Here is a 277,942-nt window from a genome sequence, read left to right on the forward strand (position 1 = left end):
CAGGGTGTTTAGGAAAAAGTTGTCATGGCGTATGGTTGTTATTAATAATACAGAACTCTAAAAAACATAAAATGTGCACAAAACGCGTGTATAAGCAATATAAAAGCTATCAGCCGCATTTAACTCTACAAACACAAAATGTACGTCCAACTTATCAGCTTACTATGCCTTTTTACCGACGTTCTTGCCTCAGCTAAGTCTTTTACCGCCCAGCATGTGTCAAAACCGACGTTCTGTCATGGAACTGTTTCAAATTTAGAAGGTCAGCATTTTGATTGGAGGGAATGTGGCGGGGTAAGTCCGGTCAAGGACCAAGGTCATTCCTGTTCTTCTTGCTGGGCTTTTAGTGCCATTGGTAAGTCCGTTTTTAATAAAGCATCATAAATAATACTTTGGACGCTTACGACTCTTTTTCCCCAGATACAATACAATGCAATACAAATGGGATCCTCTCTCATCGCATAATATTAATTGATTGTCATAATGTAATGTTACGCATAAATCTCTTCGCATATTTTTTCTCCAGCTGAAACAGAAAGTATTTTCTAAAATATTTTGCATAGGTTGTGTAGAATAGGGTAGGTTAGGTTAGGTTTGTGTTATAATTTTTCAGAAATGTTAATATTTCCAGCACAATACGAGTAACAATTATGCGAAGTGAGTTTTATGCGTAACATTATTATCATGCCGCGATCAGAAAGGGATTAGAAATAACAGATTTCCATACACTTACGTCAAAATCAATATGGATTGACAGCTATCTCAATCCCTTTCTAATCGCGATTCAGTAATACATTAGGACAATCAACTATTATGCGACCCAATATGGACCCAATAAAAATATACAAACCCTTTTTTGCGGACCCTGGCAAAGGCCGGGATAACGCTAGGTAGAAGAAAAAAAATACAAAATTGCTCACTAATACGAAAAAGAACATGGGGGCCGATTTTTTAATTTCGGCCGCTCGATTTCGTGTATTTCGTTCAATAATATCTCCAGTAGGTACCCGGTATTTAAATTCTACTAATATAATTGAAAACGAGTGGTTAATACCACTCGATACCCAATCTCTATCGCTCGTATTTCAAAAAAGGATTTCGCTGTTTTCCACCGATTTCCGAGTGAAGAAATCCAACGCTCGATATTCAAAAATCGGCCCCACAACCGGCGGTCTTATCGCTAAAGAGCGATCTCTTCCAGACAATCTAAAGCTTAACACACAACAATTTTCAGCTAACATCGAGAGTCAGTTTTGGATGAAGGGTTATCCTTTCATCCTTTCAGAGCAGTACCTATTAGATTGCAACACCATGGGCGCTGATTGCAATCACACGGTCAGCGTTGTCCACACATTTGCGTAAGTAATATTGCCACAGAATAAATAATAGTACTAGGTACAGAAGACTCACTCTCTAACAAAACGCGTCTGTTACGATCAGAACAGATATGGCTGCTATAGGCGGCGACAGCGCCACGCGCGGCTTATTGCGGCCACCAAAATTGGTGTGTTTGTCACCTGTTGCAAAGCGACGAAATCGCGGAGTGAGCCACGCCTGCGTAAGTATTGCTGTTCTCGGACTTATAGGTCAGTCAAATTAGATTTTTCCCAGGAATTAATTACCAACAAGCTAGAAATTATCTTAATAACTTCATTTGGTTCTAAATTAGTGTAATCCGAGTTTGCTCCATTCCAAGAGTTGTAAAATTTTTTTTGTTAAATTTTTTGCTTGTTTTTCAAAATCGGTACGTCCGACAGAAAATTTGCTCTACCTAATCGCTATAAAAAATGACATCTCAGGTAACGTATAAATAACTGCCGACTTTCCTTGGTTTAATTATACATAATATGCGTACGTCATGGCAGTGACGGATTTGCAGTTTTGCCGCCCTAGGCCCCAGGCCCTGTAGCCGCCCCTTTCTCAGCACCCAAACAGCAGCAGTATTGACCAACATTTTGACTTATTTCTTGTTATCATCAGATAATTTTTTGCCACAATTTGCCGCCCCTAACACCTTGCTGCCCGAGGCCCGGGCCTACTGAGCCTTAGGGCAAATCCGCACCTCGTCATGGATAGTCAAATAAAATGTTAAACCCCTTTAAAATTTATTCTTGTTCAGTCAGCAGCAGAAGTTGCTAAGCGGGCCAGGAGTTCAAAATGATCTTGGCGACTTTATTGTTAAGAGAATAAGAGCATGTCAAGGTAATTTTGAATACCTCACCCGCCTAGCAACTTTTGCTGCTGACTGTTCATATAATGAAATACAAGTATGTAAAAATATAATAAAAACTTTTCATTAATTAAATAATGTTTCCGGGCGCCCCAGATACCGCTGGAGTGACGAAGCCCAAAAAGACCTGTCCGCCCTCGGAATACCCAACTGGCGTGAGGTGGCGCAGAATAGGGCAGAATGGCGCTCTCTTGTGTCAGAGGCCAAGATCCTCTTTGGGTCACTGAGCCAGTGATGTATGTATAGCGCCCTCCAGACTATGCGCGTGAATCGCGGGCGAAGCCGCGAACGCGAGTGTGGAGTCTAGTTCGCTGATATGCGAAATCGACTCCAGACTCGCGTTCGCGGCTTCGCGCCGCGATTCGCGCACGAGTGTGGAGCGGGCTTATGATGTAAATAATGTTTCAGTGATATAATAGCGAATCTCGGAGGCGTGCCATTCGAATCACAATACCGGCCGTACAGTGAAAAAAAATTGCAATGCCCACAGCATAAGCCTCGTTTGGTGAACGTGGTTGGGCTGGAGCGAGTCAGGCCAGGAGACGAGGATGCAATGGCTAAAGCTTTGAGGAAACATGGCCCGCTTTCTGCTGGTAAGGCTTTGTATTGTGTACAGGGTCTGCACGGCGGATCCGAAATGTTCGGGAAGATCCGCGGCGGATCCGGATCCAGATCCGGATAATTTCATACATTTCGGATCCGGATTGCAAACCCTAATTGTGTATGTGATGTGAGCGCTGGTGGCCTAGCGGCAATAAGAGCGTGCGACTTTCAATCCGGAGGACGCGCGTTCAAACCCCGGCTCGTACCAATGAGTTTTTCGGAACTTATGTAGGAAATGTCATTTTTGATATTTACCAGTCGCTTTTCGGTGAAGGAAAACATCGTGAAGAAACCGGACTAATCCCAATAAGGCCTAGTTTACCCTCTAGCACAGAATAAGTAATAGTATTATCATACAGAACGGACACGCACCGCCCCGCCCCGACTCGGATTACCTCGCCCCGCGACTGAGTTCTGACGGACTCCTGACATACTCTCAGTTCGGCTAGCAACGCCGCGGCGCGATGACGCAACGTTCAAAATGCCGATGTATTTTGCGATGTATGGTTGTTTTTCAAATTCACGAAATAAAGAACATTTATTTTTATTATACATATATTAAAAAGTAGCGTTTTGTAATTATTTATATTTAGTCCACGCTAATTGTCTATCGACAATTCGACATGACATTTTTGGTAATTTATTGCCGCACCATACTTTACGTAATATTTTACGGCCTTTACGGGTTACGTGTGAGTTCGCATATACGTTCAAATAATATTGGCTGTGACCTGTGAATAGAACAGTTTATTATAGCAAGGATCTAGGAGAAAATACCATCTTGTCAATTATGTTTGTTTCTTTAATTTTAGGAATAAAAATGTTTGATATTTACGTTACGAGTACAACGATAACGCTCCGTGAACTCAAAAACATGTAAATAGTAGCCCTAAGCGACTTACTCACACAATGACGCGTGTACAGACGTGCCGTTCACACATATACACGCAAACGAGTTTTGATGTATGGCGTGTCCGCCCTGTGCCTCTAGGTTGGAAGGTCAGATCAGATGGCGTAAAAACTAGTGCCTACGCCTCGGGGATTAGTTGTCAAGCGGACCCCAGGCTCCCATGAGCCGTGGCAAAATGCCGGGATAACGAAAGGAAAATGATGATATATTGTGTATGATGGTCAAAAATCATGAGTTGGAGTACCCCAAAGAGTTCTGTCAACTCTGAGGATTTTTTCTTGTTACTTACAGGTATTAACGACAAAATGATGCTAAATCCTCGCCACGCTTTAGACATAGACGAGCCCACGGAGGATCAGTGCCCGCCGGAGGATCGGAACCACGCCGTACTCATAGTTGGATACAGCGTCGCTTATAGTAAGTTTAGACATAGACGATCCCACGGAGGATCAGTGCCTGCCGGAGGATCGGAACCACGCGGTACTCATAGTTGGCTACAGCGTCGCTTATAGTAAGTTTAGACATAGATGAGCCCACGGAGGATCAGTGCCCACCGGAGGATCGGAACCACGCCGTACTCATAGTTGGCTACAGCGTCGCTTATAGTAAGTTTAGACATAGATGAACCCACGGAGGATCAGTGCCCGCCGGAGGATCGGAACCACGCCGTACTCATAGTTGGATACAGCGTCGCTTATAGCAAGTTTAGACATAGATGAGCCCACGGAGGATCAGTGTCCGCCGGAGGATCGGAACCACGCCGTACTCATAGTTGGCTACAGCGTCGCTTATAGTAAGTTTAGACATAGACCATCCCACGGAGGATCAGTGCCCGTCGGAGGATCGGAACCACGCCGTACTCATAGTTGGCTACAGCGTCGCTTATAGTAAGTTTAGACATAGATGAGCCCACGGAGGATCAGTGCCCGCCGGAGGATCGGAACCACGCCGTACTCATAGTTGGCTACAGCGTCGCTTATAGTAAGTTTAGACATAGACGATCCCACGGAGGATCAGTGCCCGCCGGAGGATCGGAACCACGCCGTACTCATAGTTGGATACAGCGCCGCTTATAGTAAGTTTAGACATAGACGATCCCACGGAGGATCAGTGCCCGCCGGAGGATCGGAACCACGCCGTACTCATAGTTGGATACAGCGTCGCTTATAGTAAGTTTAGACATAGACGAACTCACGGAGGATCAGTGCCCGCCGGAGGATCGGAACCACGCCGTACTCATAGTTGGGTACAGCGTCGCTTATAGTAAGTTTTTAGGGTTCCGTACCCAAAGGGTAATGAAAAAGCGATCCGAGAGTTCCGTACTTTTAATACTTCATTTGTACAAATGTCAACTGTCTAGCTATCACAGTTCATGAGATACAGCCTGGTGACAGACAGACGCACGAGTGATCCTATAAGGGTTCCGTTTTATCCTTTTGAGGTACGGAACCCTAAAAAATAATATAAATCTATGAAACAGGCTCTGATGGACGAACGGTGCCATATTGGATCATCAAGAACTCTTGGGGGACGGACTGGCCGCAGGGGGACCAGGGGTACTACTACCTCCGCCGCGGGACCAACGCATGCGGCATCGCCATGGACGTGTCTTACGCTAAAGTTGCAATAGATATCTCTTAAGCCCTATTCAGACGATGCGAGAACTCGCATGCGAGATGCATTGCCGTTTTTGATCGGTCGGTTGAATTTGATGTAACCAACAGTCCGCAATGTAACTAAAATTGCATGCGAGTTCGCGCGCCGTCTAAATCAGCCCTTAGGCTAATGCAGTGGAATATAATTTTTTCTATTAGTTTAGGCTTTTAAATGAAAACCTTAAATTGTGCAAATAATTCTAGGTTTTATTTATATAAGATATTAAAATCGACACCAGCGTTGAGTACTTACGCATTGCACAGAGCTATTACCAGTGGCTCTGAGCTGTACTTAATTTCTTCCTCTATACTCTGTATAGTCTGTATCTTTAGGTATTTAAATAAAAGTAAAATGGCTCCTTAAGCCAGTTGAGGGTAGATGCCAACATTAGGTACATGATCAAATTATGTAGGTTAAAGTCGTTCAGTGACTGATTCAGACGGTTTTGTATTTGATTGGTTAACCAATAAATGTTATAACTACCCGAATATTTACAAATTGTTAGTTTATATTTATTTAAATGCCGAAAGATACAGACATATAAGTAGTTATATTTATTATAACTTTGATTTTACATCCTCATTAAAAAACTTAACAATTTGCGGCACAATGAACTCTGGATTAGTCAAATGCACGCTATGCCCGCCTGGCACGCTGACGAACACATAACGCTCATTGGTCAATTTCGCTAACATGTTGACATGACAGTCGTAGAAGGTGATTGGCGTTTTATCCTCTGTAGGCACGAGGCAAAGCGTGGGAGTGGGGGTGGATAGGATAGAGTATAATATGTCTTCTGCGATGGGCGGTACGTAGATCTTCTTTGCTTTCACGTCCCATGTGAACCTGGAATGTGAATTAAGGTTTTGTGAAAAAAAACTATTTTAGATGCAAGCTTGGCCCGGGCCTAGGGCGGCAAGACATTAGGGGCGGCAGTCTATACGATGGGTGTTGAGAAAGAGGCCGCTAGTAGTTACAACAAGGCATGCGTACCAACTATAGCCCAAGCCCTCTCGTGCATGAGAGGAGGTCTGTGCTCAGCAGTGGGACGTATATGTATGTATAGGCTGAAATGATGATGAATGATGATGCGTACCAACGGACTCACCACCAGGGACGCCGAAGATCGGGCAAAGTGGACACGAAGGAGTCGGAAGGCGGACCCCGGGTCCTCGCGCCCCGCGCGGGGTCACAGCCGGGATTGACGCCAGGATGATGATGGAGTAGTTACAACAAGGCCTGGGGGGGCCTATTAGGGCTGTCAACACTGCAAATCTCACCTGAACTCTCCGTCGACTGATTTAAGGCATCGAGACGCCAAGATAGTGGCGTCTGCCTCACTCACGTCTCGAGCCCTAGCAAGGGATTCCACTGCCTTCTTATATGTGTAGGTTAAGGGTGCTGGAGGCCTGTTAAGTAAAGGATGTATTAAGAAGCTTGATGTTAATTGAGAAATACTAAGAGTAACGGAAGCCTGATGTCTGCTAGCTGTTTTAAGGATGATAATGGCCGACTTCCGCCACGGCGACTGGTGTCAACTCCGTTGCTGTCGCTGGTGTACTCGCAAGTGGCTGATGTAACCGATCTTGTTAGTAAAAGTTCGCAGATGCTGCGAACCCATGATCAGCCGTCATAGAAAATAACTTGTTGGACGCGTCGGCCCGGTCTAGCGTGAGCCATCCTTTACTTAGGTGTCTAAAAGGAATCGGTTCAAGGGGTACATATGTGTTATTCAAAAAATCATAAAATAAGGGTATCGTCTTGGGTTGTCCCATTGGTTTTTCGTCAAGTTCTTAAATTAGTCCTATTCTGCTTTCGTTACCCGTTTTACATTCATCATAATCGTTGGTGGCTTTCAATGTAGAAAGCGTGGTTCTTCGGATAGGTACTACATACTGGAAATACCGACGGTATTAGTAGCTGGCGATGCTGATGTCGAACCAGTCCGTGGGCAGTCCGACCAGCCCGTGCAGCTGGATGCTGATCGCGCCAGCCAGCGGCACCAGCCTTCGTAATCGACCGGGGTATACTTTGTTGAGGACAATAGAGAGTAGGAGAGGGAAAAGGATTGGTCATCTTATACGACATGACGCTTTTATAAATAACATTATAGAAGGAAAGATTGCAGGCAAGAGAGGAAGAGGAAGGCCGAGGATAAGCTAAATAACACAAATAAAAGAAAAGGTAGCTGTAATGTCGTATAAGGAATTCAAGGAGGCGGCCCTGGATAGTCAAATGGAGAAAGCTACACCGACAAGAGTCTAACTCTTAAATTTACGACGACACTTTGTTAATAGGTACGGACTGGAAATAGCGATGGTAGTAGTTGGCGATGCTGATGTTGAACCAGTCCTTCGGCAGCTCGACCAGCTCGTGTAGCTGGATGCTGATCGCGCCAGCCAGCGACACCAGCCTTCGTATACAGCCAGGGTACACTTTGTTACTAGGTACGTACTGGAAATAGCGACGGTAGTAGCTGGCGATGCTGATGTCGAACCAGTCCTTCGGCAGTTCGACCAGCCCGTGTAGCTGGATGCTGATCGCACCAGCCAGTGACACCAGCCTTCGTATTCGACCGGGGTACACTGCGTTGTAATACGCGCCTGCAATGTTAGAAAGTAGTAAAGGTACACGTAATGATATTATAACTACTCCTGTTCGTTTTTTTAGCATTAGAAAGAACTCCACAGAAGCAAGCGTGCAGTTTTTATCAGGCTCGTTATTTGTTAGTAATTATTGAATTATATAATGTAGCATGGTCAATACATATAATTTACTTCTGCGAAGTTCTTTCTAATGCTAAAAAAACGGACTATAGAATACACACACAGACGCGGCGGGGACTTTATTTTATAAGGTGTAAGTGATTGAGTTGAAAAATACCGTGAAAGCCAATAAATAAATAAATATTATAGGAAATTTTTACACAAATTGCCCTAAGCCCCACGGTAAGCTCAAGAAGGCTTGTGTTGTGGGTACTCAGACAACGATATATATAATATATAAATACTTACATATGTATACATATAGAAAACAACCACGAGTCGGGAACAAATATCTGTATCATCATACAAATAAATGCCCTTACCAGGATTCGAACCCGGGACCATCGGCTTCATAGGCAGGGTCACTACCCTTTAGGCCAGACTAGTCGTCAAATAAACCAAGAAGTTCAGAATATTTTTTGTTTTAAATACTCACAAATGAGATACCCCATGGAGTGAGCGACACAAGAGACCGTGTCCCACTGTAGTTGGTCAACTATTTGACGTATAGCTTCCACCAAATGTAGGGGGGATATCGGTGGACCTGGCATCGTGTCCGAGTGTCCGTGGCCTGAGAAGAAAACGAAATAATTTGTGGGCTCTGTGAGCAAAAAAAACTAGCTTAACACTAAATGGGTCAAACAGAAAAATGTGTTACGTCTTTCCTGTAAACATACACAAGAGTTAAGGGCTATAAAGGTTAATTTTCTTATTTAACCCTTATCCACGTGTAAAGGTCCTTCTTTTATTTGGAGAACTATGATAAAATAAAAAAGAAAAAAAAAAAACGGGTAGGCAAACAAGTGACACGTATTTTGTAATTGAAAGCTAATTTTATTTCATTTTAATTATTTATTTCAATAATTTTCAAAAATTATTTTTTGTATGACTTAATATTTACCTCGGTGCCGCCTACAGCTGTTTTCAATACTTCTGCACACCAACAGTAAGAGTTAAAGCACAGTTCGAAAAAGTCACTAACTACACTTGCGATGGATCTTTTGTCACAACTTCAAAAAGGTATGGAGGAAATGAAGAACCTATTTTCTTCTCGCATGGCTTCCTTTGAGAACTCCGTGGCATCAGAGAGCACTCTGAAGCCAGAAATCCAAGATGACTATCAAACATTCAAACAGCTTATATGGAAGATGGTGGAGAGCCTCCAAAAGCAAATGGACCTTGTGTTGAAGACTCTGGAAGATCTGGAGACCCGGTCACGCTCAAACATCTTGCTGCTACATGGGGTTCCCGAAGAAGAGAGTGAGTTAGCATCTACAACAGTCCGGGATATCTGCCAGGGCAGGCTGCAACTGAGTAGTGTCTCGGAGTCCTCGTTTATCAGTTGCCATCGCCTTGGTAGACAAAAGGTGCCCTCTAAACCCAGGCCCATTCTTATAAAGTTCTCTTGTCCACGAACCCGAGATAGTGTATGGGCCTCGAAGAAGCGGCTAAAGGGATCTGGTATGACTCTCTCTGAATTTCTGACAAGCACCCGTCACAGTGTCTTTATGGAGGCGAGACAAGTATACGGCCTTAATGGATGCTGGACAAGCGAGGGTCGCATTGTGGTGGTGTGCCCAGATGGGTCGCGGCGAAAAGTAACCTCCCTGGCCGAGTTGCGGGCCCTGCCTGCGCCCACTATATCTAACACCGCCGCGCCGGCCCCTATTGCTGACGACTGCCCTATTACAGAAGCCCCCGCGTCTGAGAGATTGGAGCACACAGCGGCTGCTGGCGTCACCCCGTCGGCTTCGGGGCCAGCGCTGAAAGCGCGTCCCACCCGGGCCGCCAAAAAGGTTCCAGGTTCCAACTCTGATCGTCGTTGATTGCCGTATTTTTATCCCTAAGTCTAAATTTCTTTGTTCTGGAAGGCAGGTACTTCTGATAACGTATTTCTAATTTCTTATCTACCTTAAGTCTGTTTCTCATTTCTAATTAAAAATCGAAGGTAACTGCGCTCTGTTTTCTCTGGATAGTCGTACTGTCAATGTCACGTCACTTTTGACAGCTACGTTCCGTTTCACCTTTGCGAAAAGTGTATTTTTCTTTTGGGGAACTAGCCCTTATTTCAATTTTATTGTGACTGTACTTATAATGTGATTGTATTATAAATTACTGCCTTCCTGTTTTTACTGTTACTGTTTGTGTTGTTTTCATGTGTTTATGTTAATTCTTTATGCTTTTGTGCCAGCTGCCGGCGAGTGAGTGAGCAAAGTTTTAAGAGCTACATATAGTCATTTTATATAGGTATATTATTATTTTTCTATATTTATTTTATTTTTATATATATATAAATTACCGCATATTCTTCCTATAATGTCAAACGTTCTTAATGCCTCCTCAGGCAGTGAGTTTTTTTCACTATCCTCATCCAGCCTTTATGATTCATTTAGCGACGCTTCGGACATACCTGACTTACGCGAATGTCTCCACTCTACTTTCGATTCGGCAAAAAAGTGCTTCAATGTGGTTCATATTAACGCACAGAGTGTACCGGCCCACTTTTCTGATTTACTAGCCACTTTTGACTCTGATAACATCCACGCTATACTTATATCGGAATCCTGGCTGAAACCTTCGCTTCCCTCAACTCTACATATATCCTTTGTCTGGGTACCGATTAATTCGGAATGACAGATGTGGTTTTAGGGACGGCGGTAGCAGTATGGTCCGGGGTGGAGGAGTTGCCATCTACATAAAAAGTGACTTCCCCTGTCAAGTGGTTGCACAGTCTCCGGCGGCGAACTCAAATTCTCCAGAATTTCTCTTCCTTAACGTCACGTTACATCATAGCAACGTTTTGCTTGGAGTTTTTTACAGCCCTTCTTCTAACATCAACTACTTCGACTCCCTTGAAAATACTTTAGTCGATCTTTGTCCACAGTTCGCTCACAGTATCATTATGGGCGACTTCAACACCTGTCTTGTAAAGAAAGACGTCCGCTCTCGTAAACTCCTTACTTTGGCATCGTCCTTAAACCTTGAAGTTCTGCCACTTAGTCCCACACACTTTCCCCACAATGGACCTCCCTCTCTTTTAGACTTAATTTTAACTTCATCTCCCGACCTAGTTTCCAATCACGGCCAATTCAATGCAGCAGCTTTTTCTAACCACGATCTCATATACGCCTCCTTTAATATTCGCCCCCCCAAAAGGCGCCATAGGGTAGTGATGCGTCGCAACCTCCATGACATTGACCTGGAAGCCCTTCTTGGCGATTTACGCAGTGTGAGTTGGGCATCTGTGGAGGAGTCTACCGACGTGGAGTTTAAATTAGGAACTTTCAATGATGTTTTGCTCGCGACTTTCGATAGACACGCCCCTTTAAGACCAACACGAGTTAAACATTTTCCTGCGCCTTGGCTGACTACGGACATTAAATTACTTATGGCCAAACGGAATCGTGCTCGAGTCAAACTTCGCAAGGACCCGTCAGAAAATAACTTACAGGCTTACACATCTCTGCGGAACCGTTGCAATAGAGCGTGTAGAACGGCACGGCGGCAGTATATACATCAGTCCATCGATGATTGCCCCCCAACAAAACTGTGGAAGTTTTTAAAATCACTGGGGGTGGGCAAATGTCAACAGAATTGTACGGGTGTTCTGGATGTAGATGCCATCAACCGCCACTTTAGCGTTTCTCCTGTGGAGCTCGATTCCTCTGTAAAGCAACGAACTCTATCCCTGCTTGATAATACGCCACGCCCCGATACACAGTTGTTCCAGTTCGACAAAATTTCACCGCAGGAGGTTCTTACTATCCTTAAAAAAATTAAAACGAAGGCCGTTGGTCAGGACAACATCAGCTTGGACATGGTTTTGCTCGTGGCGGAAGATATTGCTCCCATTTTAGCTCATATAATTAATTTTTCCTTCTCCTCTGGCACTTTTCCCACCACGTGGAAACTTGCTCAGGTTATCCCACTTCCTAAAGTCCCTAGTCCCACGTCATTCTCCCAGTATCGTCCTATTTCTATTCTCCCGATCCTTTCAAAAGTCATTGAGCACTTTGCGAATGAGCGCCTGTCCTCTTATCTCAATCGTTACAGCCTCTTCAACACACTTCAATCCGGCTTCCGCCCGGGACATAGTACTGTCTCTGCCTTGGTGAAAGTGACCGACGACATTCGTTTGAATATCGAGAACCGCCTGTTGACGGTGTTAGTCCTGTTGGATTTTAGCAGCGCTTTTAACACAGTTGACTTTGATATTATGTTAGCTCTGTTGCGTAATCTAAACATGTCCCCGTTGGCACTGGCCTGGTTCCGAGACTATCTCTTTGGGAGGCGCCAGCGAGTCAAGGTTGATGACAGTACTTCTGACTGGAGCGAAATTACGGCTGGTGTTCCTCAAGGTGGTGTGCTGTCCCCACTGCTATTCTCAATTTTCATTGATGGTATCACGAAATCTCTGACTTCGTCATATCATTTATATGCAGACGACTTGCAGATATACGCAGCGGCTAGCGTTGATGATGTCGAGTCGTTGATAAGCCAAATAAATCACGATTTGACTTCTATTCGTGACTGGGCGGAGTCGTTTGGTCTAAAGGTAAATGCTAAGAAGTCGCAGGCAATTATGGTTGGTGGCGCTTATTTCATCTCCAAGTTGGCTGGTCAGATAATACCCAATATTTTCTTTGATGGAACTCACATTCCCCTCTCCTCTACTGTCAAGAATTTGGGCATTATCATGGACCAGACTCTTTCCTGGTCAGCTCACGTTACCGAGGTCAGCAAAAGACTTTTCGCTTCACTGCACTCCCTGCGGCGCCTACAAAATTTTCTCCCACTTCGTACGAAGGTCGTCCTTGCCCGCTCTCTCTTGCTTCCTCTTCTGGACTATGGGGACATCGCGACCCTGAACCTTAATGAGGAACTCCTTAATAAGATGGAGCGCCTGCAGAACGTCTGCATAAGATTTATATTTGGCCTGCGAAAATTTGACCATGTTTCATCGTTCCGTTCTCAGCTTGAGTGGTTACCTATCCGCCGCCGTAGAGACTTGCACATCTTATCTCTACTTTATAAGGTGCTGTTCTGCCCCTCTTCTCCAACTTACCTTGCAGAGCGGTTTAGGTTTTTGGCGGATGGTAGTGACCACCGGCTGCGATCTAGTGCGGATCTATCGCTCCCCATATCCATTCCTCCCCACAAACACCGGTCTTACAATAAGTCATTCACGATACACTCTGTGAAGCTATGGAACGCGTTGCCATCCCCGTTAAGGCAGTGTCAGTCTGTAGCGTCGCTGAAGGCAAAATTAATGAGGTTATGGCAATAACACAAAATGTCAACTGAAGGACACGTAGGTAGGATTGTGCGGTTATATATATTTATATATTTGTATGTATTTATATATATGTATGTATATATTTATTTATTTAGAAGTAATTAGTAATATTGTTATGGACATGTAATTGTTTCGTATATCTATATATGTATATGCCTTTGCACCTAATGCATCACATTGTATTAAGTTATGTTCCTAGGGTTAGCTACTTCTTTTAAGTCTCGCCGTCATGTACATTTTATCTTAGTTTGACTACCATTTCATATGTATCTCTCAGTTACTTAAAGGTTAGCTGGAAGAGATCCCTTAACGGGATAAGTTCGCCTTTGTACACATTTATTGTATTCTCTCTGTGTTATGTACTTGTTTTGTGCAATAAAGTGTTTACTACTACTACTACTACTACTACTAAAATCATTACTTACATGCCCACATTCCCACAAGCTGTTAACTATTGCCCATAAGGAGAGAAAACTAGTGTGTTCGCGCGAACTGTACATTTTTCTCTCCTGTGGAATAAAAGGAGGACCTTTGCCACGTGGATAAGGGTTAAATAAGAAAATTAACCTTTATAGCCCTTAACTCTTGTTTATGTCTACAGGAAAGACGTAACACAGTTTTCTGTTTGATCCAAATGTACCTATGGCTGAAGAATTTCCAAAAAAATGATTTGATTAAAAAAACCTATTTATTCTTCGAACCAGCTCACAAAAAGTCAAGAGAATAGGTTGAGAATTGCGACCTGTAGAGGAGAACATTCGGATATGATATACGAAAGCATTTGTGACGTTATCTATGAAATGGGACCTTACTGTCGATGGCGCTTACGCCATTATTAACGATGCTCCGATATAAATACAATGCCGCGCGACGCTGTGCGGCGTATGCGCCATCGACAATAAGGTCCCTTTTCATAGATAATGCCCCATTTTTGCCGGAGACATTCGCTGACGCTCGGTCAATCTCGTACGGTTGGTAAGGTTACCACAATGGTAAAGACACGGTTACCACAAGTCCTTGTGGTAATTTTCTAGTAAAAGGTTGCTGAGGTCTAGACCTGAAACTGGTTACTATATTAGGTACATGCTTGCGAAAAAGCTTCATACAGCCAAGCCTACCAGTCTGTAGGTTACCAAGTTACCCTACTAAAAATTTACCAACCCCCTCAGTTAAACAGTAGATTTAGGGGAGACCGAGGTGAGTTGTGACAGAGGAGAGTAACTCTCAACGACGATGTCACAACTGTTGTGACATCGTCGATTTTTTGGAATCTAGAAACTAGGTCGCAACAGTGTGCGTTTGTTAGCTCGTAACTTGAATTAACAAACGCGCGCTATTGCGACCTAGTTTCTAGTTTATTCCAAAAAATCGACGATGTCTCATCTCTCCTCTGTCACAACTCACCTCGGTCTCCCCTATAGAAATAATGAAACAGAAGCGTGATAGAACGGTCGTATTGAAACTGTAGCAAAGATAATTTAGTATAGAGGCGTAGTGTAAAACTAAATTTTGTAGTCACAGTAAATACAGCATTGAACTTTTAGAACGTCATTTGACTTTGATCCTTATTCTTTCACTGATAAATGTTAAATTTATTAAATATCAAAATGTGTCGTCATCTACACGAGTATAGGCCAAATGTTCTTAGCCTGAAAGATGGCAGTAAATTTACTGTCACCACAAAATTTACTTTGACTCTATTGTAGTGAGAGTAGTTAGCTAGATGTGCCCCAAACGCGTTAGTTCCACGTAGCATTATTCCCAATCGCATTTTTCCCCACTCGCGTTAGTTCCGCGTAGCATTATTCCCAATCGCATTTTCCCCCACTCGTGTTAGTTCCGGGTAGCATTATTCCCGGTCGCATTTTTCCCCACTTTTCATGGACGTCACACTAAATTAATAGGTTATGTAGATTAGGTTCGTTAGGTAGCTTCAGATGCTCGAAGGGCAAACCGCCCAGAAATAGGAGCCCCGCGAAGCGGGGCTCCGTCTAGCTAAGTTGTGAACTAAATAACGAACGTTTATTATATAGGCTAGGTCGTCAAATATGCAGTACCAGGCAAGTCAAATGTGACGTAGTGGAAAGTAGCAGGCATGACGTCGACCAGGGGAATGAAGGTGGCGGCTGTGTCCATGAATCCGTGCACCAGCAGCGTTGGAGGTAGCGAAGGATCTCCCCAGGACAACACTGGAAGCAACTAGTTGATTACAGTTAGACCAAGATAGCTGCAGCGATTTTGATAGCACATACTGTGCAAGTGTTTTAAACGACAAACTTCTATGATATTATGACGTATATATTATAACACTTACAGTCTGCGCTATCGAAATCGCTGCAGTTATTTTGGTTGAACTCTAACATGCGATGCATTCAATAACTTTTTCCGTAAACAGTTTATTATTAATAAAAATTACAATATCTGAAAGTTTATTAGTAATAACAATATCTGAAAGAGTGATTTATTTGGTAAAACTAAAAAAGGATACACATTAAATCACAATAAGTATCTGAAAAAAAAAAACTTACTTGCTAACTTTCCCCAAGGCACTTTCAAAAACCACTCTTTCATCGGATTTTCCGGCATTTTAAATTAATTGTATGCAATTAAAACTTGTCTAAAACAAACATTATGTGTCTAGACGTGACGAATTCATTTGACATTTCCCAATATTTATCAATTCTTTATCGAGTTTATCACTGCAAGGCAACAATCACGTATGTGATGATAACAAATAAAAATCCAACACAAGACGACGACAATGGAGCCACGTCGTTGTGTCGCCTAAATAGTGTTTAGTTAAATAACTAAACATAAAATAAAAATGAATATATATGTTAGTATCTTGGGGACCTTGCCACAGGGGCCTTTTTTAGATTTAGTTTAGATTAGTTTTATTTTATTTTAGAATAGTTTGTATTTTAAATAGTTTAAGTTTAATTTTAAGTTATTTTTATTTATTGTTTTTTGACTTGTTTTTGAATTATTTTATAATATATGTTAGTATGTAGGTAAATAACAAGCCCTGGAAGCTCCGGCCCGGTCTAACGTAAGTTATCCTTTATCCTTAACTGTCAACGCTTGGAAACTAATGAAAATAAATAATTAAAAGATGACTAATTAATATAGCACGCGGGATATGCACTAGTCGGCTACTAAAACGGTCCTAACGTACGATCAATGCTAATGTGTTACAGATATGGCTATAATTATGCATACTAGACTATTAAAAATAAAGGAAAAAATCCAGGATTTTCCAGTTTCGGAAAATCATATGTATCATATTTGATACAATGCCAATAACTCGACAAAATAGTTATAATTATTACGTCTGGTCATCATCACATTCATCACGTAATATTCAGAGTAGATTTATTTAAAAGTAGTTCATCTTCAAAATCAGGCATTAACTTGGACAGAGGTAGGGGTAGGTCTTAGGTATATTATACCTAATAATAATTATTAGGTATCTTCACTTTCAATTATGCATTGTTAGGGTTCCGTACCCAAAGGGTAAAACGGGACCCTATTACTAAGACTTCGCTGTCCGTCCGTCCGTCCGTCCGTCCGTCTGTCACCAGGCTGTATCTCACGAACCGTGATAGCTAGACAGTTGAAATTTTCACAGATGATGTATTTCTGTTGCCGCTAATATAACAACAAATACTAAAAACAGAATAAAATAAAGATTTAAATGGGGCTTCCATGCAACAAACGTGATTTTTGACCAAAGTTAAGCAACGTCGGGAGTGGTCAGTACTTGGATGGGTGACCGTTTTTTTTTTTTGCTTTTTTTGCATTATGGTACGGAACCCTTCGTGCGTGAGTCCGACTCGCACTTGCCCGGTTTTTTTTATTTTATAACAAGGTATATTTGAATTTTGCAAAATTGTACTTGTAACTCAATGTTCATACCAAAATATATCCTTCGATAAAAAAGTAAAAAAATACTTAGTATAAAATATATCCTAGCGATAGCAGAGGACGCTGGTTCGATCCCAGCCTGGTGTAATCGAGGGCTTTGGTCACTTTTTCTTAATAGGTACGTAATGACATTTATTTCAATTTAAAATATATCCTATTTTTGTTATATGTAGATGTAGTTAAATGTATAAAATTAGGTACTTTACTTTTGATTCAGATAAGAATGTTTTGTAGTTCGCACTGCCTTAAAGGGGCCCACTGATTAACAGTCCGCCGGACGGTAACGGCCTGTTAGTTGTTCGGAACTGTCAAAATTTTGTTCTAACTGACAGGCCGATACCGTCCGGCGGACTGTTAATCAGTAGGCCCCTTTAGAAGTACCTACTGTTATGCTGTGTAACTAATTTGTACTTATAAAAAGAAACTAGTATTTAATATAATAATAATAATTCTGTTCTACATGACATTAAAGCTCTCCAAGGGGCCTCTACGTGTTGGATCTATATCCCTACGCAAGCCTATCAAGAGACCGGGATCTATAGGCCCGTGAAACCCAAAATGGAGTAGGTACAAATAATAATTCAGCCTGGGCACAGGCCTCTCATGCGCGAGAAGGCTTGGCCTAAGTCCCCACGCTAGCCTAATGCGGATTGGGGACATCAACTTTGAATTTCTTCGCAGATGTATGCAGGTTTCCTCACGATGTTTACAGACACAAAATGTATTATCCGTTCCCACCTGTCATTCCGTACGGCAACCGAATGATAATTCCGAGTGTGCCGCCTGGCTTAAAGTCGACCACTGACTAACAGTCCGCCGGACGATATCGGCCGGTCAGTTGTTCGGAACTGTCAAAATTTTGTTCTAACTGACAGGCCGTTACCGTCCGGCCGCCTGTTCGTCAGTGGTCGGCTGTATACTTGCGATTTTTTTTAGGAAATAAATGTAATTCGCACAGGGGGCCGATTTTTGAATTTCGACCGCTCGATTTTGTGTATTTCGTTCAATAATATATCCAGTACCCGGCATGTAAATTCTACTAATAGAATTGAAAACTAGTGGTTAATACCACTCGATTCCCAATTTTTTTGCTCGTATTTCAAAAATTAGCATTTCGCTGTTTTCCACCGATTTTATAGTGACGAAATCGAACGCTCAAAATACAAATCGGCCCCCAGGGTCGAGCAGTCACTGTGTTCGAGATTTGGACGTCAAACCAGGCGTGGCTCACTTCGCGATTTCGTCGCTTTGCTAGAGGTAGCTAAAAGTACATCCGTTCGACCCCAATTTTGGGGTTTGCCATAAGCCGCGCGTGACGCTGTCGCCACCTAGCGGCCATATCTGTGCTGGGGGCCGATTTTTGAAATTCGACCACTCGATTTCGTGTATTTCGTTAAATGATATCTCCACTACTAGGCATTTAAATTCTACTAATAAAACTGAAATCGAGTGGTCAATACCACTAGATTCCAAATATCGATCGCTCGTATTTCAGAAATTGGCATTTCGCCGTTTTCCACTGATTTTCGAGTGCCGCAATCGAGCGATTGAATTTCAAAAATCGGCCCCGTGACAGGCGCGTTTTGTTAGAGAGTGAGTCTTCTGTACCTAGTACTATTATTTATTATGTGGTCAAACATTACGTTACTAAATGAACGGTGATTACCTACTGTCATTGTACTTATACTGTGTCATAGATTGTTTATTTACAGGTACGAGTAAGTCCATATTATACTTTATACTAGAGATGCACCGGATATTCGGTTACTATCCGGTATCCGGCCTATCCAGCCATGATTTTAATATCCGGCCGGGTATTCGGCCTATCCAGCCATGATTTTAATATTCGGCCGGGTATTCGGCCTATCCAGCCATGTTTTTAATATCCGGCCGGATACCGGATAGTAACATTGCTTTCGGAGTAAACTAATTGGATTTAAGAAACAGTTTTGATCATAATCGTATTTGTTTATTATTTTAAAACAATTTAAACATTCCACTGATTTGCACGCGCACTCATTTCGAACCTAGAAATGAGTCCGCGCGAACATTCACTAGGAAACAGGTCAAGCCTGCAGAATGCGCACCTGAAAAACCGAAATGTAGGTATAGTTCCGCTGGCCGAATATTCTGCAGGCGGATACCGGATATCCGGCCAAACGTCAGGCCGAATATCCGGTATCCGGCCAAACAACTATCCGTTGCATCTCTACTTTATACATAAGTACATAACATTGGTTATTACTAATACACTGCCGTATTCGAACTTCAAGATATACACAAGAGACGACACGTACTAGATCTATTCTAGATACGTTATAGTTATCAACTAGTTCACTTTTGCAACGCAATTCGGGCAACCAATGTCACTTTTACGTTAGATAGCGTAAGATATCTATTAGATGTGAATTGGATATCTAACTCATAGCCCGAGCAAATCGTTCAAGAGTATCTCCAGAATCGCGCAAATTCAAATTTGACAGGTTAGATCTTAAACATATCGTTATCGTATCTTGGTGATGTCTAAAAGATATCCAGTATTTTGCTCAACGCATAAGTATTGCCATACAACGTGGCAATGCGGCCAGCCTTCTGGGCACACTGCCCATCGGCAGTGACTTGGGGGACGTTTTTTATTTATAGGCTTTTTATTTGAAGTTTATTTAGTTTAGAGATAGTTTGTATTATTATTTGTAAGCTTATTTAATGTTTTATATTTACTTAATAGTGATAAATAAATATTAATCTTGTACAGTCACCTGCAATAATATTATGTTACACAAAGATATCTAATAGATGTCTATTTCAAAATCCGAATCGGGCCCACAATCTGTTGATGTTATGAACGTTAGTAGAATCATCAACAAATAGATCTTAGTAACACATCGTAACTGCTCTGAAGTAGTCGTGTAGAAAAGTAACTGATATAATATGAAAATTCATCAGAATTATTTTAAGAGCCCTTCAACGTGCACACTAGCGCCACAGCTAAAAAATCGAGATTATTTAAATTTAACGAAAGATGTTGAAAAAAGGGGGCCGCTACGGACTGTATTGTGTATTTAAGTACCTTTTGAATACATCAAACTAGTTTTTATGTTGCTGGTTTCGTCGATCTAGGAACTCAAAAGAAAAACGGCCGTTTTAACTTTGGACGCATAGATTGCCGAATCCAGCAACATAAAAACTAGTTTGATGTATTCAAAAGGTACTTAAATACACAATACAGTCCGTAGCGGCCCCCTTTTTTCAATATCTTTCGTTAAATTTAAATAATCTCGATTATTTAGCTGTGGCGCTAGTGTGCACGTTGAAGGGCTCTTAAAAGTTAATATTTTTTTTTATGGAAAGGTGTATCTGTAGTGATACTTATTAGGATGGTGTTATGTTAAAAAAATAATAATGTTAAAGATCTATTTCTTTTTAGTTGCGTTAGGTGAGTAAATAACTAGAGTTTAAGTTTTTTTTGTTGTTACATAATCAATTAAAGTTTAAATGGTAAATTACCATTTTCGTTCTTTCGAAAAATCATCATCTTTTGGATTATTTCTGAATAAGACATAAGACATCATTAGTTCGTATTAAAACTTATAGTGGAAATCCGTGGTCTCTGCCTACCCCTCCGGGAAATGGGCTTGATTATATGTATGTATGTATGTAAAACTTATTGTCAAATACTAAATTTAATAGTCAGTTTACTCATTCCTATAAAAATTATACTACATTATGTATTTTAAATTACAATATTGTCTCTACGTTTTTATATTGACTGTCATTCGCTTTTCCCGTGGCTCGTTCAAATACAATCAAATGTTATTTAAATTTTCTGCGTGAACTATCGAAGCAATATTATTTGTACCTCCATTTTGGATTTCACGGGCCTTTAAATCCCGGTCCTTTGATAGGCTTGCGTGGGGATATAGATCCAACACGTAGAGGTCCTTTGGAGAGCTTTAATGTCATGTGGAACGCCTGCTGGAACCCGTTCACTGGCACAACAATAAACACCCATGAACCGGTCTCAGCAGGCATTGTATAAAAAGTGAATAATACGAGTATACCGGCCTATGGATTGAAATTTGGGTGGACAATGATACTGGGCTATTGTAAAGAGTTCGGACACCAGCCATAACAATGCTAGCAAGCAATATTATTATTATAATGCATTGTTTAATGTTTCAGAACTTCACAATCACTGTTATGGAAACTTCGCAGTCTTGACACAATACGACAGTGTTAACTCCAGCCGAATACAAAGTGTGAGTTTGAATCAAATAAGCAGTCAAAATTTACAAATTAAACATAAATTTAAAACAAAACTTAAACCAAGAATAATAAAAAAATTAGAACATTCTATAGAAACAAATGAAAGTCCGAACGGTACTCAACTACGGACAAGAGATGGTCAACACTTTCTTAACCAGGTATTGATAGGCTATCAAATTAATAATTTTCAACAGCTTAAAGAAACTATTCAAGGTTCTGTGCAAACTAGAAACCAAAATGCGAACGAAACCACTGGACTGAAGAATATTGTACGCATTAGAAGAAATAAACATTGGAGGCCAAAACGCATTTTGCTTAACACCAGAACCTATCGAAAAGAACAAGATATGAAGTCATTTAAAATTGGTTGGTTCAAGAGCTACGAAAATATTCAAAACCACGTTGTTTCCGGTTGTTGTACGGTGACGTCCAACACAATATCAATTCGCAATTCTAGTACAAAACCTGTTCATAATTTCAAAGCGCCTGACTATTTACCACCAACAGATAAAACGACATCAAAAGCTCCTAAATATTTACCACCAAAAGATAAAAAGACATCAAAAGCTCCTAAATATTTACCACCAAAAGATAAAACCACATCAAATGCTCCTGAATATTTACCACCAAAAGATAAAACAACATCAAAAGCTCCTGAATATTTACCACCAATAGATAAAACGACATCAAATGCTCCTGAATATTTACCATTAAAAGATAAAACAAAATCAAAAGCTCCTGAATATTTACCACCAATAGACAAAACAACATCAAAAGCTCCTGAAAATTTACCACCAAATACTGAAATGAAAGTTCCAAATGTGAAATCAAGTACTGTTACACCTCCTGATGAGCGAGGAGATATACCTGATGAAGATATTACTACAATTACACCAGTGATAGTTAAGCTTGTTCCCCCTTATGACGCGATAGAGCGTCCTGACACACCCGTACTATCAGTTTCATCTTCAAGTGTTACTATACCAAAAACAGACACTTCTGAGAGTAGTATTCTAATGGAAGAAAAATCACTTTCTACGACAACTCCATTTTTTGGTGGGATTAAAAACCTACCTCCTGGATATACTAAATGGAGAGACCCAGGAACACCCGCGTCCGAATTATCTGGATCATTAATGCCTATGCCTGTACCTCCCGAGACTGATGATAATGATAATGTACTAACTTCTACGCCAACTAAAACTACAAAAACACCCGATCATCATAAAATGGATGAATCTTGTCTACCATCTAACCATTTTACCGGACCGGTATACTTACCTCCTAAAGATTCTAACAGCACAGTTTCAGCAACGCCTACGTCATCTCCTACAAAACCAGCAATGACTAGGCCAGCATCGCCTGAATCTGATGATGATAATTATGATGCTCTACCAACTCCGTCGTCAAAATCAGCAACAGATATACCCGATCATCAGGAAGGATCTCATCCACCGACATCTTTCACAGGATCGGAATTTTCACCTCCTGAAGCTACAATCATGCCTGCAGTGGAAACCATGTATGACTTTTATGAACCTGCTTAAGTTTTTTTTAAATAAATATAAATAAATGTTAGAAAACGTCTTACGCTATCAACCTTGCCCCAAACTATAGTTCGTTTTTTTAGCATTAGAAAGAACTTGCAAGAGTGTAAGCGATCTTGGCATGTGTTTTAATTGAAAAACGCTTTTTAAAAATCAAAAACGATTACTTATGAAAGCAAAAGAATATTCACCTCACTAGCTCGGAAAGCCCTTTTTTATTATTTAAAAACAGATAGCAAAACTGCATTTTATCCACAATAGTGCAAAGAATATTTGAAATTCGAACGTGTTATTAGATACTTTTTTTAAACAAAATAACATGAATAGGCCAGTCCAGACAGGACAATTTTCCCCTATCTGATTAAATTGGTTGATCAAATCAAATCAGATGTGGACACAAAATAATTTTATACTGAATTGTATTCAATTAAAAACATAGTACAAATAATTTTATTACATGATTTTACCTAAAAACGCTTAAAATCTTACAAGAAATTTTATCTTGATCCATCCATTTTAGTTATTCTGGAGGACGCACCACAAGTAACGCCAAGCGCGCACCACGATTTTAATTTTTGCGACACGATTTTAGAATCGCGCTGTAATTTATCGCAGAAAATTCAGTGCGCGCACTGCGATGAAAAAGTCGACGATTTGTTCATTCTCGACATGGATGTCGTACCAGTCGCTTGTCGTGAAACAATATGCAATCGCTGTATGACTGAGTATTTATACCACAAAGGTGATCTCCTTCTATTTCTATAATTAAACGGTCAACATCTAGCGTCTCATCTTGTAACTCCATTGGAGAAGCAGGTTCCGATATGTTGACGCTTGGAGAGCGAAATGCCGACTGAGGTCCCGGCTGCGATTTTATTATCGCAGTGCGCGCGGGGCCATACAGCTTCGTATGCTGCAATTCACTTTGCGACAATCGCGTCGCGCGCTGTCGCGGAAAAATGTAACAAATCACCATTTTAAAATCGCTGCGATTTTTTTGTCGCATATGCGCGCACCGCCATATAAACCCATACGTTACATTTCTGCGACTAAATTATCGCGCGACAAAAAATCGTGGTGCGCGCTTGGCTTAACAGTGCAAACCATAGATATAATATACTTAAAGATGACGTCTAAGCGAGCTGTCAATATGTGTTCCGCAATAATTGAATTATTTTATTATAATATAATGTATTAACTATCCATATTATCCCTGCATAGAGTGAGACCAAGATAAGTCTGCAACTATTTTGATAGCCCACGCAGTGAAAGTGTTATTTGAAACGTCAAACTTCTATGAAATTAGGTATGACGTATAAATAACACTTGCATTGCGTGTGCTTTCAAAATCGTTGCAGACTTATCTTGGTCCAACTCTACATATCTGTTAATAGTTAGCTAATAGTTTTGCTGATTGTTCCTACATAAGATTTTCTGCCGATTTGTGTTCTAGTTAATAAAGTCTGATTTTACATATTTCTGTTGTTTTTCTTTTTTTTTCTCGCATTAGTGAGGTGAAAAGATTTGTGTTACACACGGCTGCAAAGTTATTTTACGTCTCGTGTGTTGCAACATTCGCTACGCTCAGGATTCTATTTTTGAACCACTCGCTTCGCTCAGGATTCTATTTATGAACCACTCGCTTGGCTCGTGGTTCAACCCTAGAATCCATTCGCTAGCTCGTGTTTCAATTCCACACTCGGTTAATATACAACTTTGCACCCTTGTATAACAAATAACTAATAAATGATCGTATTAGATTCATAATTGTTACATATTTACACTTAAAACAACTAACAAAATAAAAAATAAGTTCAAAAACTAAAACCCGACTACTAGAAATCGCGGTCTAAAAAGTATGAAACAAGATAGAATTCTTATCTGAAATTATTAAACAGGAAATATTATAAATGTTATCATTTTTTTAATAAAAAAATACAACGTAATATAATTTACTACATTTTTTATATATTTACAGAGATATTCACAGGATTTCCGTGGTCGTATGCCACAATTATAAACTTTAAAGTAAAGTGGCATACGACCACGGCTATCCTCTGAATCTCTGTAAATATATAAAAAATGTAGTAAATTATATTACGTTGTATTTTTTTATTAAAAAAATGATAACATTTATAATATTTCCTGTTTAATAATTTCAGATAAGAATTCTATCTTGTTTCATACTTTTTAGACCGCGATTTCTAGTAGTCGGGTTTTAGTTTTTGAACTTATTTTTTATTTAATTAATTTTGGGGTCAAGATTTCGTTACTAACTATTTAAAGTTACTTTACTTTTGCGAGGGCGTCCTCAGTACAGAAATGCACGCAGAGCGCCGCATAATATATCGGGCTGCGCCATCCTTTGGCATGGAGGCGCTTTCGGCGCCCGGCTTTAGAATGCGTACAGCGTGCCCTGTACGTCGGGCTACGCCCGATTCTTTTAGTATGAGGGCGCCGAAGGCGCCCGGCTTTAGCACGCGTACAGCGTGTCTCATACGTCGGGCTACGCCCGACTCTTTTAGTATGAGGGCGCCTTCGGTGCCCGGCTTTGGTACGCGTGCGGTAAATCTCGTACGTCGGGCTACGCCCGACTCTAGCTTTTAGTATGAGGGCGCCTTCGGCGCCCGGCATTGGAACGCGTACAGCGTACCTCGTACGTCGGGCTACGCCCGATTCTTTTATTATGAGGGCGCCTTCGGCGCCCGGCTTTGGAACGCGTACAGCGTACCTCGTACGTCGGGCTACGCCCGACTCTTTTATTATGAGGGCGCCTTCGGCGCCCGGCTTTGGAACGCGTACAGCGAATCTCATATGTCAGGCTACGCCCGACTCTTTTAGTATGAGGGCGCTCTCGGCGCCCGGCTTTGGAACGCCTACAGAGTACCTCGTACGTCGGGCTACGCCCGACTCTTTTAGTATGAGGGCGCCAAAGGCGCCCGGCTTTGGAATCCCTACAGCGTACCTCGTACGTCGGCCTACGCCCGACTCCTTTAGTATGACGCTTACGGCTTTGGAACGCGTACAGCGAATCTCGTACGTCGGGCTACGCCCGATTCTTTTAATATGAGGGCGCCTTCGGCGCCCGGCTTTGGAACGCGTACAGCGCACCACGTACGTCGGGCTACGCCAGACTCTTTTAATATGAGGGCGCCTAGGCGCCCGGCTTTGGAACGCCTACAGCGTACCTCGTACGTCGGGCTACGCCCGACTCTTGTAGTATGAGGGCGCGGGGGGAGGGGAGGGGGCTTTGGAACGCCTACAGCGAGCTTCGTACATACAGCGTGCCTCGTACGTCTCTTGTACGGCTGTTTCCTACATATTGGCTGATCTAGACTTCTATACCTATTCACGTTATAAAATATTACAGATCATTAAAAAACACCATGTATACCTAGTGGCTAAACCAATTTGTTTTGCAAAAATCTTCTTGTATCGCCTTATTTGGGTAATACGCGGATAGAATCCAGAGCGCTTGTAGATTCGTAGTTCGAATTACCTACCCGATAAATTAATGTTTTATAGGGTTCATTTGTAAGCAAAGCCGGGTGCAAAAGCTAACAATATGTATATATTTGAAATGTGCTAATTGAGCTCTTTTAAATGATATATAACACGTCATCATTAGTTATTTTTATTTTTTTTGGTTCGTGACTTTATGACCTATAGAGGGCGCCGTGTTCATTTTTTTGTGACGTCATATAGCCTATAACCAGCGGACGATTAAGACGTTTCGAATGACATATCGTTTGTCAAATTATAATGCGTACTTTAGAAGTTCTGAGGGAACAAATGAACATACATACATACATACCCACATACATACCGGTCAAAATCATAACCCTCCTTTTGCGTTGCCGTAGTCGGGTAATGAACATTAATCGTTAAAAAAAAACAAGTGCAGTGATAGGTATACACGCATCAGCTTTCAGCTGCTAGTGTATTAAACAATATATAATTATATACCTAGTAATATTTGCCGTAACTTATTTTTAAATTGTGTTTTTCAATTAAAAGACACATCAAGATTGTTTACCTTATTTCTAATGCTAAAATAAACGAACTATAAGCAAAGCTACGGATATGGGTGCTAGGCGACGATATACATAGTTATATAGATAGAGTCGGACCAAAAAATGTCTGCAGCGGATTTGATAGCCCACGCAGTGCAAGTGTTATTTATACGTCATATTTTCATACAAGTTTGACGTTTAGACCAACACTTGCACTGCGTGGGCTATCAATATCGCCGCAGACTTTTCTTGGTCTAACTGCTACCTAAGCTTCTCGAAGTGATTCATCACACGTAGGAAGGCGTCGTAAAGCCACAGAATAAATAATAGTACTAGGTACAGAAGATTCACTCTCTAAGAAAATGCGTCTGTCACGATCAGGACAGATATGGCCGCTAGGTGGCGACAGCGCCACGCGCGGCTTATGGCAAACCCCAAAATTGGTGTGGAACGGATGTACTTTTAGCTACCTGTAGCAAAGCGACGAAATCGCAGAGTGACTCACGCCTGGTAAAGCTAAGAACACGTTTGAAATCATTCGAAATATTCGCTAACTAACATGGGATTATCCGCATATGAGATTCTTGACATATATTATCCTTATCTGTTAGGTGCATTAGTCACCTGTAATAATATTATGTAGGTATGTTAGTCTTCCAAGGCCGCAAATATATGTGACAAGCTCATATGGCTCTACAGGTATGTTATTTTATTTCTTAAGTAGGATACAACTTCAGGAATTAAGATAGAAGGTTAGAATCATACGGGTAATTTATTTAACCCTTATCTTGGCACGGTAATACCCGTGATACATGGAACTTTAAAAAATCTAGCAGGTTCACTTTATTACCTAACAAAATAATTCTGCCATCAATATGTCGAGCTACCCTCCTTACTTATAGAAAAAAATAATGGACATGAGCGTCATTGTAAATTAATTACTAATAATCAATATGGCGCCGCGGAAACAATAGATTTCAGTTCGTACTGGAAGTTTTGCATTTATTTCTTAGATTAGTATATATTTTTCCATAATCTGCATTTTGATGCATTTGCTATCTCTTAGTGCGTACATATCTACAATGCCTTCGAATTTAAATACATTTAATACACAGAACCTTACATGAAACTGTTATAAATGTATTCTATTTGATACAATAACTTAGAAATGTACATATCGAAAGGATTGTATTACATTTAATACATTGCGCCGTGGATACTTATAGACAGAACGAGGGAGAGTCTGAGAAGAGTCGTGGTATATATGGGGTCCAATACATTCCACGACTCTTCTATTTCCGAGCAGACTATATTTTTGTAATGTATTGTAATGTAACGTTTATTTCAGACAAACAGTCCATATACATAATAATTACAAAAATAACTAAAAATAAATAATTAATTATCACCAATTCCTTAAATTAAATTAACACTTAAGTCATAATAAAATTAAACTTATTAAAATGACTTATTATTAAAATTCAAAAATTAAAAATTTACATTTAGACATTATAATAAAATAAAATAAAATTAAATAAAAATAAAAATAATAAAAACAAATGTAAATTTAAATTATGTATGTCAATTAATATAATATAACCATGTCTAGATCAATCATTCATCATTCATCATCATATCATCATTTTTGTCTTACTTATATACTTTTGTTTTATAAATAAATAATTTTAAAAAAATCGGGGTAACATCAATCGGGGTAGCGCTGTAGAAAAATCAAATATTCATCGAGTATTTACACATTTATTCCCAAAATCTACAACTTTCGATCTCAGGCACGTGGTCCCGTAAGAACGTCCTATGCGCGCGCGCGTGCGTAAAACTCCCGTACGCGTAAACGTTACACTCGGCGTTACGCGGGGACGGCGCCAAGGTCACTGATTAACAGAACGAGGGAGTCTAATAGCAGTTTAAGAATGGGTCACACTAAGCAACTTTTCTCCCATAGAAAATTTCAATGCTAGACCAGCAACAACAACCAGCAGCAGCAGCAACAACAACAACCAAATTTTTTTCGCGATTTCGGGGTCGTTGCCATAGTAAAAGTTGCTCAGTGTGACCCATTCATTAACGGGCTTGAGTAATAGTATTAATAAGTTTACATACTGTATAAAAATGTGATTGAGAAGGTATGGAGCCACTATAAAAGTGGCTTATTACTCATGAAAATAATAAGATATTTAATTAGATGATGCGGCTGACGCGGTGCAAGTGCAACAATTATATAAGTATGTTATTTTTTTCTTAACAGGATACAACTGCAGGAATTAAGATAGAAGGTAAGAATCATACGGGTAATTTATTTAATAGTTTTCGGTGTTACGTACAGTCTGTGCGGAAAGAGAAGAATCGTGGAATGTATAGGGCATGATACATTCCACGACTTTTCTCTTTTCGAGCAGACTATATTTTTGTTTACTTATATACTTTTATTTTATTAATAAATAAATTTATTATTGGAAAAAAATCGGGGTAACGTCAATCGGAGTAGCACTCTAGAAAAATCAAATATTCATCGAGTATTTACACATTTATTCCCAAAATCTACAACTTTCGATCTCAGGCACGTGGTCGCGCAAGAACGTCCTATGCGCGCGCACGTGCGTAAAACTTCCGTACGCGTAAACGTTACACTCGGCGTTGCGTGGGGACGGCGCCGTGGACGCGATCCCGCGTAAGTACGGCGTGGCGTGCTCAGCGGGGCCGGACCAGAAGGCGAGGCCGCCGCCGCTGTCTCCCTTGCAGAGCGCTTTACCTAGAAAGGGAAACAATTCAGTCAATAGGGAAGTCTCCGCTACATAATCAGACGTGGCTCACTCCGCAATTTCGTCACTTTGCTACAGGTAGCTAAAAGTACATCCGTTCGACACCAATTTTGGTGGCTAGCCATAAGCCGCGCGTGGCGCCGTCGCCACCTAGCGGCCATATCTGTGCTGATCGTAACAGACGCGTTTTGTTAGAGTGACGAGTCTTCTGTACCTAGTACTATTATTTATTCTGTGCCAAAACTGCTGTAGGTATGGAGAGAGCAATCTATGATTTTTTTTCTATGGTATGTCCCAGAAAGAAAATAAAGTCGGACCAAGAAAAGTCTGCAGCGGATTTGATAGCCCCCGCAGTGTGTTATTTATAAGCAGGGGTCGGACAAAAAGTGCGGATGACGTAAAAATGACGTAATCTTGCACACAGGCTGATGTTTGAGTTTGTATTTAAACTTCCGTGTCACGTACCTCCAAAAACGGAAAATTGCCACAATATTCGAGTAAAGATGACATTTTAGAGCGTTTTCTTATACATTAGTAAATATAAATTTTAGCTAAATATAATCGTGAAGATACAATAGCTAAACAATAACGAAGTCAATTTATTGTTCATCTGATTGACAATGTGTCAGTCAAAAACGTACTTACTCATTTCAAGTGGCGATATCATTTAATAAAGAGGTTGATAAATGATAAGTGATAATTGTTTATGAAAATCAAAAATACTATTTGAAATCATCCTATAAGTGGTTTGACGTCATCCGCACTTTTTGTCCGACCCCTGTTTATAAGTCATAATTTCATAGAAGTTTGACGTTATTAACACGTGCACTGGGTGGGCTATCAAATCCGCTGCAGACTTTTCACCGATGGTTGCGTTATTTGTTTCCCCTCTTCGAATAGTATGTCCTATCCATCTCCATTTCCGTGTCGCAATTTCTTGGCCAATGGGTGTTTGTCGGCATATACGCCATAGGTCACAAATAACGCAACCATCGCTTTCGGTTGGAAACCGCCGGATGGAAGCCGTGGCCTCGGGCGCCCTGTACACTCTTGGCAGCGGTCCGTCACAAATGAACTACGAGCGGTCGGGTTGAGCTGGAGCGAGGCAAGAGCGGTCCCTGAAGAGAGGAAGGCGTGGCGCGAGCTTTTGAAGGCCCTTTGCACTTCTGGGGTGCCTTAGGACAATAATAACAACAACAACTCTCACCGGTATCATTCTCGCCGGCGCACACCTTATCACAGGTGATGTATTTGAGGAAAGCATCCTCCGAGTCGCGAATGCACTTCTCTATCTCAATGTATGGGAGCTCCAGCCACAGGAGCCGCTGCGTCGGCGTGCCGACTGAGTCTGTGAGGCCCCAGCCTGCGATCTGGAAATACACATTTGGGGCATTATCTACATATGAAAAGGGACCTTACTGTCGATGGCGCTTACGCCGCACAGCGTCGCGCGATATTGTATTTATATCGGAGCAACGTTAATAATGGCGTAAGCGCCATCGACAATAAGGTCCCTTTTCATAGATAACGTCACATTTAAGGCTTCTACACACCTGTAAACATGTATGCGATTTTATACTTAATATTTATAAAGGGGTCCCTTTATTTCCATAAAGTTTTAAGTCATCGTATTGTTGGTCGTATTATCGTTAGTCATAAAACTGAAACCGTCAACTTTTCAGGATTTTCGTAAGGTAAATATTCTGTAGATAGGTTAGGTTAAGTTAGGTTTGTTTTATGGCAATCCTGAAAAGTTACATGTTACTGAGAAAAACCAATTATGACTAACGAAAATTCGGACAAACAATACATCATGACTTAAAACTATTTGGGAAACCATACAGTCCCATTTATAAATTTGTGGTGTCGCCAAAGGTTCTCCTTTGACTTAAATTACTTTCTCACCGTGCCCTGATGTCCAGCCTTCATCTGCTGTTCGTCAAAGCATCATCAAAATCCACGCAGATGGGCCGGCCTCGGGTATACATTATAGTGTTGCCAAAGGTTCTCCTTTGACTTAAATTACTTTCTCACCGTGCCTTGATGTCCAGCCTTCATCTGCTGTCTGTCAAACGCATCATCAAAGTCCACGCAGATGGGCCGTACTCCTCGGATATATTTTATGGCGTTGCCAAAGGTTCTCCTTTGACTTAAATGACTTCCTCACCGTGCCGTGATGTCCAGCCTTCATCTGCTGCCTGTCGAAATCATCGTCGAAGTCCACGCAGATGGGCCGTACTCCTCGCGTATACTTAAATGGTGTTGCCAGCTTCAAGATGGCGATATCTTCTTGGAAGCTGGTCTTCGCGCCGAGGAAGCGAGCGGGGATTTTGATGTCCAGGACCTGATGTTGGGAAAATTGGAATACATTAATCTAACAAGACGTTTACAAGATTTTAGAGGTATTTAACTTATCCTGTTAGTATGTATGTTAGTAAAAAGTATGGAATAAATCTTGAAAGCTTGTCTTTAAATTTGTCTCCTTTCCCAAAAGTGTGACCCATTTTTAAAGTTACAATACAAGGCTACGTAATGCCCGGCCAAAACTACTCCTATTTTTTTACTATTGTCACAGAATAAATAATAGTACTACAGAAGATACAGAAGTACTGTACTGTAGTGGTACAGAAGATTCACTCTCTAACAAAACGCGTCTGTCACGATCAGCACAGATATGGCCGCTAGGTGGCGACAGCGCCACGCGGCTTGTGGCAAACCCCAAAATTGGGGTCGAACGGATGCACTTTTAGCTTTAGCAAAGCGACGAAATCGCGGAGTAAGCCACGCCTGCTACTGTTACCAGATATCACTCACGTCAGATTTCTGCGCCTTTTTATCCATAGGGTCCTTCCAAGGCTTGTAAATCTTGCTGGCGGCCACCGCGAACTGGTGAGCTGGTTGCAGCCCGACCGCATCGTTCCAGAAACAGTGGGCAGCTGGAAATGTATGTCAATATTGAAAGCAGTACGGTTACCATCAGTTTGTCACTGACATAAACGCCGTCGAGAACGTAATTTACTTTCTATACATCCCGTTTGCACTAATATGCGAGTGCGAGCGAGATCTATAGAAAGTAAATTACGTTCTCGACGGCGTTTATGTCGGTGACAAACTGATGGTAACCGTACAGGACGGATATGGTGGTCATATTTGTCTACGTGACAGCGTGATAAAACGGTGTCCGTCTCTAGCCCGCGGAGTTAAAAAGTGACAGTTGAAGTTGTACAATAAACGTGCGAAAAGGTAATTCGCAACTCATCATCATCACCATCATCATCTCAGCCATAAGACGTCCACTGCTGAACATAGGCCTCCCCCTTATGGGGAGTGAATGCCATAGGGTAAAGGCACCAGTGCTCAGCCATGCACCAGTAGTCAGCCTTTCTTGCCTATTTTTGGCTGTAAATAATAAAGTTTTTCTAATTTTCATGTGAAAACTAGGTAATATTATAGATTGATAAGCTATTCATTGAAAAATACCTTAATTTTTAAACGAATACTCTACGATGATCCACAAAAAAATTTCAAAGTGGTGGTGTCTTCTGACATGAAAGATTAAGAGATATGCGCCATTTTTTTTGGAATGTCACATGGTATTTTGATAAGACGATAGCAGCCGAATTGTGATTTATTTTTAAAAGAATATGGACTGATTCACCTAATTAATACCTAAACTATCTGAAAAACGTAAAAGATTAATATTAATCCATGTGGAAGTCATATTTTTATGGCGGCTGACTATTGGAAACTACTTTCTTCTACAAAATCCAATAGTCAGCCTCCCCTGGCTGACTACTGGGTTTGAAGCAGTAATTTTAAAAAGGTCGTAAACCCAGAAGTCAGCCGGGGGAGGCTGACCATAGGATTTAGGCTTTGTTATTATTTTAAAATGAAGTGTAAGTCGTTAAATCAAGCCCCTTTAAAAAAAATACGTTATTATGAATTTATTTGATTGAAATAACATTAAATACCCAGTAGTCAGCCTGTGGCAGACCACTGGACAATAAAGCTCACTCTATTCGAACCCACTCATCAGCCATTAGAATGGGATGGCTGGGCACTGGGTACCTAAAGGCTGTGTATTGGTATACAGGGGGCTGATTACTGGCAAAAATGCCCTTTTATTATATTTAATTAAATATTTCCAAAAGTTTAATTCAATTAAATTTTATTCTTTACAAAAATTAAAGTTTATTAAATTCTTGGACAGAAAAAACATTGATAATACCTATTGGTCCATAAGTGTGCAAATTATACGATCTTGAACATAGAAATTTCGTTATAAGGCTGACTACTGGATCGCCACGCTTGGCAGGCGGGTTGGCGATCGCAGTCGAGTACACCGAATTTGAGGGACGCTGCTGCCCGTCCACCGGTGGACTTGGACGTAGTTTAAGGACATACACGGGTCCTTTAAGGACGTGTTTCATTTTATCGCCACTCGCTGCGAATTTCCTACTTTTCGTACTTGAATCGTAATACTAAAATAAATAAATACTACTAAAATAAAATAAAATCAAAGTAAATAATTGTTTGTAGATCTTTGTCTAGAAGTCAGAATAAGAAAAACAACAGTTGCATAGTATCTTTGGCATGAATATTCCTAAGAATGCTGTTAGGATCCTAAAAAGTTTTTAGCCGAAATTTCATTTTTGGTACAAGCTTTTATCGCTGACTGTACTTTTCTTACGACAGACAACTAATACTCATCGAGACAATTCTAAAAACCCCTAACACAATTAGGTTGCGTTGTTTTATCACAGAGTTCCTATGGCCACCTTCTGTCTCAATGACACCATAATATTGCATTGTCACCCGAATTACGTATGTACCTATGCAAAATTTCAGCTCAATCGGAAACCGGGAAGTGGATCAAATTTACCTTGCAAGATTTGATTACAGACAGACAACGGTCAGGTGAAAGTAAATAAAAGCTTGTAATAAAATGTACATTAACAAAACTGACCTGATATAACAACATCCTCTCGAACTATCGACCCTCCACATATAGGCAAGTAAGGGTCCGTGGTCTTCCTGTATATACCTGCATACCAGACAGGCCTAGGAGTCCCTTGTACATCTTTTAACCTTAGCGTGACCTCAGATGCTCTACGCTTCCTTTTCTTGACTATACAGTCTGGAGGATATGTAAGGTCTACAGGTGGCTTGGTTATGTTTGGAGCACAGGATGATGCTCCGTAATATCTTTGGTCGAATTCTGAAGGCCAAGTGCTGGGGTCTAGAGGGTCACATTCCGGTTCTGGTGGCACTGGTTCAGCTTGTGCTGGTGATGGTGGTAGGTTCAAGGTATCGTTGGTAGGTGGTAAATAACCACGACCTATATATGGTGGTTTTATAGTCGTGGTCGTGGTTGTAGTTGATGTGGTAGTAGATGGCGTAGAAGTAGTAGTAGATGGTGAAGTAGAAGTAGTAGTAGATGGTGTAGTAGAAGTAGTAGTAGATGTAGTAGTAGAAGGTGTAGTAGAAGTAGTAGTAGAAGGTGTAGTAGAAGTAGTAGTAGAAGGTGTAGTAGAAGTAGTAGTAGATGGTGTAGTAGAAGTAGTAGTAGATGTAGTAGTAGAAGGTGTAGTAGAAGTAGTAGTAGATGGTGTAGCAGAAGTAGTAGTAGATGGTGTAGTCGAAATGGTTGTAGATGGCGTAGTCGTAGTAGTCGTAGTAGTAGAAGATGTAGTAGTAGGTGAAGACACAGAGGCACAAGGTGTTTCACCAAAATCTCGTTGGTCTACTTCCGAGGGCCAAGTGCTAGGGTCTAGAGGGTCACATTCTGGCTCTGGCGGGACTGGGTCAGCTCTAGCCGGTGCTGGTGGCGGTAATGGTGCTTGGGTAGTTGTGACTGGCGTACAAGGTAGTTCACCATATGTTCGTTGCTCGTATAACGTGGGCCAAGTGCTTGGGTCCAATGGATTACATTTAGCTTCTAGAGGCACTTCATCAGCTCCGGCAGCAGGCTGCTCAGCTCGCACAATATCAGGATAGATCGTTGTTGTCGAAGTAGTTTTGGGATCCGGTGGTAAGTATCCAATCCCTATAAAAGGTCGTTTCGTTGTTGTTGTAGCTTTTATGACTGGAATGACGGTTGTTGTTTCTGTAGTTGGGGTAGTATCTTCTACAACAGGGGGTTTTGATGTTGGTGTAGCTTTTGTTACAGTAATGACAGTTGTTGTTTCTGTAGTTGGGGTAGTTTCTTCTTCTTGGTTACGATTGAAATCAGGTGTCGTTAATGTTGTAGACGGGGTACTAAAAGTAGTCGATATCGTTGTCGATGGAGAAGTTATAGTAGTAGAAGAGGTAGTAGAAAAAGTAGTACTAGTTGATGGCGTAGTAAAAACGGTTGTTGAAGGAGTGGTCATTTTAGTGGTTGAAGGGGTAGTTACTAATGTAGTTGTCGAGATCGTTATAGGATCGCCTTCTTCAGGTGGTACGATCATAGCCATGGCTGGAAGAACAGCTGGTTTCTGCGTTGTAGTTCTAAAGTCAGGAATAATTTCATCTTCATCATCTTCTGGTTCTGGTGGTACTATCATAGCCATAGCTGGAGCTACCGCGCCGATTGGGTGTTTCGGTATCTTATCAGGGAATATTACTTGATGATCTGGTGTTGTTGTGTAGATTGGTCGTTTCGTTGTCGTAGTAATTGGTGCTAGAGTAGTTGTGACTGGCGCACAAGGTAGTTCACCATATGTTCGTTGCTCGTATAACGTGGGCCAAGTGCTTGGGTCCCATGGATCACATTCCGCTTCTAAAGGCACTTCATCAGCTCCGGCAGCAGGCTGAGCTCGCGCAAGATCAGGATAGACCGTTGTTGTCGAAGTAGTTTTGGGGTCCGGTGGTAAGTATCCAATCCCTATGAAAGGTCGTTTCGTTGTTGTTGTAGCTTTTGTGACTGGAATGACGGTTGTTGTTTCTGTAATTGGGGTAGTTTCTTCTACAACAGGGGGTTTTGTTGTTGGTGTAGTTTTTGTTTCAGTAATGACAGTTGTTGTTTCTGTAGTTGGGGTAGTTTCTTCTTCTTGATTACGATTGAAATCAGGTATCGTTAATGTTGTAGACGGAGTAGTCGATATCGTTGTCGATGGAGAAGTTATAGTAGTAGAAGAGGTAGTAGAAAAAGTAGTACTAGTTGATGGCGTAGTAAAAACGGTTGTTGAAGGAGTGGTCATTTTAGTGGTTGAAGGGGTAGTTACTAATGTAGTTGTCGAGATCGTTATAGGATCGTCTTCTTCAGGTGGTACGATCATAGCCATGGCTGGAAGAACAGCTGGTTTCTGCGTTGTAGTTCTAAAGTCAGGAATGATTTCATCTTCATCATCTTCTGGTTCCGGTGGTACGATCATAGCCATGGCTGGAGCTACCGCGCCGATTGGGTGTTTCGGTATCTTATCAGGGAATATTACTTGATGATCTGGTGTTGTTGTGTAGATTGGTCGTTTCGTTGTCGTAGTAATTGGTTTTTTTGTTGTAGTGCTAGTAAAGAAAGGTCTCTTTGTTGTGGAAGTGGTAAAGAATGGTGTTTTAGTTGTAGTCGTAAATAATGGCCGCTTAGTAGTGGTTGTTGTAAAAAATGTTCTTTTAGTTGTTGTATAAAAAGGTCTTCGAGTTGTACTTGTGGTGAAGAATGGTCGTTTCGTTGTAGTGGTGGTAAAGAATGGTCTTTTTGTAGTTGAAGTGGTCTTTGATTCATCAGGTGGTAAATATTCCGGCGCTTTGTAGGGTCTTGGTGGGAGATAGCCAGATGCCTGATAATTTTGACCTTTAGCAAAGTTAGAACCAAAATTGGGGAATGTATTTTGATTTTGGAAATTACTGACGGGATTTTGAGCCTGGACTTTCTGTCCAAAGTTTCCAAATGCTTGACTGTTTTGACTGAAGCTTCCAAAAGAGTTCTGTTTTGGATTGTAACTACCAAATGCAGATTGACTGCTGAAACTTGACCCAAGGGATTTCTGACCGTTATTCGGTGCTTGTAAATTCTGACTGAGACCGAACGAATTCTGACCGACTCTAGATCCAACCGTATTTTGACCACCATTTTGATATTCTGACCTGAATGTGTTACTGTTAAATCCAAATGCATTTCGACTTTGATAATTTTCGTTGTTACTCGGTAGCTTTGTATTTTGATAACTGGCTCCAAATCCTTGATTTTGGGACCCCGTTGATAGGTCTGCCAGTTTAGAGGTCTGACGTCCTCCAAATGAGTATTGAGCTTGAGTATTACTAATTTCAATATTCTGCTTTTGAGAATTCTGGTAAGTATTTGTCCCAAATTGGTTTTGGGAATTTTGACCATCTGTCCTTGCTTGCTGCGGCCTAAAGCTCTGGCTCTGGTAATTATGATGGTTTTGCTGAAAGGAGTTGCCATTTTGACTTTGACTAGGAAAATTTCGCCGCGGTCGGTAGAAGCCTTGTCTTCTCCAGTCATCTTGTATGGAATCTCCGCAGCATTTTTGAAACTCGATTATGCCTGGAACAGAAATTAGATGGATACAAAATATTAACATAAACTTTTTAGAATCTGACCAATTTGAAATAATTAAGTAGCAAATTTATTTATCTGACATCAGTATAGAGTGTGGGTAGACCCACAAGGTGGACTGACGACCTGGTAAAGGTCGCGGGAGTCCGCTGGATGCGGGTGGTGTAAGACCGGTCATTGTGGCACTCTTTGGGGGAGGCCTATGTCCAGCAGTGGACATCCTCTGGCTGATATGATGATGATGATGATGATGATAAGTAAAGAAATGATCATAAGTCTAAACCTAAATTAGCCTGAGGGATTGTTCCCAGGACACTGGCCGCGTTCCCCCTCTGCACAATGAGGCTGAGTTTTTGCGCAAAAATGCGCCTACGCTTAGAACCGCTTATTAAGACGAAACAGGAGCTGAGTTTTAAATACTTTAGGTAAATGTACCCGTCTCGCTAACGGAAGCGGCTCCTAAACTAGTGCGATAAGGACAAGGCCAAAAATCCTGCGTAAATAAGTTTTTGGCAAAAATTTCATTTTTGGTACAAGCTTTTATCGCTGACTGTGTACTTTTCTTACGACAGACAACTAAAACTCATCGAGACAATTCTAAAAACTCCTAACACAATTAGTTTGCGTTGTTTCATCACGGAGTTCTTATGGGCACCTCCTGTCTCCATCATCCGATCAGTTCGACAGTACCATATTATTATATTGTCATCAGAACTACATACAGCTGCCAATTTTCATGACGCTACGATCCTTGGAAGATGGTTAAATTAGTTACCTTAGATTCCATTACATGTTAGTTACATACAGGTCGACCTAATAAAAGCTTGTTAAAATCTCAAAAATCGAGGTTTCGTACTGGACTGTTTCCTCCTCCAAAACTTAAGCAATCCTAACCAAATTTGGAAATCTAAATGATTATGAAATTACCTGTGTCGGACCATTTTGCTTTTTTGACTAATTGATATCAGTTTTGAATACTACGCCTCTCATTGCAGCATGGTTGGTCAATGAGGCCATATTGGCCATTTTTGAAGGGCTCTAGCGCCTTAAAAAACAAAAATATCAGAAAAAACAAAACGGTCCAACACCAATATTAACAATATTAATCTGTGTTGAAAAAATCATTGCTTTAGCATCAAAACCCACGGAGGAAACAGTCGAGTACGTTTGTATGAAGAAATGACCACTCCTGTTGGCTCTTAACATACCGATTACCGACCGATTATGTGAATTATATCTATTAAATAAGGCACTTAATATTTAGCTTATAATTTGCATCATCTATGAGTTTAGATCTAATAGTAGACGAAGATGTCAAGGTAGACATGTCTAACCACAGAATAAGTTTAGTAATAGTACTACCGTACAGAAAGGACACTTCCTACAAAACCGAAGTTTGACAGCGATTCAGGGTCGAATCACGATATACCTTTATAACTTGTGGCACTATCCCTTTCGGCTATTTAGGCTTGTCAAAATTCAAGTAATTATGTTATCTGTGGTCGTGCACGCAAAGGGACGTCAATGATGCCAACCTATGAACATAAAAGTGTGCACAGTGTTCGGGACGTGGCTTGCGGACGCGCAACAACGCTTAGTCCATGAACTGTAGACGAAGAAACATGCATTTTTGTAATCCTTTAATTTGAGATTATACAGTAATTCCTTGTTGCGAACACACTCGATAATTCTTTCCTCCATTTTTACCGTACGCACGTCCAAGCTCTCGCGTAGTCCGCGTCCTTCTGGCGCAGTGACGCGTCCCGCACCCCGTACATACCGTCCGCGGACGTTTTCGGCTGACAGGAACATCCAGCGCGCCAGATTTCTGTCGGACGTCCGAAGGCTCAAGGTCAGCACAAGGTTACGTCCACGGCTTACCTCCGATAGTTTGCACAGTTCAGTGTATATTCATTATCTAGATACCTATAAGTCGCGGCTGTGAGCCGCGTCCGTCAGCCGCGTCCGATAATTGGTTTCCAGCTTTAATCGCAAAAGGCTAGATTACTAAATCATAAATCATTTATCGATTGTCTAAAACCCTAACCTAAAGCGGCAATTCAACAATTTAACATTTTACGCTCAATAAAAGTAGAATCGCCCACATAAGACCATTCCAAATTTAATAAAAAGTGGCGCTTTCAACCAAAAGGTACCACGTTGTCAGTAGTCGATAAGGTCGATTTCAAATTAAAGCTATATGGAAATAGTGCTCTATTGACCATGGTTGGGAATGGCACATTAATAATAATTTGAATTTATTATGTCTGGTGGTCAAGGGTAACTAGTGCAAAATGACATTTTAACTAGTTTGTCAGTCTGTTAAGAAATTAAAAAATAATGTAAATAATTAATTAGATAGATACATAACGATCGCATAACCCGGAAAGGAATTCTAAACTGCTAACAAGAAATTCGTGACATTTAAGAAAATAAGTAGTAAATATAATTTATTTGTAAAAGAGTTTTGATGGTAGGAGAGACCGAGGTGAGTTGTGACAGAGGCGAGTTGTGACATTGACGATTTTTAGGGTTCCGTACCTCAAAAGGAAAAATCGGAACCCTTTATAGGATCATTCGTGCGTCTGTCTGTCTGTCCGTCTGTCACAGCCGATTTTCTCCGGAACTACTGGACCAATCAAGTTGAAATTTGGTACACATATGTAAGATTGTGACCCAACGAAGGACATGTAATGTAAACAAATGAATTTGAAACATAGGGGCCACTTTTGGGGGGTAAATGAGAAAATTAAAAAATAAGGTTTTTTAAACTATATCGTGTTACATATCAAATGAAAGAGCTCATTGTAATAATCTCAAATATATATTTTTTTATAATTTTAAAATAAACAGTTTAGAAGTAATTCAATAAAATAGGCAAAAAATGAACATACCCCCCTTTATCTCCGAAACTACTGGGTCTAAAATTTTGAAAAAAATACATAAAATAGGTCTATACCTATAGATGACAAGAAAACCTATTAGAAATATGCAGTCAAGCGTGAGTCGGACTAATAACTTAGTTTTTGATCCGGCCCCTATGGGTTTTTTAAAGGCAATTCACTCACGTTTCACATATCAAAAATACATTGTTAAAAATTGAGTAATGTACGGAACCCTTGGAACGCGAGTCCGACTCGCACTTGGCCGGTTTTTGGAATCTATTAACTAAAAACTAGGTCGCAATAGTGTGCGTTTGTTAGCTCGTAACTGTTATAATGGTGAAAGAACGGACCGAGTACACTTAATTATGTTTATTAAAATTAATATTCGTGGAGCACATATCAAAAGTAAGTATAGTTGACGCCATCTTCGATGTAAGAGAGAGTTGCCACAGATAAGACAATATAGGAAATACTACTAGATTATTGTCAAGTTACCAACCTAACAGTAACTTCAACTAACAAACGCGCGCTATTGCAACCTAGTTTTTAGTTAATAGATTCCAAAAAATCGACGATGTCACAACTCTCCTTTGTCACAACTCACCTCGGTCTCCCCTAGGTATTGGTGCCCGACGCGGTCCCAGTATATGTCATCTTGAAACTTAAGTCATTGTCAATAGAGGAGACAGCAGGGTGTCATCTATTGGGCATTGGAATGTCGAGCACTAGTACCGCCACCTTATACGATTGTAACATATTACAGAGCTTTTTAGTTGATTAGGCGCCTCATCAAGCTTTGTTGCCTTTGTATAAAATTTAAATATAAATATTATAGGACATTCTTTCACAGATTGACTAAGCCCCACGGTAAGCTCAAGATAGGCTTGTGTTGTGGGTAGTCAGACAACGATATATATAATATGATATATAGATATGTACTTAATTGTCATCTCTTCTCCCATATGTTGCATTAAGTTTTGTTTTGCTTTATTTTATATTTGTTATGTGTATTTAAATTGGTTGCCCTGAAAACCAGCGCCATGGCTAAGGACATTAGTCATCGGCATATGCTGAGTGGCATCCATTTTGGTATCTTGTACTAGAATAAGATGTATTATAGGTTAAGCATGTATTTCAACACCAAATAAACCATTTCTATTCTATTCTATTCTATTAAATACGTACATAGAAAACAACCATGACTCAGGAACAAATATCTGTCATCACACAAATAAATGCCCTTACTGGGATTCGAACCCAGGACCATCGACTTCACGGGCAGGGTCACTACCTACTAAGCCAGACTGGTCGTCAAATGTCGTGTATGTAAATTAGGAGATCTAAAAAGCTAAAATACAACACTTTTTCTCCAAGTCAACGGAAATAAATAAACAATTTCGGGACCTACCTATTGAAAATTTAACTAATCCCCGCCGAAACGAAGTGGCCTGCACAGTGTCAGGTAGAGATGCAATATTAACGGATAGTTGTTTGGCCGGATACCGGATATTCGGCCTGACTATCGGCCGAATATCCGGTTTCCGGCCGCCGAATATTCGGCCAGCGGAACTATACCTACATTTCGGATTTTCAGGTGCGCATTCTGATGGTTTGACCTGTTTCCTAGTAAACGTTCGCGCGGACTCATTTCTAGGTTCGAAATGAGTGCGCGTGCAAGTCAGTGGAATAATAAAATTGTTTTAAAATAATAAACAAGTACGATTATGACCGTGTCTGATTCTTAAATCCAATTTGTTTACTCCGAAATCAAGAAATGCTACTATCCGGTATCCGGCCGGATAGTAGGTCAATATCTGGAGCCGGAAAGTAAAATAATGGACGGATAGGCCGGATACCGGATAGTAACCGGATATCCGGTGCATCTCTAGTGTCAGGCTAGGACCAGGACTCGTTGATGTCTTTTGTATGATGTATGAAACTGAGATAAATACTGCCGTATTCGAACTTCAAGATATTCACAAGAGACGACACGTACTAGATTCATTCTAGATACGTTATAGTTTAGATATCAACTAGTTCTCTTTTGCAGCGCAATTCGGGCAACCAATGTCACTTTTACGTTAGAGTAAGATATCTATTAGATGTGAATTGGATCGCTAAGTCATATCCTGTGGAAATCGTTCAAGAGTATCTCCAGAATCGTGCTAATGTCAAATTTGACAGGTTAGATCTTAAACATATCGTTATCGTATCTTGGTGATGTCTAAAAGATATCTAATAGAAGTCTATTTCAAAATCCGAATCGGGCCCATACCATCGGCCACAATGTTCTACTAATTGTACTTGTATTTAGTAATAGCCCCCGTTTGTACTATTTTGACAGAATGGTAACTACGAAACCCTACACTGAGCATGGCCCGACATGCTTTTGGCCGATTATTAATTAAGTACCCTTTGGGTACGGTACCCTAAAAAATGGAGTATAACTATATACCGACTTGACATGCCAAAGCTTGGTTGAATGCAGTGGCTTTTTTAAGAGCTAACAGGAGTAGTCATTTCTCCATACAAACGTACTCGACTGTTTCCTCCATGGGTTTTGATGCTAGAGCAATGTTTTTTTCAACACAGATTAATATTGCCAATATCTGTGTCGGACCGTTTTGCTTTTTTTGATATTTTTGTTTTTTAAAGCGCTAGAGCCCTTCAAAAATGGCCAAAAAGGCCTAATTGACTATGCCGCAATAAGAGGCGTAGTATTCAGAACTGATATCAATTAGCCAAAAAACTTTTTACAAAAAAAAAGAAAACCGACTTCAAAAAGGATGAAATAAAATATTATCCTTTTTAAGTCTATGCGTTACCAACTGATATGTTTGAAGTCGGTGCCAAGCCAACTTTTGAAGCATACCATGATTTTGGTGCGATTCGATAAGGATGTACCTACGTTGGATTGCCTTAGACGACGACAATGAACGTACTTTCTGTAGGTACAGTCGACGTTAAAAATATGTTTACACTTTTCGTCTTATAACAAAGGAGTAAGGTGCAAAAGTGTAAACATATTTTTGACGTCGACTGTACCTAAGAACACACGATCAAACCTTCTTGGTACAGTTCGTACCATGTTTGTCGGCACGCAAGCGTGGGATTGGGACTGAAGTTATTTCCCGTCCCTTATTCAGAGGACTACATTTCAAAATATAAAACAATTCAAGGAATTTACTTTCTTGCCAAATTTCACCTAAAGCGGTTCAGTTGTTTAGCCATGAAAAGGCGACAAAGAGGCAGACAGAATTACTTACACATTTATAATTAGTTATTAGTACAGTTCTAATGGGATTTATAGTCATAAACAGGGGTCGTACAAAAAGTGCGGATGACGTCAAACCACTTAAAGGATGATTTCAAATAGTATTTTTGATTTTCATAAACAATTATCACTTATCATTTATCAACCTCTTTATTAAACGATATCGCCACTTGAAATGAGTAAGTACGTTTTTGACTGACACATTGTCAATCAGATGAACAATAAATTGACTTCGTTATTGTTTAGCTATTGTATCTTCACGATTATATTTAGCTAAAATTTATATTTACTAATGTATAAGAAAACGCTCTAAATGTCATCTTTACTCGAATATTGTGGCAATTTTCCGTTTTTGGAGGTACGTGACACGGAAGTTTAAATACAAACTCAAACATCATCCTGTGTGCAAAATTACGTCATTTTTACGTCATCCGCACTTTTTGTCCGACCCCTGGTCATAAAGCTGATTATTTTTGACGGGTATTGTTACTACTTGGCTTGGCACCGACTTCAAACATATCAGTTGGTAACGCATAGACTTAAAAAGGATAATATTTTATTTCATCCTTTTTGAAGTCGGTTTTCTTTTTTTTTGTAATAAGTTTTTATTTTTCCATTTTTAGTTTTAACGCATTGTTAAGAGCGCGACGCATGAATGAAAAACGACATCATGATTAACACTAAATTCGTGTATCTACTTTAATAAATATGTAATCAGGAATTTTTTCGAGTCCGTCTGGGAAATTATAATTCCTGTCACTACACTAAATCCATCCTCCGCCCCGCCACTGACCCAATCCCTCAACCCCCCCGATCAACCCCTGATCCATGTACCCCTCGGCCCTGAACCAGCAGCCCTTCAACCACCATTACCCGACCCCTTAACTCCTAACCCTAACCCCCGGTCAGTAGCCTTACCAGCTTACCAAGAGTTTGACATTGATTTATTCGCTAGCGTGTGTGTAACTTACTTTCTTTGCATCTCGCTCGTACTGGCATATTAGTGCGAGCGAGATGCATAAAAAGTAAGTTACGAAGACGTTAGCGTCGCTAACTTAGCGAATATGTCAATGTCAAACTCGTGGTAAGGCTACACTTGCACTACATCAAATTGGCGGTGTTCGGAAGCAAATGCTCGAGTTACTTTAGAAAACACCGAAATCACTTTACACGTGCCTTTAAAAACTGAGGAGTTCCCTCAATTCCTCATGGATTCCATCATCAGACCAGAACCAAAAATAATATGGAAACACCTAGGAGGCAACTCCTTCCAAACAAAAAAAGATTTACTCAAATCGGATCACAGGTGCCGGAGTAATCGCTGAACATACTACATTTAAAATCATCATCATTATCATCAAAACAATCATCATCATCAGGTCTACTTCATCAAAGTGGTGGTTTTTGGGAGAAAATGCTCGACTTGCTTAAGAAAACACCCAAATCACCATGCATGTGCCTTTAAAAATTGAGGAGTTCCCTCAATTCCTCATGGATCCCATCATCAGAACAGAGCCAAATTAAAATGGAACCAACTCGGAGGTAGCTCCTTTCAAACAAAAAAAGAATTACTCAAATCGGACTACGGATGTCGGAGTAATCGGTGAACGTAAATAGAAAAAAAAAAAATAGCCACAGCCGAATACAGAACCTCCTCCTTCTATGAAATGGAAGTCGGTTAAAAAAGCAAAACGGTCCGACACAGATAATTTCATAATCATGTAGATTTCAAAGTTTGGTTAGGATTGGTTAAGTTTTGGAGGAGGAAACAGTCGAATACGGAACCTCGATTTAAGAGATTTTTACGCGGGATTTTTCGCCTTGTCCTTATCGCACTAGTTTTAGGAGCCGCTTCCGTTAGCGAGACGGGTATATTTACCTAAAATATTTAAAACTCAGCTCCTGTTTCGTCTTAATAGTAGATGAAGGTACTGTCATGATGATACTGTCAGAAAACGTTCGAAAGCTAGAAAGTTCAGTCTGTCGCTCATTTTATGAAGAAGAGTGACAGCGGGCCCGATTCGGATTTTGAAATAGACATCTATTAGACATCTTTTAGACATCACCAAGATACGATAACGATATGTTTAAGATCTAACCTGTCAAATTTGACATTTGCGCGATTCTGGATATACTCTTGAACGATTTCCACAGGATATGACTTACCTATAGAGATCCAATTCACATATATCTTACTCTATCTAACGTAAAAGTGACATTGGTTGCCCGAATTGCGCTGCAAAATAGAATTAGATATCAACATATCTCAACTATAACGTATCTAGAATGGATCTAGTTCGAATACGGCAGAGTGACACTGACTGGTTCCCGCTGGTGCAATGTAGCTGCAATGATGCAACAATGTCTAACGATGCATCTGCAACCCGACCTTTAGTCTTATGTAATTTGATATTAGCCTCAAGCTTGTAATTAAAGATGCAACGGATAGTTGTTTGGCCGGTTACCGGATACCGGATATTCGGCCTGACCATCGGCCGAATATCCGGTAACCGGCCGCCGAATATTCGGCCAGCGGAACTATACCTACATTTCGGTTTTTCAGGTGCGCATTCTGCAGGTTTGACCTGTTTCCTAATAAACGTTCGCGCGGACTCATTTTCTAGGTTCGAAATGAGTGCGCTTGCAAGTCAGTGGAATTATTAAATTGTTTTAAAATAATAAACAAGTACGATTATGACCGTATCTGATTCTTCAATCCAATTTGTTTAATCCGAAATAAAGCAATGTTACTATCCGGTAACCGGCCGGATAGTAGGTCACAATCCGGTATCCGGTCGGATAGTATAATAATGGCCGGATAGGTCGGATACCGGATAGTAACCGGATATCCGGTGCATCTCTAATGTTCAGTCTGTCGCTCATTTTATGAAGAAGAGTGATAGTGACACTGACTGGTTCCCGCTGGTGCAATGTAGCTGCAATGATGCAACACTGTCTAACGATGCATCTGCAATCCGACCTTTAGTCTTATGTAATTTGATATTTGCCTCAAGCTTGTAATACACACAGAGTCATTCAAACACATTCGCACACACACACACGTCACAGAATGATTCGGTTAAGTTATATTCTAATGTATGGTTAAGACAAACAAATTATAGCCAGCATTCAATGAATATAGTATGATAACTTTGGGTATGGTGCTTTACGCACACTAGCGTCCCTCGCCCTCCCCCTGACGCAACCCCCCCTTTTAGCATGAAATGTGTTCCGGTTTACGGTTTTTATTTTATTTTTGAGAAAAGTATTAGAATTAGGAAAAAAGTGTCAAGGTAAGAAATAATCCTTAATAATTTTTAAACAAAGAGGTTATACACAACTTTATGGTTTATTTATTATTAATTTAACCTATTTCTTTCATTGACACTTTTTTCCTATATTGCACTTTCCGGACTTTCCGGAAAAAACAAAAAAAACTCTCAACCGGGACATATTTATGCTAAAAGGGGGGTTGCGTCAGGGGGAGGGGACAGGACGCTAGTGTGCGTAAAGCACCATACCCAAAGGTATCAAACTACATTCATAGAATGCTGGCTATTAATTAGTTTTTCAAAAAACACAATTTGACCGAATCAGAATAACTAATACCTACGTACCGCCATGTATCATCACAGAAAAGAAACTTCCTACAAACCCGAAGTTTGACAGCGTCTTTTTCTTAGGTATGGTAGTATCCATGTAAGGTAAGCACTAGTGCTCGACATGCTAATGTCCAATAGATGACACCTTGCTGTCACCTCTATTGACAATGACTTAAGTTTCAAGATGACATGTACTGGGACCGCGTCGAGCACCGGTAAGTACTATCGCTTGCGGCAATTTAGGGTAGTAAAAAATTAAGTAATTATCTTATCTGTGGTCGTGCACGCAAAGGGACGTCAAGTTGTGCCAACCCTATAATTGCTCGGAGCGATGCTGACCCTGACGGAGCCGAGAACGCCCGAAAGGATCAGTTTCGCCCCTCTGCCTCCGTATCTGAGCGGCTACCGCGAAAATCGAAATTCGCAAATTGCGGGGATCTTTCTGTTTTACTCAAATGAAGGCGTAATTAGAGTGCCAGAGAAAAATGCCCGCAAATTGCGAATTTCGATTTTCGCGGTTATAGCCCTGTACCTATCGGACTGGACGCTTCGGGCATTCGGCCCTACGCGGAGCTCGGCCTTCGGCCTTCGCATTTTGACACTTGTAATATTGTTCAGTGTTAAAGCACTGACATCCTGGACGCTTCGTGCCTTCGGCCCTACGTACTACGTAGAGCTCAGGGGATGGCAGAGAGTATCAAAGAGTTCCTTGATCATTTCCATAATTATATATGTATTATGATTTAGGTTTTGATTAGCTCTTCTATGAAAAATGTCCGTTAGGGATATCTGTCACTTTCGTCATCTTTCGTAAAAATAATACCGATAATTCTTTGGCGTAAGGGGCCCACTGATTAACAGTCCGCCAACGGTATCGGGCTGTCTGTTGTTCGGAACTGTCCAAATTTTGTTCTAACTGACAGGCCGATACCGTCCGGCGGACTGTTAATCAGTGGGCCCCTTTAGACGTACAGATGTAGTGTATAATTGTTTTCCATCGTATTTTCTCGGAAACGTTCGTATTTGTCATACTTCAGTCAACCTCAGTACTTTTTGTACCGAGACTGACTGAAATAGCAAGAAACCTTCGTTTCCGTGAAAATACGATGGAAAATAATTTTGCACTACATTTCTGTACCGACTCCTTAAGGGGCCCACTGGTTGACAGTCCGCCGGGTGGTATCGACCTGTCAGTTAGAACAAAATGTTGACAGTTTCGGACAGCTAACAGGCCGATACCGTCCGGCGGACTGTTAGAGTGACATTCCATTTCCAACTGCAACTGCAATACTGTTCATTTTACTATGGAAATTGACAGTGACAGCGACGCGTTTTCATAGTAAAATGAACAGTATTGCAGTTGCAGTTGGAAATGGAATGTCACTTTAAAATCAGTGAGCCAATTTAGGGATGCAAATAAACCTTAAAAATACTTCGTATGCTAGCTTATCATTATCAAATGTAACGAAAACTTACATTACTTTAAATTAAAAGCTGTTATTAAAATAAAGTACATTATTAAAAGTAATATAACACTTACCTAAAATACCTAAAACTATTATAGCCCTTAACATGGTACCTAACTAAAATATTTACACTGAACTAAAATATTTACACTTTATAAAAAAATATATAAAGTAGGCTCCGCGCGCATGCGCGATGGATCCTATACTGGTCGACTCGTCCTTCTATTAAAACGATACGAAACCAATCTAGTATAAGTACATATATATCGTATTTTCGTTGATAGATCGAACTGAGCCCACACTACATTGTGAATTATACCTTATGTTCTTATTAATACGGTTGCGATTAAAATAAAACATGTAGAGTGTTTTTGAGCTTCCGAGTTATTAAGTTTCGTCTTGAAAGCTGAGGGTTCTGTTTTGTGCGAGGTCGTTTATTAACTCGAGGCAGGTAATCCCAGTTCTCACCAAAGTATATGTTGCGAAGATAAGGTTTTACCATAGAGAAATAAGTAAACATAGAGTGTTCACTCCATACATCATTTTATTTCCAAAACATTTATTATTTTCGTAGGCGACATCTAGCGACAGCTAGCGGATTTATCAGTACTGTTACTTGACAATAGATGTCGCGACGAACGAAAACCCTAATACTCAAAAATTTACAGCTAATATTATAACCGGATTAACCGGAACTCTATTTTCAACTATTGCTTGAAATATTAATTGTAAATTGATGAGCAATACACTTTTCGTCAGTCGCGACACTCGTGACATCTAGTGTCAAGTAGCGGTGCTGATAAATCCGCTACTTGACGCTAGATGTCGCCTACGAAAATAATAAGCGTTTTGGTGACAAAAGTGATGTATGAAGTGAGCACTCTATGCTTACCTATTTCTTTACGGTTTTACTCAAAAAATTTAGGAAAATTTAACACATTTTTTTTTTATTTTTTTTTATTATGAATGGGCTTACTCATGGCCACAGACTAGCCGAGGCGTAGACGTGGCCTACGATGGAGCGAGCTCGCCCAGAAGGTGCCTGTTCACTCTTGATTTGAAGGTTGCCGGGTTATAAGAACACGGAAATATAGACGCCGGCAAGGAATTCCATTCCTTGGCAGTGCGCATAAGGAAAGTAGAAGCAAAGCGCTTCGTGCGAATTGGTGGAATATCTACCAAGTAAGGATGGAACATTTACCTAATCTTTTCGCTGCGCGTAATGTATGGTTATTTTGCCGGCCAAGGTCAATAATATTAATAACCCTAACTAACCGCTTCTTGCACCATCCCACTAACTCGGGGTTAAGCGGTTAAACCGTTAACCCAGGTCAAATTGTACCGGTAACCATGGTAACTCCCGGCTTAACCGGTTAACCCTGGGTTAGTGGAATAGTGGAAGTGGCGCTAAGAACACTAAACCACTCACATGCTTTTGGTAACTGTAGCTACCAGCTGTAGAGGTCACTGAAAAATATCAAGCATATGTGAGTGGATAAAAAAAACTAAACGTACAAATTGCTAAATTTCTTAAAAAAACAATTAGGATTTGACCTTTTGTTGACCTGTAATAAACATCAATTGTGACGTTCCATGGCAAAAGGTACCTTATGGCGGCTGGCGCTTACGTTGCATAGCGCCGCAATAATATCGGAGCGGCGTTAATAATAGCGTAAGCGCCAACTGCCATAATGTACCTTTACCCGTGGGACGTCACAATTAATCTAGTAAACTATCCGAATATATCATAACAATTACTTAAACCAACTTAAAATATACGGTATAGCAAAACAAACTTATTTTAACAACCGACAATTTCCAATTTAAAATTGTTTCAGTACTAAATTACCAATTTTCCATACAACATCGGACATTACCAACTGAAAAGATAAGTTTGTAACATTTAAAGTTCATGACATCACCTTGAATCAACTTATTAACAGGTTATGTCGGTTTTGGAATGAAGATTACGATGCATCTCAGATTTGCATGTTGTTATATGTGATTATTGCATACATAGAGTCAAAGACATATACAAAATAAAGATATGCAATCTCCAAACTAGGGGTCATCCATTAATTACGTCACACCAATTTCTAGGTTTTTTGACCCCTCCCCCCCTTTGTCACACTTGGTCACATTTGGCAAACCCCTCCCCCTAGTGTGACGTCACATTTTTTCTACGAAATCGCCAAATCGAATTAAGTAAATAGCTAAGTATTATTAATATTTTATCAAAATATTTTTGACGATATAAATATTAGTAATTTTATAACCCAAAACTGCTTAGGAAGGAAAATTAAACGATTAAAAACTATTTTCGTTTTAAAAACTTGTTATTTAAATGTACAGCGAACTAAATAATTTAAATATATTTTCGGTTACTGATGAAGTTAAAGTGACGTCACAAAGTTTGTGTCTCCCCCCTCCCCCATGTCACAATATGTCACATTTTCTTGACCCCTCCCTCCCCCTAAACCCCTAATGGATGACCCCCTAACTTTACGCTAATTTTCGATTCGATATAGAAGGTATGTACCTACCTACAGTGGCGGATTTGCAATTTTGCAGTCCTTGCCGCCCTAGGCCCCAGGCCCTGGGGCCGATTTTTGAAATTCGATCGCTCGATTTCGTCACTCGAAAATCGGTGGAAAATGGCGAAATGCAAATTTTTGAAATACGAGCGATCGAAATTTGGAATCTACTGGTATTCACCACCACTCCACTCCACTCGATTTCAATTCTATTAGTAGAATTTAATTTAAACGCCTATAGTTCGTTTTTTTTAGCATTAGAAAGGACTTGCAAGAAGGTAAGCGATCTTGACATGTCTTTTAATTGAAAAACGCTTTTTAAAAACCAAAAACTATTAGGTACTTATAAAAGCAGAAGAATATAAATGATCGTATTAGATTCATAATTGTTACATATTTGCCGTAACTTATTTTTAAAATGTGTTTTTCAATTAAAAGACACATCAAGATTGTTTACCTTTTTTCTAATGCTAAAAAAAACGAGGTATAGTAGTGTAGATATTATTTAACGAAATACACGAAATCGAGTGGTCGAAATTCAAAAATCGGCCCCCTGTAGCCGCCCCTTTCTCAGCACCCATCATATTGACTACATTTTGAGTTATTTATTGTTATCATCAGCGAATTTTTTGTTACAATTTGCCGCCCCTAAATATCTTGCCGCCCTAGGCCCGGGCCTACTGGATCTTAGGGCAAATCCGCCACTGCCTATTGTTCGTTTTTTTTTAGCATTAAAAAGAACTCCTCAAAAGCAAGCTTGCAGTTTTTATCAGGCTCTTTAATTGTTAATAATTATTGAATTATCTAATGTAGCATGGTCAATACATATGATTTACTTCAAATTATTACCGCTAAAAGTGCCGGATTTGGAACCACAAGCTTACTTCGGCGAAGTTCTTTCTAATGCTAAAAAATGGATTATACCTACCACCTTATTATAAGTAGGTAGCCAAGGGAAAATTTCTTATTACAAAATTATGGCAGTAAGCGGCAGAAACGCGTGGCTCCGTTGAATCGTCTGAGAGGCTACCGCGAAAACCGAAATTCGCAAATTGCGGGGATCTTTCTCTTTTACTCCAACGAAGGCGTAATTAGAGTGACAGAGAAAAATCCCCGCAATTTGCGTACTTCGATTTTCGCGGTTATGGCCCTGGTCTTGTGTCGGATTCGGCAATTTTCCCCGTAACGTCGGAAATACGATACCCTTTGGCCAGAAGTCGGCGCACTCGATGCCCCCTGAATTTCAAAGACTGTGTTAGGGCTGATACAGACGGACTGCAACCCGACTGCATGCCAACTGCATCGTCGTGCAGTTCCTATACATCAAGTTGCGGTCGCTCTTCAACGATTTGGCATGGTGTAGAGTTAAACCTACTATTTGCACACAGCGCATACTTCGATTCTTCGGACACGTGGCTAGACGCAAAGATAGTCTAGAGGTATTGATGATGGTCGGTCACGTAGAAGGGAAGAGAAGTAGAGGAAGATCGCCTACCCGGTGGATAGATACAGTAAAGGCAAGGCCCAGACCTGCCTGCAAATGGCGCAGGATAGGAGTGCCTGGAAGAAAGTGGTATTAAGCGTTGGTAATCACGACCCTCAGCAATGAGGATACGACTGGAAAGAAGAGGAAGAAGAGTTTGACCAAGAAAAGTCTGCAGCGATTTTGATACCATACGCAATGCAACACGTCATAATGTCATAGAAGTTTGACGTTTAAAATAACATTTGCACTGCGTGTGCGATCAAAGTCGCTGCAGACTGAAATTAAAATAAAACGTTAGTAGTTGCACTTCCATACTTTGTCACTGTCCGTTCTGAGTTTGCATTAATACACGGATTGCATATTCATCATGTGTGGCAAGTTAAAAAAACCGGCCAAGTGCGAGTCGGACTCGCCCACCGAGGGTTCCGTACTTTTATTTTAATTTATAATTTTGAGATCTTTCCCTGTATTTGCAGTGTAAGACGATATTACTTGCCAAATTTCATAGTTTTAGGTCAAATTGACCCTATAAATTTTGATTCCCTTGAGAGTGTTCAAATACACGTTTTTTGCGTCATACGGCCGTATCTTTTTTTACGAATACTTATAAAATTGATTTTCAGAGCTTCTAAAAGCTTAGTACTGACACTGACACGGTTGTATGGTATGGTAGACTATGTGGTTTTAATTTCAACACGATACTTTCACGCGTTCCCAAGATAAAGGGCCTTGATAGACCGACGGACGGACGGACATCAAAGTGATCCTATAAAGGGCCCCACTGATGATTAGTCCGCCGGACGGTATCGGCCTGTCAGTTAGAACAAAATTTTGACAGTTCCGAACAACTGACAGACCTATATTGGGCCTATACGTCCGGCGGACTGTTAATCAGTGGGCTCCTTAACGCTATACCGAGCCGTGCCCGGGCCGAGGCGTCCGACGTGTTATGGTAACATTCCATTTCTAACCGCAGCTGCACTCTTAGTACTGAACGCGTCGCTGTTATTGTCAATTTCCATAGTAAAATGAACAGTAATGCAGCTGTCGTTGGAAATGGACTGTCACATTTATTTTCTATGACGGCTCATCGATGATCACTTGGTGCTTTCCATAGAAAACGAAGCGCCGGAAGCTCCGGCCCGGCCACGGCCCAGACGTGAGTCATCCTTAAGGTTTCCGTTTTTAAGGTACGGAACCCTAAAAAGCAGCTATCGCCCGATACCTATTAAACAATGGCCTTATTTTGAAGATTGTGTATGCAACAGAAGATAAACATGTTTATTTTGACTCAGTTAATAGACATTGACTGCACCGATAGGTTCTGTGTCGTAACAATTAAATAATAGTGTGATGTTGTTTTTACTGTTATGTGGTAAGTTTACCAACTATTTAGTTGCATACTTATATGTACCTGTTTGGTATATGTTAAATTGTATTCAGACGAGACAATTTTTCGCCAATTTGATGAAATCCGTGCGGACGCTAATACCAATTTGATTCCCCGATCACATCAGCAGGTGCGGACACAAAAATGTAAATTTTCATAGTAGAATGCAAATTGGTGATTTAATTTGTGTATGTGTGGACGCTAGATGAGATTGACCAAATTTTTTCCTGAACAAATCGACTGATTTCGTCAGTCCCGTCTGGATACCCCTTGTAGCCGCCGTGCAGGTCAGGATCTCGACGACTCAAATAAAAAGCTTCGATTTGAAGTAAACTATTATAATTTCAATAGGTAGAGTCTGTGCGGAAAGAGAAGAGTCGTGGCAGAAACGGGAACTAACATTTTAAATTTTATATGGCAATCAAACCTTTGACACCTATCTTGTAAAAAGTAAACAAACTTCTGTCAATGTATATTTTTATTAACAAAAACCGCAAGTTTTATGTATAAAATATTTTCAAAACACGATAAAACCGTACATAAAACCACAAGGAAAATTATATTTAACATTGTTCGGTTTTGTCAGCGGGAAGAAAACGGCTAAAAGCCGACTATCGACTTACAAAAAGTCGGGGAACGTGTTTCCGCTATTCGCGGGTATTGATGTTGTATTTAATATGAAATAATTACCTATTTAATAAGCCCCCTAAGTAACTTGTCTCCGGTACATAATCGGTAAGTATATTCATTCAAAATATATTAATTTTCATAAATATGCAGGACATTCATGATCTTTAAAATAACTGACAAATAGTCTTGATACTTACCATTTTATGCATATTTATATGTAATTTCTTTTTCAGGATTGTGTAAAAGTACCTACGGTAACTCGAATAAAAGACCGCTAAGTAGGTGATATGCAAGAATTCGTAATCTACGTGCCGGATTCAAGCACATCCAGTTCAGATGAAGATAATTCTATGAGTGTCCCTGGTTGTTTTGAAGCTAGCTCAAACATAAGTGACATTGAATATTTTAATTCAGACTTCGATTACAAAGAATAAAACTTTTTCTAATAAAATATTTCTTTATTTGTAAGTTCGTTTACTAGGTTCTGAATAAAACTTTTTCTAATAAAATATTTCTTTATTTGTAGGTTCTGTTAGTTACGAAATTATATTTCATATTTAGCAGTGACTTTTCGGCGAAGTAAAATATCGTGAGATGAGAGAACCGGACATATCCCAATAAGGCCTACCTACTTATGCACTATTTTTATTCATATTCATATGTATTATTATTAATGTACACATACATTACAAGTCAAGTTTACAATGGGTGAAATATATCCCAGATAAAATAACGGTTCTGTTGCCCAATTTCTACCCGATCTACCCGGTTTTAATAACTGTTGGACTGCACAGATTAGGCAGTACATAAATGAGACTATCTTGTTTGGTACTAAAATTACAGTTGTATTGGGCATATTCTTAACTAGTTTTAGCAGTTTTGTCAATCGCAGTCACTTTGTAGTATCTGAGACTTAAAAACAAGTGTGTTTTAAAAAGAAAACTAGTGCCTGCGCTAAATCAGAGGATTGAGTTGACGAGCCGACACCACCACCAGGCTCCGTTTAGTAAGCCGTGGTAAAAAACCGGAACAAAAGGGATTCAAGTATCATGACCTTTAGTGTCGTACTATAATCACGTGACCAGTGTTGTCAGCATAGCAAAAACCATAAAATAGCACTGGCGCGCCCTCAAATCCCACGACTCTTCTCTTTCCGCACAGACTCTACTGGTTTTACAAGGGTTCCTTGACTAAACGGTTAAATGTAAAAGTGGTGTGGTGATTGTATGGAGGCTGATGAGAGTGATTTGCATAATTTGAATGTCCGAAAATAGTGGTTAAGATTTGGGTGCCTCTAATTAGCCGCGATACATAATATGTGGAGCGCTCCTATTGGTGCTTTAGAAAAAGCTTCCAAATACTAGCCGAGCCCGACGTCTGCGTTTAGTTACTGTATTATACAAATAAATGTTGCGTTCGCAACACCCTTCGAGCAACACCGGCTTCCGACACGTCGGAAGGGAGGGGCCCAAGCGATATCTCACCGTACAAATCTTTCTGCCATTTTTCGCGGGGGGAAGGTGCACACAGTCGCACTTCTCACACACTTACATACAAAATCCAATCAGAGGCCCTACCGCGAACCACGTTCGGCGTGTTGCCTCTCTATGGCACTTGTAAATTCATACGTAAGTGTGACAGGGAGGCAACACGTCAAACGTGGTTCGCGGTAGGCCCTCTGTAATGACAACACAAATACATAGAAAATGACACACGTCAAAGACAAATCTTGCAAACCTCGTTCTCTTTTTGTGTACGGACGAGTGACTAGTGTCACAACACGCACACTAACACATTTTCGTTGAAGTATGTCATTGTATTCTGAGAGATGAGAAGTCGGATTTGTCGCTCGACCGATCCGCAATTTGTACTGAGCGAGCAAAATCGATAAATCCGACAATTACTTGAGACTAAAATATAATAATTGTATTTAAATGTAAATAAACGTATGATATGTAAAAAAAATATTACATGTGAAATGTAACACTTTCTTTTTGTAAATTTGATGTCCCCGACCTCTTTTTATAGCAAAAAACCGAGCAAACAGGCATTTTTGTGCAGCAGTGTTCACGCGCGCGTCTGGACTCGGTCTAATGAAAAATCCAAGTGCAACTAGTTTTATTACCCGCGCTAGATTAGATTGACGCGCTAATCTTGTACCTCGGCAGAGGGGAAATAGTGCGAATGCCGCCTCCCTTCCGTGTTGCTCGAAGGCAACACCCCTTTAATGTTAAGTTTCATGGCGCGTTGGTTCTGTTTGTAAGGTCATGTAAACTTTTTTTGTAATAAAATAAATAATAAATAAAATCATCGATCAACACCGGGAAGGGACACGGCTTTCGTACCATGGTATAATAATATACTCCGCCTGGTACTCTCTTCCCGTCTTTTCGTGGTCACGTGACTGACACAAGCCTACGTCATCATGCGACAGCGCTATATGATAATATGCAATAGCGCTATACATAGCGGCCATGTTATTGTGACGTGGGCTTGTGTCACTCTGGGAAGAGAAGACCATGTTTTATTAGACTATGTTTCGTACTATTTCCCATCTGCTGAAGCACAGCTACAACTGTACCTATGGCGATGCGTGTAGTGACTCATCTGTACACCAAAAGAGATCGAGGTTTTGCAAGATTTGTCTTTGACGTCTGTAATTTTTTATGTATTTGTATCGTCATTACGGATTGCGTTTTGTAGTCAGTAAAAAGTGTGTGTGCACGTTTCCCTCCGCAAAAAATGGCGGAATATATTTGTACGTTAAGATATCGCTTGGGAATCTTCCGACATATCGGAAGCCGGCGTTGGTCGAAGCATAAAATGGTAGAGTAAACGTTTATTCGACTTTGCAATACGACAATAAGTTGCACCGACTTGTTGCATAATGCACTATTATTATTTCTTACCTCGGTGAGGCCTTCCTTTAGAGTAAAAAAAATCTAAATTTTAGGCAGTTTGATTACCTTCTTTTGGTATCAATGTAGAGAATAAATAGTCTACCATATATGTATTCCAAAAAATCTGATTTTAATGATGTACGTTTTTGAATATAACAACTTGAAAGAAAAAGTTCAATATTTCTCTATTCACCCCGCGATTTCTGATGACCCCGTTTTACGGTACTCGATGTACGGTCAAAATGACTACTTTTATATATAAGTAACTAAAACTATACTTCAAAAAAAATACTTGAGTACTTTAAAAATATCAGGTACCTGGGTCAAGCAAATCTTGTCAGTAGCAAACGGCGGCAAATTTGAAAAATCGCGGGTTAGCAACACTGTGTTCGAATAATTCGAAAATCGCGTGTCATCTGTGTTTTATCTGTGGAATGTGGATCGCGAATGACAGCCATCATCTTTGTTTACATTCTGAATCGATTCTATTTCAAGAGATAGTTCTGCAGTGTCACCATTAAATACCAATATATTAAATAAAAGTGTCAAAGATAAGGTGCCTACAATGCCTACAGTTCCAACTGATAAATCTAATAAAATATTAAAATCCAACAGGACATCTATCTGCTGAAGCAATGATTTTATTAATTACATTCTTGTTTAACGGCATATTCCACTTCTTCAAATTCACCACACACCGCTTTTAAATTGTCCGTCCATACCATTTAATAACAATTTCAAACATTTTCAATAGAGAATCCACGAGTGACAATTTGAATTGACGTACGTAACAGGGCGCGCTCAGCGGAAAAAAAAGTTTTGGTTCGATGTACATTGTACATTGCTGCTTTTCTTAGCGCAATACTACTCTTTGAGTTTTGCCCTACTTTAGTTTGCTTTACATTGCTACTGACAAGATTTGCTTGACGCACTTATATATACTTTTATTTTTTGGGGGAAAAATTACTACTTCTAGTCGCATATTTTAGCTACTAAATATGTAACTACATACGACTTAATTATTTATTTATATAGGAAGTGCAGCACAATATAGTTTGATCAGTTATTGAATTTAAATTACTTCTTGAATGTTGAGTTGTTGTTTATATTAAATCTGGACGTGTTATGATGTCAACAGTCTGTGTAAAAGAACTATTAGAATGTGAATTAGGTCATATGTGTAACATACTATAACAAAATGAAGTCATACAATAGGGTATCATACTGTATTTAAAATAAATTATTTTACACCATGCATGAAATAAAGCACCAGATAATTATTGGAAAAACACTGATAAGAGTTATTTTTAAACACAAGTTCTATTTAATAAATCGGATAGAAGTATAAAAAGTAGGTGAGTTGACCGTGACGTCACGATGTAATGTTTCATATAAATTCCATATTACCAAATCGTTTTGACAATTCTAAAAAAGTATCTGATTTGACTAGTAGGAAAATACCCTATTCATACATGCTTACACAGTCACCCGCAAATTGTATGTTACACAACGAAGGCCGCAACAATATCTGACAGGATCTTACTTATTTGTAGAGAGCCATAGGAGCGAGTCACATATTTTTGATTTTTTTTAATATTCAAAAGGTGTACAGCAGTGTGACCCTACAGACAAAAAAATCGCCATGGGAAAAAACCGATAAATTAAAAAAAAAACGCTACCAAAAAGAGGAAAGGTCAAAGATAATACTCCTATTTTCCAGATTTGTTTTTTTTTAATAAACCGGTCCGTTGCGAAACTGGTTTTTCCAGGTTATAATTTCCATATTTACTAAAGTTTGTCTAAACAAGCTAAGCGATTTAGTAGCGTCGTGTCGTATTATTATGTCGTGTAATATTAGTTGTGTCGACAACAGGAAAAAACCGAGCAAGTGCGAGTCGGACTCGCGCACGAAGGGTTCCGTACCATAATGCAAAAAAAAACAAAAAAAAAACGGTCACCCATCCAAGTACTGACCACTCCCGACGTTGCTTAACTTTGGTCAAAAATCACGTTTGTTGTATGGGAGCCCCATTTAAATCTTTATTTTATTCTGTTTTTAGTATTTGTTGTTATAGCGGCAACAGAAATACATCATTTGTGAAAATTTCAACTGTCTAGCTATCACGGTTCCTGAGACACAGCCTGGTGACAGACGGACGGACGGACGGACGGACGGACGGACGGACAGCGAAGTCTTAGTAATAGGGTCCCGTTTTACCCTTTGGGTACGGAACCCTAAAAATCATCGAAATAAGGTACGGCCGCCATCTGATAGTATCAGAGCGGCCGAGGTATTAATTAAAAATATCTGAACACGCACTAGCACCTTGACAATAGAGGCGTGTTCAGATATTTGTGAGCACCTTGGCCGCTCCGATATTACTGATGGCGTGTACCCTACAGCATTTATAGCATTCTCTCAGTAGGTTCTCTTCTTTTTGATACGACTTTTATAGATTCGTTTTTTTAGCATTAGAAATAAGGCAAACAATCTTGATGAGTCTTTTAATTGAAAAACACATTTTAAAAATAAGTTACGGCAAATATGTAACAATTATGAATCTAATACGATCATTTATATTCTTTTGCTTTCATAAGTAATAGTTTTTGATTTTTAAAAAGCGTTTTTCAATTAAAATACATGTCATGATCGCTTACCTTCTTGCAAGTTCTTTCTAATGCTAATAAAAACGGACTTATAGGATGACTCACGTTAGACCGGGCCGTGTCCGGGCCGGAGCTTCCGGCGTATAGTTTTCTATGGGAAACATCACGTGATCGTCTGTCATGTCATAAAAGTAAGCGCCGGAAGCTCCGGCCCGGACACGACCCGGTCTGTGAGTCATCCTCGCATCCTTTTCTCAGCAGGTACTCGGATACTGTATTTGAGCGTTTCTTTTATTTTTTGGCATCTTTATACACCGTGTTTTTATTGAATTCCGTTAACTTTGGGGTATGGTTAAGTACGTTTAAGAGAACTAAATGGCATAGATAATTTTCAAAAAAAAAATTTTTTTCTGCTTTTTTTAAAAAAAGAAAAATAGTTTAAAAAGTATTTAAATGTAGCATGTAGCGTTGTTGTAAGACAGGCATTACATTTAACTCAACCAAACAATTGAAATCTGTGACATATCAATGTCATTTCGAACATCGATCGACCGAGATTGTACTTAAGTTTAGTAGCAAATGTATGAACTCATTCTAAACAATAATCAATATGTAAACCGGCCCTAAGGCAAGTGTACATGCTTGTAGAGGCCTTATAGGAAAACAATAAAATATTGATTATCTCCGAAATGGAGTTAATTAGAATATCGGTGTCTTTGAGAAAGTTACTTAATTTAAGCTCAGGAATGCACCCTTGAAATTAACGGAAAACAAAAAAAACACGGTGTATATTGTGGCCTTTTTTTACCACTTTTGTGTTATTTCTCCTTAGAATCACGAGCTCTTTCGATCCTAATGGGATAAAAAAAAATGTTCAGAGATTTTTCCTATTGTGTTACCATTTCCCCATAGGTACACTTTGTATGGCGGTAGCAAAAAGGAAGGTTTGAAAAATGCATAGAAATTCTAAGACACTTTTTTCTCCTATAAAGATGAAAAGGGCCCGCGGTCCTGACTAGAAATAACACAAAAGTGATAAAAAAGGTCACAATATATAAAATGATAATAAATAAAAGAAACGCTCATCAAACGCGCCCCCCCCCCTATAATCATCCAAAAATCATGCTTTAAATGACCCCATTTCCTCCTACTTCATGCTACCGTCATCCGATGTCCAGACCCCCCCCCTAATTTGAAATGACGTAATTTATGAATAGCCCCTTTGCAAAATGTTTGTAATTTCAGGTGTATTACCCCATATCCATGGCTACGAATACAACAATCCAAATCTTCCTTCTGACCACGGCTCCGAAACTTTTTATGAGATGAGAGATGGTCATAGTTATGAGGCAGCCGGCTCCCACACTTATGAAAGCCCTGATATACCTTACGATTTTGAAACAAGTCATCTAAGACTGATAAGTCAAATCATGCAGCAATACCCGTGGGTGACGCAATGGCAACAGAAATTGGGATTGATAGACGACGGTACTTTAGGACTCAATCAGAGCAGTCAAGATACTTTTGAAGGGAATAATGGAAATGGCAAAGAAAATCGTACTCAGGAAACCGCAGACAGTGAGTTTTCAGTTGTTATTATAAATCTAGTGCATAATCTCACTTTACAAATCTGTATTTAAAAATCATTTATTTATAAACATGATATATACAATGGTATTACTAAAAGAAATTAATAACTAGCTTGATTAAATCTAAAATAGGGCCTTGACGCATTGCACCAAGGATGCTAGCGGCATTTCCTCGGTGTATCACAATGCTGCTACGTTGTGCGAAGTAGCCGCCAGCTCTTCGGTCACCAATTACGTCAACCAGACGCTTCGCGATTTCTGCGATCGAATGGCTGCCATTTAAATATCCACTCACATGATCATGCAACTGTTGCAACCTGTCACTCTATGGAGTTTAATATTTGTTCTAATTTTTACTTAGAATGAAAAACTTCATTCTATGCCATTATAAGACTCGAGAATTTCTATTTTTCCCTATGGCTGACTGGTAGAGAATTCCTTGTGGCTTTAAGCCCGCTATTTGTACTTATTTTTACTGTGCAATAAAGTTTAAGGAGGTAAAATAATTATCAGTACTTCTAATTTCCAGAAAATCCGTTGACGCAAGCATTAAATCTAACCGCAGATAATGATCATAATAATAATTCTCAAGCATCAATAACCGTGTCAAAACCATCCCCTGACGAGACTTATGACTCGACAGAACCTTTCCCATATCCTTTTGATACCAGTAATGATGACTACTCACCACCCCCCCCTTTTCCTGATGGTGATGATGATGACTGGTATTCTGGTGAAAGCAGCAGTGGTGTCCTTCCTAAATATTTTGATATACCTCCTAAATATATTGCGGAAACCAGAGACCCAAAGCATGGACAAGCCTCTCCTGAGAAGAAAGAAGACATAAAATCAGTCGTCACTACTGAAGGAAAGAAAAATACTACGACGCGCAGACCACCCCCGATGTCGTCCACGACTCCATCTGGCCCTGAACCTGGGACCATGTCGCGGCCAGTCCCGAAGCTAGGTTTACTCTTCGCTCCGTCTCTGCAGTGGCATGTTGGGATATACTCCAAGACCTTCACTCCGTATATGCAGGTGTGCGGAGGGTCGTTGGTTAAAGCTGATGTGGTATTGTCAGGTGAGTTTTAACCACCTGTAGGGATACATTGGCCCTAGAGGATAGGTAACGTTGGACATTGGCTGTTTAGGTATTTAAATAAAAGTAAACGAACAATTTGGAAATATTCGGGTAGTTATTACAATTACAAAACCGCCTGGATCAGTAACTGAACGACCTATTTGATCGTGTAATGTTTTCAACTGGCTTATGGAGCCATTTGAGGGTAGATTTTGTTTACATTTATTTATAGTATTTTATGCAACCGTTGTTTAAGAGAGGTCAAAAAAGGCGAGTGGCGTGAGTTGAGGCGAAGCCGAAAATTGTTAATAAAGACGCCACGAGTATTTTTTGACTTAGTTAAACAACGTTGCATAATACAATACTTTTGCTACGACCAAGCACTTACTTTGAAATAAAATTGAAAATTTAACACATCTTTTTAATTCAAGAAGTAGCAAAAATGGAGGGCAGGTACGGGCGGGAAACGAACCAATGAATGAATGAAATTAAAAAAAAAACGTGTCTATGGTTCACTTATTTGTCAGAGATGACATTTAATATAAGGTTGGCAACACTGTATTTCATTCAATATTTTTTAAGTGGTCATTACACGAAGTATCGTAAAATCGCCAAAAAGATACTGCGTGTATGCACAAATTCTTTTTTTGGGAATAGACTAAAGACTTGTCTTGACAACTATAAGGTAGGGTTTTAAAAGTGTGTGCACGACCCTTTAAATGACAAATAAAAGTACGGGAGTAGAAAAAATACGTAAAGATACACCCCCTTATTCATAAACGCACTATAAACCTCAATTAGCTAATAATCGTTTGTCCTTATCTGTCATTTTGACTTATGTATTTGTAAGAAAGGGATAAAACATAATTTAACTAAATCAGGCCCGTAAAGTTTTATGAATAAGGGGGACAGAGTATACTTATATTTCAGTTTATTATTAGTTCGTCTATTATGTACCTAATGTTTCAGCTGCCCACTGTTTTTGGGACGACGCCGTGGGGGCGCTCCGCCCCGGTCTGTTCGCGGTGGCGGCAGGCAAGCTTCTCAGACCCTGGGAGACCGAGGGAGAGATCTACACACAGCATTCTGACGTGAGTACAACCAAACTTAATGCTCTTTGGACCTACCTATAAGAAGTCATACATTGCATGTTTGGTTTAGGGGAGACCGAGGTGAGTTGTGACAAAGGAGAGTTGTGACATTGTCGATTTTTTGGAATCTAATAACTGTTAGCCAGTTCACAACAGTGTGCGTTTGTTAGCTCGTAACTTGAACTAAAAAACGCGCGCTATTGCGACCTAGTTTTTTGTTAATAGATTCCAAAAGATCGACTATGTCACAACTCTCCTCTGTCACAACTCACCTCGGTCTCCCATAACTGTCAATGCAAAGTTGGTTAAATAAAATAAAAAAAGGAACTCGGTATTACATTTTTATGGCGAGAACCACCAAGACTACGGGGACAACGTCGTCCTCGAAACGTTAGAGGTAAATCTTTAAACTTAAATAGATACGCGGTTAAGTCCCGTTGTACAATTTAATAACGTGTAATAATTGTGAAAGGTTAAATCAGAGTTGAGCAACCGGAAAATCTAGTTTTTGTGTCGAAAACTTACCGAAAAACACACTGTCCTCTCCGACTCTACTGTCCGTCTGTCACCAGGCTGTAGGTATCTCATGAACCGTGATTCAGTACACATAACCGCTAGACATTTGGAATTTTCACAGATGATGTATTTCTGTTGCCGCTATAACAAATACTGAAAATTACGGAACCCTCGGTGGGCGAGTCCGACTCGCACTTGTCCGGGTTTTTATTTTATATTTTCACCTTCATACAAATTTAATTTGCAGGTTAAAGACATTAAGATCCCTCCTCGCTTCCGCGGCAGCAAGACCAGCTTCCAGGACGACTTAGCCATCGTTATCCTGACCAGGTCTCTGGAGTACGCTCCTGGAGTCAAGCCTGTCTGCATCAGCTTCGACCTTGAACTGGAAGGGAGGCATCTCACCAGCGGGAACCTGGGAAAGGTATTCCTACTATCCTTACCGATACTATACTCCGTGTCTTTAGGTACTTAAATAAAAGCAAACAAATAATTTGTCTATTTTCGGGTAGTTATAACATTTATTGATATTATTTATTGAACAACCAAATACAAAACCACCTGGATCTGTCACTGAACTGACTGACTTTAACCTACATTATTTGATCATGTAATGTTTTCATTTACCCTCAACTGGCTTAAGAAGCCATTTGAGGGTAGATTTTGTTTACTCTTTTTTAAATACCTAATGCTTGGGATATCGTGGACGGATTTCCGCACCAACTTGTCCATACTCCAGGAGCTCAGCATCACACAGCGTTTATCGACCGTAGTACAGTCGCGCATACTGCAGTATTTTGGCCATGTCTCTAGGCAGGCCTATGGAACTCTCCGCGCGAGCTCGGATTAATACCTACGAATCAGCTCCCGTTCACGGTAGATAGGCAAGCCAGTTGGTTGCCACACGCGCTCACGTACGCACGTCACCGCGCGCCGCACTGTCAATTTTTACGATATATAGTTACAAGCTACGTAGTAGGTGCCTACCTACTATTGAATTTCTTTAATTAAACATGTAGTGTTTATTATGTGTTCCGTACTCCACATCGAAGATCTTCATTGAGAGAGTAACGCGATCGTTGACCGATCGATGCCGCTAGCGTCTATGCAGTCGCTCCGCTCCACGCCGTGACGTAGTTCCGCTTCCCGTCCCTGCCAACCATTGCTCGCTTCCCGCTAATCGCCGCCGCCATGTCATTGTTTCGTCGACCGTCTCGACCGATTGTCCGCAAATATTTTTTGCGTATATTTTTGCAGCATGGTGCTTTAACATTTCCGATCCAAAGCTCGGTCGATTAAATAGTGAGATATGGCAGAGATCGCCACTATTAGTCTTTTGGCGGTCTCGCGATCGAAGTCATCGAACGGTGCTTTTCGATTCTACCCACTTTTTTCTTGCTAAATTAATTTTCACATTCCATGCTGCTAAAATCGTTACCGTTAACTCGCATTACATAATACCAATTTTATTGGAAGGTAAAATTTGTATATTATGTATGACAAATGTATAGTTTTAGATATCTATCTATTTGAAATAGGTAGCAATTTTTTAATTTATTTTGGTAAATGTTTATTTTAACGACAGTAAGTTAACTTTACACCGGAAAGTGCCTACAAATTTTTGCTCTGGTTAACTTTTAATTAATTACCTGTATTGATGGGGTCTCTATTATTTTTCTTTATAGTATAACATTAATCTCTATCTGGTTTTAAATTACACGAAGTTTTAAAACTAATTCTTACTGGGATTATTGCGCGGCTTATAAAACGGCGTAAACACTGCGGTTACTGCAGGGACATATGACCTTTTAAAAAGACTATTTCGCAAACACTAACGCATAATTGGAATATTAGGTATAATTTAAGATTTAGCTTTCCTTTTATTTCACTCCGCTGTTTACGTAGGTATTTATTTATCATTTCTAAGCGTCAGCAACCCTAGCGTTGTGCCGGTGCGCGCGGTGCGGGGAGCGGCGCGCTGAAGGTCACTCCATTGTATTTTTGTGTAGGTATCAAAACGGTAGGTATTTGCGTTTTGTTTGAGTGATAAGTATCTGTTCGTAAGAACTATTATATAATCTGTGCTCTAGGCGAGATAACGACTCCATAGAGCGACTGGTCGTACAAGGAAGAGTGGAGGGAACCAGATCGCGCGGCAGATCACCCATGCGCTGGACTGACCATATAAAATTCGCAGTGGGAAACCGCGTATCTGACTGTGCCGGACAGTCTGCCAACAGAGAGAGATGGCGGGAGATCGTGCGAAGAGCTGTGTCCGCCTCTACTACCGACGCGGACGCCTCAACGTGACCACGACCGCTCTGTGAAGAGCGATACGACAGAGAAGAATAAGAAATACCTAAAGATACAGAGTATAGGTAGTGGCTCTGTGAGCTGTAGATTTTGAGGGTCCAAATCCACAATTTTGAATTTTTCACAGCCAGACAGATAAGTCTTATTGCCCAAGCAGAAATTGAGAAGATTTTGAAAGCAAAGGTACCGTTGAACCGATTTAGATGAAATTCAGTATGTATTTGTTAGAGTCCTAGAGAAGGACATACCTATGGGTTCTTTGTATGGTAATCAATACCTAATCATCATTCTGTGCAGACTAGTTCATGGGCAGAGTCCATCATTTTTAACCAGGGACTTCCCCAGTGACTAAAATAAGAATTTAAGTACCTACATCTGGCTCTGACTGAAAATATTGATCTTATCGGACGACTCTCGTGATCGAAAATGTCGCTATTGTGATATAGCAATTTTCAGGGTATTCCCATTTGTCCCCGCCTGGCACAGGTTTCATATAAATCTTTCCCGTCTTTCCCCGCTCATGTATGGCGTCGATCTCTCGGGGTGGGGACAAATGTGAATACCTACAATGAATAAACCCAATTTTCTATTTATTTAGATCGCTGGCTGGGGTCTAACGGAAATCAACGGTCCGCCGTCCCAGCGCCTCAACTTCCTCGAGCTACCTTACGTCGACATTGAGGAGTGTCTCCGCACGGCTGAAGACAGCTTCCTCAAATACATCACTAGTGACAAGATCTGCGCGGGGGATCAGAAAACTGGTGAGTGTATCGCCAACATGTAATCTTTAGATCCATAGGAAACCTTTTGACGGCCATTAGGAGATGAAAGCTTAGGTGCTGGCTGCCTTATCTGGGCCTCGTGGAGTGTCTCCGCACGGCTGAAGACAGCTTCCTCAAATACATCACTAGTGACAAGATCTGCGCGGGGGATCAGAAAACTGTTTACAAATACTTCTTTATTTTTCATTGAGACTTGAGACGAGTATAACTTCTGGCTAATTTGAATTGATATACTTACTTGGTCAAGCAAATCTTGTCAGTAAAATACGGCGGCAAATTAGAAAAATCGCGGCTGAGCAACAATGTGTTCGAATTATTCCAAAATCGCGTGTCATCTGTGTTTTATCTGTAGAATAAGGAATGACAGCCATCTTGTTTGTTTACATTCTAAATCATTGCTATTTCAAGAGTTTGTGTTGTCACCATTAAATATCAATATCTATCTATACATCTATCTATACATATAATAAAGCTGTAGAGGGTCGAAAGTCTGTACATGGAAGATATTTGAAAAAAAGTTGGCTGGGGATACTTAGAATCGATAACAGAACACGTTCCAACAGTTTTTAGAATTTTTGTCTGTTTGTCTGTTTATCTGTTTATCTGTTTGTCTGTTTATTTGAACGCGCATCACGTGAAAACGGCTGAACGGATTTTGATGCAAACTTTACTAATCTGTCGAGAAAATCTCCGGTCAGGTTATAGGCTATAAAAATTCAACCCTTAAAAAGGGGGGTAGCCACAACACTCGCTTGATTTAAGTTTGCCCCTGAATGGCGCTACTTAGGAAGGAGGGGCAAACTTTTTTCAAATATGTGCTACCACTATTGAGTACCCTGGTAAACTAACAGATGACGCTGAATTTAATACGTAGTGACATGAATAGCCACCGAGGAAGGTTTTTGCCAAATTAACTCTAAGTTTAGATGAGGGGGTACGGACACCAACAAATTTAACTGAATAATTATGTCCATTTAATAACATACAACAAAATTAAACGACAGTAAATTAATTACCCCTTATTGCACAGTGCCATCTTTTTCACGACTACCCGAAAAAAAGAGAGAGAGAGTGTATTGTGTTTTCAGCGTTCGTGTTTGTATGTAGGTATAATATATTTATTTATCTGAGTTTCTTTATTACACCTTAACTTCTGAATGCCTTAACCTTAGCCCGACGTACGTGACACGCTGTACGCTTACCAAAGCCGTAGCCATAGTCAAACCTTCGGACCAGTGCAGGATTAACCAATAAGCAAAACAAGCACGTGCTTAGGGCACCATCATTCAGGGGGGGGCACCAAAATGCCAGGTTGAAAAAGTAGAACAAATTTTATAATTAGGGACAGACACATCGTTTTTACCACACGATTTTTTTTAGCTGTCCAAAAGCTAATTTGCTAAAGGAATGGCGCGTAATTCTTTGGGAAACAATCGGTAGCAGAAGAGTCGTGATTACATGCATAGATTCGATTTCAACCCACTCTTTTGCGGTTCGGCGTTAGGTCTTATGCGAGGCCTTCTGCCTTACGGCAAAGTTGATCTTCTGCCTTAATTACACTTGGGCGTGGATCCAAATCCAAGCTTTCCTCTTTCGCAGCTGGGCCTACTGCCTTGCTCACACTTCGCCAATTCAATTCACTTGGTCAATTCCAAGCTCTGCTTTCTTGCATGAAAACAACTTCGCTGAGACCCTTAAATATCGAGCCCTATGCGAAGCTAGGCTGATAGAAAACTGTCCCATCCCTTCTTTTTATGAAATCCTGGATTCGCGCCTGGTTGGGACTAAAAGTAAAATTGCGTTTTTTATATTGAAAAATTTTCGCGCTCGCTTCGCTCGCGTTTTTGATAACTTTCTAAGGTATGATAAAGGTTCGGATTCGGAAAAAAGATTAAAATTCGGGTGGCGACTGCAGCAGCATTACTCTGTTGCAACGTTACTGCTGCGGTACTGTCAATTTTCGTCATAAAATGATGTGACTGATTTCCATACTAAAAGTAAAAATGTACAACTTTCTATCATATTGCGTTTTTATATCGAAAAATTTTCGCGCTCGCTTCGCTCGCGTTTTCAATCACTTTCTAGGATATGATAAAGGTAACATCCGGTTGGCGACTGCAGCAGCATTACTCTGTTACAACGTTACTGCTGCAGCACTCAATTTTCGTGATAAAATGATGTGACTGATTTCCATACTAAAAGTAAAAATGTACAGCTGTCTATCAAATTGCGTTTTTATATCGAAAAAATTTCCCGCTCTCTTCGCTCGCGTTTTCAATTACATTCTCACCTAAAATATAATAAAGGTGACATTCGGGTGGCGAATGCAGCAGCATTAAGTACTCTGTTGCAACATTACTGCTGCGGCACCGTCAATTTTCGTGATAAAATGACTGATTTCCATTCACAGCTGTAATGTTGCAATGAACTTCACTCAATTTACCAAAAAAAATAATGTAATCTGAATGACCCTAGGGAGAGGAGGCACCATGGTCTAGAAATGCTTAGGGCATCAAAATATCTTAATCCGGCACTGCTTCGGACTTAGCCCGACGTACGTGGCGCGCTGTACGCGTTCCAAAGCCGGGCGTCTACGGCACCCTCATACTAAAAGTGTCGGGCGTAGACCAACGTACGTGACGCGCTGTACGCATTCCAAAGCCGGGCGCCTCCGGCGCCCTCATACTCAGAGCGTCAGGCGTAATGTACGCGTTTCAAAGCTGGGCATCTTCGGAGCCCTCATACTAAAAGACTCGGGCGTAGAACGACGTACGTGACGCGCTGTACGCTTGCCAAAGCTGGGCGCCGAAGGCACCCTCATACTCAAAGCGTCGGGCTACGCCCGACGCACGTGGCACGCTGTACGCGTTCCAAAGCCGGGCGCCTTCGGCGCCCTCATACTAAAAGTGTCGGGCGTAGACCGACGTACGTGATACGCTGTACACGTTCCAAAGCCGGGCGCCTCCTTCATACTTAAAGCGTCGGGCGTAACCCGACGTACGTGACACGCTGTACGCTTGCCAAAGTTGGGAGCCGAAGGCACCGTCATACTCAAAGCGTCGGGCTAAGCCCGACGCACGTGGCGCGCTGAATGCGTTCCAAAGCCGGGCTCCTTCGGCGCCCTCATACTAAAAGAGTCGGGAATTGCCCGACGTATGTGGCGCACTGCACGCGGTCCAAAGCTAGGCGACTTCGACTTTCTCATACTAAAAGAGTCGGGCGTAGTCGGACTACTACAAATTGCGCTCTAAAACGTATGAAACAATAAGATTATCATGCAGGAAATTATGAATGTTATAATTTTTTGAATAAAAAAATACAGCGCAATGTAATTTACTATTTTTTATATATTTAGCAGCTTACTGACACAAACCGAATTCCACGCGGGCGGAGCCGCGGGCACAGCTAGTATTAAATAAGATTGTATTTATACGTTGCGTACAAATAGCCATACATTTGACGTGCCTCCCCCGCAAAAATCGGCAGACTGTTTTGTACAGAAAATGACAGCCAAGGCGCCTCCAGTTACTAAATGCTCAAAGCACACAGATGTATAACTTGAAGCCCCCTCTTCCGTTATGCCACAGAATAAATAATAGTACTAAGTACAGAAGACTCACTCTCTAACAAAACGCGTCTGTTACGATCAGCACAGATATGGCCGCTAGGTGGCGACAGCGCCACGCGCGGCTCATGGCAAACCCCAAAATTGGGGCCGAACGGATGCACTTTTAGCTACCTGTAGCAAAGCGACGAAATCGCGGAGTGAGACACGCCTGGTTATGCTCGCTTGGAGCGCCCATGGTATCTTTTTGGACACGATGTACGCGCCCTGCCGACATTAGAAAGTTACAATATAAGTATACACTAATACTAATACTAATAATGTATATACACTAATTATTGTACTGTGAGTCTGTAACCTAGTGAGTATTATATTCTTTGTCTGTAATATTTTCCAGGTCGAGCCCTCTGTCGCGGCGACAGCGGCGGTGGCCTCATCTACTACTCCTCATCCATCCCCTATCTACACGGTAAATTATAATATTTATTCTTCAATGTAGGCATACAGTATGTAGTATGTAACTGTACGAAAAGCAATTAATGGAACGCGTTAATGTTTACGTCATACTAAGCAACTTTCATCCCCAGTATGGGACCACCCACGAAATCGCGAAAAAAACCGGGCAAGTGCGAGTCGGACTCGCGCACGAAGGGTTCCGTACCATAATGCAAAAAAAAACAAAAAAAAAGCAAAAAAAAAACGGTCACCCATCCAAGTACTGACCACTCCCGACGTTGCTTAACTTTGGTCAAAAATCACGTTTGTTGTATGGGAGCCCCATTTAAATCTTTATTTTATTCTGTTTTTACTATTTGTTGTTATAGCGGCAACAGAAATACATCATCTGTGAAAATTTCAACTGTCTAGCTATCACGGTTCGTGAGATACAGCCTGGTGACAGACGGACGGACGGACGGACGGACGGACAGCGAAGTCTTAGTAATAGGGTCCCGTTTTACCCTTTGGGTACGGAACCCTAAAAAATTGACTCTCCCATAGGAAATTTCAACATTAGATCAGAAAAATGTATGAAACATCCAATTTTTTTCCCGCGAGTTTGGGGTTGGTCCCAACTTGCTCAGTATGACCTAAACTAACGGGTTTGAGTAATTGCTTTCCAGTTACATACTGTATTACGATTTGATTACGATGTACCTACTTATGATTGTCAAAAACTATCGTATTATCGCGCATGCTTTTCATAATTTTGTGGACATTTGCCATTTTTAAAATTTCTCCAATGCATTCATTAAATACTAAACTGTCTGCAGGTATAGCGTCAACGGCACCGCGCGACAATAACAAATGCAACGCGTACGCAGTTGCCAGCTTCACGCATGTGCAGGCGCACAGGCGGTTCCTGATTAGTCACGTGCCGGATATCGGGGAGGGGTGTGAAGAGCTGTATGTCAATAAAACTGGCGTTGAAGAGGTACGTAACGAGTTTTTGTCAAAAATTTCATTTTTGGTACAAGCTTTTATCGCTGACTTTACTTTTCTTTCCACAGGCAACTAATACTCATCGAGACAATTCTAAAAACCCCAAACACAATTAGGTTTCGTTTTTTTATCACAGAGTTCCTATGGCCACCTCCGGTCTCCATCATCAGATCAGCTCCATGACACCATAATATTGCATTGTCACCGACTTACGTATATGTAGGTATACCGGGAAGTGGATCAAATTTAACTTGCAAGATTTGATTACAGACAACGGTCAGGTGAAAGTAAATAAAAGCTTGTAAATAAAAAGAGCGGTTTAAAGTGGTAACACACTATCGCACCGCACCGCGTCCATGGTGCGTCGCACTTATGGGTGCAAATATCCACGCAAAATAGGCGCAATAATATGACGTCGAGTTGCGGAAACGAAGCCCGCGAGAAGTCCGAGAGCCTATGGGTGCGACGCATCAAGGTTGCGGTGAGGTGTGATAGTGTGTTACGACTATTAGGCGGGATCATACATTATTATGATCTGGGTGGCCTAGTGGTTATAGCGTCTGTCGCGAATTCAGAAGACGCTGGTTCGATTCCAGATCACTGGAGGCATGGTCACTTTTTTCGCCTGTGAGATTTATTTGTGTCTATAAGTTAGATATACTCTGGCACACCCAGTTTGTCATTACAAAAAGGCGACAGATTTAAAAAAATTAGGTGCAATGAGACCTCCCATAGAATATTAGAATTTCGCGCCTTTTTCTACTGACCAATGGTGTGTGCCAGAGTATAGTAATGTTTTTAGGGTTCCGTACCTTAAAAGGAAAAAAACGGAACCCTTATAGGATCACTCGTGCGTCTGTCTGTCTGTCTGTCCGTCTGTCACAGCCTATTTTCTCCTAAACTACTGGACCAATTATTTATAATTAGAATGACTTTAGATCAAAATATTTTATACGACAAATTTGAGTTAGCCCGCCCTTCTTGTAATTTTCAAGCAAACGTAAGAAAATCGTAGTATTTTATTATAAAACCGGGTAAGTGCGAGTCGGACTCGCGCACGAAGGGTTCCGTACCATAAAGCAAAAAAATAAACGGAAAAAATGCAAAAAGAAAACGGTCACCCATCCAAGTACTGACCACGCCCGACGTTGCTTAACTTTGGTCAAAAATCACGTTTGCTGTATGGGAGCCCCACTTAAATCTTTATTTTATTCTGTTTTTAGTATTTGTTGTTATAGCAGCAACAGAAATACATCATCTGTGAAAATTTCAACTGTCTAGCTATCACGATTCGTGAGATACAGCCTGGTGACAGACAGACGGACGGACGGACGGACGGACAGCGAAGTCTTAGTAATAGGGTCCCGTTTTACCCTTTGGGTACGGAACCCTAAAAACGAAGGTAGGCAGGTACCTACACTGCGCATCTTACTCAAAAATATGACCCATAGTTCTTATGTCAGCGAATTTATTTATTTATAGCATATTTTTGAGATGTATACTCCCGTATTTTTACACTTGACTGTATCTACGTTAGAGAATATAACCAACGGAGTGGTCATTAACAGGCGTTCCCCTCTGTCGAAAAAAGGCGGCCAATGGTCAACCACATGTCAAACACATGTATGGACTGACATGGCTATGTTGACGTTACGTATACATTTGATGTGCCCCTCCCCCACAAAAAACGGCAGACTATTTTGTACCGAAAATTATAGACATGGCGTCTCCATTTGTTATATCTTCTAAGGTATCTACACTGTTTTAATGTTGTGTTATATTACAGAAAGAAACAGAACTCAAACCAGAAAACGTTAACTTAACGCCAAGTGCCTCAAAAGCTCAAGAGGAAGACAGAATATCGACAGACTTGGCACTTGAAAGTGGAATGCCAAATATCTGGGGTCCACAAATATCTTTGACAGCACCTACTGAAAATGACAAGAATGAAGAGGCAAATACTGTAGAACCGATATCTTTGACAGTACCGAGTGAAAATGACAAAAAAGAAGGGTCAAGTACGGGAGAAATGATTTCAAATCCGACAGTTACTGGTCAAAATGATAAAAATGAAGAGGCAAATATAGGAAATCAGATATATTTGATAATACCGAAGGAAATTGGAGATTCAATTACACGAGAAACAATTTCAAATGCGACAGTTACTAGTCAAGATTTCAATAATGAAGAGTTAAATACTGAAGCACCAATATTTTTGGCAGTATCAGATCAGAATGACAAAAAAGGAATGTCAAATATAGGAGAACAAATGTCAAATCCAACAGTATATAATCAGAATGATAGAATTGGAATGCCAAACACTGAAGAACAGATATCTTTGACAGTACTGAGTGAAAATGACAAAAATGGAATGTCAAATACAGGAGAAACAATTTCAAATCGGACAGTTACTAGTCAAGATGAAAATAATGAAGAGTTAAATACTAGAGAACCGATATCTTTGCCAGTACCGAGTGAAAATGACAAAAATGGAATGTCAAATACAGGAGAAACAATTTCAAATCCGACAGTTACTAGTCAAAATGAAAATAATGAAGAGTTAAATACCAGAGAACCAATATCTTTGACAGTACCGAGTGAAAATAACAAAAATAAAGTGTTAAATAAAGGAGAAACAATTTCAAATCCGACAAAATCTAGTCAAGATGCGGATAGTGAAGAGTTAAAAAGTAGAGAACCGATATCTTTGACAGTCTTGGATCTGAATGACAAAAATAGAATGTCAAAGATTGAAGATCAGATATCTTTGACAGTACCGAGTGAAAATGACAATAATGGAGAGTCAAATACAGGAGAAACAATTTCAAATGTGACAGTTACTAGTCAAAATGTCAATAATAGGGGGTCAAATATGGAAGAACCAATTTCTTCGACAGTACCGGATCAGACTGACGAAAAAGAAGTGTCAAATACAGGAGAACAAGTATCAAATCAGACAGTAACTAATCAGAATGACATAAATAGAATGTCAAGCACTGGAGAACCAATATATTTGACAGTACCGAATCAGAATGACTATAATACAGAGACAAATACTGAAATACAAATATCAACCAATCGTAGACCAATATGGGAGACGAATGGAAAAGAGGAGATAATAATGAATGCGGGGAGTGGGGGAAGGGGGGGTAGCGAGAATATCAGTAGATGACAGTACCAATACTTTGGTGAATAAGAAAAACTATAAAATAGAGTCAAATACTGAAATACAAATATCAAACTTGACAGAGAGTCAGACCGATCATAGCCCAATATGGGAGACGAATGGAAAAGAGAAGGAGATAGTTATGAAAGTCGAGAGTGGGGAGAGAGGGGTAGCGAGAATATCAGTAGATAACAGTACAAGTACTTTGGTGAATAAGAAAGACTATAAAATAGAGTCAAATACTGAAATACAAATATCAAACTTGACAGAAGATCAGACCAGTAGTAGACCAATATGGGAGACGAATAGAAAAGAGAAGGAGATAGTAATAAAAGTGGAGAGTGGGGAGAGAGGGGTAGCGAGAATATCAGTAGATGACAATACCAGGACTTTAGTGTGTAATTGCTATTGTAATACTTAAGTGAAAATAATATAGTTATTTGTACAACAAGAGATCAAAGTTTGATATTTCTTCGAGTGCTTATTTTGAGTCCCGTGCAAGCGAAAGATTCTATAATAGATTCACGAGCGTAGCGAGTGAATCTAATTTAGAATCTTGACCGTAGTAAGGTATTCAAAAGCGCACGAGATGTAAATAACTTTGATCTCGTGTAGTACACAAATTTTTTCACCCTAAGCAGTGAGAACATACCTAGAGGGACAGAGATAATAGACCCAGGTATATCGAACTTGTATTAGACCCCGCATGTTGAAATGACATTTGACTATAAAGGTCACTTGAATGACATTTTGTCTCACTCAGTGAGCAAAATGCGATTTTGCTCACTGTTTTTAAGAAGCAAAGTACCCTTGTTCGAGCTGCTGAGGTGAAAAATATATTTCAATTAAATACAGGTCATAATGCTAATTTAAATGTTATTAGCAGAGCTCGGATAGGTCCTTTAGTACCGTTTGGTAACCAAAATTTCGTAACCAGCTACAGAATGGGAATCAAGATTCCCAGTTTGTAGCCGGTTACGTATTGGGCCTGCGTGTGACCGTTTGGTAACTAAATTTGGTACCTAGCTACAAAATGGGAATCTAAAATTCCCTGTATGTAGCCAGTTACGAATTGGGCCAGAGTGGTACCGTCTGGTAACTAAATTTTGTAACCGGCTACAAAATGGGAATCCAAAGTTACCTGTTTGTAGCCGGTTACGTATTGGGCCGGAGTTACTGATCGGAATTTATTCTACCAAATCGAGGCTAGAACGGTGTAGGTACATACGAGCACTTCAGACTTATTGTCATTGCATACGTTTATTTTAAGTTTTACTGATAATTTCTCGCTGACTGTACATTTTATCAAAACTTGTAAATGCCAATTGTCACCGCTTAAAAAGTTAGAGATGGTTTCCCAAGACCATTTTCGAGTGACAGCAAGCTGCCTTCACTGCCCCATCTCAACTTTCCACCCTGTATACAACTTAATGAGCCAATTCAAAAGTTCCATTTTGTAACCAGTTACAACGCGGGATATTTTTTCCCGTTTGGAAGCTGGTTAACCAACCGTGGCTACGAATCGGTAATTCAAAAGTCCCATTTTGTAACCAGTTACAACCCGGGATTTATTTTTCCCGTTTCGAAGCCAGTTACCAAACGTGGTTACAAATCGGTAATAGAAAAGTCCCAATTTGAAGCCAGTTACGAATTGGCATTTCTTTCCCGTTTCGAAGCTTGGTTACCAATTTTTAGTTACCAAACGGTACTAAAGGGGATAGGTTATCGCAAACAAGTGGTTGAGCCTTTTAGTTGACATAAAGTTACAACATTTGATGTATTTTATCAGTATACAGGATGATTTCTGGGTCGTGATCCAGAACCACTTTTTCTGACTCTGTAAATGATCCACATTATCATATGGTAGTATTTGATTAAAAGATAATTACTTTAATTATTCTTATTTTTCAAGTAAAATTAATGTTATACTAACTAAGTAATTATGGTCACCCTATGACTTTTGACATACGCTGTATGGAAAGCGACAAGACGTCACATTGAGTAGGGTCACCAAATTGTATGTAAAAATGTTTTTTCCTACTTGTCATCGGGAAAATAATCATCATTATTGGTGATAAACAATAATTAACAACATCATTAGGCTCATCTTTGGATTCTGTATGATGTCTGGCTCTCTTGCTACACGACCCCGAAATCACCCTGTATATAATAAGGGACACTTGCACCATTCACAAGTTTCACAACCCGCATGTACCTATATGTACGCATGCAACCACAGAATAAGTAATAGACGTAATAGTACCTACTACCGTACAGAAAGGACACTTCCTATACAAAATCGAAGTTCGACAGCGGTTCAGGGTCGAATCATGATACCCCTAACGTATGGCACTATCCCTTTCGACTATTTAGGGTTGTCAAAATTCAAGTAATTATCTTAACTGTGGTCGTGCACGCAAAGGGACGTCAAGTTGTGTCAACTCTAATAATGGGGTTGGCAACTGTCAAACGTTGCATAGATGGCGCCATCATAGCTTGCCCCTTTTTCTATGAGATTTGGCTTAAAGGGCTGGCATCCAGGGTATTTCAAAAACAAAAAATTGACACAATTCTAGGCATTGACAGGGCAAGCTATGATGGCGCCATCTGCTAAAAACTTCCACCGGCCAACCCCATCGCTCGGAGCAATGCTGAGCCGAAGGGAGCCGAGTTTGACCGAAGTTAGGAGTTTCGCACCCCTGCTTATAGGTAAGGTTCTATTCGCAAATAATAAAAGACGAATGAAATAGAACAATCATTTAATTTAAGTACAAATAACCTTCTTAACTTACCTACACTAATCATATCACGATTGGATCGCACAGTAAAGGGGTATTCAGACGGGACTGACGAAATCAGTCGATTTGTTCAGGAAAATAATTGGTCAATCTCATCTAGCGTCCACACGGACACAAATTAAATCACCAATTTGCATTCTACTATGAAAATTGGCATTTTTGTGTCCGCACCTGCTGATGTGATCGGGGAATCAAATTGGTATTTGCGTCCGCAAGGCCCTGTTCGATCGGAGAATTTCATCAGATTGGCGAAAAATTGTCTCGTCTGGATACAACTTAAAGATTTAGTGTATAATTATTATCGTGTAATATTAGACACGGTTGCTGCGTCGCCAGTTCCTTTTTCTTTGAACTTGGCTGGACACGCTACCGCGTGTCTAGATCATCGTATTTTCACGGAAACGTACGAACGTGTCTTGCTACTTCAGTCAGTCTCGGTACAAAAAGTACTGAGGTTGACTGATGTGCCATGACATACGAACGTTTCCGAGAAAATACGATGGAAAACAATTATGCACTACATCTGTATATGCTTTTATTTATATTCGAAGTAGAATTTGTATACATTGATATAATTATAGTATCTATACTATTGAAACTGAAGCTAAAACTGAATAAATAATATTTTTATTTTTACTCAGTCTTTGCGGTCCGCCCCGGGTGTCACCCATTTAGGGATGATACCCGACCGTGAACATCCAGAAGTGCTACCTATAAAAATTCGTAAAATGAAAGCGATGGAGTAAATCCCGAGCCTAAATAGCACAAAAATTACAATTACTCTTTTTAAATATATTTTACAATTTTGATTGAATTTTGGAGTGACACCCACAATTTCCGCACCGGGTGCCACCCATGCTAGCTACGCCACTGTATTTAGGTAACGACTTCGTACTGTTATACTTCGTTTTTTTAGCATTAGAAATAAGGTAAACAATCTTGATGTGTCTTTTAATTGAAAAACACATTTTAAAAATAAGTCACGGCAAATATGTAACAATTATGAATCTAATACGATCATTTATATTCTTCTGCTTTCATAAGTAACAGTTTTTGATTATTAAATAGCGTTTTTCAATTAAAAGACATGTCAAGATCGCTTACCTTCTTGCAAGTTCTTTCTAATGCTAAAAAAAAGAACTATAGATTGACCCATAAAAATGAAATAATAAATTAAAGAACGAAAAATAACGTACCTAATAATACCGGTATTGGAAAACCGGTTCCGAGTGTTGCTCTTGACGTTATAAGGTATTCTTTTAGATTAGGCCATCTACTTAAGCTGTTCAGCTATTTTGTTTGGAAATCTGTCGACAATCCGCATTTGATCCGTTTACAAAAATAAAGTTATAATATTTAATAACATACGTAATACTTAATGTTCAATCTTGATACTTTAACCTTTAACTTACAATCTTGATACTTTAACCTTGAACTTACTTAAATGCGTTTTTAAATGGTTTTATACAACTTTACATGAATTAATTAATTTGATTAAGACAAAAATTAATTATTACATTATGTAAATACTTAACGTAATATTTCAATTAACAATATTTTACATAATTAGTTTTAACCGGCGCCATCGTAAGTGATTCAAAGTTGTGATTCCAACATTTTGCACTAATTTACACGGCATAGTACGCACATGTGACACCACTCTGGTGTCAAGCATCCATTACTGGCAAAGTCGGAACGATCTTACTTAGTAGGGTAATTCGCCAGTAACTGGCCACCCCAAACTTAAAATGAATTTTATTCTAAGTAGGTAGAATAATCACCGACTCGGGCAAGACTGGAACTAAATAGAGATACCAGAAAAACAACTGAGCTACCGAGTGTCACATGTCTACGGCGAATACTTCCACAACCTTCATAGTTTAACAAGTCGTAGGGCTCCCTAAACTTTTAGTAGCATTTAAAAGATATTTACAAGTGTTTTTTTTTTTTTTTTTATAAATTTAACGAAAGATATTGAAATAAGTTTTAGGCAAAAATTCCATTTTTGGTACAAGCTTTTATCGCTGACTGTACTGTTCTTTCCACAGGCACCTAATACTCATCGAGACCATTCTAACAACCCCAAACACAATTAGGTTTCGTTGTTTTATCACAGAGTTCCTATGGCCTCCTCCTGTCTCCATCATCAAATCAGCTCGATGGTACCATAATATTGCATTGTCACCCGACCTACATATGTATGCAAATTTTCAGCTTCATTGGAAGTCGGAAAATGGGTCAAGTTTAGCTTGCAAGATTTGACCCGTACAAACATAGTTACATATTTACATAGGTACATTGCAAGTTAAATAAAAGCTTGTAAAAAGGGGGCCGCTATGTTACTGTATTGTGTATTTAAGTACCTTTTAAATACATCAAATACATCAAACTAGTTTTTATGTTGCTGGATTCGTCAATCTATGCGTCCAAAGTTAAAACGACCGTTTTTGTTTTGAGTTCATATTTAGCTGTGGCGTTACTGTGCACGTTTTTAATTACATCACACAAAATATCGACTTTTAAGACCCCCCTTCCCCCCCGCTTATCACACTTTATCATAGGAAGAAGATAGGTCGTTAATACGTACTGTCATACTTGGATGACCCCCCCCCCCTTGTTGTTGTGAGGTAATATGTGGATGAACCCTTAATACAAACAAAATAGTGAACATTTGAAATAAGCCGCCATATCGTATAATAGTTATAGCTGGTCAAGCAAATCTTGTCAGTAAAAAAAGGCGCGAAATTCAAATTTTCTATGGGACCACATCCCTTCGCGCCTACATTTTTCAAATTTGCAGCCTTTTGTTAGTAGAAACTGACAAGATCTGCTTGACCAGCTATATATTATTAACTTTATAACTATTATAACATAACATCTAAAACTCACAAACTAAAGAAATCGTGCTTTGAAATTTGACAGCCGATGTATAATATGACGTACTACGTACATTATGCTGTAACCACAGAATAAATAATATAAAAATTTTACCTTCCAATAAAATTATTATTATGTTTCCTATCCACATCGGATATCTTCATTGAGAGAGTAACGCGATCGTTGACCAATGATGCCGCTAGCGTCTATGTAGTCGCTCCGCCCCACGCCGTGACGTAGTTCCGCTTCCACTTCCTGCGAACCGTTGCTCGCTTCCCGCTACTCGCCACCGCCATGTCATTGTTGAGGAGAAGTACCGTCGGCATAAAAGTAGCCTAGTAGCCTGCCAGGAAGGCATTACTCAGATATCCGATGTGGATAGGAAACATAATAATAATTTTATTGGAAGGTAAAATTTTTATATTATGTGTTCCGTACTCCACATCGGATATCTTCATTGAGACCTGTTTATTATCTCCTGGTGGCGAGTTAGCGGGCGCGCAAGCGATAGGGCTACACCTACTGTCATAGAACTCAGAGAAAGAATAAATATGTATACACCATATTGCAACCCATGAAATCACAGTGACTCGTTATAATGTGAATTACAGGAAATTGAGAATTGAAATTGTAATCTCAGGTTCGAATCTGACGTTAAACTGGTTTAAGAGAATTCTCATTCGAAATCGCATCCGATCCGCAGAATCTCGGCGAGTCATGTCCCAATTAACATAAGCGAAAATATCGCTAAGTGAATAGCTTTCCAGCCAATTTAGTTATTAAGTACATCGTGGATCAAAAGCAATCGTAGGCGAGGCCGGCTTGGATGAGACTGTGGCTGAAAGAAATAAGCGAGTGTCCCCTAACATTTTGTGTAATTCTCGCAAGGTGACGTACCCAGACTACCTACTTATACTGGGTCTATACTTTATTCTGGAGCTTCTAAGAGTCCCGTCGGTAAGACACGTTATCTGGTTTAGAGCCGAATTTCGGACACAAAATAATAGCGTTAAAGTTATCTATGTAATTGCCCGGGCTACAGTGTAGTAGAGTAAGGTCATTGACCCTGCGGCCTGATGCTAACAGCAAAAGTGCGGCAGCTATTCTATCGTACTTCTTCTAACGTACCTAACGTTGTAGGGCTATTTAAATTAGGGCAAGTAGATGTCTCGCGTCCCAAGCTGGTGCTTTGGGAGGCGCTGGTCTCGCTATTAATGGCGTTGGAAGAAGGCATAGTGTCCGATAGTGGTTCATACACAGCACTTGTGAGAGGCTTATGAACGAGTATCGTTCTGAAAGCTAACATGGATAATAGAAATAGACGTCTGAGATAGCTCGCTACTTCACTGGATAGAGGTACCTGGCAGTTGATCTTATTTTTGATGCACCATAAAGACCGTTTCTACATTGTGGCCGTACATGCAGCCTAGACAAGGGGACGATCTAGGGGCTCCCGTTACTGTTTTCTATACAAACACAGTACCGGAATCGGGAATATCCGGTTCTTCCATATTAGTGAGACAGTGACAGTTGCGTTTCGTTCGCTACGTAGCGTTAGACCTTGGCATGTTATATGCATGCGCCAGTCACGCCAGCAGCGGACGTCACTCCTGATCCCGCCAGCTCGGTGTTGGAGCGTCCTATCTGACAGGAGCTACGCCTCATTCTTAAGGTCGTTGACTCGTAAGGGAGGGCGGTCTGACGTTGTGTTCACTAGGACCGCTAGTAAATTGCAAGCTTACCACAGCTGCTTTAAGACTCCTTATCACGCCGTCGCAGTACACAGACTAGGCTGGGAGGTGGAGACATCCATGCCAAGTCTCACAGGCAGCTGTCAAAGGTCGTGGTAGCAGTTCAATGAGTCTGATAAGAAATACCGTGGCACAGTGCGAGGGCTCTCGAAAGCGGAGGCCGGCCAACAAGGCGCCTGTCAGGTGAAGACAGTCTCGGCGGCTGCTGGGCGCAGCTGCCACTCGGGCGCGCAGTGACTTCTTGATAAACCGTCGCCCTCGGGGGTTGTACCGACCTGGCAAGTAGCAAGCAACCAGCGCGACCTGTAGACGATCTGCTGGCATCAGCAGTTTTTGCGACAGCCGTAGTAACGGAAGGGATGTAGTGTGGCCGTCGTTTTATGTATACTGTACCGGTGCGGTTGTATGTTTACACTTCTGTCGTCAGCGCTGCAGATGCGGCCCGTTAACGGTTACTCTTCGCTGAAAGGGCCTTACCTCGTACATTGTCTACCAATATTGGAGATTGTAACGGACTGCTTGCATAAGATGAGGAAGAAGGTGGTGCGAGGCTTTCGGCAGCTCCGTGTTGCTGGGGACTGCGAAGGCTTCACCTTCCTCCATGAACTAAAGTTTGCGAATTTGAGACTGAACAGAAGGCATTGAGTCTCATTTCTGCGAGAAACTCTGCAGCAAGGCAGGCCTGTATGTCGCGAAAAAGAAAACTTTCAATCGGTGTGTTGTGCCGCGTGTCCCACGTGATGTCTAGGAGCGTGATGGTCTAATTCGCTTTATCCGAAGAGACACCCTATATCGAGTTAGTATAGGGCATCGAGTTAGTAGCATGCTTTTAAGGAAATCGAACTGATGAAATCAAGTCTAAAATCGATTTTGGCGCTTTGCGTAACAAAACTGTTTCGATAAAGTCGAATACAGACAGATGGAAACTGCTGGAGTCCTCCTGGCCCCTTTCTCTTAGCACCGGAAACTCAAGCTTGTTCAGGCGCAGCGGGTTTATTTGTACCATTTTGTTTATTATGGCTTTTCGCACGAGTTCGTCTTTGTAAGACGGAACTTAAGCTGGAGAGCGCGAGCAAGCAGAGATAATTATGTGAAGTCTGCAGACCTTTTCGATGCCTTTCACCTCGGTTTCGAGCGGTCGCACAGGGCCTTGTCGCTAGCTGTTCTCCGGTTGGACCACTCCATGGCCTCGAGAAGTCGTAGGAGCTTCGAAGCGACACAGCGAAGTCGATCAGCACCTTTATGAAGCCCGGGAACACGACGTATTTTCCTCTGAGTATCGACATATCTTACCGCTTTCAACTCCGGGCAGTCGAGCCGCGCTAGGACGGGGCTCTTTACGACCTTGTCTGCCGTCGCCGGAGGATTCTTTAACCGAAACCAAGAGCTTAGCGGTCTGTTCGTGCTGTACCATACCATACCTATACCTGTTAGCTATAGGCGCCTGCGTACCTCAATGGAACCATGTGGACAGGACAAAACTGATACTGTGGCGCCCAGCGAGCAAGGGACGACATCGTCGTAGTTGCAGCATCGGTGGACAGCATCGGCGTGATTGTGGCAACCGCCGCCGCTCGGGAGGCGCCGGTGCGTGAAGCTAGGGGCGCCATCGTGGCGGCCGGCTCGGGGGGGGGTGGGGCACCGGTGCCTGAGGCCGGGCGGCTCATGGCGGCCGCCACTGGTTCGGGAAGCGCTGGTGCGTGAGGCGAGGACCCATAGTGGCGGCCCGCTCTAGAGGCGTTGTCGCGTGAGGCGGGCGGCTCCATCGTGGCGGCCGCCGCCACCGGCTCGGGAGGCGCCGGTGCGTGCGGCGAGAGGCGCCATCGTGGCGGCCAGCTCGGGAGGCACCGGTGCATGAGGCGGTCGCCGTCTGGCTGGCTGGTCTGGGAGGCACTGCTGTGAGGCGAGAGGCGCCATCGTGGCGGCCAGCTCGAGAGGCGCCAGTGCGCAGGTGGTGGTGCCATCGTGGCGGGCGGCATCATCGTGGCGGGCAGCGCCATTGTGGCAGCCGCCGCCGCCGCGTCGATGCGTAATGCGAGAGGCGCCATCGTGGCGGCCAGCTCGGGGGGTAGGCGGCGTCATCGAGCGGGCGGCGCCATCATGGCGGCCACCGTCGCCAGGCTCAGGTGCGAGAGGCGCCGTCGTGGCGGCCAGCTCGACAGGCGCCGGTGCGCGTGACGGACGTTATCGGCACGGGAGGCGCCGATGGCTAGGCTCGTAGTTGCACGCATCATCACGGCGACGCTGTTGCCCTCGGCGGTGCCATCGTGGTGGCCACCACCGGCGCGTAGGTCACCAGCGACGTCATGACGGCCGGCAACCAACGCGGCGATCGTCGCTGTACTCGTAGCATTTCCACTGCTTACACGTAACTTACCTTCCTTCCGCTCGAGCAGTCGGGACGCAGAAGCGGTCCGCCTTCACCTTGGCGCGATCCACCCGCGATGCGCCCGCAGCTGCAGGAGCGGGCGTGTGATGTCTCGCAGAGCCACGCGGATCTCTCGGAGTCCCGCTGGACTGGAAGCGTCCGCACCGCAACTGCAGCAATAGGAGCGGGCGTGTAACGTCTCGCGGAGTCCCGCGGACTGGAGGCGTCCGCACCGCGACTGCAGCAACAGGAGCGGGCGTGTGACGCCTCTCGGAGTCCCGCGGACTGGAGGCGTCCGCACCGTGACTGCAGGAACAGGAGCGGGCGTGTGACGCCTCTCGGAGTCCCGCGGACTGGAGGCGTCCGCACCGCGACTGCAGCAACAGGAGCGGGCGTGTGACGCCTCTCGGAGTCCCGCGGACTGGAGGCGTCCGCACCGCGACTGCAGCAACAGGAGCGGGCGTGTGACGCCTCTCGGAGTCCCGCGGACTGGAGGCGTCCGCACCGCGACTGCAGCAACAGGAGCGGGCGTGTGACGTCTCTCGGAGTCCCGCGGACTGGAGGCGTCCGCACCGCGACTGCAGCAACAGGAGCGGGCGTGTGACGTCTCTCGGAGTCCCGCGGACTGGAGGCGTCCGCACCGCGACTGCAGCAACAGGAGCGGGCGAGTGACGCCTCTCGGAGTCCCGCGGACTGGAGGCGTCCGCACCGCGACTGCAGCAACAGGAGCGGGCGTGTGACGTCTCTCCGAGTCCTGCGGACTGGAGGCGTCCACCGTGGCCCGCAGCGTCGCGGTGTCTCGGAGTCACCTTGGACGGCAGCAGAAGACGCGGCGCGCGCGGGCGGGGGCGGGCGCCGGGGGACGGGGCGCCCCGGTCGCGCCGCAACTAACAACACGAGGTACTCCCAGGCTACTGCCTGAGAACCCTCCGCGAGTGACGAAGTAACTTCTGAACGCCAATAAAATTAGAATATCTTAAACTGGCTCACCGGATGGTTCGAGACATCCAAACCTCCTTATCAGCGAAGCGCGGCACCCGGCAGCGGCGCGCGCAGGCCGTCCGCCGCCGCGCCGCCCGGGCGCCGCCGCCGCCGCCGCAGGCACGATGACCGCGCGTTCCCTCTCCGATGCGGAGCGACTTGTTACCACTTGTTAACAAAAAACCACTGACGCACTTCCTACTTCGATCTCGAAAATGCGAGTTAACGGTAACGATTTTAGCAGCATGGAATGTGAAAATTAATTTAGCAAGAAAAAAGTGGGTAGAATCGAAAAGCACCGTTCGATGACTTCGATCGCGAGACCGCCAAAAGACTAATAGTGGCGATCTCTGCCATATCTCACTATTTAATCGGCCGAGCTTTGGATCGGAAATGTTAAAGCACCATGCTGCAAAAATATACGCAAAAAATATTTGCGGACCATCGGTCAAGACGGTCGACGAAACAAATGTCATGGCGGTGGCGAGTGGCGGGAAGCGAGCAACGGTTCGCAGGAAGTGGAAGCGGAACTACGTCACGGCGTGGGGCGGAGCGACTACATAGACGCTAGCGGCATCATTGGTCAACGATCGCGTTACTCTCTCAATGAAGATATCCGATGTGGAGTACGGAACACATAATAATACTTCCTTCTTCCTCGCGTTATCCCGGCACTTCGCCACAGCTCATGGGAGCCTGGGGTCCGCTTGACAACTAATCCCATGATTTGACGTAGGCACTAGTTTTTACGAAAGACTGCCATCTGACCTTCCAACCTAGAGGGTAAACTAGGCCTTATTAGGACTAGTCCGGTTTCCTCACGATGTTTTCCTTCACTGAAAAGCGACTGGTAAATGGGTCGCTTAACTTCAAACTCGGGTAAATCCATCTGTCAGATTATGCTATTTTGGTATTAAGAAAACGTAATAGGGTAGATATTTGCTGAGGGAGTCCAATGGATTTACCTGAGTTTGAATTTAAGCGACACAAATATCAAATGATATTTCGTACATAGGTTCCGAAAAACTCATTGGTACGAGCCGGGGTTTGAACCCGCGACCTCCAGATTGCAAGTCGCACGCTCTCACCGCGAATAAATAATAATACTACCGTACACAAAGGAAACTTCCTACAAAACCGAAGTTTGACAGCGGTTCAGGGTCGAATCATGCCGTCCCTTTCCAATATATGGCACCCCTTTCGGCTATTTAGGGTTGTCAAAATTCAAGGCATTATCTTATCTGTGGTCGTGCAAAGGGACGTAAAGTTGTGTCAACCCTAATAATTGCTCGGAGCAATGCTGAGCCGAACGGAGCCGAGGTTGCCCGAAGTAATTCTGGTTGGCAATAGTTGACTATTGTCATTTTAGTCATGATGCCGTACTGCGCCATCTAATTCAGCTGTCAAAATCAGGTACGATATTTTTTTTGACACCAAATCTTCTAGTCAAATTTGGCTAAAGTTAAATTTTAACACTTAGAATTATTTTCATAGTTAGTCCTTTAAACATATTGGCACTTATTCACTATGTCCTTCAGAAAGAGAGAACGATACACGCGTCTCACTCTAACTGGTGCGTGGCCAGGTCGTCGATCCCGGCCGCCTGTCAAGTGTCAAAGCTACGAGGCATGTACCTGAAAAAAAAACAAATATAATTCAAAACTCTACTTATTTACAAGCAAAGATTTTTGAAAAAAAAAATCCTCACTTTATAAATTGGTTAAATTTGAAACTACCTGGGGCCAAGATGGCAATCCTCTGCGAAAAACTAAACGAAACGCTATGTCTCTATCGCACTGATATGGAAGAGTGATCGAGAGACAGATAGTGTTTCGTGTCGTTTATACAACTGATGCTTACTAGCTTGATCTTACATTTATTATGCAGGCTTAGGAAAAGCCGCATGGCGCCATATCGTTGGGTCTTCGACCTTTCTAAAGCTTTTGATTGTGTATACACTAGATCATATGGGAGTACCTCAAGGGTCTGTGTTAGGCCCGCTACTATTCCTGAAGATACAGATAGCGTTTCGTTTCGTTTTCTGCAAAAGATTGTCATTTTGGCTAGGCCGACGTTGATAGATATATCTGACACTGTAGTTGTGCAGATAGAATATGGCGTTGTGTACGCAGAAGTGTCTGTTTTGCGAGGAGCTTATACTAGTGTGATCTAATTTATTAATAATGCAGGTTTAGGAAATCACATGGCGTAATATCAGGCGTGGCTCACTCCGCGATTTCATCGCTTTGCTACAGGTAGCTAAAAGTATATCCGTTCGACCCCAATTTTGGGGTTTGCCATGAGCCGCGCGTGGCGCTGTCGCCACCTAGCGGCCATATCTGTGCTGATCGTGACAGACGCGTTTTGTTAGAGAGTGAGTCTTCTGTACCTAGTACTATTATTTATTCTGTGGTAATATGTAGACTTTGACCTTTCTCAAGCTTTTGATTGTGTAGACAGTAGATCATACGGGAGTACCTCAAGGGTCTGTTTTAGGCCCACTACTATTCCCCATGTATATCAATGACGGGAGCAGACTATAAGCAGCTTTTTTTTTCTTTTTTTATGTAATAGGAAACAAGTTGATGGAACTACCTGACACTGTAGTCGTGTAGCCGGAACACGGCGTAGTGGTTGTTCCGGAACACGGGGTAGAAGTGGTCCTGTGTGCCGGCGAGCAGCGCGTGGCAGGCCCGCGGCCCGCGGCGCGAGGGGTACTCCGACTCCCAGATGTCCTCGAATGAGCAGCCCTGCCTGTTGGATAAAATGTTATTATTTATTTGATCAGGACATGGGAAAGTGTCAAGTTTACACATATATTCACAAATATTAAAAATGAATTTGTTTATAAAAGCAAATTTACATTGAGTAAGGTGTGTAATTATTACATATACACTAATTCAAAATATTAGACATAATAATAGCATGCATGGCCTGTAATGTACTTTAGTATTAAGCTAGATATAAGAAAATTTGTGTGCCCTGACAGGGTGTCATGGAAGCTTCCTGTATAACTGTAATAACATCCCATGTACATGACTATACAAATAAACATCTTATCTTATCTTATCTTATCTAAATTTTAAGACAATTTCGTGCTTCTAATTTGACAGTTAAACGAGATGGCTCCATACAATCCGGTAACTCTGATTGTCAAAAGTTGAAGTTTGACTATTCAGCGACCGCAATACTGTTTTGGATGTCAAACTAAGGGGCACGTTTTTTTCTTAGACTTTACCTCTCTATTACGTGGGCCATACTAAAATTTCTGGATTTTGATATATGGGACGACTTAAGTGGCCAGTCCAGGAATTTTCAGTATGCCCTATAGTTCGTTTTTTAGCATTAGAAAGAACTTACAAGAAGGTAAGCGATCTTGACATGTCTTTGTATTGAAAAACGCTTTTTAAAAATCAAAAACTATTACTTATGAAAGCAGAAGAAAATAAATGATCGTATTAGATTCGTAATTATTACATATTTGCCGTGACTTATTTTTAAAACGTGTTTTTCAATTAAAAGACACATCCAGATTGTTCACCTTTTTTCTAATGCTAAAAAAACAGTTCGTTTTACAGTTTTAAGTACAATCAATGATTGAATCAATTCTATTTGATAATAGCAGTGATATAATGGGTGTATTACCGACTCCTCCCGTAGCAGTACTTGTGCTCAACGATGAGGTAGATAGCCTTGAGAGCCGTCAGCTCCTTATACAGCTCATCGGTTGTGAATTTACCATACGTCTTGTATACGGCGTAAGCACGGGCTCTGGAAATAGACAAATAATATAATAAGTTTTTGACAAAAATTTCATTTTTGGTACAAGCTTTTATCGCTGACTGTACTTTTCTTACGACAGACAACTAATACTCATCGAGACAATTCTAAAAACCCCTAACACAATTAGGTTGCCTTGTTTCATCACAGAGTTCCTATGGCCACCTCCTGTCTCCATCATCAGACCAGCTCGATGGTACCATAATATTGCATTGTCATCTGATTTATACATGCATGAAAAATTTCAGCTCAATCGGACACCGGAAAGTGGATCAAATTGAACTTGCAAGATTTGATTACAGACAACGGTCAGGTGAAACTAAATAAAAGCTTGTAATATAGAAACATTATAATAGCACAGAATAAAGAATTAACAGAAGATTCACTCTCTAACAAAACGCGTCTGTTACGACAGATATGGCCGCTAGGTGGCGACAGCGCCACGCGCGGCTTATATTTATTTATTTAAAAGTATGTACCTCGCCTCCTTATTCTCATAGTGTGGATGCGCCACTATGGGCCGCCGGGTCACTAGCATGACGGTGGCCAGTATGGGCATGGATCCCGCGAAAGCCGCTTTCGCTCCTGTCTCTTTATTACCTACTATATTGTATTGTATTGTATTGTATTGTATTGTATTGTACCTCGCCTCCTTATTCTCATAGTGTGGATGCGCCACTATCGGCCGCCGGGTCACCAGCATGACGGTGGCCAGTATGGGCATGGATCCCGCGAAAGCCGCTTTCGCTCCTGTCTCTTTATTACCTATTGTATTGTATTGTACCTCGCCTCCTTATTCTCATAGTGTGGATGCGCCACTAACGGCCGCCGCGTCACTAGCATGACGGTGGCCAGTATGGGCATGGACCCCGCGAAAGCCGCTTTCGCTCCTGTCTCTTTATTACCTATTGTATTGTATTGTATTGTACCTCGCCTCCTTATTCTCATAGTGTGGATGCGCCACTAACGGCCGCCGCGTCACTAGCATGACGGTGGCCAGTATGGGCATGGACCCCGCGAAAGCCGCTTTCGCTCCTGTCTCTTTATTACCTATTGTATTGTATTGTATTGTACCTCGCCTCCTTATTCTCATAGTGTGGATGCGCCACTATCGGCCGCCGCGTCACTAGCATGACGGTGGCCAGTATGGGCATGGACCCCGCGAAAGCCGCTTTCGCTCCTGTCTCTTTATTACCTATTGTATTGTATTGTATTGTACCTCGCCTCCTTATTCTCATAGTGTGGATGCGCCACTATCGGCCGCCGCGTCACTAGCATGACGGTGGCCAGTATGGGCATGGACCCCGCGAAAGCCGCTTTCGCTCCTGTCTCTTTATTACCTATTGTATTGTATTGTATTGTACCTCGCCTCCTTATTCTCATAGTGTGGATGCGCCACTATCGGCCGCCGCGTCACTAGCATGACGGTGGCCAGTATGGGCATGGACCCCGCGAAAGCCGCTTTCGCTCCTGTCTCTTTATTACCTATTGTATTGTATTGTATTGTACCTCGCCTCCTTATTCTCATAGTGTGGATGCGCCACTATCGGCCGCCGCGTCACTAGCATGACGGTGGCCAGTATGGGCATGGATCCCGCGAAAGCCGCTTTCGCTCCTGTCTCTTTTAAGATCCAGTTGAGAAGCTCTTCTTGTTGAAAATCGCTGAATTCACCTGAAAATATACATCCCATCAAAAACATTACATGTAAAAAGATGCAAGTCTCGCAATGCAATTCTTCTACAACAAAAAAGTTTTGAGATGTTATGTGAAACCAAGTCGGTCCAGCAATTTCGGAACTAAAGTTTTTCAATAGAAAGGCGGATGGGTGAATTATACATAGTTCTGCGCACATTTTGGACTAGTCATTGAGTTTTCACTTCTGTCGGCACTCCCGGAGTGCAACCCGTTGTTTTTTTTTAATTTTCCTTTTTTTTCTACCTTAGGCCGCGAACTTTACAGGCGCCCCTCGTAACAACAAATACAAAAAAGTATAGGAACTTTCGGTGGGCGAGTCCGACTCGCACTTGTCCGGTTTTTCTATGATATATATCAATTTCATCATCAAATCATAAAAAAGGAAAATTGAATTATTTAAAATACATGAGACTTCATCTAAACTAGCTTTGAAGTTTGTAGTGGCACCTCTAGATACACTCCGTCGCTTGAACTGAATCTAGGGCTCTTTAACTTTTTAGAAACTATAATAAAACTTGCTGTCAGGCCAAGCTAAGTCGGCAGCTATTTTGTTTGCACAGACTGTGCAAGTGTTAATGGGGTGAATCAATTTTTTCTTGTCACTAGTTGCCATGGTTACGGCCTCCTGGGTCACTCTTAAAATACAGTGCCAGCCACTTGAATAGCCTCACTCACCAAAATTAATATTTCTCATAGTAATATAAAAAGGAGATGTACATTAAACATTAAATATAAAATAAAACAAGAAGCCTTGTAATAGTAAATAAAATATTTATTGTTATCTAATCAAAGTTTTAAGAAATAACGTCAAACAAATAATTGGCCCTTCCACTTGAATAGCCTCACATGCTAAAGGATACTTTTTAGTTATTAAAACTCTTTCGTTTAATATTTTGTATACCTTCCATTAGACCTTATTAATTCGAAAATATGATTAGGTAGTGATTCATATATTAACGTCCACAGAATCCCAAAAAGTGTAAATAGCTTGAATCAGTTCTTCTTTATTACTAAACTGTCTTCCGTTGTAATAAACTTGCCGAGACAGCCAACCCCAGGCATTCTCCATGATGTTCAGATCAGGAGACAAGGATGGCCAATCTAGAACTTCAATCTGGTTTTCATCAAACGACTTTGTAACTATGGCTGACGTGTGTATGGGAGCATTATCATGCTGAAAAAACATTTTTTTTCTACTTATTACTTTTCTGATCTTACTTTTTGTTTCTTTTAATAAATTTAAATACTTTTCAGCATTTAGTCTTCCATCTACCATAATTAAATCAACAGTACCATAGTAAGAAATTGCTCCCCAAACCATCACCGATCCGAGAGTTGAGTGATGACGTGATAGTACTTTCGGATCTTTCCTTAGGTCATGAAAATAATATTTAAATCCATCTGGACCATCTAGATTAAACTTTTTCTCATCACTAAAAATCACATTTCGCCACTCGGTTTTCCAGCACATGTATTATTTGGCAAAAGACAGTCGATCCGCCACATGTTGTTCGCGCAAAGGAGGTTTACTCATGATATTTTTCGTTTGAGGTGGGATGATGTTCTAATAATTCGTCGAACTGTAGAGAGAGATACTCTAGTATTTATTTCACTAGCTATTTGCCTGGCGGTCTTGGTGGAATTTGAAGCAGAGCGTAAAATAAGTCGACGTTCACGATACGTAGTGGCAAATTTTGTGCGTCCTTTATACTGGTGGCCGTAATTTTCCTTAATTTTAACATAATTATTAATAACTTTAGGGCTGAGACCTATTTTTTTAGCTATTTCACGATGGGATAATTTATGAGTTAAATAAAAATTAACCTTTTCAATTTCTAAACTTGTAAGTTTTTGCCACGTCCTATAGTCACAAAAACATTGTGTTTATCTCGTTACTGCAGGTACTTAATAGAATGCCTTCTGTATTATCTAATCATAATAAAATAAATTTGAAAGCGAAACATAAATGCACGGTTTGGACAATTATGTTACACTGAGGCTATTCATGTGGACGACCCGTATTAGCTCTTGCGTCCACGACGTTTCGCGCGCAGACAAGTTCGGACTTGTGAATGTGTCGTTCGATAAACGTCAGGGCGTACAATTCAAATTTAAGATATATTGATAAAAAATATCACGTATAATTATAATACTCACAATATATAGGTGAGGCTATTTAAGTGGTTGGCACTGTACTAGTTATTTCATATTTAAATCAACCAAACTTGAATTTTTTTGTAGTTATAAGGCCTTTCCATAAGGGACATCTACTAAGCACGTTTGTAGAACATGGTACAGCAGCTTTTCTAAGAAACTATGCTACTATTTTCTCCTGGCTGATGAATAGTTGATCGATACAATGTTATTTGATAGAAGTATGACGTTTAGGACGAGACAGGAGCTGAGTTTTAAATATTTTAGGTAAATATACCCGTGTCGCTAACGGAAGCGGCTCCTAAAACTAGTGCGTTAAGGATAAGGCGAAAAATCCTGCGTAAAAATCTCAAAAGTCGAGGTTTCGTACTCGACTGTTTCCTCCTCCAAAACTTAACCAATCCTAACCAAACTTGAAAATCTAAATGATTATGAAATTATCTGTGTCGGACCGTTTTGCTTTTTTGGCTAATTGATATCAGTTTTGAATACTACGCCTCTCACTGCGACATAGTCAATTAGGCCATTTTGCCCATTTTCGAAGGGCTCTAGCGCCTTAAAAAACAAAAATATCAAAAAAAAGCAAAACGGTCCGACACAGATAGGTATTGACAATATTAATCTATGTTGAAAAAATTATTGCTATGGCATCAAAACCCACGGAGGAAACAGTCGAGTACGTTTGTATGGAGAAATGACCACTCCTGTTGGCTCTTAAAGTAAAAACAACTTACTTATATGTGACATTTCAGCGCTCATATTGACGCTGAGGCGGTGCGCGAGCGCAGCGCAGCCCGCCACCCAGCACAGCGGCAAGTATTTTCGTAACGACGGAGGGACCCTGTTGGAAAACATTACAAAATACAAATCACACGACCAGACGATTCAGGAGCATTCAATGAAATTGTCTACCGTTTGTCCCGTACAAACGCGAATTTTCTGAAGATTTGTAGTTATAAGAGTATCTTTTTCTATGACAAATGGTCAAAAATATGCACACAAAAATAATTGCCTATTTTAAAATCCAAAAAAAAAAAGTCGCAACACAGGAAATAAAATGCGTTTGTACGGGACAGCCCGTGGAATGCTCCTTCAATGGACCCACGCCGTTTTGTTTAGTTTTTTTTTAAGTTTTTAAGCAAATATTAATTGACGACCGGTCTGGCTTAGAGTGACATTCCATTTCCAACTGCAGCTGCAATACTGTTCATTTTACTATGGAAATTGACAGTGACAGCGACGCGTTTCCATAGTAAAATGAACAGTATTGCAGCTGCAGTTGAAAATGGAATGTCACTTTTAGTGGGTAGTGACACTAGTAACCCTGCCTGTGAAGCCGATGGTCCCGGGTTCGAATCCCAGCAAGGGCATTTATTTGTGTGATGACACAGATATTTATTCTTGAGTCATGGTTGTTTTCTATATGTATTTAAGTATTTATATATTACATATATCGTTGTCTGAGTAGTTGAGTACCCACAACACAAGCCTTCTTGAACTTAGTGTGGGGCTTGGTCAATCTGTGTAAGAATGTCCTATAATATTTAAAAAAAAATACCTAAGTAAATTTTTTTTGGGACGATTATCATGTTTTGTTCATATGGGCCCTCATCTATGTGTACCTAAACAAGACACAAGAATTGTGCAGGGCCCCCCCACATCTGGCGTCTTTCGAGCGTCGGCGTCTACAATTCTATGGCCGACGTCGACGCAACGTCGACGCAGCGTCGACGCAACTGCGCAGCGACGTCATTTTCCATAGCGCTGGACGGACGCCGACAGACGCCGACGCTCGAAAGACGCCAGATGTGGGGGGGGGGGGGCCTAAATGGTCAAGGTAATCTATGTTAAAAGTACTTATTTACACTACACTTGATTCTAATTATCAAACAATTGGCCTGCTGGCCCTGGTGGCCTGGTGGCTTAGCGGTAAGAGCGTGCGACTTTCAATCCGGAGGTCGCGGGTTCAAACCCCAACTCGTACCAATGAGTTTTTCGGAACTTATGTACGAATTATCATTTGATATTTGCCAGTCGCTTTTCGGTGAAGGAAAACATCGTGAGGAAACCGGACTAATCCCAATAAGACCTAGTTTCCCCTCTGGGTTGGAAGGTCAGATGGCAGTCGCTTTCGTAAAAACTAGTGCCTACGTCAAATCATGGGATAGTTGTCAAGCGGACCCCAGGCTCCCATGAGCCGTGGCAAAATGCCGGGATAACGCCAGGAAGAAGAAGAAGTCAATCAAACAATTGGGCTGGTGAAAAATTATTTCGAATAAAACTAAAACTTCGTATAAAACCCGCACAAGTACGAGTCAGACTCGCCCACCGAGGGTTCCGTACTTTTTATTATATAATGTAATGTATTTGTTGTTATAGCGCCAACAGCAGCAGTCTAGCTATCACGGTTCATGAGATACAGCCTGGTGACAGACAGACGGACCGAGGAGTCTTAGTAATAGCTTAGGGTCCCGTTTTTACCCTTTGGGTGCGGAACCCTAAAATCTACGTACTTGTGGTTATCGTTCACTGCGAGCGCGCTCACAACGCACAGCTGCATGCCCAGTAGTAGTTTGAGCCGCATGACTAGCGCCGCTAGTATAGCGAACACGCATAATTGAGCCACTTGGTATACTACTGCCGGCTCAATTCTATAAATGATACGTACTTGTGGTTAGCGTTCACGGCGAGCGCGCTCACAACGCACAGCTGCATGCCCAGTAGCAGTTTGAGCCGCATGACTAGAGCCGCTAGTATAGCGAACACGCACAATTGAGCCACCTGGTATACTACTGCCGGCTCAATTCTATAAATGATACGTACTTGTGGCGTTCACGGCGAGCGCGCTCACAACGCACAGCTGCATGCCCAGTAGCAGTTTGAGCCGCATGACTAGAGCCGCTAGTATAGCGAACTCGAACAATTGAGCCACCTGGTATACTACTGCCGGCTCAATTCTATAAATGGTACGTACTTGTGGTTAGCGTTCACGGCGAGCGCGCTCACAACGCACAGCTGCATGCCCAGTAGCAGTTTGAGCCGCATGACTAGAGCCGCTAGTATAGCGAACACGCACAATTGAGCCACCTGGTATACTACTGCCGGCTCAATTCTATAAATGATACGTACTTGTGGCGTTCACGGCGAGCGCGCTCACAACGCACAGCTGCATGCCCAGTAGCAGTTTGAGCCGCATGACTAGAGCCGCTAGTATAGCCAGAGCCGCTCCCCCCGCGCGCCCACCGCGAACGGTCGTCTAAATAAGCTCTCGTGAATTGTTTTTTAATTTTCGAGTTAATATGGCGAAAGTCACTCTACAGGCTATAGAAAACCTAATTCAAAAAGCGGTAGAACCGATTGAGCTAAAAATTAACGAATTACACTTTAAAATGGAAGCGATATTAGCTAAATTAGAGCCGGCCAATTCAACTTCCAAACCGACGAACAGCAAAGATGGCGACAAAGCGGCAGAACAAGATCGCTCACAGCAAGTTACGAAGACTGACGATCCAGCCCCGAAGAAAACACGAGGCCAGCCGACAGGTACGTCACCAGCGACAACTGCGATGTCAACATCAGCGCGTAGCGCGCGTGCGAGTGCGAGGACTATAAACGCACAAGCCTACGCAACACGCAAGTCTCTATCGCACCCGGCACCACCGCCGCCAGCGACTGCACCCGTCACCGTCGCACCTGTGAGTAAGCCTAAACCCGCATCTACAACAACGCCTAACCCGCACCCGAACAACCCCGAGCCTGCGCCGATCAGCAACAACAACGCGCTGTCCGGCGTGCCCACTCAAACTGCGGATCAGTCAGACGTACGATGCACGTTGACCAGTACTGAAGTACCAGACGCTGATAAATGGGAGGTAGCTAGCTCTCGAAAAAACAGGAATAAAAATCGTAGCAATATTATCGTAGGCACGGGCTCAAATCATAACGATATCAAAGCTATTGAACAACTAAGATATATTCAAGCCTGGTCCTTCAGACCAGAGACGACCACGGAAAATATTATAAATTTTCTGAAGGATACTGTAAGCTCCGACGACTACGTTGTAGAGAAGAGACAAATAAAAACAAATAGGCATGCATCCTTCTTAATAGGTATACCAGAGAATATATACGAAAAATTCAATTCGCCTACTGTGTGGCCACCGCGCGTAAGATTCACAGAGTGGTTTCAAGGCCGCCCCCGCGCCGCGCGGGGCTTCCGACGACGTCACTCCGGCGCAGCACTACCGACCACCTCCGAGTCACCGGCGCGGCAGAGCTAATCCACCCGCACCAAGCGAAATTAATGAGTCCGAAGCGCCGCGCAAGTTAATAATATGTAACCAAAACATACGCGCGCTTGACAACAAAACACAGCGCCTCGAAATACTACTGCAGAATGAATTGCAATGTGACGTACTCGTTATGACCGAGCATTGGTTGAGTAGTGCTAAATTAAAATGCATATATCTCGATGATTATTATCTAGCTTCAAATTTTTGTCCATCTTGTTATGAACACGGTGGATCGTGTATTTATGTACGCAATAACATACGGGCCATCGAAAATCTAGAACTGACAGCATTATCTGAAGAACGATATTGCGAAATATCGGCTATTGACCTTATAGATTATAATATAACAATAGTCTGTATTTATAGATCGAACTGTCAAATTAGTGGTAACGACTTCCTAGGGTACCTAGAACGTCTGCTCGATAAATTAAGTATTTTTGATAGGGAGTGTATTATTTTGGGGGACACGAACATAGACGACACAGTGAGTAACGTAAAGCCAGACTTAAGAAAATTATATGACGTACTTAGGGCCCACGACTTTAGGAATGTGGTCGATTTTCCTACTAGAGTCACGGGTACTACGTCCACAAATCTAGATCACGTGTACTGGAACGGGGACCGCTCAGCGCTGAGCGCCTCTCCTGTCACCACTCATCTCAGCGACCACCTCGCTGTGCGCGCTGAGTTGCTGCGCCCGCGCGCCCCGCCCGCGCCCCGCACCCGCCGCGCTAGGATTTACTCCACGAGAAACTACAACGAATTTCGAACCGCGCTGCAAAGCGTGGACTGGCGTGATGTTATACACAAAAATAAAAATTCCGTCACAAATCTAACGTCATCAGTTATAAATATACTAAAAAATAAATTTAATATTTGCTTCCCGATTAAAACCGTGTTTAATAAAAAAACAGAATCGTGGGCCACAAACGAAACTTCAAACCTCAAAAACCTACTCTTTGAAATAATAGAATTAGGACGACGTTTTCCCAATAACGAGAAACTAAATTTAATTATTTCAAGTATGAACACCAAATACATCAGCCTTCTTAACTCAAAAAAAGCCGAGTTCTACACCAAAAAAATTAAAAACAATTCGAACACCGTGAAATGTATGTGGGGAGTATTAAACAGGGAAAGGGGCAAAACTTGCAACAATCAACTCGATTTTACAGAGGTAATTACCGACTTAGGTGGAAACAAATTTAAAACAAAAAAGGCGGCAGCCGATGCTATAAACAAACGGTTTGCCGGAGCGGCAGCCGCCTGTAGCGCGACGCCTGCTGACCTGCCGCGCGCGCTCGCCGCGCTGCGTGCCGCGCGCCCGCCCGCCGACTCCTGCATCAGGTTGAAACCTTTCACGCCTGACGAAGTATTTCACATTATCACGGCCCGATTAGCTAAAAAACCAACTAGGGATATTTTTGACATCTCTGTGAACTTAGTCCACTCCGTTGCCGCGGAACTAGCACCCGTACTCGCTATAGTTTATAACAGGTGTCTAAGCGAAGGTATCTTTCCGAACCCACTTAAAGAAAGCCGAATCTCTCCGTTATTCAAAGGGAAAGGAAAGAGAGAGGATATCGACGCTTACAGACCTATAGCAATAATTCCAGTGGTAGCTAAGATATTTGAGTGCGGGTTAAGTTCCAGATTAACGGAGTTTCTATCTTCCAAAAATGCGCTTTCGGAGAGGCAATATGCCTACCGAAAAGGCCGCTCAACAACCGCTTTGGCTCGGACCGTGATTCGGCAGGTTACAGAGGCCCGCGAGTGCAGAAACCAAGTCGCAGTCTTATGCTGCGACTTATCAAAGGCATTCGACGTTGCGGATCACAAAGTCCTGACCAGCAAACTTCGTCACTATGGCTTCGAAGGATCAGCCCTGACATTGCTATCTGACCTTCTACGGAACAGAACACAAGTCGTGGTCTCTGATGGCGGTACAGTTCGATCTGACGCCGCGACCACAAGTATGGGCGTCGCACAGGGCTCGTCGGTTTCAAATATTCTGTTCTCTATACTTCTGAACGACCTGCCAGAGGCGGTCACCGGCGGAGAGACCTTCATGTATGCCGACGACGTGGCTGTTGTTGTGTCCGCTCCTACATACGATGAGCTTGAACTCAAACTTAACTCGATCGCCGCATCACTCGCTAATTGGTTTGGCATTAATGGACTTATCCTAAACACGAGCAAAACGCATTACATCAGCTTTGATCTGTCTGGGCGGCAGGTTAGGCAGCTGTCAGTAATAGCGAATGGCACTGTAATCAACCAAGTAATGAACTCCAAATTTCTTGGCTTTGAGCTAGACAGCTGCCTCACCTGGAGTGGCCATATAGATCAAATGTGCAAGAAACTCGCAACGGCATGCTTTGCGTTAAAGCGGCTGGCTCGAGTACTTCCATTTGAAATGGTTCGAGCGTGCTATTTCGCCTCAGTCCACGCTCTCCTGCAGTACGGAGTCGAACTGTGGGCCGGGGCCGCCGATTGGGAGAGAGTCTTCCGGCTTCAAAAGCGCGCCCTTCGCGCGATAGGTCGCGTCCCTCAATGTGACTCCGCGAGGCCACTGTTCAAGTCGTTGGGAATACTCACGCTTCCCTCGCTTCTAATAATGCAAATGGCAATAAATACACGTGATGAAGTAGACTCCAATCCAATAATCGAAGCCCCGCGTAGGTACGCAGCGCGCAGCGCGCGCGCTGGAATGCTGCCACTCGTGTCGCACAGACTCGCGAAAACCAAAAAGCTAAGTCATGTAATGGGTCGAAAAGTGTACAATTGCCTTCCGCGTGAAATTGTTACTGCAAAAAGTGCGTCAATGTTCAAAACTAAACTGAAACACTGGCTCCTCGAGCAGACGTTCTATGACCACAAAGAGCTATTTATAAGTAAACCTATGTCATAGAATAAGAATAATATTATGTAATACCTTCCTACATATTGTAGTACCTATTTGACATGTAATTTTATATTATTAATAAATGATGATTATGATTATGATTATTATGATTATAGCGAACTCGCACAATTGACAACATTTCATATTTTTAAGTGCTACTTTTTATTGTCTACATCGAAAAAACGCACTAATTTAAGGTACCCGTATTTTTTTTATTTTGCGTAAGTCCTATATTTTGGTCATAAAATCTATTTATATTGTTACTTGAAACAAAAGGGCGTATGTAACAAACGTCATTTGTGAGAATCGTGACGTCACGGATCTGTTTCATACACTGGAAAAAACGTTGAATTAATTTACGTTTGAGCATAGACAACAGTGCGAGTCACATAACTTCAAACGTTAAAAATAAAATCACAAATTAACAAGTGTCACAAACTTCAAAACTCAAGTCAAACGATTGGTTTTCATCCCGTTTTCAATAATATTTGTTTCTAGAAATGCCTCGTATTAAACATTGTTTTTTCAAAACATGCCAAAACAACACTGGTTTGTCGGCGAAAAAGAAGTTTTTTACTGTTCCGACGGACAATAAAGCTCAGTGGTGTGCAGCAGCCGGCTGGGATCATGTACCTACAAGGGCATTATTTATTTGCGAAGATCATCTGAATGTATGTACCTAATATCAGAATGTATGTAACTATGTACTATGAAGTGCCGGTATAGCTCGGTGATAAGACGCGTGACTTTCAAACCGGAGGTTGCGGGTTCAAACCCCGGCCGTACCACTGGGTTTTTCGGAACTTACTAACGTACGAAATACCGTTCATTACCAGTCGCTTTATTATTAGTATTATTGCCAAGTTAACTCTTATATGTGATTGGTTTATTACAGTTAGAAGAAGACATGGAAAACATGGTCATGGTTAAAGAAAGTACCGTAGAGTCCATTAAAATGCAGGGTCGTTTGGAAAGTCGTGATAATTCAGTGTCGTAAATAATAAAATCACACAAGAAAAATATCCGAACAATGTGAACTGTTAGTAAACCATTGTCAAGTGTCACTGGTAGTGAAGTGACAATGACAATGACAATGTCAACCCAATCGGAAGTCATTTCTTTGCTTGTAGTGGCAGAACTGAAGCAGCTGGGTGACGTCAATTTCCGTTTTAACTATTTTTAGAGATTTTGAATACAAAAAATCGTAAAAAATATATAAAATATATTTTTTTGTAATCTACAGGAGCCCCTCTCGAAATGGTTTTCGATTTAGGGATATTGAAATTTTTGAAATGTTGTCAATTGAGCCACCTGGTATACTACTGCCGGCTCAAATCTATAAATGATACGTACTTGTGGTTAGCGTTCACGGCGAGCGCGCTCACAACGCACAGCTGCATGCCTAGTAGCAGTTTGAGCCGCATGACTAGAGCCGCTAGTATAGCGAACTCGCACAATTGAGCCACCTGGTATACTACTGCCGGCTCAAATCTATAAATGATACGTACTTGTGGTTAGCGTTCACGGCGAGCGCGCTCACAACGCACAGCTGCATGCCTAGTAGCAGTTTGAGCCGCATGACTAGAGCCGCTAGTATAGCGAACACGCACAATTGAGCCACTTGGTATACTACTACCGGCTCAATTCTATAAATGATACGTACTTGTGGCGTTCACGGCGAGCGCGCTCACAACGCACAGCTGCATGCCCAGTAGCAGTTTGAGCCGCATGACTAGAGCCGCTAGTATAGCGAACTCGCACAATTGAGCCACCTGGTATACTACTGCCGGCTCAATTCTATAAATGGTACGTACTTGTGGTTAGCGTTCACGGCGAGCGCGCTCACAACGCACAGCTGCATGCCCAGTAGTAGTTTGAGCCGCATGACTAGAGCCGCTAGTATAGCGAACTCGCACAATTGAGCCACCTGGTATACTACTGCCGGCTCAAATCTATAAATGATACGTACTTGTGGTTAGCGTTCACGGCGAGCGCGCTCACAACGCACAGCTGCATGCCTAGTAGCAGTTTGAGCCGCATGACTAGAGCCGCTAGTATAGCGAACACGCACAATTGAGCCACTTGGTATACTACGTCTGGCTCAATTTTGAGCCGCCGCAGATAACGTACTGTGGAGTCTGTCATGTCCATTTCTACGTCGTTCTGTAATACAAAACATTATCTTACATTTTATAATACATACACGGTGTAACATGAGGAAACCGAATAATTTTAACAGCGTATTCCTGATCATATTTACAGACAAAAATGTCCTATAAACTTTTTTGAAATTCGCCTAGTTTCAGAGATAATATTAATTTAAAAAAGAATTATATTAATATTATCTCTGAATGAATAGTAGATGTCAAAAAGTGACAAGTAACACTTTGCAAAAAGTAGGTTTTACGAAAAAAAAAAAATTCATTTTTAAGTGACAAGTTAACCAATAACATTTATTTTTTATGTACAAATACATTCAAAAAATGGAAAAAACATAACAAAAAAAATTTTTTTTTTCGCGAAATTGACCTTAACTCATATTACATTTTTCCTTCTTTTAACCTCAGAAATGCGTGGTTAAAATTATTCGGTTTCCTCATGTTACACCGTGTATAGCTGGCCCAATATTAAAGGGTTACAATTTCAAGATAGTCGGAATTTAGTTAGAGACTTAATGTCACTATGACAATGTTCAAATTTCAGTTCGATAAAAGTGGAACATAGAAGCCTGTAATATTGGGCTAACGATATTAGTACAGATTTCGCATCGAAAGTGTTTTATAAAAATTAAAAAAGAAATCGCAATTTGCGAGTAGTAAAATAATTTCAAATGAAGAAATATACATTTAAAATCTTACTTACTTAATATTATGTTGAAATAAATAAAAAGTATTCGAATATAAACTATTAAACAGTTACTAGACTTAAAGAGAATTTAAATAGAGGCATATTCAAAGTAAATTTTGTAGTCACAGTAAATTTACTGCCATCTTTCGACAGATGATGAAAACTTATAGAACGCCATTTGACTTTGATACTTATTTTTTGTTGAATATCAAAAAGTGTCGCCATCTACTCGAGGGATGGCCAGAGGTATGGCGCCATCGCTCGAAAAGAGGTTTTCTTTTACCAAAAAGAATTTGGAATAGAGAGTTACTGTCATGGTAAATAATGTATGTAAATGTAGCTACAGTACATTTACTGCCATCTTTCGACAGAAGATTAAAACTGTTAGAACGCCATTTGACTTTAATCATTATTCTTTCACTGATACGTGTTAATTTGTTAAAACTCGAGAGTAGGCTGAAGGTTATGGCGCCATCGCTCGAACAGATTGCGCCATACCTTTGGCGTATAGGCGAGTAGATGGCGTTAATATCAATATTTAACAAGTTAACACATATCAGTGACAGAATAAGTATCAAAGTCAAATGGCGTTCTAACAGTTTAATCTTCTGTTGAAAGATGGCAGTGAATTTACAGTGGCTACATAATTTACTTTGACAATCCGCCTCTATACACACTATTCTCTTTGCTTTTACGCAATAAACATTAAACAAATAATCATTTTACCAACCTTTTCTTTGCTATCAGCATTATTCTCTATCCCGCTGTCTTCATCTTCTAGAACCTCCTTTTTCTCAGTCTTCTTCTCTTCTCCAAACCACGAATACACGCGGACACACACACCAAACACAACCATAGGTATTAAACACGTTTTCGTCATATTAACAACAGTACTTAAAGGCAAAAAGTCAAATACTTCAGAACACGTATACAATAAGGTATGAAAGTTTTTATAACTAGTAAATTTTGAATACAAAATATCCCATACATGAGTATCATCTTCTATTTCGAGAAAATCACTTATTAAATGCTTTAAATAAAACGATGAAGTTATAACTATTAATAATCTTAGAATAACTAACCAAGCTTCCACGAATAGATCTAATCTATTTTGCACTTTTATTCGGAATGAGCTAAAAAATAAACAATACGTAGAAACGACTAAGAAAAACGAGGTATACAAAGATGTTTTCAGCATATCGTTTCCCTGTAGCAGTAAGACCGCCATGTGCAGACCACAGAAGTGTGAGTGGAGGAAAATGCAGAGGGCCTTAAGGTCGATTATTTTGAGTTGTTCCATTAGGAAGAAAATGACGGTTTGCGTGAGGAAGACGAATTGGGAGAACTGCCAGAAAAGGAGGCAGAGGCAGTTGACGATGAAGATTGAAACCTGGAACAAAAACATATGATTAATAGTTATTTGTATCACTCAGGGGCAAAGTATGTATGTATGTATTTACTTTATTATACATAGAAATATAAACACGAGAAACACAGTTACAGAGTCAATTAAATACAACAAAGGCGAACTTATCCCTGAATGAAAGTCGTTGTTTAACCGCTCGTGCTAATATTGATACCCGAGCAAGCGAAAGATTCCAAAATTGAAAGGTTCGAAAAATGGAATCTTGAGCGTTGCGAGGGTTTCAAAGCACGAGGGTTAAACAAAATTTGCCCCCAAGTGAAACACAAGATTTTTCACCACACCAACCCGAAGCAAATATTAAATGTAAAATATCAAACAAAATCAAACCAAATCAAATCCAAATGAATGTTATTAAATATTTATCATCCAAAATCATTTAAAAGTCAATTCTACCCGCAAACATAAGAAAACAACTCAAAATTTGCATTTGATTACTTTGCCTCACAGGTGTGGTGCAAAATAAGTTTTTGGCAAAAATTTCATTTTTGGTACAAGCTTTTATCGGTGACTGTACTTTTCTTACAGACAACTAATACTCATCGAGACAATTCTAAAAACCCCTAGAGGCCACTTGCACCATCCGAATAACCCGGGGTTAAGCGGTTAAACCATTAACCTAGTGTCAAATTGTACTGGTAACCATGGTAACACCAGGTTTAACCGGTTAACTCGGGTTAGTGAAATGGTGCACTAACACAATTAGGTTGCGATGTTTCATCACAGAGTTCCTATGGCCACCTCCTGTCTCCATCATCAGATCAGCTCGATGGTACCATAATATTGCCTTGTCATCCGATTAATACATGCATGCAAAATTTCAGCTCAATCTGGAGCGGCCATGTTTTAAATAATATCTACACAGATCTGGCAATAAGCCACCTTATTACTATGGCAATAAGGTCCATTTTACCTGGAGACGGCAGTAAGTGCGACCGTTCCTCAATTGGGTTGCTACTAGGCCCATCTGTAGTAATAACAATGGAGCGGCCATGTTTTCATTAATATCTACCCAGATCTGGCAATAAGCCACGTTATTACTATGGCAATAAGGTCCATTTTACCTGGAGACGGCAGTAAGTGCGACCGTTCCGCAATTGGGTTGCTACTAGGCCCATATGTAGCAGAAGTAACGGAGCGGCCATGTTTTCAATAATATCTACACAAATCTGGCAATAAGCCACCTGGAGACGGCAGTAAGTGCGACCGTTCCGCAATTGAGTTGCTACTAGGGCACTAGGCCCATCTGGAGTAGTAACAATGGAGCGGCCATGTTTTCATTCATATGTACACAGATTTGGCAATAAGCCACGTTATTACTATGGCTGTAAGGTCCATTTTACCTGGAGACGGCAGTAAGTGCGACCGTTCCGCAATTGGGTTGCTACTAGGCCCATCTGTAGTAATAACAATGGAGCGGCCATGTTTTCTCGTTCGTTCGGCGTCCACTGTACCCGTGTACACTGGAAACAAATTAAAAGTGTGACGTCATGAGATTATATAATAAAAGGGATGTCAGGTGACACTCGCCGGGAGCGGGGCGGGGGGGAAGCCAGTCTTGCTCCGACCCTGAGTGCAAGCGGACGAGTGTAACCTGGGCATTCCGAGTTTGTATTTTAAGTAGAGATGCACCGGATATCCGGTTACTATCCGGTATCCGGCCGGATAGTGACCTTCTATCCGGCCGGATACCGGATAGTAACATTGCTTGATTTCGGAGTAAATAAATTGGATTGAAGAAACAGACACGGTCATAATCGTACTTGTTTATTATTTTAAAACAATTTAATCATTCCACTAACTTGCACGCGCACTCATTTCGAACCTAGATATGAGTCCGCGCAAACGTTTACTAGGAAACAGGTCAAACCTGCAGAATGTGCACCTGAAAAACCGAAATGTAGGTATAGTTCCGCCGGCCGAACATCAGGCGGACGGATACCGGATATTCGGCCAGTGGCCAGGCCGGATATTTTATTTATTTATTTATTTAAACTTATATCCGGATATCCGGTATCCGGCCAAACAACTATCCGTTGCATCTCTAATTTTAAGATCTGTACATTTTTTTTTTACCTCAACATGGTTCGCGAAGTACTGCGCGACGGCTAGCAGCCCGCCTAGCACGCTATTGCTGTAACAATAAAGTCCATTTTAGATTGCACGTTATGTAACAAACCGGACAAGTGCGAGTAGGACTCGCGCACGAAGAGTTCCGTACCGTCACGTAAAACACGGCAAAAAATCACGTTTGCTTTTATGCCGCCCCACTAAAATATATGAAGCAGTGGTGGCCGAGTGGATATGACGTCTGACTTTCAATCCGGAGGTCGCGGGTTCAAACCCCGGCTCGTACCAATGAGTTTTTCGGAACTTATGTACGAAATATCATTTGATATTTACCACTAGCTTTTCGGTGAAGGAAAACATCGTGAGGAAACCTGCATACATCTTCGAAGAAATTCATAGGTGTATGTGAAGTCCCCAATCCGCATTGGGCTAGCGTGGGGACTATAGCCCAAGCCCTCTCGCGCATGAGAGGAGGCCTGTGCTCAGCGGTGGGACGTAAATAGGCAGAAATGATGATGATGAACTAAAATATATATTTCATTCTGTTGGTAGTAGTTGTTGTTATAGTGGCAACAGAAATACATCATCTGTAAAAATGTCAACTGTCTAGATATCACGGTTCATGAGATACAGACAGATGGACAGTGGAGTCTTAGTAATAGGGTCCCGTTTTGACCCTTTGGGTACGGAGCCCTCTAAGGGCCCCCCCACATCTGGCGTCTTTCGAGCGTCGGCGTCTACAATTCTATGGCCGCTGCTCGACGCAGCGTCGACGCAACTGCGCAGCGACGTCATTTTCTATAGCGCTGGAGCGACGCCAACAGACGCCGACGCTCGAAAGACGCCAGATGTGGGGGGGGCCTAAGACCCACGCTATAGTGTAATACGTCACAGAGTAACGTTCTCCTGACAATCTTCTTCAACTTCTGGATAATATAGCGTGGGTTCCCCGAAGCTCACATAGTATTTTAAATGTTTTACAAGGTCTACATACGGGTCAAACACGCTTTAAGAAAAGGTCACTTCTGTGGACAGATCTCCCGTTTTCTTATTTGAGTTTTAAGTACTGAAAAAACCGGCCAAGTGCGAGTCGGGCTCTCGTTTCTAGGGTTCCGTACATAAGTCCGACTCACGCTTGACTCCACATTTCTAATAGGTTTTCCTGTCATCTATAGGTAAAGAACTATTTAGTGTATTTTTTTCAAAATTTTAGACCCAGTAGTTTCGGAGATAAAGGGGGAGGAATGGTAATTTTTAGGCTATTTTCTTAAATAACTTCGAACCTATGTATTTTTTAATTATAAAAAAAACATGTCCATCTTTGGGTCACTAATTTACATATGTGTACCAAATTTCAACTTAATCGGTCCAGTAGTTTCCGAGAAAAGAGGCTGTGACAGACGGACAGACAGACGGGTTCCGTTTTTTCTTTTTGAGGTACGGAACCCTAAAAATGTATCCCGCCTTTAAAGTGTTGCGTAAATTAGCTTAAGTTTCCTTAAATTTGTGATATCTAGAATTCTAGAGGAAAGACGCGAACAAGTTTGATAAAAAATGTGTATGACCCATACCAGGGGCGCGAAACTCCTGACTTCGGTCAAACTCGGCTCCGCTCGGCTCAGCATTGCTCCGAGCAATTATTAGGGTTGGCACCACTTGACTTCCTTTAGCGTGCACGACCACAGATAAGATAATCACTTGATTTTTGACAACCCTAAATAGCCGAAATGGATAGTGCCATATATTAGAAAGGGACAGCATGATTCGACCCTGTCAAACATCGGTTTTGTAGGAAGTTTCCTTTCTGTACGGTAGTAATATTAATTATTCTGTGCCCATACCTTAAACTATATGCCGAGAGAAACAGCGCCGCTACCAGCAGCCCGGCCAACCACCATACAGCCTCCAAATAGAACAGCATAGGCTCTCCAAGGCCCACACAGCTTTGGACCGGCTCTACTTCGTCCCCGCGGTACACCATGTGACACTGCCGATACGTCGAGGTGTTTAACCACGGTTCTAGGTACCGGTACATCGCTCCAATCAGGACCTGGAACAACAGTTTTCAAAGTGCTGGAATGAAAACTTCAATGAAAAGTTAAGAATAAATTTTAATGAACCGAAATAAATTTCATTCACTAAAGGCCAGCGCAAACCGGCGGAGCGCAGTGCAGACCACCGAGGAGCATTTACGCCGCGCAGCGCACACCGGCGAGGTAAAATCCCACGATATACCGCGAGCGCCCGCCAGCCCGAGCGCTGGCGGCCGGCGCACCAGGGAGCACTGCGGCGCAGGCCGGGGGATGCCGCCGCGTGTACCACAAGGGATTAGTGACTAGTGTGCACGAGTTCTCCCCCGTCGTCCCGGCGCTACTCCGGCGCACTCGGGAGGCGTCGACGCATGCCGGGGGATGCCGCGGCATGCCGGCTCCTACCGCCGCGGTATCTTCTAACGTGCTCCTCGATGCCGAGGAGTAATAATCTCCGTGATGCTCCGAGGTCGGTCTCAAAGCATTTAAATTTATACTTCAAGGTAATTGAAATAGGGAAGAAAATACATTGATAATTTTAAAGTGATCTGCGCTGCGCTCCGCCGGTTTGCGCAGGCCTTAAGTCATTCGCTAAAGTGAGTGTTGTGTGCGACCCATCATTTGACAAAAACGAGGGTAGTTTCTAGCTCCTTCTGTCGCCACCGGCGCCTGCGCCGAGCCATCGGGCGCGGAGGGTAAACGCAAGCTCCTGATGACACTCCTCGGTACGGAGTGAAACTTGTTGAGCGTTTTTCGACTTAAAATATGTTAGTGACCCGTTCTTAATATATTTAAAATCTGTGTCTCATGGAAGATTTGTTATTAAAATTGTTAATACCTTTATATTTATAACATGTTCTTGAGCGTTGGTGGCCTAGCGGTGAGATCGTGCGACTTGCAATCCGGAGGTCGCGGGTTCAAACCCCGGCTCGTACCAATGAGTTATTCGGAACTTATGTACGAAATATCATTTGATATTTACCAGTCGCTTTTCGGTGAAGGAAAACATCGTAAGGAAACCGGACTAATCCCAATAAGACCTAGTTTACCCTCTGGGTTGGGAGGTCAGATGGCAGTCGCTTTCGTAAAACTAGTGCCTACGTCAAATCATGGGATTAGTGTCAAGCGGACCCCAGGCTCCCATGAGCCGTGGTGAAATGACGGGATAGCGCGAGGAAGAAGAAGATTTATATGTTCTACTTGTTACACAATTTTGACAATAAAATAATTATCATCATCATCATCTCAGCCATAAGACGTCCACTGCTGAACATAGGCCTCCCCCTTGGACCTCCATACGTGCTGGATGGGGGGTGAATGCCATAATCGCCACGCTTGGCAGGCGGGTTGGCGATCGCAGTCAAGTACACCGAATTTGAGGGACGCTGCTGCCCGTCCACCGGTGGTTTTGGACGCAGTTTAACGACATACCCGGGTCCAATAAAATAATATATTATCTTATCTTATCTTTTATCTATATCTTTACCTCTGGAGCGATGTTGAATCTGTTAAACGCATTAACCTCCTTAGGGAACTCTACAAGCCGGTCATACATGAGTTTCGAAACTCCGGCTATGAACGCGAACGGTCTCTCTTCAACCACAGTCTTGTAGTACGAGTAATACATGGTAGAATAATATACTCCGCCTGGTACTCTCTTCCCGTCTTTTCTAGGTCACGTGACTGACACAAGCCTACGTCATCATGCGACAGCGCTATATGATAATATGCGATAGCGCTATATATAGCGGCCATGTTATTGTAGGCTTGTGTCACTCTGGGAAGAGAAGACCATGTTTTATTAGACTATGGAGTAATAGAAGCCCATCTCGGACAATGTGCACATATATGACATAGTACGAGTAATACATGGTAGAATAATATACTCCGCCTGGTACTCTCTTCCCGTCTTTTCTAGGTCACGTGACTGACACAAGCCTACGTCATCATGCGACAGCGCTATATGATAATATGCGATAGCGCTATATATAGCGGCCATGTTATTGTAGGCTTGTGTCACTCTGGGAAGAGAAGACCATGTTTTATTAGACTATGGAGTAATAGAAGCCCATCTCGGACAATGTGCACATATATGACATTATCTACATACCTATGTATCCTATAATGGGATACCCTGCACACTTGACTTTAGAGCGTTTTCTTGTCCGATCCGATATCGATGTCGCAAGGCAGTAGAATGTAAGATATATGTTTCTCTGTATTTATTTATGCATTTAATAAATCATAATTACTAAAAAACGATAGATAACGCAAAAAAAGGCTGGCTGAATGCTATTGGCACTCCCCTGCAGCAGTTTTTGTCATTGCCACCTTCCGACATCCGATATCGGAAAGACGTTTCCGATAAATTTTTATCGGAAACGTCCGAATCCTTCCTCACCACGAGGAACCTTAACACCTTCCTTAACACGAGGGATTTAAATCTCGGGCAGAGGTGTAGGGTTAGAGCCGTAGCTTTTGACGTTCATAAGCAACTTCTATAGTTCGTTTTTTTTAGCATTAGAAAGAATTCCGCAGAAGCAAGCGTGCAGTTTTTATCAGGCTCGTTAATAATTATTAAATTATCTAATGTAGCATGGTCAATACATATAATTTACTTCAAATTGTTAGCGCTAAAAGTGCCAGATTTAGAACCACAAGCGAACTTCTGCAAAGTTCTTTCTAATGCTAAAAAAAACGGACTATAATATGCCTACTTTAAAAACAATATATCTAATTTTACCTCTGGAGCGATGTTGAATCTGTTAAACGCATTAACCTCCTTGGGGAACTCTACGAGTCGGTCATACATGAGTTTCGACACGCCGGCTATGAAAGGTCTCTCTTCCACCACAGTCTTGTAGTATGAGTAATAGAAGCCCATCTCGGTCCGGAGTGAGATCTCCCGTTCCATGGTGGAGAGGTGAGAGAAGTTGAGGTTGTTCTCGAAGAGGGTTGAGACGTAGAGGTAGTGGAGGTAACCGAGGGAGAGAGCTGGAATGTTTTTTACAAGCTTTTATTTACTTTCAACTGACCGTTGTCTGTCTGTAATCAAATCTTGCAAGTTAAATTTAATCCACTTCCCGGTTTCCGATTGAGCTGAAATTTTGCATGCATATATAAATCGGATGACAATGCAATATTATGGTACCATCAAGCTGATCTGATGATGGAGACAGGATGTGACCATAGGAACTTTGTGCATGATGAAACAATGCAACCTAATTGTGTTAGGGGTTTTTAGAATTGTCTCGACGAGTATTAGTTGTCTGTCGTAAGAAAAGTACAGTCAGCGATAAAAGCTTGTACCCATATTAAATATTTATTTCATTGTGTTTTGAGTATTTTTTTGTTGTTGTTATAGTGGCAACAGAAATACATCTGTGAAAATTTCAACTGTCTAGCTATCACGGTTCATTAGATACAGCTTGGTGACAGACAGACCGATGGACAGTGAAGTCTTAGCAATAGGGACCCGTTTTTACCCTTTGGGTACAGAGCCCTAAAAACCAGTTTGCCAACAAATTTGTCTGATAGCTTCTGCTCCTGACTTAAAGTTTGTTTGTTTTAGCATTAGAAAGAACTTGCAAGAAGGTAAGCGATCTTGACATGTCTTTTAATTGAAAAACGCTTTTTAAAAATCCGTAACTAAAACTTATGAAAGCAGAAGAATATAAATGATCGTATTAGATTCATAATTGTTACATATTTGCCGTAACATATTTTTAAAGTGTGTTTGTCAATTAAAAGACACATCAAGATTGTTTACCTTATTTATAATGCTAAAAAAATGAACTATAGAATTAAAACTATCATATCCAACTTCAAATGTAAATTCCACCTCACAATTAGGGTTGCCAGATCGAAAGGCGCTATTATCGGGAAAAAATATATTTTTTTTGGGATTTTGAGACTTAAGTCGGGAAAACAAAACATTTAAATTAAATTAAAGTGATTGTATTAAAAACGATATGTTACATTATTGTCACTATGTCAGCTGTTATGCCCATAGACGTTATTTTTATATATAAAAATAGTATAAATTCTTTGAGATCTTGAACAAACAAAAAACTCGACGCGGGTCGCTCGCTCGCTCGCACGACAGTTCGGAACTTGAAAATAATTGTTTTATAACGTAAAGCTGTTTTTCGGGACAGTGTCCACTTTGTCGGGAACACATGCTAAAAATCAGGAGAACCCCGCCAAATCCCGACCATCTGGCAACCCTACTCACAATACTAGACAGATGTATAGTTTCTAGGGTTAATAATACATTAAATTTGGAGATATAAAATGTCTCCAATAGCAAAGAAACTACTAATAAACTAAGGGCCACTTGCACCATTCCACTAACCCGGGGTTAACCGGTTAAACCGTTAATCCAGTGTCAAATTGTACTGGCAACCATGACAACTCCACGTTTAACCGGTTAACTCCGGGTTAGTGGAATGGTGCAAGTGGCCTTAAGTATACTAAGGGCCTCTTGCACCATTCACTAACCCGGGGTTTACCGGTTAAATCTGGGTTACCATGGTTACCAGTACAATTTGACACTAGGTTAATGGTTTAACTGCTTAACCACGGGTTAGTGGGACGGTGCAAGTGGACTTAAGAATAGAATAAAATAAGACAGGAGGTGTATAGGCTCTCCAAAGTATACAGTTTTTACTAGTACGGAGGAATCGTTTCATACTTACGAACACTATGATGGTAAGTTAAAATTGTATTCAAAGGAAATAAATAAATTGAAATTGAAAGTTGAAAGCTTTTCAAGGCCTCTTAAAAACTAAATTGAACTCAAAAACACAATTACTTACCTATTAGACCAACTAAAGTGTATCGTATAATTTTCTCAACCGAAAAGCGAGCGGTTTTTTTTACGCTTTCGGCTTTAGCCGGACTTTCCTCCTTATCCATGGCTGGTTTTTATTTAGAACATTGTATTTTCAAAGCAAATATTATAACATTTATAACAAAATTTAAATGTCAGGTGATTTTTTTTTTTTTTTTTTATGGCTTTCCCCTCTTGTGTGTATTGGCAGGAGGGATTTTGCCAATGACGACGTTTTAAGACGTACCACGCACGTTAAGAATGTTCGGTGAATAATTTTGATTTGGTGATAGGAATTGTGCTGGGAACCTAAAACAAAAACATTTATTGTTATGGACATCACAGACAACACATGACATATGTACAGTTTATTAGAAAAAGAGCGGGAAAGGCGATAGTTTTGACAGTTAGGTAGCATGCCAACATAAGGAGAAAAATAAGAAATGGACAATAGATATAAGATGACAAGTATTATAGAAAGAGTAGAGAAAGTAAAGCCGTTAAAGTTTGATATTATTTTCTTGAATGTGTTTAAGAATAATTCCAGTGATGGGAGGATCCATGAGAACCAGAAGCGTTTGAAAATTGATAGGCCGCGGAATATTTTTCGGTAAGATATCATATAAAGAGTGGTTAAGTCTGTTGCAAGAAAAGAAAATGTGTTCCGTCGTTCCTTCGTCAAGACCGCACTCGCATAAAGAGCTATCCCGCACCCTAATTTTTGCAAGGAATACAGGAGTGCAGACGTGACCCAAACGAAGCCGGCAAAGTGTAGACGTGGCCCATTTACATGCAGAGCGAAAACGGAAGAACCATGGTTTATGAGGTATAATTGGCTGTATATTTCCGTAGTGTTTTCCTACATGTCGTCTAGAGGAATCCCATAATTGTTGCCAATCGTCCCTTAAGTCACGGCGAGCTTTAATCATTAAGTCAGATGCGAGAACCATGTTGTGAGTCTCCGATCCATTGAGAGTGGCCTGCTTAGCCCACATGTCGGCATCCTCATTGCCGTTAATCCCACAGTGACCCGGAATCCATATTAATGTTACCTGTAAGCCTATTTCTTCACATCTGTATAGTAATTGTTTAAGTTTCAGGATGAAAGGGGAAATCATTTTCATTTTGAGCTGGTTACCAGATACGGCTTGGAGGCAGCTTTTGGCATCAGAGAAAATGATAACTTTGGGGATTTTGTGAGACTCGACGTATGCAACTGCTTCCATTAAGGCGATTGATTCCCCAGTGAAGACGGAGGACTGTGAAGGGCATTTATAAGATAAAAGAATGCGGTATCTAGGGATCCAGATTGCTGCTCCTACACAGCTATTGGGGTTCAATTTTGATGCATCTGTGTAGATTGGTAAGAAATCTGGCCATTTTTCTAATTCTTTGTTTAATTTAATATTAGCTCCTAGATCATTTTTATTGATATTAAAATCTAAAATTACATTTGGGCGGAAAGTTAAACAATTATATTCAAATTCAAATATTGGATTCTTGTTGGTGCTATAAAGTGAGGAAGGAAGGTTTTCAATTTTTCTGAAGCTGTTAATAAATCTTGGTGTTTGTTTATGAGTCCAATATGCATTTACAGATACCAAAGATGAGAGAGCCTGTAAGCGAGGAATGAGGGGGTGGCTGGATAATGAACATGCCCTCAAAACATATCGGTCTGCAAGGAGTTGCCTGCGGAGACAAAGAGGAGGATCCACACACTCAACCTGCATGCCATTCTTTGGTGAGGATCTCATGGCACCAAGGATTATCCGAAGACATTTGGCTTGGATAGCATCTAACTTCTTGAGAGCTACTTTATTGCATGGTTCTAGAACAAATGTACCATAGTCCATTTGGCTACGAATTAAGGCATTGTAAACAAGTTTCTGGCAGTACGGATGAGCACCCCACCAGACCCCAGAAAGGGATCGGAGCACATTAATGCCTTTTTCACACTTGTCAATGACATGTTTTAAATGTGGAACGCCAGTCATTTTGGAGTCGAAAATAACACCCAGAAATTTTACACTGCTGCTGTTGGGAATAATCTGGTCTTCATATTGAAGAATAATATTAGGGATGGTATGGCGGCGGGTAAAAGTGACTGTGCAACATTTGGAGGGTGAAAGTGAAAGACCATGCTCATCCAACCAGTCTTTGAGGTGATTTTTATTGGATTTGATGGACGATTTGACAGTTTTGACACTAATGATCTGATGTAGCTTAAATATCAAAAAGGGGAAAAATTCATACAACAATTCATTGACGATTGATAACAGTGACATCTGTGCTTTGAATCCTGAGTAATGTTTCCTTGGGGAAAATAGATTAGTTTAAAGAAAAGTAAGAGTTGATGACGCTTTATGCAGTCAACAACCATGTTTAATAAATATGAAAATGTTTTAGCGCGATGGTCATACACAATTTACTTTGAAATTATTTACTTAAAAAAATAGTTTAAGACACAAAAATAAGATGGCGCTACATTTGTATACGATCATATGAAATAGTGATATGAAAACGCAACATGTACAATTTTTCGTTACCTGTGGAATATCAAGCATCGTTTATAAAGTTTGCTACTATATAATAACCAATTTCATGAAAAAAAATTTAAAAGCATTTATTTTATACATAAGTTCGAGTTTTATAGTCAATCAAATCTTGTCAGTAGAAAAAGGCGCGATATTCAAATGTTCTATGAGATGATATCCCTTCGCGCCCACATTTTTCAAATTTGCCGCCTTTTTCTACTGTCAAGATCTGCTTGACCAGCTATACATTGCTTGTAGGTAAGGTTTAATTAATTAAGGCCTCTTTTCTTACCTAAAAATGGCACAATATAAAAAAGTTTTAATATTAAAAAGAAAACTTATTTTTTTTAGTGGCATCTATGAATTATTTTGAGAGAAAATGGCCAGTTAATATACATTTCTTAAAGTATAATCAAAAAGGTTGAATAACAAATTCAGTTAGCTGAAGTGAAGGTCTACAGAACTATAGTTTTGCCAGGGACAGTTTCATTTCAAGCACCTAAAGATAGTGCGTGTAGGTATCTCAAACGCAGGGCCCCCGCGTCGCGACTAGCACATTTGAATTAGCAGTATTAGCAGGGGTGCGAAACTCCTGACTTCGGTCAAACTCGGCTCCACTCGGCTCAGAGGGGCTACCGCGAAAACCGAAATTGGCAAATTGCGGGGATTTTTCTCTGTCACTCTAATTACGCCGTCATTGGAGTAAAAGAGAAAGATCCCCGCAATTTGTGAACTTCGATTTTCGCGGTTATTATTAGCGGCAATTATTAGGGTTGGCACCACTTGACTTCCTTTTGCCAGATAAGATTAATGACATGAATTTTGACACTACTAAATAGCCGAAAGGGATAGTGCCATAAGTTAAAAAGGGATAGCATGATTCGTCCCTGAATCGCTGTCAAACTTCGGTTTTGTAGGAAGTGTGAAGTGTCCTTTCTGTACGGTAGTACTATTATTAAATAATAAATATAAATTAAATTATAATAATTTTTTTTTCTGTGGTCTAACTCTAAGTACCTAGAAATAATTATACAGGAACAATAAAACGACATTTCTCTTATAAATTGTAATTTGTGACGTTCCATGGCAAAAGGTACCTTATGGCGGTTGGCGCTTACGCTATTATTAACGCCGCTCCAATATTATTGCGGCGCTATGCGACGTAAGCGCCAGCCGCCATAAGGTACCTTTTGCCATGGAACGTCACGTTTATTATATCTCAAGGCCACACAGCGCTCTCGATCCAGCGCGCGTAATGCGACACCCTGGAGTACACGCCGGGCCTGCCGACCTGGCCGCAGTACTTGCCGAATGACGTCACACCGATCACCGTGTACATGCAGTGGATACGCGCGTTGTTTATCTGGAGGCCTTCGCAAGTGTTAAACATCAAACTTCTATGATATTATGACGTATAAATAACACTTGCACTGCGTGTGCTATCTAAATCGTTGCAGACTTATTTTGGTCTAACTCTAAATACCTAATAATTATATAGGAATAATGAAACGTCTTTCTTATAAATTGTAATGTATTACATCTCAAGGCCACACAACGCTCTCGATCCAGCGCGCGTAATGCGACACCCTGGAGTACACGCCGGGCCTGCCGACCTGGCCGCAGTACTTGCCGAATGACGTCACACCGATCACCGTGTACATGCAGTGGATACGCGCGTTGTTTATCTGGAGGCCTTCGCAAGTGTTAAACATCAAACTTCTATGATATTATGACGTATAAATAACACTTGCACTGCGTGTGCTATCTAAATCGTTGCAGACTTATTTTGGTCTAACTCTAAATACCTAATAATTATATAGGAATAATGAAACGTCTTTCTTATAAATTGTAATGTATTACATCTCAAGGCCACACAGCGCTCTCGATCCAGCGCGCGTAATGCGACACCCTGGAGTACACGCCGGGCCTGCCGACCTGGCCGCAGTACTTGCCGAATGACGTCACACCGATCACCGTGTACATGCAGTGGATACGCGCGTTGTTTATCTGGAGGCCTTCGCAAGTGTTAAACATCAAACTTCTATGATATTATGACGTATAAATAACACTTGCACTGCGTGTGCTATCTAAATCGTTGCAGACTTATTTTGGTCTAACTCTAAATACCTAATAATTATATAGGAATAATGAAACGTCTTTCTTATAAATTGTAATGTATTACATCTCAAGGCCACACAACGCTCTCGATCCAGCGCGCGTAATGCGACACCCTGGAGTACACGCCGGGCCTGCCGACCTGGCCGCAGTACTTGCCGAATGACGTCACACCGATCACCGTGTACATGCAGTGGATACGCGCGCTGTTCTGGAGGGGGCCTCCGCGAGTGTTATTTTAAACATTAAACTTCTATGGCGTATAAATAACACTTGCACTGCGTGTGCTATCTAAATCGTTGCAGACTTATCTTGGACTAACTCTAAGTACCAGAGGGCCTACCGCGAAACACGTTCGACGTGTTGCCTCTCTGTCGCACTTGTAAATTCGTACGTAAGTGTGACAGGGAGGCAACACGTCGAACGTGGTTCGCGGTAGGCCCTATGTATCTACATGGTATCTACCTAAGAATAATTATATAGGAATAATGAAACGTCTTTCTTATAAATTGTAATGTATTACATCTCAAGGCCACACAACGCTCTCGATCCAGCGCGCGTAATGCGACACCCTGGAGTACACGCCGGGCCTGCCGACCTGCCCGCAGTACTTGCCGAATGACGTCACACCGATCACCGTGTACATGCAGTAGATACGCGCGGTGTTCTGGAAGGGGCCTTCGCGAGTGTTATTTTAAAACATCAAACTTCTATGGCGTATAAATAACACTTGTAGTGCGTGTGCTAGGGACTGTCCATAAATTACGTCATCGATTTTTGACGATTTTTGACCCCCCCCCCCTATAATCATCCAAAAATCATGCTTCAAATGACCCCATTTCCTCCTACTTCATGCTACCGTCATCCGATGCCCAGACCCCCCCTAAATTGAAATGACATAATTTATGAATAGCCCCCTATATAAATCGTTGCAGATTTATCTTGGTCTAACCAGTGGGGAGACACTCCTCACTTCGGGCAAACTCGGCTCCGCTCGGCTCAGCATCGCTCCGAGGGACGTCAAACTGTGTCAACCCTAATAATTGCTCGGAGCAATGCTGAGCCGAACGGAGTCGAGATTGCCCGAAGTCAGGAGTGTCTCCCCATGGTCTCCCTACTGTCTGCTGCAGACTTATTTTGGTCTAACTCTGAGTACCTAATAATTATATAGGAATAATGAAACGTCTTTCTTATAAATGGTAATGTATTACATCTCAAGGCCACACAACGCCCTCGATCCAGCGCGCGTAATGCGACACCCTGGAGTACACGCCGGGCCTGCCGACCTGGCCGCAGTACTTGCCGAATGACGTCACTCCGATCACCGTGTACATGCAGTGGATACGCGCGGTGTTTATCTGGAGGCCTTCCCAAGTGTTAAACATCAAACTTCTATGATATTATGACGTATAAATAACACTTGCACTGCGTGTTGCAGACTTATCTTGTTCTAACCAGTGGGGAGACACTCCTCACTTCGGGCAAACTCGGCTCCGCTCGGCTCAGCATCGCTCCGAGGGACGTCAAACTGTGTCAACCCTAATAATTGCTCGGAGCAATGCTGAGCCGAACGGAGTCGAGTTTGCCCGAAGTCAGGAGTGTCTCCCCATGGTCTCCCCGCTGTCTGCTGCAGACTTATCTTGATCTAACTCTAAGTACCTAGAAATAATTATAAAGGAACAATAAAACGACATTTCTCTTACGAATTGTAATGTATTACATCTCAAGGCCACACAGCGCTCTCGATCCAGCGCGCGTAATGCGACACCCTGGAGTACATGCCGGGCCTGCCGACCTGGCCGCAGTACTTGCCGAATGACGTCACACCGATCGCCGTGTACATGCAGTGGACACGCGCGGTGTTTATCTGGAGGCCTTCCCAACTGTTAAACATCAAGCTTCTATGATATTATGACGTATAAATAACACTTGCACTGCGTGTTGCAGACTTATCTTGGTCTAACCAGTGGGGAGACACTCCTCACTTCGGGCAAACTCGGCTCCGCTCGGCTCAGCATCGCTCCGAGGGACGTCAAACTGTTGCAACCCTAATAATTGCTCGGAGCAATGCTGAGCGGAACGGAGTCGAGATTGCCCGAAGTCAGGAGTGTCTCCCCACTGTCTGCTGCAGACTTATTTTGGTCTAACTCTGAGTACCTAATAATTATATAGGAATAATGAAACATCTTTCTTATAAATTGTATTGTATTACATCTCAAGGCCACACAACGCTCTCGATCCAGCGCGCGTAATGCGACACCCTGGAGTACATGCCGGGCCTGCCGACCTGGCCGCAGTACCTGCCGAATGACGTCACTCCGATCACCGTGTACATGCAGTGGACACGCGCGTTGTTTATCTGGAGGGGGCCTCCGCTGTCTCCCTGGTGAAAAAAGTTTAAGGCAAAATTTAAATTTCTGGTAAGTACCTACAAGACAGATATTCAAAAGTTTCATTGTGGGGGCCACAGAAATAAGAATAAGGTGAAGAATAACCTCTTTATGTTCTGTGCATGCCCCCTATAGCCTTTTACAAGATGGCATTCTGGAAAGCGCTTGTAAAATCGCAATAGAAAGTTTATGACTAAAACTACGTGACAGGTATCTTTCTTGTCTTCATAGATCATAGACTTTTACACGACGGCGGTCGTTCTAGAACTTACGGAATATCGTTTATGACTAAAACTGACATCCGCAGCAGAACCAAAATAACCGATATAGCACTCCGAATCGCTAAAGTGGCTCATTGCCCGTAGAACCGATGGCCGTTGGGGCGGAAAGGTTCTCGAGTGGCCACCACGTACCGGAGGGCGCAGCGTGGGTAGACCCCCCACAAGGTAGGTGCTGGTAAAGGTCGCGGGAGTCCGCTGGATGCTGGTGGCGTCAGACCGGTCATTGTGACACTCTTTGGGGGAAGGCCTATGTCACGCAGTGGACGTCCTCTGGCTGATATGATGATGTTGATGACTAAAACTACCTGACAGGTATCCTTCTTCTCTCCATGGTCTCCATAACAGATCTGCGTGAGTTCATCGTAGCCTTGAGTAAGATGACGGACGTTTCTAAATTTCTCCGTGCACTCTTGAGGGGTGAACTTTTGCAGTGTTACCTGAAATTAATACATATTAGGTAAATAATTAATAAATGTGACGTCCCTCAGGTAAAGGTACCTTATGGCGGTTGGCGCTTACGCTATTATTAACGCCGCTCCAATATTATTGCGGCGCTATGCGACGTAAGCGCCGGCCGCCATAAGGTACCTTTTGCCATGGAACGTCACAAATAATAATAAACATTATAGGACATTCTTACACAGATTGACTAAGTCCTACAGTAAGCTCAAAATAGCTTATGTTGTGAGTACCCAGACAACGATACTCGTGTATATGTCGGCGGCCGATCGTAAGATCAGGCAGATCGTAATGTTCACCAATATAGGTAGGATAGGTACGTTAGTTTGCTTCAGTTGCCCGAAGGGCAAACTGCCCAGAAATAGGAGCCCCACGTAGCGGGGCTCCGTCGACTCAGGGAACGGGTCAAAGATTTTCACGTTTCACGATATGCCTAATCTTACGATCGGCCGCCGACATATATAATAAACAAGTACATATATACATAAAAACATAGAAACCATCCAAGACTCGGGAACAAATATTCTGTGCTCATCATACAAATAAAGCCCTTACCTGTACGATAGTACTATTACTTATTCTGTTCTAGGGGCTCCCCTAGTAGCATTTTGGGTTGGCTGATTGTTGGGCCTTCGTCTACCATTCGGTTGGCCAACCGTGAGGAATGTTACCCCTAAAAATAGTTGGTCCAACGGTAGGGTCAACGTAGGCCCCACCACGCTTGCCAACGAAAGCCCATCATAGCGCCCCAATGGAGGTCCGTCATGGGGCCAACTGCATTGGGCCAATTGCGCGTTTCCTTACAGATGTCAGATCTGATGGCAGTCGCATTCGTTAACTCACACAAGCAGTGACTGGGTCCCATAAGATGCGATTAAAGCGGTATCCAGACGGGACTGATCAAATCGGTCGATTTGAAGAAATGAAATTGGCGTCAATCTCCAATTTTAGATTTATGGCGATATTAGAGCCCTCTAAATTGAAAAAATGCCCCAAAACGAAAATACTGGCGTCACAAATTGGTATTTTCGCGTCCGCACCTCATTTTATCGGTAATATCGGTCATTATCGGCGGTTGAATTCGGCAAGCCAAATTGGCGTTTGCGTCCACACGTCCTGATTCGATATGGCTATTTAATCTGATTGACGAAAAATTGACTAGTCTGGATACGCCTTTAACTCACACAAGCAGTGCCTGGGTCCCATAAGATGCGATGTAAAAAGCGCCAAGGAAAGGATATGTTCAACTTGCCTTCTGCAGGACATCTAGGACTTCCCCCAGACTTTTGTTATGTCCCCAGCCCGTGGCGGAGGCTCGCGAGTCGTCCACGGTCTCGCCGATGTCGATGCAGGCTGGGATCGCGTTGGGGCCCAGAATTATCCTGGAAATTAGATATAAGTAACCCAAAATATAAGGTCATTTTCGTCTCAGTCGTACCTAATCTAATTGCCCTGCGTAGGGTTACCAGATGACAGGAATTTTCCTGACATGTCAGGAATTTTGGCCTTTTGTCAGTAATGGGGACGGAACACGAAAATGTCAGGAATTTTATGAATTGATAGATTTTTTTATAAAGTACCTTTTTATTTACTTATGTTAGTGTAAAAAAAATATAAATGAGATCCACTCAACTTATCAATAACTTCGTAATTTTTAATAACAATATAATAAGTTGACGCGACTATCGGCTCAATCGGGTAGCCAACTAGCCATCCCCTATAGACCCCCCCCCCCCCTCCCGGCGTAGTAGTCAAAAATATTAATGTCAGGAAAAATATCCGGAAATCAGGAATTTTGTCAGGAAATTTGTATCTGGTAACCCTAGCCCTGCGTGACTGCGGACTGCCCTGCGCTCCCCGCCCCCGGCCCGTCAGCGCGCGCGCAATGAACAACGAGGGGGCCGGCGCGCTCAGTGCAGCCGCCGCGAGCGCTCAAGCCTGAGGATAAGGACCCTCGACAGGCCCGAAACATGCCAATAGCGACTAAAAATTTAAATGAGTGAAAACGTTGTCGTGTAAAAAGTTTAAAATATGTCTCACGAAAGTTTAATTTCGATAGAAAAGTACTCTTTATGAATGAGCAAGAGGAGCTATGGAGTATGGAGTACATGAAGTAGATCTTCGAATGAACATTGGGGCCTTTTATATAAAATTATCCAATTTAAAATCAAAAGTTAAAAGCCAACTAACGGTGTCTCAGTCTCGAGTAAAGCGATATCGTGGTACTTGGAAGGCGCCTTGTACTCAGGATGTTTGATGATCCGTTTGACGCGATGCTCGCGGCGCGGGGGCACGTCGTCCGCACACGTCACGCAAGCGGTGTGTCGTCTCTCTTAAGGATCTGTATACTACAACGCGGCACGCACACGTCACGCACACGCAGCCGGTGTGCACATTTCTATAAATTAGATAAAAGCCAACTAACGGTGTCTCAGTCTCGAGTAAAGCGATGTCGTGGTACTTGGAAGGCGCCTTGTACTGAGGATGTTTGATGATCCGCTTGACGCGATGCTCGCGGCGGGGCACGTCTTCCGTCATACGGAGCAGCCCTACCTTCACCGCTGTCACATTTCCACTGGAAAATTGTAAGTCAATTGATTAACAAGACGAATGTATGAGAAACACAGTTACAGAGTGAATTAAATACAACAAAGGCGAACTTATCCCTGTATGGCATCTCTTCCAGTTAACCTTTGAGGAAATGAGTAGGACAGAGGTAACGATGAATGACAAACAAAGGCAAAGTTAAATTAAAATTAATGAAATGCGTGTTTTGAAGAATACACATTACTACATTTACTAACCCCCGCATTTTTGGCATCACCAGTTGCATGCAAATAATTGCTCTAAACTCGGTCTAGGGGATTCCTAGTCTATGCATAGTGGTATTTAGTTGGCCAACCGTGTGGCATGTCGCCCCAAAAAAATAGGAGGGTCAACGGTTGGCTATTTGTTGGGCCTACGTCCGCTTTTTAGTTTTAGTTGGCTGACCCTGTGACTATTCACCTTAAAAAATTTTTGTGACGCTATCTATGAAAAGGGGTCTTATTATTAATGGCGCTTACGCCATTATTAACGATTCCCCGATATACAATACAATGCCGCGCGACGCTGTGCGGCGTAGCGCCATCAATAATAAGGTCCACTTATAGAGGTAATGCCCCATTTGTGGGTACCTAGTTCGAAAAACTCGCTCAGCTTTCTAGCGCGCAGCTTTTTCGAAGCCCACCTTCAGGCCTAGCTTTCATGTAGGGCTACCGCCAATACCGAAAATCGTCAATTGCGGGGATTTCTATCTGTCACTCTAATTACACCTTCTTTGGAGTAAAAGAGAAAGATCCCCGCAATTTGCGAATTTCGGTTTTCGCGGTAGCCGCCCTGCAGCAGAATCATGGTCGCGTTTTATCACCTGTCATGTCATGTGTCACTTACATACTTGTTAGAACGTGACAGACATGGCGACAAATGATAAAGAGCCAGCCATCTTAGCCCTTCTGATGTTGATGTCAACTTTAGTTAGGCTTTCCTTAGACCACTAGTAGAAGAGCCGGCCGCAAATTTTCTAACCGACTTGATACCACGATGAAATACACAATGGGAAACCATAAAAGTGATGCTAAGTCCGAATTCGATAGTCTGCCACGGCGGAACTTGCCGAAAGTACGAAAAAGAAGGCCACTTCCGGTGCGAAAAAAGGGGGCTGATTTAACCCATCTGATACCGAAATAATAGTTATGGCAGCAGTTAGAAATTTACATGTAGACACATAAAAGCGAAGTCTGCCAGTATTTTTTTTGCCGGAAGTGCTTGGCAGACGCTCTCAAAGGTGGCCAGCGGGACCCCTAATTTAACCCATCTGATACCACCATGAAACCAATTCCAGTCGGTAGGTATGAACCCTCATGTCAGGAATATATAAGTCTGCCAAGGCTATTCCTGCCGAAACACCTTGGCAGACGAGATTATGTAAGCAAGGTCGGCATCGGTTACCCTACACTAACCCATCTGATACCACCATGAAACCAATTCCAGTCGGTAGGTACGAACCCCCATTTTAGGAATATATAAGTCTGCCAAGGTTTTTCCTGCCGAAACACCTTGGCAGACGAGATTATAAACAAGATGACCATCGGTTACCGTACACTAACCCATCTGATACCGCCATGAAACCAATTCCAGTCGGTAGGTATGAACCCTCATTTCAGGAATATATAAGTCTGCCAAGGCTTTTCCTGCCGTAACACCATGGCAGACGAGATTATGTAAGCAAGGTCGGCATCGGTTACCCTACACTAACCCATCTGATACCACCATGAAACCAATTCCAGTTGGTAGATATGAACCCCCATTTTAGAAATATATAAGTCTGCCAAGGTTCTTCCTGCCGAAACACCTTGGCAGACGAGATTATAAGCAAGATGACCATCGGTTACCGTACAGTAACCCATCTGATACCACCATGAAACCAATTCTAGTCGGTAGGTATGAACCCTCATTTCAGGAATTTATAAGTCTGCCAAGGCCTTTCCTGCCGAAACACCTTGACAGACGAGATTATGTAAGCAGCATCCACATACGAGGGATCCGTATTTTGGGATTATACAGATTACGGACATTATTAATAGCTGTAGGCTTATTTATTACTTTATGCTTATACATATTTGTATATTATTATGTTATTAATAAAATATATTTATAATTTATTAAACCTAAACTTAATACATTGGGAATTCATTACCTGCTTACGGCAGTAGTAGGGATAAGTGGGTCAGTTCTGGCTCACTGAGCCAGGCCAACAGTCCCTCCCCCTTTTTTCCCTTGTTGAGGCCCTGCAACCTTGCCTTGAACCCAAACTAATGTCATTGTAGCTCGAATCTAACCTAATCTATTTTTATTGCTTTTAGAATATTTCAATTATCTACTTTTGCAAAGTTAAAGGTTGAAATCTCTATTTCGCAAAATGGAATTTTAATGTGACTTTAATGTATGTGCAGTCTACTTAGTAATTGGGTTTAAAGATATAAAAACACACATTTATTTCCTATCCTAAGTATCCTATCCTAAGTTTATTCAAATAATATTCTGAACATATATAGTAATTAGACTGGTCATATTTTTCATAAAATCTATTTCGACTGGCAAAGCATATAACTTTTTGGCAACCGGGTTTTTTAACCTAATTAGATCCCGCTGAATCCGAATTTGCCGGTTGCTCGATCGAAATCTTGACCGGAAGTGAGATATTTGACATTAAAGGTCCCTTTTTTTCGTTTTTCGTAAATAACTCTTAAACGGTGGCACATAGCAAAAAATGTTCTATAACATAAGTATTCTGCATAAAATTGCCTACAAGAAAGATTCAGTACAATTTTTCGCTAGGATCAATATTCAAAGAGATTTTAACGCGGGAAATTTAATTATAATCACTTCTAAGGTCCCGTTTTTTAGGTTTTCGTAAATAACTCATAAACGGTGGCCAATATCAAAAAATGTTGTTAGACGTTAATAATCTACACAAAATTTTGAACAAAAAAGATTCAGTATACTTTTCGCAGGGATCAATATTTAAAAAGATAATAAAGAGGGAAAGTTAATTATAATAAATTCTAAGGTTCCTTGTTTTTATTTTTTCGTTAATAATTTGAAAAGTATGACTCATAGCAAAATAAAAACTTATACATAAATAATAAACGTAAAATTTCCTACAAGAAACATGCAGAACACTTTTCGCTAGGATCAATATTTAAAAAGACAAAGCAGCGGGTAAGTTAATTATAATCAATTTTAAAGTCCCTTTTTAGTTTTTTGTAAATAACTCGTAAACGGTGTCCCATAGCGAAATAGGTTATTAAGAATAAATTATCTACATAAAATTTCCTCCAAAAAACATCTAGAACACTTTTCTCTAGGATCAATATTTCAAGCGATATTAAAGGAAGAAAGTTAATTACAATCAGTTCACAGGTCACTTTTTTTAGTTTTTCGTAAATAACTCGTAAACGGTGGCCCGTTGCAAAACAATATTCTACATAAAATTGTCCACAAAAAAGGTTCTGTACACTTTTTCGCTACGATCAATATTTAAAGAGGTATTAAAGGGGGTAAGTTAATTATAATCAATTTCCAGGTCCCTATTTTTAGGATTTCGCAAATGACTCGTAAAATAAGCCTCATAGCAAAATAAGTTCTTAATGTTCTTGTAAATAAATAATCGATATAAAATTTTCTACGAAAGACATATGGAACGCTTTTCTCTTTTTAGGGTTCCGTACCTCAAAATGAATAAAAACCGGCCAAGCGCGAGTCGGACTCGCCTTGCAAGGGTTCCGTACATTACCCAATTTTTAACAGTGTATTTTATATGTTAAACGCGAGTGAATTGCCTTTAAAAAACCTGTAGGGATCGGTTCAAAAACTAAGTAATGTCCGACTCGCGCTTGACTACATAATTCTAATAGGTTTTTCTGTCATCTATAGATTCTATTCTGTATATCTTTTCAAAATTTTAGACCCAGTAGTATCGGAGATAAAGCCCCCTTCCCCAAAATAAAACATTAAAATACAAAAAAATACCCCCCCCCCCTTTATCTCCGAAACTACTGGGTCTAAATTTTGAAAATAAAATAAAATAAAATAGTTCTCTACCTATATAGACGTAAACCTAAAAATAGGGACCTGGAAATTGATTATAATTAACTTACCCCCTTTAATACCTCTTTAAATATTGATCGTAGCGAAAAAGTGTACAGAACCTTTTTTGTGGACAATTTTATGTTTAATATTTATGTAGAATATTGTTTTGCAACGGGCCACCGTTTACGAGTTATTTACGAAAAACTAAAAAAAAGTGACCTGTGAACTGATTGTAATTAACTTTCTTCCTTTAATATCGCTTGAAATATTGATCCTAGAGAAAAGTGTTCTAGATGTTTTTTGGAGGAAATTTTATGTAGATAATTTATTCTTAAAAACCTATTTCGCTATGGGACACCGTTTACGAGTTATTTACAAAAAACTAAAAAGGGACTTTAAAATTGATTATAATTAACTTACCCGCTGCTTTGTCTTTTTGAATATTGATCCTAGCGAAAAGTGTACTGCATGTTTCTTGTAGGAAATTTTACGTTTATTATTTATGTATAAGATTTTTTTTTCTATGAGTCATACTTTTCAAATTATTTACGAAAAAAAAAAAACAAGGAACCTTAGAATTTAGTATAATTAACTTTCCCTCTTTATTATCTTTTTAAATATTGATCCCTGCAAAAAGTGTACTGAATCTTTTTTGTTCAAAATTTTGTGTAGATTATTATCGTCTAACAACATTTTTTGATATTGGCCACCGTTTATGAGTTATTTACGAAAACCTAAAAAACTGGACCTTAGAAGTGATTATAATTAAATTTCCCGCGTTAAAATCTCTTTTAATATTGATCCTAGCGAAAAATTGTACTGAATCTTTCTTGTAGGCAATTTAATGCATATTACTTATGTAATAGAACATTTTTTGCTATACACCACCGTTTAAGAGTTATTTACGAAAAACGAAAAAAACGGACCTTTAATGTCAAATATCTCACTTCCGGTCAAGATTTCGATCGAGCAACCGGATCGGATTCAGCGGGGTCTAATTAGGTTAAAAAACCCGGTTTCCAAAAAGTAATATGATTTGCCAGTCGCATCAAGAAGGAGAGCGATTTTGAATTTTTTTGTCTAGTCTAAATATCATTACTTATTCTGTGTACAGTGGAGAAAACGAATGAAATTATGCAATTTGATTTTGCTATTTTTAAATAAAGAGTAACTAAACAGTATTTTCCACAGTTGTTGGTAATGATACCATCTCTTACAATTTCTCTTCATGAACATTTTATGATACCTAACCTTCCAGTTTTCGCCCGAATTGATCAAAAAATTCACCAACTCCATTTACACCAACCAAATAGAAAACGGGTCCGTGTCCGAATTCGTGATCTCGAGTCCGGGTCCGCGTCCGGGTCCAGGTTCAGGTAGAAGTCGAATTCAAAATCTTGCTTGTTTTGCCAGTGGGGTAACTTGCTTAACAATCAATTAGAAAAAGACAAGTCGTCGAGGAGTTCCGTTCTGATCACCATCAGCAATACCACTTCATCAAATGCCACTGTTCTTAATGTAAATCCTTGTTTGCCTGATGAAAATACAAGAGTCACTATACAATGCCATTAAGATTTGTAGAGTTCCCTCGATTCCTTATGGATCCCATCATCAGAACTTGAGCTTCACGAAAATATGACTTAAAAATCTAACGTGCTTAACAAACATAACGAAGACACATCCCCAAACATGAGCTATGCGTCGTTGAAGAGTTCCATTCTGATCATCATCAGCAGTTTCACTTCATCAAATGTCACAATTCTGAATGTAAATGCTTGGTTTGTTTAAAATACACCAGTATCACTATATGTTAGGGTGGTTCAAAAAACATTTTTTTTTCCTAAGGGGCACCCCCTTATTTTGTTAGACTTATTATGTTGATAAATTGAGATTATAGTTGAGATAAATTAAGAAACTTGGTGTAAAAGTTTCTTAATTTATCTCAACTTTACTTCGTTTTTTTTTAGCATTAGAAATTAGGTAAACAATCTTGATGTGTCGTCTGCTTTCATAAGTAATAGTTTTTGAATTTTGAAAAGCGTTTTTCAATTAAAAGACATGCTAAGATCGCTTACCTTCTTGCAAGTTCTTTCTAATGCTAAAAAAACGGACTATACAATGGGTAGGACATCAATTTTAAATGAGTTTGTATGAGTACCTCATTTTCTAAAATGTCTTACTTCAAATGAGGTGAGGTACTAGCATATTTTCAGCGTCGACTATTCTATTAATCCAACGGGCCAATGGTGACAAAAATATTTAATAAATATACATATTAATGTATTCATCACTTCCTTTGTAAATTAATAAATAATAATAATTAAGGAGTGCAATTCTGGAGGTAGAAGGTAAGAATAGAACTTATAGGAGAAAGATCCCACATAGTAACTTAATTTGCTGCTTTTATGAAACTTTTTCTAATTTAGCTCTTTAGATTGTTAGATTGTTTTGTCCTCCTCCTTGCTACTTGATATAGTTTTAAGTATAATAATCACTAGCGAGAGCGACCCGCTCCGGCTTCGCACGGGTTAACAAATTATACATACACCTAAACCTTCCTGAAGAATCACTCTATTGATAGGTGAAAACCGCATGAAAATCCGTCCAATCGTTTTTGAGTTTATCGCGAACATACAAACAAACACACATACAGACAGACGCGGCGGGGGACTTTGTTTCATAATATGTAGTGATATATTTCATAACCATAAAACTACCACATTTTTAACAAACTAAGGAGAACAAATTCAATATTTTCACAAGTCATTATTATATAGAAGTGACTAACTTACCACTTCAGATAATTTAACAGTAATATCATCAATATGATATTAAACAAAGCACCATTCGCTCCGGCCGCCGCCGGCTACATTTACATTTCATTTTTTCATGCAAAAGGCACCAAGGAAGATCCGCGGGTAAATTTAATGGCGAAAACGATGTGCATATTTTGTTATTTTGGTATAATTATAAGAATTATCACTAGGTATTAGGTATTAGAGAACTAAAATTAGCTACAGCGACGTACGAACGAACAAAATAAATAAAAATATGTCACAATCATAATTTGTCAGTCCGAAGTCGTTTACAAATAATGTTAATAAAAAGTATTGCAAATTCAAATCGTTATAATTTACATCTACATGTTTATTTTACCTATGCAAATTATACTTACTTTTTATTTAATAAACTTGAAACTTATTGAAATGATCATATATTGTGTACGCTACAGTATTATATTTCAATAATATTTTAGTCACTAAAGGATTACTGTTTATAAGCAAGCTTCGTAAATGCCTGTCTGGTATACAGAGTGCGTACCGCGATCCATGTTCGTCATGTTGCCTCCCTGTCACACTTACGTACAAATTTACAAGTGCAACAGAGAAGCAACACGACGAACTTCCTTTTGGTGACTGATTTCTCGCGCCATTTTGACAAGTAAGTTAGGATCAAAAAGGCTTAAGATGTATGAAAGCTTGCAGCGCTTACGCTTGTTGTCTTTCGTGTTTAATTTTTAACGTATTTTCGGTGGTGACGCGAGGCGATATTGAAGTACGGCGCGTGTCTGTCTTACTCCCTCTTTGGGTATTTCTAATTCATTGTTTCATTTTGAAAGGATTTTTGAGGTGTTGACGTCACAGCGAGGCAGTGAATGGTACAAACTCAACGCATTTCTCGGTGGACCTTTTGTCGTTGCAATAAGGTTTGTAGTTCGGCAGTTGACAGTGTGGGCCATTACTCGTTTCTTCATTTGAGACATTTTGAATTTTGTATGTCGGCGAGCAGGCGAGCACCTAGCGCCTCGTGCCATCCAGGGACTCTTTTGCAAGTTGTGAGGAGCGTTGAGTTTTTGAGGTTCGCGAGTGAATTTGAAAGGATAAGAGTTTTTTTGAAATTTGAAGTGTGTGAATGATTTGTGTGGCAAGAGGTGTTTGTGATGCGCGCGAGTAAATGAGTAAAATGAATAGAGGAGTGAAGTAAGACATTTTTGCGGTATGAAGTACTGCGACAAATTAACAAAATGAGTGGTACAAATGAGGTGCCTCGCGAGTGAGCGACTCAACACTAATTTCAACGTGGTTAAGCACCACCTTGTATAGTATACAAGGTGGTGCTTAACCACGTTGAAATTTTGTATGTTGTTTGAAACCCAACAAAAAGAGTAATTATGATTCAGAATTTTATTTAAAATATCTGGTTTCACACTATTTGCACATGTGATGTATAAGTTTTGAAGTAGAAAAACATTTTCTTTCAAAATAATATCTTTTAAATCACACTTTCAAATAATGTGAAAACTACTACTTACATAAAAATCAAAAAAATAGTAACTTATTTATTTTTTTGATTTCATACAATTTGAAAAATTTCAAAGTGTTTGAGCACCCCCTTGTAGTTAAGATTGCAAGATGCTTGGCGTATTTTGTCAACATAATAAGTGTAACAAAATGAGGGGGTGCCGCTTCTTCTAGCTAGAGTTTGAATTTTTCCCATACAAACGTGAACCACCCTTACAAGATTTGAAGAGTGCCCTCGTTTCCTCATAAATCTCACCATCAGAATTGGGTTTTGACAAAGACGGAACCAATCTGTATGTATATACTTACAAGTTACAACTCAACTAAAAAAATATTTTTCAATATCGATCCCAAAATGACGGAGATATCAAACATTAAAAAACCGAATTAATATCTCCTTTTTAGGGTTCCGTAGCCAAATGGCAAAAAACGGAACCCTTATAGATTTGTCATGTCTGTCTGTCTGTCCGTCCGTATGTCACAGCCACTTTTTTCCGAAACTATAAGAACTGTTGAAACTTGGTAAGTAGATGTATTCTGTGAACCGCATTAAGATTTAAACACAAAAATAGAAAAAAAAAACAATAAATTTATTTTAGAAGTTAAAGGGGGAGAGGGTGCACACATTTTACCACTTTGGAAGTGTCTCTCGCGCAAACTATTCAGTTTAGAAATAAATGATATTAGAAACCTCAATATCATAAGCGATAAGATTGCCTGTTGTTACCTCTATTGTCTTTTTTTATGTTATTGTCCATTTATTGTAAACTAAGTGTATGTGAGGCGTGCAATAAAAAGTATTGTATTGTATTGTATCATTTTTGAAGACCTATCCATAGATACCTCACACGTATGGGTTTAATGAAAAAGACATTTTAAGTTTCAGTTCTAAGTATGGGGTCCCCCCCAAAACTTATTGTTTTTTTTTTCTATTTTTGTGTTTAAATCTTAATGCGGTTCACAGAATACATCTACTTACCAAGTTTCAACAGTTCTTATAGTTTCGGAAAAAAGTGGCTGTGACATACGGACGGACAGACAGACAGACATGACAAATCTATAAGGGTTCCGTTTTTTGCCATTTGGCTACGGAACCCTAAAAAGGAGATATTAATTCGGTTTTTTAATGTTTGATATCTCCGTCATTTTGGGATCGATATTGAAAAATATTTTTTTAGTTGAGTTGTAACTTGTAAGTATATACATACAGATTGGTTCCGTCTTTGTCAAAACCCAATTCTGATGGTGAGATTTATGAGGAAACGAGGGCACTCTTCAAATCTTGTAAGGGTGGTTCACGTTTGTATGGGAAAAATTCAAACTCTAGCTAGAAGAAGCGGCACCCCCTCATTTTGTTACACTTATTATGTTGACAAAATACGCCAAGCATCTTGCAATCTTAACTACAAGGGGGTGCTCAAACACTTTGAAATTTTTCAAATTGTATGAAATCAAAAAAATAAATAAGTTACTATTTTTTTGATTTTTATGTAAGTAGTAGTTTTCACATTATTTGAAAGTGTGATTTAAAAGATATTATTTTGAAAGAAAATGTTTTTCTACTTCAAAACTTATACATCACATGTGCAAATAGTGTGAAACCAGATATTTTAAATAAAATTCTGAATCATAATTACTCTTTTTGTTGGGTTTCAAACAACATACAAAATTTCAACGTGGTTAAGCACCACCTTGTATACTATACAAGGTGGTGCTTAACCACGTTGAAATTAGTGTTGAGTCGCTCACTCGCGAGGCACCTCATTTGTACCACTCATTTTGTTAATTTGTCGCAGTACTTCATACCGCAAAAATGTCTTACTTCACTCCTCTATTCATTTTACTCATTTACTCGCGCGCATCACAAACACCTCTTGCCACACAAATCATTCACACACTTCAAATTTCAAAAAAACTCTTATCCTTTCAAATTCACTCGCGAACCTCAAAAACTCAACGCTCCTCACAACTTGCAAAAGAGTCCCTGGATGGCACGAGGCGCTAGGTGCTCGCCTGCTCGCCGACATACAAAATTCAAAATGTCTCAAATGAAGAAACGAGTAATGGCCCACACTGTCAACTGCCGAACTACAAACCTTATTGCAACGACAAAAGGTCCACCGAGAAATGCGTTGAGTTTGTACCATTCACTGCCTCGCTGTGACGTCAACACCTCAAAAATCCTTTCAAAATGAAACAATGAATTAGAAATACCCAAAGAGGGAGTAAGACAGACACGCGCCGTACTTCAATATCGCCTCGCGTCACCACCGAAAATACGTTAAAAATTAAACACGAAAGACAACAAGCGTAAGCGCTGCAAGCTTTCATACATCTTAAGCCTTTTTGATCCTAACTTACTTGTCAAAATGGCGCGAGAAATCAGTCACCAAAAGGAAGTTCGTCGTGTTGCTTCTCTGTTGCACTTGTAAATTTGTACGTAAGTGTGACAGGGAGGCAACATGACGAACATGGATCGCGGTACGCACTCTGTATACCAGACAGGCATTTACGAAGCTTGCTTATAAACAGTAATCCTTTAGTGACTAAAATATTATTGAAATATAATACTGTAGCGTACACAATATATGATCATTTCAATAAGTTTCAAGTTTATTAAATAAAAAGTAAGTATAATTTGCATAGGTAAAATAAACATGTAGATGTAAATTATAACGATTTGAATTTGCAATACTTTTTATTAACATTATTTGTAAACGACTTCGGACTGACAAATTATGATTGTGACATATTTTTATTTATTTTGTTCGTTCGTACGTCGCTGTAGCTAATTTTAGTTCTCTAATACCTAATACCTAGTGATAATTCTTATAATTATACCAAAATAACAAAATATGCACATCGTTTTCGCCATTAAATTTACCCGCGGATCTTCCTTGGTGCCTTTTGCATGAAAAAATGAAATGTAAATGTAGCCGGCGGCGGCCGGAGCGAATGGTGCTTTGTTTAATATCATATTGATGATATTACTGTTAAATTATCTGAAGTGGTAAGTTAGTCACTTCTATATAATAATGACTTGTGAAAATATTGAATTTGTTCTCCTTAGTTTGTTAAAAATGTGGTAGTTTTATGGTTATGAAATATATCACTACATATTATGAAACAAAGTCCCCCGCCGCGTCTGTCTGTATGTGTGTTTGTTTGTATGTTCGCGATAAACTCAAAAACGATTGGACGGATTTTCATGCGGTTTTCACCTATCAATAGAGTGATTCTTCAGGAAGGTTTAGGTGTATGTATAATTTGTTAACCCGTGCGAAGCCGGAGCGGGTCGCTCTCGCTAGTGATTATTATACTTAAAACTATATCAAGTAGCAAGGAGGAGGACAAAACAATCTAACAATCTAAAGAGCTAAATTAGAAAAAGTTTCATAAAAGCAGCAAATTAAGTTACTATGTGGGATCTTTCTCCTATAAGTTCTATTCTTACCTTCTACCTCCAGAATTGCACTCCTTAATTATTATTATTTATTAATTTACAAAGGAAGTGATGAATACATTAATATGTATATTTATTAAATATTTTTGTCACCATTGGCCCGTTGGATTAATAGAATAGTCGACGCTGAAAATATGCTAGTACCTCACCTCATTTGAAGTAAGACATTTTAGAAAATGAGGTACTCATACAAACTCATTTAAAATTGATGTCCTACCCATTGTATAGTCCGTTTTTTTAGCATTAGAAAGAACTTGCAAGAAGGTAAGCGATCTTAGCATGTCTTTTAATTGAAAAACGCTTTTCAAAATTCAAAAACTATTACTTATGAAAGCAGACGACACATCAAGATTGTTTACCTAATTTCTAATGCTAAAAAAAAACGAAGTAAAGTTGAGATAAATTAAGAAACTTTTACACCAAGTTTCTTAATTTATCTCAACTATAATCTCAATTTATCAACATAATAAGTCTAACAAAATAAGGGGGTGCCCCTTAGGAAAAAAAAATGTTTTTTGAACCACCCTAACATATAGTGATACTGGTGTATTTTAAACAAACCAAGCATTTACATTCAGAATTGTGACATTTGATGAAGTGAAACTGCTGATGATGATCAGAATGGAACTCTTCAACGACGCATAGCTCATGTTTGGGGATGTGTCTTCGTTATGTTTGTTAAGCACGTTAGATTTTTAAGTCATATTTTCGTGAAGCTCAAGTTCTGATGATGGGATCCATAAGGAATCGAGGGAACTCTACAAATCTTAATGGCATTGTATAGTGACTCTTGTATTTTCATCAGGCAAACAAGGATTTACATTAAGAACAGTGGCATTTGATGAAGTGGTATTGCTGATGGTGATCAGAACGGAACTCCTCGACGACTTGTCTTTTTCTAATTGATTGTTAAGCAAGTTACCCCACTGGCAAAACAAGCAAGATTTTGAATTCGACTTCTACCTGAACCTGGACCCGGACGCGGACCCGGACTCGAGATCACGAATTCGGACACGGACCCGTTTTCTATTTGGTTGGTGTAAATGGAGTTGGTGAATTTTTTGATCAATTCGGGCGAAAACTGGAAGGTTAGGTATCATAAAATGTTCATGAAGAGAAATTGTAAGAGATGGTATCATTACCAACAACTGTGGAAAATACTGTTTAGTTACTCTTTATTTAAAAATAGCAAAATCAAATTGCATAATTTCATTCGTTTTCTCCACTGTACACAGAATAAGTAATGATATTTAGACTAGACAAAAAAATTCAAAATCGCTCTCCTTCTTGATGCGACTGGCAAATCATATTACTTTTTGGAAACCGGGTTTTTTAACCTAATTAGACCCCGCTGAATCCGATCCGGTTGCTCGATCGAAATCTTGACCGGAAGTGAGATATTTGACATTAAAGGTCCGTTTTTTTCGTTTTTCGTAAATAACTCTTAAACGGTGGTGTATAGCAAAAAATGTTCTATTACATAAGTAATATGCATTAAATTGCCTACAAGAAAGATTCAGTACAATTTTTCGCTAGGATCAATATTAAAAGAGATTTTAACGCGGGAAATTTAATTATAATCACTTCTAAGGTCCAGTTTTTTAGGTTTTCGTAAATAACTCATAAACGGTGGCCAATATCAAAAAATGTTGTTAGACGATAATAATCTACACAAAATTTTGAACAAAAAAGATTCAGTACACTTTTTGCAGGGATCAATATTTAAAAAGATAATAAAGAGGGAAAGTTAATTATACTAAATTCTAAGGTTCCTTGTTTTTTTTTTTTCGTAAATAATTTGAAAAGTATGACTCATAGAAAAAAAAATCTTATACATAAATAATAAACGTAAAATTTCCTACAAGAAACATGCAGTACACTTTTCGCTAGGATCAATATTCAAAAAGACAAAGCAGCGGGTAAGTTAATTATAATCAATTTTAAAGTCCCTTTTTAGTTTTTTGTAAATAACTCGTAAACGGTGTCCCATAGCGAAATAGGTTTTTAAGAATAAATTATCTACATAAAATTTCCTCCAAAAAACATCTAGAACACTTTTCTCTAGGATCAATATTTCAAGCGATATTAAAGGAAGAAAGTTAATTACAATCAGTTCACAGGTCACTTTTTTTTAGTTTTTCGTAAATAACTCGTAAACGGTGGCCCGTTGCAAAACAATATTCTACATAAATATTAAACATAAAATTGTCCACAAAAAAGGTTCTGTACACTTTTTCGCTACGATCAATATTTAAAGAGGTATTAAAGGGGGTAAGTTAATTATAATCAATTTCCAGGTCCCTATTTTTAGGTTTACGTCTATATAGGTAGAGAACTATTTTATTTTATTTTATTTTCAAAATTTAGACCCAGTAGTTTCGGAGATAAAGGGGGGGGGGGTATTTTTTTGTATTTTAATGTTTTATTTTGGGGAAGGGGGCTTTATCTCCGATACTACTGGGTCTAAAATTTTGAAAAGATATACAGAATAGAATCTATAGATGACAGAAAAACCTATTAGAATTATGTAGCCAAGCGCGAGTCGGACATTACTTAGTTTTTGAACCGATCCCTACAGGTTTTTTAAAGGCAATTCACTCGCGTTTAACATATAAAATACACTGTTAAAAATTGGGTAATGTACGGAACCCTTGCAAGGCGAGTCCGACTCGCGCTTGGCCGGTTTTTATTCATTTTGAGGTACGGAACCCTAAAAAGAGAAAAGCGTTCCATATGTCTTTCGTAGAAAATTTTATATCGATTATTTATTTACAAGAACATTAAGAACTTATTTTGCTATGAGGCTTATTTTACGAGTCATTTGCGAAATCCTAAAAATAGGGACCTGGAAATTGATTATAATTAACTTACCCCCTTTAATACCTCTTTAAATATTGATCGTAGCGAAAAAGTGTACAGAACCTTTTTTGTGGACAATTTTATGTAGAATATTGTTTTGCAACGGGCCACCGTTTACGAGTTATTTACGAAAAACTAAAAAAAGTGACCTGTGAACTGATTGTAATTAACTTTCTTCCTTTAATATCGCTTGAAATATTGATCCTAGAGAAAAGTGTTCTAGATGTTTTTTGGAGGAAATTTTATGTAGATAATTTATTCTTAATAACCTATTTCGCTATGGGACACCGTTTACGAGTTATTTACAAAAAACTAAAAAGGGACTTTAAAATTGATTATAATTAACTTACCCGCTGCTTTGTCTTTTTAAATATTGATCCTAGCGAAAAGTGTTCTGCATGTTTCTTGTAGGAAATTTTACGTTTATTATTTATGTATAAGTTTTTATTTTGCTATGAGTCATACTTTTCAAATTATTAACGAAAAAATAAAAACAAGGAACCTTAGAATTTATTATAATTAACTTTCCCTCTTTATTATCTTTTTAAATATTGATCCCTGCGAAAAGTATACTGAATCTTTTTTGTTCAAAATTTTGTGTAGATTATTAACGTCTAACAACATTTTTTGATATTGGCCACCGTTTATGAGTTATTTACGAAAACCTAAAAAACGGGACCTTAGAAGTGATTATAATTAAATTTCCCGCGTTAAAATCTCTTTGAATATTGATCCTAGCGAAAAATTGTACTGAATCTTTCTTGTAGGCAATTTTATGCAGAATACTTATGTTATAGAACATTTTTTGCTATGTGCCACCGTTTAAGAGTTATTTACGAAAAACGAAAAAAAGGGACCTTTAATGTCAAATATCTCACTTCCGGTCAAGATTTCGATCGAGCAACCGGCAAATTCGGATTCAGCGGGATCTAATTAGGTTAAAAAACCCGGTTGCCAAAAAGTTATATGCTTTGCCAGTCGAAATAGATTTTATGAAAAATATGACCAGTCTAATTACTATATATGTTCAGAATATTATTTGAATAAACTTAGGATAGGATACTTAGGATAGGAAATAAATGTGTGTTTTTATATCTTTAAACCCAATTACTAAGTAGACTGCACATACATTAAAGTCACATTAAAATTCCATTTTGCGAAATAGAGATTTCAACCTTTAACTTTGCAAAAGTAGATAATTGAAATATTCTAAAAGCAATAAAAATAGATTAGGTTAGATTCGAGCTACAATGACATTAGTTTGGGTTCAAGGCAAGGTTGCAGGGCCTCAACAAGGGAAAAAAGGGGGAGGGACTGTTGGCCTGGCTCAGTGAGCCAGAACTGACCCACTTATCCCTACTACTGCCGTAAGCAGGTAATGAATTCCCAATGTATTAAGTTTAGGTTTAATAAATTATAAATATATTTTATTAATAACATAATAATATACAAATATGTATAAGCATAAAGTAATAAATAAGCCTACAGCTATTAATAATGTCCGTAATCTGTATAATCCCAAAATACGGATCCCTCGTATGTGGATGCTGCTTACATAATCTCGTCTGTCAAGGTGTTTCGGCAGGAAAGGCCTTGGCAGACTTATAAATTCCTGAAATGAGGGTTCATACCTACCGACTAGAATTGGTTTCATGGTGGTATCAGATGGGTTACTGTACGGTAACCGATGGTCATCTTGCTTATAATCTCGTCTGCCAAGGTGTTTCGGCAGGAAGAACCTTGGCAGACTTATATATTTCTAAAATGGGGGTTCATATCTACCAACTGGAATTGGTTTCATGGTGGTATCAGATGGGTTAGTGTAGGGTAACCGATGCCGACCTTGCTTACATAATCTCGTCTGCCATGGTGTTACGGCAGGAAAAGCCTTGGCAGACTTATATATTCCTGAAATGAGGGTTCATACCTACCGACTGGAATTGGTTTCATGGCGGTATCAGATGGGTTAGTGTACGGTAACCGATGGTCATCTTGTTTATAATCTCGTCTGCCAAGGTGTTTCGGCAGGAAAAACCTTGGCAGACTTATATATTCCTAAAATGGGGGTTCGTACCTACCGACTGGAATTGGTTTCATGGTGGTATCAGATGGGTTAGTGTAGGGTAACCGATGCCGACCTTGCTTACATAATCTCGTCTGCCAAGGTGTTTCGGCAGGAATAGCCTTGGCAGACTTATATATTCCTGACATGAGGGTTCATACCTACCGACTGGAATTGGTTTCATGGTGGTATCAGATGGGTTAAATTAGGGGTCCCGCTGGCCACCTTTGAGAGCGTCTGCCAAGCACTTCCGGCAAAAAAAATACTGGCAGACTTCGCTTTTATGTGTCTACATGTAAATTTCTAACTGCTGCCATAACTATTATTTCGGTATCAGATGGGTTAAATCAGCCCCCTTTTTTCGCACCGGAAGTGGCCTTCTTTTTCGTACTTTCGGCAAGTTCCGCCGTGGCAGACTATCGAATTCGGACTTAGCATCACTTTTATGGTTTCCCATTGTGTATTTCATCGTGGTATCAAGTCGGTTAGAAAATTTGCGGCCGGCTCTTCTACTACACGGGGACAATGCCGTGATTATCTAGATTTTAGGCGAATGACCTAGGGTAAGACCACCAGTGAATGAACACTTAAGCAACTATCCAAGTTTGAAAAATCATTGCTCAGCATTCATTAATAATTGGAATAATTAACTACAATTGAATCAATCCTCATTTAATAAATAAGAAAGTAATTTCTGCGATTTTTAATTACTTTCGTAGTTTTTGAGTTATACCAGTATTTACCAAAAACTACCCAAAAACCTAATGAATGAACATAAAAACTAGTGAATGAACACCGAAAAACCCAGTGAATGAACATTATTTAACTCTTTTTAATTAGCATAGTAAAATCATTGTTATCACAAACACCCGTTTCCGGCTCTATTTTAATAGGTATAGCGATAGCGTTTATATCTTTTTATCCCTCCATATTGACTTCGAATCGATTAGAATGTAATAAAATGATGGTTATTCACCAATAACATAGAAACCCGTTACATATTAAAAGGAAAAAATAAAATCAACCATTAAAACAAGAACTAACGTGCATATTTTGATGAAAAGGGGTCATGATCACCAAATAACGCTTAAAATAATAAACTTGTCACTGCATTGTTCGTGGTTACACTGTTCATACATAGAATTAGTAGAAATCCAATAAATGAACAAGCCAAATTTTGTATTGTTCATACATAGGCATGACAAATCTAGTAAATGGACTATAGAAATTTGGTTTGTTCCAATACTGGCTAAATGAATCAGAATCGTTTTCTATGCAGAATCACAAAAAACAAGCTCAATACGATTACGTTTACATATATATTTGGGAAAAAAATGAAATCTACGCGACACCAGTAAATGAACACACTGTTCATTTACTGGTTTTAGAACATTTGATGAGCCAGTAATGGAACTATAAAAAATAAAGACTTAATCGCATAATACGCCGACAAAGTTTACATAAATAGAAGGTTCAACTCTTAATCTAACCAAATAACTAAACTTTGTACTGGTAAAGATTAAATAAGCACTTCATATGTTGCTCCAAACGTACACTGTTCTTATCTGGGATCTAATATGTCCATACAAAACTTCAAATCCAGAAATACGTAAACTTCAAACGCCTGTCACATCCTAACTGGTCGAAAATAAATTTATTACGGGTTGTCATTGCATAGGAAATAGAGTTGTTAATAAGAAAAAAAATAAGAGAAGTGGAAGAAATTGCTATATTTCTTATTTTAGATAAAAAACGTGATTTTGTTCATTCACTGGGGGGTGTTCATTCACTGGAGGGTTTACCCTAGTTCCTATTGCACTTGTACTGTAATAGTACCTACTTATTTGTACCTGGAGGCCTGGGGGCCGATTTTTGAATTTCGATCGTTCGATTTCGTCACTCGAAAATCGGTGGAAAACGGCTAAATGCTAATTTTGGAAATACGAGCGATAGAAATTGGGAATCTAGTGGTATTGACCACTCGTTTTCAATTCTATTAGTAGAATTTAAATGTCTAGTACGTAGTGGAGATATTATCGAACGAAATACACGAAATCGAGCGGTCAAATTTCAAAAATCGGCGCCCTGTGTGCTGTTGGCCCCACGCACGCCCCCCGAAAATCCGGGACGCCATGATATACAAAAAACACTCACATTTTAGGTGCATAAGTACAGTGTCCGGCCGTCAAAATGAAGTTCTCACTGATGATGGTACCTCCGCATACTGTGGACGTCGAGGAACCGTCTCCGAAAATCAGCAACGCCTGCAATCAAAAAATGTTGGTACTAATCTGATGAGTACCTACTATTTATTCTCGGTTTACATACAGCGACAAAATATACATAATATAGACGAAGCTCTCTGTAATTAATTAATAAAAATAAGTATAATAGCTCGTGTTAGCGTAAACAGACCAGTCTCCACAAACAGCACCCGTTCACTTTTCCACGGGCAGTAGTTACCGCGGCTCATGTTGTGCGAGTAGACTACGACGCTGTCGCACGGGTACACCAGCTGCTCGCATTACACTATGCATGCGACCAGAGCGCCCAGCACTACTAACTCACCATGTGAGGGAACTCGTCCCGCTTGGCATCCTGCCCTCCGACGATCAGCTCGTCCGCGTTGTGCGAGCAGTAATTACCGCGGCTCTTCTTCCCCGTGTAGTCCACGCCGCGCTCGCACGGGTACACCAGCTGCTCGCATTACTCTTTGCATGTGATTAGAGCACCCAGCAATACTAACTCACCATGTGAGGGAACTCATCCCGCTTGGCATCCTGCCCTCCGACGATCAGCTCGTCCGCGTTGTGCGAGCAGTAGTTACCGCAGCTCTTCTTGCCCGTGTAGTCCACGCCGCGCTCGCACGGGTACACCAGCTGCTCGCATCACTCTATGCATGTGATTAGAGCACCCAGCACTACTAACTCACCATGTGAGGGAACTCGTCCCGCTTGGCATCCTGCCCTCCGACGATCAGCTCGTCTGCGTTGTGCGAGCAGTAATTACCGCGGCTCTTCTTCCCCGTGTAGTCCACGCCGCGCTCGCACGGGTACACCAGCTGCTCTTGGTATTCTATGCACTCTGAAATTTTTGAAATAAATTATTAGTTTATCCAGGCCAGCAAAATAATAGAAAAGTCAACAGATGGTAAAACCAGTTTCGTTTTGACGAGCAAACGAGGAGTGTTATAATACACTAGCTTTTGCCCTTGACTTGACTTCTTGATGTCCTTCCCCGCTCGGGACTCAATCTCTATACCAAATTTCAACTATATCGGTTCAGCGGCTTAAGTGTGAAGAGATAACAGACATCAGACAGACAGACAGTCAAACATAGAAGAATAATACTATACGGAAACGGATTCCGTTGCCGGGCGTCAGACCGTCTACAACCCCTGAGGATGCCTCGTAGAGAGGCGAAACACGTGTCGAGTATTATTCTTTTGGTGGTGGTTTGTTATATATATTTATTTGCGTATTTATTTTTGCGGTGGGAGCTGGGTGGGAAAATTAATAACCATAAACATAATACTTACATTGGATACAATATTAAAACTAAAGTTAAACTAGAAATAAAATAAAAATACAAACTATAAAATATAATTGCATGTAAAAAATACGCAAGTTAACGGGTTAGCCATGGGTTAGCAGTAGCACTGATTGACTAGCACGTTATCTTTTACGCGGATTAGCAAAGTAATATTTTGGGTTAATTAGGCTACGTCAGCCACCTGAGAGCTCACACACGGGCTCAAACCGGCTAGGACAGGATGATATTGATGATGTCTCTACTGGGCATCAAGACACGTTTTGTCCACCATCTGCCGACATGGGTTGCTGGCATACTTTGAGCATCTAATGCGAAGAGGAGCTGAGAGTCTCGAGAAACTGGTTGTGATTGGAGTGAAAGGCAAGAGAGGTCGCGGTCGCTCGCCAACTGGACTGATCAAGTTAGAGAAGCCACTTCCTCGAGCAAATTCTATAGCAGTGAGGGCAACTAATGAATCGAGACCGATGGAGACAGCTGATCAAGGATGTAAAACCTAGTGATCATCCTCAGGAATGAGGGAACGACTGAAGAGAGAGATAGCACGTACTGTCAAAAGCCTTCCTCCCAGTCTTGTCTGCGGTATCCTTCTGAGGCACGGGTGCGCACGTGTCGTCTCCTATGGCTCCAGGGACCAGCTCCTTATAGTCCGCGATGGGGGGCGTGTACTCCGTAGTGGTGGACCTATGATATAACACATGTAATCTATATGTCGGCGGCCAATCGTAAGATCAGGCAAATCGTGAAATAGTCAATTACACAAACGGGTCTACCGCGATATAATTTCATTGTTTTTACTTTTAATTCCAACGTTTCAGCTGAGTTGCACCAGCTGTGGTCACGGAAAGACTGACGTCCCAACAAATGTCAACGGATGTCATTAAACTTTAACGGGTAGCTGCAATTTCTTTGTCTACCCCGAACATTTTTATAAACTAATTTCGGGTAGTTTAGTGTTGTTTTATTAATATCTCCGTTGACATTTGTTGGGACGTCAGTCTTTCCGTGACCACAGCTGGTGCAACTCAGCTGAAATGTCGGAATTAAAGGTAAAAACAATGAAATTATATCGCGGTAGACCCGTTTGTGTAATTGAATATGTGTACAAAACGCGAGAGTTTAAAGTGTTAAATCGTGAAATTCCTAGGCATATCGTGAAATGTGAAAATCTTTGACTCGCTCCCTGAGTCGACGGAGTCCCGCTACGCTGGGCTCCTATGTCTGGGCAGTTTGCTCTTCGGGCATCTGAAGCAACCTAACGAACCTATCCTACCTATATATTGGTTTAATGTGACTATATAATCGTCAAAACATGACACAGGAACAGGAACATTACGATCTGCCTGATCTTACGATCGGCCTCCGACATATACATCTTAGCGCCACTTGCACCATTCCACTAGCCCGGGGTTAACCGGTTAAACCTGTAGTTACCATGGTTACCCATACAAAGTCATATTTACCGGACAATCATATTTACCGGTCATTCATATTTACCGGACAATCATATTTACCGTACAATCATATTTACCGGACAGTCATATTTACCGAGCAAAGTGGAGAAGACTGAGCAGGAAAGCGGATCCTGGCGCTAGGCCGGGAAAACGCTAGGTCGAAGAAGAGTCATATTTACCGGACAATCATATTTACCGGATGAAAGGCGTGGTGGCCACGAAGCGATCCTCGGTCCCGCCGATATTACTATCAGTGCAGCATATTATAGGCTCTTCACCCCTGAATCCGCATCGCTGAAAAAAAACAGATATTTTGGTAACTTAGATTTTCGAATGGGGATCGAAATTTTTCGTTCTCCAAGCGAATTTTTTCTTATTTTTTTTATGACGATATTAAGAGCCAACAGGAGTGGTCATTTCTCCATACAAACGTAGTCCTCGTTTTCCTTGCAACTTAAGCATCTGTAGCTATTCAAAGCAATCACAAACCGCAATAGAGCATCAGCATTCTGTTTTTTTTTTGGTGTAATATACTTGGTCAAGCAGATCTTGTCAGTAGAAAAAGGCGGCAAATTTGAAAAATGTAGGCGTGAAGGGATATCGTCCCATAGAAAATTTGAATTTCGCGCCTTATTTTACTGACAAGATTTACTTTTATTTCTGTTCAACATTGTGCAGTAGCCGCTTATGTAATACCTATCTTTAAGTAAATCGTATGTTTTCCCTCACGGGACAGGCTTCTGCCTAGTGTGGGGGTCAGTATAAACTGTAAATGTTCTCATGTTTTTTGGAAATAAACTATTTGTATTTGTATTTGCTTGACCAGCTATATTTTTGAAAAAGGAAACACCAAGTTTATGTTGCTAGTTGCTAATTAAATATCGTCCGACCTAATGTTGCTAATAAAATATTAAAAAATAAAACGAACAATATAATATATGAACCGACCGCGTAATACCTACATAATAACTAAATTGATTAGAAACCAGTTCTTAAGTTGTTTTACTGATACTCGTAACTCGTTTGTTTTTTAGATTTATTTTTGTTTTGTAGTTTAGTGTTTGGGACGATCACATTCTGGCATTTTAGCTCCTTGGCCTTTGAGTAAAAAAAAACCGGACAAGTGCGAGTCGGACTAGCGCACGAAGGGTTCCGTACCATAATGCAAAAAAAAAACGGTCACCCATCCAAGTACTGACCCCGCCCGACGTTGCTTAACTTTGGTCAAAATCACGTTTGTTGTATGGGAGCTCCACTTAAATCTTTATATTATTCTGTTTTTAGTATTTGTTGTTATAGCGGCAACAGATATATATCCGTGAAAATTTCAACTGAGTGAGATACAGCCTGATGACAGACGGACGGACGGACGGACGGACAGCGAAGTCTTAGTAATAGGGTCCCGTTTTACCCTTTGGGTACGGAACCCTAAAAACGATCCTCCATGCATAATGTGATCAGATGAACAGGCAGACAAAGGATAACTAATAATTACTTTTGATCGTATTTTCACGGAAGCGTTCGAACGTGTCTTGCTATTTTAGTCAGTCTCGGTACAAAAAGTACTGGGGTTGACTGAAGTAGCATGACAAATACGAACGTTTCCGAGAAAGAACGATGGAAAACAATTATTCACTACCTACATCTGTATTGTACACAATATATTGAATTACACAAACGGGTCTACCGCGATATAATTATATCGCGGTAGACCCGTTTGTGTAATTGAATATACTTACATCTGTATAGCGAATAGGGTTACCAGATGACAGGAATTTTCCTGTCATACACGCGATATCATTATATCGCGGTAGACCCGGTTGTGTAATTAAATATACATCTGTATAGCGAATAGGGTTACCAGATGACAGGAATTTTCCTGACATGTCAGGAATTTTGGCCTTTTGTCAGGAATGGGGACGGAACTCGAAAATGTCAGGAATTTTTTGAATTGATAGACTTTTTTATAAAGTACCGTAAAGTCGGGTTACTTAAGTCCTGGAGGGTAACTTTGGCCATTGAGATTTACTCGGTCCAGGTTATATTATTGCACTATAATTATGGAAATATGTCATGAGTTTGGTTTTAGCTAAAATTAATAAAACGCGGCTATTGGCTCCATCGGGCTATTGCTATTGGCTAACGGCTAATCGTCAAAAATATGAACGTCAGGAAAAATATTCGGAAATCAGGAAATTTGTCAGGAAATTCAAAATAGCGAAGGAAGACGGCGTTACTTAGAGCCACCCCACATTAGCGTCTTTTGAGCGTCGGCGTCAAGTCAGCGCTATGGAAAAAGGTGTCGCAGTCGCTACGAAATTGCGTCAACGCTGCGTCGAGCAGCATGGAGTTGACTAGACGCCGACGCTGGGGAAACGCTAAGTAGTGTGGGGTGGCCCTTTTCAGGGTTCCGTACCTCAAAAGGAAAAAACTCAACCCTTATAGGATAACTAGTGCATCTGTCTGTCCGTCTGTCACAGACCATTTTTTAATATATAGGAGGCAAACGAGCAGACGGATCACCTGATGGTAATCGATTACCGCCGCCCATGGACACCGCAACACCAGAAGTGTTATAAATGCGCTTTAAGATGGGAGTACCCTCTTTTCTTATGCTAAATGGTGAACATACCTTCGCACTCCTCAATTTCGATCGATCTGCTAAAACGGACGGGCAGCCGCTAGCGAGTATGCAGACGCCTGGGACGCCATCATGGTTGCAGCTGTCTCCTAGACCTGGAATACTCAACTGATTAGGTACGGTTTTTTTCATCACACTTGCACGTAAAAGGTATTATTACACATACGGACCGCATCCGAAAGTGCCCCATCACACAAGCGCTTTTTCAACGCGCTTTATAAAAGCGCTTGAATGTGTCAGCACGCTTAATTAAATTTAATGTCCATCAAGGCTGAAACTCGAAAATCCAACACCGCTTGGTAAAAGGCGACGACGCTATCGTGCTCGGAGTAATTAACAATGGAGCCGCCATTAACAGGCGTTCCCCTCTGTCGAAAATAGGCGGCCAATGGTCAACCACATGTCAACCATATGTATGGACTGACGTTTATCTGACATGACGTATGTACCTATACATTTGATGTGCCCCTCCCCCACAAAACACGGCAGACTATTTTGTACCGAAAATTTTAGACATGGCGTCTCCGTTGGTTATATCCTCCAAGCTACCGTGTGAATAAATACACATGTATCCATTTGTGTCATTCAAACGCTTTTTTAACGCGCGTTTAAAAAGCGCTCGTGTGAATGAGGCCTTAATCCAAAATTTTGTCCTAGGGCTGAAAATTATTTTTAATCACACTTGCTAGGCGATGCGGTCCGTAAATCCTAAATTTCGGGGCCTTAAAACGACCTTAATGTCATTGTGTTAGAGGCATGTAAATATACAGGGTGGCCAAAAAATAAGTGCATTTACGTTGCCAGGGAGGTTTTGGGATTATACTGAGCAATTACCTATTAGGTACTATGGGACCAACCCCGAAAACGATAAAAAAAAATTTAGCTGGTCATACATTTAGGCTGGTCCATTTTCTATGAGGGAAATTTTTTTTTCGCGGTTTCGGAATTGGTCCCATAGTAAAAGTGGCTCAGTATAATCCCAAAACCTCCCTGGCAACGGGAATGCACTTCCATTTGACCACTGTGTAGATGTATTTTTGGAACGTTAGCTTGTAAAGATGTTTATGAATTTGACAGTAAGGTAAGCGTACTAGTGCTCGACATGCATGCTAATGCCCAATAGATGACACCTTGCTGTCACCTCTATTGACTATGACTTAAGTGTCAAGATGACATGTACTGGGACCGCGTCTAGCACCAGTACGTTTACCTAATTGCTGTATAGGTACAGTCTGTGTCTGACCATGGGGCTTTAAATCCAGGGCTTGATTTTACTCGCTAAACTGAGCTACTTTTACTATGGGACCAACCCTAAAATGAGGGAATTTTTTTTGGCTTTTCCATAGAAAACGTCGACATCTGATCAGCCAAAATGTATGAAAAAGTAAAAAAAATTCGGGATTTCGGGCTTGGTGCTGTAATAAGTATTATTTGAAATAAACAACAACCATATCTAGTTTGGTCTAAGAATGAATCTTTATTCTTCTGTTCAATCATAGACACAAAAACATAAAAGTCATAGACAAACTAAACATACTCTACATCTCCCTTTTCAACATAAAGTAAAATAATAAAATATAAAGGTTAAGAATTAAATACTACACACATAATCGTTGAGATGCCTAGGAGGTCTAACATCTCTGTTAGATCTTCTGAGAGGCATTGGAAGAGCAGGTGCCTCAGCAGCACTCGTCGACTCCATCTCAGACTCAGGAGTTGCAGCTGGATTCAAGTCAGTAGCAGGTGACTGCTGGACAGCGATTTGAGACCAAGCCGACTGTACATGTGGTTGGACAGGCTCTCTACTTTTGTCCACTTTGATGAACCACGAGTTCCTAGTTTTTAAGTTTCCATAACAGTCTTTTATTGTTACAGATCGTGGATTACTGGTGATTTTATAAACCGTACCTGGTTTCCAAACACTACTATTTTCATTTTCTTTATATACTATCTTTTGCCCTTCTTCAAAAATGTCACTTCTAGGTTTTGTGTGTTGATCGTAGTATGATTTATTTTTATTACAATTATTCAGTAATTTATCTTGTATATCATTATGTAGTTTTGGTTTTAATAAAGCTTTATTTATTGGAAGTTTGGTTCTACAGAGTCTATTGAACAACAGCTCAGAAGGGGAACAGTTAAGACTGATAATTGGAGTATTTCTATATTCTAACAAAAACAACTCAATATCAGTTTTCGTTTCAGTAGATTTCTTTAGAAACCCTTTACACGTCTGCACTGCCCTTTCTGCAGCTCCATTGCTCTGGTGATAATGAGGACTTGAAAACACCGTTTTAAAACCCCATTCGATGCTAAAATCCCGGAATGCTAGCGAGTTAAATGGCATGTTATCGGAGTATATAACCTCTGGTATGCCATGCGTTGAAAATATAGTCTTCAAGATAGTAATGGTTGCCTCGGCTGTCTTACTGTTGAGTTTGTGTAACTCGATCCACTTTGAGTAGTGGTCAAATAGCGTTAAATAATCATTATTTCCATATTGCAAAATGTCTACGGAAATATGCTGAAAAGGCAGTTCAGGTAATTCTCTCATAACCATTGGTTCTTTCATGTTGTTATTAGAATGTTTAAGGCACACACTACAGCCATGAATGAACTTGTCTATATCAGAAAACATATTCTTCCAGTAGAATAATGTTTTCGCTCGAGCTTTGGTCTTAGACATGCCGAAATGACACTCGTGCAGTTTTGTCAGTATTAGTCTTTGTAGAGATATTGGGACGTAAAGCCTTTGGTCTATAAATATCAAGTCATCCTCAAAGCAAATGGTTTTTCGGATGTCATAATAGAATTTCAGTTCAGTCGGTACCTTAGATACAGAAGTTGGCCATCCTTTTTTGAAAAAATCAATCAATTTTGATGCTACAGGATCTACTTTTATTTCTTGTCTCAATTGAGATAATATTGCATCTGAAACGTTAACACTGTGAATTACTACATTGAGATCACTATCACAGTCTTGACTAGCCGTGGAGCAGGCTCGACTTAATGCATCTGCAATGTGCATTTGTGTACCTGGTACATGCTTCATGGTTAAGTCGTATTTACTTAATTTTAATTTTATTCTCTGCAGGCGAGTTGACGGAATGTCATGTAAGTCTTTTTTCATTATGGAAATCAGCGGTAGATGATCTGTCAACATAAGAACTTTTTGGCCATAAATAAATGAGTGAAACTTCTTACAAGAGAATAATACAGCAAGAAATTCTTTCTCTATCTGACCATAATTTATTTCAGTCTCTGTTAAGGATTTTAAGGCATAATAAACGGGTTTATTATCCTGCAAAAGTACACAACCGATGCCTGTCTTGCTCGAGTCAGTCTGAATCACGATCTCTTTACTGGGATCAAAAGTTATTGATAAGGTCGCAGTGGAAGCGTGCTGGGCCCATAACCTATTGATAAGGTCGCGGTGGACCAGCGCAGCATCGGCGTGGAGATTGGTGACTGCACACTTGGGCTGGTCTGAAGGAATTTGTTGGAAATAAACCGCACTTTATGTTGTACAAATGCAGGGCGTTTATTTCAATAATAAATACACTGTTTGCATGTCAGGATTTGCTTAATATTAATCAATACAATTAAATCGCGCACAACTACAGTATTCGGCAGGACGGCCATTAGGAAAAGGGAAGAGAGAGATAGCAATATTACAATTATGTATCAAGTGACATTAGCTGTCACTGTCATGCATTGCGTTTTGTTATATGCTTAGATATATTCAATAAAAGTCTGCAGAACGGGATTCGTCGATAAGATAGTCTTAATTCGCTCAAAGGCATCGGTATGAATTTTTTGCCAGTCAAATATCGTGTTTTTCTTTAGTAGATCTCTCAATGGGCTAGTAAGTGAAGCCAGATTGGGGATATATGGTCGTAAATAGTTGATTAGACCTAAAAGTCGTTGTAAGTCAGACTTGTCATTGGGTCTGTCAAAATTTGTTATAGCCTTAATCGCGTCGTCATCGGGTCGGACTGTACCATTTTCAAATATTTGCCCTAAATATTTAACTTGTCCAATCATGTATTGAAACTTCTTTTTGTTGAATCGAACATTACATTCCCTTGCCTTTTCGAACACTTTAGATAAGATGTTATGCATTTCTTCCTCAGTTTCTGAAAAACATAGCACATCATCAATATAGTTTACAACACCATCAATTGAGCTAAAAATGTCAGATAACCGTTTCTGAAACACTTCTGACGCTAATACAATGCCAAAAGGCAGACGATTAAAGGTCGTTTCTCAAAAAGTTGGCACCGCCACCTGTAAATAGGTTTATGTTAGAACTTTTTTTTCGTTATGTACTATTTTTATATATAAAAAATTAATACATATTTAGAGAGACTTTTTACACAGAGGCCTAAAACTTTGAAAAAAATTTAATAAATATTGATTACAAAAAAAAATATTGTAACTACGTTTATCCGTTAACCTGCCGTGTCCCAACGCGAGGTACTGATGTTCCGAGCTATGAAAACCACACAAAATATTAACTTAATTTAACGGCATTACCGTATTTTATTAACATATATCCTTAAGTTTTAAAGTATTACTATCGCATAACAATATTATACTTATATTTTAAGTTATTCGGCTTCAAAGTTTGTCCAAGGCAATTCTTAACAGTCACCTGGCGCGTCACATTCACGACGATTGTATAACCCCCACCGCACCTTTCCCGTCTCACTCCGCACGAGCTGAAGCCGTCACTCATCAGCTATCACCTGGTAGGACGAAGACGTGGTTATTGTGCTTCGCAAATAAAACACAAACGACAAAGTATCGGAAATTGGAGTTTGTAATGGGTAAGTACTCTTTATCCTGGAGTCGATATCTTGCTAATTATGTAACCTATCGCATTACTATCAAGATATGTAACGTAAACAATAGTTTAGTTTTATATGCCTAAGTATGGAGTTCATCAAGCTAATACATTTTGTGTATTCGCGATATAACTGCCATTTTCCCCATCACCTGCATATCGTCCACCTGGCTAAAACTGCCAGGTGGATGAGATTTTGCGGCAGGTTAATGTCACTGATACCACAACTAATACTCGTAACTATATAATTATATAGCGGTTATATCGCTTTTGTGTGTTAATTTAGGAATAAAAACTATCCTGTCTGTTAAAACTGCATATTATTGAAATTTTTGTACTTTTGTCTTAAGTCTCGTTAACCTGTCCAAAAAAGTCAGGTGAATGATGCAATGGCAGGTGAACGAAGCGTCCTTCACCTGCCATATGACAGGTGATCGATAATTATTTAAAATCCACGTTACATATACTCAAACTAGATTTGTGACGTCCCACGGGACTAGGTACCTTATGAGGGTTTTTAGTTTTAGACATATATTAAAATGTTTTGTAAAAAGTATAAGTATATGCAGATTAGTCCCGTTCTTGTCAAAACCCAGTTCTGATGATGGGATCTATGAAGAATCGAGGGAACTCCTCAAATCTTAAAGGCATACATATAGTGATTTTTGTGTTTTTATTTACAAATCAAGCATATACATTCACAAAAGTGACATTGGATGAAGTGGAACTGCTGATGAAGATCAGAACGAAACTCTTCAACGACGCATAGTTCACGTTTGGCGATTTGTCCTCTTCGTTATGTTTGTTAAGCAAGATAAGTTTATAAGCTGCATTTTTGTCAATCTCGAGTTCTGATGATGGGATCCATGAGGAATCGAGGGAACTCCTCAAATCTTAAAGGCATACATATAGTGATTTTTGTGTTTTTATTTACAAATCAAGCATATACATTCACAAAAGTGACATTGGATGAAGTGGAACTGCTGATGAAGATCAGAACGGAACTCTTCAACGATGCATAGTTCACGTTTGGCGATTTGTCCTCTTCGTTATGTTTGTTAAGCAAGATAAGTTTATAAGCTGCATTTTTGTCAATCTCGAGTTCTGATGATGAGATCCATGAGGAATCGAGGGAACTCCTCAAACCTTAAAGGCATGCGTATAGTGACTTTTGGATTTACATCAGAAAATCAAGCATTTTCATTAAAAACTGTCGCATTTGATGAAGTGGAACTGCTGATGATGATTAGAACAGAACTCTTCAACGATGCATAGTACACGTTTGGCGATTTAGATTTTGACTTGGATTGGGACTGGGGCTGGGACCCGGACCCAGACTCGGGCCCGGACTCGGACCCGGACTGTGACTCGGACCCGGACCTAGACTCAAACCCGGAGTCGGACCTGGACCTGGATCCCGGCTCTTATCTGAACCTGAACCCGGACCTAACCTGACCTGACCTTGCACCAAACCTGAGTTCCACTAGGTACTGCGAGGGTTCAACATCAGCTCTATCTTGGGTACTGCGCTCCCAAGTGCTCATCAAGACGTGTCGAATGACCAAAACAGCATGTGTCTATGTTGCATCAAACCTGAGTTCCAGTAGGTACTGCAAGGGTTCAGCATCAGCTCTATCTTGGGTACTGCTTTCCCAAGTGCTCATCAAGACGTGTCGAATGACCAAAACAGCGTGTTTCTATGTTGCACCAAACCTGAGTTCCACTAGGTACTGCGAGGGTTCAGCATCAGCTCTATCTTAGTAACCACTTTTCCAAGTGTTCATCAAGACGTGTTGGATGACCAAAACAGCGTGTGTCTATGTTGCACCAAACCTGAGTTCCACTAGGTACTGCGAGGGTTCAGCATCAGCTGTATCTTGGGTACTGCCCTCCCAAGTCCTCATCAAGACGTGTCGAATGACCAGAACAGCGTGTGTCTATGTTGCACCAAAACTGAGTTCCACTAGGTACTGCGAGGGTTCAGCATCAGCTCTATCTGGGGTACTGCTCTCTCAAGTGCTCATCAAGACGTGTTGGATGACCAAAACAGTGTGTGTCTATGTTGCACCAAACCTGAGTTCCACTAGGTGCTGCGAGGGTTCAGCATCAGCTCTATCTTGGGTACTGCTCTTCCAAGTGCTCATCAAGACGTGTTGGATGACCAAAACAGCATGTGTCTATGTTGCACCAAACCTGAGTTCCACTAGGTGCTGCGACCCAGCAAACATTTTAAGTATTTTTTCCTAGGCTCGAAGAAGATTTTTCCAATTTAAGTGAAAATGACGTCCTAAGTCACCAATTATTTTACGTATTGTACACTTTTACTTCCAAGTCAAAATATAGGGATAATAAAACGTAAATTTCACTTCATAAATACACCATGAAGTCAGGGACTTAGGGGTTGAAAATAAGGCAAAATATTAGGTAAAATTAACCTTAAACCCTGACCAATAGGTCAAATCTACTAATAAGGTATTTTAGGTGTATTTGCGACGTAATTATTACTTATACGGGGACTATGAAGTCACGGACTTAATGGTTGAAAATAAGTCCTATTACTAGGTAAAATTAACTTCGTACCCTGACCAATAGGTCAAATATACTAATAAGGCCTTTTAGGTGTATATGCGACGTAATTATTTCTTATACGGAGACCATGAAGTCAGGGACTTTATGGTTGAAAATCTGTCGAAATATTAGGTAATATTAACTTCGAACCCTGACCAATAGGTCAAATGTACTAATAAGGCATTTTAGGTGTATATGCGACGTAATTATTTCTTATACGGGGACCATGAAGTCAGGGACTTAATGGTTGAAAATAAGTCGAAATATTAGGTAAAATTAACTGCAAAGTCTGACCAATAGGTCAAATGTACTAATAAGACATTTTAGGTGTATTTGCGACGTAATTATTTCTTATACGGAGACCTTTAGGTCGTCGATTTTATGTCGATTTAGCTACTAATTTTAGGTAAATGTTACTTAAAATAGATACCAAATTGCGACCATATAGTTAAAATCACTTGTAAAGTACTATCAATACCATAAGGTTGTGCCGCCATTTTCTTTCATTATAACGAGATGCTAAATATGAAATTGCATAACTTAAGTTGTTATATCTTGAATGGTGCCATCGCACGGTACTTCATTGTGCTAATATTCAAAATAAAACAATATTTTTGATCAAGTCAATACACTCACACACACAAATATTCAATTACAACACTCAATTACAAGCAAATATATGCATTTTGATTTTATAAAATGTTGAAAACTTAAATATTTCAAAAGCCCATCGATAGTTTTGTATGTAAACCTAACATACTGCACGAAAAAATTTTCTGTGCACTAGATTTCATCGTTCTTCATCAGCGTAATCGGCCTAAATTATTTTACATGACTTAGTGGCCGCCATTATCATTGCACAACTTAAAGTTGTTTTCTTGTTAGACATTTTGTTTCTGAGTGAAAAGAATATACCGGGTGTGGCCTGTAACACGAGCAAATAATTAAAACATAGATTGTACACCTCAAACGGTGACACTTTTGTTCTACAACTTTTAAAAATTATGAAGTATTTAGACTCCCTATTTTTCATACAAAATAAATATTATTTTCAATGGACGCCATCGCCACGCCATATCAGTGTGATTGACGTTGCTTGTCACGCCTTAAACATAACAAAATTCGCAATACATTGCGTCTTAGAATAAACTTTAAACTGTATTAAAAATCAAACCACAAGTAATTTTTAAAAGTCGCTGAACAAATGTTGGTCAGTATGAGGAGTACAGCCTACAGTTTAATTTTTTGCTCATATTACAGGCCACACCCGGTATAAGCGTAAAATGTTTGTGTCTCTTTTTCTCTTCATCGCGTCTCATCTAAATATTGCCTCGCAGAGTAATTATATGGATAAAAATATGTCGCCATCACGTCTAAAGGTGGTAAAGAATACCAAATTAGTACATTTTCACTACGCGGCACGTCGTGGCGACGTCGAATCCACATCGGAAACATGACCTAGTGTTGACCTAATGGTTGTAATCACTAATTTACCGTCAATAAATACGTCGCCGGCACGTGCGTTTTTTCCCCATTTATGTCGCCGGCACGTGCCCACGACGTCGATTCGACGTGCCTCATTTTGGTCTCCTAAATTGTGCGACCTAAAATAGGTGCCTTTTTCGGAATATCGACCAAAAATGTTTGCTGGGGAGGGTTCAGCATCAGCTCTATCTTGGGTACTGCCCTCCCAAGTCCTCATCAAAACGTGTCGAATGACCAAAACAGCGTGTGTCTATGTTGCACCAAACCTGAGTTCCACTAGTTACTGCGAGGGTTCAGCATCAGCTCTATCTTGGGTACTGCTCTTCCAAGTGCTCATCAAGACGTGTTGGATGACCAAAACAGCGTGTGTCTATGTTGCACCAAACCTGAGTTCCACTAGGTGCTGCGAGGGTTCAGCATCAGCTCGATCTTGGGTACTGCCCTCCCAAGTCCTCATCAAAACGTGTCGAATGACCAAAACAGCGTGTGTCTATGTTGCACCAAACCTGAGTTCCACTAGGTGCTGCGAGGGTTCAGCATCAGCTGTATCTTGGGTACTGCCCTCCCAAGTCCTCATCAAGACGTGTCGAATGACCAAAACAGCGTGTGTCTATGTTGCACCAAACCTGAGTTCCACTAGGTACTGCGAGGGTTCAGCATCAGCTCTATCTTGGGTACTGCCCTCCCAAGTCCTCATGAAGACGTGTCGAATGACCAAAACAGCGTGTGTCTATGTTGCATCAAACCTGAGTTCCACTAGGTACTGCGATGGTCCAGCATCAGCTCTATCTTGAGTTCTGCTCTCCCAAGTGCTCACCAAGACGAGTTGGATGACCAAAACTGCATGTGCCTATGTTGCACCAAACCTGAGTTCCACTAGGTACTGCCAGGGTGAATAGACAGTAAGATTGAATGTTTACTTATTCACAGAAACTTGTTGTTAAATTGGGAATCGAATCGAAGGTGAGGTGGGTCAGAATCCAAAATTTTAATCATCGTGGTGGACAATAAGGTCCCTTTTTACAGAAGATGACACATTTTTCGATTATTTTTAGAAGGAATTGAAAATGATGTGGTGGACAGGTGGATGACACTCATTACAGGTGAACGATGACAAGAAACCAGGTTAACGGCAACGGACACAGGTTAATGACGCCTCTCGATAACCTGTCAATATTTTCATTGGAATTTGTACTTATTTCTCGATAACCTGCTTCTACTATCGATAACCTGGAGACAAAATATCTTTCACCTGTCCTTGATATCATTAACCTGAATTTCAAACGCCTATATCTCCTAAACTAATTGAAGAAATTGCTTCCCTTCCACATTTTCTAATAGTTAAAGTTGCCTTTTAACGATCCCAATAAAAAAAAATGCGAAAATGCAAAATTTTTGAAAAACGTTAACGTTAACCTGGCGGTGCCAACTTTTTGAGAAACGACCTAAATTTATATGTTCCAAACATTGTGGAAAATGTGCAATATTTTGAGGAAGTCTCAGTCAAAGCAATGTGCCAAAAGGCGTCTTTCAAGTCTAATACAGAAAAGTATTTAGCATTCTTAATTTTCGCAGATAAGTCTTCAATAGTAGGAATATAACAATAATCTTTTACTATCGCGTTGTTAAGATCTTTCGGGTCTAGGCACACTCTAATAGACTTATCAGGTTTTTCAATCACCACTAACCTGTTAACCCATTCCGAGGGTTCCGTGACTTTGCTTATTATGCCGAGACCCTCAAGTCTTTCCAACTCTTCTTTTAATTTAGGCCTTATTTTTAGAGGAACTCTGTATGGAGATTTGGATGTAGGTATAGCATCAGCTTTTAATTTGATTTCGTAAGGATTATCAAACTTACCCAAACCTACAAACAAGTCCTCATTTTCACGAATTAATTGCTGTTTTCTATCATCTCTAGCTTCGATAGATGAAACTCTTTTTACTAAATTTAAACGAACACACGTATCTCGAGATAGAATCGGTGTGGCGTCCTCTTTTCCCGCGATGCAAAATGTTTCGGAGTACATCTTGCCATTTACTTCTATGTTGAATGTTGTTAATCCTTTGACTTGCGTTTTGTAGCCATTCCAGCTCTCGAGTGTCGACATTGTTTTCTTGAGGGGAACAGGGTGTGAAGATATGACCTTTTCATAGATGTGTACCGGTAATATATTCACATCAGCTCCTGGGTCGAGTTTGAATTGCACCGGATTGTTTCCAGGCAGTGTTACTTTTTGGAACCACGCTAACGAGTCAACAGACATGTCTGATGTAACAGACTCTACATAGTAATCAGAATCATCTTGCAGGTTTACCTCATTTGATGTGACTTTATTGGAACGACACATTTTAGCGAAATGATGTCTCCGCTTACAGTTGACACACGTCTTATTATACGCCGGACATTGACCGTAGATATGATGGTATCCACAGTTCGAACAGGTCTTCTGGGTGCTCTTAGGCACTGTGACCGCATTAACATCGGGTTTGTTGTCAGTTATATCTTTGACGTGTGCATTCGTGATCTCAGAGATTCTGAGCGATGACACCACATCGTCCAGGGGTGGGTCTCCTTTCTTTATCAACTTTTTTTGACAATCCGTGTCACTCGAACCTAATACAAGACGGTCCCTTAGAATTTCATCTTTATTTTTGAAATCACAATCATTGCATAATTGTTTTACGTCAGTCAAATAATTGTCAAACGATTCTCCTGCTTTCTGATTTCTATTATAAAAAAGGTACCTAGAATGAAGTATGTTCTTCTTGGGATTGCAATATGTTTCAAATACCTTTAATGTATCTTCGAGAGTTTTTACATTTTCCGACTTTACATCTAGTGTGTTGTAGACGGCAAGAGCCTCCTCACCAATTAGATTTAGCAGAAGTGAGATTTTTCTTGCCTCTGTCACTTCGGAAAGACCCGCGGCATTCAAGTATATATTGAATGATTGCTTGAATTTTCTAAAGTTCTCACTTAGGTTCCCCACCAGGGATAACTTGGAAGGTAAATGATATCCTGTAGCCATACTTGACTGCGCCATGTAATAAGTATTATTTGAAATAAACAACAACCATATCTAGTTTGGTCTAAGAATGAATCTTTATTCTTCTGTTCAATCATAGACACAAAAACATAAAAGTCATAGACAAACTAAACATACTCTACAGGTGCCATAATAAAAGTTTAGCGAGTAGAATCGAGCCCTGGATTTAAAGCCCGATGGTCACTAACACCCTGTATATTTAATTCTTTACCTAATTATTCCAAAGCATACCTTGTGTTAATCCATGCCTCACACACAAACACACACACACGAGGTATAAAACAAACATGTTAACGAGACTAGTTGCGCGCACGCAGGGTCTTGTGCGACTGACCTCAAGACAGGACACAGATATTACAGATCTTAATATGTATCAGTAGATTATAATATGTTTTCCTGATCTTAAGCCCGCTCCAGACTATGCGCGTGAATCGCGGGCGAAGCCGCGAACGTGAGTGTGGAGTCGATTTCGCTGTCTGCGAACATCGACGCCACACTTGCGTTCGCGGCTTCGCGCCGCGATTCGCGCACGAGTGTGGAGGGGGCTTTAGGGTTCCGTATCTTTAGATTTTTAGGGTTCCGTACCCAAAGGGTAAAACGGGACCCTATTACTAAGACTCCACTGTCCGTCCGTCCGTCTGTCACCAGGCTGTATCTCACAAACCGTGATAGCTAGACAGTTGAAATTTTCACAGATGATGTATTTCTGTTGCCGCTATAGGTAACAACAAAAAAAAACAACAAATACTTAAAACTATGGAACCCTCGGTGGGCGAGTCCGACTCGCACTTGTCCGGTTTTATTTCTACTCCATCACTTCTATTTATCAATTTAAGAATCAGAATCATAATTAGAATCAGAATGCTTTATTTGTAAAACATGGTATACATAATCTTAGGTTTAATGAACCAAACATTCGGGCGAATATTCGTATATTTCGTATTCGCCTGTGTGCAAGATCCGTATTTGGCCTATCTCTACAGTCTGTATCACAAAGAACTACCCGAAAATGTTTTGTACATTTTCGGGTAGTTATAACATTTGTTGGTTAACCGACCAATTACAAAACCGCCTGGATCATTCACTGAACGACCTGACTTCAACCTACATTATTTGATCGTGTAATGTTTTCATCTACCCTCAACTGGCTTAACGAGCCATTTGAGGGTAGATTTTGTTTACATTCATTTAAATACCTAAAGATTATAGTTTTATCCATGATTTATTTTAACTCATTAACCATCCATATATATCCGGAGTCGGTTAAACCGGGTACTTAAATGACCAGCTGCTCATCTCTTGCACTTATCAATATGTATATATAATGTCAGCCTAAAACCCTGTTCGAAATTCTACCTTAAACCTTTAAAATAAGGTTTAAAATAGCTTAAATAAAGTTTCCACTTTTGCATTAAGTTGGCAGCGACGCGAACAAGTCTCAAACCAGAAATATAACCAATTAGACTTTTACATGCAAAAACTATCAGTTAACCTTAAACAAACCTTATTTATAAAGCAATACGATTGGTATAAGTTTTTACAAGTGTATTAAGATAATTTTGTGTTATATAGGGAAAACAAAACAACGATTTTGTTATTTTAGCTTCAATTCTAAGAGTAAGAAGTCTGAGATGGCCAAGAGTGGACATTATTAGTGTATTTCATTTTGTTATTATATTTTAATTGTGAAAAATGATCAGGTAAAGAGAATTGTTTAGTTAAAAGTAATTTAACATAACCTAAATTATTACTATCACTACACCTTATAAAACAAAGTCACCCGCCGCGTCTGTCTGTTTGTGTGTTTATTCGCGATAAACCCAAAAATCGGGCAAGTGCGAGTCGGACTCGCGCACGAAGGGTTCCGTACCATAATGCAAAAAAGGCAAAAAAAAACGGTCACCCATCCAAGTACTGACCCCGCCCGACGTTGCTTAACTTCGGTCAAAAATCACGTTTGTTGTATGGGAGCCCCACTTAAATCTTTATTTTATTCTGTTTTTAGTATTTGTTGTTATAGCGGCAACAGAAATACATCATCTGTGAAAATTTCAACTGTCTAGCTATCACGGTTCGTGAGATACAGCCTGGTGACAGACGGACGGACGGACAGCAGAGTCTTAGTAATAGGGTCCCGTTACACCCTTTGGGTACGGAACCCTAAAAACTACTGAACGGATTTTCATGCGGTTTTCACCTATCTTGAGGAAGGTTTAGGTGTATAATTTGTTAACCCGTACTAAGCCGGGCGCGTCGCTAGTAACTATTATAAGGAAAAACCTGTATAAACTTAATTGTTAGGGAAATAACAAATTTTATTATCTTAATGTATGCTGTGTATTATTTGTCTTACAAATTACCCGACAAGCGTAGGATCCAAAAATGAATAACGAACGAGTGCTTCTAAAATATGAATCTTGAGTGTTGCGAGGTTTTTAGGGTTCCGTACCCAAAGGGTAAAACGGGACCCTATTACTAAGACTTCGCTGTCCGTCCGTCCGTCCGTCTGTCACCAGGCTGTATCTCACGAACCGTAATAGCTAGACAGTTGAAATTTTCACAGATGATGTATTTCTGTTGCCGCTATAACAACAAATACTAAAAACAGAATAAAATAAAGATTTAAGTGGGGCTCCCATACAGCAAACGTGATTTTTGACCAAAGTTAAGCAACGTCGGGCGTGGTCAGTACTTGGATGGGTGACCGTTTTCTTTTTGCATTTTTTTCCATTTTTTTTTTGGCTTTATGGTACGGAACCCTTCGTACTTGCCCGGTTTTTTATAGCACGAGGGCATTGTAATGTACTATAATTATTTAATATGTTGGAATGATAACAAAAAGGTATATTAGATATTATGTTAGACCTCTATGTGTCTATGTAACTGTCTTTAATGTTCTCAAGTTCATAAAGAATAAATACATCTGTCGTAGCCCGTCATCCGTGTTGTTTTGTTTATTCATTCCATCTTAACATTGTTACCGCGATAGTTAAAAAAAAGCGGCCAAGTGCGAGTCGGACTAGCCCATGAAGGGTTCCGTAGCAGCGAGTAACATAATAAACTTCAACTTAATTGGTCCAGTAGTTTCCGAGAAAATAGGCTGTGACAGACGGACAGACAGACAGACGCACGAGTGATCCTATAAGTGTTCCGTTTTTTCCTTTTGAGGTACGGAACCCTAAAAGTACGGAACCCTCGGTGGGCAGGTCCGATCCGCACTTGTCCGGTTTTTTCTGCGTGTGACCAATATCTCCTAACTTGCAGGGTCTTGGCACTGTTGGCGGTGGTCCAGTATGCTGTGGCTATCACTGAACCGTCGCTGGATGAGATCATTAAAGAGATCTTCGGAATATCAGGTGAGTTATCCTAATAATTTTTTTATACAATTTTTTTTTTATGTTTGACGATCCTTTTGTGAAATTCTTAGTGTTAAATTTGACATGTATAATAATCCAATTTTATATGGAATAATATTAACATCAATAAATTGCTCTGATAATTAGATTAAGATTAATTACGATTCATAAGAGCTTGTTGCTAGGCCTACATGAATAAAGTATATTTTGATTTGATTTGATTTTTGATTTAATAAAATTAGTCTGTGCGAAAAGAGAAGAGAAGAGAGGGCCCCAATACATTCCACGGCTTGCAATATAACACTTTAAACTCTCGCGTTTTTACACATATTTAATTACACAAACGGGTCTACCGCGATATAATTTCATTGTTTTTACCTTTAATTCCGACGTTTCAGCTGAGTTGCACCAGCTGTGGTCACGGACAACAACAACGAAACAACAATGAAATTATATCGCGGTAGACCCGTTTGTGTAATTAAATATTCCACGGCTTTTTTTTCGAACAGACTCAGATTAACAACTGTCTAGAGTTAGACCAAGAAAAGTCTGCAGCGATTTTGATAGCCCACGCAGTGCAAGTGTTATTTATACGTCATAATTTCAGAAGTTTGACGTTTAAAAAGTTCGAGGTGTAACGCTACGTCTTACGTAGGCGAACAACGCGCGAACGCGGCGCGGCGCGGCGCGGCGAAAGCGGCCGCCGCCGCGCCGCGCCGCGCCGCGCCGCCTGACATTCGCGTGCAAATCGCGCCGCACCGCGTTCGCAACGAGATCGCTTACGTAGGACACTTCTATGGGCATCAAAGGATTGATTTCGCCGCGCCGCGCCGCGCCGCGCCGCGCCGCGTTCGCGCGTTGTTCGCCTACGTAAGACGTAGCGTAAGTCGGATGACAATGCAATATTATGGTACCATCGAGCTTATATACCATCGAGCTTTATATAGAGCTTATATACCGGGTGTGGCCTATAACACGAGCAAATAATTAAAACATAGATTGTACTCCTCAACCGGTGACGCCTTTGTTCAACAACTTTTAAAAATTACGAAGTATTTAGACTCCCTATTTTTCATACAAAATAAATATTATCTTCAATGGACACCATCGCCACGCCATATCCTTGTGATTGACGTTGCTTGTCACGCCTTAAACATAACAAAATTCGCAATACATTGCGTCTTAGAATAGAATTTAAAGTGTATTAAAAATCAAACCACAAGTTATTTTTAAAAGTCACTGAACAAATGTTGGTCAGTATGAGGAGCACAGCCTACAGTTTAATTTTTTGCTCATATTACAGGCCACACCCGGTATAGCTACTATAAGACAGGCGGTAGAAACTCATCAGTGATAATACAAATTTTTATTTTTAGAATTTTTAGTAGATAAAAGCCTGTACCACAAATGTTTTTTTAGCCAAAAATTATTATTATACTATGTATCGTTTTCAGAAGATGAAGATGACAGCAAAGTGGGGCTCCCGGGCTGCAACGACCTGGAAGGCTCCGGCCGCGGCTGTCAGGAGTGCTACTTCTGTAACCACTCCCTCATACAGGACAGCAGGATTAAAGGAGGACACGTGGAACTGCAGTACGTATATCTAGGTCTAAGCTAGAGCTAGGTCTCAAGCGTGTCCTGTGACCTTAGGGCTCCGGCCGAGGCCCGGGAGTGCTACTTCTGTAACCACTCCCTCATACAAGACAGCAGGATTAAAGGTCACGTGGAACTGCAGTACGTATAGCATCTAGGTCTAAGCTAGACCTAGGTCTCGAGCGTGTCCTGTGTTGATCTTAGGGCTCCGGCCGAGGCCCAGGAGTGCTACTTCTGCAACCACTCCCTCATACAAGACAGCAGGATTAAAGGAGGACAGGAACTGCAATACGTAATATAATTAGCATCTATAGACTGACCGCTTAAATGAGTCCTCGCCTGCGCGGTACGGGGGCGACGGGGCAGGACGACTAATGGTAACATTCCATTTCTAACGCTACGTCTTACGTAGGCGAACAACGCGCTAACGCGGCGCGGCGCGGCGCGGCGAAATCAATCCTTTGATGCCCATAGAAGTGTCCTACGTAAGCGATCTCGTTGCGAACGCGGTGCGGCGCGATTTGCACGCGAATGTCAGGCGGCGCGGCGCGGCGCGGCGCGGCGGCGGCCGCTTTCGCCGCGCTGCTTTCGCCGCGTTCGCGCGTTGTTCGCCTACGTAAGACGTAGCGTAACCGGAGCTGCAGTACCGGTACTGAACGCTTCGCTGTCATTGTCAATTTCCATAGTAAAATTGACAGTAGTGCAGCTGTCGTTGGAAATGGAATATTGGAGTGGAATATAAAATGGAAATGTTACCCTAAGGGTCTCCCCTAATATATCGACGCGCATTCGGCAAAAGCCGATAGGAAAAAGCTTTATGTCCGCGCAATAAGAGCGAAAAACCGGTCGACGCGTCCGGCGTCGTCGGCCGTCGCGAGCCGAGCCAAACGACGACGTTTTCGCTCTTATTGCGCGGACATAAAGCTTTTTCCTATCGGCTTTTGCCGAATGCGCGTCGATATATTAGGGGAGACCCTACGGGTGGCGGGGAAGGTGCGAGCGCCGTACGCTTGCCGCCCGCGCCTTCCCCGTCGCCCCCGTACCCCGCAGGCGAGGACTCATTTCAGCGGTCGGTCTATAAGATCTAAGGGTGGTATTACTGGTATTCCATCTGTCTAATTTCTTTGTCCAATGTCATTGACTCTCACTTTCTCACTAAGCAAAATGTGAGACGCGATACACGAAAAAGAATTGGACAGATGGAGATGACATTCACAATTAGTTAGTGCTTCTGGGCATTTTCCCCTAATCGATCATTGTGCCTATTTTGCGTGAAACGAGGTAGTGCTACTCTAGCCACCCCATCTCTATGAAGCCTAGCAATCTTTTCAGGTTGCTAATAACTGCCTCCTTCAGTGTGCACGGAGTCCCTAGGTATTTGCTCCTGTACCGTAAAATGGGGCGAGTTGGGTGAAATTTGACTTTCAAACCTCGATAAAATTTATTTTTAAATGTGAAAACTGAATGGTGTATAGGTATAATAAGTGGTTCGGACGTTTGTATTTTAGTTTGTATTTTATTTTGGGTAGTTCCATTTCATAACTTTGACGATAAAGAGGAAAACCCACCTCACCCCGTAGTGCCTCGTATTTGGGGTGAGAGGGTTTTTCATACAAAGGTGATTTTGGAAGATTGTTCGATCGATTTTTTTTATTATGCGTATTACTATAGCCCCATTTTAAATTGGAATACATTATTTTTGTAGCAGTAGCCTTAAAATCCCTTCTCACCCCCTTCTCAAACCTTCTCTCCCCATTCATAACCCAACTCTCCCCGCGAAACCTACTCACCCCGTTTTACGGTATACATTACCTGTTTGCAGTCTAGAAGAATTTGTTTTGTTGTTTTCCACTTCTTCCGTGCACATGACATTCACAGTGCCCATACCTCTCTTTTAGACGTAGTTTAAGGACATATTTACTCGGGTTAAAAACTCGTATTATCGCCATTTCAATCCGTCTAGCTGTCCGTCATTTGTCTCAATGTCCAGCCCGCTCCACACTCGTGCGCAAATAGCGGCGCGAAGCCGCAAACGCGAGTGTGGGGTCGATTTCGCAGATCTGGCCTTAGATATAATTTTAACTTGTTTTTTTCTTAATTTTCAGATTAAAAGATTCATCATGCGCCACCACCCAGATATGCTGCGTCCAACAACAAGACCTCGTCAACTATAGGTATAGTCTGTCGATTTGTAGTAGGCCCCGACGGCTAATCCTTTGTCTATTGTTAAGTAAAACCGTACGTGCTACTAACCTACATACATATTTGATCATGTAATGTTTTCATCTAAGTACCCTCAACTAGATTAAGAAGCCATTTGAGGGTAGATTTTGTTTACTCTTTTTAGGGTTCCGTACCCAAAGGGTAAAACGGGACCCTATAACTAAGACTTCGCTGTCCGTCCGTCCGTCCGTCCGTCCGTCCGTCCGTCCGTCTGTCACCAGGCTGTATCTCACGAACCGTGATAGCTAGACTGCTGAAATTTTCACAGATGATGTATTTCTGTTGCCGCTATAACAACAAATAATAAAAACAGAATAGAATAAAGATTTAAATGGGGCTCCCATACAACAAACGTGATTTTTGACCAAAGTTAAGCAACGTCGGGAGTGGTCAGTACTTGGATGGGTGACCGTTTTTTTTTTTTTTGCATATGCTACGGAAACCTTCGTGAGCGAGTCCGACTCGCACTTGCCCGGTTTTTTAAATACCTAAAGATACAGACTATAGATGACGATATATGTACCGTCACCTTGATTAGAAGATTATGGTCAGTGGGTGGCTTTACGGTACTATGTTAATTGATAAATCTGTACATTATATACCTGTAAGGCTATAAGTTTCAATTAAGTTTCAATTGTATAAACTCACTTGAGTCTGGGTTACCTACGAGACAGGCGAAGCCTAGTGTAGGAACCAGAGCAACCATATAATGTATTTCTTAGCTGAGGTCTACACTTTGTCAAATTGTATATAATCTTAGCACCCCTGAAAATGTTTTTGTGTATTACCTACAATAAATTTTTGAAGTTTGAAGTTTTGAAGCTATAAATACGTTTATACGCAGATTGAGTGACGCGTGCGGCATAAACAACCCAGACGGCAAGCCCCGCAAGCGGCGCTCCGCCCCCCGCGCTGTGCTGCAAGGAGAATTCCCGTGGCGGGCCTGGGTTTACAAGTACGTACATTTTTCATCAATAAACATAAACATAATTGATTTAAAAACACGTATTTCATGGTTAGATTCATATAAAACAAAGACTTAAAAATAATGATGGTTTAAATTTACATGGTTTACATCAGTTATGTACTTCCATAGGTACAGAAAACTGTTTACAACTAGATGTAGGTATACGTGTGTCTTTATTCAACTATTCCTAGTAAGTAGGCCTGTACGTATTCCTCACCTAGCTATTTATTACCATAAACAATATCAAGATGCCAAGCCCCGCAAGCGGCGCTTCGTCTCCCGCGCCATGCTACAAGGGCCCTACCCTGGCGAGCGTGGGTGTAAAAGTAATAAGTAGCTCTCATCATGATCATCATCTCCTTCTTCAGCTCGTTACTATTGGGTACCTAATGATTCTCCGATACATTTTTAGCACATTATCGATTCGCAGACAACGATTCGCCGAACATCGTTTTGCAGAGTGATTTATTTGTAAATGTAACTTTATGATGACGACGACTATTATGTGTAATGAGATTCTGCCAATCGTTACTCTTCCAAAGAACCCGTCTGCGAATCGTTGTCGGCGAAACGAAAATCGGCATAATTTTTCTCGGAAAATCAACCATTCCATACAATTCCTGTCAAGTCAGTGTAGCTTATGGCCACATGCACCATTCACTACCCCAGAGTTAACCAGTCAATTTCCGTCATTCAGCGCCCGTCCCCATACAAAATAATAGGTACGGCAGGGCTAAATATTTTGTATGGAGACGGCTGCTATGTGAAGGCACTGCTATCCTAGGAAACCAGAGAGTAACAATATTTAGACTTCATTTTTGTTTTCAGAAAGAACTCCCTCACTCCGCTCTGCGCCGCCTCATTCGTGCACGAAGACACCATGGCGCTCCTGACCCTGGCCTCTTGCGTCCAGGGTCTGTCTGCCGAGGATCTGGACGTAGCTTTCGTGAAGGGAGGACAGCGAGCTTCTGTCGGCAAACTTACTGTACATAGTGGATATAAAGCAGGTCAGGATTTTGAGAAAACATTTCAGCTAATGGTGCTCCTGACCCTGACCCTGGCCTCTTGCGTCCAGGGTCTGTCTGCCGAGGGTCTGGACGTAGCTTTCGTGAAGGGAGGCCAGCGGGCTGCTGTCGGCAAACTTACTGTACATAGTGGATATAAAGCAGGTCAGGATTTTGAGAAAACATTTCAGCTAATGGTGCTCCTGACCCTGACCCTGGCTTTTTGCGTCCAGGGTCTGTCTGCCGAGGGTCAGGTCAGGATCTAGACAAAGTAGCGGCCTCTTTTTCTCATTCTCACGTCGCGTCGCAACAAGTACATCCGTCCCACACCAATTTTGGTGGCTAGCCATATGCCGCGCGTGGCGCTGAAGAAACTTCTCCACAACAACTGGGTGCGTAGCCAATATGCCAGCCGTTTACGCTACGTAACAAACGAAACGTATCTGTCACTGGCGCACTAATATGGAAGAGTGGTACAGAGAGACACAAAGCGTAATAGTTGTAGTGCAAGCGATTGTCACTTTGGCTAGGCACCCTGTTCATCTGCCATCCTCCTTATATAATTGGTAGACTGTATTTTTTCAAATTTAGTATTAATGTTATGTTATTATGTTATGTTCCAGGCCAAGAGACCAACAACATAGCCATCTTGAAGCTCCGCTCATTAGAGTCGACACCGGCCTGGGCCTCCCCTGCCTGTCTGCCTCTGGCCCCACCATCGCATGCGGCCCCCTGCATCACCACCTCTGACAAGGACATTCGTGTAAGTGTCCTAAGATGACCAAGATGAAGATTTTGAATTTGATTTTGAGCTGATCTGATGATGGAGACAGGAGGTGGCCATAGGAACTCTGTGATGAAACAAGGCAACCTAATTGTATTAGGGGTTTCTCGATGAGTATTAGTTGTCTGTCGTAAGAAAAGTACAGTCAGCGATAAAAGCTTGTACCAAAAATGAACTTTTTGCCAAAAACTTATTTCTCTATGCCTTAAGGGACCCACTGATTAACAGTCCGCCGGACGGACTCTTGCCGGACGCCTGTCAGAACAAAAAGTTGACAGTTCCGAGCAACTGACAGGCAGGTACCATCCGGACGGACTGTTAATCAGTGGGCCCTTTAAAGTAGAAACTAACCTAATATAAATTTACTTTTTCAGTTAAACACTATAATACCCCTACGCACAGCATGCACGGAGGCCCACGAGGCCCCACCGGACTCACTGACATGTGCCGTGGCCCCACCCAAGGACTATGAACCGGAAAAGTCTGCAGGCCTCTTCTGCAAAGAACAGGTATAGGTTTCGACCATAGAGAAAGTAGAATAGAGTGCTAATGCTAACTCAATACATTCCGTTTTCTTACCAAAACGCAGGCTAAAGACAGAATGACAAAAATCATTTGCGCTTAGGGGCTATTCATAAATTACGTCTGGACATCGGATGATGGTAGCATGACGTAGGAGGAAACGGGGTTATTCGAAGCATGATTTTTGGATGATTTTAGAGGGGGGGGGGTCAAAAATCGATGACGTAATTTATGGACAGCCCCTTATATGTGTGCGCGGCATGTCTGTACACGCTTCATTGTGTATGTGTGGGTAAGTCGCTTTACTGAGAGGACGCCAGAAGTCCGCCAGATTCATGTCGCGGCCAGTCGCGGGGTGAGGTAATGCGATTCGGGGCGGGGCGGTGCGACTGGCCGTTCTGAATGATAATAGGTACTATTACTTATTCTGTGCTAAAGAGCTCGTGATTCTACTCAGAATCAAGCTCGTTAGCCCGCGTTTTGGTAAAAATAATATGACCATTTAAGCGAGAAGTATCAATGTATATGTTTATGTTTCCGATTCAGGCCACAAGATGGCAGACCCTCGGATGGCGAACCCGGCCCCTATAGAGATTATTTAGAAGACATTTACTTAATATCTTAAGAGCCAACAGGAGTGGTCATTTCTCCATACAAACGTACTCGACTGTTTCCTCCGTGGGTTTTGATGCTAGAGCAATGATTTTTTCAACACAGATTAATATTATCAATATCTTTGTTGAACCGTTTTGCTTTTTTTGATATTTTTGTTTTTTAAGGCGCTAGAGCCCTTTAAAAATGGCCAAAATGGCCTAATTGACTATGCCGCAATGAGAGGCGTAGTATTCAAAACTGATATCAATTAGCCAAAAAAGCAAAACGGTGCGACACAGATAATTTCATAATCATTTAGATTTCCAAGTTTGGTTATGATTGGTTAAGTTTTGGAGGAGGAAACAGTCGAGTACGAAACCTCGATTTTTGAGATTTTTACGCGGGATTTTTCGCCTTGTCCTTATCGCACTCTAGTTTTAGGAGCCGCTTCCGTTAGCGAGACGGGTATATTTACCTAAAATATTTAAAACTCAGCTCCTGTTTCGTCTTATCATGAACGTTTATTTCAGCACGTGACAACTCCATTATACATCCTGCACGGCCTAGCCATATCGAAGCAGGATGACACTGTGACCACCTACGTTAATGTGTGGCATTTCACCGACTGGATCAAGAACCAACTTGGAATAGCTCATTAAACTAATTTACACCTTTATATTAGCAAAGATATATGTAACTCCGTATAAAATAAATAAAGTCTAAGAAAAAAACGTGCCTCGGATGTCAAGGAAAAGTCATTCTCGAATAGATGGCGCCATATACCTTTGGCCTATTCTCGGCTAGATGGCGTTGGCGACACCGTTTGATATTTAACAATTTTAACACATATAAGTGAAAGAACATGTGTCAGTGTGGAACAATAAAAATTTAAAATAGTTTATCCGTAAACATATTTTGATTAATTTATACATTTTCAATTTTATTTTAAGTTTTAATCGTGTGTCGATAGATGGCAGTAAATGTACCGTGACTACAAAATTGACAGGACCCCTCTATACTATCTATTCTTTTTGGTCAACGTATATGTTTATGTTTCCGATTCAGGCCACAAGATGGCAGACCCTCAACCCGGCCCCTATAGAGGTTAGAAGACATTTAATAGCTTAAAATGAACGTTTATTTCAGCACGTGACGACTCCATTATACATCCTGCACGGCCTAGCCATATCGAAGCAGGATGACTCTGTGACCACATACGTCAACGTGTGGCATTTCACCGACTGGATCAAGGACCAGCTTGGGATAGCTCATTAAATTAATTTACACCTTTAGAGCCCCATACTAGCGTCTTTTGAGCGTCGGCGATTAGTTAGCGCTACGGGAAGCGTCGCTGCGTAGTTGCGCCGCAAAATAAATAATAGTACTAAGTACAGAAGACTCACTCTCTAACAAAACGCGTGTTCGATCAGCACAGATATGGCCGCTAGGTGGCGACAGCGCCACGCGCGGCTTATGGCAAACCCCAAAATTGGTGTGGAACGGATGTACTTTTAGCTACCTGTAGCAAAGCGACGAAATCGCGGAGTGAGACAAGTGGCGCTAAGGGAAATAGCGTCGCTGCGTAGTTGCACCAACGTTGCGCCGAACTGCAGTCATAGAGTTGACTAGACACAGAAGCTCGCGAGACGCTATAGTTCCGTTTTTTTAGCATTAGAAATTAGGTAAACAATCTTGATGTGCCTTTTAATTGAAAAACACATTTTAAAAATAAGTTACAGCTAATATGTAACAATTATGAATCTAATACGATCATTTATATTCTTCTGCTTTCATAAGTAATAGTTACTGATTTTTAAAAAGCGTTTTTCAATTAAAAGACATGTCAAGATCGCTTACCTTCTTCCAAGTTCTTTCTAATGCTAAAAAAACGAACTATAGTTGTGGGCTCTTATAGTTTTGTGGCGTCTCCTCTAGCTGTCACTGCCCACGTCGTGCCATAATAATCTAACAGATGGCGTTAGGGAGCTAGAACGTAATTAGTAAGAGACCTACATCGCGCTTACGGAGTTTTAAGAGTCAGTTGCTATACAGTGTGTTTTCTGTAACAGGAGCAATAAATTAAACTGTAGGCTGTACTCCTCAAACTGACCAACATTTGTTCAGCAACTTTTGAAAATAACTCATGTTTTGATTTTTATTACACTTTAAAGTTTATTCTAAGACGCAATGTATTGCAAATTTTGTTATGTTAAAAGCGTGACAATGACAACTAACGTCAAACACCCTGATGTCAGCGTACATTGAAGGCAATATTTATTTTGTATGAAAAAGAGGAAGACTAAAGGATTCATAATTTTTTAAAGTTGCTGAACAAATGTTGGTCAGTTTGAGGAGTACAGCCTTTAGTTTAATTTATTGCTCCTGTTACAGAAGCACCCTGTATATATAACTTCCGACCAACTCTCAGTGGACTTCGGTCCCCAGGCATAACACCCGCCTGAAGAGAGTACTCTCTATTGCCTCTCTACCTACTACAGTTACTCTAGTTTCTTCCAGCACGGCCTAGCTATATCGAGGCAGGATGACTCTGGCGGGCTAGCCAAGGTGACAATCGCTTGCCCTTCGCCATCGAATTGCTTTGTGTTTCTCTATCACTCTTCCATATTAGTGTGACAGTGACATTTGCGGTTCGTTCGCTACGTAGCGTTAGCGATTGGCATGTTGTCTACGGGGCCTGGTCTACGTCATCGTGTGGCATTTCACCGACTGGATCAAGAACCAACTTGGGATAGCTCATTAAATTAGTTTTAGCTATTTTAAATCTCAAAACCTATGTATGTTTTAAGAATAAATGATTTAAAAGTACTTCTAAAGGTATTTTATTATTTGTTTCTATTATGGATGTTTTCTATGTTGTTGTAGGTACATATAGGTATACTCCTCATACTAACCAACATTTGTTCAGCGACTTTTTAAAATAACTTGCGGTTTTATTTTTAATACACTTTAAAGTTTATTCTAAGACGCAATGTATTGCGAATTTCGTTACCTATGCTTGAGGCGTCCATTGAAGATAATATTTATTTTGTATGAAAAATAGGGAGTATAAATACTTCATAATTTTCAAAAGTTGTTGAACAAAAGTGTCACCTTTTGGGGAGTACAATCTATGTTTTAATTATTTGCTCGTGTTACAGGCCACACCCGGTATAATATCTACTTATATCCATGTTAGTTTATCCTAGTCTAGTCCTATCCTAATAAAAATACATTACTATTTGTGACGTTCCATGGTAAAAGGTACCTTATGGCGGCTGGCGTTTACGTCGCATAGTGCCGCAATAATATTGGAGCGGCGTTAATAAAAGCGTAAGCGCCAACCGCCATAAGGTACCTTTTACCGTGGGACGTCACATTTACAGTTCTGGTACTTAGGAGCATGCAGCGACACCCAATGTCGTTTAAAAGGGTTATCTAATATCTTATAAAGGGGTATCTATTGCCGCTAAGAATCGAATATATATATCCAGATAGGATGACTCCGTGAGTCCGTGACCTTTGACATGGGTCAAAGATTATTAACACATTCATTACCACTAAGTGCTACGGGTTACGCTCGTAGCGCGTAGCCACGGTTTCGCCGTATGTAGCGCGTAGTCGCTACGAACAGTGTACCCGACAGTCGGGTTCTTGGTGTTGAATGTGTTAAGCAAGTACATATTTTAATGTAAAAACCCAATAGTTACGTATAAGGAAGCCCTAATCGCGGCCATTAGGCTCGATGGAATCCGCCATAATATTGCATTTCGTAACTACCATAGCGTAGAACAGCTAGTTCACTTTATTAATTTATTAAATTTTATCTTCTTCTTCCTCTTCTTCCTCGCGTTATCCCGGCATTTTGCCACGGCTCACATAGGAGCCTGGGGTCCGCTTGACAACTAATCCCATAATTTGACGTAGGCACTAGTTTTTACGAAAGCGACTGCCATCTGACCTTCCAACCCAGAGGGGAAACTAGGTCTTATTGGGATTAAGTCCGGTTTGTTCACGATGTTTGTTGTGACATTTGTATTTTGTATTTGTATTGAATTTTATATTTTTCTTTTTCTCTCCTTTCCTTTTACAAATAATCTAACAGGTAGTTCTTATGGCTCCTCTACACGATGGGCCAGCGCCGGCCACTTCAAGGGACGCAGCTATGCGGTAGAATGAGATAGCAATATCACTTGCTCCCTCTAACGCATAAATGCGTCCCTTGGACTAGCCAGCGCTGGCCCATCGTGTAGAGGAGCCATAAGTTAAGAGTTACTAACCATATTATGAAGCCTGTTCTCTGAAATAAATGATATACCTATATATATTTTTATATAGCTACATTAGCTACAGTTCTTCTTGCGTTATTTGCGCATTTTTGCCACGGCTCATGAGAGCCTGGGGTCCGCTTGGCAACTAATCCCAAGAATTGGCATAGACACTAGTTTTTACGAAAGCGACAGCCATCTGACCTTCCAACCCAGTAACTAGGCCTTGTTGCGATTGATAAATATCACCGAAAAGCGAATGGTAAAATATCAAATGATACTCGTATCTCGTACATAAGTTCCGAAAAACTCATTGGTACGAGCCGGGGTTTGAACCCGCGACCTTCGGATTGAAAGTCGCACGCTCTTACCACTAGGCCACCAGCGCTCATGTAAGTATGTACAGTCGTGTGTAAAAATGTGGGTACTCACATCAATATCATACTCAAAAATATGACCCGCTCTTAATGTCAGCGAATTAAGCACTATAGGGCATATTTATGAGTAAGTTATATGCACACATATTTTTACACTGTACCTTTCGCCAGGCGTGGCTCACTCCGCGATTTCATCGCTTTGCTACAGGTAGCTAAAAGTACATCCGTTCGACCCCAATTTTGGGGAAAGCCATAAGCCGCGCGTGGCGCTGTCGCCACCTAGCGGCCATAATATCTGTGCTGATCGTAACAGACGCGTTTTGTTAGAGAGTGAGTCTTCTGTACCTAGTACTATTATTTATTCTGTGCTTTCGCGTCGAATGGCGGATTTTTTTCAAGTTCAACCTTCATTAGCCTGACTCTACAAAGAAACAATACACATGCACTTAGAGGATATAACCAGACGGAGTAGCCATTAGCATAGACAAGAGTGCTCACTCCATACATCAGTTTTGGTACCAAAAATATTAGTATTTTCACAGTCGACATCTAGCATCGAGTAGCGGAATTATCAGTACTGCTACTTGACAATAGATGTAGCGGCGACCGAAAAGTCTAATGCTCAACAATTTTCAGCTAATATTATAAACGGATTAACCGGAACTCTATTTTCAACTCTTTCTGCTTCTAATATTAGTTGTAAATTGTTGTTCAATACAATTTTCGTGGGTCACTCGAGAGACATCTAGTATCGAGTAGCGGTACTGATAATTCCGCTACTCGATGCTAGATGTCGACTATGAAAATACTCTTATTTATGGTACCAAAACTAATGTATGGAGTGAGCACTCTATGTACTTTTTAGGGTTCGAACCCAAAGGGTAAAACGGGACCCTACTACTAAGACTTCGCTGTCCGTCCGTCCGTCCGTCCGTCCGTCCGTCCGTCCGTCCGTCCGTCTGTCCGTCTGTCTGTCACCAGGCTGTATCTCACGAACCGTGATAGCTAGACAGTTGAAATTTTCACAGATGATGTATTTCTGTACAACAAATACTAAAAACAGAATAAAATAAAGATTTAAGTGGGGCTCCCATACAGCAAACGTGATTTTTGACCAAAGTTAAGCAACGTCGGGCGTGGTCAGTACTTGGATGGGTGACCGTTTTCTTTTTGCATTTTTTCCGTTTTTTTTTTTTGCTTTATGGTACGGAACCCTTCGTGCGCGAGTCCGACTCGCACTTGGCCGGTTTTTTTCTCTATTCCATTAACAGGCGTTCCCGTCTGTCGAAAATAGGCGGCCAATGATCATACACAATGTACGGACTGACGTTTATCTGACATTTGACGTGCCCGTGGCCTGGCCCTCCCCCGAAACATATATACACATACTTACATGAAAATACATATACATATGTATGTTAGTCTGTATGGTATTTGTAATATGGGCCTTGTTGCCTGAATTAAATATCTAAAAAAAAATACAAGTTTACTGCTACATAACATACACTACTTACATTATTAAGATATTAAAATTATGAATATAGATTTTATTGCTATTGGTATAAGATGCATGCATGTACTAAATACTTAATACCTAGACTTAAGATATATTGAATGCCCTTACAGGGTGTCATGTACCTACTATCCACAAATTGTAACACCTAATGTAATTATGAACATGACTGCAATACAATAAAGAATAAAGAATACATACATTAAGTACATTACTACACATGTTTACTATGGGCCCGATTCGGATTTTGAAATAGACATCTATTAGATATCGTTTAGACATCACCAAGATACGATAACGATATGTTTAAGATCTAAACTGTCAAATTTGAAATTTGCGCGATTCTGGAGATACTCTTTTACGATTTCTACGGGATATGACTTAAGAGATCCAATTCACATCTAATAGATATCTTACTCTATCTAACGTAAAAGTGACATTGGTTGCCCGAATTGCGCTGCAAAAGAGAACTAGTTGATATCTAAACTATAACGTATCTAGAATGGATCTTGTACGTGTCGTCTCTTATGAATATCTTGAAGTTCGAATACGGCAGTATGACATTTACTTGACCTATCGTTTTGTGTGATGTTGTTCAACTTTAATACTTCTAGAAAATGTATTCCAATGCCCTTTATTTTTATACATCGAGTAGGTATTATTAGTAATTATTCAAACAATTTATTTTTAAACATACTTAAACAATACTGTCCTAATCTGTCGCTGACACAAAAAAACAAACATACAAAAACAATATTAAAAATGTCAAATTTCAATACGGAATTAAATTATTTTTTCGAGAACCTGCTAATTGGTTTCTAAATGTAAGTAAACATATTAATTATTATTTATTTACGTCTTAATGTAAATACCTATTACAAAGGAGGGTGGGCTAATTGGCCTATTGACCAATAAGGACAAGCTATATTTTTTTTTTTATTATGAAAGGGCTTACTCATGGCCACAGACTAGCCGAGGCGTAGACGTGGCCTACGATGGAGCGAGCTCGCCCAGAAGGTGCCTGTTCACTCTTGATTTGAAGGTTGCCGGGTTATAAGAACACGGAAATATAGACGCCGGCAAGGAATTCCATTCCTTATTATATGTTACTGGATAACTTATTTTAAGTTCTAAAACTTTTACTATGGCAGATAGTCACCGCAAAAAGTAGTGTGAGCCGTGAATATAAACGTAGCTGTATAGATTTTTTCGATGTTAAGTTCCTGTGTCGCAGATCATTAAGGTTTTGTTATTGTGGATGATTTGGTGTCACGATATTTTAGTTATATATTCGGTTTCTTATTCTTATTTCTTTTTTGTCATAATTTTTTATAAACAGAGATTTGACAAGTCTCGTCAAACAAAAATGGAGTAGGTATATGAAAAAAACCTTTCCAATGGTATTCTTATTGGTTCATAGGCCAGTGTCCATACAAATCTGCCCATCCTCCTTTTCTATTGTTTTAGTGACTTCCAAGTTATCGATTGATATTAACTGAATATATACATATTAATAATAATATGTATATAGAATATGAGCAGGGCACGTCTGCCGAATGCACCCGGAGCGCTAGACCAAACTAGCTGCACGTTGCTTAACTTCGGTCAAAAATCACCCGTGTTGTATGGGAGCACCACTTAATATTTATTTTATTCTGTTTTTAGTATTTGTTGTTATAGCGGCAACAAAAACACATCATCTGTGAAAATTTCAACTGTCTAGCTATCACGGTTCGTGAGGTACAGCCTGGTGACAGACAGACGGACTGACGGACAGCGGAGTCTCCGTAATTGGGTCCCATGTCTACCCTTTGGGTACGGAACCTTAAAAAAATATTACTTGTGCCTCACAGAAAGTGCTCGAGCTGTTCTCAGCTGTGTTCGTTGTATTGCGCAAATGCGCAACTCATGCGCAAGCGACTACGGTCAAATAGCAAAATGATGTAACTTATACATTTGTGTTTTTTTTAGACATGGCATTGGAAACCGGTTAATTTGTATATCGAATTTCATACTTTAAATAACCTCTAGCCGCCCATACGTCAAACCTTGCCAAGCAAAATGAAATTTTATTTTGTCAACACAAAGTTCAAATTAGAACGGAACAAGGGACCCTTTTTATAGGTCTCTGGGCGGCTAGAGGATATAATATGGTGACCCGTTTCAATACTATTTTGCAAAGATTAGCCTAACCTAACCTTACCCTTAAGCAGGCGTGTCTCACTCCGCGATTTCGTCGCTTTGCTACAGGTAGCTAAAAGTACATCGGTTCGGCCCCAATTTTGGGAAGCCGCGCGTGGCGCTGTCGCCACCTAGCGGCCATATCTGTGCTGATCGTAACAGACGCGTTTTGTTAGAGAGTGAGTCTTCTGTACTTAGTACTATTATTTATTCTGTGCCTTAAGGCAATTCTTTTGTTGTATTTTCAAGATATGTATGGTAATTATCGTAATAACGTAATTAGTGCGGATACAAAGATTATTAACTACATAATAGTTCGAAGCAATAATCTTAACTGTCCATCGGTGGCACTTATGCCTCTTGTAATAAGGTTTACGAACTGTCAGTTAACAGTGTGGGCGATTGTACCTATAAAAAATAGCATAAGGACGGAATTTCCATATTTGCAACTTTAACATACTTAAGTTACTATTAATTATGTTCAATTATTTATTAACCCATAAAGCATTTATTACAACAATCATAAGTAATACAGGCAAAGGGTTAGGTAAGACATATGTAGGTAGGGTAGATTTACTATTAATTATGGAATTAATTAATCAACCTTTTCAACGCCGTGTCAAACACAAAAACCGGGCAAGTGCGAGTCGAACTCGCGCACGAAGGGTTCCGTACCATAATGCAAAAAAAAAAAAAAGCAAATCAAACGGTCACCCATCCAAGTACTGACCACTCCCGACGTTGCTTAACTTTGGTCAAAAATCACGTTTGTTGTATGGGAGCCCCATTTAAATCTTTATTTTATTCTGTTTTTACTATTTGTTGTTATAGCGGCAACAGAAATACATCATCTGTGAAAATTTCAACTGTCTAGCTATCACGGTTCGTGAGATACAGCCTGGTGACAGACGGACGGACGGACGGACGGACGGACGGACAGCGAAGTCTTAGTAATAGCAAAAAGAATAGATAGTATAGAGGGGTCCTGTCATTGTCAATTTTGTAGTCACGGTACATTTACTGCCATCTATCGACACACGATTAAAACTTAAAATAAAATTGAAAATGTATAAAATAATCAAAATATGTTTACGGATAAATGATTCTTAATTTTTATTGTTCCATACTGACCCATGTTCTTTCACTGATATGTGTTAAAATTGTTAAATACCAAACGGTGTCGTTACCGCCATCTAGCCGAGAATAGGCCAAAGGTAATGGCGCCATCTATTCGAGAATGACTTTTCCTTGGCCGTCCGAGGCACGTTTTTTTCTTAGACTTTATTTATCTTATACGGAGTTATATATATCTCTGGTAATAGGGCCCCGTTTTACCCTTTGGGTACGGAACCCTAAAAACTGTCACATATATGTATATGAAGTTGAACTTTATATATATGCACGTAGGTCGATGTTGCTCTGTGTTCTGTGACAGATTAATCGGTCTTGGCGTTGGACGTACGGTGCGGATATATCCGTCATTGGCTAACAAAAGGTTAACGGTATGTTTTTGTTACAAAGATGGAAATTACAATACAATATCATACAAATCCTCTTTATTGCACATGTACAACCTCAATAAAACATTTATACAGAGAGACATGCATAATACTTACTTAATGTCTTACATGAAGACAGAGGCAACAAAAGGCGGTCTTATCGCTAAAGAGCGATGTCATCCAGACAACCTTTAGTTACTTATGTACCCTATATTGCATACCTTAATAGCACAAATTACAATCTGTGGTGGTAACAGTGGTAACACAATCGGTCCTATCGCTTAATAGTAGTTTATCTACACACATGTCATTAGTGCTCTATAATGCGTTCAGAAACCGTAGGAAATGACAAGCTTTATTACAACCAATTTTACTATGAGAACTTCCTTATCTGTGGTAGTAGAAAAATTTGTACTTTAATGTACATAACGTTATAGATTTTTGTAGCTTATGAGTTTAAATTTGGAACAGCAGTCAAAACTCAAGTAGGTCTCTATTCTAGTACCCATAGATATTAAAACAGTTATCGATACGAAACGTCAATTTAGTATGTTTTTTAAATATAAACCGCACGATATTTGATCTCGAGTGACATGAGAATAGGGACTTCATTCTTTTGTTTAGGAATTAAAAAAAACTACGGATGTGTGACATGCGTGAAAAAAGTTTTCATTCTCCGCCATTTGACGTACAGTTTATCTTTTAGTTAGTTTTAAGTATGTGTTTAGATAAAGTAGTGTATGTAACTGTACATAATTAGGCATTAAAACACTCGTGTGATCCTATTAAGAAACTCACTAACGTTCGTTTCTTAAACCCACACTCGTATTTTAATGCCTCTCATTATGTAGCAGTCACATAAAAGCAATATCTAATACCTGTGACGATTTAAATACAACCGACGAATTGTCGATGGATCGACGAGGTCCAGAAAGACCTGTGTGGCATGCAAGCGGCTGAATGGCGTCAGATCGCACAGGAAAGGACCGAATGGCGCAATCTAGTGTCGGAGGCCAAGATCCACTTCGGGTCGATGAGCCAGCGAAGTAAGTAAGTAAGTATTTAAATACATACAACATAAATCATAATTTTACAAAACTATTGAAACGGATTATATCACGTATATTGAATTCATAATACTACATCCCGACGTTTCGAACCCTTTACAGCGTTCGTGGTCAGCGGGTGTAGGTATTTCATGAGAAACTAATGCGGTAACCGAATGTCAACATTTTAAATAAAAAATATATTTATAAATATATATACTCATAATTGCATTTTTATTAGTGAATAGAATCAGGCGTTACTTTGCGGAAATCAATATTCAATTAAATCTAAAAATATTATTTTGCTAACCCGCGAAAAGACCGTCAACATCTCCTGAGGATGCCTCGTAGAGAGGCGAAACACGTGTCGAGTATTGTTCGTGGTGGTTTGTTAGGGTTCCGTACCCAAAGGGTAAAACGGGACCCTATTACTAAGACTTCGCTGTCCGTCCGTCCGTCCGTCTGTCTGTCACCAGGCTGTATCTCACGAACCGTGATAGCTAGACAGTTGAAATTTTCACAGATGATGTATTTCTGTTGCCGCTATAACAACAAATACTAAAAACAGAATAAAATAAATATTTAAGTGGGGCTCCCATACAGCAAACGTGATTTTTGACCGAAGTTAAGCAACGTTGGGCGTGGTCAGTACTTGGATGGGTGACCGTTTTCTTTTTGCATTTTTTCCCGTTTTTTTTTTGCTTTATGGTACGGAACCCTTCGTGCGCGAGTCCGACTCGCACTTGCCCGGTTTTTTATATTTATTTGTGTATGTATTCTTGCGGTGGGAGTGTGGGAACATTAATTGCATGTAAAAAATACACAGGTAAGTATAACGGGTTAGCACTGATTGACTAGCACGTTATCTTTTCGCAGATTAGCAAAGTAATAATTTGGTTTTAATGCATTTTTATTTATTTTTTACTTGTAGCGTTTTGCTATTTGACGGCAGCGCGGGAGTCGATCGCACGCAACTGCAACACGGCTGTTACGAGCGCTAGGGCTGCACATATTGTCGATAAATTATCGATGAATACTCAATGTATTCTTGGGAAGTTTTTAAATACCTACGAATAATTTGTTTTTGAGCATTTGTGTTTTTTTTTTGTTTATTTATTTAGAACACAAACAGTCACATAATACAAATGGATTTTTAGTACAATGTAGTGTACTTAACATACTTAAGAAACAGACCTGGAGGTTCATTAATGAGTAGGTATATAATGTTAACATACATAATAACCGCAGAAAGAGAAATAAAATTGAAATTATGAGCCATAACAATTTTTTTCTTTAACTTTTATAATGATACATATATTTAAATATCTAGTAATGTATAAATGCTATGTATACTGCGTCTAGACTTAGATAGATTAAATGTGATCCGGGAGAGGTGGTGCTTCCTGCCGTCATACAGTTTTTACTAGTACGGAGGAATCGTTTCCTACTCTGACGAACAACATGCTGTAATGTTAAAATTGTATTCAAAGGAAGTAAAATAAATAGAAAATAAATTTGTATATTGTAATTAGTTTTATTTTTATTGTGGGCTGGATTTCTTTAAATAAAATATAACTTAAACTAAATCTTAAGAAACATTGTGTTATTTTGGGGAACAGTTTTCATTATAAATGTCAATAAAAATGTAGGTACGCATTTTATAGCGAATATTCGGTGCTTCGGCCGAGAGAGTGTCCGAATGTCGAATATTCGGTCACTCTCTCGGAATCAGTATTATATTCTTTGATATATACACTTACGTAGGCCTTATAAAATAAAATAATTCATAACATTCATTAGTATTATCATGTGGCGTCTCTATTTATTATTATCGATATATCGATAACATCACTACCGATTAATCGTTGAACTCTCGCTATCGTTCGCTCAGTTTGTTTATATCTCGAGGAACACGAACCCGCACCGTTATTGTCATAACAATTATTAACGTTAATTGTTCATTAACAATAACAATCATTATTGTGATTTTTTTTTTCAAACGCACAGCGGACGCGAGTGATGCGCGAAATGGAATTGGATATTTATAGTAAGTTTTTTTTTTTTCATTTATTTTAAGTGATTTTAGTCTAAAATGTTTTATGTGATGGGCACCTTTGCAAGTTTGCACCCAGTACAGCTCACGAAGGTCTTTTAGAATGAAATATTTGATGTAGCATTAAAGTTTTTTTTTAACATTTACCTATTGTACTTATAACAAATAAAAAAGTAAAGATTATTAATTAATTTAGATATATTTAAGTTTTTTTCTTTGATTCTAAGTATACATGCCATTAACTTGAAGTAAAGTTAATCTAAATGAGGTTTTCGTGTTTAATATAATGTTTTATTTTTGGTGTCATTGACTTGTAAACTTATTTTATTTTATCGTCTATTTTATGTGGTTGTTTTAAGGAAACATTAATTAAATATTTAGGTATGTAAAAAAATAGCATGTTTACAATTTTGATAAGTTTTATTGGCACAATAGTCTGTCTTTGTAAACATGTATCAAATTAGTCGGACGGAGGACAAACAGACAGACGGACAGACAAACTTCATTGTTCATTACGCACTCCTAAAATCTATAGCATACATTTTAGAGACTATCCAACATACATACTCGTAGGTAAAGTAAATAAATGGGGCATTATCTATGAAAAGGGACCTTATTGTCGATGGCGCTTACGCTGCACAGCGTCGCGCGGCATTGTATTTATATCGGAGCATCTTTAATATTGGCGTAAGCGCCATCGACAATAAGGTCCCTTTTCATAGAAAACGTCACAAATAGGTAACTAAAGTTAGACCAAGAGAAGTCTGCAACGATTTTGACAGCACACGCAGTGCAAGTGTTAATTATACGTCATAATTTCATGGAAGTTTGATGTTTAAAATAACACTTACACTGCGTGTGCTATCAAAATCGTTGCAGACTTTTCTTGGTCTAACTCTAAAACATGGAAATGGCAACCACTCTCCTAAATATAAAACTATTTAAATATTGTATACAAATGTGTAATTATTTATTTATTAAAACTAAATTAAATAATCAAAAGCCAACATAATAAAACTTAATACTAAATACTTAACATACCTACAGGTAAAAAAATTGGCCTAAATCGCCGTCAACGGGCAGGGTGCCCAAAAGGCTGGCCGCATTTCCTCGCTATAGCTAAGCTAATGCGCTGTGCGAAATACTGGCCAGGCCTCTGGTCACCCGAGGCCTCTATTAGGCGCGTCGATAGATCTTTATATAGCCGACGCGCACTTGGCCCCCACGGTCCCAAGGTTTATAAGGTTATACTAACATTTTTATACGATCTTCTATTTATTATGGGTAACCAAATATGTATACTGTTACTGTCTGTCCTTCGGGGCCCCCCGAGGATGGGGGCCGTGGGGACAGGCCCCGTGTGTCCTTATGGTAAAGACGGTACTGTATACAAATTGTGTCAAAGTAATAGCAGTGGATAAAAAACATACACACACCGGTATAATCACTAGATAACATCACCCAAATCTTGTTTTTGTTATTTCTTATTTACATTATCTGGCACCAACGCAAATTAAAATAAAAACATGGCGTCAATGACTTTTGACGTCATCATGTTTTGAGACTTTGCCCTACACATACGGTTGCCATACGCCCGGATTTGTCCGGATATGTCAGGATTTTTGACCTTTTGTCCGAATTGCGGCCGGACTGGCAAGTATCCGAATTTTAAGGAATGACCTTATACATTTTTTTTAACACAGTTTTCATGAATGAAAGAATACATAAAATTATTAGTAAGTAATCAACGAAAACAATAATATTACTTTCAACGATGCAGTACACCGCAGAGAGCAGCGCCCCGCCGGGCGTCGTTCAAGCTACGCCGAATCTCTGTTACAAGAAATGTCCGGATTTTAGGGTGATGTCAGGATTTTTATCAGGACATTTTATTCTTCCATATGGCAACCCTACCTACACATGCCCTCGCTTTTTTGGGTTCCATACCAAAAATGGCCATCAATCGAACACTCGGATCCTGACTTCGGTCGAACTCGGCTCTGCTCGGCTCAGCATCAGCATTGCTCCGAGCAATTATTAGGGTTGGCACCACTTGACTTGCTTTTGCGTGCACGACCCGTTAAATATATATATATAATAAATAAAGTCTAAGAAAAAAACGTGCCTCGGAAATCAAGAAAAAATCATTCTCGAATAGATGGCGCCATATACCATTGGGCTATTCTCGGCTAGATGGCGTTGAAACCGTTTGATATTTAACAATTTTAACACATATCAGTGAAAGAACATGGGTCAATATGGAACAATAAAAATTAAAAATCATTTATCCGTAAACATATTTTGATTAATTTATAGATTTACATTTTATTTTAAGTTTTAATCGTGTGTCGATAGATGGCAGTAAATGTACCGTGACTACAAAATCTACTTTGGCAATAATAGCCCTCTATACTATCTATTCTCTTTGATAGTTTCACCAACCATAAGAATAATTAAACACGGTTAAAATACCAGTTTCTATTATGACAGTTTGATCTTTAGATATGTTTGTGAGATAGCGAAGTTGCAACACACGGACCTTGTATGAAGTTATTAAACCAGTTTACAAACGAGTTAAAAGTCAACTCTGATTCCGTCATTCTATACTGTTACCGTGCCTATACATTTATCTAAACCAGAGATGGGCCGAATATTCGGCAATTATTACGCATTCGACAAGTCTTCCAATGTTCCGCCGAATTATTCGGCTAATATATAATATAACAATTCAACCTATGTATGTGCCACTGGGGCACAGGCCTCCTCTCATGCGCGAGAGGGCTTGGGCTATAGTCCCCACGCTAACCCAATGCGGATTGGAGACTTCACATACACCTTTGAATTTCTTCGCAGACGTATGCAGGTTTCCTCACGATGTTTTCCTTCACCGGAAATACAGTGGTAAATATCAAATGATATTTCGTACATAAGTTCCGAAAAACCCATTGGTACGAGCCAGGATTTGAACCCGCGACCTCCGGATTGAAAAAAAAAATTCGGCTATAGTGCCGAATATTCGGCGAATATTTTTTATTTTTAACCGACTTCCAAATCCCAAAGGAGGAGGTTATCAATTCGGTTGTATGTTTTTTTTTATTTTTTTTTTTTTTTTTTATTTTTTTTTTTATGTTTGTTACTCCATATCTCCGTCATTACTGGACCGATTTTGAAAATTATTTTTTGATTGTATGTATATGCATACAGATTGGTCCCGTTTTTGTCAAAATCCAGTTCTGATGATGGGATCCATGAGGAATCGACGGAACTCCTCAAATCTTAAAGGCATACATATGGTGATTTTTGTGTTTTAAACTTACGCCTTCCCTGAAAATGCCTTCCATGAGAAAAATGTACAGTTCGCGCGAACACACTAGTTTTCTCTCCTATAGGCAATAGTTAACAGCTTGTGGGCATGTAAGTACCTAATGATTTTATCATAGTTCTCTAAATAAAAGGAGGACCTTTTCACGTGCATAAGGGTTAAATAAGAAAATTAACCTTTATAGCCCTTAACTCTTGTGTATGTCTACAGGAAAGACGTAACACAGTTTTCTGTTTGACCCATTAGTACCTACTCTCTTTACGTTTTCCCATTTTCATTATAACACATGATGAGACATGTGAATCCATTACCGGCTCGATTTTGTTTAATAAAATAAGTTTTTTTAAGACTGACATACATATAAATTCACAAAAATAGCTCATACTTAAATCCACGACATTAATTTCCAACGCCCTTAACACGTTCACTACGGCATCGGGTCGAATGTAACCGTTGTAGAACTTTCCTTCGGTGCGAGAGATAATTTGCTGTTCCGTACGCTGGTGCGGGATAGATATCTCTGGATGTAGCAAGAGTAAAAAAAGGATAGGTAGTGTTTTGACAATGTCTACTGGAATATAAGCAATATAGGTAATAAAATACGTATCGGTTACTTTCGACCCCATGCCGACCAGGGCGAAAAATTTTTTCATCTGGTACGGCCAACGGGTCGTCAAGATCCGATGCCCGATGACCCGATAGCCGTACTAGATGAAAGTCTAGTTGAGCTAGTGCAGTCCAAGTGTGTGGGTGTGACAATTAGTGAATTATCGATCATGAAGCGATCGAGAAAAACATTGTTTTTTAGTGAAAAACAAGAAAACGAACATGAAACGGTTAAAAAGAAAAAAGAGGATGTAACTGCCAGGAGGATAATTATTGGTAAGCGTAACATATCTGCCAATAATATTTACACAAGCCCATCAACCTACCACCTACCTACACCATCAAATTGTTCACTAGTTGCAATATCGTCTTTAGTAGGTATCACATAAGTCTATTCACCATATTAAAATTAATATTTTTCGATATCGATGTTTTATTTCTACCCCCAACACTACAAAAATATCGATAATCTGAACAGCCAGTGCGGATATCGGGTGTAAGAGATCCGACAAATTGTTTTTTGTCCAGCATTTTCATTTTAAAATGAATCTACCTACGAATTGAATAGTGACTAGGTTGACTATCAAAGAATATGTTATTTAAAAAATATATGCATAATTCATCGTAAAAACGTAGATAATAACAATTAATTAAGAGAATACCCAACGGTTATTATCGACCCGTTAACGCCATAGAATAAAGTCATGCATCGGATCTAACAGACCCTGTGCCGTGCCCAGGGAAAGTCTTAAAAATTCTTTGCCGTTGCGAACGTGTTAAATGGAAACAGGAAATGAGTAGCATTTTTAACAGCAGACTTGCGGATTTTAATTAAATATGACCCTGCGAAAGGACTTCATTGTGACCTCATTTAAATATCACAAGTTCATTTTAAAATAAATATTATAGTACATAGGTACCTACATACTTAAATTGACTAAGCCCCACAGGAGGCTTGTGCTGTGGGTGGGAAAACACCTATGACTCAAGAACAAATATCTGAGTTCATCACACAAATAAATGCCCTTAAGCCGACCACTGACTAACAGTCCGCCGGACGATATCGGCCGGTCAGTTGTTCGGAACTGTCAAATTTTTGTTCTAACTGACAGGGCGATATCGTCCGGCGGCCTGTTAGTCAGTGGTCGGCTTTACCGGGATTCCCGGGTTAATACGAAACAGGAGCTGAGTTTTAAATATTTTAGGTAAATATACCCGTCTCGCTAAGTGAAGCGGTGCCTAAAACTAGTGCGATAAGGACAAGGCAAAAAATCCCGCGTAAAAATCTCAAAAATCGAGGTTTCATACTCGACTCGTTTTCTCCTCCAAAATTTAACCAATCCTAACCAAACTTGGAAATCTAAATGATTATGAAATTATCTGTGTCGTACCGTTTTGCTTTTTTGGCTAATTGATATCAGTTTTGAATACTACGCCTCTCATTGCGGCATAGTCAATTTTGGCCATTTTGAAGGGCTCTCTAGCGCCTTAAAAAACAAAAATATCAAAAAAAGCAAAACGGTCTGACACAGATATTGATAATATTAATCTGTGTTGAAAAAATCATTGCTCTAGCATCAAAACCCATGGAGGAAACAGTCGAGTACGTTTGTATGGAGAAGTGACCACTCCTGTTGGCTCTTAATTTAGTAGGAAAAAAAACTGCGCCAAAACTTCCACACATTTTTCGTTCCTTCCATTCTATTACCGTCATACAAAGTCTATGAAAAACTTTCATTCTCTGATTAGGATCGAAAGAGCTCTATTGTCAAGGCGTTAGAGTGCGTGTTCAGATATTTTTGCGCACCTCAGCGCTCCAATTTATCTGATAGCGATTGTACAGTGGAACCTGGATAATTGCAATCTCAAGGGACCGGCCAGTTTTTGTCAATTAACCAGGTTTTTCATTTAAGCAGGTCGTGTCAATTAACGAGGTTCAAAAAATGGTTGTCAATTATAGAGGTTTTCATTAATAGAGGTTGGGTTCTGGCAAATTTCTTTTATGGAGGTGCAAATAACCATTTAAAGTAGATTCACACGCTTAAGTTCTGGGTTTCTGGTCTATATATTGCTTCTGTCTATAGTTACTTGCACTTTTAGACTACATTAATTAGCTAATTACCACTTCATTTTCTTATCATTTGGGTTTAAAAAATTCCCTTGAATTGTACAAGAAAGTTTTATTAGAATGTAAAAAGCATACTTTGTTTTTTATTGATCAAAACTATTTTACCTACTTCAGGCTGTGAAAGATACCCAATAAATAAATTAAATTCTGGATGGAGATATAAATAAAATGATCATTGCTATTAAAATATTGTTTCTGCTGTCTACAACTACATTATTTCAATTACAGAGGTAATAGATAAGACTCGTTTCAGTAATAGAGGTAAAAACAAGAGCAAAAAACAAAGAGGAAGAGAGAGAGAGAGAGAGAGAGATAGCGGATTTTTTTAGCACAGTGTCAATTATAGAGGTCTTAAGTTGCGATATGGTCAATTACAGAGGCAAAATTACCAAAAGCACTAAAATCTAAATTGCAATTATAGAGGTTCCAAAATTTCAATTATAGAGGCCTTTTGGACTCAAGGGACCGGGACCGGCCTTTTGGTTGCAATTATTGAGGTTTTCCTTTTATCCAGGTGCCAATTAACCAGGTTTCACTGTATAATGGATTATTTAATTATTTGCATCGCAACTGATTATTTTATGATTACAATATTTACCTACTTAGTAGCTACACAACTACAGGGTGCATATTTAATTACACAAACGGGTCTACCGTGATAATATATGTAAATAAATATGTGTACAAAACGCGAGAGCTTAAAGACTTTCAAGTGTTAAACTACAGGGTGATTTCGAGATCGTGAAGCAAAAGAACAAGAAAACGCTTTAAACTCTCGCGTTTTAATTATATCGCGGTAGACCCGTTTGTGTAATTAAATAAGAGAACAAGACATCATACAGAATTCAAAAATGACCCCAGTGATGTTAATTATTGTTTATTAGTTTTATCACCATTTTTTAGATGACAAGTAGAAAAAAAAACATTTTGTTATACAATTTGGTCACCCTACTCAATGTGACGTCTTGCCGCTTTCCATATAGTGCATGTCAAAAACCATAGAGTGACCATGATTACTTAGTATAAGATTTTTTTATATAAATGGGCTTACTCATGGCCACAGACTAGCCGAGGCGTAGACGTGGCCTACGATGGAGCGAGCTCGCCCAGAAGGTGCCTGTTCACTCTTGATTTGAAGATGAATTTAACTTGAAAAATATAACAAGTTATCTTTTAATTAAATACTTCCACATGATAATGTGGATCATTTACGGAGTCGGAAAAAGTGATTTTGGATCTCGACCCAGAGATCATCCTGTATATATATATTTTTTTATCTTTGTGATGACAAAGGAAAAACAAGGTTATCAAACAGTTTATTTTTGTTTTTATCTTTGTTTTTGTATCAAGGAATAAACATACGTATGACGCTAGTTTTGTTTATATTATATAACAACAATTATAACTTAACGTCGACAAAATATTATAAAAAATATAACCCGTTAGTTTATACGAATGTATCTTTTTGTATTTGGTCGGATTGGTGTGGTGAAAAATTGTGTGTTTCACTCGGGGGCAAATTTTGTTTAACCCTCGTGCTTTGAAACCCTCGCAACGCTCAAGATTCCATTTTTCGAACCACTCGCTACGCTCGTGGTTCAATTTTGGAATCTTTCGCTTGCTCGGCTATCAATATTAGCACGAGCGGTTAAACAACAACTTTGCCCCCGAGTGAAACAAATAACTAAGGTTTACTCGGGTAATTCCGAATGTCGAAAACTGTCGGATAATTCCGAAATGAGACTTTTATTATCATGGAATCAAGGGTGATTTTCATCTGAATTTCGGAATTATCCGACATTCGGTATTACCCAAATACACCTTAATCTATACTCTTTAAATTTAATATTTCTAAGCTCGAAATTTTAGTTCTTGCCTTAATCTTTCTTTATCTTGATTTTATTACAGTCGTGCTGATTTAAATATCTGTTATAGTCACGTTAGATAAGAATATTAATGTTGAAATAAAATAAATAGCTATTATTTTCACCTCAACTGCTTCAACAGTTGCTAGCATAAATATCTACTCAAACATAGCTAAGAACCGCCGCAAGACAACACAGCATCGAAATCGGTTCATCCGTATGAGAGCTACGATGCCCCAGACAGACACAGGCAGGGCGTCCGCTAGATGGCTCAAGTGTGCGGGTACCATTACCAGTGGGGAGACACTCCTGACTTCGGGCACAGAATAAATAATAGTACTAGGTACAGAAGACTCACTCTCTAACAAAACGCGTCTGTCACGATCAGCACAGATATGGCCGCTAGGTGGCGACAGCGCCACGCGCGGCTTATGGCAAACCCCAAAATTGGGGTCGAACGGATGTCAATGTACTTTTAGCTACCTGTAGCAAAGCGACGAAATCGCGGAGTGAGCCACGCCTGCTTCGGGCAAACTCGGCTCCGTTCGGCTCAGCATTACTCCGAGCAATTACTAGGGTTGGCACAGGTTGGCATCATTGACCTCCTTTTGCGTGCACGACCACAGATAAGATAATTGAATGTTGACAACCGTAAATAGTCGAAAGGGATAGTGCATGCCGTATGTTAGGAAGGGATATCACGATTCGACCCTGAATCGCTGTTAAACTACGGTTTTGTAGGAAGTTTCCTTTCTGTACGGTGTTCATGCACGCAAAGGGACGTCAAGTTTGTCTCAACTAGAGATGCACCGGATATCCGGCTACTATCCGGTATCCGGGCTATCCGGTCATTATTTTTTTACCCGGCCGGATACCGGATAGTGATGACCTACTATCCGGCCGGATACCGGATAGTAACATTGCTTGATTTTGGAGTAAACAAATTGGATTTAAGAAACAGACACGGTCATAATCGTAATACTTGTTTATTATTTTAAAACAATTTAATCATTCCACTGACTTGCACGCGCACTCATTTCGAACCTAGAAATAAGTCCGCGCGAACGTTCACTAGGAAACAGGTCAAACCTGCAGAATGCGCACCTGAAAAACCGAAATGAAGGTATAGTTCCGCTGGCCGAATATTCGGCGGCCCGATACCGGATATTCGGCCGATGGTCAGGCCTCCGGTATCCGGCCAAACAATTATCCGTTGAATCTCTAGTGTCAACCCTAATAATTGCTCGGAGCAATAACTGAGCCGAGCGGAGCCGAGTTTTCCCGAAGTCAGGAGTGTCTCCCCACTGGTAAAGGGGTAATAAATAACATATAATGTTTATTTTTAGATTTCGTTTTTAAGTTTTGTAGGTTAGTTATTTAATTATGTTTTAGGTATGGTATTATATTGTTTCTAGGTATTAAGTTTTTATGCACTAATAAATAATATATGTGAATAATATTTGTTTTGACAGATATGCTGACGTCGCCAGAAGGCCTGCAGTATTGGTTCACGGAGTTCGACGGATGGGTATGCAGGTTCAATGCCAGCTTCAGCTTGTCAAGGTAATTAATAAATATACTAATTAATGTCATGTCAATGCCTGAGCGCTGGTGGCCAAGAGCGCTGGTGGCCTAGCGGTAAGAGCGTGCGACTTTCAATCCGGAGGTCGCGGGTTCAAACCCCGGCTCGTACCAATGAGTTTTTCGGAACTTATGTACGAAATATCATTTGATATTTGCCAGTCGCTTTTCGGTGAAGGAAAACATCGTGAGGAAACCGGACTAATCCCAATAAGACCTAGTTTCCCCTAGTTGGAAGGTCAGATGGCAGTCGCTTTCGTAAAAACTAGTGCCTACGTCAAATCATGGGATTAGTTGTCAAGCGGACCCCAGGCTCCCATGAGCCGTGGCAAAATGCCGGGATAACGCCAGGAAGAAGAAGAAGAATGTCATGTCAATGCCACAGGGCGGACACGCCATACATCAAAAATCATTTGCGTTTATATGCGCGGCACATGTGTACACGCGTCATTGTATGTGTGGGTAAGTCGCTTGAGAGGACGCTAGAAGTCCGCCAGATTCATGTCGCGGCCAGTCGCGGGGCGAGGTAATGCGAGTCGGGGCGGGGCGGGGCGTGGCCGTTCTGTATGATAATATTAATACTTATTCTGTGACAAAACTAGAGGCACGTGACACCTAAATAAGTCCTGTGCATAAACTATAGGGGGCAGCACAGGAGCCGTCAAATTTTTGGCGCGAGGCGTAAATGTGTCATTTATGCTTCCGATGTAGCCCACAAGATGGCAGAACCTGCTATGCACAAGGAAACGTACCGACGAGAACGGTAGATGGTAGCACTTCCTTTGGCAAATGTACATGTGCACATATGTTATGTTACTTATTTGAATAATAAAATAAATAAAAAATAAAATAAAAATGTTACTATTGGAAGGCCGCAAAAATATGTGACACACTCTTATGGCTCTGCAAATAAGATCGTGTCAGATATATTTGCGGCTTTCGTGGTGTAACATATTATTGCAGGGGACTGTACTACCTATATATGATACAAGATTTTTCTTACATTTATAACTAATTATATTTTTCAGGTCGCTTCCAAATCTTCATGAAAACGCCAGCCACACCCAAAAATGCCAAAACTGTGCCAAAGAACAGACAGAAAATAAACATGAAACACGGCCAAGTTCTGAAAACGGAATCGTTGAAACACAGCCAAGTACAGAAAATCAAACACTCCACGAATTCATTGTTAATGGATTGTTAATTGCACAGAAAAAAGATAAGATACGAAATAATACTGACTTTTTGAATATTTTCAAGGGAAATGATGATTTTACGCACTACGATTATGTATTGCTGTCAACTGTGAAGGAAAATGGAAGAAAACATTATTTTAAATATATATTACGGTCTAAGATTTGATTAATTTGTTTTATTGAATAGAATAGCATTTATTCGTAAGCACAAACGAACGAGACAATAGGTACATAATATAAAAGAAATGCCGCGCGATGTCCCGGCATTTTGCCACGGCTCATCGGAGCCTGGGGTCCGCTTGACAACTAATCCCAAGAATTGACGTAGGCACTTCTACGAAAGCGACTGCCTTCCAACCCAGAGGGGAAGCTAGGCCTTATTAAGATTAGTCCGGTTTCCTCACAATGATTTCCTTCACCGAAAAGCGACTGGTAAATATCAAATGATAATTCGTACATAAGTTCCGAAAAACTCACCTCCCGCTCCACAGACATTGGGCCCGATTCGGATTTTGAAATAGACATCTATTTATTAGATATCTTTTAGACATCACCAAGGTACGATAACGATATGTTTAAGATCTAACCTGTCAAATTAGACATTTTCGCGATTCTGAAGATACTCTTGAACGATTTCCACAGGATATGACTTAGAGATCCAATTCACATCTAATAGATATCTTACTCTACCTAACGTAAAAGTGACATTGGTTGCCCGAATTGCGCTGTAAAAGGGAACTAGTTGATATCTAAACTATAACGTCTCTAAAATGGATCTAGTACGTGTCGTCTCTTGTGAATATCTTGAAGTTCGAATACGGCGGATTGAGAATTGAGTAAAACAAAACGCCTGATCAAAATCATATAGCATCTTATAGCAAATCAAATGATTTGCACTTTTAATAATATATTCTTACAAAATAGACTAGGAATCCTCCAGACCGAGTTTAGAGCAATTATTTCATGCAACCGAATGATGCCAAAAATGCGGGGGTGCGCGGGACGAGGTGAGCGAAATCCCGTGCCGTGATTGGTCCGTTCAAAGACACGGACGTCACACTAAGACACTTTCGACTCGAACATGGAGTAAAATTACCGTATATGCGTGGCAGAGGGGGTAGCGCGACTATGCTAAGTCTGGAGGATGTTTTGTCTGTGTCTTACAATCACTACATATACTTAACACCCTATAAAACAAAGTCCCCTGCTGCGTCTCTCTGTATGTATGTATGTATGTATGCATGTTCGCGATTTATATGCAGTTTTCAAAGTTTTTCACCAATAGATAAGTTCTTGAAGAGGTGTATAATTTGTAGAGATGCACCAGATATTCGGTTACTATCCGGTATCCGGCCTATCCGGCTATTATTTACCGGATACCGGATAGTGACCTACTATCCGGCCGGATACCGGATAGTAAAATTGTTTGATTTCGGAGTAAACAAATTGGATTTAAGAAACAGACACGGTCATAATCATATTTGTTTATTATTTTAAAACAATTAGTCATTCCACTGACTTGCACGCGTATACTCATTTCGTACCTAGAAATGAGTCCGCGGGAACGTTCACTAGGAAACAGGTCAAACCTGCAGAATGCGCACCTGAAAAACCGAAATGTAGGTATAGTTCCGCTGGCCGAATATTCGGCGGGCGGAACCGGATATTCAGCCGATGGTCAGGCCGAATATCCGGTATCCGGTATCCGGCCCAACAACTATCCGTTGCATCTCTAATAATTTGTTAAGGTTTTGTGTAGCCCTTGAGAAGCCGGGGCCAGTCGCCAGTACCAAAACATAATCATATCGGGCCTCTCGCCAGTGCCGGATTTACCACTAGGCTGAGTAGGCTGAAGCCTAGGGCGGCAGAATTTAGAGGGCGGCAAATTTGGGTCAAAAAATATTGGAATTTTGCCGCTCCCCTATTTATTTGTAAAATTTAAATAATAAGCATTATTTGTCGATTTTGCCGCCCTCTGTCATGTCAAGACCTTTTATACTAAGACAGACAGACGGCCAGACGGAGGAGCAACGTTACTAATGGACGGAACCCATATAGGACAACCAAGTGATCCTAAGATATGGGTTACGGTTTTTTCCTTTTGAAGTACGGAACCCTAAAAATGTACCTACTATTTTCTCGATTTTTTTTTCAAAACCTATAAGTGAGGGGGATAGGGGCGGCAAAATCGGCATAGCCTACGGGCGGCAAATATCTAAATCCGGCACTGCCTCTCGCGATTTTATTTTATGTGATACTGAGTCAGAAAACGAGCAGAAGAGCCGCCTGATAGGAAGCGGTCATCATCGCCCATGGACATAAAGCAACATCACAAGGAGCCACGTGTTAAGTTGGTGTCTCTTCTTCTTCCTCGCGTTATCCTGGCACTTTGCCACTCATGCCACAGAATAAATAATAGTACTATACTATGGGCAATTGGGCACAGAAGACTGACTCTCTAACAAAACGCGTCTGTCACGATCAGCACAGATATGGCCGCTAGGTGGCGACAGCGCCACGCGCGGCTTATGGCAAACCCCAAAATTGGGGTCGAACGGATGTAGTTTTAGCTACCTGTAGCAAAGCGACGAAATCGCGGAGTGAGCCACGCCTGCTCATGCGAGCAAAACAACAATGTATTGATTTTTAGGGTTCCGTACCCAAAGGGTAAAACGGGACCCTATTACTAAGACTTCGCTGTCCGTCCGTCCGTCCATCCGTCCGTCCGTCCGTCTGTCACCAGGCTGTATCTCACGAACCGTGATAGCTAGACAGTTGAAATTTTCACAGATGATGTATTTCTGTTGCCGCTATAACAACAAATACTAAAAACAGAATAAAATAAAGATTTAAATGGGGCTCCCATACAACAAAACGTGATTTTTTAACCAAAGTTAAGCAACGTCGGGAGTGGTCAGTACTTGCTTGGGTGACCGTTTTTGCTTTTTTTTGTTTTTTTTTTGCATTATGGTATGGAACCCTTCGTGCGCGAGTCCGACTCGCACTTGCCCGGTTTTTGCTAAGCATTCTCTCAAAGGTCAATACAATTGTATATATTGTATATTAAGTGTACATTACTGTAGTCCCGCTGAAAGTGTTAATAATACTTAAACAGAGATGGCGCCACCATTACTGATGGAAGTAATGGAGAAACAGTGTTGGTCGTTATCGAAATGGCTTCTGTGCGATTATGAAAATGGCGTTCATGAGGTTTCGAAAGTATGGCTGGCAGTACAAAATACTAACACTATTTTATTACATGTCTAAATAGCGTTGGTGGCCTAGAGTTAAGAGCGAACTTTCAATCCGGAGGTCGCGGGTTCAAACCCCGTCTACTTATGTACGAAATATCATTTGATATTTAACCAGTTGCTTTTCGGTGAAAGAAAACATTGTGAGGAAACCGGACTTATCCCAATAAAGCCTAGTTTCCCCTCTGGGTTGGAAGGTTAGATGGCAATCGCTTTCGTAAAAACCCTACGCCAATTCTGGGATTAGTTGTCAAGCGGACCCCAGGCTCCCATGAGCCGTGGCAAAATGCTGGAATATTAACGAAAGGAAAGAAGAAGAAAGATTGACTAACGCTAGAATAGTACTCTTTATTATACTGTGCTAGAACCGACCGGGTCCGGGCCGACGCTTCCGACACTACGTTTTCTGTAGAATAAGAAATGCCGGACGTCTCGGCCCGGACTCTGATCCAGACGTTGTAGTGTTACTTAAATAATTGTTAAACGCCGTGAAATTGCTGACATTTTGTATTTAATAAATATTATTAAAGGCCATGTCGATTGTCCTAGTTTACTCAGTAAAATTTCTTTCACTGTTCCCTTAAGAAGGTTAAGGCACTTTCGTCCCATTAGTATTAATCAGGCTTCCACTAAATATAGAAAAAACAGTTTCTTATGCAGGGCAGGCATGAGTTTAAATAAAGTTTTACTGAATTTAGACTTCGATGTATTTAGTGATAGCATATCGGTAATAAGAAATAAATTAATTGCATTTTTTATGGGTGATACTTCTAGCGCGGGTTCGGGCTTGGCTTACTGAAGTTATACGAGTACTACATGGGTGCACTTGTATATATATATATATATATTTGTATTTTCTGTATTTCGGTTTTTTCTTGAAGTTTTGTGCAGTCGGCGGTGGAAGTGCATGGCCACTTTATGAATGTTTTCCATTCCTAATGTGCCTATGCAGTCTTGCAGCTAGTTGTACACAGGAACCTTGGCTTGTGCTGTTGCTTAACTTGTGTGTGTAACTGATTTGTGATTATATTTCTTCTTTATTTACCTACTTAATTTTTATAAGTGAGAACCTGTAATTGGCTCTGTGAATCTATTTTAGTTTTTGGAAATGTTTTTAGCTGTTGGTTTTCCATGTATGTAATAAAAATAAAATAAATAAAATAAAATAAATAACTATTTAAATTACTTACTTAAAAATTCAGAAAGGTGTAGCCAGCAAGCTCTTTACGCTTACCTGAGACCATGAAAAATAGGATCCCGTTTGGGTACGGAACCCATATAAAAAGATTTTAAATTATTTAAGGGCCAACAGGAGTGGTCATTTCTCCATACAAACGTACTCGACTGTTTCCTCTGTGGGTTTGATGCTAGAGCAATGATTTTTTCAACACAGATTAATATTGTCAATACCTGCTTTGGACCGTTTTGCTTTTTTTAATATTTTTGTATTTGGCGCTAGAGCCCTTCAAAAATGGCCAAAATGGCCTCATTGACTATGCCGCAATGAGAGACGTTACCTAGTATTCAAAACTGACGGTCCGACACAGATAATTTCATAATCATTTAGATTTCCAAATTTGGTTAAGATTGGTTAAGTTTTGGAGGAGGAAAGTCGAGTACGAAACCTCGATTTTTGAGATTTTTACGCAGGATTTTTCGCCTTGTCCATATCGCACTTGTTTTAGGAGCCGCTTCCGTTAGCGAGACGGGTATAGTTACCTAAAATATTTTAAACTCAGCTCCTGTTACGTCTTAAATAAAAATACGTTTTAATATAGTGATTGTATTACAGATCAGGATCACTCTTATTAGTTTGATGTTTCTTCAATAAATATCCAGCATTTGACTTCACCAAGTGTTCAGGAGATATATTTCCATAAGCCACCGGGTTTACAGCTGACAGGGTCACACCAGGTTGCGAGTATGATAGGGTCGCTGACACTGAGGCCCATTTTGGGGATATAGGGTCTATTTTGTACTTTAACATGTTTACTTCTGAAATTGAAAATATTTATTTCAGATTTGCATCCATATTTGTTAGTATAACTTAGGAACTAATGTTACTTTTTACACCTAGTGTATGTACATACACGGTGTAACATGAGTAAACCGAATAATTTTAACCACGCATTTCTGAGGTCAAAAGAAGTAAAAAATGTAACATGAGTTTAGGTCAATTTCGCCAAAAAAAATTTTTTTTTTGTTTTGTTTTTTCAGTTTTTTGAATGTATTTGTACATAAAAAATAAACTTTTATTGGTAAACTTGTCACTTAAAATTGATTTTTACATTTTTTTTTCGTATAACCTACTTTTTGCAAAGTGTTACTTGTCACTTTTTAACATCTATCAATAAGGATATTTAGACTACGTCCCATAGCAGCAATATCACCATCAAAAAGGCCTTTTACACTATGTAACAAATAAAAACTTGTTTTTTTTTAAATTAATAATAACTCTGAAACTAGGCGAATTTCAAAAAAGTTTATAGGACATTTTTGTCTCTAAATATGATCACGAATACGCTGTTAAAATTATTCGGTTTACTCATGTTACACCGTGTATATTTAAACTATTAACCTAAACTATTTTCTAAATTTAAGAAAACCAATATTCATTTTTCAGATTTTCAGGCCTTTCGCAATAACGAAATGAAATGAAATTCTGAAAATGAATTAAATAATTGAATTTCTGAAATGGAGGGTTCGTGTGTAGAAGAATTCGATAAGTACTTATATGGTTATGGGTTCATTCATTTTGGATTCACATGGCTATTGATCGCAGCTCGCAGGGCTGGAAAATTTAAAATAAATTGTAATACATTCATTAATGTTTCCTAAATAACCTGTCTACAATCTTAAATAAAAAATATTTTTTTTTTAAGTTTATATTTAACTTTTATTATTTCGGTGAACATTTCGAACCTGTAAATTTACTATAAGTACTATAACACAATAAATTAAGTAAAAAATGTAAACTACATTACTATCTAAAATTAAAAACTAAACTAATCTAAATTAAAATAAATCTAAAAAAGGCCCCCGTGGCATTGTGCCAAAGATGCTGCCAGCATTCCCTCGCTGAATCGCAATACTGATGCGCTGCGAGAGAAAGCTGCCAGGTCTCTGATCACCGGTGGTATCAACCAGCTTTTTGCACAGGTCTTTAAAAAGAATATGTGCGCTTGGACCCCACGGCCCCAGTATCTCGACACCGAATGCCACAAAATGGTATTGGGGGCCGAGACCTTGATATTTTGTGACCAGACATCGGATTCCGTGGGGCGAAACTTCTTGACAGCTAGGGACTTCCTACGTCGATAAACTCATTTATCGATACTAGTTCTAAATACTAGTGATCACACAAAGGTTTGCTTATAAAATATTTTTTTATTAAAAGAGTATTATATAATAAAATAAGAACTAAATTTTCCTCTTCTTTTTTTAAAACGTTTTTAAAAGTTTACTCGTCACAATTTATTTCTTCATGACTGTCCCATCTATTGTTGTTAAAGTAAACTACCAGAATTTTTTCCATATTTTCGGGCGTTAAGCGTCTCCGTCTTGGCTGAAAAATCCATTTCAGGTGGCTAAAAGACTTTTCAATTTCTGTGGAGGTTATAGGAGCATAGCAAAATTTCATAAAGTGATCAATGGTATTTCGTTTATTTATCGGTTGTAATGTAACTTCTTCACCTTTTAATAACAAATTGATTTTTTCCATTGTGTTGTACCCGGAGTTTTTGTAAAAAACGTTTTTAAATTTATCGTATACGATTTTCCCCTTTTTGTCCAAAAATATTTTAGATAATGCAGACTGTACCTTCTTCACTATTCGCACACCAAAGTCTAGAGACAAATTTGTTGCTTGTAATTTCTTTATCGACTCTTGGATGATATTTAGATTGTCGGCAATAAATTTAAGTTCACCCTGAAGAGAAGATTTATTTAGTGCAGCCTTGGCCATTTTAACTGCTTTCCCATCTGATGCAGAAAATGTATGCAGAACTCGTCTTATATCTTCAAAATATTTAGCGTAATAGTTTGCTGCTTGCAACCATGTGCCCCATCTTATAATGGTTGGTTGCGGCGGTAGAGGTACATTTGGTAACATATTTTTAAATACATTGATTCTCTTGGGACACTTCAAAAATACTTTTTTGACGGATGATATCAAGTTATTAACATTTGGAAACAGATATCTAACTTTCTCAGCAACCCTATTTAATCCGTGAGCTGCACATGTTACGTGAGTCATATTTTGAAAAACTGAATCCAGTTTCTTACCCATTTTTATCATATAAGGTGCTGCGTCAGTCACCAACAATAGCACTTTTTTGAAATTATCGCTATTTGAATCACAGCACCAAAAATTTGATAGGGACGTTATAATCAAATTTGCAATAGTTTCATTATTTGTCTGCTGTAAACATTTACTTGCAATAACATACGGCCGACTTGGTGTGCTGTGAGAAAGTTTGCCAATGACAACATTTGCAATTTGGTCACCGTTAGAATTTGTAGTTTCATCTACCGACACGTAGATGTAATTGTTTCCAATTACGTTCCTAATTTGTTGATACGTTTCATTATAAATTGGAGAAAGATAATTTTTTCTGATAGTAGATTCCGAAGGCACTGAAAACTTCCCATATCGTCCAGAAATGCAATTTTGAATAAAACCATAAAAATTTGGATTTTCTAATTGATACCACGATATATTGCAGGCCACCATGAACATAGTAAGCTCTTTGTAGAATTTATATTTTTCTTCTTGAATACTTGTATGTCTTCCGGTTTTCAAGTGCCTAGCAAGAGAATAATTTTTGCGATGAAAGGTCACTTGACATTGGCTACAGCGTAGCTTAGACCCGCGTTTAATTATTTCAGGATGCTTTTTAAGCAAGTCTTCTATTTTTTGAAGAGGCATTATTTATTTTCACTCATAAATATAAAATCTGTAATAAATAGCACGTCTTTACAAATGAGAATGACAGTGTCTGATGACATTGACAAGTATTGTTTCATAGTGAGTGTCTAAGTAGGTAAGGTACTTCTATTTAATTATCTGAAGAGGTTAAGATAATGGGTATCAACTATTTTATAATGCAATCGGTACTAGCCTTATCTATGTGTAACCTACCGATTATTTTAGACGCTATGTATGAATTTCATACTGGTCTTCAGAACAATAGTTACGAAAAACACACACAATGTTGGGGGCGGTCACTAGTATATAGAACTAGTATCGATAAATGAGTTTATCGACGTAGGAAGTCCCTAGCTGTCAAGAAGTTTCGCCCCACGGAATCCGATGTCTGTTTGTGACCTTATTGCAAAATAACTTAACCTTGCATGACAGTAGATATACAGTAGTTTGCTAGTATTTTTGTTTATTTCATTACGAAATCTAATTAAATGAGAAAGAAATTAAAGTAATGACTTAATGAGTAATGAAGCAAACAAACAATACGATGACTGTGTCAACGTCAAACATGTCAAAACACTTTTGTGTTGCATTAGGTAAGTAATGGAGAAGGAGGTTCTTTTATAAAAATAGTTTGTCAAAGGAGTGTCTCATTTCAATCATAAACAAAAAGTCTTAGAGAATATTAACCAAACGGAGTGGTCATTAACAGACGTTCCCCTCTGTCGAAAAAAGGCGGCTAATGGTGAACCACATGTCAAACACATGTATGGACTGACGTTTATCTGACATGGCTATGTTAACGTTACGTATATATACATTTGATGTGCCCCTCCCCCGAAAAAAACGGCAGAATTTTTTGTACCGAAAATTATAGACATGGCGTCTCCGTTGGTTATATCCTCTAAGCAAAAAGTACAAAATGTCTCTATTCACCCCGCGATTTCTGTTGATCCCGTTTTACGGAATGTTAATTTTTGTTTACTATGCAGAAAAAACTGAATAAAATGGATCCACTTGACTGAATCCCTGACTAATCTACTCGACAAAATATTCTGTGTTCAAACACATTTAGTAACTAAAATACCATTTGACTAAATTACCATCCTAGAGTCCGAATTTTACTACTTAGTTAAGAAGCGTGAAGATGGCTCCAAGACACCTAATTAGGTACTAATGACCAGTCCGCCATGACAGTTGTGAGTCTGCGCCAGCGCCGAGCCGCCGCGTGCGCACCCGACCGTGATTCACTTGTTTTGACCGTGACCTCTGTGGACGGTGCAGTAATACTAAGTGATTTCTGTGAGAAACAGTGCTTTAGTTACCTAAGATTTTTATTTTATTCACTTGAATTGAAAACATTTGGGTTTGAGTTAGAAAAAATTGTTTTTTAACAACAAAAAGTTAAACAAGTTTGTTGTTGTTTTGACACAAACATAAGTCTGTTTTTTTTGATGTTTGACTAAAATTCAGAGGGCTTACCGCGAACCACGTTCGACGTGTTGCCTCTTTATCGCACTTGTAAATTTGTCCGTAAGGTTGACAGGGAGGCAACACTTCGAACGTGGTTCGCGGTAGGCCCTCTGCACAGGGCCAATGTCAAGAGTCAAACCGGACCAAGCTAATTGTTACTAGAGTCAGACCAAGAATAGTCTGCAGCGGATTTGATAGCCCACGCAGTGAAAGTGTTATTTTAAACGTCAAACTTCTATGAAATTATGACGTATAAATGACACTTGCACTGCGTGGGCTATCAAATCCGCTGCGGACTTTTTTTGGTCCGACTCTACTTGCACTACGTGGGCTATCAAATCCACTGCAGACTTTTTTTGGTCCGACTCTTAGTTGCACTACGTGGGCTATCAAATTCGCTGCAGACTTCTTGGTATTCTACCTCCCTCCTTCATTTAAAAGTTATCAGATTAATTGTTTATGCGATTTGTATTTTGTATCTTAATGATATTTAAATTAATACCATATACCAGCTTACTGTTTCCTTAAGTTTACCATTTTCCTTATACTTTGTCTGCACGGAGACCAATTCAGATTCATAACAATCATAACTTTTTACGGTTTTGAACTGGTTTTGATATGACCGTTCTTGTGGTGATTGGCGCGGATGTACCTATAGTTCATTTTTTTTAGTATTAGAAAGAACTTGCAAGAAGGTAAGCGATCTTGACATGTCTTTTAATTGAAAAATGCTTTTTAAAAATCAAAAGCTATTACTTATGAAAGCAGAAGAATATAAATGATCGTATTAGATTCATAATTGTTACATATTTGCCGTGACTTATTTTTAAAATGTGTTTTTCAATTAAAAGACACTTCAAGGTTGTTTTACCTTATTTCTAATGCTAAAAAAACGAACTATAGAACTATAGCGTTTTCATTTGATAGCGTGACCTTACGTACGCGTTTGCATGGGATTTTGAGTTTCCCGTTTGGCGCCATGTTCAAAATCCCATTATAATTTTCTTTATTGTTCTTTTATTTACGCTGTTGGTACAGTACGGATGTCTACCGTCTCCAATTCTCCCTCAATTGCTCAAAGGTTAACTGGAAGAGATCCCTTAAAGGGATAAGTTCGCCTTTGTACTAATGACGAATGTTATTTTTCCTGTTTTGTTTTGTTTTTTTTGTACAATAAAGTGTTTTACTACTACTACTACTAAAATAGACCGCGTCGCGCTCGTCACGCACCCAAAGCGCCCAAGGGAAGTTTCTGAGGCGCAATATGGCCCTCAGGTAAAAAAGTTTGGAGACCCCTGGAATAGATTCGACAATGTATCCATAAATAGTTAAAGAAGTTGACGCGGGCCCCACTTTGTTAATATTTATAATGACTTTACCAGACATTGTTCGTTTGTCAATATTACATACAAAATAGCCAGACAGGCTCGCGGGCCGCAAGCGAGAGGTTCGCGGGCCGCCTGTTGCCGACCGCTATAGAATGAACTTTACGCTAGGAGTTCTGGTTTTGATACGACCGATCGTCTTAGTGACTGGCGCGAATTTGGGGGCCCACCGCGAACCACGTTCGACGTGTTACCTCCCTGTCACACTTACATACGAATTTACAAGTGCGACAGAGAGGCAGCACCTCGTTCGTGGTTCGCGATAGGCTCTCTGACGCACAAATGTCATTTCATTGCGCTTCGATCAGAATGATCTTCAAGGTAGTCATCATCATCTTCCTCGCATTGTCCCGGCATTTTACCACGGCTCATGGGAGCCTAGGGTCCGCTTGACAACTAATCCCAAGAATTGGCGTAGGCTCTAGTCTTTACGAAAGCGACTGCCATCTGACCTGCCAACCCAGAGGGTAAACTAGGCCTTATTAGGATTAGTCCGGTTTCCTCACGATGTTTTCCTTCACCGAAAAGCGACTGGTAAATATCAAATGATATTTCGTACATAAGTTCCGAAAAACTCATTGGTCACCGCACGCTCTTACCGCTAGGCCATCAGCGCAGTTATCTTCAAGGTAGTATCGAAACAAGATCAAAACCGTGACAAATTGTTTAACCAGAATCGTGTTACGGCGGTCAACGTCCAAGATGTGTTTACATATTGACAATACAGTTATTACATTACCTTCATACGGTTTGGCGTGGCAAAGTTGTTGTTCAACCGCTCGTGTTAATATTGATATTCGAAAAAGGGCCTTTTCTTCCCCGCTAGGAGGGATCAAAGTGGCACTTTTCTTCCCTGCTAGGAGGGATCAAAGTTTTACTTTTCTGTCCTAGGACACGATTTTAACTGGCTTAACGAGCCATTTGAGGGTAGATTTTTTTTACTTTTATTTAAATACCTAAAGATACAGACTATAATTTCGATTATTTTTTGTCTGACTATAGGTGAATCATTACCAATACGAAGGTATTCCTATTAGGGGTCATCCATTAATTACGTCACACGAATTTCTAGGTTTTTTGACCCCTCCCCCCCTCCTTGTCACACTTGGTCACATTTGGCAAAGGCCCCCTAGTGTGACGTCACATTTTTTCTACGAAATCGCCCAATCTAATTAAGTAAGTACCTAAGTATCAAAAAAAAGTAAAAAAAAAAAAAACCAAAGTATTTTATCAAAATATTTTTGTCGGTATTAATATTAGTAATTTTAAAACACAAAACTGCTTAGGAAAGGAAATTAAACGAATAAAAACGATTATCGTTTTAAAAACTTGTTATTTAAATGTACAGCGAATAAAATAATTTAAATAAATTTTCGGTTACTGATGAAGTTAAAGTGACGTCACAAAGTTTGTGTCTCCCCCCTCCCCCATCCCATATAACCATTCCAGTCGCAGAATCATCAAAGTGGTAACTAAATGTCAGATGTGTCGTAACAGAGTCCACACAATGTGTCTAGAATTGTTTCGAAACAAAGTGTCGTCGCCGTGTGTACACTTTTCCGTAACAAGGTGTCGACACATTTGTGTGCACTTTGCGTGCGGTTTGCGACTAAATCTGACAGCAAATTTGTGACAGCAAATGTCATTATAAAATACCTCTTGAAAACCAAGGTTTGTCAAACTACTATTAGTGTCTCGTGTTCTCGTAAGTAATTCTAGTAAGTCATCATGGGCGATGCAAATGATAATAATCGACCAAAACCATATAAACACCTAACGACCGTCAACCTTTTACAGAAAAGTTTTTAAAGAAATGCAAAAGCTACTTAGGTCAGCCAACGAATGCTCCAAAAAGTTGTAGAGGGAAATGCTCGGAACACAATTTTTGACTCTGTAACTTGGTTAGTACAAGTTAGGAGGTGAACATATCAAAAGTCCCCGGCCGTAGCCCTTGAGCGGGGGGAAGAGAGGGGGCTTTGAAGGTCCCATTTTCCGGTTTTTCGATTATATCTCGGAAACTATGCATCTTAGCGACATGGCCACTTATACAAAATGAAAGTTAATTTAATTTGTTACAAGTTTATTCAGTCAATTTTTTCGATATGTTGAATAGTTTTTGAGATATCCGCTCTTGAAAGTTTATTTAGGACTCTCAATTTTATCTTGATATATCTACATCAGTGAAGGTGCTAGGCCGTGTATGGTATCGTTTTCGCATAAATCTGGGTTGCTGAATCCATTTACGGTATCACATTGACACCATTCCACAAAATTAAAAAAAATCTTTTTAGGGTTCCGTACCTCAAAAGCAAAAAACGGAATCCTTATAGGATCACTCGTGCGTCTGTATGTCTATCCGTCTGAATACACAAAATAGTTCTTTACCTATAGATGACAGGAAAACCTATTAGAAATGTGCAGTCAAGCGCGAGTCGGACTTAATGTACGGAACCCTTAATACGCGAGTCCGACTCGCACTTGGCCGGTTTTTTTTAAACTCCTTTTGACGCTTAACCGCTGAACCGATTTCGTTGAAATTTGGTATAGAAATAGTTTGCGTCCTGGAACAGGACATAGGATAGATCTTATAACCAAAATCATCTTTTGAAGGTGTGAAAAGTGGCGTGGAAATTTGTACGGGAAATCAATAACCGCTAAACCGATTTATATTAAATTTGGGATGGTCTACATCTTTGATTTAGTTAAAAATGACTACAAACCTAAACTTAAACAGTATTAACTTCAAGAAGTCAATTCTGAATTCCCCCCGACACCTCATTTCACACCTTTAAAGGATGATTTTTGAGATAACTTATTATGTCCTGTCTCGGGACTCAAAATATATGTGTACTAAATTTAAATTAAAACTGTTCAGCAGTTTAAGCGTGAAGAGGAGTTTAAAAGAAAGTATTTTAATAAGTTTATATGTTTTTACTTTGGAATGGTGTCAATGTGATACCATAACTAAATTTGGTACTGCGAATTTATACGAAAATGATACCAAACAAGGTCTCGTAGCTTTACTGTTGTAGAAGTCAAAATAAAATTGAGAGCCCTAAATTCTTATTACTTGGCCAAACTTGTGTAGAAGGAAAAGGAAAAATAAAAGTCTTCGGCAGGAATATAAGACACAAATATAATTTTTATTTTTGCGTTACTATTTCAATCATAATAATAATATAATAATAATATAAGTGTCAAAAGGGCCTCTACGTGTTGGCTTCGGCTCCGCGCACGCCTCCCAAAGGTCCGGAACACCATTGTTCCGTGATGGGAAAGATATAATAATAATAAAATAGCTTTTTATTTCCACATTTTTAAAAGTTACAATATTTTAAATAGATGTAAGTTATACATTTTGTTTTTCGTTTTCTTATGTGGATCCCTTATGGGTGAAAGCCTCCTCACACTTCTTCCATTTATCTCTGTCTTGAGCTGTATTAATCCATTCTGGACCCGCTACTGAGATAATATCTTCTATCCATTTCTTTTTTGGTTTTCCTTGGCGTCTCTTCCCTGCTGGTCCCTTCCATTTTGTCGATTCAAGTGTCCACCTTCTGTCTCTGTATCTGGCTATGTGTCCTGCCCATTTCCATTTGAGGCATGTCCTGCTATTTCAATCATCAAATATAAACATAGCTTGGTTATATTATTCTAGTGAGATCCTCATAGATAAACAAAAACATTTACTTAAAAAATTACAAGGTCGAAATGTCACGGAACTTGATGTGAGAGTAATATGTGAAAAATAAAAACTTTTATGACAAAAAAATCTGGACACAATTTAAGAAGCATACAATTGCGTCGAGGAATCATCTGTATTTTTGCTTGTTTCATTACCTCCTTGCTTCTTTTTTTGTCCTTTGTATTCTGTAGCAATTTGTTAGATCTGAAAATAAAGATAACTTGCGTCGTCACGGATGTCGATTTATAGGTTTTAGGGACTGCAGAATTCGAAAACGATGATCATTTTGGATTCCAAGATGGCGGCCATGCACTATGTCATAAAAGTCGTCATGGATGTCGTTTTATAGGTTTTAGGGGGCCCCGCTTTCAAAAATGATGACCATTTTGGATTCCAAGATGGCGGCCATGCACTATGTCATAAAAGTCGTCATGGATATCGTTTTATAGGTTTTAGGGAGTGCAGAATTCGAAAATGATGACCATTTTGGATTCCAAGATGTCTGCCGTGCACTTTGTCATATAAGCCGTCATGGATGTTGATTTGTAGGTGTTAGGAAGAGCAGATTTCGAAAATGATGACCATGACCAATAAAACGACATCCATGACGACTTTTATGACATAGTGCATGGCCGCCATCTTGGAATCCAAAATGGTCATCATTTTCGAAATCTGCGCCCCCTAAAACCTATAAAACGACACCCATGACGACTTTTATGACATAGTGCATGGCCACCATTTTGTAATCCAAAATGGTCATCATTTTCTAAATCTGCGCCCCCCAAAACCTATAAAACGACACCCATGACGACTTTTATGACATAGTGCATGGCCGCCATTTTGGATTTCAAAATGGTCATCATTTTCTAAATCGGGGCCCCCTAAAACCTATAAAACGACATCCATGACGACTTTTATAACATAGTGCATGGCCGCCATTTTGGATTCCAAAATGGTCATCATTTTCGAAATCGGCACTCCCTAAAACCTATAAATCGACACCTATCTCCACTTTTATGACAAAGTGTTTGGCTACCATCTGCATGCAAGACATTTCTATTATTTTTACGTACAAAAATGGCCCCCTGTCAACTTCCAACCGAGATTTAATCGATAATTTATTCGATTAATATTCAGATTAATTCAATTTCAATCTATGTTAGGTCGACTAAACTAATCGCGATTAAAATTTGAGGATTAACTTTTTTATTCCATTAATTAGTCGAATAAACAGTTAATCTATTAAGTCCCATCTCTGACCACGGCATTTTTACACTTTGAGAATATCTGAAAACAAATGAACACAAGGAGCCATTTTGCAAATCCAGTAACTTTGTTATTACTTTTGACAGCGCGTGTCATGTGTCTACACAGAGTCGACACAAAGTCGAAACATTTGCGACTACTTTGTGACTGCAATATTTCTCAGCCTTAAACCATATTTATACATCATAATTAACAAGTTTCGTAGTATGTAAAGCGTTATTTCTGTTATTTAAGTATAGTATACGCATCGAAGTACTAAAAATGCATCAAATAATATATTTATGAACACAGGCACTGAGAAGTAAACAATTTCATTTCCGGCTAAACTAAAACAATGTGGTGGCGCGTTGATTATTTACACTTAGTTTATCAAATCACTCGAGCAGTTTAATTCCCCATTATAATTTAAGTCCTATTGTAATATAAATGCAAACAATATATAATTACGTCTTGTAATCCGTTTTAGAGATGGCGTATTAATGACACTTATTTTTATTTAACTATTTTTCCATCTGACAGTTTCCATTTGACAGGAACAAAATGAACGAATGAACGAATGATATTGGCATAAAGTAGTCGCAAACCCGAAACAATGTGTGCACACGGCGACCACACTTTATGTCACTTTGTGTCATGTGTCGACCCTTCCCCATTTCTGGTAACTGTGTCGACACGGCGACGACTCTGCGACTGGAATTGTGACCGAAACAGACGGTGTCGACACAAGATGTGTCTACACCGCGTCGTAACGGCGACTGGAAATGGTTGTATGGGATGTCACAATATGTCACATTTTCTTGACCCCCTCCCTCCCCCTAAACGTGTGATGTAATTAATGGATGACCCCTTATAAATTAAGTTTGTATTTTTTATCCTTTAACTCCATTAGAATTTGAGGTGATGACATGATGAGAAATAATTAATACTAAGAATCAAAAACATAACTGAAGTGCTTAATTGGAATCATGATAAAACTGCCAAGTGTTATAGTGCTGTGCTTCTTGTACGGAGTGGCGTCTCAAGGTAATGTTCTTTATAATACAGTAAAATTATACATTTTGCTTTTGCGTCAAATCCGGTAGTTCTGATTTTTTGCAGGCATGTTTATGATGGTGGCCCAATGAATAATCCAAGTTTGTGACCTCGAGCGCCGAACGCAACTTTGTCAAAATTCGAATAAACCGCAATTTTTTTTGGATTTGGGCGATTATAACCCTAAAGTACTAGTTTTTGATAGTAACTTTCTAGGGCGTTTTTAAAGTAGAATAAATTTGCTACAATAAGACACTAGAATTGTCTCTGTACATCTAATATTTTCCGAGATAAATCCTTTCAAAATTTTATAATTTTACATCAGTTCTTAGCTATAATATAAGGGTTATGTAGGTAATTTATATGGAATTCATCACCGCCACGTTCTACAAACTATTTATTTTCCATAAAAAAATGTATGAGTGCCTATTTTGCTAAAAATATTTTTTTTTTTTTGGAAAATAAATATTTTGTAGAACGTGGCGGTGATGAATTCCATATAAATTACCTACCTAACCCTTATATTATACCTAAGAACTTTTTTAGTCTACTTTAAAAACGCCCTAGAAAGTTATTATCAAAAACTAGTACTTTAGGGTTATAATCGCCCAAATCTAAAAAAAATTGCGGTTTATTCGATTTTTGACAAAGTTGCGTTCGGCGCTCGAAGTCACAAACTTGGATTATTCATTGGGCCAACATCATAAACATGCCTGCAATAAATCAGAACTACCGGATTTGACGCAAAAGAGCCAGGTTACAAAATTCGACAAATTTACTGGATTATTATTATAGGTAGGTATAGTTTTTTGATTACTTTATAATAATTTTATTAATACCTGCAGTCCGTCTTTAGCATTAGAAAGAACTTCGCAGAAGTTAGCTTGGGGTTCCAAATCCGGCTTTTTAGCGGTAATAATTTGAAGTAAATTATATGTATTGACCATGCTAAATTAGATAATTCATGATAATTAACAATTAAAGAGCCTGATAAAAACTGCACGCTTACTTCTGTGGAGTTCTTTCTAATGCTAAAAAAACGAACTATATCAAGAGGACGAATCTTGAAGTAATCTAGATTTAAATCGCTAGTGTAAAGGCTACGGTCTGACTTTCATACATTTGCGACCTTTTATTATAGAGTATCGATTTTTTTTGTACTTAAACATCCCTTTTAACGGTGTCTATTATTTTGCCCAAGACAAGTCACATCTTCTATGTTTGATAGTTTCTGACTTACGTCATTTTTAAGATGTATTAAAAATAATTATTATTTCACGAACTACCCACACAAATTTTCTGAAAGCCTTAGTCAATGTTCTATAATTAAAACTCACCTCTACAAAAAAATATTAATATTACTTGTTTAAAAAAAAAAAGGTTCAATTTTTTTTTCAATGTGTTATGAGCTAGCGACACCTACAGTTTTTGTTCATAAAGTGGTTAATATTTCTGTCTCCGGGACCCCCGAAATACGACACCCTTCGGCCACAAGGAATATACGTGATGGGACGTACATGAGGGTAGTAATTCTTAATAACGGACCTCAAACCCATAGTCTTCTCTTCCCAAAGTGACATAAGCCTACGTCACAATAACATGGCCGCTATATATAGCGCTATCGCATATTATCATATAGCGCTGTCGCATGATGACGTAGGCTTGTGTCAGTCAGGTGACCTAGAAAAGACGGGAAGAGAGTACCAGGCGGAGTATATTATTATACCATGCTCAAACCATAATTTTCAGCTCCCGGTGACAGCTGTCTCCAAGATGGCGTCCCCGGCGTCTGCAAAACACTCCGCGACTGTCAGGCCGTGACAGATAACCCCAAGAGCCAGTGGTGGAAACTGCCCGTAAGCACTAAACTTACATTTTAGGGTCAAACAGAAAACTGTGTTCGCGTCTTTTCTGTAGACATACACAAAAGTTAAGGGCTATAAAGGTTAATTTTCTTACCCTTATCCATGTGAAAAGGTCCTCCTTTTATTTAGAGAACTATGATAAAATCAGTATCTACATGCCCCCAAGCTGTTAACTATTGCCCACAGGAGAGAAAACTAGTGTGTTCGCGCGAACAGTACATTTTTCTCTCCTATGGGCAATAGTTAAATAAGAAAATTAAGCTTTCTAGCCCTTAACTTTTGTGTATGTCTACAGAAAAGACGCGAACACAGTTTTCTGTTTGACCCTTTACATAATTTACAAGATGACGTCCCCGGCCCGCCCCGTAGACCATGCCAATCGCTAACGCTTCGTAACGCACGAAACGCAACCATCGCAACTGTCACTATCACACCAATATGGAAGAGTGATAGAGAGAAACAAAGCGATTCGATCGCGAAGCGATAGCGATTGTCACCTTGGCTAGGGCGGCTGATTCTTTTTGGCCTTCTCGGCTCCGTTCGACAGCATAGCTCCGAGAAATTATCAGGTTGACACAACTTGACGCTTACCGTATTTACTATAAGGGCACACGGGGCCCTTGCCCATGGCCCCCATCCTCGGGGCCCCGAAGGACAGACAGTAACAGTATATTTGATTACCTATGATAAATAGAAGATCATAGCAGAAAAATTATAATATAACGAGCACTGCATGCGTGTGGTATCAATATCGCTGCAGACGTTTCTTGGTCTAACTAAAAAGAATAGATAGTATAGAGGGGTCCTGTCATAGTAAATTTTGTAGTCACAGTAAATTTACTGCCATATACCGCCACACGACTAAAACTCAAAATGAAAACGTATAAAATTATCAAAAAATGTATATATATGGATAAATTATTTAATTGTTTTTATATCATTTTGATCCATGTTCATTCACTTTTGTCTATGTGTTAAAATTGTTAAATATGAAACGGTGTCGTCACGCCATCTAGCCGAGTATAGGCTAAAGGTGTGTGCGCCATCTATCCGAGAATGACTTTTTCTTGATTTCCGAGGCACGATTTTTCCTTAGACTTTATTCATCTTATACGAAGTTACATATGCCTTTGGTCTAACTCTAGACTTGTCACAAGATTTATTGTAAATTTGTTCCTCAGAGATGCGGCTTCGAAGGCTTCGAAGTGATAATTTGCTGCGTGGAGAAACCCACCACCACGTCTGCAAGACCCGTCGCTACCACGCCTCGCCCAGGGTACTATATTTAGTTCAAATATTTTAACTCACAACTGCCGGAGCACTAGGTTGCCAGCGAAGGCATTTTCGTCCAAATGATTCAGATTCATGATGCCCCTGAAACTCTATCTTTATATATGGGGCTATTCATAAATTACGTCATTTCAAATTAGGGAGGGGTCTGAACATCGGATGGTAGCATGACGTAGGAGGAAACGGGGTCATTTGAAGCATGATTTTGGGGGGTCAAAAATCGTCAAAAATAGATGACGTAATTTATGGACAGCCCCTATGCAGACCGCATCCTTAAAGGCTCATTTAGACGATACGAAAAGTCGCATGCGAGTTTCATTATTTCATTATTCATTATTTCGCTCACGGCTACGGTTCACGCTACAGACAAGACAAGACATCACGCTACGCTACAGACATCCTCCAGACTGAGCATAGTAGCGCTACCCCCTCTGCCACAAATATTATACGGTAGATTTACTCCATTTTCGAGTCAAGTGTCTTTGTGCGACCTTAAAAATGTCAACTTGTGCTTACTAATTCCTGAAATATTCAAGCTAAGTATATTCAAATAATACGTCGTAATAGCAAATAAAGTATGGGTTTGCTGAGATGCATCCGTGGCAGTATGACTCACAAGCAATTTTTAAGCGTTCATATGAACACAAATATTAGAAACGGTAAAAAAGCGCCAACGTCAACGCAACGCTTTTTAAGCTGTCGTGCGAACGGGGCCTTAAATAAAAGTTTTTGTTAAACAGGACAACAACGACCGAGTTCTTCGTACCAGTGTATGACTATAGCCCCAACACGCCCATAGTCGATAGCTGCGCTGCTGTGGAGCCAGACCGCACGGCGGCGAAGACCGGACGGAAAGCTTGGGATAGTAAGTAAAGTTAAGGGTTATGACATTAACGTATATATCTATGGACTGGCCTTACGGGCACTAAAAACCGGGCAAGTGCGAGTTGGACTCGCGCACGAAGGGTACCGTACCATAAAGCAAAAAAAAAACACGGAAAAAAATGCAAAAGCACGCCCGACGTTGTTTAACTTTAGTCAAAAATCACGTTTGCTGTATGGGAGCCCCACTTAAATCTTTATTTTATTCTGTTTTTAGTATTTGTTGTTATAGCGGCAACAGAAATACATCATCTGTGAAAATTTCAACTGTCTAGCTATCACGGTTCGTGAGATACAGCCTGGTGACAGACAGACGGACGGACGGACGGACAGACGGACGGACAGCGAAGTCTTAGTAATAGGGTCCCGTTTTACCCTTTGGGTACGGAACCCTAAAAATGGTACTAGTTTAGCGGTGTGACTCACGAATTCCAGCCAATCGTGCAGTCTAACGCAACTAGTTGCGACCAATAGCGCGCGTGATGCGAACTCATCAACCAGTCGCGCGCGTGATGCGAACTCGTCAACCAATCGCGCGCGTGATGCGAACTCGTCAACCAATCGCGCGCGTGATGCGAACTCATCAACCAATCGCGTTCTACCGGTGTCACACCGCTGTACTGGCCCCTGTCATGCCTCATTATTATTGTCCGTAAAGCCAGTCCCTAGATATCTATGTCAATGGGTTATGATGATTAACAGTCCGCCGGACGGTATCGGCCTGTCAGTTAGAACAAAATTTTGACAGTTCCGAACAACTGACAGGCCGATACCGTCCGACGGACTGTTAATCAGTGGGCCCCTTTAAAAAGAATTGCTTAGCCCCCGTTCGCACGAGAGCTTTTTTGGGTTTTTAAAGATATTAAGGATGACTCACGTGAGACCGGGCCGTGTCCGTTTCCGGCGATTACTTTTACATGACATGCCAGGCGATCACGTGATAATACTTTCAATATTGTAAAATTAAATGAATGCATGTCACATTTATATTTTAATTTTTTGAATGAAATTGAATTGAATTGTATAAACAAGTCTTGTCTGAGCAACCATAATGAGCTAATTAATTAGTGGAAACTGTTTTGGCTTATGTAATATTTAATTGTAATTATCTATATGTGTTATTTTTCGCTGTTTGTTTCCCATTATCAATAAATAAATAAAATAAAAAAATAATAATAGAAAACGATGCGCCGGAAACTCTGGTCGGACACGGCCCGGTGTAACGTGAGTGATCCTTTATTTTTTATTTTCCAGAATGCATCGACTACCAACATCAACTGGTGTATCCCTGCGAGCAAACAGCCCTGTCAGGCAGCATGGGCCGCGCCAACCGATGCAACCATAACGTTGACGAGCTCATTGTGGGCGGCACCAACGCCAAGAGAACAGAGTTCCCTCACATGGTAAACAGATTGTCTCTCTCTCTCTTATCCCCCTCTTTTCCTCCTCTTCCTCTCTCTGTCAGGCAGCATGGGCCGCGCCAACCGCTGCAACCATAATGTGGATGAGCTGATCGTGGGCGGCACCAACGCGAAGAGAACAGAGTTCCCTCACATGGTAAATATACTGTCTCTCTCTCTCTCTCCCTCCCTCCCTCCCTCTCCCTCCCTCTCACCAGCGACTACCAACACAAATCAGCGTTATGTACGAATCACAACGTAGATGAGCTGTGAACGTGGGCGTCACCAACGCCAAGAGAACAGAGTTCCCTCACATGGTAAACAGATTCTCTCTCTATCTCTCTCCCTCTCTCTCTCTCTTACTCTCTCCCTCCCTCTCACCAGCGACTACGAACACTAATCAGCATATGTACCAACCACAACGTAGATGAGCTGAACGTGGGCGGCACACCAGCGCCAAAAGAAGAGAATTCCCTCACATGGTAAACATATTGACTCTCCCTCTCTCTCTCTATATATCTCTCTCCTTCCCTCTCTCTCACTCTCTCTCTGTCTCCCTCTCTCACCAGCGACTACTAACACAAATCAGCATATGTACGAACCACAATGTAGATGATCGTGGGCGGCACCAACGCCAAGTGAACAGAGTTCCCTCACATGGTCCTTGTCCTCTCTCTCTTTTCCTCGTCTTCCTCTCTCTGTCAGGCAGCATGGGCCGCGCCAACCGCTGCAACCACAACGCGAAGAGAACAGAGTTCCCTCACATGGTATGTTAACAAATTCACCGCTAAGCCCTTCTTGTTCCTCGTTTCCTCGTAACTGAGGGTTGCAACTACATTAAATCATTGTTTAGTGCAACAAGACTCTCCATTCTGCACGATCGTCGACCGTCCTCCTAATAATAGGCGCCTATACAGATCCTAACAGAGTAAGAGACAGTGGCAGGCTTTCTCTACTATACTTCATCCGGGCGGTGAACGTCGACAGGTGACTGGTGATCACGTACGAAATACAAAAGCATTTTTGCCCAAGCCCAAACGGAGACCTTCCCTTTCACTTGAAGAGAAGTAAGAAGTCGACTGACACAGGTATTTTTACAAGCTTTTATTTCGTTTCACCTGACCGTTGTCTGTAATCAAATCTTGCAAGTTAAGTCTGATCCACTTCCCGGTTTCCGATTGAGCTGAAATTTTGCATACATACGTAAGTCGGGTGACAATGCAATATTATGGTGTCATCGAGCTGATCTGATGATGGAGACCAGAGGTGGTCATAGGAACTCTGTGATAAAACAACGAAACCTAATTGTGTTTGGGGTTTTTAGAATTGTCTCGATGAGTATTAATGGCCTGTGGAAAGAAAACTACAGTCAGCGATAAAAGCTTGTACCAAAAATGAAATTTTTGCCATAAAATTATTCAGGTGCTGCTTGGCTACGGGCAGTCGAATGGCTCAGCGGTGTGGCAGTGCGGCGGGACACTGCTCAGCGACCGGTTCATACTCACTGCGGGGCACTGTACTTCAGCCAGAGATCTGTGAGTTGTTATATATTACTGCTTGGCTGCTGGCAGTCGAAAGGCATCGACCGGTTCATATTCCCGGCAGGACACACAGGATCCTATGACATGACGCTCAAAGCGGCAAAAAGGGTGACGCTGCAGGAGATATAAGCGGATATTCTCCTCCCCTCCCCCTGGCTAACAGAAGAAGCCACGGGAGGAGCGAGTCCACCCCACATACCACCCCCCAATGGGCTTCCTCAGCCTAGGGGTTAGATGCTTACACGACAAAAAAAGGGGATTGACAGGGCAAACTCGTATGCTGGTGCCATTTTTAAAATACTTCGACCGGCCAACCCCATTCGATTTGCATCACATGCCATTGTAAATTCTTAGGAAAACGAAGACGCGAAAACGTGAAGGATTTGCAGGTGTGAGTTTTTATATTTCGAACTTCTATTCCAGGGGTCCAGTGGCCTACGCGATCACCGGCACTCTTAAGCGGACTGACGACGTGTCCGCCTCTCAAGTGCACAGAATTAGACGGATCATCAAACACCCACAGTATAAGGCGCCTTCAAAATACCATGACATTGCTCTGCTAGAGGTTGAGGATCCGTAAGTGTGTCAAAGCAATGTAATAACCCCCACAGCCGTAGTCATTCTCTTTTTCTTCTTTATAATTCAAGAGCTGTGCTCTTGTCGGTGGAGCAATCTCCAACTCTTACGGTCCTCTGCCAACTCCATAAGCTTCTGGTATGCCACGACCTAATTTGAACCCTTTTCCCTCCCTTCCCTCCTTCCTCCTCCTCCTTCCCCCTCCTCCTTCCTCCCTTCCGCCCCTACTTCCTTCCTTCCTTCCTTTCTTCCTTTCTTCTGCCTTTTTTCTTTATCCTTTTCCTTTTTTTTCCTTTTTCCTTTTCTTTTTTTGGTTGAAATAATGTATTCTCGGTCTTCCTCTTCTTTTTCCCTCTATTAGGCATTAGCCACCAAAAAAAAAATCTGCTGATTGTAGCAGCACACACGTGACTCAGGAACAAATAGCCGTATTCATCATGCAAATAAATGCCCTACCCAGGATTTGAAGCCAGGACCATCGGCTTCATAGGCAAATTCCCTACCCACTAGGTCAAACAAGTCATCAAGGTAGTCTCTATGGTTAATAATACATTTTTGGAGACGTAAAAGGTCGCCAATATCACATTAAAAACCACTAACCAGTGTCACGGAAGAAATAATAGTACAGTGGAACCTGGATAATTGCAATCTCAAGGGACCGACCAGTTTTTGTCAATTAACCAGGTTTTTCATTTAAGCAGGTCGTGTCAATTAACGAGGTTCAATAAATCGTTGTGTCAATTATAGAGGTTTTCATTAATAGAGGTTGTGTTTTGACAAATTTCTTTTATGGAGGTGCAAATAACCATTTAGAGTAGATTTACATGCTTACGTTCTGGGTTTCTGGTCTATATATTGCTTCTGTCTATACTTGCACTTTTACACTACATTAATTACCACTTTATTTTCTTTATTTTTTTATGGGTTAAAAAAATTCCCTTGAATTGTAGAAGAAACTTTTATTAGAATGTAAAAAGCATACTTTGTTTTTATTTGATCAAAACTATTTCACCTAACTACAGGCTGTTTATAAATACCCAATAAATAAATTGAATTCTGGATGGAGATATGAATAAAATGATCATTGCTATTAAAATATTGTTTCTGTTGCCTACAACTACATTATTTCAATTACAGAGGTAATAAGTAAGACTCGTTTCAATAATAGAGGTAAAAACAAGAGCAAGAATAACGGATTTTTTAGCACAGTGTCAATTATAGAGGTCTTAAGTTGCGATGTGGTCAATTACAGAGGCAAAATTACGAAAAGCACAAAAATCTAGATTGCAATTATAGAGGTTCCAAAATTTCAATTATAGAGGTCTTTTGGTCTCAAAGGACCGGGACCGGACTTTTGGTTGCAATTATTGAGGTTTTCCATTTATACAGGTGCCAATTAACCAGGTTTCACTGTACTACCATACAGAAAGGACACTCCTGCAAAACCGAAGTTTGACAGCGATTCAGGGATGAATTATGCTCCCCCTTTCTAGTGTAGGTATACTATTTAGGGTAGTCAAAATTCAAGTCGTTATGTTATATGTGGTCATGCTCGCAAAAGGACGTCAAGTGGTGCCATCCCTAAGAATTACTCGGAGCAATGCTGAGCCGAACGGAGCCGAGTTTGCCCGAAGGCAGGAGTGTCTCCCCACTGCCGGTGTTAAAATGACGTCAAAATTGCCCCAAAACCAACAGTGGTGAGAGTTTAGGTCATTAGATAAGTAGGTATTTCTCTGTACTTCATTTCATTCTATGGGCACCAAGCGGAATTCCATTGCAGAACTGAGATACTGGTATTTTAGTCAAAATGTCGTCACCCTTATTACCTAGGCAATAGAATCCACCCGCTCAGCCCACGCGCTCGCCCGGCGGTGCGCGAACATCTACCCTGCAGCAATTAATTTACTTACTTGCCTATTGCCTAGGTAATAAGGGTGACGACATTTTGGCTGAAATACCAATATCTCTGTTCTGCAATGGAACTCCGCTTGGTGCCCATAGAACGAAATGAAGTACAGAGAAATACCTATCTAATGACCTATCTCTCAACTCTGTTGGTTTTGGGGCAAGGCTCCATACAAAGTTGCCCATGGTCCTTTGGTTGACTTGATCTGTCTCCAGGATCAAATTGGACTTCACCACGGTACCAGCGTGTCTAGATGTATTTGGCGGGGACCATTCCAAAGCTGTGGCTACTGGCTGGGGCGCTACCACTTGGATGGGAAGCAATGCCGATTATTTACAGAAGGTACGTATACCAATTGACCTAATTAGTCACAAATTTAATATACCTTCTAACTATTAGTAACTATTATACGATAGTACGTAGAGTTAGACCGTACAAAGTCTGCAGCGGTTTTGGTAGCCCACGCAGTGCAAGTGTCATTTTAAACGTCATACTCTATGAAATAATGACGTATAAATAACGCTTACACTGCGTGGGCTATCAAATCCGCTGCAGACTTTTATTGGAGCGACTATATAGAACAGAGAACCAGTAGTTTGCGCCATGACTTTATGTTATTTTGGCAACAAACCATAACGAGGAGCGTGTCTCGTGACCTTAACACGTAAGCGCCATGAATTTTACGGCGCTTAAATACGACGTTTTGTTCGCGTGGTACAAGTTCCGATTGCGAAAATTTCATTGTTTGGTATGGCTTCTCTATAGTAATAATAGCTCAATGCATAATGGCTCCTCTACACGATGGGCCAGCGCCGGCCACTACAAGAGACGTAGCCATGAGGCAGAATGAGATAGAAATATCACTTGCTCCCTCTAACGCATAAATGCGTCCCTTGGAGTGGCCGGCACTGGCCCATCGTGTAGAGGAACCATAAGGTAAACAAAAGCGCTGGTGGCCTAGCGGTAAGAGCGTGATACTTGCAATCTGGAGGTCGCGGGTTCAAACCCCGGCTCGTACTACTACTCAATAAGGTCTAGTTTACCCTCTGGGTTGGAAAGTCAGATGGCAGTCGCTTTCGTAAAAACTAGTACCTATGCCAAGTCTTGGGATTAGTCGTCAAGCGGACCCCAGGCTCCCATGAGCTGTGGCAAAATATAAGGTAAACGTCCTAATGCTCGACCGACATGCTAATACCCAATAGATGACACCTTGCTATCACCTATTATGGACACTATTGACATTATTGACAATGACTTAAGTTTCAAGATGACATGCACTGGGACCGCGTCGAGCACAAGTACGTTTACGTTATATCTCCGCTGATGGCACTGATACTTAAAAAAACCTATTTAAAAATTGGCAGGTGACACTGAATAAGTTCAGAGATGAAGAGTGCAGCGCCAAGTTCCGTCCCAGCCGGAACATCGCCAAGGGCTTTGACCCGGACACGCAGGTCTGCTACGGCGACTACACGCAGTCCAAGGACACTTGTCAGGTAAGATGAAGAGTGCAGCGCCAAGTTCCGTCCCAGCCGGAACATCGTGGCTTCGACCCGGACACGCAGGTCTGCTACGGTGACTACACGCAGTCCAAGGACACTTGACAGGTAAGATGAAGCGTGCAGCGCCAAGTTCCGTCCCAGCCGGAACATCGTGAACCGCTTTGACCCGGACACGCAGGTCTGCTACGGCGATTACACGCAGTCCAAGGACACTTGTCAGGTAAGAGGAAGAGTGCAGCGCCAAGTTCCGTCCCAGCCGGAACATCGTGGCTTTGACCCGGACACGCAGGTCTGCTACGGGGATTACACGCAGTCCAAGGACACTTGTCAGATAAATTTTGTACCTACAGTAAGTAAGTAAATATACTTTATTGGGCAGCATACAGTTAAAAATACACACGAAATGAAATACAGTTAAAAGCTACATAACAACAGCACAGAACTGTTGTTGAAATGTCACCCTCGATTGCAATATTTCACTTACCCCCCTAAAGTCTATTTCAATAGAACTTGCTAACTATGTAAACAAACCGCCATATTGAAATTGTCTCTGAATGATGAATTTACTAGTGATGGGCAAGACTCCTACTTACTACTTTACTAATGTCAAACCATATCGAATAATAAAATACCAAAAGTAAAAAACAAGTGGTTACTTACTTATTTTTAATTAGTTTAATCACGATCAAAAGACAAATTAATACTTAAGAATGATATATTAATGTATTTTATAACCGCGGCGGTAGGTTCAGAGCGTGGGTTGGGTAGTGTGTACCGGGTTTATATCACAAACTTTAGTTACAACACTACCCATCATAGACAATTGTAGAATTTAAAAGAAACAAAACCGTCATTTCATCAGGTCCTAATAACCTAACTTATGAAACCATTTTAAACTTTTAATTAATTATCCAAGATACAGTTATATATTTATGTTTTTTACGGAACGGACCGTTTCAATAGTGTATATGTGTATGGTTTCAATGGTATTTGATGAGGTAGTGTGAAAATTCAAAGAGAAACAGTGATAAAACAAAGTTACGTGGTTTGTTTACATAGTTAGCAAGTTCTATTGAAATAGACTTTACACAATGTATTATATTAAATCTTACGTAGAAAATACCTTGTTTTCTTGTCAGGGCGACAGCGGCGGCCCGCTCACTATCCAGAACCGTCAGGTCCACTGCATGTACACCATTATTGGTGTCACCTCGTTCGGTAAGGGCTGCGGTAACATCGGAGACCCGGGGATCTACACTAAAGTGTCTCACTATGCCGACTGGATCGAGAGCATAGTTTTCGCTTAGTTTGAATTAAATTGAGTCAATATTATTTGTAAATTGAGTCAATATTAAGACTAATTTGTAATGTGTATCAAAACATAAACTATATGCAATAAACTTTTATTTTAGCCTTTCGTCATTGTTCAGAATCTTGTATAAATTAAGTAAATAATAAATAAATAAATATTATGGGCTACTTGACTTGACGGATGCACTACCGTGCACATTTTCAATTCGGTTTAGGAAATATATTATATTCACCGCCATCATTATTATTTACTATATTTTATACTATAAAACAATCAAGAAAAGTGGTGGTACGGCTGCAGAAAATGTCTGTATGAAATTTGACGTTTCCTGCAGTAATGCAGTCAACTGCAGCAGCATTGGAGCTTACTGCCGCAAATGTCAAAAGAGTTGCTGCCCGGATTTTAGCATTTGCAGCAGTAACGTAGTCAGTCTGAGTCAAAAGGTACTTTGACTTACGCGCCGGGGCCGGGCCGGAGCTTCCGGCGCTTCATTTTCTATGGAATGCATGTGATCACCGATCAGCCGTCATAGAAAAGGGGTCATCCATTAATTACGTCACACGAATTTCTAGGTTTTTTGACCCCTCCCCCCTCCTTGTCACACTTGGTCACATTTGGCAAACCCCTCCCCCCTAGTGTGACGTCACATTTTTTCTACGAAATCGCCAAATAGAATTAAGTAAGTACCTAAGTATTATTAATATTTTATCAAAATATCTTTGACGATATAAATATTAGTAATTTTATAACCCAAAACAGCTTAGGACAGAAAATAAAACGAATAAAAACGATTATCGTTTTAAAAACTTGTTATATAAATGTACAGCGAATAAAATAATTTAAATAAATTTTCGGTTACTGATGAAGTTAAAGTGACGTCACAAAGTTTGTGTCTCCCCCCCTCCCCCATGTCACAATATGTCACATTTTCTTGACCCCCTCCCTCCCCCTAAACGTGTGATGTAATTAATGGATGACCCCAAATGACATGTCGGACGCCTCGGCCCGGGCACGGCCCGGTCTAGCGAGAGTCATCCTTTAGGTACTTGTGCCACCTCATTATTGAGAGCGATAAGAAAACACCAAGTTGATATTCCTATTTTAAGGAAATAGCAATTTCCACGCTTCTGGTGCACTCACCGCAAAAATGATTAAGTTCGGTAGTACGTGAGTAGCTTAAAAGAAAATCTTTCTTGTACCCATATATATACAGGATGTCCCAAACTTATGGGACATGAAGGGGAAGTACCTTAAATATCGTAGATAGTGTATTTTGCTCAAAGAAGACTTTATGTTATTTTTAAAAGTTAGTAATTCTGCATTCATAGATTTTCTAAAAATTACTTGCTTCGTCTGGGAATCGAACCGACTTAAATGTCAAAAAAAAATCACCCTACTTTTATGATGCCAATCGAAAGAATAGCTAAAAAATAATAACTCTGCTTAAGTAACATTGTATTTTAAAAGAAAGGAACATCGTGAAATTAATCATTTTAATCAAATTAAAAACATACATGAAACTGCCGTAGTCAATTAAGTGGGTATTTTTTTTGTAAATTAATTAATTAAATTCTCAAAATGTGATCCCTCTTGTCTTACGCAAATCGCCAATCTTTTAATGAGTCCGCTACCTGTTGATTTTCTTATCATATGGTGCAACTCAAAGAGTAGTATAATCTTTTTACGTTGTTCCTTTCTTTTAAAATACAATGTTACTTAAGCAGAGTTATTATTTTTTAGCTATTCTTTCGATTGGCATCATAAAAGTAGGATGATTATTTTTTTACATTTAAGTCGGTTCGATTCCCAGACGAAGCAAGTAATTTTTAGAAAATCCATGAATGCAGAATTACTAACTTTTAAAAATAACATAAAGTCTTCTTTGAGCAAAATACACTATCTACGATATTTAAGGTACTTCCCCTTCATGTCCCATAAGTTTGGGACATCCTGTATACATATATTTAAATTTATATATTTCGTGGATCTCGAAAACGGCTCTAACGATTTCGATAATATTTGCTATATGGGGGGTTTTCGGGGGTGAAAAATCGACCAAGCTGGGTCTTATCTCTGGGAAAACGTGCATTTTTTAGTTTTTAGAGATATTAAGGATGACTCACGTTAGACCGGGCCGTGTCCGTTTCCGGCGATAACTTTTACATGACATGACAAGCGATCACGTGATGCTTTCCATAGAAAACGATGCACCGGAAGCTCCGGCCCGGACACGGCCCGGTCTAACGTGACTCATCCTTTATTTATTTCCTTTTGGCAACAGTTTCCCGATTCGCCAGATTCCCACGGAACCGCTTAAATAACACACCATTCGGCTAGTTTCCACAACTTGCCTCAACGAAAAGCAAAAATAAATAAGCATCCGAAATATCGTAATATCATCCGAAAACCATACAAAATCAAAACAAAAAGTTTAGACTTCGCGTACGCCATACAACTCAGGGGTTCATATTTCACCCAAACAATATTTACAAGTACAAATCTAAATCTGAGTATTCTAAAAGCGATTCTATTGTTTTGTCTTTTGAGGGTTCCGTACCCAAATGATGTCAACGGTTCTGTAAATCTAAATAAATTAATCTTAAACTAATAACGCATAGACAGATAGTCCCCATACGGCTAACCTGCCAAAAGTGAAGCCGAAACACGATCGATGTGTGCGTGGAACGCTCGTGTTTTACGCTCAGCAAACACACACATATATATACAAAATATGTTGCCAGTATTCATTTACTTCTCTCAAAGTAGAGGAATTTTAACAACATCCAAACTTGGTTATTAATAATTTGGTAGCTTATAAATCTATGAAATTAATCATTGCCGAAAGGGGCTATTCATAAATTACGTCATTTCAAATTAGGGGGGGGGTCTGGACATCGGATGACGGTAGCATGAAGTAGGAGGAAATGGGGTCATTTGAAGCATGATTTTTGGATGATTATAGGGGGGGGGGGTCAAAAATCGATGACGTAATTTATGGACAGCCCCAAATCATACGAAATTGTAGTTTCAGGGCCCGATTCGGATTTTGAAATTATTATTATATACATTTTAGACATCACCAAGATACGATAACGATATGTTTAAGATCTAACCTGTCAAATTTGACATTCGCGCGATTCTGGAGATACTCTTGAACGATTTCCACAGGGTATGACTTAGAGATCCAATTCACATCTAATAGATATCTTACTCTATCTAACGTAAAAGTGACATTGGTTGCCCGAATTGCGCTGCAAAAGAGAACTAGTTGATATCTAAACTATAACGTATCTAGAATGGATCTAGTACGTGTCGTCTCTTGTGAATATCTTGAAGTTAGAATACGGCTGTCATTCTCGTGAAATGTTTATTGCATTTTGAACACCTAGCCCGCTTAGCAACTTCTGCTGCTGACTGTAAATTGAAGAACTAACCCAGACTCTTTTTTTTTTTAATCTGCGTATTTAGAAGGAGCCTTTATCTATGGGACATGTCGGCTCCGTTGGGCCTCTACAAACCTAGACTCAAAAAGTGATATCAAAATTTTTACTTTTATCATTTTATTGGCGAAAATCGTCCTTGAAGTTGAAAATCGTGTCTCTTCATCCTGGTTTACGTTACGTATAAAGTATAGGAAATCGGTACGGAAATCCAGAAAAACTCCGTTCTAGAGTAAAACTAGGGGCTAGTAAATAGAGAAGACCGAGAACCTTTTTCTTTTGTTGTTAGTTAGTAGGTAGTAGTAATAGCGCCGTCCATAATTTTTTTTTATTTATTTACTAAAGGGAAACAAACAGCGAATATTACACATATTAACAAATCAGTTAAGATATTACATTGGCCAAAACAGTTTCCACTTATAGATAATAACAATTCAGTTGCTCAGAAAAGACAATTAACACTTAGCATTTCTTTAAGGTTGACTGGTTTTGGCATTAAATCGCCTTTTGTAGGTATGATAAGTTTTTCTTTAATGCTTTAGCTTTATGCGCAACCTACAACCAAGGCTCGGAACCGGTTTTCTCTTCATACAAAAAAAACGGTATTATTACGTTCTTTGTTTTATTATTTCATTTTTAATGAAATTATCTGATAATACGACGTTGTTACCTAAATACATGATTGAGTCCTTCGTAAAGAGCATAAAATAATTAAAAATATTGGTTTATTTCGGGGCTTTGAAAAAACCGGTTCCGAGCCTTGCCTACAACAATAATAAGACACGGAGGTTGTCAGTCTTCTCAATTTCTTAGCCCCTGGTTTTATCTATGTTTACCTGCAGAACCGATTGTAAGTTATAATTTGTAATCTACATTGTACTTACAGAGTTTAATGAGACTTGGCATAAAAGTTGACTTGCGAATCGTTTCAGTCTTCGGCACAGAGCAAAGAAGATAGCGAAAATGACCAAGACACGTATCTAAAGGTACCATTCGTATTCAGAATACACCAGCACTACTGCTGCGGCGCGCTATTACTGCTCAATTGCATTGCTAGGTACTGCAAATGTCAAAAATCTGGACAACAACATCGATTCTGACATTAATGCAGTCGGCAGTCAGCTATTACCCATAGTAGCTTTGCTTAGTTTGGGACTAGGTCCATCTGTGTAAGGGGCTGTCCATAAATTACGTCATCGACTTTTGACGATTTTCGACCCCCCCCCCCCCCTAAAATCATCCAAAAATCATGCTTCGAATGACCCCGTTTCCTCCTACGTCATGTTACCAACATCCGATGTCCAGACCCCCCCCCCCCTAATTTGAAATGACGTAAATTATGAATAGCCCCTAATAAACGGGGCCCACTGATTACCACTTTGCCGGGCAATATCAGCCTGTCAGTTGTTCGGAGCTGTCAAATTTTGCGTTTAACTGACAGGCCGATATCGTCCGGCGGACTGGTAATCAGTGGGACCCATAAGATTATCCCTAAGTTTCTTGATTGATTAATTGATAAAAACCTGCCACGTGCGAGTCGGACTCGCGTTCCAACTCACGCTTGACTGCACATTTCTAATAGGTTTTTCTGTCATCTATAGGTAAAGAACTATTTTCTGTATTTGTTTCAAAATTTTAGTCCCAGTAGATTCGGAGATAAAGGGGGGGAATGGTTATTTTTCGGCTATTTTCTTAAATAACTTCCAACCTTATGTATTTTAAAATTATAAAAAAACTATGTATTTTTGTTTGGGCAGTCGTGTAAAAAATAAGCCCATCTTTGGGTCACTTATTTACATATGTGTACTAAATTTCAACTTAATTGGTCCAGTAGTTTCCGAGAAAATAGGCTGTGAAAAACGGAGAGACAGACAGACGCACGAGTGATCCTATAAGGGTTCCTTTTGAGGTACGGAACTCTAAAAAAGTCAATAAATAAAAAGTATTAAATAGCGCCACCTAGATTAATACACACTAAACTAAAGTCCACTCCGCCCTCTTCAGTACCCGTGGTGCTGACCACAGGTAAACCTAACAAAGAAGTAACTTTTGAACGCCCTCGTAAAATTAGAGAAGACAAACAAAACCATCCAGCGATTATGGAGTTTTAAGATTTCTGCGTGTTTTTGACTAAGAAGGGAACAGTGGCTCGGCAGAAAAAGGCCGGGTACAGTGGCTCACTCAACCTAATTTCAACTCGAGAGCAGACAGACATTTGAGCGAATGAGCCAGTTTTCGTATTTTCCATCGTATTTTCACGGAAACGTACGAACGTGTCTTATTTTATTTCAGTCAGTCGGTGGGTACTAAAAGTACTGAGGTTGACTGAAGTAGCATGACAAATACGAACTTTTCCGAGAAAATACGATGGAAAACAATTACTTATGCACTACATCTGTATATTATTTTCATAGTTTGGTTCCAATTTTACACATCATTGGAAAGGAATCGAATTATTTATGAATTTTATGAGATTGATATTGACATAATGTTGACATATTGGTTCTGAGTATAAAATATCTCTTGCCATTTATCAACGAATCACCGATTTATGACATAATTTCACAAGCAATTTGTGCATAAAAAATCGCTAAGTGTCTACTTTGTAAAGCCCCCTCCAGACTATGTGCGTGAATCGCGGCGCGACGTCGCGGAGCGAACATATCGCGAAGTTGACGTATGACTCCACACTCGCACACTTCATGGCGATTTCGCAGTTTGGTTTGCGGCAATATGGCGGAAAAGCATCAGCTGATCGAGTTTAACTGTTAGTTATCTATGGCATCATACGTGATTTAGCTGTTTTTCCATTTTGTCTTATTGTAAAACCGTAAATTATAGCTGCTTAATATAATATAATCATAATATAATTCATATTTATCTTGCCACAGAGGAGCCAAAATATTGTGTAATGTGGAGTCTTGCAAGATCGCGCTTCGCGTCTCCTTTGACGCGGGCCGAAATACCGACAAAAAACGGAGAACAAGGCGCGAAGGCGTGAACAATCTGCGAAATCGACGCCACACTTGCGTTCGCGGCTTCGCCCGCGATTCACGCGCATAGTCTGGAGGGGGCTTAAGATACTTTGCAAAATAGGTAAAGGGATATACTGTTTAATATACTGGGTCAAGCAGATCTTGTCAGTAGAAAAAGGCGGCAAATTTAAAAAATGTAGGCGCGAAAGGATTTCGTCCCATAGACAATTTGAATTTCGCGCCTTTTTCTACTGACAAGATTTGCTTGACCATCTATAAATCTAAAATTTTAATGGTAAAGGGATAGATACAAAGAAAAGGAAGCGGTGAATGTCAAATTATATTCCGTATCTTGAATAAATTTCCTACCGAACATTCTCCTTACGTGTGAAAGTCAACACCGACATTGGCAAATTCACCCTGTGCAAAATTGCAGGGAGTAAGCCACATGATGATGATGAAGCCAGAAAAAAAAAACCGGAAAACTGGTGAATTTCGGGATTCCACCCCGGTATCCGGATTGAAAAGTATCAAACTTACGCGTACGATACTTAAGGATGAATCACGTTAACCGGGCCGTGTCCGGGCCGGAGCTTCCATACCATACCCGGTCATACTGAACTTCTTTTTCTATGGGACCAACCCCGAAATCCCAAAAAAAATTTGGCCTTCCCATAAAAACGTCGACATCCTATCGACTAACATCTATGAAAAGGCCAAAAAAAATTTTGTGATTTCGGAGTTGGTCCCATACAAAAAGCTGTTCAGTATGGCTTACCTAATCACCTCGCACAATATGGTTAGCCATATTCCGGTCCAAAACTGAGCCTGTGATACATATGTATATTTGGGTCAATTTCACCAAACGAGCATTTTTGTCTAATTTCCATGGAATTTTGAAATACCAACATTACACAAAAAAAAATATGCTGAGAATTTGATAAAAAATATAATAAATATTAATTTTCTTATGGGATAAAAATATTCATAAAACTATAAAAGTTATTTAAATTTAAAATTTTGGTCAGGGCACGGGAATTAGTGTGTCCATGGAAATTAGATTTTACTAGGACGGAAATTAAAACACGGCACGGGAATTGTTTTCTTAACTTATTTTGGTACTTAAAACTATTATTTATGTATATTTTAATCTACAATAATATACTGCAACCATACTGAAGTGGCATCGGACATATTTACCTTCTTTAATTTTATTTTCGAACGACAAATCTACGAAAGTATGTTACACTAAAAACTACGTATTTGACTAATCCTTTCCTTTATTTTAATGGGAACTAATCTCTCTTTCTTAGTAAAATGTACATATTTCAAAACAATACTTTGAGTAGTTTCGTAAACTTGTCCGCCTTTACATACAAAACTATTCATTAAAAAGTGTCATTATGTATCTGCATGTAGATAGGTACAAGGTGTATGATCTGGTATATGGTCTTATAGGAAACGATACTAAGAAATAAATAGGGGCACAGTGAGAAGAAGTTATTGTGTAAGTTAATCTGAAGAAATCGAATATGCTGCCTTCATAAATTAATAACCCAAAAAATTGTTTGAACACATATGAGGTAAGGTGGGGTAAGACTATCACCGGGGTAAGACTATCACTTGTATGGAATCCTCATACTGTTAGTCTTGCCCCGATCAAAATAAACTAAGTTAGTCTTACGCCTTACTTTACACATAGGTATACGGGGTGTCCCTGCCCTGCGGGAAAATCTTCAAAGTGTAGGTTGGTTAAGTAATTTCTCAAAAATATCATAATCTTCCTAAAAAAAACTTGCTTACAAAATACCCCCTGGCACTGACTAAAATAACCGACTTGGTTTCACATTACATCCCAAAACTTTTTTGTAGTAGAGTAGAAGAACTGCGTTGCGAGATTTGCATCTTTTTACATGAATTGAAATGATCCCATCTCTTTTTGTAGGCTGTCCTTCTTTTCGGGTAAACATACCCATACCATACTGATACTATGTATATACATATCATAATACATCTTTATTCATACTCACATCGTCCATCGTAGTGTACCTTTATTATCCCTACTAATTGTAAGAACTAAAAGGTAACGTTGTTATCGCATACATTTCTATAGGATTACAAACTTAATTATGCAGTTATCTTAAGAACGTGACTAATATTGCAGTATTATTAGATTTTTATTGGCTTAAAAAGCTAAAACCTAATTATGTTTCATATTTGGAACTTGTGGGTATGCTAGAAGTACCTTAAAATAATATTGATTGAGAGTGATTGTGCCAGTGACAAAACTAAGGGATTTTAAAGTGTATTAATTCTTAGACTACATGCTCAAATTAAATGTAATTTAGATAGAATGTTATTGAGATTTGATGGTACGGCCGTGCCACTTTGTTTTGCTCGACTTGGCGGCGGCACTGCCGTGCTCCCAGATCCTTTGTCCTTCTTCAGGCCTCAAACTATCTCCATGCCAAATATGTATTATCAAGATGATATTGTTTCAGCGGCTTAAGCGTGACGAGATAACAGACAGACAGAGATACTTTCGCATTTATAATATAGTAAGCCCAGCAGCTGTGCCCAGCAGTGGGACGTATATAGGCTGAGATGATGATGATGATGATGAATATAGTAAGAATAGGATATATTTAATTTTTCTTGTACCTATTAGAAAAGCTAATTTATAACAACTAATCTATTAAACGAGCAATTCTTGTATATATTTCGGGGATCTCGGAAACAGTTCTAACGATTTCGATCAAATTGGATCATATATGGGCGTTTTCTGGAATGAAAAATCGATCTAGCTAGGTGTCTCTGGGAAAACGCGCATTTTTGAGTTTTTAGGTAGGTATATGTTTTCCGAGAAAAGCTCGGTCTCCCCCCAGATATTTAAACTTTATACGGCTTACGCTGTCAGCTGTCAAATTTACAAAATAAAACCATTCTAAATTTGATTCATTTTGTTTCATGTAACCTTAGGTACGGGTATTATAATATGTAATAATTCCAAAAATAGTTTTATGTTCATATAATATTTTAATATTATAATATGATAAATGAATAAGGTAAGGTGGCGCAAGACTAACAGTACGAGGATTCCATACAAGTGATAGTCTTACCCCAGTGTCGTCTTACCCCACCTTACCTTACGTATTAAAATTGCCCGGGTTATTCGGGTCCACCCTGTAAGTATGTACTATAGTACTTATACTAAAAAACAGTTCATACATTTTTGTGCATTCTCTGAGATTTCCTTAAATGTAAAATAGAAAGATATACGTCATATTATTATTACATATAATATATATTCAATGCCAATATATATATATGTAATAATAATATGACGTAAACATTGCCAATTAACTTACAGTGCCCCCAATTAAAAATTTGTTGACAATAAATGTAATACTTTCTAATTCCCGTGCCACTTAATCAGCTGTTTTAGGTAAATATTCTATGGGAATTAGGGCACGGAAATTAGAATTCGTAATAAAAAAATTCGCCATAAATTTAAATCGTGTTTAACCAAACTGTTATGTTATCGCTTACATAAAGATACATAAAGGGCTCCTAAATATGATAATTGTTTTTGGAAAGCTATGTGGGAAATAAAATTTATAAGGGGCATCGAAATTAGAAAAAAATTGTCGCCCACCCGGATTCCGAAATAATTACGCGATTTGCTCGAACACGCCGCGGCTTGACCCACATCCGCTTGCTTTGAGGATCAGCCGAATATTGCCAGTACAGGTGAGGCGGGACACGAGGCGGTTCAGATACAGACGTCGGCTGTGAGAGCCCTTTGAGTTTTGCCGACGAAATTTTACTCGCGCGCTCGGACAAAATTTAAACTTCGATCACGAGTTATTTACCACAATGAAGTTAATAGTGTATGTGCTCAGTGATAGTAAATATCATCTAGTTTAAGTATTTGACACTAAATTAGTGATACTAACGTAGAATTTTTCGTAGGATTTTTCATTATGCTCAAAAGTAGATTCCGGACAGGGCACGGGAGTAGTAATTTGAGCCTTTAGGTATTTTTAAGTGTACTCTAAAAACCAATTAATCAGTGAATTCATATGGAACCCGGTGTGAAAGTGTGGCTTCTTTATGTAAAAAAAAAATGGTAAGTATTATTTGATGCTAACCCGCGATTTTCATCACGGACAAAAAAAAAATCGTGTTCAGAAATTGACCCATTTAGACCGTAAAAAGTCTGCAGCGATTTTGATAAGCCCACGCAGTGCAAGTGTCATTTTAAACGTCAAAATTCTATGAAATTATGACGTTTAAATAACACTTACACTGCGTGGGCTATCAAATCCGCTGCAGGCTTTTATTGGTGCGACTATATGCATACTTGGTCAAGCAGATCTTGTCAGTAGAAAAAGGCGGCAAATTTGAAAAATGTAAGCGAAGGGATATCATCTCATAGAAAATTTGAATATCGCGCCTTTTTCTACTGACAAGATTTGCTTGACCGTCTATATGTATGACATTTATTTCAGTTCATACACATATAGTTAATTACAATAAAGCATAATGAGCGTATGTAGCGGGTGTTATGTCAAGAAGCATTCGGTCCGCGCCGCGGGGCGCCATGGGAAGTGGCGGCGGCACAGGGGAGGCGTGGAGTCGACAAAAATATACAATTAGACCACAGAATAAATATTAGTACTAGGTACAGAAGACTCACTCTCTAACAAAACGCGTTTGTTACGATCAGCATAGATATGGCCGCTAGGTGGCGACAGCGCCACGCGCGGCTTAGGGCTTTCCCCAAAATTGAGGTGGAGCGGATGTACTTTTAGCTACCTACCTGTAGCAAAGCGACGAAATCGCGGAGTGAGCCACGCATGGTTAGACTAAAAAAAGTCTCCAGCAATTTTGATAGCTCACGCAGTGCAACTGTTATTTATATGTGTTAATTTAATAGAAGTTTGACGCTTAAAATAACATGTACACTGTACGGGCTATCAAACTTTTGTAATTCAGCTTATATATATGTAGTCTGACAAAAAAGAGTATAAATTAAAAAGTGGCAATACTGTAGTGTCGTCCCTGTCAAATCAATAAATATTAGTAAATGAGACGGAATGGGATGGGAAAATGAGAGTGGGATGGGGGCCACTCCTGGGGAGGTGGGGTGGGTGGGGGGGATGCCACTTTTTGCAGTTTTCTACTCTTTTTTGCAGGCTACTCGGCGCACTGCGGTGGCAACATGGTTGCATTTTTTTATCTCCTGTCATTGGGCCAGCGTGGGGACTACAGCTCAAACCGTCTCGTGCTTGAGAGGAGGCCTGTGCCCAGCAGTGGGGCGTATATAGGCTAAATAAAAAAAAAGTATGTCAATGACAAGAAAAAAACAATTCACTTAATGTCAAGATCTCATTGTAAAAGTTCAATAATTATTACTAATTTATTACTATAAACTAGTTTCAATAATTCTATAGCAAAAGACAAGAATATAGTTAACGCCAGTATCGCGCTAACATTTGGTGACCCCGACGTGATAAAATGTTAGTGCGATACTGGCGTTAACTATATTCTTGTCTTTTGCTATAGAATTATTGAAACTAGTTTATGGTAATAAATTAGTAATATTTATTGTATTTTTACAATGAGATCTTGACATTAAGTAAATTGTTTTTTTCTTGTCATTGGCATATTTCAAGTATTACAAAATTAGAATGCGCGCCGCATCGGAGACTCTTCTGGCGGCGCTAATGTATAAAGGTAGGATTATTGACAAAGCAAAAAATACTTTTATATTCTCAGGTCTCTGAGAGTACTTAAATTAAATCGTTAATTAATTTAGACATGTACATTATATCGTTAAAATAAGGCTCTAAATTAAATCCTGCGGGCCGGAACACATTCCTCACAAAAATCGTAAGACTGTTTCGTACAGAAAATGACTCCAGTTACTAAATGCTCCAAGGGTCCAAAAGTTTGGCAAAATTAAAAGGTCAACTAATATTGAATATCCGTTAATCCCACGCATGACGTAAACCAAGCGTCTCCGTTCCATCCCTGTTCCTCCAGCCCTATATAACGCTGGGCAGGCGTTCGCGCTGCATTCGGTCGCTGTCGCTCGGGTAAGTGTCCGCTTCTTACACTTAGGGCCACTTGCGCACACTAACCCAGGATTAAGCGGTTAAACCGTTAACCTAGTGTCAAATTGTACTGGTAACAATGGTAGCTCCAGGTTTAACCGTTTAACCCCGGGTTAGTGGAACGGTGCAAGTGGCCCTTAGCCTTAGATTTTTTTTAGCAACAGGAGTTCTGTAGAGCCGTGTTAGATTTTATAGGAGTTTTGGATTTTTGCGGTATTCAGTATCTATATTGTTTTATTTATAGTTAGAATTAGGTACGTATACGTGTAAGAAATGGTCAATGCTCATCAAAATAGAAAACCAATTTCTATTTTTTTTGGCATTTAATGCCTTTATTTGAACATAAAAACAGGATAACTACTCGTAAATAAAAACGAATTTTGCATTATATATAAACAAATTAAATTGATTACATATATACTTAATGAAACTATGTTTAAACTAAATTAAGTCTATAGTTAGACCGTAAAAAGTCTGCAGTGATTTTGATAGCCCACGCAGTGCAAGTGTCATTTTAAACGTAAACTTCTATGAAATTATGACGTATAAATAACATTTACACTGCATGGGCTATCAAATCCGCTGCAGACTTTTATTGGTGCGCCTATAGCAATCTAAATAAAATTAACTAGGAAAACTATATACACTCAAAATATTGGTTTAATTTCCGGCCTTTTAGCTTCATTATAAAATTAAAAATTATATTTATTGTTTTTATTAGCCTATAGGAGTGTCCCACTGCCGGGCAAAGGCCTCGCCTCTTTCCCGCCATTTGGTCCTATCCGATGCACATTCCCGCCACTCTTTACAAAATGTGTCAAGGTCCCACCATCTCCGTTTTGGTCTTCCTCTGCCCCGAGATCCGTCCTGTGGGACCCAGTCTGTAGCTAATTTGGTCCAGCCCTCCGGGTGCATTCGGCAGATGTGCCCTGCCCAGTCCCACTTTAGATAAAAATTATATTGGCCAATTAAAATTGTAACTGATATATGTATAAAACGCAGAATGACGTGATTATATTGTACTAAAAAATCCTTTTACGCAGTATTTTAAAGTTCTTCAAAGTTCATTAATTGCCCACTTGCACCATTCCACTAACCCGGGGTTAACCGGTTAAACCATTAACCCGTATCAAATTGTACTGTAACCGTGGAAACTCCAGGTTTAACCGGCTGGCCCCAATTTCACCAGGGTGACAGGTGCGACAATTGTAAAACATCATTATTGCTGACGTCACATGCATCCATGGGCTACGGTTATTGCTTACCATCGGGCGGGCCGTATTCCTGTTTGCCACCATCATTGAATTATTAAAAATAAGTTTGTTATATCGGAATAAAACAGATATTTCTCTTGCTAAGTTTATGACAATTGTCACAAGAAACACTACAATTGTAACGAAATTCCGACATCTAACTCATTTCCTGTCAAGATTCACCGACAATTCTACAAATATGTCGACTAGAAAAAAATATTCTTGTTTCACAACATAATTGTAATATACAATTGTAGCAAAATGCCTGTCATGTTTGTAAGTATTTCTCACGTATTTCTATATAAAATATTTTATAAAATTGTAATATGTCACCTGTCGCTTGACAATTGTCGCTCGACATATGTCACTGACAATTGTAGCCGTGGTGAAATTGGAGCAGGGTGAGTCCGCAGCAAGTTCGGCCAAATTTCCCCTTCCATACAAACGGAGTTTCATTCTCATTTTAAAACGACGTATTGGATTGTAATGAAACTTTGCACATACAATGACATGTGGTATAAATAGCACAAAATTTAAGAGCAATCTAGCTAGTCGTTTTAAAATGAGATCATAACCACAGAATAAATAGGTAGTAGTACTAGTTACAGAAGACTCACTCTCTAACAAAACGCGTCTGTTACGACCAGGCCGCGTAGCCAAGATGCCGATCGCTTACGCTCCGTAGCGATCGAAAGGCAACTGTCACTGTCGCACCAATATGGAAGAGTGATAGAGAGACATAATGCTTTTCGTTGTCGAAGCGATAGCGATTGTAACCTTGGCTAGGCCGGCAGGACTGTTATGGCCCCTAGGTGGCGACAGCGCCACGCGCGGCTTATTGGCTAGCCACCAAAATTGGTGTGGAACGGATGTACTTGTAGCTACCTGTAGCAAAGCGACGAAATCGCGGAGTGAGCCACGCCTGGCGTAACTACGTTTTTATGGAGAACCGAGCTTGCTAAGGACTTTTAATTTCCCCAGAAGTGTGTTATCTTCTTCAATTTCTATAAAAACTATTTTATACTCTTTGGAATCCTAGATAACAGTACTCGTAACTTTGCCCATTTGCACGGTGGCAGAATACATCAAAATGGCGCGGAAGTTGCAGAGATACGAAACCAACTTTTCCATTTTTATGTAACGAACGTTGGAAATTCTGTGAGATGCATTATAATTAGTACAGTACCTATACAATAGTAGTAGCGTCGGTATATAAAATAAATAGTATTAAGTAGTTTTAGGTATTTATTATTTTACATATTGTACACTAACATAGATATAGGTAGTTTAATTATATATTTTGTACTAACACTACGGGTTCTATGCCTGAAATAAATATATGTTTAATTTCAATTTCAATAAAAAAACCGGATAAGTGGGAGTTGCACTCGCGCACGAAAGGTTCCGTACCATTACGCAAAAACGGCAAAAAAAAACCACGTGTGTTGTATCGGAACCCCACTTAAATATTTATTTTATTTTCGACACACAACATATTCTATTTGAAAATTTGCATAACCATACCCTCTGTATATCACTACCTATTTTATTTTATACTAAAATTATGTTACTGTGGTTCACTAGCATTATGTGCCTAAAACTTTAAAAGCTCACACAAGCTTAGAAAGTTTTTGAAGGATTACTATGGAAATCCCTGCTTGGAGTGACCTGTCCCTGGTTATACGTAGATAGATATAGCCTGTCAAACGACTTTGTCAGTAGATAAAGGCAGGGGTGGCTCACTCTGCGATTTCATCGCTTTGCAGCAGGTAGCTACAAGTAGGTACATCCGTTCCACACCAATTTTGGTGGCTAGCCATAAGCCGCGCGTGGCGCTGTCGCCACCTGGCTGTCGCATCCTAATCGTAGCAGACGCGTTTTGTTAGAGAGTGAGTCTTCTGTACCTAGTAGTATTATTTATTCTGTGGTAAAGGCGCGAAAATCAAACGAACTTGTAGGAAATTATGGCGTTTAAAATACCACTTGGACAGTCTGTGCTATCCAAATCACTGCCAACTTGCTTAGCTTGGTCTAACTACATATTAATTATTGATTTTAAAGTTAGGAGCGAAAAACAAATTCCAAAAAAAAAGTAGTAAAAACACTTTAAATTAATGGAGACTACCTACATTTCCCTACATTTGTATGGAAAGGCGATCTCCCGTGGTTGTCCGTTTTCGTCTTAAATCGCATAAAATTTTTGTCAATTAAAAAAAAGGTCCCAATTTCTTTCCATCCTGTATACATTAAGTATACCAAAGCTTTGTATTCCATGTTCATTAGCTTCACTTTATCTCCGTGCGTCAAGCCTTTAGACAGCTGACATGTCTGACATGTTAGTTCTTTTGAGGTTTCATCGTAGACTTGTCAAGTCAAGACTTGTCACCACATATTACAGAGTGGAAAAACACCTATTTTACTGCGGCATTTTATTGATAATTTTAATAAATGTTTGCATTTTTACATGTATATTAGAGCTAAAGGAGAATATTTTGAAGATTATTTAAATTTTCTTCACTTTAATTCGCTAAACGACCTGACTTTAACCTACATTATTTGATCATATAATGTTTTCATCTACCCTGGCTTAAGGAGTCATTTTAAGGGTAGATTTTGTATACTTTTATTTAAATACCAGAGATCGACAATAAGGTCCCTTTTTAGGGTTCCGTAGCGAAATGGCAAAAAACGGAAGCCCTATGGATTTTTATAGATAATGACACTAATGTTCTATTAAATAGAATCAAGTCAGGGTACAATACAATACAATACAAATACTCTTTATTGCACACCTCAATAAAAGAAGACAATACAAAAGAAAACAGAAATACAGGCAGAGGTAAACAACCGGCGGTCTTATCGCTAAAAAGCTACTCTGTGGCCATGAGTAAGCCCATTCATAATAAAAAAAAAAAGCAGAAACAGGGTACATATTTTTACTCGGACATTTTACACAAAACCCACCTTTTCTAAGTTCTTAACAATAACATCCAAAAGCAAGGAAAAGGTACTTAACACATACATATTTAAAAGGTCCCTTGGGACCTATAATATTCACTTACGAGACCTTAGGGGAAAATGGGAAATGCATCTCATATCAGTATGCTGTTTGAAGTCAAATAGAATAGGAAAAAGCTAATTTAACCTTTTCGACGCCGTGTCAAACACAAAAGCTGTCACGCGGACCAGTGTTGCCAACTTGGCATAAATGATGCCAGATCTGGCATATTTTCACTCGCTTTGACACCAAAATTTTCCATTTAACATCTGGCATATTTTTTAGCATAATTTAGTCGTAAGCCAAGTTTGCACCAACTTGGCAGCAACAATATGCGCCATCGCCTTATGTGGTTCATATTTTCACATGAATTTTGACTTTTGTGGACGGATGGACGTCGACGGTCTATATAAAGTTGGTCAAGCAGGTCTTGTCAGTAGAGATGGGTAGTGAGTAAATACTCACGGGTAAATACCGAGTAAATACTCAGTATTTACTCAATATACCCGTATTTACTCGTTTATACCCAAATTGGTGGGTATAAACTATTTAGAGTGCTGAAAGGGGCATATACATTTGAAATATAGGTGTATTTTGTAAGCCGCTACTGGATTGAGTACTCAAAATTGTAAGAAATGTATTTTTAAGAGGGGCACTCCATACATGTAACTAATTGTCACAAAAAAAAATCTCAGAAACCACCAACATGTTGCACATCATTAAATGGGTCTTTAAAAATAACTGGAATGTTTCTAAGAACATTTTTGGATAAGTTGAATATTTTTGGAAAAAAATCATTTCGAAAGGCCAAAATAATGTTTATCTCTCTATAACTTTAGAACCAAAGTTCAGAAAAAATATGAAAACATATTGGGAGATTAGCCGTATAATAGAGTACAAAAAACAATATTTAGAACATCCTCGGTTGAGCCATTTTTGAGTTTTCTTTAAAAAACCCTTAATAAAAGGTCGTAAGTGCCTCGTAAACACGCACTTTTGCGCGTCATGCACTTATCTAGAACATCGGTAGAATTTAAGTTCTCATATTTTTAAAGTAAATACCTTCTTATTTAAAACAAAATTGTTAACAAAATTTGCCTCTCACTAATAATTACCTTTTTTTCCTAAATTAAGCGTCCTCTATGCTTTTTATTTTATAGATATTGTTAATACACGTTAGCACTCTTCAATAAAAGACAATTTTGTTCTTTAATCTCACTTTTTGAATAATTTATAAGCAATCGTTTTTACCCACCTAAATGAGTAAATACGGGTATTTATCGGGTGCTTTGAGTAAATACCGAGTAAATACTCAGTATTTACTCACCCCTACCCATCTCTACTTGTCAGTCGAAAAAGGCGGCAAATTTGAAAAATGTATGTGTTTTAAGTGTTTAATTTCAAGTGTAACCTAAGCATTTTTTTTAGCATATTTAAAAAATATTTGGCATAATTTTGGCATAATTAATCCGAGTTGGCAACACTGACGCGGACGCCACGTCACCGAAGTGTCAAAACTGAAATTAAACTTTATGCGTATGCACGTAGCTCTTTGGTTTGTGACTGATTAATCAGTCTTTGGCGTTGAACCTGCGGTGCGGATATATCGGTCATTGGCGTGCAAAAGGTTAAGCCGATTATACAGGGTGAGACAAATGGTTCAATAGGGAAAACTATCAATTCATCAAATATTCTTTGTGTTGTCGAAATAAATGATACCTAACAATAAAACCGGCCGAGTGCGAGTTGGACTTGCCGAGGGTTCCGTACTACGCAAAAACGGCATAAAAATCACGTCTGTTGTATGGGAGATTACTAAATATTTATTTTATTCTGTTTTCTTATTTATTATTTTTTGCCACTAGTCGAGGTAACAGGGTGTTGGGGGTCTGACGCCATAGCTTTTATAAGGGAGGTGGGAGGTAGAATCAGGGAGAGGACCTCTGATGCTCGCGCGGCTTCGTAGATACCTGGTGCAAAGGCAGGCCATCGCTATCCAACGTGGTAACGCGGCAAGTATTATGGGCACCTTTGCACCCGGTACAGCCCGCGAAGGTCTTTTAGATTAAAATATTTTAATATTTAGGTATATTTAAGTTACTTTTGTATGATTATTTATATACCATTAATCTTTTGTATAATAAAAATATATTGTTCTTCTGTTTTTAGTATTTGTTGTTATAGCGACAACAGAAATATGTATATCGACAACTATCACGGTTCATGAGATACAGCCTGGTGACAGACAGACAGACGGACAGAGTCTCTTAGTAATAGGGTCCCGTTTTTACCCTTTGGGTACGGAACCCTAAAAACTACAAACAGTTTGCGTCATTAAGAAGATAGTCGACCATTTCTATCTAGGAAGCTTTTATCACTTTATTCAAATAATACCTACCGGCCATGGCATAATAATATACTCCGCCTGGTACTCTCTTCCCGTCTTTTCTAGGTCACCTGACTGACACAAGCCTACGTCATCATGCGACAGCGCTATATGATAATATGCGATAGCGCTATATATAGCGGCCATGTTATTGTGACGTAGGCTTGTGTCACTCAGGGAAGAGAAGACCATGTTTTATTAGACTATGCCTACCGGCCGAGAGCATGTCGGGCCATGCTCAGTGTAGAGTTCCGTTCACTATAAGCTGCCTTGAACAGGTAAACTAGCGACCTGCCCCGGCATCGCACGATCGATATCGATATCTTTCAGACATCACCAAGATACGATAACGATATGTTTAAGATCTAACCTGTCAAATTTGACATTTGCGCGGTCCTGGAGATACTCTTGAACGATTTCCACAGGATATGACTTAGAGATCCAATTCACATCTAATAGATATCTTACTCTATCTAACGTAAAAGTGACATTCGTTGCCCGAATTGCGCTGCAAAAGAGAACTAGTCGGTATCTAAACTATAACGTATCTAGAATGGATCTAGTACGTGTCGTCTCTTGTGAATATCTTGAAGTTCGAATACGGCAGTTGAATCTTCCTCTAGAATCACTAGGTGAAGAATCGATAGGTGAAAACCGCCTGACAATCCGTTCAGCAGTTTTTGAGTTTATCGCGAACATACATACACACATAAACAGACAGACGCCGCGGGGGACTTTGTTTTATAAGGTGTAGCGATAATCATGTACATAACAAATAAAAGAGATTAGGTATAAATAACACTTGCACTGCGTGGTCTATCAAAATTGCTGCAGACTTTTCTTGGTCTAACTCTATCTTGTCACATTTACAAAGAACCCACCCAATGTTCTCTAACATTTAAAAAGCACAATTTTCCATCTTCGTCCCGTTGTTGGTTTTCCATTTTCGCATTTAGCGTGCTTCAAATTAAAAGATCGGGACATAATAACATTGTCATATGCGAGATTTCTAAGTAGGTACCTACCTAGTAGAAGAGTAGACAGTATGTAACTGAATAACTGAACGAAAAGCAATTACTCAAACCCGTTAATGTTTAGATCATACTAGTTAGTAATAAAATAATAGTTCACATGAGGCAAAGAGAATTTAGACTAGAGGAATATTGGCAAAATAAATTATGTACTTATGTAGGTACCTAGTCAGTACATTTACTTACTGCCATCTTTCGTCACAAATGATTAACACTTTTAGAAGGCCATTTGAGTTATATCCTTATTTTTTCACTGATATGTAGATATTAAATTTGTTAAATGTCTAAAAGTACCGCCATCTACTCGACAGTAGGCCAAAGGTTATGGCGCCATTGCTCGAAAAGATTGCACCACACCTTTGGCCTACAGTCGAGTAGATGGCGTTAATATTCATATTTAACAAATTAACACATATCAGTGAAAGAATAAGGATCAAAGTCAAATGGCGCTCTAACAGTTTCAATCTTCTGTCGAAAGATGGTAGTAAGTACCTACGAGTAAATGTATTGTAGCTTCTAGCTACATTATTTTACCATGACAGTAACTCTCTATTTCAAATTCTCTTTACTTGAGGCAAAAAGAATAGATAGTATAGAGGGGTCCTGTCATTGTCAATTTTGTGGTCACGGTACATTTACTGCCATCTATCGACACACGATTAAAACTTAAAATAAAATTGAAAATGTATAAAATAATCAAAATATGTGTACGGATAAATGATTCTTAATTTTTATTGTTCCATACTGACCCATGTTCTTTCACTGACATGTGTTAATACCAAACGGTGTCGTTAACGCCATCTAGCCGAGAATAGGCCAAAGGTAATGGCGCCATCTATTCGAGAATGACTTTTTCTTGGCCGTCCGAGGCACGTTTTCTTCTTAGACTTTATTATACGGAGTTATATATATCTCTGCTTGAGGTAATAATACTATATAATAAGCTAATAGGAATTACATGGGAATTACTACAGTGTCATCTCGTCACATCATTGCGTCATAAAGTCACAATAAACGAATTTTGGGACGCGGGCGCGGTTTATTACTATTGTTAGTACTGATTAGTATTACATTACGAGTAGTAGAAATGAGTACTCTGCGTAGGGCAATAAAATGAGGCTTTATCCATTGATAATCATAGGTACAGTCACCTGAACTTATATGTTACTCTTCGAAGGCCGCAAACATATGTGACGCACTCTTATGGCTCTACAAATCAGTGTCAGGTATTTTTGCCGCCTTCAATCCTTCATATTATTGCAGGTGACTGTACTGCCGTAACCCGTGTATAAAAGAAAAAAAAGCGCTGGTGGCCTAGCGGTAAGAGCATGCGACTTTCAATCCAGAGGTCGCGGGTTCAAACCCCGGCTCGTACCAATGAGTTTTTCGGAACTTTGTACGAAAAATCATTTGATATTTGCCAGTCGCTTTTCGGTGAAGGAAAACATCGTGAGGAAACCGGGCTAATCCCAATAAGGCCTAGTTTCCCTTCTGGGTTGGAAGGTCAGATGGCAGTCGCTTTCGTAAAAACTAGTGCCTGCGTCAAATCATGGGATTAGTTGCCAAGCGGGCCCCAGGCTCCCATGAGCCGTGGCAAAATGCCGGGATAACGCCAGGAAGAAGAAGACTGTACTACCGTGTCTTGGCTTTATAAGACCCGTCCGTACATACGGAATGATCAAATTGATTTGATCAAAATCTGTTTATTGTGACATTCGAGCGCTCTAAATAAAAAAATATGCCTCTAACCATGTATACAAGCGTCTTAAATTAGCATTCTTGTCATTTGGTCGGGGAAATCCTGAAGAAAGGCCAGGTTAAGAGCACCCTAAACCGGCGAGCGTGTATGAGGAATGTTATGAATGTGAAGGAAGCGAAAGAGGTATGTCAGGGTCATAGCATGTGGAAATCCGTGGTCTCTGCCTACCCCTCCGGGAAATAGGTGTGATTATATGTATGTGTATGTATGTCTGATCGGTCATAATCTTACAATCGAATCAAGTGGGATCGGAGACCCAGTCCATATCATTAAAAATATGTTAAATCTAATCTAATTTAGGTACCTGCCTTCTTCTGGGACACCAGGTGCAGATGTAGTTTATACATATTTTATTTCCTTCGTATTTTCACGGAAAACGCGTCTTGCTATTTCAGTAAGAGATTCCGATTTTGAAATAGATATCTATTAAATGTATTTTAGACATCACCAAGATACGATAACGATATGTTTAAGACCTAACCTGTCAAATTTGACATTTGCGCGATTCTGGAGATACTCTTGAACGATTTCCACAGAATATGACTTAGAGATCCAATTCACATCTAATAGATATCTTACACTATCTAACGTAAAAGTGACATTGGTTGCCCGAATTGCGCTGCAAAAGAGAACTAGTTGATATCTAAACTATAACGTATCTAGAATGGATCTTGTACGTGTCGTCTCTTGTGAATATCTTGAAGTTCGAATACGGCAGTAAGTCTCGGTACAAAAAGTACTGACTTCGGCTGAAGTAGCATGACTAGGTACGAAGTAAAACAATTATGCACTACATCTGTATGCGAGCGTACCCAGGGCCGCAAAATGGGGCAGCCGGCCTAGCCAAGGTTACAATCGCTATCGCTTCGACAAAGAAAACCATTATGTCTCTCTATCACTCTTCCATATTAGTGCGACAGTGACAGTTGCGTTTCGATCGCTACGGAGCGTAAGCGATCGGCATCTTGGCTACGCGCCCATACAACCATTTCCAGTCGCCGTTACGACGCGGTGTAGACACATCTTGTGTCGACACCGTCTGTTTCGGTCACAATTCCAGTCGCAGAGTCGTCGCCGTGTCGACACAGTTACCAGAAATGGGGAAGGGTCGACACATGACACAAAGTGACATAAAGTGTGGTCGCCGTGTGCACACATTGTTACTAGTTTGCGACTACTTTATGCCAAAATCATTCGTTCATTCGTTCATTTTGTTCCTGTCAAATGGAAACTGTCAGATGGAAAAATAGTTCAATAAAAATAAGTGACATTAATACGCCATCTCTAAAACGGATTACAAGACGTAATTATATATTGTTTGCATTTATATTACAATAGGACTTAAATTATTATGGGGAATTAAACTGCTCGAGTGATTTGATAAACTAAGTGTAATATAATCAACGCGCCACCACATTGTTTTAGTTTAGCCGGAAATGAAATTGTTTACTTCTCAGTGCTTGTGTTCATAAATATATTATTTGATGCATTTTTAGTACTTCGATGCGTATACTATACTTAGATAACAGAAATAACGCTTTACATACTACGAAACTTGTTAATTATGATGTATAAATATGGTTTAAGGCTGCGAAATATTGCAGTCACAAAGTAGTCGCAAATGTTTCGACTTTGTGTCGACTCTGTGTAGACACATGACACGCGCTGTCAAAAGTAATAACAAAGTTACTCGATTTGCAAAATGGCTCCTTGTGTTCATTTGTTTTCAGATATTCTCAAAGTGTAAAAATGACGTGGTCAGAGATGGGACTTAATAGATTAACTGTTTATTCGACTAAGGCCCACTTGCACCGTCCCACTAACCCTGGGTTAAGCGGTTAAACCGTTAACCCAGTATCAAATTGTACTGGTAACCATGGTAACTCCAGGTTTAACCAGTTAACCCCGGGTTAGTGGAATGGTGCAAGTGGCGCTAATTAATGGAATAAAAAAAGTTAATCCTCTAATTTTAATCACGATTAGGTTAGTCGACCTAACATAGATTGAATTTGAATGAATCTGAACATTAATCGAATAAATTATCGATTAAATCTCGGTTGGAAGTTGACAGGGGGCCATTTTTGTACGTAAAAATAATAGAAATGTCTTGCATGCAGATGGTAGCCAAACACTTTGTCATAAAAGTCGAGATGGGTGTCGATTTATAGGTTTTAGGGAGTGCCGATTTCGAAAATGATGACCATTTTGGAATCCAAAATGGCGGCCATGCACTGTGTCATAAAAGTCGTCATGGATGTCGTTTTATACGTTTTAGGGGGCCCCAATTTTGAAAATGATGACCATTTTGGAATCCAAAATGGCGGCCATGCACTATGCCATAAAAGTCGTCATGGGTTTCGTTTTATAGGTTTTAGGAGGCGCAGATTTCAAAAATGATAACCATTTTGGATTCCAAGATGGCGGCCATGCGCTATGTCATAAAAGTCGTCATGGATGTCGTTTTATAGGTTTTAGGGGGCCCCGATTTAGAAAATGATGACCATTTTTAAATCCAAAATGGCGGCCATGCACTATGTCATAAAAGTCGTCATGGGTGTCGTTTTATAGGTTTTAAGGGGCGCAGATTTCGAAAACCATGACCATTTTGGATTCTAAGATGGCGGCCATGCACTATGTCATAAAAGTCGTCATGGATGTCGTTTTATAGGTTTTAGGGGGCCCCGCTTTCGAAAATGATGACCATTTTGGAATCCAGAATGGCGGCCATGCACTATGTCATAAAAGTCGTCATGGGTGTCGTTTTATAGGTTTTGGGGGGCGGAGATTTCGAAAATGATAACCATTTTCGATTCCAAAATGGCGGCCATGCACTATGTCATAAAAGTCGTCATGGATGTCGTTTTATGGGTTTTAGGGGGCCCCGATTTAGAAAATGATGACCATTTTGGAATCCAGAATGGCGACCATGCACTATGTCATAAAAGTCGTCATGGGTGTCGTTTTATAGGTTTTGGGGGGCGGAGATTTCGAAAATGATAACCATTTTCGATTCCAAAATGGCGGCCATGCACTATGTCATAAAAGTCGTCATGGATGTCGTTTTATGGGTTTTAGGGGGCCCCGATTTAGAAAATGATGACCATTTTGAAATCCAAAATCGCGGCCATGCACTATGTCATAAAAGTCGTCATGGGTGTCGTTTTATAGGTTTTGGGGGGCGCAGATTTCGAAAACGATAACCATTTTCGATTCCAAAATGGCGGCCATGCACTATGTCATAAAAGTCGTCATGGATGTCGTTTTATAGGTTTTGGGGGGCGCAGATTTACAAAATGATGACCATTTTGGATTCCAAAATGGTGGCCATGCACTATGTCATAAAAGTCGTCATGGGTGTCGTTTTATAGGTTTTAGGGGGCGCAGATTTCGAGAACGATGACCATTTTGGATTCCAAGATGGCGGCCATGCACTATGTCATAAAAGTCGTCATGGGTGTCGTTTTATAGGTTTTAGGGGGCGCAGATTTCGAAAACGATAACCATTTTCGATTCCAAAATGGCGGCCATGCACTATGTCATAAAAGTCGTCATGGATGTCGTTTTATAGGTTTTAGGGGGCGCAGATTTCGAAAACGATGACCATTTTGGATTCCAAGATAGCGGCCATGCACTATGTCATAAAAATCGTTATGGATGTCGTTTTATAGGTTTTAGGGGGCCCCGATTTAGAAAATGATGACCATTTTGAAATCTGAAATGGCGGCCATGCACTGTCATAAAAGTTGTCATGGGTATCGTTTTATAGGTTTTGGGGGGCGCAGATTTAGTAAATGATGACCATTTTGGAATCCAGAATGGCGGCCATGCACTATGTCATGAAAGTCATCATGGGTGTCGTTTTATAGGTTTTGGGGGGCGCAGATTTCGAAAACGATAACCATTTTCGATTCCAAAATGGCGGCCATGCACTATGTCATAAAAGTCGTCATGGATATCGTTTTATAGGTTTTAGGGGGCCCCGATTTAGAAAATGATGACCATTTTGAAATCTGAAATGGCGGCCATGCACTGTCATAAAAGTGGTCATGGGTATCGTTTTATAGGTTTTGGGGGGCGCAGATTTAGTAAATGATGACCATTTTGGATTCCAAAATGGTGGCCATGCACTATGTCATAAAAGTCGTCATGGGTGTCGTTTTATAGGTTTTAGGGGGCGCAGATTTCGAAAACAATGACCATTTTGGATTCCAAGATGGCGGCCATGCACTATGTCATAAAAGTCGTCATGGATGTCGTTTTATAGGTTTTAGGGGACGCAGATTTCGAAAATGATGGCCATTTTGGAATCCAAAATGGCGGCCATGCACTATGTCATAAAAGTTGTCATGGGTGTCGTTTTATAGGTTTTAGGGGGCCCTGATTTCGAAAATGATGACCATTTTGGAATCCAAAATGGCGGTCATGCACTATGTCATAAAAGTTGTCATGGGTGTCGTTTTATAGGTTTTAGGGGGCCCTGATTTCGAAAATGATGACCATTTTGGAATCCAAAATGGCGGCCATGCACTATGTTAAAAGTCGACATGGATGTCGTTTTGTTGGTCATGGTCATCATTTTCGAAATCTGCTCTTCCTAACACCTATAAATCAACATCTATGACGGCTTATATGACAAAGTGCACGGCAGACATCTTGGATTCCAAACTGGTCATCATTTTCGAAATCGGCACTTCCTAAAACCTATAAAACGATATTCATGACGACTTTTATGACAAAATACGTAGCCGCTATCTTGGATTATAAAATGATCATCGTTTTCGAATTCTGCACTCCCTAAAACCTATAAATCGACATCCGTGACGACGCAAGTTATCTTTATTTTCAGATCTTACAAATTGCTACAGAATACAAAGGACAAAAAAAGAAGCGAGGAGGTAATGAAACAAGCAAAGATACAGATGATTCCTCGACGCAATGGGATGCTTCTTAAATTGTGTCCAGATTTTTTGTCATAAAAGTTTTTATTTTTCACATATTACTCTCACAAGTTCCGTGACATTTCGACCTTGTAATTTTTTAAGTAAATGTTTTTGTTTATCTGTGAGGATCTCACTAGAATAATATAATCAAGGTATGTTTATATTTGATGATTGAAATAGTAACGCAAAAAAAAAATTATATCTGTGTCTTATATTCCTGCCGAAGACTTTTATTTTTCCTTTTCCTTCTACACAAGTTTGGTCAAGTAATAAGAATTTAGGGCTCTCAATTTTATTTTGACTTCTACAACATTAAAGCTACGAGGCCATGTTTGGTATCGTTTTCGTATAAATTCGCAGTACCAAATTTAGTTATGGTATCACATTGACACCATTCCAAAGTAAAAACATATACTTTCTTTTAAACTCCTCTTCACGCTTAAACTGCTGAACAGTTTTAATTTAAATTTAGTACACATATATATTGAGTCCCGAGACAGGACATAATAAGTTATCTCAAAAATCATCCTTTAAAGGTGTGAAATGAGGTGTAGGGAGAGGAATTCAGAATTGACTTCTTGAAGTTAATACTGTTTAAGTTTAGGTTTGAAGTCATGTTTTTTTTATCATTTTTAACTAAATCAAAGATGTAGACCATCCCAAATTTAATATAAATCAGTTCAGCGGTTATTGATTTCCCGTTCAAATTTCCACGCCACTTTTCACACCTTCAAAAGATGATTTTGGTTATAAGATCTATCCTATGTCCTGTTCCGGGACGCAAACTATTTCTATACCAAATTTCAACGAAATCGGTTCAGCGGTTAAGCGTCAAGAGGAGTTTAAAATAAACCGGCCAAGTGCGAGTCGGACTCGCGTATTAAGGGTTCCGTACATTAAGTCCGACTCGCGCTTGACTGCACATTTCTAATAGGTTTTCCTGTCATCTATAGGTAAAGAACTATTTTGTGTATTCAGACAGACAGACATACAGACGCACGAGTGATCCTATAAGGATTCCGTTTTTTGCTTTTGAGGTACGGAACCCTAAAAAGATATTTTTTTATTTTGTGGAATGGTGTCAATGTGATACCTTAAATGGATTCAGCAACCCAGATTTATACGAAAACGATACCATACACGGCCTTGCACCTTCACTGATGTAGATATATCAAGATAAAATTGAGAGCCCTAAATAAACTTTCAAGAGCGGATATCTCAAAAACTATTCAACATATCGAAAAAATTGACGGAATAAACTTGTAACAAATTAAATTAACTTGCATTTTGTATAAGTGGCCATGTCGCTAAGATGCATAGTTTCCGAGATATAATCGAAAAACCGGAAAATGGGACCTTCAAAGCCCCCTCTCTTCCCCCGCTCAAGGGCTACGGCCGGGGACTTTTGATATGTTCACCTCCTAACTTGTCCAAACCAAGTTACAGAGTCAAAAATTGTGTTCCGAGCATTTCCCTCTACAACTTTTTGGAGCATTCGTTGGCTGACCTAAGTAGCTTATTGCATTTCTTTAAAAACTTTTCTGTAAAAGGTTGACGGGTGTTGGGTGTTTATATGGTTTTGGTCGATTATTATCATTTGCATCGCCCATGATGACTTACTAGAATTACTTACGAGCACACGAGACACTAATAGTAGTTTGACAAACCTTGGTTTTCAAGAGGTATTTTATATTGACATTTGCTGTCACAAATTTGCTGTCAGATTTAGTCGCAAACCGCACGCAAAGTGCACACAAATGTGTCGACACCTTGTTACGGAAAAGTGTACACACGGCGACGACACTTTGTTTCGAAACAATTCTAGACACATTGTGTGGACTCTGTTACGACACATCTGACATTTAGTTACCACTTTGATGATTCTGCGACTGGAATGGTTATATGGGCGGCCAGTTCGGCTTCTCAATAATAGTTTAGCATCCACACGTCCTGATTTATCAGTCGATTTAATTTATTTTTAATTAAAATTTTTTGAAACATTAAGCAAATAAATATAAATATTATATAAAAACTTATAAACTAAATCTAATAAAACATTCCTAATCTACATTAAAAATTCACCCCCCGGCAAATTTAATTAGATTGGGTGAAAAATTGTCCGTAAACAGGCCTAAAAAGGTTCCATTCTTATCATTTTGGCTACGGAGCCCTAAAATTGCCGAATTCTCTGCAATTTCTCCCTTATTGACAACTTGACGTAGGGACAATCATATCGGACCTCACGTAATGGCAATATCTTTTCATTTGTCTTCAGATTTCTAAACGCTTTTGAGAATGTTTATTGTGTTAAGTATAATAAACACATTTGTGGCGTCTCCTCTAGCTGTCACTGCCAACGTCGTGTCATAATAATCTAACAGATGGCGTTAGGGAGCTAAAACGCACAAACTGCTAAGAAGATACTACGTCTAGAACGCAATTAGTATGAGACGTCTACATCGCGCTTACGGAGTTATAATGTCAGTTTCTATATACATATATAACTTCCGACCAACTCTCAATGGACTTCGGTCCCCAGGCATAACACCCGCCTGGAGAGAGTACTCTCTATTGCCTCGCTAATACCTTCTACATTCGTGACCTTCCGACATTGGACAGCCATGAAGACCTCAAGATCCTGATGACGCCGCCATATTTATGGTCTACTAGCTTCGCACGGAGCAAATTATACACCTAAAGCTTCATCTTGAATCACTCTATTGATAGATGAAAACCGCATGAAAATCCATTCAGTCGTATTTGAGTTTATCGCGAACAAACACACAAACATATGTTTTATATTATAAGCTATAAACGCTAGCGCGTACGTAACTTACTTTCTTACTGGCATATTAGTGTGAGCATTTAAAAGGTCATAAAATACGTTAAAAACTAACCCCTTATTTATAATACTTTTATCCCTTTCTTACAAATACATATGTAAGTCAAAATGACAGATAAATACAAAAGATTCACAGCTAAAATAGATATGGCAATAATCAATGAGGAGATTTTAAACATAGGAAGCCTAAACAAAAACTGTAGACCTCAACATTTACGAAAGTTATCCTATTTGCCTCGATTTGTCCTACCAAAGTGTGTTAATACATATGGTAAACGACGATGGGAATATTTGTTACCACATACCCTAAACAAACTACCCGAAGTAACTTATAATAATATCAATAACAACCCACATAAATGTAAACAAATATTGAAAGCCCTATATCTTAGCTAAGTAAATTATAGGTATACGTCACACTTATAGGAGTGTCTCATATCACGAAGATGGGGAATCTAGACTACAACACCTCACAATAAGAAACATGATTGCCGACTTCGTGAAATGAAATACTCCATAGTTTAATATACTTAATATTAATAGTAAATAAGAGCGATTTACAGCGGCAGTTAAGCCTCAGGGGGCTTTGTTCGCTGTCATGATTTTTTTAAATGTATTATTCTGTGTTAATAAATAAATGAAAAAAAAAAAAAAAAAAAATAGTTGCTTGTAATGCGTATGATGTCGGCGGCCGATCGTAAGATCAGGCAGATCGTAATGTGCATGTGTAATGTTTTGACGATAGTCACATTAAACCAATATATAATATAGGTAGGATAGGTTCGTTAGGTTGCTTCAGATGCCCGAAGGGCAAACTGCCCAGAAATAGGGGCTCCGTCGACTCTGGGAACGAGTCAAAGATTTTCACGTTTCACGATATGCCTAGGAGTTTCACGATATGCCTGATCTTACGATCGGCCGCCGACACGTATATGAATGACGCCTTACAACAATAATCTCCAAGGAATAATTTTAAATAACTTCATAACGCAATAAAAATCCACCCAAGCGTTTAATTGTCTAATGTTAAGCCAAAACAAAAAATGTCACAATTTTCATTAACTGTTAAGTTAGTTAGTATCTTTTTGGGCCAAAGTTGCCCTCAGTCCTTAGGGGCCAAATTAACTTCTAAGGTAAATAAGTTAAAATAATTAACCTTCTTTATTTGTACGCTAACTATGCGTTAACTTTTGTAAGTCAATTTGTAAAGGTCGCTTGGACGGTAGTTAAGTAATTTTGAATTGACGAATTTTATTAAGAGTCGTAAGTCGAGTTTTCTATTGTTCTAATATTCTATCTACATTCTTAATAGGGAATATTACGCGAAACCAGTGGGGAGCCACTACTGACTTCGGGTGTACTCGGCTCCGCTCGGCTCAGCATTGCTCCGAGCAATTATTAGGGTTGGCACCACTTGACTTCCTTGTGCATGCACGACCACAGATAAGATAATCACTTGAATTTTGACAACCCTAAATAGCCGAAAGGGGTAGTGCTATATATTAGAAACGGATAGCATGATTCGACCCTGAATCGCTGTTAAACTTCGGGTTTGTAGGAAGTGTTCTTTCTGTACGGTAGTACTATTATTTCTTCTGTGGCGAAACTGCGTAGGGGGCGCCACTACCACAATCCATCACAATCTGAGGACGCGAAACAAGAAACTCGAAATTGCATTATCTAACTATCACTCTTGCATATTCGAGCTATAAAGAGACAGATACTTAACTTAATTTCGATTTTCGGGGGTCCCGGCAGGCCCTTTGTAAACAAACCGCCTTGATGCATCAATGTCATAATTTATTATCTGTAAAAATCATAATCGTTTATTTGCGTTAAAAATAAAAACTAGAAAAGATATTTTCAGCATCTCCCCTAAACGAAAAGTGACAATGATTTTTTTGTTTGAATGAACCCTGTAGTGTGGGGTGTCGTTAGATAGGTCTTCCAGAACGAATATAGGTCCTCAAAAACCATTTATAAACATTATATATATATATACTATATATAACAAACTTAATACAAGTGCCTAAAAAATAAATTAACTAAAACGAATCCTAACAAAAAAATAAAAATCCCTAAAACCTACCTTCTAAGCCTAGGCCCCTCGGCAAGGTGCCCATCGCGCAGGCAGCATTCCCGCGCTGCATAGCGATAGCAAATCCTTTGCGCGAGAAAGCTGCTTGCGCGAGAGTCCCCTGTTGCATCCCTTAACCGCTTACCTAGCTCCTTAATATATAGATATATATATATATATATATATATATATATATATATAGGTATTATTAAAATTTTCATTAATAAAAAATTGTGTCTCTCCCTTTTACTTATTGAACCATGGGTCCAAATTTAATAATATGAAAAAATCGTGAAAGTAAAGCTTAGTAAAAACTTAGCTCTTGCCTTTTTAGGGTTCCGTACCCAAAGGGTAAAACGGGACCCTATTACTAAGACTTCGCTGTCCGTCCGTCCGTCCGTCTGTCACCAGGCTGTATCTCACGAACCGTGATAGCTAGACGGTTGAAATTTTCACAGATGATGTATTTCTGTTGCCGCTATAACAACAAATACTAAAAACAGAATAAAATAAAGATTTAAATGGGGCTCCCATACAACAAACGTGATTTTTGACCAAAGTTAAGCAACGTCGGGCGGGGTCAGTACTTGGATGGGTGACCGTTTCTTTTTTTGCTTTTTTTTTGTTTTTTTTGCATTATGGTACGGAACCCTTCGTGCGCGAGTCCGACTCGCACTTGCCCGGTTTTTTAAATAAAATTGAATCTTGCCAGGCAATAGAAACCCAGCCACAGAGTAATAATATCCCTTGATTAATCCACAGATAATCACAGAATTCGCCATGGCCCGCCCTTCACTGATCCTGCCTGTGCTCGCACTACTGCTCGTCGACGCCTGCTACTCTGCCAGCGTAAGTATTATTAATATTAATAATATATTCGATTTTTTTTATATTAAGTCACGTGGGGTAAGACAAAGATAGTTTGGGCCCGATTCGGATTTTGAAATAGATATCTTTTAGACATCACCAAGATACGATAACGATATGTTTAAGATCTGACCTGTCAAATTTGACATTTGCGCGATTCTGGAGATACTTCTTGAACTATTTCCATAGGATATGACTTAGAGATCCAATTCACATCTAATAGATATCTTACTCTATCTAACGTAAAAGTGACATTGGTTGCCCGAATTGCGCTGCAAAAGAGAACTAGTTGATATCTAAACTATAACGTATCTAGAATGGATCTTGTACGTGTCGTCTCTTGTGAATATCTTGAAGTTCGAATACGGCAGTTTATTTTGATCAGGGCAAGAGAAACATTACGAAATACATATCCCACCAAAAATATTTTCATGTAAAATGTTGCCAAGACGAAACCATAAGGCTCGCACCTGTCAAAAAGTTATCAGATCTCTTGTAGAGCCAAGCCCTACAAGCCCCAACTTCACAAACTCTACACCTTAGACAAAATATGTGGCTCGGCCGTTTCGCTACCGTCACATGGCCGTAAGGTGAAAAATGTATTCACTATCGAATCGAAATCGGGGTTTTTAGATATGAATAAAATGTAAAGTATAAGAGCTATAGTATTGAATTTTTTTTGTGCTTCATAAGTCCACTATTGACATCATATCCCGAGAATTTTGTTTATCTGGTATAATCAAACCCCAAGTTAGGGCTTGTGCACAAATCACGCGAGGTTCGATAGGGGAAGGGGGGTCACGAAAAAATCACGATAGATCACGTTGGGGAAGGGGGGTTTAAGGAGACCTCACGTGTATTTTCCTACAGTGAAAGAAACTAAGAAAAAATACCTACCACATGAGTAGATACTTTTCTCGGTTTCGTTAAACATAAATATTCACTCTGCACTTCAAAATAGCGAGTTTATTTTAACGAAAATAGAAAAATAAACAACATTTTCTATATACAATAATATTTATCTTAAAATTAGGTACAATGAAAAAATTTTAAAAAAATACACGTGAGATTGTGTGGGGGGAGAGGGGGTAGCCAAAAACCTCACCAAATATCACCAAGGGGGAGGGGAGCTCAAAAAGTAGCCGAAAACACCTCGCGTGATTTGTGCACAACCCCATTATGAGGGTTCAAAAAAACGAACGAGAAAGGTAGAGCAAAGCGAAGTGCCCTTGCACTTCGCTTTGCTTGTCTTGGCGGGGGCATTACCGTGCCCCCAGATTTACTATAGAAATTTCCTACGGTTCCAGATTCCTCGGGGCTTCGACCCTCGCCTGTCAGAGGAGGTAGTGATGGGGCCAAAGAAAAGGCCGTTCTGCAATGCGTTCACTGGTAAGTTCCTGGCTGCTGGTTCTGCCAGGACATAGAGAAATATAGTAAGACCGGAGTGCTCACTCCATATATCAGTTTTAGTACCAAAAATATTAGCAAAAAGAATAGATAGTCTAGAGGGCTATTGTCAAAGTAAATTTTGTAGTCACGGTACATTTACTGCCATCTATCGACACACGATTAAAACTTAAAATAAAATTGAAAATGTATAAATTAATCAAAATATGTTTACGGATAAATGATTATCAATTTTTATTGTTCCACACTGACCCATGATCTTTCACTGATATGTGTTAAAATTTTTAAATATCAAACGGTCTCGCCAACGCCATCTAGCCGAGAATAGGCCAAAGGTATATGGCGCCATCTATTCGAGAATGACTTTTTCTTGACATCCGAGGCACGTTTTTTTCTTAGACTTTATTTATCTTATACGGAGTTACATATATCTTTGATATTAGTATTTTCACAGTCGACATCTAGCATCGAGTAGCGGAATTATCAGTACCGCTACTTGACAATAGATGTAGCGGCGATCGAAAAGTCTAATGCTCAACAATGATGGCAACTGTACATAATTATACCTGTGACGTTATTATGTAACGTTCGCCATCGGCCAACTTGAAGCGAACAGGTTGTATGCACTTGAAAATACTAATTGATGGTTGTTTGGAAGAGATCGCTTTTTAGCGATAAGTCCGCCGGTGGTTTAACCTCTTCTTCCTGTATTATTTGTATTGTTTTCTGTAATGAGGCGTGCAATAATAGTACATTGTGCAACATGGGGCGTAAGTTGAATATTGCAAACGAGAGCCTTGCCGGAGCGATTTATAGACTCGAGTTTGCAATATTATTACGCCCCGAGTTGCACACAATGTTTTTCATCACACTTGCGATACAAAAATTAAGTATAAAGACAAAAAACTGTTAATTATGGCACTAAAAACTTCATAATTCCCTAGGGAGAACGCTTTTTCTATAACTGAGCGAGTGTGATGAAAAGAGTATTGTATTGTATTGAATTGGAACTACTTTGCTTCTAGGGTGCGGTCGCAAGAGGTCGCTAGGCTCCCCCGGCATGCCCGTTCAAGAATTGATGAGACAACGACAGGTAGGCTATCCTGCTCCTGCCGGGCTAGCACATGATTGCCGCGACGGTGGGCCCGATTCGGATTTTGAAATAGACATATATTAGACATCTTTTAGTCATCACCAAGATACGATAACGATATGTTTAAGATCTAACCTGCCAAATTTGACATTTGCGCGATTCTGGAGATACTCTTGAACGATTTCCTCAGGATATGACTTAGAGATCCAATTCACATCTAATAGATATCTTACTCTATCTAACGTAAAAGTGACATTGGTTGCCCGAATTGCGCTGCAAAAGAGAACTAGTTGATATCTAAACTATAACGTATCTAGAATGGATCTAGGACGTGTCGTCTCTTGTGAATATCTTGAAGTTCGGATACGGCAGAGTATCTCGCGGCGTCCCTCTTTTGTTAACATATAGTTCGTTTTTTTTAGCATTATAAATAAGGTAAACAATCTTGATGTGTCTTTTAAATGAAAAACACATTTTAAAAATATGTAAATTACGGCAAATGTAACAATTATAATTCTAATACGATCATTTATATTCTTCTGCTTTCATAATGTATTAGTTTTTCATTTTTAAAAAGCGTTTTTCAATTAAAAGACATGTCAAGATCGCTTACCTTCCTGTAAGTTCTTTCTAATGCTAAAAAAGACGAACTATAGTAAAAGACGGGTAGTCTATCTCGCCGCGAGATACTGTCGCGCCGATCATGTGCTAGTGCTAGGCCTACTGCGGCTGTAGCACGGTCGCATTTTTATCGCTTCTGACCATGTCTGTCACGTTCTAACAAGTATGTAAGTGCGAACGGGCATAGTGACAGGCGATAAAAATGGAACTATGCTGCGCTCTGCTATGTTCTTGTCGCTTAGGCCAGAGCAAACCGCCTGCCAAATTAAACACAATTTTTATAAATTCATTTTATTTCAGTTTGTCGACGACGAGACCCTCCCAATCCTGGAATCTGAGAACGGGATCGACGACCTCTCCCGCCAGATAGTCTCCGAGGCCAAGCTCTGGGAGGCAATCCAGGAGGCCAGCGCAGAAATAGCCAGAAGGAAACAGAAGGAGTTCCAGTAAAGAAGGAAACGTTAGGCGGTTACTGGAATGTGGAAATTTTAGGGGAACTATGCGCAATGAAAATTATTATATAAATTGAATTCGAACCTTTATGGGTTTTTGGGTTTGAAAGATTCATTTTGGGTATTGAACTATCGGACGGTAGGTATCGGGTATACTAACGTACCTATATCCGGCACAGTACCATGATTTGACAGTGTCAAAACTGACATATACACTAACGTCTACTAATATGCAAGTACGAGCGAAATGCATATAAAGTAAGTTACGTTCTCGATAGGGTTTATATCAATGCCAAAGTGATGGTAGCCACACAGAGAACGGCAGCCGGCGTAGCCAAGGTTACAATCGCTATCGCTTCGACAACGAAAACCATTATGTCTCTCTATCACACTTCCATATTAGTGCGACAGTGACAGTTGCGTTTCGATCGCTACGGAGCGTAAGCGATCGGCATCTTGGCTACGCGGCCAGTATTTTGAGTTTATGCTGGACTATAACCGCGAAAATCGAAGTTCGCAAATTGCGGGCATTTTTCTCTGTCACTCTAATTACGCGTTCATTGGAGTAAAAGATAAAGATCCCCGCAATTTGCGAATTTCGGTTTTGGCGGTAGCCCCTCTGTTGTCGAACCATGGAAGAGGAGCGTGTCTCGCAAACTAAACGCGTTAGCGCCATGAATTTTTACGGCGCTTGCGCGTATTGGTCGCAATTGTGACAATATCATTGTTTGGTATGGCGTCTCCATAATAGACTCAGTCCAAGAAAAGTCTGCAGCGGATTTGATAGCCCACGCAGTGCAAGTGTCATTTATACGTCATAATTTCATAGAAGTTTGACGTTTAAAATAACACATGTACTGCGTGGGGTATCTAAAACCCTGCACACTTTTCTCGGTCTGACTGTAGTTAGGTTACTCCGGATGAAGCATTAGGACTTTTCTTTTAGAGCCATATTACACATATTATCAATAAAAATTGAGCGTCATGTTTTTTTAGTTCATATTCTTCGAATATCAAAATTAGATTTAAACGAGCATTGCTTGTTGGTCCTAGGACTGGGAGGCATACATAATTAAGGTGTATTCGGGTAATACCGAATGTCGGATAATTCCGAAATTCAAATGAAAATCACCCTTAATTCAATAAAAGTCTCTTTTCGGAATTATCCGACAGTTTTCGACATTCGGAATTACCCGAGTAAACCTTACATAATTTTTAGTGTTCCACTCAAAACATTATTCGGGGAACACTTATATGATCACTTCGGTCTTGCAAACCAGTTAAATGCGTTTTTTATTCCAGTAACCGTCTTTTAGGAGCATGATATAATAATTAACGACTTGGCTGAATGGTTCAAGCATTGCCGTAGCGTCTTGGCTAGATTTAAAACTATTAGCTATTTTGTTTATGGCAACATTGCCAGCGTTTTTTTAAAGAGACACTCACACTCCCGAGCGTTTTCCTAGCGTCGAGTCAACTCTATGGCTACTCGACTACTCTGCGACGCTCAAAAGACGCTAGTGTGGGCTCTCTCCAAAGATCTCATAATAGAATAGGTCCTCTTTTCTAAGCGTTGCATTTATTTGTTTTTTAATGTTGGTATTTTTAAGTAAGTTATAATGTATTGAATAAGACCTAGGAGGTGACATGACATGTTAATTAAATAATCAACTTATTTATAATAGTATTTTTTTACTTGAAATTACATCTTATTTTTATTTATGTCATTAATCTTCACACTCGGTAAATCTGTAGCAATTTATTAAAAAATATTTGAAATATACAGGGTGATTCAGGAGACGTGAGCAGGACTAACACTGCGCATTTCGTAAATTATAAGCAACTGTTTCGTATCAGTATTAGTGCGGTGCAGTGCAATTTTCTAGTCGTGTTAAAAAAAAAAAATTAATTTATTTACGACATGCATGGTCACCCTACAGTTAGAATACTACTAAACTACCGATATTCTGTGTCAAATTGAATGTCATCACGGTCTGGTTACTTTTGAAAACTCGTATCTCACTCAAGTTTGACAGTTTATTTTCTTCGTAATCAATATGCTGTCATTGCGGTTAAAGAGGTTTTATGTTTATTAATTAGATCTTGTAGGGTGACCATGATTGCAGAGAATTAAATTTGCCGTCGCCAAAAATTTAAAATATAGGAAAAATGTGCTTGTTTCACCTTAATACGACAGTGATCGATCAATTATCAGTTACTGAGTGTGCAGGATTAGTCCTGCTCACGTCTCATGAATCAGCCTGTATATTTTTTGTGATATTTATTTTAAACTAACCGAGAGCTATATTTGTCCAAAATACTAGTAGTAAGTTAAGAAATATATAAATGTTCGAATTTATAATGAAGAAATAAAAGAATTCTTCTCGACGCAGAATTTTATTTATTTTTAATATTTAAAAGCTGGTTGTAAAGTATTAAATGGGACGTTTTCATCCAAAAGGTACCACATTGTCGGTTGTCGATAAGGTTGATTTCAAATGGAAGCTATATGGAAATAGCACCATATTGACAACCAACAATAAGTGCCCCTTTTGATTGAGAATGACAGAAATAATTATTATAACTACAGGAATATTTTAACTATAGCCGGTCAAACAAGTTTGCTGGTATAAAAAGGCGCGAAATTCATATAGGTATATATATATAATGCCGCTCTTTTCTACTGACGGAAATTGCCTGACAGAGTATAAAACGGAATCGGGTAGAAATAAGCGTTAAAATTATCTCCGTACCTATGTCACAATATCGTCTTCGAAACGTCGGAGGCAGTTTCAAGCTTGTTTATACTCAATTATGTCCATATTTAGAAAAGTTTAAGTTTGAGTATTATGAAATATGCTTATATTTTTAAATCACATGGGCATTTTCACTTAAAAGTGTGCCATTTACTTTTTTTCGAAAATCCATCAACTTTTAAAAAGAAAAAATAATGTGTCCCAAAAAACATGTCTGTTTTGTAACGCATTTTCAAATTACATTTTTTTACCGTTACAAAACGGACACCCAAAATTTGTATGTAAAACTGCGGACACTGTTTCTTTATCTCATTCAATAGTAATCGAATAAAAGTAAATGGTACTATTTTTTCTGAAAACCCCCATAATTACAAGCTTTTTTAGTTTCACCTGACCGTTGTCTGTCTGTCTGTGTATAATCAAATCTTGCAAGTTAAATTTGATCCACTTCCCGGTTTCCGATCGAGCTGAAATTTTGCATACATACGTAAGTCGGGTGACAATGCAATATTATGGTGTCATCGAGCTGATCTGATGATGGAGACCGGAGGTGGGCATAGGAACTCTATGATAAAACAACGAAACCTAATTGTGTTTGGGGTTTTTAAAATTGTCTCTGTGGAAAAAAAGTACAGTCGGCGATAAAAGCTTGTACCAAAAATTAAATTTTTGCCAAAAACTTATATTCATCTATAGGGATAAAAAATACAAAAGGTTTTTATGTCCATTTATCCAGCCTAAAATAGACGTAAAATACCTTCCATCAATCTACGTCGATTCTTAATTAAAATAAATACTTAATTAAGCTTGTATAGTACGATAAAATACATTTTTACAGAATATTAATATCTTAATATTTAGTAAAATTTCTGTCAAAAATATTTAACGAAATATTAACTATGTAACCCCTGTTTTATTAAGAAGGTAAAATTATATCCAAGGTATGTACCTAAAGCATATGTCAGATTTACTTTAGTATTAAGTTGATAAAATAGGAAATAAGGATGTAAGGCAGTATTTAATTAAGACTAGTTAATTATTGCTCAAAGTAATGTATTTATTATAGCGACAACTACAAGGTTTAGAATATGAAAAATGGTAGACATTATTTAAGTAATATATTTATATAAGCAGATTGTAAGTAAAAGTATATTGTAGATTTACGGAACAATTAATCGGCTTTATTATCACATCATTCACAAAAATATTATTTTATGCGTAATAAATATTGGTGGCTTAATAGTTAGTACTGGCTACCTTAACGTACACACTTGGCATAGTTTAAAATAGTAATAAAGATCGAGCAATAAGCCACATGATGTATTACACCGTAATCAGTTGGAATATACGTTACATAGTAACTATTAAAAACTCGTCAAAGGGTTATATTCACATTAAAGATTGTAACGTACATACCATCAGACTATAACACAAAGAAAACATACAGAAATTTATAACAAGTCATAAAATCACAATTAAATAAAATTGACACTTAACTTCGTTCGTCGTCGTAGCTCTCCAACTGAGAAGTGACCCACAACTGTCAGACACCCGCTTATATTCGATTAGACTTCACCCCTTCTACCACTTCTTGGTGGGAATAACAAGTAAGATGTTTCCTGCACATCCGGTTATTATAATAATTCAATTCAACAAATGTATTTGCTGCATTTAGTTTAATTTATTATAGAATAATTAACGCAAACTAATACAAATTTAATATCATGGCTTATTATTATAAAATACTTTATTTACCTTACTTATGTTCTGACAGTTATGGTCAAGAAATATACATGGAGGGTAGTTGTGTTATTGAACAGCAGTTCTAACTTATTATTTCGATATAAGTACGTATTAGCTTAGCAAAAGTGAACCATCTCGTAAAAACGTAAGTGTGATCTTTGTTTTTATACTACGTATCTCACACATACAAGATGACTATAAAAGATGTAAGTAAAAAAATTAAGATCTACAAAAAATACCTTTTTGACAGAAACTTTTCTTAAAATAAATTGACAGGGATGTTCCGCCGCCCAAAAAATATTTTGTTTATGGCCATATTACGATGAGTAAATCAAAGAAATAAAAAAAAGAATCAAAGTGACCAAAAAATTATCTCAATTGCTTACTTCAACACTTTTGAACAAAATAGGCTAAATATTAGATATTTCTTAGTTGGTCTGCTATTCAAAAAGTAAATACATATATTAGTTTGGTATATTTATTTATTTTATTTTTTAAATTACAAGCGTTTAGCACCGTTAACAATTTAAACAAGTAATTAAACTTTTTTTTTATTTAAATAAATAAAATAATTATATATATCATTGTTAGGTACATAAATACTTTTTTGTTTTTTCCAAACTTAAATCCTTTTTTGGGCAGCAGAGTATTGCAGCCTAATCAAAACATCTTAAACCTCATACATCCTATTATCAACCATATCTTCGAAGGGGTTAGGTTCAAAATCCTTGGACAGCTCTCCGAAGAAGTCAGGCACCGTTTCGACGGCTATGATTGGTAGTTTGGTCTTGTAGGGCGACTCCATTTTTACTTCCATTGCGTTTGGGGTCCAGAACTGGAAAGAAAAGAAAAGTGTCGTAATCTCCTGTCGTGTTTTATGCTGGAGGTATGTTACAGTACAGTCGCCATCAGATATATCTGAGCGGCCGAGGCAAAAATATCTGAACACGCACTCTAGTGCTTTGGCAACAACTGCATGTCAACTCTGGGTTATGCGGGACTTACTAACTAATATGGCTCAGCGACCCAAAGAGGGTATGGCTGATATGTACAAATATATTTACATCAATTTACAAATTCCACTGTAGAAGGTAAAGAAGCAATAGAGAGTACTCTCTCCAGGCGGGTGTTATGCCTGGGGACCGAAGTCCGTTGAGAGTTGGTCGGAAGCTATATATATAGAAACTGACATTATAACTCCGTAAGCGCGTTGTAGGTCTCTCATACTAGTTTGTGCGTTCTAAGCTCCCTAACGCCATCTGTTAGATTATTATAGCACGACGTTGGCAGTGACAGCTAGAGGAAACGCCACAAGGGTCTTGGCCTCCGAAAGAGAGCACGCCACTTTTCCCGATCCTGCGCCGTTTCCTGCCAATTATCGGCTTGAAGCTGACGCAGATCCGCTTCCACACTGTCTCTCCAGCGGTATCTGAACCTACCACCAATCGGTCCCAAGTACGCCTTCCTGGCAGCCCGATCCTCTCCCATTCTTAATAGGTGACCGAACCAATGAAGTGGGATTTCGTTTCGCCAATGATATGCAGGAAATGGGTTAAAATTAGAGATGCACCGGATATCCGGTTACTATCCGGTATCCGGCCTATCCGGCCATGATTTTAATATCCGGCCGGATTGAAACCTACAATCCGGCCGGATACCGGATAGTAAACATTGCTTGATTTCGGAATAAACTAATGGATTTAAGAAACAGTCTTGATCATAATCGCACTTGATTATTATTTTAAAACAATTTAAACATTCCACTGACTTGCACGCGCACTCATTTCGAACCTAGAAATGTGACCGCGCGAATGTTCACTAGGAAACAGGTCAAACCTGCAGAATGCGCAACTGTAAAGCCGAAATGTAGGTATAGTTCCGCTGGCCGAATATTCGGCGGCCGGATACAGGATATTCAGCCGATGTTCAGGCCGAATATCCGGTATCCGGCCAAACAACTATCCGTTGCGTCTCTAGTTAAAATTACCTTAATATGCTCAGGTCCCCGCTTCTTCCTCAGATAATTGAAGCAGCAAGCTCTAAAGTGTTTGGTGCCGCACGCCTTCACGCATTCGTTGCCGCAAGAGTCGCAAGAGAAAGTGCCCCACACCGTGCTGCCTGAAATAGCAATGCAATATGCAGAACCGTATTACAATTTCCGATAGATTAGATTAGATTAGATTTCTACTCAGAATCACGAGGACTATGTATGTATGTAAACACTTTATTGTACATAAGACAGGTTAAGATACAATTAAAAGAAATTATACAATGTACAAAGGCGAACTTATGCCTATAAGGGATCTCTTCCAGTCAACCTTTGAGCAATTGAGAGTAGATAAATGAAAATGACAGACAAACGAACACATGTACAGAAAAGTAAATTATGGTTCAATTATTACCCAAGTAAATAATTAAAACCTTTAGCCTACATTCTAATATAAATACACATATATAATACATATTAATATAAATACATTCATAGAAATAAATATATACATAAACATAATTAAATAAAAATACTATTATAGGACTATCGATCTAAAAAGGAAAAAAAATGTGTCGCAAAAAAACATGACAGTTCGGTAAAGCATTTTAACACGCTTTTCGTATGGACCGTTACAAAACTGACACCCAAAAGTATGAAAAACTGGGGAAACTTTTTTTCTTTGACTCATTCAATAGTATTCGTGACTCTGAGTCTAAATAACCGAAAGGTTGATGGATTAAAAAAAAATTGGTAGGTACCATGTATTCTGAAAACCCCCTTAAACGCTGATAATCCTAAGCTCCTTTTCGTTAACATAATTCAAGAATCACGGGTTTAATTTTTAAATGGTATAAGTTTATTTTCTATTTCAGGTAGGTACATAAAAATAAAACTAATTAACTTATCCATAAAATAAAACTAAATTAAAACTAAAACCTAAATTAAATTAAAATATATCTAGGAAATTAGGCCCCTTTGGCATGGTGCCGAGGACGCTGGCATTTCCCCGCTGTATTGCGATGCTAATATGTTGTGCGGGAAAGCTGCCAGCTCTTCGGTCACCAGTGAAGTCGATTAGTCTTTTTGATAGCTCTTTAAGTTGTAGAGCATCAGGACCGCACGGGCCAAGGGTCTCAACCCCAAAGGGACCCCTGTACTTCTGGACTTATTTTTAAATTAATTATCTTCCAGTCGATATAAAAAAATATCGTAAAATACTAAAAAATTTGGGCTTTGAATGCATGCGACATTTTGAGCCTTCGTATACTTAATAAAAATAAATCAATTTGAAACATACTAAAAACTAGTCTGACCAAAGAGCTGGCGGCTACCTCGAACAACGTATCAGCATTGCAATACAGCGGGGAAATGCCGCCAGCATCCTTGGTACAATGCCTCAGGGGCCTATTTTAGATTTAAGCTAGTTATTAATTTCGTTTAGTTGTACCACTGTATATATTATATATTGTATGTAAATAAATACTTGTACATAAAAAAACTAGTCTAATCTACTCTATGTTACAACATGCTCTAGTTGTGTCTAGGGTACCTGAGGAAGATGTGGCCTCCTTTTTGTACCTCCTAGAGTCCGCGTGTGACCACGTAGCTAAATATAAATACCAAAACTTTAATAACCCTTTCCATATTCGCATTTATAATAATAAATATCTAGGAAACATATAAAAACTAAAAATGCGCGTTTTCCCAGAGATAAAACCTAGCTAGATCGATTTTTCGCCCCCGATACCCCCCATATAGCAAATTTCATCGAAACCGTTAGAGCCGTTTTCGAGATCCCTGAAATATACATATAAATATATATGTATACAAGAATTGCTCGTTTAAAGGTAGGTATAAGATATTAACAGACTGTTATTTATACGTCATAATTTCATAGAAGTTTGACGTTTAAAATAACACTTGCACATTCTGGGCTATCAAAATCGCTGCAGAATTTTCTTGGTTTAACTCTATCTGGGAAAATTCCCAATTCGAAAAATCACTACATTTTATAAAACAAAGTCCCCCACCACGTCTGTCTGTTTGTGTGTATGTATGTTCGCGATAAACTCAAAAACTAATGAACGGATTTTCATGCGGTGTTCACCTATCGATAGTGATTCTCGAGGAAGGTTTAAGCCCCCATTCCCACGGGAGCTTTCTCAACGCGCGTTAAAAAAGCGTTTAAATGACACAAATGGATAACCATGTATGTATTCACACGACAGAAGTGACGCTTTTTATCAAGCGTTGTTGGATTTTCGACTTTAAGCCTTGGTCGTTAAGTCGAATTTAGAGTGTAGACAGATCAAGCGCTTTTTTAACGCGCGTTGAAAAAGCTGTCGTGCGAATGGGGGCTAAGTATAGTAGTTGTTCGTGGGAAGCCGGGGCGGATCGCTAGTATAAAATAAACTACACAAGAAATTCACTCACCAATAAGCATCAAGGACACTATAGCCGTTATTTTAAACATTTTAAACTTCCAAGATGGCGTCCAAATTTCAAGATGGCGTCCAAAGCACAGCTGATCGACGAATGATGCTAGGGTGTTTACTACCCCTTTTATATGGGGAAAGTTTACCTCGTTCGAGATGCGTAGGTTGACACAGTAATGGGATTTTGTGATACTGATGCAAATAATATTTTTATTTGTTGGCATTTGATACTTGGTGGATTTTGAGTAGCAAAAGTTAGATCGAGCGTTAGGGAAGGTCTCTGTTTCAGCTTGGGCAAAAGTGCTTTTGTTGGTCCGGATGTTCTAGCTACAGTACCACTACCACCAGTTTTGACATTGACATATTCACTCACGTCTAAGTAACTTACTTTGTATGCATCTCGCTCATACTCGCATATTAGTGCAAGCGAGATGTACATATATGTCGGCGGCCGATCGTAAGATCAGGCATATCGTGAAATTCCTAATAGGCATATCGTAAAACGTGAAAATCTTTAACTCGTTCCCTGGGTCGACGGAGCCCCGGTACGCGGGGCTCCTATTTCTGGGCAGTTTGCCCTTCGGGCATCTGAAGCAACCTAACGAACCTATCTTACCTATATATTGGTTTAATGTGACTATTCTCAAAACAATATACAGGAACATTACGATCTGCCTGATCTTACGATCGGCCGCCAACATATATAAAGTAATTTACGTAGACGCGAGCTAATATGTCAATGTCAAAACTGGTGGCCGTACAGGTCGCATTTCGCTACCGATACTCGTAAAATTTGTGATTTTTTGTCGATTCAGAATATAAGATTTTTTTTTTCAAAATGGCGGCCCCATACAACAGTCCTGCCGGAAGCGTATCTTTTTCCATTTTTTTCCTTTAATATAAAATTTGGAATATATCTCAAGGACATAATTATATTTACATTATTTTGGTTTCATAAGTAATATGTAGTTAATAGTTACTATTTTTAGGGTTCCGCACCCAAAGGGTAAAACGGGACCCTATTACTAAGACTTCGCTGTCCGTCCGTCCGTCTGTCACCAGGCTGTATCTCACGAACCGTGATAGTTAGACAGTTGAAATTTTCACAGATGATGTATTTCTATTGCCGCTGTAACAACAAATACTAAAAACAGAATAAAATAAAGATTTAAGTGGGGCTCCCATACAGCAAACGTGATTTTTGACCAAAGTTAAGCAACGTCGGGCGTGGTCAGTACTTGGATGGGTGACCGTTTTTTTTTTGCTTTTTTTTGTTTTTTTTTTTTGCATTATGGTACGGAACCCTTCGTGCGCAAGTCCGACTCGCACTTGCCCGGTTTTTTTAAAGCGTTTTCCTATAGAAACATACCTACGTCAAAATCGTTTACCCTTTTTCGAATGCTAAAAGAACCGGGCAAGTGCGAGTCGGACTCGCGCACGAAGGGTTCCGTACCATAATGAAAAAAAAAACGGGAAAAAAGCAAAAAAAAAACGGTCACCCATCCAAGTACTGACCACGCCCGACGTTGCTTAACTTTGGTGAAAAATCACGTTTGTTGTATGGGAGCCCCATTTAAATCTTTATTTTATTCTGTTTTTACTATTTGTTGTTATAGCGGCAACAGAAATACATCATCTGTGAAAATTTCAACTGTCTAGCTATCACGGTTCGTGAGATACAGCCTGGTGACAGACGGACGGACGGACGGACTGACGGACGGACAGCGAAGTCTTAGTAATAGGGTCCCGTTTTACCCTTTGGGTACGGAACCCTAAAAACGAGGTATACCAAAATAAGACCGCCTGTTATTTAACCTCTTCTTCGTGTATTATTTGTATTGTTTTTTGTAATGACGTGTACAATAAAAAGTATTTGTGACGTTCCATGGCAAAAGATACCTTATGGCGGCTGGCGCTTACGTCGTATATCGCCGCAATAATAATGGAGCGGCGTTAATAATAGCGTAAGCGCCAACCTCCATTAGGTACTTTAACCCGTGGGACGTCACATTTGTATTGTATTTTTAGGGTTTCGTACCCAAAGGGTAAAACGGGACCCTATTACTAAGACTTCGCTGTCCGTCCGTCCGTCCGTCCGTTCGTCCGTCCGTCCGTCTGTCACCAGGCTGTATCTCACGAACCGTGATAGCTAGACAGTTGAAATTTTCACAAATGATGTATTTCTGTTGCCGCTATAACAACAAATACTAAAAACAGAATAAAATAAAGATTTAAATGGGGCTCCCATACAATAAACGTGATTTTTGACCAAAGTTAAGCAACGTCGGGAGTGGTCAGTACTTGGATGGGTGACCGTTTTTTTTTTTCCTTGTTTTTTGTTTTTTTTTTTGCATTATGGTACGGAACCCTTCGTGCGCGAGTCCGACTCGCACTTGCCCGGTTTATTTTTTTATTGTATTGTATTAAAGAGACATATCCCATCCAAACACTATCGTTAGGCCACCCTAGCACCAGAACCTTATCAATAAATTATAATGCTTTAAAACTTATCCTATAAAAATTGTAATTCAATATACAAACGCGTGATCTGAGTATTTAATGTTAGCCTATTTCTGGAGAAAAAACACTGACAGGCGTGGCTCACTCCGCTATTTCGTCGCTTTGCTACAGGTAGCTAAAAGTACATCCGTTCCACAACAATTTTGGGGTTTGCCATAAGCCGCGCGTGGCGCTGTCGCCACCAAGCGGCCATATCTGTGCTGATCGTGACAGATGCGTTTTGTTAGAGAGTGAGTCTTCCGTACCTAGTACTATTATTTATTCTGTGACACTGATGACACTAGAGATGGGCCGAATATTCGGCATATTTTTCAATGTTCGTATTCGGCCGAATAGTTCTGAAAAGTGCCGTATATTTACCGAATAAACAATTTTTTTTAAGTGCGTCCGCTAGTTATAACGTGGATGCTTTTCACAATCAGGGCTATAACCGCGAAAATCGAAGTTCGCAAATTGCGGGGATCTTTCTCTGTCACTCTAATTACGCCTTCATTGGAGTAAAAGAGAAAGATCCCCGCAATTTGCGAATTCCGGTTTTCGCGGTAGCCCCTCAGAGAGCCTACCGTGAACCACATTCGACGTGTTGCCTCCCTGTTACACTTACGCAGCGTCTTACGTAGGCGACGAACGCGCGGCGGCGGCGCGGCGCGGCGGCGGCGCGACGCGGCGCGGCGAGGAAGAAACAAAACGTTGATACGTATAGGTGTGTCCTACTCACACTTCGCGAAGCGGCGCGGCGCGGCGCGGTGCGGCGAACGCGCGGCGAACACGCGGCGAGGCGCGGCGCGGTGAGGAAGAAACAAAACGTTGATACGTATAGGTTTGTCCTACTCCCACAGCGAAGCGGCGCGGCGCGGCGGCCTTGTCCGACTAGGGAGACACTCCCGAGTCCGACCGCCTTGGCCGCACGCAGACACGGTGTATTAGAAAATTCGTATTTAAATTATGAGTAAACTATGTCTTTTTATGCAAGTACGTGCAGCGTTCTTCGTTGTCTGAAATTTTGGTTTACTGGCATTTTGATTTGGCACCGCCTTCAAAAACTAAGTACACAATTACCCGGGTGGTTATTTAATTAATTTGCTTATTATTAGGTATTAATTCCGTTTTGGCAAAAATTGGCTTTACGACGGGATAGGATCGTAAGTGCCATAGACGCTACTGGAGTTACGTCTTTTATACCAATTTCCGCGAATTTGAATATTTTTTAGTTTTGTGCCTATTGATTACAGGAAAACCTATAAAGAAATCAAACGGGAGTCGACTAATCAAATCAAAGCCGGTAATTCTATATACGCCACGCCTCTAGCCGCGTCATATTCGCGTCTAAAAATCAAATAGATTGATCGCGCCAGATCCGCGCCGCGCCGCGCCGCCGCCGCGCCGCGCCGCCATCGCGTCAAAATCGCTCACCTAGGACACTTCCATATGCAACAACGGTTTGTTTTTTTCGTGCCGCCTCTCGCCGCGCCGCCCGACATTCGCGTGCAAATCGCGCCGCGCCGCGTTCGCAACGAGATCGCTTACGTAGGACACTTCTATGTGCATCAAAGGATTGATTTAGCCGCGCCGCGCCGCGCCGCGCCGCGTTCGCGCGTTCGTCGCCTACGTAAGACGCTGCGTTACGTACGAATTTACAAGTGCAACAGAGAGACAACACGAAGATCGTGGTTCGCGGTAGGCCGTCGTATGAGACGTTTCCGTTTCTTATCATAAACGAACCCGGGGCCCGATTCGGATTTTGAAATAGACATCTATTAGACATCACCAGATACGATAACGATATGTTTAAGATCTAACCTATCAAATTTGACATTTGCGCGATTCTAGAGATACTCTTGAACGGCTTGAACCATTTCCACAGGATATGACTTAGAGATCCAATTCACATCTAATAGATATCGATACTCTATCTAACGTCAAAGTGACATTGGTTGCCGGAATTGCGCTGCAAAAGAGAACTAGATGATATCTAAACTATAACGTATCTAGAATGGATCTAGTACGTGTCGTCTCTTGTGAATATCTTGAAGTTCGAATACGGCAGAAAAACTCGTTTTGAGTGCAGAACGCAGACCTGAATGAACTTGCTTTCAGCGTTGTAGGCAGTTTTAGCCCAACCGAATATTCGGCAAAGTCCATATTCGGATTTCTAGTTTATATTATACTCTGTATCTTTAGGTATTTAAATAAAAGTAAACAAAATCTACCCTCAAATGGCTCCTTAAGCCAGTTGAGGGTAGACAAAAAGATTACATGATCAAATAATGTAGGTTAAAGTCAGGTCGTTCAGTGACAGTGACTGATTCAGGCGGTTTTGTATTTGGTCGGATAACCAATAAATGATATAACTACTCGAGTATGTACAAATTGTTTGTTTACTTTTATTTAAATACCTAAAGATACAGACACATAAGGTGTATTCGGGTAATGCCGAATGTCGGATAATTCCGAAATTCAGACGAAAATCACCCTTAGTTCCATCATAATAAAAGTCTCATTTCGGAATTACCCGAGTAAACCTTACAGTTTATACTATAACTAGAAATTTTACAATTTTAGTAGGTATTAATAAGGTAAGTACAGTTTGCTTTTATAGTGCATTTAAAATGCCATTTTATGTACCCATAGTCATCCATAATACTTTACTATTGAAAGCACTTTTGTACTTGACAGTGCTGTAATATGACACTTTGATAGGGAGATGGAAATCATGTGCAAATATAGCACTAAGTACACTTACAATGTAAAGTGGCTTCTTCGATATTATTTGTTCTAAGTAGAGATGCACCGGATATCCGGTTACTATCCGGTATCCGGCCTATCCGGCCATTATTTTACTATCTGGCCGGATACAGGATACTAACATTGCTTGATTTCGGAGTAAACAAATTGGATTTAAGAAACAGGCACGGTCATAATCGTACTTGTTTATTATTTTTTAATACAGTTGCTCAAAAAGTGCTACTTTACGTAGCTGTTTAGCGTGCGGAAAGTTGGTTATCTCGAACTAGTGCTTTTTACTTTTCCAATTTTTTTAAATTTATACTTGTTCCAATTCACGACTACTTATTGATGAGTGTTAATATTAGTTTCCTTTAAACGTCGTAATCAGCATAAAAACCTACCGTTAATGTAAGAATACGAAAAATATTACATATTTCATATTTAATTACTTACCTCTTCATCAATTATACGTGTTATACGTTTATTTTTTAATATTCAATATTGAAAATTCCGTTCTTAATAAGTTGACTGAATGGAACGGAATAGCTGCCAAACGCCCATAGATATAATATACTTAAAGACGACGTCTAACCGAGCTGTCACTGTTACCACTTTTGTTTAGTGTACGATTAACAATGTTTTTCTTATTTTTTCGCAACTGTATTAAAAAACGTCGTTCGATACACGTGCGGAAATGTCATTCTTCACTCGTCCCGAGTCTTGCCACTCGCCTGCGGCTCGTGGCAAGATATCTCGGTACTCGTAAAGTAATGACATACCTTCCGCACTAGCATCGAAATGTACTATTAAAACAATTTAATCATTCCACTGACTTGCACGCGCACTCATTTCAAACTACAAATGAGTCCGCGCGAACGTTTACTAGGAAACAGGTCAAACCTGCAGAATGCGCACCTGAAATACCGAAATGTAGGTATAGTTCCGCTGGCCGAATATTCGGCGGCCGGATACCGGATATTCGGCCGATGGTCAGGCCGAATATCTGTTGCATCTCTAGTTCTAAGTACAGTCAAGCAGAAGTTGCTAACCGGGCGAGGTGTTCAAAATGATCTTAACGCGCCTTATTATAAAGAGAATAAGAGCGTGGGTATTGAACACTACTTTTTGAAAACTACTGAACGGATTTTCATGCGGTTTTCGCCTATCAATAGAGTGATTCTTGAGGAAGGTTTAGATGTATAATTTGTTAAGGTGTAGCGGGTCTACTGTCGCTAGTTAATTAATAACAT

General features: G+C 39.9%; 11 protein-coding genes and 2 long non-coding RNA genes across 13 annotated transcripts; 7 read left to right on the forward strand and 6 right to left on the reverse strand.

The window, feature by feature from the left end:
• Window positions 1-226: 226 nt before the first annotated feature.
• On the forward strand, window positions 227-5,596 carry LOC134676286 (putative cysteine proteinase CG12163). The gene is made up of 5 exons (XM_063534658.1): window positions 227-355; window positions 1,235-1,358; window positions 2,639-2,823; window positions 4,035-4,160; window positions 5,224-5,596. The coding sequence occupies exons 2-5, from the start codon at window positions 1,258-1,260 to the stop codon at window positions 5,382-5,384; spliced, it is 573 nt and encodes a 190-aa protein (XP_063390728.1). The 5' UTR covers window positions 227-355; window positions 1,235-1,257; the 3' UTR covers window positions 5,385-5,596.
• On the reverse strand, window positions 5,585-9,566 carry LOC134676281 (serine hydrolase-like protein). The gene is made up of 5 exons (XM_063534653.1): window positions 9,066-9,566; window positions 8,601-8,735; window positions 7,855-8,002; window positions 6,680-6,808; window positions 5,585-6,245 (listed from the first exon to the last, which is right to left on the reverse strand). Exons 2-5 carry the CDS (start codon window positions 8,713-8,715, stop codon window positions 5,957-5,959), a joined length of 681 nt encoding a protein of 226 aa, XP_063390723.1. The 5' UTR covers window positions 8,716-8,735; window positions 9,066-9,566; the 3' UTR covers window positions 5,585-5,956.
• A 12,890-nt stretch (window positions 9,567-22,456) lies between these two features.
• On the forward strand, window positions 22,457-23,197 carry LOC134676582 (mucin-2-like). Its single transcript, XM_063534973.1, has one exon. The coding sequence runs from the start codon at window positions 22,457-22,459 to the stop codon at window positions 23,195-23,197; it is 741 nt and encodes a 246-aa protein (XP_063391043.1).
• A 6,559-nt stretch (window positions 23,198-29,756) lies between these two features.
• On the reverse strand, window positions 29,757-45,012 carry LOC134676583 (mucin-2-like; the record flags this gene model as incomplete). The annotated part of the gene is made up of 6 exons (XM_063534974.1): window positions 29,757-29,980; window positions 31,198-31,360; window positions 32,158-32,334; window positions 32,805-32,926; window positions 34,957-38,515; window positions 44,965-45,012. Coding segments are annotated over 6 exons (4,293 nt in total), but the record flags the coding sequence as incomplete, so codon positions are not given.
• A 43,205-nt stretch (window positions 45,013-88,217) lies between these two features.
• Window positions 88,218-115,766, reverse strand: LOC134676584 (protein C-mannosyl-transferase DPY19L1). Its single transcript, XM_063534976.1, has 20 exons — window positions 115,594-115,766; window positions 113,520-113,770; window positions 110,588-110,796; window positions 108,753-108,810; window positions 108,020-108,139; window positions 105,984-106,643; window positions 104,376-104,569; window positions 104,070-104,203; window positions 103,760-103,883; window positions 101,405-101,686; window positions 100,790-100,865; window positions 98,706-98,815; window positions 98,184-98,321; window positions 97,878-98,015; window positions 95,944-96,050; window positions 92,874-93,031; window positions 91,839-92,143; window positions 91,225-91,350; window positions 90,175-90,333; window positions 88,218-89,213 (listed from the first exon to the last, which is right to left on the reverse strand). Exons 1-20 carry the CDS (start codon window positions 115,691-115,693, stop codon window positions 89,186-89,188), a joined length of 3,477 nt encoding a protein of 1,158 aa, XP_063391046.1. The 5' UTR covers window positions 115,694-115,766; the 3' UTR covers window positions 88,218-89,185.
• LOC134676341 (uncharacterized) lies at window positions 102,632-103,566 on the reverse strand. Its single transcript, XR_010099916.1, has 2 exons — window positions 103,456-103,566; window positions 102,632-103,209 (listed from the first exon to the last, which is right to left on the reverse strand). It is a non-coding gene; the product is annotated as an uncharacterized LOC134676341 (long non-coding RNA).
• On the forward strand, window positions 102,878-103,627 carry LOC134676338 (uncharacterized). The gene is made up of 2 exons (XR_010099913.1): window positions 102,878-102,984; window positions 103,382-103,627. It is a non-coding gene; the product is annotated as an uncharacterized LOC134676338 (long non-coding RNA).
• A 6,686-nt stretch (window positions 115,767-122,452) lies between the features above and the next one.
• On the reverse strand, window positions 122,453-162,659 carry LOC134676585 (serine protease snake-like). The gene is made up of 12 exons (XM_063534977.1): window positions 162,528-162,659; window positions 150,340-150,443; window positions 147,904-148,001; window positions 146,804-146,937; window positions 145,633-145,788; window positions 145,455-145,591; window positions 145,273-145,401; window positions 144,859-144,968; window positions 125,812-125,961; window positions 124,639-124,768; window positions 123,233-123,364; window positions 122,453-122,639 (listed from the first exon to the last, which is right to left on the reverse strand). The coding sequence occupies exons 1-12, from the start codon at window positions 162,583-162,585 to the stop codon at window positions 122,472-122,474; spliced, it is 1,506 nt and encodes a 501-aa protein (XP_063391047.1). The 5' UTR covers window positions 162,586-162,659; the 3' UTR covers window positions 122,453-122,471.
• A 1,241-nt stretch (window positions 162,660-163,900) lies between these two features.
• LOC134676586 (uncharacterized) lies at window positions 163,901-176,165 on the forward strand. Its single transcript, XM_063534978.1, has 9 exons — window positions 163,901-163,996; window positions 165,561-165,652; window positions 167,107-167,245; window positions 169,351-169,419; window positions 170,313-170,423; window positions 171,264-171,604; window positions 172,063-172,202; window positions 172,598-172,732; window positions 174,486-176,165. The coding sequence occupies exons 1-9, from the start codon at window positions 163,989-163,991 to the stop codon at window positions 174,612-174,614; spliced, it is 1,164 nt and encodes a 387-aa protein (XP_063391048.1). The 5' UTR covers window positions 163,901-163,988; the 3' UTR covers window positions 174,615-176,165.
• Window positions 176,166-186,102: 9,937 nt separating this feature from the next.
• On the forward strand, window positions 186,103-197,178 carry LOC134676291 (uncharacterized). The gene is made up of 3 exons (XM_063534664.1): window positions 186,103-186,267; window positions 195,667-195,757; window positions 196,804-197,178. The coding sequence occupies exons 1-3, from the start codon at window positions 186,240-186,242 to the stop codon at window positions 197,135-197,137; spliced, it is 453 nt and encodes a 150-aa protein (XP_063390734.1). The 5' UTR covers window positions 186,103-186,239; the 3' UTR covers window positions 197,138-197,178.
• A 9,185-nt stretch (window positions 197,179-206,363) lies between these two features.
• On the forward strand, window positions 206,364-226,288 carry LOC134676269 (trypsin-1-like). The gene is made up of 11 exons (XM_063534636.1): window positions 206,364-206,448; window positions 213,845-213,978; window positions 215,737-215,843; window positions 217,034-217,128; window positions 217,883-218,007; window positions 219,279-219,427; window positions 220,847-220,959; window positions 221,389-221,541; window positions 223,663-223,789; window positions 224,812-224,943; window positions 226,089-226,288. The coding sequence occupies exons 2-11, from the start codon at window positions 213,921-213,923 to the stop codon at window positions 226,254-226,256; spliced, it is 1,227 nt and encodes a 408-aa protein (XP_063390706.1). The 5' UTR covers window positions 206,364-206,448; window positions 213,845-213,920; the 3' UTR covers window positions 226,257-226,288.
• A 32,554-nt stretch (window positions 226,289-258,842) lies between these two features.
• Window positions 258,843-262,542, forward strand: LOC134676295 (cardioactive peptide). The gene is made up of 4 exons (XM_063534669.1): window positions 258,843-258,930; window positions 260,256-260,337; window positions 261,381-261,448; window positions 262,370-262,542. The coding sequence occupies exons 1-4, from the start codon at window positions 258,862-258,864 to the stop codon at window positions 262,517-262,519; spliced, it is 369 nt and encodes a 122-aa protein (XP_063390739.1). The 5' UTR covers window positions 258,843-258,861; the 3' UTR covers window positions 262,520-262,542.
• Window positions 262,543-267,663: 5,121 nt separating this feature from the next.
• On the reverse strand, window positions 267,664-271,483 carry LOC134676296 (uncharacterized). The gene is made up of 4 exons (XM_063534671.1): window positions 271,444-271,483; window positions 270,560-270,616; window positions 269,008-269,138; window positions 267,664-267,855 (listed from the first exon to the last, which is right to left on the reverse strand). The coding sequence occupies exons 1-4, from the start codon at window positions 271,481-271,483 to the stop codon at window positions 267,691-267,693; spliced, it is 393 nt and encodes a 130-aa protein (XP_063390741.1). The 3' UTR covers window positions 267,664-267,690.
• Between the last annotated feature and the right edge of the window lie 6,459 nt (window positions 271,484-277,942).

Source organism: Cydia fagiglandana, chromosome 24, assembly GCF_963556715.1.
Source record: "Cydia fagiglandana chromosome 24, ilCydFagi1.1, whole genome shotgun sequence".
Classification (NCBI taxonomy): domain Eukaryota; kingdom Metazoa; phylum Arthropoda; class Insecta; order Lepidoptera; family Tortricidae; genus Cydia; species Cydia fagiglandana.

Coding starts and splice junctions, on each gene's coding strand:
- LOC134676286 (XM_063534658.1), top strand. CDS start 1,258: ATGAAGGGTTATCCTTTCATCCTTTCAGAGCAGTACCTATTAGATTGC. Junction 1,359..2,638: donor AGCGTTGTCCACACATTTGC/GTAAGTAATATT, acceptor ATAATGTTTCAG/TGATATAATAGCGAATCTCG. Junction 4,161..5,223: donor TGGATACAGCGTCGCTTATA/GTAAGTTTAGAC, acceptor TCTATGAAACAG/GCTCTGATGGACGAACGGTG.
- LOC134676281 (XM_063534653.1), bottom strand. CDS start 8,715: ATGCCAGGTCCACCGATATCCCCCCTACATTTGGTGGAAGCTATACGT. Junction 6,809..7,854: donor TACTACCGTCGCTATTTCCA/GTACGTACCTAG, acceptor TTTACTTAACAG/GCCTCCAGCACCCTTAACCT. Junction 6,246..6,679: donor TCAGTCGACGGAGAGTTCAG/GTGAGATTTGCA, acceptor TTCACATTCCAG/GTTCACATGGGACGTGAAAG.
- LOC134676582 (XM_063534973.1), top strand. CDS start 22,457: ATGAAAGTTCCAAATGTGAAATCAAGTACTGTTACACCTCCTGATGAG.
- LOC134676584 (XM_063534976.1), bottom strand. CDS start 115,693: ATGGATAAGGAGGAAAGTCCGGCTAAAGCCGAAAGCGTAAAAAAAACC. Junction 98,816..100,789: donor GCGGCGAGCGCGCGCGGCAG/GTCAGCAGGCGT, acceptor GTGCGTTTATAG/TCCTCGCACTCGCACGCGCG. Junction 98,016..98,183: donor GCCGTGAACGCTAACCACAA/GTACGTACCATT, acceptor TATCATTTATAG/AATTGAGCCGGCAGTAGTAT.
- LOC134676585 (XM_063534977.1), bottom strand. CDS start 162,585: ATGTTTGTTTTATACCTCGTGTGTGTGTGTTTGTGTGTGAGGCATGGA. Junction 145,402..145,454: donor GGGATGAGTTCCCTCACATG/GTGAGTTAGTAT, acceptor TAATGCGAGCAG/CTGGTGTACCCGTGCGAGCG. Junction 144,969..145,272: donor GGGACGAGTTCCCTCACATG/GTGAGTTAGTAG, acceptor TTTTGATTGCAG/GCGTTGCTGATTTTCGGAGA.
- LOC134676586 (XM_063534978.1), top strand. Junction 165,653..167,106: donor AGAGATCTTCGGAATATCAG/GTGAGTTATCCT, acceptor TATCGTTTTCAG/AAGATGAAGATGACAGCAAA. Junction 171,605..172,062: donor ACATAGTGGATATAAAGCAG/GTCAGGATTTTG, acceptor GTTATGTTCCAG/GCCAAGAGACCAACAACATA.
- LOC134676291 (XM_063534664.1), top strand. CDS start 186,240: ATGCGCGAAATGGAATTGGATATTTATA. Junction 186,268..195,666: donor AATGGAATTGGATATTTATA/GTAAGTTTTTTT, acceptor TTGTTTTGACAG/ATATGCTGACGTCGCCAGAA. Junction 195,758..196,803: donor GCCAGCTTCAGCTTGTCAAG/GTAATTAATAAA, acceptor TATATTTTTCAG/GTCGCTTCCAAATCTTCATG.
- LOC134676269 (XM_063534636.1), top strand. CDS start 213,921: ATGATAAAACTGCCAAGTGTTATAGTGCTGTGCTTCTTGTACGGAGTG. Junction 217,129..217,882: donor GCTACCACGCCTCGCCCAGG/GTACTATATTTA, acceptor TTTGTTAAACAG/GACAACAACGACCGAGTTCT. Junction 220,960..221,388: donor TGTACTTCAGCCAGAGATCT/GTGAGTTGTTAT, acceptor CTTCTATTCCAG/GGGTCCAGTGGCCTACGCGA.
- LOC134676295 (XM_063534669.1), top strand. CDS start 258,862: ATGGCCCGCCCTTCACTGATCCTGCCTGTGCTCGCACTACTGCTCGTC. Junction 258,931..260,255: donor ACGCCTGCTACTCTGCCAGC/GTAAGTATTATT, acceptor CTACGGTTCCAG/ATTCCTCGGGGCTTCGACCC. Junction 261,449..262,369: donor AATTGATGAGACAACGACAG/GTAGGCTATCCT, acceptor ATTTTATTTCAG/TTTGTCGACGACGAGACCCT.
- LOC134676296 (XM_063534671.1), bottom strand. CDS start 271,483: ATGTTTAAAATAACGGCTATAGTGTCCTTGATGCTTATTG. Junction 269,139..270,559: donor GGAGGCCACATCTTCCTCAG/GTACCCTAGACA, acceptor TTGCTATTTCAG/GCAGCACGGTGTGGGGCACT. Junction 267,856..269,007: donor GGGGACCTGAGCATATTAAG/GTAATTTTAACT, acceptor TTTTCTTTCCAG/TTCTGGACCCCAAACGCAAT.